At 47.6% G+C, this 279,835-nt stretch overlaps 3 protein-coding genes and 1 non-coding gene across 4 annotated transcripts; 3 read left to right on the forward strand and 1 right to left on the reverse strand.

Moving 5' to 3' along the window:
- Positions 1-9,631: 9,631 nt before the first annotated feature.
- Positions 9,632-201,851, forward strand: LOC119446156 (mucin-2-like). The gene is made up of 13 exons (XM_049663953.1): positions 9,632-10,570; positions 167,920-167,970; positions 171,120-171,203; positions 171,811-171,864; positions 175,348-175,404; positions 179,412-179,456; positions 179,802-179,861; positions 181,913-181,963; positions 183,861-183,908; positions 186,227-186,274; positions 189,123-189,179; positions 198,913-199,104; positions 200,929-201,851. Exons 1-13 carry the CDS (start codon positions 10,504-10,506, stop codon positions 201,849-201,851), a joined length of 1,737 nt encoding a protein of 578 aa, XP_049519910.1. The 5' UTR covers positions 9,632-10,503.
- LOC119445055 (uncharacterized) lies at positions 201,789-234,394 on the forward strand. Its single transcript, XM_037709382.2, has 8 exons — positions 201,789-201,992; positions 207,842-208,027; positions 209,482-209,619; positions 210,608-210,790; positions 219,480-222,008; positions 222,891-223,076; positions 225,731-226,156; positions 231,322-234,394. The coding sequence occupies exons 1-8, from the start codon at positions 201,914-201,916 to the stop codon at positions 231,435-231,437; spliced, it is 3,843 nt and encodes a 1,280-aa protein (XP_037565310.2). The 5' UTR covers positions 201,789-201,913; the 3' UTR covers positions 231,438-234,394.
- Positions 234,395-257,672: 23,278 nt separating this feature from the next.
- Positions 257,673-262,360, reverse strand: LOC119446157 (DNA oxidative demethylase ALKBH2-like). Its single transcript, XM_037710513.2, is given in 4 exon segments — positions 257,673-259,392; positions 261,554-261,696; positions 261,797-261,924; positions 261,927-262,360. Coding segments are annotated over 4 exon segments (768 nt in total). The 5' UTR covers positions 262,123-262,360; the 3' UTR covers positions 257,673-259,091.
- A 369-nt stretch (positions 262,361-262,729) lies between these two features.
- LOC119447012 (U2 spliceosomal RNA) lies at positions 262,730-262,921 on the forward strand. The gene has a single exon (XR_005190905.1). It is a non-coding gene; the product is annotated as a U2 spliceosomal RNA (small nuclear RNA).
- Positions 262,922-279,835: the final 16,914 nt, after the last annotated feature.

The following is a 279,835-nucleotide window of genomic DNA, read 5'->3' on the forward strand; positions in this document are numbered from 1 at the left end:
ACATCACAGTCCTAGAACGTTTTCATGAAGGTGAGGCCGGCATAAGAGTAAACATAGGAATGTTATGAGAGATCGGGATCACAGCCTCAAAACTCCTGAGTGATATGACTTGCATAGTTTGTATGTCTACTAGCAGCCGAATCGCCTGATGGTAGATAAATTTTCCCCCTTACAGAGGAAAGAAACGACAGCTGCTAGACCATGCACAGTGGCGTTCAAGCGAAGGCTAATGTGCTTCTGGAAACAATCTGCCGGCCGCATGATTGGCGCTGGTATAGGCCACGTGATGAAATGCATGACATTGGAGCTGCTTAGCACAAACATCGATTCATACTTGCGGAGCCAGTGTGATTTCGTTTTGAATCTTTGAACATCACGCGTATCATTTCCTTTCATCACTGGTTAGTTTTCCATCGCTCTTTAGTTTTAAGTTTACTTTCATGTTTTATTAAACTCCAAGTTTCCGTCTAATAGGTTAGTCAGCAACCAACATAACTGACAGAATACAGTAAATATATATATTTCATCTAAAGAATATCGCGAACCTTCCACTGTTTCCTTCGGAAATCTCTCATAATGTGCTTTCGGCATACTTTAATTTTTCCTGCAGATTCGCGTCTTACAATCCGAGTTCATGTGAATACTTTGCCTAGGTAAACTGCTTCTAGGTATTGAATACCGTCGTAAATTGATTTAAATTACCTTCGTTCAATTGCTATTCTGTTTTGCCCTGTCTATGTTATACTTGAATTGTTACACAATTCAATTTTTTTTTCTTCTTGTGTATTAGTATTAAAACATGACCAGGAATTTAGGACATGTACATGCCGCGCCATATGTCAGCGGTGGCCGCGCGCCCCGCTGTAACTGAATAGGGAAAAGTGAAAACAAAGCGATATCTCACGAACAAAATTAGTTATCGATGATTTACTCGCGGTTATACACACTAGAGACCCGCTGGAACATTTTGGCTTAATTCCAGTAGCTTGCCACGGAGCACATTAGTTCCCAGAACATTTGAATATTTAACAACAGAACCTATGAGACTCTGCCATAGGTTCTATTGAAAAATATCAAATGTCTTAGGAACCTACATGCTCTGTGGTCAGCTACTGGAATTACTCCAGAATGTGCGAGCGGGTCTCTAGTGTGTATAACCGCGAGTGAATTTCGATAACTAATTTTGTTCGTGGGATATAACTTTTTTTTCGTCTGTCCACCACTCAGTTACTTCAGGGTGCGCGATCACCGCCGAGAGATGGCGCGACGTGTACATGCCCCGAAACCCTGGGGATGCTTAGCGTTATACAACTTTGCCTCTATACCGAGCAAGTCACACTTCCATAACCACCAGCAGGCTACATTCCTGTCGCTAAGCCACGCTGCTGACATGCCACATGTAGCAACGGTATTATGGGCACCCTTCAATCCAGCTACCATCTCAAGCTATCGCTTTCGCGTGTTGTAAAATTCATATGCTTATCAATTTTGTTAGTACAAATAAAAATACGACCGGTCACATCGGGGAATGCACCACAGTGTCGGAGATCTCGTCCTCAGCCGCAACCATGTCTTGAGTGGAAGCAGAGATGGAGATCAAAATAGTATCCCGTCTGCATCCCTCTCGGGAGGCAGAGTGGAGAGCTAAATAGGGAGGACGCTTAAGCTTCGCTTTTAAGAGTGGAACGCGATAGCATTCAAAGTTCCCTGACTGCTTCTCACGCGTCCCGACAACTGCAGCTTGAGCAACCGTAATGATTACCGGGAAACACTGGCGGCGAACGCTATGCACGAAGGCGAGCTTTCTGGTAGAAACGCGGCCTCTTGCGTGGGGCGATCCCGGAGATATTGCACAGCCACGCCAAAAAAATTGCATGATTTTCAGGTTTCTGTTTTAAATGTGAAGCATTTCTCGGCGAACATTTGCTACTTTGGCAGTATCTATCTATCTATCTATCTATCTATCTATCTATCTATCTATCTATCTATCTATCTATCTATCTATCTATCTATCTATCTATCTATCTATCTATCTATCTATCTATCTATCTATCTATCTATCTAGCCGCCTACGACTTTGTGCTCTCATGGTCGTTTCTTTAACTAGGTATACACCAAAGCTCCGAATGTGTTTCGGAGTTTTGGTGTATACCTTTGGTGTACGTTACAGAATGGATACCAAGAGAAGGGAAGCGCAGTCGAGGTCGGCAGAAAACCAGATGGGATGATGAAGTTAAAAATTTGCAGGCGCAAGTTGGAATACGCTAGCGCAAGACAGGGGTAATTGGAGATCGCAGGGAGAGGCCTTCGTCCTGCAGTGGACATAAAATATAGGCTGATGATGATTATGATGATGATGACACCAAAACTGGCATACTATGACAAGAGTATATGACGAACACAAAGGATATGTCATGACACATGCGTGTCATGTAGGTCATGAAACAGCCGCCTACGTCTTGGTGCTCTCATGGTCGTTTCATAACTTGGTAGGTACCAAAATTGGCATAGTATAACAGGAGTGTATGACGAACATAAGTAATAGGTCATGACATAAATCTTATGACATGCGTGTCATGTGGGTCATGACAATGACCCAGCGAAAAAGTTTAACACTCAAAAACCACTGAAATGGGTTCGGACGGTGGTACTAAGTGAAGGAAACACTAAAGGATGCTGGTAGAAGTCATAGTCATGATCATGACCCAGCAAAAATGACAATGACTCAGCAAAAAAAGATTAACACTGAAAAATCACTGGAATGGGTTCGAACGTGGGCACTAAGTGAAGGAAACACTAAAGGATGATGGGAGAAATCATAGACATGAGCATGACTCAGGAAAAATGACAATTACTCAGCGAAAAATGATTGACACTCAAAAACCACTGAAATGGGTTCGGACTTGGGTACTAAGTGAAGGAAACACTAAAGGATGGTGGTAGAAGTCATAGTCATGACCATGACTGAGCAAAAATGACAATGAATGGAGCCTCTTCAAACATCTCCTAGATGATGGACAATCCAAAGGTAATCAGAGACTAGCCATAGACCGACTTATTAATAAGGAGCTAATGGAGGGCATCTCAGAAGCCTCCATATTTAGGAAAGTAGCCAACAAATACTTTCCACTTGACCAAAGCTCAAGCTCTTCCCACCCTCGATATGAGGGCGCACCTGCCCCAGAACTGAACGCTCTCTTCTCGGAAGCCGAGATCAGGGAAGTGCTAGATAATCTAAACGGAAGGTCTGCCCCAGGCCCTGATGGAGTCACAAACCGGCTCTTAAGAAATTTGGACGACAAAGTCATTCATTCCTTAGTGAAGGAGATAAACAGGATATGGGAGGAGGGTGTCGTACCGGACAGTTGGAAAAAGGCCACAGTGGTCCTAATCCCCAAGCCAGGTAAATCACCCAGCCTGGAGAACCTCCGCCCTATCTCCCTTACTTCTTGCATTAACAAAGTAGCGGAACATGCAGTGCATAACAGGATATCGAGACATATCGAGCGGAATGAGCTATTACCGTACAATATGGTGGGTTTCAGGCCCTCGCTTTCCACCCAGGATGTCATGCTCCTGCTCATAACATAGATCATAGACTCTCAAAGCAAAGATCTAAAAGGGGTACTCGCACTAGATCTATCCAAGGCCTTCGATACAATTACGCCTGACTATATCCTTAAGGAGATATCGGCCTTGAACTTGGGAGTTAAATTGTTCTCCTTCGTTGAATCCTTCCTTGAGAGCAAGACGGCGGTCATAAAGTTGAGGCAATCAGTGTCGGAGTCTTTCACACTCGAAAGAAGGGGTACTCCCTAAGGGGCAATTATCTTACCAATTTTGTTTAACATAGCAATGCGCAAATTGTCGGAAAGCCTTGCAACAATTCCTTATGTTGGTCATGCATTATATGCTGAAAGCACAAAGATCAGCACAAATTATTAGATTATCAAACTCCAAAGCAGGCAGAAGACAGTTGGATGCGGCAGGCCTCCGTCCTAGTTTCAATCAGGGAGAGACCACGCAACTTGATAATAAAACAATGTATTCCTTTATTGTAGACCCTTTTCCAAGAAACGTCCACCCACAACACAATAAAGGTCGAAGATTGGCGAGGGCTAGGGCTTTCCTAAAGAACTTATCCGGAACGGAGACCTTTGTTGACGCGGCGCGACACACCAGCTCTGACAAGTTTTCCGTAGCTACAGTCAATGAAAGGGGAGATCTCCTCTCGGCAGCTTCGCTAAAGACCTCGTTGGTCGACGTGGCGGAACAGGCTGCTATAGCTCTCGTATTACTTGACACAACACGCACTACAGTGTACACGGACTCCTGAGCGGCAATTAGGGCGTTCGCATCGGGATTAATAGCCAAACAGGCAGCCAGTGTTATCAACGGCAGATCCCCCTCAGACACTATTCATCACATAGTCTGGTTCCCAGCACACATGGGACCAGACGTATTACCGGGTCACCTGAACCCCAATAAGATAGCCCACGACCGTGCGCGAGGTTTCATATGCCGCGACGAGACGGTGTCTCGGGTGAGTTCCGGAGAGCTCTTCCGCAGTGATCCTCTAGTTACTTTTCACAAAATCACGTCACATTACAGAGGGGATAGGCAGAGTTTTCCCTCCCCCCATCATAAGCTAAACAGATCACAATCTAGCACGCTCCGCATGCTCCAGACGGGGTCCTACCCCTCTAGGGGCTTTTTGAACAAGCTTCACCCCGGCATCGATCCATTCTGCCCAGATTGTGGCACTGAATTTTGCTCATTAAACCACATGCTCTGGCAGTGCCCTGTGTTACAGGATTTTAACCAAGAAGACTGGACGAAAGCCATCACAGATCCCAGACAAGACGTCCAACTCCTCCTGGCTGTCCAGAGGGCCCGTGAACGAGCGGAGAGGCACGGCCTCTTTGTTCCGACATGGGACTAGCCAACAGCTAGCAGGCCCCCCTGCCTAGCTTCTCAGGACCTAAATAAAGTGTTTATTACTACTACTACTACTCAGTGAAAAAGCCGGCAGATTCCACGCACTGTGGGAATCGATGTTATGAGAAGCAGTGTGCGGGGAGCGTACCAAGTTAACGAAACCACCATGAGAGCACCAAGACGTAGGCGGCTCTTTCATGACCTACATGACACGCATGTCATGACATCCATGTCATGAGCCCTCAAGAGTCCCTTCAACTACACCCATGAGACCTTAAGGTGAAAGCCTTAGTCATGCTCATGACTACGACTTCTACCACCAGCATGATGTAGATAAGGCCGTCTTCTGAAGCCGAGCGCGAAGCTGAAGCCGTGCCATCCTGCGAACTCCCGACGTCCAGATACAGATGTTGTCGGCGTAGATAGAGTCCAACGGTGCAACAGTGAAGATATAAGAGCCCATAATTTCAACTTTCGTTTTATCAGCTGGTAATTTGCAGCAACTACTACACTCAATGGATACATATAGGAAAGTGGGGGTCATCATCTAGTCTTCGCCCATTTGTCTACTCTATATATAGAGAGTTGCCTCCACCTGGCCATATATATGGCCAGGTGGAGTCAAAAAGTATGACACGACACGTGTGCTAGGTAAGGCACATCGCGTCTCCATGTAAATAAAGTTCTTCTAATGCTCCAGGAACACTCTTGTCATTTTTGTCATTTTCTTGGCCGATGAGCCATGGCGCCATGCTCATTGGACTTCAGCGCGTGGACTGCTAAAGTAAAGTTATAGCTATGCGCACACGACGATGAGCCTACACAACTTGACAGGGCTTTCCCGCTGGTGCTCTTACAAAATGTTACTATAACGTGCGCTATCCCGATGTTTCTTTCACTGCGGTGATTATTGGCTAATCCGGCCACAAAGCGGGAGGCTCCAATGTAACACAACCTAAGAGCAAGCGTTTCCTTAAGTGCTTATCTAAGCTTAGAACCTTCTCGAACGCTTAATAAGTTCTGCGTCAATGAAAATGGCAAGGATAATTACCTAAACAGATAAACAAAAGCGCAAGAAGAAATAAACAATGCCCACGCGGAACTTGGAGGAGCCCCGAGAACGAGGAAGCACAGTAACAACCTCGCGCGGGTGGCGTTAAACAGCTAAGTACGTGCGCATTAAGGGAAAACTGCGCTGCAACAATGCAATATAACGTAAATAGACGTCTTCCTTATATGGCGAAACGGACGGGCCACTCGCGGCAAGCGGCGGGACTAATCGTTTCTTCTCGGAACGAGTAAATAACAAAGACAATGCGCTTTTTCTCGAGGCTTGCGAACAAGCCACGGTACGCACGTGGCCATCTGCGTACCTCCGCCACGCCATCTACCCTTTCCCAGTGGCATCAGAGCCAGCGGCTATTACGCAAACGATTTACGACAGACTACAGGATCACGCACTCGGGAAAAAAAGAAGAAAAAAAAAGAAAAAAAAAGGTACGTCTGACGTATTAAAGGGTCATCGAATACGTGCTTCTTTTTAGATTCAGCTGCTGCATTACCGAGTGGTTTTTATTTTTCTTTCTCGCTCTCTCTCCCTAACGACGTCGATCCTTCCTTACTCCTTAAAGAACCACATAATGTGCTCCAGTAAACTCTTGCTTGAAGATGCTTTTGAGAAGATTAGGGCCATCTGGTTTACGCTCCGCTCACTGTGATCACAGGTCAACGCACTGTCTGGCTGGCAGAACCAGAGACAGTATAGCAGATGCACTATGGCGCTATGTATGCGCAAGGTCGCGACGTCCCTCAAACCTTGAAAAGCGTTCAGACTCGTGTCTTCTTTGCCGCAGGTCGTCGTTGACCCTAACAGGTGCTCTACTGCCGCCGTCAGCCTAATGGCCCTATTCTGGAATATTACGCATTGTTCACCACGGACAACTTGTGGATAACTTTTATACTTGGAGATTTCCTTTCTTTATATTCCGAAACGCAGCGTGCATCTGCGTTCGTTTGAGCCTAGAGCGCTGCATTTCCTGTTGCAATCTTGAGAGCCGGCCGCGAAGCGACAGCAGACCTGAGTAATTCGACTACTGCACCTTTATGCAAGCTTAACGTTGAAGCAGAAAAAAAAGTTAAATTGTGACCAGCCCGTCTGCACGAATGTTAAGAAACAACGCCCATGGCACGCTTGAGCCCAGACAGCCGCGTGATGCGCGACACAGCTTGATGCAATCAAGCCCTAATCATAAGGTGTCGTTTTTAAATAACTCTACGTGAAAGCAGCGTCTGTGCTTCATGTTCAGCATTTCACTCACGCTATGCTAGATAATTTCGTTATCCGATACTGTAAAGACGTTGTCGCTCATTTCCAGTTTGCATTTGCCATCCTTCTCCAATTAAGTGAAGTAGAAATAAGAGCGTCTCAACTTCATAAATTATAAATGCGACACGTTTTCTCGCATTGTTCGCCATTATACGTACAAAGAGCGACAAGAAATGAACCAGCATCTTTTGAAGGCTCTGAGAAGGTAAAATGTCAGATTTTCGCCTATAATCAAAACTTTATTTACAGTAGTTGACTATGATCTAGATGATTTCTAATGACATTCCCTTTGACACTGGACGGCGACAAATAGTCTCCTAGCCTGCATGAGCTAATCAGGCTTTACTACATATTTTGTAGTCTGGAATTTTGCCTATATCTCGTTGATTTTATCCCTCTTCGTTAAAACATTTATCACTATATCGTACAGTTACCTATGCCAGTAACTATCAATCTCCGCCCTGATTTTTTTCCCGCCAATATTCTAAACGTATCTTGGTTATCTCGACTGCTGACCAGTTATTCATAAAAAAGTAGTCATAATAAATAACAGCCAAAAGAACCAGAAGCCGCCTACGCCGGTATTAGCGCTTTGTTTGGAAACCTTTTTCAAACATGCAATGCTTCTTTAATATAGTACTGTCAAGCATGCACATTTTCAGCTGACTTCTTTTACGGCGTGCCTAAAGATGCATGGCAAGATGTCTACTCAAGAGTGCAACTTTTGTAGAAATAGTCGACATCGCAGCTGTAACGTGCCTGACAAAGCTATGACACTTTCCCGTTCGAGTACTTTGGCGCGAATATGCGGCAGCGAAAGCGGCTCAGTACATCTCATCTTTCCACGTCAGTGCGACATATAACGTCGACAATATTCGACACCCTCCGCCTTGAGGTCTATTGCACGTTCATACTCTCATCGTCTCTTTTCTCCCGGTATGGAATAATGCTTCAACGCCGTCATCATAGCATTCACTTTGCAAGCCTAAGGCAGTGGTCCCCAAGCATTTAAGAGTACCAACAAACATTAATTAACATTAACATAATATCTAACCGAGCACTTAGCCATATTCGCAATGTGGTGACTATGGATGCGTACCGCTTTTCAGAGAGCACTGTGGTCAGCATCCAAAAGGACAAATGCACATGGGAGATAACCGAAGCAAACGCCATAATATCAAAAGCTAAGATAGTCAGCATGGCACTCGGGACCGTATTCAGAAAATGTTCTTACTCTGAATTTTTTTAGTAAACGCAGATGACGGCTACTCGGGATGTTCCGTGTTATGAACGAAAACCTTTGCAAATTCAGTCCCCCGTTTTGTTGTCTACGAAAGAACTGTAATTCTTGCATATCGCAGAAAGATAGGCACGTAGAATTCTATATGACACAGCTGTTCTCTTAAAGTTATATTCGCTAGATCGTTTTTAATGTTTATCAGTGTGTTTCTTCCCTGTCTACGTCTTTTAAGCACTCACAGTTTAACTGCCGACTTTTTCACAGAAACAAAAAGTAACCACGACTGAAAGAGAGAGAGAGAGAGAGAGAGAGAGCAGAGTTTAGCGGAGAAGCCAACTAACTTTATCCTTGACGGCATACCGCAAATTTCTCGCAATTAAAGTCGTGTTATATTCATAGCCTACGCTGCCAGCTTTCTTCCTACCACGAAGACAGCGACAAGGATGTCCTGCGAACTCTTTTGCCCAGACTTTTTTTATTACTATTCATCTCTCACTTTTTCCACCCGAGGAAGGGCCAACTTCCTCCTTCCCGTGCGCCCAACCACGCGCGCAGGTTTCGCCACTCGTCTCCTGGATGGCGCTCTCTGTACGCTCCGGCTACAACGTCACGGTAGTTTCTCTTCCGATCATTCTTCCCCCCGTCGTGACGTCACGGAGCATCTTGCCTCGTCCTCTCCAGCGTGGGCCCCTTCCTCTCGCATTGAAGCCAGCGGTCAGAGCACGGAGGTGGGGGGAGCGGAGCAGTGCAAGCATCGTATGAGATGAAGAGGAGGAGGAAGAAAGCTCTCCAAAGAGAGCGGGTTCAGAACCGGCACCTTCCCTCCTCCTCGGACCGAGAGCGCTCACCGCGGGCGGTGAGCCGGCCGCAGCGTGTGCTCGCCAGGATCCTCCTGAGGCGGCGGCGGCGGCTGTAGCAGCTGACGACGGCAGTGCCACGCGCAGCAGCACCGCTCTCTTCCTTCTTCCCACCTGAAGAAGAAGAGGAGAGGAAGTCGAGAAAAGAGGGAGCGGACGCGCGCGCGCGCGCGGCGTTGCTGCTGGGCTCACTCTCCGCCTTTCCTCTTGCTTCCTCCTCTGACTTTCGCTTCCCCACCCCCCAATTTTTATTGTCCGCCCGGGAGGCGCCGCCGCGGGATGCAGCCGGCGTCGGCGACATCGTGGTGGTGCTGCCGGTGCTGCTCTCAAAGTGCTCCGCGCTGAAGTCGGGTACGCATCGCTCCCTTCTCCTCTCCGGTCCGCGCACCTCTTCGGCGTGCGGCGCGCGTTGTTTTGGGACAACGCTTCAGCCCCCGTGGTTCGCCCCGCTTGCGGCGTGCGCGTAACGCACCTTCAGCGGGTTCGCCCGGTGGCCCCCGGCGAGTCGTGACAGTTCTCGTGCTGCGAACGAGAGCGGTGACAGCGGTCCTCGCGCAGTTCGGTTAGGTAGTGCGATTGGCTCGAACAACACGTTGGCGACAACACGAGTGTCGGTGCGCAAACTGGTCCACGGCGTTTCTGGAAGGTAGGGGGACTGCGCCGAATACGAACTTCGTGCGAAACTTTGGAATCGCCGTTCGCTGAGTTGTCATTAAGGCAAGTACAGTAACTTCTTGCCTGTGCTTTACAGAGACGTGACGATACATTGCAGTCTGATAGGTGAGCAAAAGTGGCAATTGCAACTGGACAACCAAACTCTGCTTCAACCGAGACGCTACGGAAACGAAAGTTGAATCCTTTTCATCCGGAAATCTTGCGTGCCTTCTGAAGTGTCAAGAACGACGCCGATTTTGCTCCTTTGAACGGGAACCTCTCCGTGCCTAAAGTTGTGTGGCCAGGAAACGGAACCTCTAGTTCTTCGTTATCCGCGTCGCTCTCTACGGGACGTCCGACACGGATCGACACAGCGGGAGGACGCCCTCGCTGAGCATCTAAAAGCCCTGGGATAGCTCGAGTTGTTTTGGCGAGAGATACATCACGAACCTGGAGTTGGCTGTTTCGGCCGAAATCAACCAGTCGTCATGATGCCAAAGTTAAAAGTGGCTGCCATCCTACTCTTATGGACTTTCACAGGACGCTGCATTGCAGGTAAGTCCGCTTTCCGCTCTTTATTTCTCGACTGTCGCGCCGTTCTTCTTAGTTTGTCCGGAATGCAAACGACGTGCGATGAATTTGCATTATTCACTACCCTTACCACTTTGGTCAAACATGTTGATGATGGCGCCAGCGCGTATTAATTAAATCTGTCAAGTGCAATGCAACAGCATTGGAATAAGTCGAGCGACAAATGTACATGTTGGCTAAGTGGTAAAGCGACGCAAAAAAAAAAAGCAATTTAGCCACTTATAAAATGAATTAGCGGCGGTTTCGTCAGATATCAATACTTCTTCCCTACGAATATTTACACGCTGTCTAGATCCGAAAATTCTATCGAGTGTCGATACTGAAGTCCGAGTTGCCAGTGAATCGTTTGGTGTGGAGCCCCTTTTACGAACCCTCGCTTAAGTGCGCAATCATTCGCGCTACGTATTCACGCTGTTCGTATGGAGCAGCATCAAGAGCTACAGTATATGGAATGACTTCTGACTTTTGTATACGCGGTAGATCACATGGGAACTTACGGCTTCGTATAAAATGAGAATGACCTATTTTTCAATATAAACGTAATTTTTTTTGCTTCGTTCAGATGTACAGATGAAAAGACATCGTAATATCTCTCACGCTTCCATAAAAAATTAAGAAGTGCACGTGTTTCTCTTAAGCCTCGGACGTTCTACTCAAGCGGTGACTGTGATAAAATGTTGCTGTCATAGGTGCAGTATAGGGCCGCATATCCATTTATAACATGATAGTGTTAAGGGCCCCGTGTCGCAGAAAATCCGGCGTCGGCGTAAGCGCCGGCGTCGTTGGCGGAAATAATAATGCCGAACCACATCATCCCGAACCACCCCGACCGGGCAGGCCCTTCGCGTGGCGCAAGGCGCTTGTGAACAAAAATTGAATTTCTCAAAGTAAAATCCGGCAGAAAAAACGTAAAGTATGACTTGTACACAATATACAGGTGTGATAACGTCAGATTGTAATTTAAATATACGAAAAAAAAAAGCCTGATAAGCAGCCAGGAATCTTGGAATGATATCGCGTTCCACTCTTAAAGGCGAAGCTTAAGCGTCCAAATTTTTTGTTTTCATTTTTTTTCTTAAATAAAAGTAATTCCTTCAAATTATTTTAAAGTAAAAAAAGTCGCAGTGTCGCCCGTAAGGTGGAGCATCGATTGCGATAGCAAATTAGTAGACAGCTATACGAAGTAAGGATAGTAGTTTTATAGGCCCTATAATCTTGTAAACATTCGCTTGCTAATGAAATTAACAAGCACAATTCCACGTTCGCACAGGTAAACATGAACACATCTCACTCGATGACCGCGGAAACTCGCTGTCAAAACGCTGGAGTGAGGCAGCGCGGCAGCCGTAGGGAGCGAATTGACCTTCGTGCTGCCTCTCGCTTAAACGCGAACTAAGCGTCGAAAGCACAGCGCATGTGAAATTACCAGTATTCGGTGCACTTTGTCCACATCGCAGATCGCTTTCAAGATACGAAGCCCGCGCGGTCGCGCCGTACGCAGCGGCAGCCGGAGTAGAACGGTCCCCCCCCCCTCTTCCCTCCCCTTCCCCCAGTGCCTCGTGCGCGACGGAAGACGGCGCGCTTCGTCGTGATCGATTGAGCCGCGATCGTCGGCTGACCCTCGCAAGCTTCCACACGCACATACAGCATACGGCGTGTGGCAACGATGTTATCGCCTTGGAGTTTATATGGAACATCACGGCGACACCGACGGCAGAAATGCGCCGGGAGTGTCCATATAATTGAACAAAAGAAAAGGTCACTTAGTCAATTACCCGGATGCCGGGTGTGGCATAAGTTGTTTCTGTGCGATAGATATAATACATTTAAGTACTGTGCCGTCACATGCAGGAAACCTATGCCTGGTGTCGGTATAAAGTAAGGATTCATTTTGCTCGATGCTATTTATTTCCCGTCTGCCACTCACGGTCAGGCGATCGCGGCGATGACGTAGGCGCTGCGCCGCTCAGACCACTGACGAAGCACACAAAGGAATAGCATCGAAATAGAATCATGACATTATACCAGCCTATAGGAGTCTCAACTGAAGGAAGAACGGGAGCAGGGTAAAACAGTGGCAGCAGCCTCAAAACGCCGCTTTCGCGGCTTCGCGTAATTAGAAACTGACAACACGCTTTGTTTCCGCTTTCAAAGCTCCCTTGCACGCGCGGCCGTTGACACGCCGGCTCACGGACGTTCGGAATCCCTGCAGCGTGTGGGTCACGCGTATTCGTGCTTACAGCGCGCGGCTCTTCTGTAAGCTTCAGGGAAAAGACGGGCTTGAAGCTGGAAATAATGCCACTGCGTCTAGCTCTGCTGCACTATTTCGGTCACTTGTCCTCAATTTAGCTTTTGTTTCGCACGAATTAGCACGGAAAAACACTTTTTTTATCAGACAACACGGGCGACCGGTTGATTTCATTGTTTGTGCTTGAAAGAAGCGAATATAATGATAAGGTCCTTTTTTTTGTTCATTCATACTAATGATATCGAGCAATGTATTTTGTATTTCGCTAGTGGTAGCACGCATAACATGTTCACCTTAACGCACTTGTTTTGTTCTTTGAAGGAATGAGCACAATTAGAACGAACTAATTGATTTTTTTCTTCGTTCCTCTTTTAGAACAAAGCAAAAGATTGCAGGTCTGCGTGCAACAGACTGAGCGCCTTCATTATCACTTAAAAATACTTGCATTTCTTTTTTGTGGAAGTAATACCACGCCTGTGCTAAACCCCAGCGTATCTGCTGAGGTTTGCCCCCGAGTTAAACCGAGTCTCTTTCTTTTCCTTAACATGGAACCAAATAACTATAGCTATAGTTATTTGGTATAACAGCGTATGCGCTTAAGTTCTGACTCATGTTCCTGGAAAACACTCAATTCGCAATGACCTGCGGCGCCAAGCACTTTGTTTCTTTTTCTTTTTTCCCTGCTTGAGCGAAAATGAAAAGACACTTCAGGCGAATGAAAAACGAGCTGGGAAGAACACTGATTACTTTGCGTCGTTCTTCACTATCATCCAGTTTAACCAAGCAGCTGAATGATAACGAGAACAATAAAAAAGGGGAAAAAAAAGACTTTAACAACGATTAAAAGTTTGTTCGCTAATTGCGGTGTTATACAGGGGCATACAAAAATGAGATGAAGGTTATATGAAGACCGTGCTTTCAGCCGAGAAGTTTTTCTGGACACAACGAGCCGAAATAATGTTAGTTTGACTTCACCACGCTGCACCCGTGACAAAGGCAACGCGACATTGCTCAAGTTACGAGCATCGCAAGATGGTAACCTTGCTTTTGTAGCGATGGCAGGAAAAATTTTGATCACTCCAGGAATCTCATTTTGAAAAGCATTCGTCTCTTTTGCGGAAACATGAAAACTGGCTTAGTTGCTCTTCGAAAAAGCAATTCATATGTGATGATCCATTTCTTTGAGGTCTGACGAGGAGGAACTTCTTCGAAACGGGGTATGAATACGTTGCGCTACAGGAATATCACTTCTTTTCTCATCGTAGGCGGAAGATGAAAGTGAAACCCTTCATTATATAACGTTAGAAGCGGGTCGTATCCACGGTGCGCTTGAGACATGCGTATACTTAATCTACACACAAAGATTCAAAACGGCTTTTCACTTTCATCATCTTGGTTAAAAAGCTAGAAATTTAACGTTGCAGTGGGAAGAGCCCTTGCAAACGCATTCTAAGCATGCACACGCTGTACACGAGTGCACGGTAACGAGGAACGAACTTATTGAAATCCGGCCAAATGATGCCACAATAAAGAGCAAGTCGAGAGGCATTCAATTTCTTTATTATTGTTTTTTTTAATGTTCGGTGGCTCGTTAGCGAAATTTAAATTGAGTTTGGGGCGCGCTTGCATATTTTCGTTTTGCACTGGTAGCTTTTGCGTATGTTCTAGTGCGTCGATGAAAGAAAACAGAGATGGGAGATCTTGTCTCCTTCTGAACCTCTTCCAGTGTTTCAGTGACCTTTGAAAAACTTGAACGCATCGATACTATTGTGTGTACGCGCAGGGTAACGTAGCAGGACTTCATAGCTGCTGATAAGAACGTACCTTTGATACTTGTAGCATCGTCCGATGACGACGACTGATGTCATCTGAAAGGTCTCTCAGCTTTTACCCCAACCAAGGAATGTCTTCCGGAAAGGGTGTTGCTGCTTCGAGTAAGCGACAACAGCCAAGTTCAGCATGCATAGGCTCTCAGAGCTTGTATAATAAAAATAACGGGTGCACGGTACACGCGGACATAACGTTCTGCGCATGCGTGTCGTGGACCCTCCTTTCTATACGTGAGCCTCGTGCGTCATACGCCTAAACAGTTTAACGAATGTACACGCAGCAAAACAAGAAATGGCCACGAATCACGTTTATGGGACACCCGACGCGTCACGCCAGCTGTGACGGAATAGCGCAGTGCGCGTTGCGTCTGCCCCAGACTGCCCCGTCTTCAGACTTGAACGTGTCGCAAGCGCGCCGTCGACACCCCGAGCACTGCCCCAGACCAAAGCGCAATGACTTCACGACGCGACACTCATCCATTAAAAACGCGGTCACGCCGCACCTCAAACACGGCCCCGCCACGTTCGCGTTTTGTTGACGTTTCAAGCGAGCTCGTTGCCTGACACCTTAACACTCACCTTTTCATCGACCGCGCATGCAGGGTCTTTGTGTGAAGATTGCTCGTCATCTACCCAGTAAAATGAACTGGTCGCGCAGGCCGCTTTTGCGTACTCTTTCATTCTTTTATCAGTACTTATCCATCCTTCATTCACTCTTACGCCGATTTTGATAGCGAAGAATCAGCGTGCCGACATCCGCAGGAGCGGACAAAAGGCGCGCGCCAGACGTGATCGCGTGGTGCAATAGCCGATTATGCGCGAAGAAGAGCTGCCCCTCGCCGTAATGTCTTCGTCTCCGTAATCTGTCTGCTTCCCCCCTTTTCTCTCGTCCGCCTCCTCTTCCTTCGTCTTCCGCCGTGAAGCAACCGAGGGGCGTCCTATTCACCCTACAGCGCGTCCTCTCCCGGAGTATCCCGCACACAAGCCCCATGCAAGCATGGAGCAGAGGGGCCTGCACAGAGAATCCATTAAAGGCGGCGTTGTTATCCATTGCCCCTGAGAATAAACGACGGCCGTCTTGACGACGCTTGCCGAGCCATCCCTGCTCTTTCCTTCCTCTCTCTCTCTCTGCAGCCACTGGGACTCCATTTGTTTTAATTTCGGTGCTTGTTACGCAACGCGAGTTCGTGCACGGCCCAGTGTTCTCCACTAATTGTTCCCTTGCCTGGACTAACCCGAACCTTATGTTTGTTTGTTTGCTTGTTTGGCTCGCTGTTTCTGTCTAGAGCGCCGCACACTCAGAGGGCGGTGCGGATCAATCCCTCCGGACGAAGGGAGGGACGGGCCGTTTACGGGCTGAAAAGCAGGTTCGCGAAACGAGGTCTCAAAAGTTGGCTGTTCCGGAGAGCGCGCGTAAAGGGGATTTCACCGGCGAGAAGGATTACTTGGGGCTAACACACCGCGACGACAGAACTTTGTACCCGCGAACTATCGGATTTATATCCTGGGCAATGTATCAACTTTGAGGCCGTTGGTATTTCGGCTCGCTTTCTCTCTCTCTCTATCTTTTGATTTTAGTGATTGTTGGGGCCTGGATTTGTATCAGGGAGCGCCAACAGTCCGGGCGCCTCTGTACACGGTTTTCGATTCGCTTGATAGTCCCTGCCATCACAACGACGCTAAATTGCGGACACACACACAAAAAAAAGTTAGTTATATACGTTGTTTCGAGCAAGTCGGCTATGCTATCCCGCTGTTTGGCCATTGACTTTCGAACCTTGCTTTTTGTTGTTGAGTCACGACAGCTGCCCTATTAACAGCTCTAAACAGAAGCGCCCAAGAGCTTTGACAGCCGTTGCATCCAACATCCCGCTGTTTGACGCGATAGGAGAGGTTGGCACATTTGGATGGCACCGGCTATTGCTCGTCGTTTGCCAAACAAAGTAAAAACGTCGCAAGATTTGTAACAAAATGTGGGACAATAGTATCACAAAAAAAAAAGTCAGTCAGCAATATAACAAAGTTTTGTACGTGAGTCCAGGGACCCGGAGAAGGTGAACATGTATACAGTTAGATAGGTAAACACATGTGCTTCGTATTGTCCGAAAACACATAAAGAAGCTCAGTTCCACAGATAAAGGAAGCTCAATTTCACAGACGAGAGCGCAGACCGTAAGTATACCCATACATAACATACTACATAAATGTTTGACAAACCAACTTGCATACACTTACATCATACATCTTTCCGCGGACACTAGAACATCAATATACATGCAGTTACTGTTACTGGTGTTATAATAAGAAAACATTTAAAGCGGCTTGCGCTTTTCTTGGAAGACTTGCTTGTTAGCCATCTTACTTCGCTCACAAAATTGTATTTTCACGCTCCACAGAAAAGCCTAAATGCGCCTTGCTGCGAACTATATTGTCTCTATTTAAACCGTGAGCCTATGAACTTACGAATTTCATCGACTAATATGAGCACAGAGGTTTCTGATAACAACAAGTTTAATGTTCAATAGTCTAGATAGATAGATTTAGCTCGGTAATCAGTTGGAGAGGGCTGGAAGCACGTGCCTCCTTGTATACTTTATTTCACTCATATATGGGTTAAGGCGCGCTGTGGATATGATAGGGTCCATCGTCACGTGTCCATCGTCGTTTTCATCACTCTGCCAAATATTGCGTTCATCCACCGTACGGATCGCTTCGTAACAATACGTATATCACCAAAAGGCCACTGCATGTACTCCCGATTTGCAAAGCATAACCTCGGCACCTCTATTCTGTTGTCTGTGAGGATTCTTTGTAAATACGCTTACGAACATAACCTCCGCCAACGGCACCGAAGCGGAACTTCGTCGAAGGTGACGTTAGGTTAGGTTTCCAAGGTTATACTTGGCCCTCTGTTAAGTAATTCCGGGCTCCAATATATTATAAAACACACGTTTAAGGAACTCACCCGTATCTATATACATGCGCTCGATTCACTATCTGCAACGAATAAACACGCTACCCTTATCAGTCTGACTTTGCTGCGAAACCTTTAAAGGTTCCGCACACTGGAAGCTCTCAACCATGAACGCAGCAAAGCATGGGTGATATCTTGGCACCCCAACTGTTTAAAACAAAGGGCGGGGCAAGGGAGAGGCGGCTTTTAGAGAGTTTCTCAACTTCGCGTTATCAAAAAAGCACGTTAACTAGTCGTCAGAAAGAAAGGGATAATCTTTGCACAATGACTTAACCAAACAACCTCGGCAAACGCACATCCTTCTTCATCGCCGTGTATGTGTAACCGAGTTTCCTTATCGCACGCAGCACAAAACGTACGACGCGCGAACGCCGTCGAAATCCCCGGTGTTCGCTCTTCAATCAATCTCGACGCAGCCCCGTCCGTGCTCCCCTGACAAGTGCGGACCACCGCGGTCGATCTCGCACGCGCAAGCACAACAGTTAATACATTGCGATGAAGCGTAATAACCGCGCAAACGCCCTTCGGCGCGCCGACGCGCAGACGCGTATGGACGCGCGCGGGCGCGCAGTACACAAGCGCGCGCAATCGAGTTCACGGTCGGATGGCGCCCTTCATGCGGGACACCGGGGTATATCGTGCCAGGCTCCGGCAAAGGGAGCATAATAGGGACGACGAGAAAGGCTCGAGAAAAATAGGAAGACAGCAGCGGGGCTGCAGGCAGCGTGCTTCCTGAAGTGCGTCACCTCCTGCGCCGCTTTGTGCCATACGCTATAGCTAAATGAGTACAACGTTGGGGAAGCTGTAGCCGATCGACCTTCCTTACGTAAGCTATACTGCTAGTCTGCAGAAATTGTCTGGGTAGTTGCACACTGTCTGTAGCGTACGCGTAGGGGATTTGTGTAAAGTGCGCGAAGTCACAGCCTGTCTGCACCGCGGGCTAATCGCAGTTGCCTTAGACAGGCTGTAAAGTTGTAGAGGCCGTACACTATACTGTACAGAGGTAGCCCACGGGCTTCCGAAGTCTATGTTTATAAGGAATTCCAAGTGTGTGACCAAATATTGGGCTACACCCTATAGCCGCGCCCCCCTGACTACCTTCAGTGGATGTATGGTCCGCACCATAGATTCCTGTTGGACTTCAATGAGCACAAGAAGTACATGCATACTCCACGCCTTTCATGCCGCAGGGCGAATTTCCTAATTAAGAAAAAGAAGTGTATGATTTTTTTTCCCCGCAAAGGATTGGGCTTGACAAGCATCTCGGAACACCTGGGTGCGTCGTGTATATAGCCACGATTCTATTTCATATTTATTTTTGTAGGGCTGCTTTAGGCGGTAACTCAGGCTGGCGCGTTTTTCCGTTATGACAGCAGGCTGCGTCCGTGGAGTTCTGCTTCGACCATTCAAGCGCCTTTTATGAGGAGATTAAGTTCATGTACGGCTGAAAGTCCTGTAGCTCTTTTCTTATTGTCTTTCTTTTTTTTTTTTTTTTTTTTGTTCGTGAAGTGAGATACCTGCCCTTCCCGAGTCCGAGATCCACGACCACCTTTAATATGGTATTACTGGCGAAAATTGCCGCCATGAACATTTGCGCAACAGAGTAACCCGTTCATGATTTCTGAGATCGCTCGGGCCACTCCTGCGTGTTAGCCGACCTCCCAGGCTATTACAATACTTTCTGCACAAATACAACTTCGCAAGGCATACCACCAAGCACCGCAATTACCGTCTATACGCCTCTACATCACGATAATACAGTAACGAAAATCAATCAGGCTAACGCAGCGCAACCACATGAAGCGCACTTCCGTCGTATTTTCGGCGTTTGCCGTCGCGTGACGTGACGCAGCGGGATGGCCGTACAGCTATACAGTGGCACCGAATCGCGTATCTTGAACATCAGCTTTTCGACCGATATAGCCGCGAAGAATGCATGTGTGCCCGTGTTATACACAGATGGGTGCTCACGCAGTATAGAGACGTTACCATATACGCCGGACGTCGCGAATGCGTCGGTGATACGCTGCATGTGGTTGATATATTTTAGGCCTCCGTCACCTCATGCTGAGGCTCGCGTGTCAGCACCACTGCACGCTTTTAATCGCCTGGAACGTTTACGCCGCCGTGCATTGTACTATACGTCGTTGTTGTTGTTCCGTCCAGCGTGCATCGCAAACTCGCGTGCGCTGCGCCAACTAGCCGCCCTTTCGCGGCCAAACCAAGAAACACTATACCAGACTCGCCTCCTTTGTTCGTCCCTTTTCACGAAACCTGTCCCCTTCCGTCCGGGGCAATCGCAATTAGGAATCTTTCCGGTGCCGTGCGCGCGAGGTGCGCGCACGGGCATCTCGGCACGCTCGGGGAACGCAGATAAGTAAGGCGCGGCTATATAGACATCCCGTATAAGACGCGCGCACGCCAGGGATATAACATGCAACTTGCGCCGAAGTAAGGAAACGCACCAGCACAAAGCTGCCGGAAAATAACAAAGATGGTGACCGGGAAAACAACGATCAAGGATGAAGTAAATAAGGAGAGGAAACAAGAAGAAGGAGGAGAAGAAGAAGATGATGCTGATGATGAAGAACGAAGAGCAGCAGGAGGAGAAAATATGAGGCAGATAAAATATCGCGGATAAGAAGTGAGGCGTTATCTGTTCCTGACGTTTGCTTTGTCTCTTTATTCTACCCCTCTTCTATCTCTCTATCCTTCTTTCCATTTATTCATTTGTTCTTTCCTCGGAGCAGGCTATAGTCGCCACCAGCAGCAGCAAAGTGGAGCCGACGAAGGAGAAAATTGCTCCAGCAGCACGGGTCGTTCCTGGAGGAACCGGGCCGAAATTAAAGACGACGCGGCGCCTACGCCCGCTTGCGTGCGCGCGTGTATATATATATATATATATGTGTGTGTGTGTGTATGCGTCTTAAGCGCGCAGAAAGCGCGGGGACGTTATGTATATACTGTATAGCCAGTATGCGACGCCGAGCCCGCCCGAATATTACGCGCGCACCCGAGGTCTCTCTTGTCTCTCGTCCTGTTCTTTTCATCTCAATTTTCCGTTTTCGTATCTTTTTTTTTTTTTCTAGCGGCTGTTACCTCGCCTTCACGTCGATCTACTGTTTTGGACGGGTAAAGTGCGGGGGAGAAGAAACGTTCTTCTTGATTGTCGCGCCAGCGCATGAGAGTTAAGCGACGACGCGCAGCATACACCGATCACAACGCGTATTTCTCTTTTAGCAGCGTCGCGGGCGCGCCAACGTCATGCTGGCTGGCTGCTCACCGGCGCGTCGTGAAGAACTCGTTTCCGGATGAGTTATGTAGTCGCCAAGAAGGAAGAGGAGGAGGAGGCGTCACGTGTATTACGCGTTAGACGTTATATCGCCACCTCTCGGATATGATAAATATCTCGCGGCGCTCGCGCCTGCCTGCCGCGAGATAGCATCGTCTACTGCGCGGAGATGCAGGCATGTGTATATATATAAGGGAGTAGCGGTGCAGCCACGTTCGCCCAAGAGTAGTCTAACGCGAGTTCTTAGTCGTTTTACGCACGCGGCGCCCTTAATAAATTGCCTCTTGCTCTCACTGGTTCGCAACACTCTCACTTTTTTTTTTTTTATCTCAGACTTTCGGTTACAATCTTTCCGCACGAAATCACAAAACGGGCATTAAGATATCCCCGTGTGATGTAGCTCTCCACCATTCTCAAACGACGCCCCTTGCTCTTTCCGCTGGTTTATCTGTTATTCAACTTTCGGCGCACGCTCCGCAATGCGGAGCCAAGCATCCCCTTCTCCACACTTTCGCTTTCTTCTGTGTTATCTGTCGCTCAACCCAACGGCGCAGGCTCCTGATGAGGGCATTGTCTCGAAAGAAAGAAATGTTACACGTGGATGCATCGCGCGAGTGATAAATGCACGCCAGCACCGGAACGGGCTTTAACCTCACATCGCGAACGCGCTGCGTCAAGTGATTAGATGGGAGTGACCAGTCGAGTTAGTTGGTAGCCACCTCCACTTCTTTCTGCCGAGGAAGCGGGGTTGTAGACGGTAATTTGGATGCAAAGGGTTGAAACAAAAAATAAGTCATGGAGGTTTACAAAAACGGCAAGAAAGAAATCAGGCGAGAGATATCTCTACGATTACACAAAGGACAGTGCCTTGCTATTTCAAGTCCGCGCCTGGATACCTCAGGACAAAAACATACCGGAACAAATATTCACCGCAGGACGAGGCATGCGTCTGCTGCAGTAAATGCCCGGTGACGGCTCAGCACATTGTAATGGAATGTCAAGATATTCGCCCAGCAAGAACCGTAGGGAACGTCCAGCTTACAGAATGGCTGGGATTGAAAGTGGTTAGAAGCATTAAGTCGTCAGCGGTCGAGATAAGCAAGAGAAGTTTTAGAGATTTGGTGGAGGTGGAGGTTTTAATGAAGAGAGAAGAGACCAAGCAGAGATAGGCAAAATGCTAGATTGCAATAGATGTGATAAAACCTTATTAGCTCGTCTATTTGTCGCCGCCCCATTTCGAAGGGGATGCCAGTAGAAATCAGCATCATCATTGTTACATGAAGCTGTGGTCTCTGAGCTTACCTATACGTTGTCTTAACAAGTCCAAAAGGCTCTGCGATATTGAAAGCAAGTCCTGATCAATTCCAGGCACGGTGCGTGCATGCGTGGATGCATTACACAGTGATAGACAAGCGTAATTACTTAATCATCCTAGACAAACTTCTAGCGTTCCTCCTCTCCCATCTTCCTTTCTTTCCATCGCTATGCTGTATTCCCATTTATTAATTATTTTCTTTGTCTGTGTATAAATATAACTGTATGAAAGGTTTAAATGGTTAACCAAGTATGGCAAACGGTAAGTGGTGCATCTAACTTTTTTCTTAAGGGAATCCATTTCCGAGAAAGGGGCGAGAATATGGAAAACAAAATTTAAGGCCGAATAACGTGGACGTTCTTTTTCGTTGTGCAGTCTTCGCACGTATAGTAACCAAAGAAATTAAGAACAACGTAAGCCCAAGCGAACGGACCATCCTTAATCAGTCGAGCTGAGTTAATAGAGAGCTGAAAGTATAAGAAGACAGCTGCAGTCACGAAGCGTCGGTATTCTTTGGCGACAGCTATCTCTAGTTAATCATGCATACCGAAACCAATAAAGAGGCAAGTTACTTTATCGCAGGAAGTGACGAGAGCATACTTCACCTTCATCAGCCGCTTTAGCCTTGACAGCTGCTCGTGTTGTGCGTGCGTGTCAATCTTCGTTTCTCGCGCTGTTTCCACTACAAGATGCAATACCAAACTCCCCAGCGTCCCACATCCTTTGGCATTGACCTTGGCCGGATAATATATGCGTTTAAAAAAAGTGCATCGGTGTACCACCACATTTTTTTTTTTCGAGTATAAGCAATCCGGACTACCGAATGTTGTCTTCCATATTATACGATCTTGTTGAGTGTTTTTTTTTTCTCTCTCTTTTTGTTTCTGTTTTAATCTCACCCAATCATTTCTCGCTATCGTTACGTCAAGGCGGCGGTCGGTGAAAGCCATTATGGGTAACACTCTCTGCGCAGGCCGACAACATACACAGAAAAAAGGAATCGCAAAAGAGGAAACTGAAACGATGCTATACGCATTACTGTACGAGCCCGCTCACGCGTCACACGTGGCTTACCGAAACCGGCGTTGTGCAATCCAGCCCACTTCGAGTGTGCGAGTGACGACAGCGGCCGCAAAGCCGTAGAGACAAAGAATCTCTCGGCATCCATCTTAAGGAGCGCCGTGCATCGGGAGCCGCTCCTTTAAACGCACAGAAGAAAGCGCCGGCCCATCAATCTAAAGGCTGGAAGAGTGCATGAAAGACGTTCAGCTCCTGTCTGAAACACACCTCCACGGTTGGCTACTAAAATAAAAAAGGAATAAAGTACAAGAGAAGGAACAACGAATGAGCCAAAAGATGCAAAGAAGAAAAGTACAGAAAAGAAACGTCCATCGCGAGGATTTTAAACCGCTTAGGGAACAACCGTATAACATTTCAGTCGCGGTGACAGGAGCACAGACGGCAGCGTATGCAGCCCCGTTCGATCCCTATCCCCTCTTTGTATCAAGCGCACTCGAAAAAAAAAAAAAAAACGACGCCGAAGCTTGCGATTGGCGAAGCTCTTGGCGAAATCCTTTTGTTTGTTATCAGCCCACGTTCCGCGCGCATCACTCTTTCTTTTTTGATCCTGCGCAGTACGTTGAGCTTGAAAAAAAGGCCTCCTTTTTTTTTATAGAAAGCTGCCTCCGGCGTGTGAATGATGCGAGCTCTACGCTGCATTCGACGCGCATTAAGTTTCTCGGTCAGGAAAAAGGGAAACCAAAGAACGAAAGAAAGGGAGGTGTGTGTGTGTGTGTGTGTGTGTGTGTGTGTGTGTGTGTGTGTGTGTGTGTGTGTGTGTGTGTGTGTGTGTGTGTGTGTGTGTGTGTGTGTGTGTGTGTGTGTGTGTGTGTGTGTGTGTGTGTGTGTGTGTGAAAGAGAGGAGTATACGCGTCGATATATTTTTACGCGTAACAACCTTCTCCCTGAGCGATATAAACATCCGAGCAGAAACAAGTCAATTCGGACGACGCCGAGAAAGCCGCGCCGCTTATACGCGGACCTCCCCGATAGCGGAAGAGACATTTCTTCTAGGTGCGCTATCTCCCTCTCATTTTTTTTTTCTTCGTGTCTTTCATCCGTAGACTCCGAGCCAGGCCCGACCGTGTATGGACGCCGATGCTCGGCGCCTTTCTTTTCGGCGGCAGTGCGCGGTGATGAAACGGTTACCGCGGGGCTTCGTTTTCCGCCATCTCGGCTTTCTGGGCTCACGTGGGGCCCTTGACTATAAGGACGGCAAAAATGAGGGGAAGAAAGAAACAAGTAGAAGAGGAGGAGGTTGAAGATATACTTCTAAAAAAAAAAAAAAAAAACTCACGCACACAAAGAAAAATTGTCTCATCGCCAAAACTGAGTGCTATATACTAGCAGAGTAGGCGGCGGGCGAGACATACACACCCCCCGTCTCGAGCGAACAAAATTTCATAACTCCGATGAAGAAGCGTTTCGCGAGATCGCCCGGCCCGGCCCATGCCGGGCTCTCTTATCAGCCCCCGCAAAGCTCGCTAATGATAGAGGGAGAGGGCGTGTGGGCTGGAAGAGTAGGGAAGGGGAGAGGGAAGCGAAAACTTCCTCCTATGTAGCTCGGGGTTGCGGTGGGCGAGAGTATCTCGAGAGTGCGTGTGTGTGTGTGTGTGTTCCGGCTGGCTGTGGTGCGGCCGCGTCGAGCACAGCCCCGGCGGCGATCGATTGACATTTTCATTTGGGGATCACCGCCCACCCACCCCTCTCCCCCTCCCCGCGACCGTAGTCGTCGCGGCAGAAGAGCTTGGGGGACCGAAGGAAAGGGTTTAGGGATGGATTGGACAAAATGGAATAGGAGGGTTGACGCCGTAGTGAAGAGCGTGCGTAGGGGGGAACGGTCTGTCTGTGTGTCCGGCTAAAAGTGGAGCGTGGCGGCGACTCCTCCCTCCCAATTTGGACGACACGCCGGCTACAGCTGACCCGGCGTGGTTCCTCGTGAGAGTTAGCGTTTACTTGATTTTGAGTGCCGTTCTTCCCCACCTTTTATTTTTTTTCCTGCGCTCGTCACTATCGGGGAGCACGCAGCTCAATATGAAGAAAGTGTGCAAAAATGTCACAAACACGTAAAGGATGCTTAAAAATGCACACCCTATATTTGTGCACGTGAGTTCGTTCAAAGTGAAATACGCGTAACAAATAAACGCATAACGGCTAAATAAACACAATCTAATGGGAGGGAGACGGCGCGCGCGCGTGTGTGTGTGTGTGTTGGTGTGAGTGCGTGTGTTGGTGTAGGTGGGTTGGTGTGTGCGTTGTAGTGTGTGTTGGTGTATTGGCATCGGACTGTCATTAGGCCTTCCGAAAAATTCAGCCAGGGAGCTACCATCGTTACGTCTCGATATCACTTTCCACTATACTCTCCACTGCTCAAAATGCGAGAGCACACTTCCGCGCCAGTCTCGGACCATTGTCGACCTTTGAAATCGCTGTCCTTCTGCTCATCACCCAGTGTTGGGCCTTAAACTAGACTCTACACCTTCGTTAATGTTTCTGTGCCTTCCTTCATCGATATCTCCCTGTCGCTGATTAATTAGACATTTCTTATTTCATTTTGCATTGACACTCACAGCAGCTGGTAAGCCGTTTTACCACTGTGTAAATCCGCCTTGGGCCCCTACACAGCCACGTCACCATAATCACCGGCGCAAATAATGCGTCGGCAATCATTAATGTGCTGTTTACGAGAATCATTTAATGTATTCGCTGAAGCATCGGTATAATGGCACATATCTTGCCTTAAGTGAATGCGCATGTACTATCGACCGAAAAAGTTTATGGACCACGGGATCTCAGAAAACGCTAAATATCCGAGCAGCCTTTAAAAGTATAGCCAGTAAAACCGTACATCACAATGTTGTTCGCATATACCAGTAGAGGTTGGAAATAGGAATACCAGGCGGCGTTTTGAGGCTGCGGAGATATTCAGCTTTTTGGCAGATCCCTTGGTCCGTAAACTTTTTGGGTTGATAGTACCTATGTCCCCGCAATAGACAATGAAGAAAAGCCAACTGCGTCATTTTCCTTTCTCCTGCGATACGTGCAGCTTGGCTAACCATAGTTCATGTAGTTCCACCGCATACGTCTTGGTGTCGGCGGCACTGTCTCAAACAGTCGGTAGGCTGTCATGCGCGCTAATGGATGCGCTTAGAGCGCGCATGACGCCTACTTGTCTGCTTCGTGTCCCGCCAACCGCGCGCACGACTGTCACAAAGCGCAACGCGTCGTTTGTTCGCGTGGGGCGTGACGCCCCGCAAGCGAATGCGCCGCGCGACGAAGCAGCCAAGCGGCTCGTTTCTAGCGGTATACTCTCGGTGTGACGAATGAGCGAGTCGCGGAGTCGGTGTTGCGCTGCCGCTGTCTTCTTGCACGTCAGAAACAGCGTGCAACGATCACGAGAGACTCGGCCATCGCTCAAGGTTGCGCGCTACGACGTTATGTATAGCACGTCATGGTATGGTGGATGAAGACACGGCTGTCACTCGCGTTGGCGACAGTTGCATTAAACGTATCATTGAGAGGATAAACGAAGTTCAGTTGATGTTTCTGTCTAGAAGAGAAAGTTGGCTGCGTAGTTGAAGAAAGAGAGCAAGGAGAGGAAAGGCAGGGAGATCAACCAGACAAGCGTCCGGTTTGCTACCCTACACTGGTGGTAAGGGAAAGGGGAATAGGAAAAGGAATAGAGGGAGAGAGTGAGTTCTGAGTGAACGTGGCACGATGAACAGGAACACTACAAGGGGTCTCTTAAACCGCTGCGCTTCAATTACTGTACTAGTAGTGCCCGAATCGTTTTTTGTGCCAGTGACGGGTGTAGCCACGGTCCGAGTATCTTTGACTCAGAGAACGGTCTCGAGTCCAGCCGGCTTATAGTTGTCCTGAGAGAGAGGCGTTGTACGTCGTAGCGTAGTTGAAAGTTGAGCGCGTACTAACTAACAATGACGCTTCATTGATGGAAGATGCGCCGTTGGGCGAGTTGGTATGGTATTATATTTCATTGCAGCGCGAAAAGACGCAGACGGTGACGTCTTCTGGTCGCGACTCCGTCTATTATTTTTCCGCGCTGCAAGTAAGTACGATGCGATTGATTGTCTTTTCCGGCACATTGAAATCACATTTAATAGCGAGGGATTCATCAATATTAGTGGAAACCCTCGAGGGCTATATATAGGTAATGCCTACTCACAAGCACTACATCACAGAAGTAAAACGTAAAGGAAATAAACGTGGGTGCGCTTACGTTGAACACAATGAACTATTGGAAAGTCTCAGAATGATTGCGTTTAAGTTCATGGTGTAGATCAGACGCGGGGAAAAACAAGAAAAGCTAATGGTGGGGCGGTTCACTAAGAAGTTGGTACAAAAGTGTGCAGTAATCCTGTACTAAAACATAAATATTCACATAAATTCAACAAATTAAGTGCTATACCAATAGACTAGGGCAAAGAAAACGACATTATCTCTTTGCATGAATAAATAGCCCAAGCCCGGCCACATATTACCCAGGCCAACAGCCAGCCATTACATGCGAAAAAGTTTAGCGAACGAAGATCTCATTGATTCACATTGATGGACAGCGAATACTTTTTATGACGTCTATAGCGTCTCGATGAGCACTGCTATTCGTTGTATTACTACCAGCCTTCTGTGTTCTCTTGTATTGGGCCAACTACGCGGCATGAACAGACGTCGGCGTGCCAGCGACAAATCATCGTCCCGATAACGTGTGTTTACGCATAAGTAGAAATGTTATGTGCAGTAGCGTTCCCTTGATCTTTGTCAAACCAGTGTTTCTGACGGAAACGTAATTTATAAGTTTACACATATAGTATATTTAGGCACGACTATACCGTCCTCACCGATGTGTATACGGTCTTAAAATGCGAACAAAGGTCCGCGTACAGGAAGAGAATACAGCGCGAAATTCTTGCACCGAATAAGCAGGATTCCAACGAGCTGCGAACACAACTTACTGACCACATAAACTCGGAAACTTGGGGCACACGGACGACCCACATACGACCCAAAGGAACGCACAAAGTTGGGCAGGCGGTCGTCGGGGTATATAGACATAAGCTGCGTAATTCGGTGTGACGCGCATGATCTTCCAGACCTGCGCGCTTACGCAAGGACGCATGAAAATGCTGCTACTGCAATGCCATTATTCTCCCCATGCACACGATGAAACGCACGCAGGCAACACGGAAGCCGAGCGCACGGCGGCCGCCGTGCCGACGGCCTCTTTTTGTGCGCTTGGCGACTCAAAGTGACCCATTAGCGCCGGCGAGCTCCTCTTAATTCTCGTCGAGGGGGGCGCCCCCTCTGCCTTTGCCATTCTCTCTGGGGGCACTCTTCTTGTTCTTTCCATGCGATACGCGACGCTGACTCGAGAGCGTCTTCGTCGGGCGAAAGACGAAGAAGATGGTGCGGGGGGGCCCGTCCTCTGGGGGCCACTCGGCCCCGGCGTCAATTAGCGAGCGCCGGGGTTCTTCCAGAGTGCACGCTAGTCAGAGGCGGCAAATTGGGCGCCCGGGGTCAGCGGCGAGGGCGCCCAAGCGCCCGGGCACCGGCCGACGCGGAAGCCTTCTTCCTTCATCTTATAACGCTGCCACCGCCCGCGTACTTCCGGCGGAGAGCGCCGGAAACAGCGACGCGAGCCCTGCGACGCCGATGCTGTGTAGGGCACGTGGGGGTTGCGCACGAAAAATAAAATTGTAGAATCGTCAGACTGTATTTTTTCAATCTCTTCTGCAGCTGCTATATACACGGCCAACGACGTTGTAGTTAGGAGCCAGAACAGAAGTTTCCGCGGTGAACGGAGTTGCGCAGTAGAATAAAGGATAGGGTATGGAGCAGGACCTGATATAGATACGTTTAATTGTGAGACAGAGAAAAGTGTTCTTAAGCGATATGTATTCCTACTTATTCCATTTTAGTTCTGGGTGTAAGTATAAAAGTGGCATAGCTATATATATAACCAAATGTCATGTACTATAACATACAAATTACGCAGTTGAGGCGCTAAAGCGATTGAAAAGAGAAATAAGAAGGCCTAAAAGAAAGGCAAGCACGCCGTGGCGTTAAATAACAGGCTGAACTCAAACATGCAGAAAGAAATTTAGCTGCTCTACGCATCCAGCACTCTGCACTTCTATGGTCGTGGTATTATAAACTCACGTCAAATCTACGTGGGCGCCATATGCTAAACGTGCAATTTCGTATCGCATATATAGTTCATAATTCAATCGGTCCGCTCGCGTCCCACGCCACTCCAAGTATAGTGCAAAATTTGCATGTGTTGCGATCGCGTCGGTACGGTGTCATGGGCTCGCGACGACTTCACTTATTATGTTGCATGCACGCTTCTCATGCGTGCATACAATATAATAGGTGAAGTTCGCGTGTTATTCAGCGGGTAATCGTTTTCCTAAACCGTCGTGTTAGGGCAAGGAGGATTGTTAGTGGTCCTGTAATGTGCCTTTCAAAAGTGTTCCTGACGCAGAGTCTGCAGGTTCATTGCATCTATCTGCAATGACACGCGTTCACGTATGATCGTGGCAGCTAGACCTGTACGATAAAGAGGAAAAGATGCGCTTTATTGAAGCGTGTGAAGGTTTTTCTGGCGACGCGCCTACCATGTTATTCCGTGTGAATGTGATGATAAATTATGGTTTTAAATGGAATGACACACGCAGGACACACTGCACTTAACACACTCAACACAACGTAGATATCTAAATTTTCTCGTTGAGACGACTGCCTCGTAGAAAAGTTGAAAGTGCTTTCGCAGACGTGGGTTATCGTCCGTCCGCGTGGCCCAGGTACATGTCGTATCTTAGGGTGCGGTTCCCCAGGCACATTTAGTACAGACATTAGGACGTCGTGCGGAGTTGCCTGTACAAAATACTTCTTCTGCAAAACTAAGAAGGATAGGATGGCCACTATGCACTCGCGCAATGTATCAGAGGATGTAGCACAGGTAACTCGCAATCGAAACATTTTTACACTCCAAAGAGAAGTATAAAAGACACCATTCCCACGGCCTACGACGCACGCCTCGATCGTTCGGGTAGACGGTCACAAAGAGGACGGGCTTAGAAATAAATGGAAGGTCAGGTTTCGGGCTGCGGTTTCAACTGGGAATTGAAAAAAAAGAAGAAGAAAAAGAAATTACTAGTTTTTAGTTCGAAGATGATATTCAGATTACGCGCAATAAGCACCTCTTCTGACCAGCTGTTGTTTTCGATGCTGACTGCTAGAAAATCAATTCTTTCCTCTTATCCTCTGCCCTCGCTGCTAAGAGAGTGAGATTCTCACTGTCACGGTTCGTAAACGTTAATTACCGCGAGTTGCTATATCTCGTAAAAAAAAAAAAAAAGTTTGTTTACGTCGTCTCAGTTTCTGCCCGTCGCAGATCGCGAAAACCTTCATCGTAACTATTGCCCATCGAGCGCAGTGGACGAAAAACAGCCGAGAAGCCCTATGTACGTATACGCATGTCGCAGCTCGAAATCTCCTCACCTTACGCCCCCGCAAATGAAAGGTTTCCACCGACGAGGCAAACGCAGTGCAGAATTTTTTTTTTTTTTTTTGTCATTTCACCCGCGCATTTCGTTCGCAAGCCCGTATAATGAAGGATTCAGAAAAAAAAAATGATCCGCCTCTGGAACCTATAGGTGATCCCAGTGCAGCGATGATGGCCGATATCATCCGTCTTCCGAGCGAGATCCCCCCCCCCCATCTTACGGTCAGCGTCAGCTCACGAGGCAACAAGAATAGGAAAAGAACATCGAGACAAGAAGCGACAAATTCGTCCGATGAAAAACAGATAATAGAACAGAGATAGAAACAGAATAAAAGAAACTAAAAAGAAGACGGCTATCATCATACACCTTACTCGTCTTCGTTTCTCGCGTGGCACACAACCACCGTAAACACATCGGCGAGGAGGAAGGAGTTCGGCCGTGCCCTTCCGGCGTCGGCGGCGAAGTGTATACGCTATACACCGAGCCGTCGTCACAGCGTTGGACACGACTCGGCGGCGGCAAAAATCCGTGCGCCTCTTCTCGCCTGTGGTGACGAGGCGAAGGAACTGGACGAGAAACAACACGGCTGGCGGGAGAACCCCTTTTCCTCCGCCACTACAACTTCCGACCGGGCTAAAGCAGCCAGCCAGCCAGCGAGCCGGATTGTCGACCGGCGGCGGCAGCGACGACGAGAACGACTCGCGTTCACGGGTCAGCGCCCCTTAATTTCTCGCCGGATCGCCGGGGCCACCGCCGCTATAGCTCGGAGATGGTGGTGGTGTTAGTGGCGAGTGCGTATACACGTACACTATGTATACGGTCGTCGTTGGCGCACCACCGCCCGCCGCCCTTGGCTGCGACGTATATACTACGCGCGCTCTCCTTCCGAGGGTCCCCGTGCTTTGCGTGAACGTTCGCGGTCCCCTGGCAAACTATTAAGCTGGCCGCGGTGGCGGCCGAATGGCCCGCATTATCGGAACAATGCAGACAGCGCGCCAGGCACGCCGTGCCCAGCTCCTCTTTCCCCTCCTCGTCCCTCGTCTCTTGTTTGTGTGCGCGTTGGCTGTGTCTTGTCTTACAGTTTTCTTTTTCATTGTGCGGATGCATGGTCAGAGCGAGGCATTTTGCTTGGATTCTGGTGACGAATCGCGGGGTTCGGGACTGTTGATGCGCTGGACAGTCAGATTTTGGAAACAAGGTCCAAAATAAAAGAAACAAGAGCGAGCGAGCGAGAGAGAGAGAGAGAGAGAGATAGGGGGGGGGAGATATTTGAAAAGAAAGTGAGAGTGAGGTCGACATAAAGTTAAGTTGTGGGATATAACGTCCCGAAACTGCTCGGTGGTTTGTTAGGGACGCCGTTGTAGGCCACGACTACGGATTAATATTGACCAATGGTTTTCTTTCTTTCTTCTTTCATGTTTTTCTTTTTTTTTTTTTTTTTTTTGAAGCGAAGCTTTATATGTCTAGGCGAAATCGGCTGTGTACAGAAAATTATCATCATCAGCGTTGGCTCGAGCGTCGTCGTCTACTTCCACAGCCGGCTGCCTTGCCACTCATCATTCCAGCGTATAATTTCACTTCTCTTCTGTAGTCGTAAGAAGGAGGCCGCGTTCACTGGGGTATGAGGCATTAAGGGGGTATGATCCATTCATTGTCTTGCGTAATTCACAATTTTAATTTTGAAGGAATTTAATTTCGAAGAATCGCAAACGCCAATGGGCGGGCGAATGCTGTTAACCACGCCGCCGAGCAAACTCGAGACATCGAATGCAAGCGACAACGGCGGACTGCAGGCATACCGTCAGTTATGTCGTTCTCTCCATCGCAGCCGAACGTGTGTGTAACGTCATATTTACAACTACGAACCCTCGGGATTAACCCAGTGATAAACACCGGGGCCGCATGTTTCAGCTTCGCGGGTTAACCATCTCCTCGGAGTGGAAGGGCCGACGAATTTTTTTTTCAATAAAAAAAATAAAAATAAAGAAGTATAAAGGGGCAAAGGTTTTGCTGTTAAAGTATTATTGTTTATTTTTGTCTCGTGCTGAGCTTTGTCAGTTAGCCACGTTGTGTGATAGCAGGCTCTGGTAAACCGCCCCAGTTAATAACCACCACCACCACCACCACCACCACCACAACAACAACAACAACAACAACAACAACAACAACAACGAATGCTTTAGTATATGGGCTCCATTTGAGTCAACTATTCGGTAACGTGCCCCGTCATGCGAATATACGATATTCTTGCCTGTTATTACTTTCCTTTATGATGTGTCTTCGTGCATACATCGCTCCATGAGTGACAAGCTAGAATCATTGGGCCAGGACAGCGCATGTGGAGTCTCATTGATCCTGACCAGCGTTCTCGTCATTGGACGTAACCCTATGTCAACGACATTCGCACGGAGTCCGGGAAGTCTGCCGTGGGTATACGTCAGATTGGATCGGACAGCCGTCGGGGCCCTGGGCGTAACCTTATATCACCGACATCCGAGACGAGTCAACTCGGGTGGAGTGGAAGTCGTCCACGCGTGCAGACTAGATTGATCTGGGCAGCCTCTGGCGTGTCTCTCCGTGTAATCGTATATCCCTCACGCTGGGAACGGGACTTGTAGGCGGGAGTCCAATTTAATGACGGGCGCTATCGATAGTGCGGTTTTCTCAGTGAATCGAACTACATTGTGGGAGGTTTATTCGCGTCACCTATGTTTCTCCACTCGATGACATTGCAGAACAGGGGGAGTTAACCTAACCGAAATGAAATAACGTACGTCAATCAATGTCTTGCAGTGCCACGCACGGCGTCGAGCGCTCTGACACTTCTGCAGTAACTCGAGTGCTCATTAATTAAAGAGACGGAGCGACCACGGTATAGCGCCTACGGGTAATTAGTTCATGTTTGTGTGCTAAATGTCGTTTGCCTGAATATCAGCGTTTGCCTCCACGTCCATTCGTAAGACATAAAACAGAAGACGTAGCGGTATAGTGGTTTCCTGCATTAACTGAAGCTGCCGCAAATAGACTGGACACATGACATACACAATTAAGCATAGCTTGTCAGCTCTTTTTCTCTCGCTATGGCTCAGCAATTCATTCATTCATTCATTCATTCATTCATTCATTCATTCATTCATTCATTCATTCATTCATTCATTCATTCAAGGAATACTGAAAGATTAATTCACTACTGAAGTTGTAAACTGTACTGAGTTATTAATATATCAAACCACGCATGGTTGATTTTCAAAAAGAAAAGTGTAACTTTCCATACGTGCACTGCATAGATGTCATCGACGTATGGGTACACTAACACTGCTCTGTACACTGGTGCTCATAAATACACGCAGCCACCATCGCACGCACGCACGCACGCATTCAATGCATACAAAAAAGAAAAAAAAAATCAGGGGAGCCGAACAACTCGTTGGCTTTAGTAGCAACCATATGAAGCCGAGACACAACAAATAGAACGCACATACACACAAGTACGTCGCACGGCACTCTATCTTATACATTATCTGGACGCTCGTCGAAGTTCGACGGTTGGTCACGGTCCGCCCGCCCCATGTTGTTGCTGACCCAGACTCGTAAACAACAGAGCTGCCGTGGCGCGCTCTGAGTGAAGCCAACCGAAGGAAGACCACACCTGTAGGGACGAGGAGAACCACTGCGGGAACAGTTAGTTGGAAGAGTTTGCCGTTGGCAAGATTGAAGCGGTGTCAGTGGCGTCTTTTGGGAGTTAGGGGAGAACCGCGGGCACAAGAACCGAGACAGGGAGAGTCAAAAGCGCGAAACGAAATCGGCCGGAGCAAAACGCTGCCGCGAAGGGGCCGCAAGATGAGGCGTGCAGTGAAGCGAGACCGCTAGGCGGAGTGCGTATGTGTGTGTGGCCCCCCTTTGCCGATCAGTTTCGCGTTTTCCGTGTGCGCGCGAAACTAACGAGAAGAGTTGGAAAGGGCCGCCGGTGATTTTTTTTTTTTTTTCTCTTCTGTTTTACCAACGTTCCAGCACGGCGTTTTGTTCCGTCGCGGTTCAGCGGATTCGTTTCCTCCAGAAACACCCTTTTCTCCTTCCCTCCCTCCCTCCCTCCACCCTTCTCTCTTTCCCCTCTCTCTTTGATGTTGTCTGTGTTCTCTTGCCTCACTGTTTGCTCTGACGCTTAGCGCGGTCGCTATTTACAAACTGAAAACAGTATAGGATGGGTCCACGCCTTCTCCGCGCCCTTCGTTTTTTTTTTTTTTTTTTTTCATCTTTGCGGTGAAAAGCGGAATAAGAAAGAAAGAAAGAAAGAAAGAAAGAAAGAAAGAAAGAAAGAAAGAAAGAAAGAAAGAAGAAAGAAAGAAAGAAAGAAAGAAAGAAAGAAAGGGGGGAGAAAAAAAACAGAGGCAGAAAGCATCGACGTGAGACAGTGTGTCTTGGTTCGGTGGCCCAGCGCGCCTTAATAAACCAGGAGAATTGTTGAACCGAAACGGTGGTTTGCCGATAAGATTTGGTACTTCTTAATCGACTGGAGTTCTTTTACCACATTGGATAGACCTATATGGGAATGTGTTTACGTTCTCTCTCCGGCCTATAATGTCACTGCCACGAAGTAGTCTCTGTCGGGGTCGATGACTTGAAAAAATCGGGCTTTTTTTTCCCCTACACTGGCTGCCCGAGTGTAGATAGCGTAGGAAGTCGTCATTTCTTGGTGTAGAAAAAGTGTAGCTCCGCCCACCTACACGAAGCCATGTTTTATGGCTTTGGCGTAGCACCAAACTACACTTTCTACACTGCGGTTTCGATGAGTGTAGGCAGCAGATGAATATTAGGCTGGCGTTGCAAACGCGTGGCGCCATTTTGTCTGCGACTGTCGGCGCTGATATGGCGACGACAGCGAATGTTCGCTGCAGGGACGGCCGCGAAGTGCTGACGTCAGCGCGTGTCACAGAGGTAGGTGAGCTAATTTTCCAAGACGATAAAATTATATTACTTATGGATGGTGCAGGCTGATTCAGACTCCGCGCTGTATTATATGCATAGAGAAGTTATCTTCGTCCACTGCGCATTGGCGATGTAATTTAGCTGCAGTTTCTCTAGATTTGTTGAAGAAAGGAAACTTTTGTTGTTGAAACGTTTGTTGTTGAGGAAAGTTTTGTTGTTGAAGAAAGGAAAGGAAAGGAAACTGTTGAAGAAAAGAAACGTTTAGTTTCAGGCAAGGGCATATACGCAGCCAGTAAATGTGAAGTGAGGCGAAGTGTGCAATAAGGCGCTTTTCTTTTGCCGATGCGGAAGACGACACGCAGTCAGCTCTGACTGGCAATAATAAAGTCAGCCAAGTGCAGCATATGACGTCATAGCCTCTGCAGCCCAGCTCGTCTGCACGAGCCTACACGAAGTGTAGGTTAAAAAAAAAAAAAAAAGATTGCCATGTAATGATTTGGCTGTCACACACACTGCCGCTTCCGGTTCCTTCGCCAACTGCTTGCTGTAATGTACAGTGCATTTAATTAAAAGCAAATTAGCGGATACTTACCTATGTAATGCACGAATATCTGGCGATACACCTAAATAAAACTAGTCTTCAATTAATTTGTTGCGCTGCGGACTGACCAGCCGCGCCTGCGACACCTCACTTTATTGCAAGGCGGAAGCAGTGGCAGATAAGTTATGCACTCGATGCTTGTAATGGCTTTGAACCGTAACTATAGCTATGTTCAAAGTAAAATTTTCAGTTAAGGGTGTGAGTGATTATTGAAGCCTCAAACTAGATCTCGATCTGTTTTATTGGTTTCGCTACGTTCATCGACTCGACGTTGCCGTCCTAAAATTATTGGCACTTGGCCCTCACCAACTTGGGTGCCACTTTCGCCGTATAGGTTTCCATCCCCTTTCGTTGTCGGAACTATCGCGTCATGACTTAGAGCCGTTTGCACCAGTAATTTAGGCCGCTGCGTGGCACGCGTTGAGATGAGATCTGAGCCAATGATTGGCTTCACGTGTTAGAATGAAATTCTTGAAAAGTTAGCAAAGGCGGTGCGGAAGTAAAACTGCTGAGGGAGGTGAGGAAGCTCTGCAGAACAAACATATAGAATACATAAGAACATCGGCGAACGACTAACTCAAAACGCGCACAAGCAATCGAATAGGTGGAAGGAAAAGGGAGAGTTGCTGGGAGGGCTAGCCCGCACTAAAGGTGCCCTTCAAATTCCATCATAGACGTCTCAGTACCGCCGAATCAGGGCGGCCTATCTACGCCCTGTCCCGTATTCCGTGGAGGCTTCTTTCTTCGTAGCAAGAAATAAACACCGCGGAGTTTCGTAATGATGTTTTACGCGAACGCATCGCAATCACAACAGCTGCATCGCGTCGGCGGGCGTTGATTCTCTTCAAGGGACCCGCGTGTTCATGGCGGAGAGCTCCATGCACCTAAACAATTTTTTTTTTTTGAAAGAAAAGATGAAGATCGACAATGCGTCAACTCCTTTCATCATACTTTTTTTTTCTCAAGAAACCAACTCGTCCGTCTCTAAAGAAAGCGCCTGACTACGCACTTCAACTGAACAAAAGAAGACAAAGAGCGATAGGATGAAGAGAGAGAGAGAGAGAGAGATAAAAAGAAACTAAGCGCCGACGCGTTTCCGTTTTTTGAAAAGCGCTGTGTAATGGTTCGCGCCGCTCCTCCCACACACAAAACGCCGGGTCTTGCAGAAAGCCAACGTTCCCTGTCTTTCATCTATCCCGTTCTCTATATCGTTTCTTTTTTTTTTTTTTTCTCCCTATCTCCGCAGCATAAGATGTAAACAGCGTTTGCGGAAAGGGGAGAGAAAGAAAAAGGTAGATAAAAAGGTGATAGAGAGGGTGCGTCTGTGTGTGTGTATCGTTGTCGGTGTATATCTTGGTCTCACACCCTCATCGTCGGCGAGAGAGCACTGCACGGACCCGGGGAGGCGAGCTTTGGCGTAAAGGTCCATTAGCGCGACGACATTCGTTTCAATTTCATCGTCGTCGTCGTCTTCCGCGGCTCCTTTTCCTCCCCAGCCTGCCTTCTCCCTTTACGCCCCTCTTATTTTCTAAGTCCGCGCGCGCGCGCGCGCATTCTCACGTGTACACACTTCGCAGCAAGAGCGTGCAGTGTTGCCTTAAGAGACGAGTTGAGTCGCGGCGCGAAAGAAAGTAGTGCCCCGTTTTGACGTGCAATTACGTCTTGAGGAAGTGCAATGTTTTTTTTTTAGAAACTTACGAGTTATCGTGTTGGTGAGGCTACTAAATTAAAGTGCACAAAGTTTTTAATAGAACCTTAAGTTTAATGACTCTGGTGTGCCGCCTATCTGAAAGTGAAAGATTGTAGTGCGAAAACTCAAGAGTAATCACGTTGAATATATCCGAAAACCAGGCGCACTTTTAGCAAGATTCCGAAGCCGTGTTGAAGGCCCTCATCAACACTAAGCGTAAGAAAATTTAGGAAGCTATGCCTGTTGTTAAAGCGCGTTTATACTGTAAGGAAATATGCGCAAATTTGCTTAGACTGTTCAAATCGCGCGCTATGTAAAGCACTTTCATATTCTTCAGCACTTGGCTAACATCATCGTCTTGTTGTTCGTATGAGAAAACCTTCGACGTGGCTGCAAAAATGTGCAAAATAGGTCCCGTGTTCCAAAAGGAATTTATGATAATGCTTTCGACTTCGTTACCGCAAAATTTTGTGTATCACTGGGTCAACGTCCCAAAGCAACACATTGTCTAACATGGAAGGCGCTGAAGTGATACACGGGCTAGGAATTGATCTTGACCGTCTGAGTTTATTTAATGTTTACTCAAAGCACGCGATACACGAGCCTTCTTGCATAGCACACCTGTCGAAATGCGACCGCTACGGCAATGAGTCGAACCCACTGACCTCAGCAGTAGAACAGCTTATAGCCACTGAGGAACAACGGCGAGTAGCCATAAAAACAGCTCATTTTATTCAGCAGCTTTTTTTAGCATCGTCTTACTGTCCACGAGAGAATTCGATATGGCTGCAGATGCGTTCTGTCTCAAGCTTGGTTCTGATAGATAGATAGATAGATAGATAGATAGATAGATAGATAGATAGATAGATAGATAGATAGATAGATAGATAGATAGATAGATAGATAGATAGATAGATAGATAGATAGATAGATAGATAGATAGATAGATAGATAGATAGATAGATAGATAGATAGATAGATAGATAGATAGATAGATAGATAGATAGATAGATAGATAGATAGATAGATAGATAGATAGATAGATAGATAGATAGATAGATAGATAAAGATGATAGATAGATAGATAGAGATAGATAGATAGATAGATAGATAGATAGATAGATAGATAGATAGATAGATAGATAGATAGATAGATCATCACTGCTTGAATGAGCAGCCTCAAATTGAGAGCTGACCTGCGCAGACAAGCGGAGAGATCGGCTACATAAATTCCTGCACAGCTTGCATGCGAGGAAACTCCGACTGGCCCTTGCCTCTATTTTCATTTTTCTTTCTTACTGCTACCGCCGTTTGGTAACTTTTGTTCCCGACAGCGCGCCACACGGTTGCTCTCACGTTTTGTTTGAATGTCACGAATGTTGCACCGTATACCGTATGTATACCGAGAAAACCTATACATACGGAACAACACAACACAAACTCGATCCCGCGCCTCCGCAGCCAGCTATACGCCTCGAGAATCACACGGAGGGGGGGATACGAGAAAGACGGGGAAAAACAGCAACAAATTGCTTCTACACGTACGAAGAAGCGTTCTCCAAAACCTCCGCGTCCTATACCTTCGGAAGCCATCCCCGTATACGCACTATCTCGGTCTCAATTTTTCTCTCGGAACGCGCGCGGCCGACCGAGCGACGCAGCTATATGCCATAGTAGAAGCTATAGAGCGGATCCGTGTTTAGTCCCCGTTCATTCGTTACGCATCGCGCGGGAGGAAATAAGGTTTTGCGCGCCGCCGAAGACCGCGCGCGGAGCGAGGGAGGTATACGAGGACGCGCGCGTTCGCTCGTGCGCGCCCCGACGCCGTTCCAATAAGCGTGTGACAAGGGAAGAGTGATCTATTATTTTCTCGAGAGAGAGAGAGAGAGAGAAAAGAAGAACGCGGGACAAAGGAGTCTTGCGGAGGAGTTCCATCGGGCTGCGAACGAGTCATTAAATTTGGCCTCGGCTTGTGTCGCTATTGTCTCTTCGCTGCCTCCTCTTCGTTCGGCAAAGGAAAGGACGTGAGGGAATATGGAGCCGAAACGGGACCGCTCGTTGCAAAGAATATTCGGAGCGCTTCTTCGCTTCGAACGAACTCTCGTTTGCGAAAGAAACACGGCGTGTAGTAAGAGAAAACGAGCCGTGCGCGAGTGTTTCCTTGTTCATGTTCTAGTTGCGGCGAGGCTGTTATTAAATTGGGCCACCGCAATCTGACCGTTCTGTTTTATTGTGTTTTTTTTTTTGTATTGTGGACGGAATGAAGAAAGGCACAAGAAATGTGAAAATGCGACAGAGCGGAATCTCCTTCCGCAGATTATTATTATTAATATTATTTGTTTTGAAAGCATATATACACTAGAAAGGAAAGGGAAAGCGGGGAGCAGGCTGGCAACTGCCACCGGAAGGCGCACAACGCCAGCCCACACTTCAGAAAAGAGGAGTCAGAAACATGGAAATCGAAGATCGCAAGAAGGGGAAAGGGAAGAGGAAAGAAAGAGCAAGATGAAACAGCTCTTCCACTGGGGTGGAGATGGAAGACCAGCGAAGCTGTACTATGGTGGGGATTATGTATTTCCAGTTTTGACTGTTAAGATGTGATAGTGTAATTGGTTATTTGAACTATTAAAGAATTAAAAATATATATGATCCGGTGGTTTTCATCTATTTAGTGACCACAGGGACCATGGCCTTATGGTCGCTACGGTAAACCGCCATAGGGTGTACGGCAAAGGTTGGCGCAGCATACGGCCAATGAGAGCTTTTTTTTTTCTATTGCCGGACGCGACGATCGAAAGGTGAGCCTTTAACAGCTTCGCTGTAAGAATCTCAAAGAATTAAGAATTAAATTTAGAAAAGTAAGAAGAGCGCGATGCTTTCTCAGAATACATTGAGAAAGAACGCAAAGAGAGGTGGGCGTACGCGTCAATCGGAAGTTTGGTTGATTTTTGGGGTTATGCCGCTCAAACCATGTTGTTACTCTATTAAAACTCTGTGTCAGAAGCAGATACAAGAAAGAAACACTGGACAATACGTTATGCTGTATAGCGAATGCGCCTCTGAATATAATTTCGACGGCATGTTGTTGTTCAAGTTTTACCGGAATATCAACGCATGGCCGTTTTGCATTTCACAGCAGTAAGCATGTGTTCTGTAGTGGCAACCAGGAATCAGAGCCCCATGTTCAGCAAATGAACAACACAGCGGCCGAGGCCTATTGGCTGGGCAGTTCTTCTGGTCTGGTAGTTTGCATTGAGAATAGAGGGAAGAGTGATGCAGAAAGTTTTATAGACGGGGAAGGGTCCCTCAACGCATGCGCACGTATGCAAAACGTCGCGTGGTCAGAGGAGATCACAAAGGCTAATTACCTAAAAAGGCACAAAATAGCCCTTCCGATCCGATCAATATATAGTGTCGGCATTGGACAACTGTTAACTAATGACGTTCCGTTTTAAACTATAGTGAGGGCACTATACCTTAGATACGCACATAAAATCCACGAACTTAAGCACAATTGAAATAATAGATCCGAGTTTCGACAGCATTGTGAGGTTGAGATATATGCGTACCTCAATGAAAAACTGGTAATGGAGTTAGGACATGACAACTCGAGAGATTTTCGAGGAACAAAGGTGAACTCGATTACTTCTAGCAAACACAGCAGCTCCGGGAATCAAAGGGCCTTGTAACCTTTTCATCACGAGGTGGGGGCGTACATCTCGCGCACTGGCTGATCAAAAGCCGTCGTCGCGAACCAAATCGTAAAACATGTTTGGACAGCAAGAAGATTGGACACCTGCCTATAAAGCGCACCGACCAAGAGCAACGTTCGAATCAAACACTCTCTTTACCTTTCTCGCGATTCCGAACTTGTGTTTCTTTTTACGTATACAGAAGGCATCCCTGGAGGACCGGCGCGTGTGAACTTTCGAGTGGCTTTCGAAAGACGGACTTTTGGGGAGCACAGAGCAAACAGACTACGCCCTGCTCCTCTACAACGTACAAAATTCTCCCTGCGGGCTCGCGCCGATGAGCAAACAGCGGACACCTCAGCCCCCTTACTCCGTCTGCTTGACGGGAGGACAGAGAGGCGGGGGAAAAAAGGAAAGAAGGCGAGATGACGTTGGGGACGGCAAACACGAACCGCCGTTGGTGCCACCGTGTTGCTATAGCCTCGAGCGAGGTTACGACGAAGACAAGAGCAATAAAAACGTCGCGAAATAGTCGTAGCTCATGGTTGCCGCGTCACCGACGACAGATATGAAGTCCTTCTGGTCAGCTGGCCACGCGTGAGCTTCCAATACCACGGCGGGCGGGCGCGTATACTGTGTGCGCACGTATATAGAGCACGGGCTTTTCGGGACCGGCGGGCTCAGCTCGGGGCCCGTCCCTTCATATATTGCGTCCAGATCCTCGGCAGGCTCAAAGGGAATGCTATACGTAGAGATAGCGCGCGGCGCACGGCGAAAAGGACTTACATTTATAACGCCTGCGCACCGACGCGCTGGGTGTCCGAACAGAGAGCTGTATGGAGGGAGGGACAGCAGTTAGAAGGATGGCGAGAATAAGAACTGAAGGCCCCCGAAGCCTTCTTGGAGCTTCGTATTTCTCTCTCTCTCTCTTCCTCTCTCTGTGTATTTTGTTTTCTTTCATGTCTTTTTGCGAAAAAAAAATGGCGTGGATATTTCACGCGACGGGAGGTTTGATCATCGCTCTTCAGAAGAGGTGCCAGTGAGAGTTCGCCTTGCTTCTTTGTTTGGTGAGCACTAGCACCTGCCGCACGTGAAGGAACTAGCATCTCGGATGTCGGGCTCGGACATTTACTCACGTTGATAGCTTAGCTTCCCTTTTTTTTTATCTCTCTTTTCCTTTTACTACTTTCTGTGTTTTCCCGTGCACTCTTCTATGATCGATGTATGCTTTCACTCTATCCTTTTTTCACAACGGGCACGTGCAAGGGGCAGCTTTATTTTCGAGTACAGACGACAGACACGCCCTCCAACGTGGGCAGACAGACAGACGCACGAACGCGGTCACGCACGCACGCACGTAAACACAAGATCGTTCGCGTAACGCACATGCGTACAGGCTGCGCACGCGCACGAAACTCGGAAACACACAAAACAAACATACACCGGCTCTCAAATGCACACGCACGCATGTATACATATTCACTAATACACACAGAATCAAGCTTATTTCTCTTTTATCTTTTCTCTTTCTTTGATTTTCTTTTTTTTTAATTCTTATTGTCCAAAACAACAACCGTTCCCCTCAGGCTCCAACCGTTCACCACAGTCGGGCGAAACATACCCCTCCGTGCTCAGTGATACGCAAACGTTTGACAAAAACTTTGCGCGAAACAAAGCAGAGAAGGACGAAAGCGCTGCTGTTAAAGGTCAGCTACAGACGACAATGCCTCTTACTTCGCTGTTTCTTCTTCATACCCTGCCTCCTGTCTGTCTTCGCATTTCATCGTTGGTTCGCCTTAGCTATACAAAAAAGGCCCGTTACGTATCGCAAACTCATACCCGCAATATCGCTTTGTATCGCCCGCCTTAATGACGTTCGCGGGATCACGCGCCATAAATGATTCTCAGCACGTCAACACTAAGCTCATATCTTTCGCCTCAACGGCGGGTATTTTTGCGTCTATATGTATATGTGTGTGTGTGTATTGTATTCGCTAACGAGCGACCATCTATCAAAGTTATAGCAGGCGGCTTTGAGGAACCCTTTGAGCAGGCGGCTTTGAGGCTTTGAGGAAGCAGGAGAAAATAATCTCGGTTTCCAGCATTATCGCCGAAATAAAGACAGTAACAGACAAAAAATCGCCAGCCCGTGCAAGTTATCTCACTAGGCCGAGAGCGTTATCAGTACGGTCACGTCTTTATGGCAGGAGTTGGCGCACCGTATATATAGTGCGATACGATGGGCAGCAATAGCCCAGAAGCCATGTGACGAAAACAAAATGACTCTCAGATTCTCAGGGCGGGATACGCTGCGCGAGTGAAACACGTTCTTTTTTTTTTCGAATATCACGTGGGAGATAAAGAAACAAAACTGCGGTGACTGTATCCGGAGTTGGATTGACCTACGCGCGCGTCCGGAAACGGAGAAGGGGCCAGTGGTCAGCTATAACCGTGACTATTCCTAGCCTATATTCGAATAGTGGATAGCTGTTCGGGCAGGGTATAACTATAACGCGTCTAGACCGTTCGATATATCGCGCAGCACACGTTCTCTTCCCGTTTTCAGGTGGCGAGCATCAGATAAAGTAAATGCCTTATCCGTCTTCCTTTCTCAGTTTCTTTTCTTTCCTTCTCCGCGAACAGGCTCGCGACTGTGTCTTTCTTCAAGCCTGAGCTCGTCCTATACGCTGAGCTTCTTTCTCGTGGGAGATGGTGATGGGAGAGAGAGAGGGAAGGGACGGAATAAGGGATGGGAGGTATTTGCCTAGCTTTTGTCTCTCGGCCGAAGGAATATATTTTTCCCTCGCCAGTGTAAGACAGGCGGACACGAAGGAATTCGATTCTTGCCGCGAGCAAGGGCCTAGCTCGCCCCATCTGAAAAATTGGTCGCCTTTTTTTTTTCGGAAACGGGGAAGACTATACGACGGCGATGCAGGGAGAAATGGGTCGTCCTGGCTATATAGGCTCTCGGTGCTTCGACACGCAAGCTGTCTCACTCGTCGTCTGCACCAATATGTAGGAGGGGAGGCCCAGGGCTTTCACTTCTGCTTTCCTTTCACTTCTGCTTAGTTTGTTTTTGTTAACGTCTCGATCCGCAGCCCTTCTCGGCGGCTTCGTCGCCGGCTTCGGCTCCGGCTTTTTCTCGTCCTTACACGGCCCAGCGCGGCTGATGCCGCGGATATATAAGAATGTTGATTTCACTCTTGCCATGCGAGAAAAAAGAAAAAGAAGCACAACATAAAAAAGGAAAGCGGAGACAGAAGGAGCCACTGTTTGCGAAACAGAAACGATTCACGCAGGTATACAGAACGATCGGCTCGAACGCAAACCTAAGCCGTGTGTGAGTGTGTGTGTGTTGCAGACGGCGCTTGTACAGATGCGAATGCAAAACAGGAGAAAGGTATGCAGGTGAAGAAATGATAAAATAGGAACGGTATCTTCTCTGTCTGCCTCTTCCTCTGTCTTATCGAGAAAAAAAAATGTTGCACGCGAAATGGTGATTTCACTCGAGCATGTCACGCCGCAACGGACGAGCAGATAAAAGAAGCAGTCGTGCCGCTGATGAGAGTTTAGAAACTTTCGAAAACGATCCACGCGAGTACACGGAACGCACGGCATACTTTTGGTGCGAGGTTTAATGTAACAGATGACAAATGCACGCCTGTGGTACCAGACGATGCATATAGACGTATAACGCAGAAGGGACAGAATTCAAAGAATGCAGGAAGAGAGCCGCGCTGCATCTTGTGCATCCTTGGATCATTGCGCAGACTAAGGTGCCCGCGGGAATGTTTTGGCGTGTGCTAAAATAAGGCGACGGGTAAGAGAGAGAGCCTTTTTTTAATGAATCCTAGCGAGGTTTGCCACGCGGAATGCCTCGCATACTACGCCAGATGAGTATGATGAAAATAAAACGATATGCAACGCGCACTTCACAGATACACAGCACACACAAAACACTACATAACACTCAACAAACTTTAACATCTCATTGAGACCAGTTGCACCCAGGTACGGGCTTCGGTAGGCCACGAGCAAATGCGGCGTGAAATTGAGAACAGAAGAAAGGAGACGCGGGGGAGTTACAGAAGAAAGTAACAAATCACTCGTTTTTGCAGCGCGCACCGGGATAATACAGCAGTGAGGACGACCAAATGAAAAACGAAATTAGTAGCGAGTGAAGTTGGTTGGCGTATATGAAAAGCAGCTCGTTGTTCCGCGGAACTTAGCGTGGACGCAGAGGAATTTGCGGAGACAAAAATTCGAATGGAGAACCGTATAAAATGGAGGCGAGGTATGAGACGTACGCTTATGCTGCCTCATTACACGTTTCAGTACGCGCGGTACTTTGCTATAGTTCCTCTTTCCGCGTATGTCGGTGGTATTCGGTGCACCGAAATACCGCTTTGCGGAGCATCAAGAATTACTTCTTTTTACTACAAAGTAAAGCGGCGTACTTACAAAGTAAGCGAGAAAGCACTTCAAAGAAATGGCTTGGAAGGGTCCGCTACCGCTTTCGCTTAGGCTATATTGTTCATTTTTGAAAGCAGAAGCCGGGTACAGAAGTTTCATATTATACTGCACATAAAATTGTGACGTCTCTGTCTTTGTCATCTCCTGTCGTATGGTTTTCCTCCTCTTCCTTCTAGGCCTCCGTCTCTACGCAAGGGCATTCCAGGCATTTTTCTGAGTTGAAGGTACAGCCAGCACAGAAAGTGAAATTTCAGAGACAAAAGCACAACATATTTCATGGCATTTCTGCATGAAAGCGCAGGAAAAGAGACCAAATATAAATCGAAACGATAGTGTGTTTGTAGACCTGTAAACGCGTTTTGTTTTTCATGTTTCTAGTAAATAATAAGTTGGAAGCTTTACAGGTAACAAAAAAATTGTAATTTATGTGATAGCCTTGTTTAGCTGACACGGAACAAATTGCACCTGTATAGCGGTATCTTCCAAGATACAGAGTGCATACATTAGTTTCTCTGGATTCTCAGCAATGCGAACGTCATTCGGACTTGCTCTATATAGCTGCATTGCGGGTATTTGGTATAATTTGCCGATAAAAGCTGTAATCGATGGCAGTCACTTCTGAAACCGTGATATCGACAAGGTCTTCGAATGCGTGGACGCGGTCTGTAACTGTGCTACCTTTCCGAGCGCGGAATGCAGGTTAATAGTCACTGCATCAAGCAAAAACGGAGCATAAGCAAGTGAAAAGCTGAAAGCAAAAGCTGAAGGTACGCTTAACGCTAAGTAAAACGCAATTGAATTGTTTCTGAATGTGCAAAAAGCCTCCCACTACGTTCCCGCCAGAACGTCGTCATCGCAGCAGTAAACCGACCTATTGATTTATTTATTATGAATAATGAAAAAAGTTACGGCCGAAAGGCGAAGCATCGGTCGCGATACGAAATTAATAGACAGCTATATGAAGTAAGGTTAGTAGTTTTATCGTTCGTATAAACTTTAAAACATTCACTTACTAACTAAATTAACAAGCGTTGTGTCACGCGCGCACAAGCAAACGTGAACACATCTCACTCAATTGATGACCGCATATATACTCGCTGTCAAAACGCTGGAGTGAGAAAGCGCGGCCGCAGCAGCGAGCGAATTGACCTTCATGCTGCCTCTCGCTTCAACGCAAATTAAGCGGCGAGAACACAGGGTACACGAAGCTATAAGCACTCGTCGCACTCTGTCCCCATGCATCGCAGATCGCTTTCAAGATAAGGAACGCATGGCCGCCCGATACGCGGTCGCCGCCGGAGTAGAACGCAATAAAAAGGTGGTAACAAATATGACTCGGTGGTTGCCACACAAGATTAATTTGTTGCGTGAAAGAGAGGACGACTCGAGATGAAGTTGATCACAATTAAGCCGTATTAAGCAAGCTGTGAGTATAGTGTATAAAGGCCGCCACGCCACCTCATCACAGCAGCAACCGGACACACCCTGGATACCTGCTTATAGTCACTACGAACACATTGTTTCATCGTCGGCCTTGCGTATACAAGCTAAAGGCGCATGTATCTGCCTCGTTCAAGAGAAAAATATATCTTTAATGTTCGCTTCGCGAAAGTTAATTGCTTATACTTTACTGCTGTAAATATGCCGGGATAATGAGGGAGACTGCACTATCGGTTACGGAGCGGAGCATGGCGCAAATAGTGGGTCACTGGCAGTTCGATCTTTAGATTCCGTTTACGAACCGCCGGCGGGCGCCTTGTATTTCCCGTCACATTCCCCTGTCATCGTTTCGATGATCGAATAGCGTGCCTCGGCCAGGCGTTATGAACATGCGCTGCCCTGCATGTAATCGCAGATCTGCGCATTATCCCCGCGCTGCCTCGGTAAAGGTTGAACTTGCTCCCGTTTCTCTTTCTGCCGCCGCCTATATACGAGGGCATATACTAAAAACGTTCACCCGCGTCGTCTCGATGACCGGCCGGCCGGCCGGCCGGTCCGCGCTGCGCAGCGCGTGGCGCATCGATGATCTTTATCGACGAGGCCGGAGCGACAACCCGGCGCCGAAAAGCGGGGTTGGTGCAGCGAAACAAAAACAGAACAGTGGCCCTTACAGCGGTGCAGGCTATATAGCAAAAGACCAATAGATTCGCGCAGGCTTTGGGGCACGTACGCACTATAACGCGTGTATACGCACTAACGCACGCATGCGTGCTTGCCTTCTCCGGAGCGCCTGCCGTATATGAGAACGTCCTGTCCGCCGAACAAAAGGTCCTCGAAGCTCAGCGTTTCGCGCTTCACAGACCGCGAAGAACGTTGCGCGCCAGACGCATTTTTCCGGATCGCAGGCGTCTGTGTGTACAGGAGAGATCTCTCTCTCTCTCTCGGGGCGGACTGACCGGCCGCTTGGCGCCCTATGCAGCTCCTGTATCGAATGGCCCACCGGGGGATTCATCGGCAGTCGGCCGTCAGCTGCTTGGGGGGCCGCAGCAGCCAACGGGAGGAGATATATTTACACAGGCAAACGCACCACGGCGCTATCGTGCAGCTCTATGCACATGCACGCCCGGCACAAAGCAGTCGGGCGTGGCACTCTTTGTCCGGAGTCAATGGACGTTACGCACCGTGCCATCCATGTCAAGGGGTCATCGGGACTACTTTCGAGAACGCTTTGGCAGTGAAGGATGGAAGGCTGGGGGGAGGGAAGCGGTAGAGTATAAGGCTGTTGCTGTGTTGTTGTTCTTGGCTGTTTTCGTTGTCGATGGGGATGTTCGGCGAAGAGTCTGGGATTGGTTCACCGATACGCACCTACGTTGACATTGTCTCAACGAACCCGGTCGAGAGTGCGCGGGCGAATCTTCACTACACACGCGATGAACTATAGGCGGAAGTCAAGCAGCACTGACTCCTCTCGTCGCTTCTAACGCAGTCGCAGGTGTGGAAGGCCGCCGCGTTCCATATGTGAGACGAGATGTGCTGGGAGAGCCCACGCAAGCGGCCATTATCACAAATCGTTATCATTCTGTGATAATGATTTGTGATATCAACGGGGCTCTAGCGCAGTCGGCAGCCATCGTCTCTGCGCACTGCTGCGAAGGCAGTCACACAGAACGCGTACGAGGGTCTGCTCAGTATATCACAGCCATCACACGTATGAATTGTTGTCGGTCAGTCCAATGCAAAATGGAATAGTGTACTTCACAACTGAGTCATCGTGCCTCTGTTCTAGAAGAAAACTAAAACAAAACTTTATAAAAAGAAAAAGAAGTGGATAAAGACGTTGAAGGACGCTGGACATGTCTGCGCTAGAAAAAAGTTTATAGTTTAGCACAGGAGTCGACTGGTTTCTCTCAGAACAAATATTTCTAAGATTGCTTCTTGGTGAAGCCATGCCTGTGCGTGCGTTGAGAACATTTCAGCTTAGCAATGTCGCATATACGAGTAAGAGACTCAAGTTCAACGACGACACCTTTCAGTTCGGGTTGAATAGTAATTCTACGGTGCTCAACGCTGCCGAACCCGTGGTTGCTACCTGCGCTTTATACAGAGGAAAAAAGAAATACATTAAAAATGACAACAGGTCTAATGCCAAACAACTAGGTCAGCAAATCTTGGTTACGAAAAAAATCAGGCGCACGCTAAAACAATATCAAACAAAGTTGCAGTTCTCGTCTTCTACGAACTAGAGATCTAAAGATATATATATATATATATATATATATATATATATATATATATATGCGCTTCAGCTCTAAACTCAATCTCCGTTAGTATGCCAGTCTTCACCATCAAATTACGTTGTCATTTGAATGAATAATTCTCGATTGATTGATTGATTGCGCGTGCTAAAGCAAGTCCTGTGCAAGGATACACAGTATGTGAAGGCTCCGGATTAATTCGGGCCCCTTGGTTATTTTTTATGTACACGTAATTCCAAGAGAACTAGTGCTTTCTCATTCTTAAATCATTGAAATGCATGGCCGGGGTTCGATCCTGCAACGTTCTGCTCACCGACGGTGACATTGTGCCGGTGAGTCATCGCGCCTGTTCTGCGCAAAGCAGCAGCTATAGGCACTCATTAGGCGTAACGAAGACATTCCAGATTCAACCGCCACTGTTCGACTCTATAAGCGCCGTATTCCACGTGTACAGTGATAGTCACACGTGTCATCGCGCCGGTCCATACGATGTCCTCAAGAAAGGAATGCAACGCGCAAAGGGAAGCTGAATTCAGGTCTCAGCGAATGCCAACGTTGTTCCTTCTTCCTGCAGTAACAGCGCCGAGCGCCTCTTCTCTCTTTCTGCGTTTCTGACACCTATATAGAATTATAGCCTCGCAGACAGCAGGGTCACTAGGGCTCTAGCGCAACAATGGCTACAGACGCTTATCTCGGCTTCCTTATGGCATTGTCATAAGAGAAGCGCTTCCGCTCTACGCGTCTGGATATAATGGTTCACAACTTCACAATCGGAAAGGTCAATTCTGTTTCAAGAGGCAAATCAACAGAAGGCACGATTCAAGAAAGGCCCGATCTCTAGGAATGACGCAAAGGCCCACTGTTCCGCGTTGTGCACCTTATATATATATATATATATATATCCAAAACTTAGAACACGGTGTAACGACACGGTTAATCTTGACGCGGTTCTGCTTGAGCATCGTATATTATATGTATTGCAAATGTAAGGGCAAGCCGGAAGGCGATTTCTCACCTCAGACGCGAGCCCTTCCATTTCTTTGTCGGAAAACGCATCAAAGGTTTACGGCCCTAACAGAAAAGAAAAGAATAAGACGGCAGATAAATGAGAAGCAAAACATGGCGATAGCGGATGAGGCGAAAGTCAAGTCTCCATGGTCAACCGAGCGACCCTTCAATCAATCGGCGACCCGTGCAGTTTTACCGTTTCTCCGTGAGCAAAAAAGAATAATAATTTTAAAAAAAGAAAGCTGTGTGAATAGCGGTACAACGTCGACTCTACAGTGAATCATGGCCGATCCGTAGCAAGACAAGGTTTCCTGTATGCGTTTCGTCTAAAAGACTTCGTGACGCAGTCGTTTTCTTTGGATGCTCCAGCAAAAGCGTCCGCCCCTGTATTCTTTCTTTCTTTTTTTTTTTTTTACTTCGAAGTAATCTCCATTCGTGATGCGCTGCAGAACGTTGCAATCGTTACGCTCGACTGCCAGGGGTATGCGGTAGATACAAGTGTATTCGCCGGTGCTTCTTTAGATAGTACCGTGTTCTTCTGTTTATCCCTCCTCTAAATTTTAGATTTTTTTTACGTTTTTACGGCCAGAACACGCGTCTACATTCGCAACAGCTAAAACCGTTACTTCCTAAATCTTTCCCAGCGCAAGCGCGCGTTTCGCTGCTCGCGGTTCATCGATTTATATGGCGCACTAAAACTCCTAAACCTGGTTACACGCCGGACCTGTCTTCTGCTCCTCCTGGTCGGAGCAGACGGGGCACGTCTGCTCGGAACGTTCGTCGTCTTCAAAAGAAAGCACGGCAAAAGAAGACGACGCGGAAGAGTCTGGGCCGACTACCGGCTCTTGTCTGGCGGAGCATGACCTGCAGCCTCCGAAACAAAAACGCGGAACGAAAAGAAACCTGGAAACAAATAAAGAAAGAGAACAAAACACCACCGCTCTTGACCTTCAAGAGTCAAGCGGCGGACGCCGTTGGCCTTTGGCTCCGCCAACTGCAGCTGCTGGCGGAGACGGACACGGGAGCCGTCAACGTCCCCTCCACGCGCCCCGAAGAACAAACCCCTATCTGCACGTTGCCTCACAATGGCGCCAAGAAAGAACACTCCGGTCGGTCCTGCTCCTCGCCTGCTCACCGCAGATAAACATTGCGCGATTATACAGACCGCAGCGCGGAAGCTTTGCAACGAGAGCAGCATGGCGATCCATCTGAAAGGCGAAGGACCTCGTCGCCAGGACAAAGGAAGGAGCGCTGGCGACGGAAGAATGTGCTCAGCTTTGGTAATAACAGGACGCGGAGGTCTGTTGCCCTCCCATCTCCCCTCTTAAAACACACGCGTGCCTCGGTATGGTCGTGCAAAGAAGGAAGACGCCGGTACCTGGCAGAGAGCTAACGGCTTTTGATGGTAATACTTACTCGAGGCGCGGCAAGCGATGGCCGCGGGCGCCGGTTAAGGGCAGTTTTGGGGGTCTATAGCTGCTCGCTGTCAGATCCGGTATAGAGCTTGTGACTGCGCGCTGGAAGAAAACAAAATAAAAAGGCAACCCGTTGAGCAGGCGTAATGGAGAGCGTCGGAACAGCTGTTGAGAACCGTGCCGGGTCTCAACGAAGAAGGCGCAAAGAGGCTGCTCGCCAAAAGATCGCTGATTGGACTTTCGAACGTCCGAACCATACCCGACATACAAGAAAAATAAAAAAAGGGAAAAGAAAAAAACAGTTACATATACATTATATACAAACATTGTAGAAGCTAATGTGATTATACTGACATATTTGGTGACTATTTGGTTTGTTTTCTTGTCATTTTTGCCTATGCCGTTTACAGACATGCTCAAAATAATTAAAACTGTGAAGCGTTAATTTCATGGGATCTATGAGCAGGGGATTCGATTCCCGGCAATTGCGGCCGCATCTTAATGGTGGCGGAATGAAAAGACAGCTCGTGTCAGGAGCTTTGTCTGCAAGTTCAGAAAACTCGGATGAACAAGATATCTTGAAGCCCTCTATTATGGCGTTGCCGATAGGCCTTAATTGCAGTGTTTTTAGACGTTAAACACGATAATTATCAATGATATATGATTTGATCTGATAATTATTAACTATATATGACTTATAGAAATGGTCTGCAGAAGTTCATCTATATACGTTATAAAGTTGATAGGTCTTTTTATCGATCAAGACGTGAATCCAGTATCAATGGATCGCCTGAAGAGTTCAGGTCGTACATAGAATTCTTTGATGACTTGTAAGGCCTAACACTGTTCGTCTGCGTGACGTTGTATATACGTGACTTAAAGATTCCAGGCATACGGTGCACCACTCGATATCTCGTTGCGCGCGCAGTTATCCAAAGAACATCGCAACCTATACCATGGCAAAATTCTAATTTATTAGTTTACGATGCCCTTCTGTCGATTTTCTCTCTTGCCCTCTGTAAAGTTGATGCTAATGAATTTAAGAGATGGACTTCTGTAAGCGGTGCGCATGCGGACAGAAAAGCCAGACAAAATTATTTGGCGTAATTTAGCGGTTCGTTTTTTTTTTTTTTTTTCGCAGGTTGTCTATGCACTGAGTGGAGACAATCAGGAAATAAATCAACGCGATCCACTTTTCAGAAAACAAGGAAATAAAATGTGCTTTGCAATGAGCAGGCAGCTGCTAAAAGCAGCTGCGAAACCAACTTCCCGAAACCCGTTATTGCATTTCCTCTCGTCGTCGCAAGCAAAGTATGCAGCCCGTCCGCCACGTAGGCCGTTGAACACGAGACAGGGTATAAGATAAACATCTAATAAAACATTCATTTATGCATTGAACATCGCGTTATTAAGATACTTATCGATCATCGTCAAATGGCTGTCGTCGGAGCACAAAGAATGTAACACGCCGCCTCAAATGCAGCGCACTCACGCTGATGAACGTAAACACGGGATATATCGCGGACGCATGCAGCTCAAGACAACATTTTATTTTTCTTCCACGCATCGATTACGCGCGAGGCAAAACGCGCGTCGCGCGCCGAAACAACCCACGCGTGCGACTAAAAGGCGCGCGCCGAGCATGTCATTACGATATTAACCCTGCAATAGCAGGCAGGCCCTCTCATACGACGCGTACACACGTTTTTTTTTTTTTTTCAGTCCTCCATTATGGTCATCAAACTTGCAGCGAACGATCACCCTGCCCCGCGCTCTCAGATGTTTTCGTTATTGTTATTATTCGTTTCGTTGGAAGCTATAATATCGCCGTTTCCGCTTTGATTTACCTCGGCGATGCGAAGTAAAGGAGAGTACGGGGGAGTGGAAGCCATCTCTGGCTGGCGTCGATATACGAAAGGCTATAGGAATGTCGTTAGAAGAAACAGCGTCCCCCGTCGCATAATCTAGCGTGAAATTTTCCCAGCGACGACAATCGAGGGCGCTCGCGATCCGCTCGCGCTTCTTGTCATGGCCTGCAAGATGCCTGCCTGCCTGTCTGTCTCGCTCGCGCTCGATCACTTCATATAGCCGCGGCGAGATTACAGGCTGCGAAGGAATACGCAGCGGCGCGTTCATAATGTGGCCCTGGGGCACGCGCCATCCTCGATTAGCGCGGACAAGGAGCCGCGCTCGCGCGAAAAACAATGCACGCGCGCGCGTGCGTGTTTTTTCGCTGGATCGCGCCACGCCGCGCCGCTTTGAGCGCTCTTGTTTTATGTGCCACTTGGAGCGGGTGTATTACCTGGAGAAGAAGCAGCGGTGAGGGATGAGACGGAAATGAAAAGATAGAAGAAAGAAACAAAAAAACGCGGGGCGGAAGGATACGGATGGGAGCAATTATAAGAGCGACTGAAGCGCACAGATCGATCGTTCGAATCGTGATGACCAATAGCAACCGAAGGAAATAACGAACTAGGTCGAGCCGCAGGCGTGTTTATTAAGAGCGGATAGAGCGAGCTTAAACGAAAAAAAAAATGTTGCCTGAGAGATGCCGGATGAAGTACCAGTTGCAAACAGGCGGACTTCCCCATTGTGCGCAGGATCTTGTGATCGTCGTGTGACCGGTCTATTCTGACCGGTTTCGACTAAATGACTAACGCTGGAGCATCTGCGTGTGTCGGCGCGTGTTTGCATTAGCTCTATCTCTCCCTCTTTCTCTCTCTCTCTCTCACACTCACTCTTTCATCATATTCATCTCTGTCCCCTATCTTGGTGCAGGTATAGCAAACCGGGTCCAGCTTTCTTTTTTTTTTTTTTCATCTCCATACCGTTGACTTGTCACTTCTCTATCTCAGTCTCAAGCATTGAACACGGTGCGACGCTGATTTCCTAGGCGAGATAGGGAGCCTACAAAACAGCGTTGCCTGTAGGCTCCCTAAGGCGAGAAACACTATAGGTGTGCTGCGCATTGACGGTTTTTTTTTTTCTTTTCATCTATGCAGTAGCCATCATGCATAACGCGAACACGCCATAGGCGTCTTCTTGATTCTCTTGCGGGGGACGCTGGTGACTTCTGGTTGGGGTTCCTGGTAGGTAGCCATCACAACGCGTCCTCCTTCTGAAGCATTCAACGTTTGCTCCTTAAGCCCCAACCAGACGTACGCGTTGGAACGCGTTCGCAGGCGCCGTGCGCCTGAGAGAGATTGTGGTTGTAAAGAGGAAGAGGCAGAAAATATCGCCTCTTCCTCTTCACAACCACAAACTCTCTCGGGCGCACGGCGCATGCGGACGCGTTACAACGCGTACGTCTGGTTGGGGCTTTACATCCTGTGTTTGTTCAAGCTTAGCTACTATTATTCCGACGTCGGCTGTATACGCGCGCTTGCTGTATCTGCCGCCAGAAGGCGGGTTCCTGGTGACGAAATTACGCCATAGAAACGACGACGAGAAAAAAAAAAGTGGGGGGCGATTGCCGAGTGGTAACAATCAAACATTGATATCAAGGCTGATTAGATCAGGGATCATCCTTGTAAATCAAATCAGAATGATAAGGGTCCAGTAAACCATGAATGCGGCGAAGCGTCAGGAGACAGGGCGCATAATATAGAATGAAACTAAAATTGCAGTCAGGGTTGCGAAACAGGGGTATTTCAGTAGCGCTAAACGGACGAGGACGGGCACTGCCATCTATAGGTGCGGCAACACAAGGTGCTTGGTCAAATTCGTGCACGCGTACGTGGTTTTTCATCGCCAGAAAGACAATTGGCGTGGTTCAAGAACACAACGCATTCCCATGTGGTTTGAACACGCGCAACCAAGCGACGTGATACAGAGAGCCGATGAAATTGTCGGAGTTGTTGTTTGAAGAAAACACATATCATCAACACATGAGGCTTACAATGCCTAACGTATAATGTTTGCTACGCTGAGTTTGATGGCTCAACATTCTGACTTAATAGCGGAAACTTAACCCATAGTCTATCGTAGCGTTTCTGATACGTGAAAGAGTGGTAATGCACGCTGCACGGCCGCATTTCGGTGGAGGCGAAATTCTAAAAACGCGTCCGTGTGCTTGCATTGTAATGCATGTTAAAGAACCCCAGGTGGTCAAAATTAATCCGGAGCGCTCCACTACCGCGTGCCTCATACTCAGAACTGGTTTTGGCACGTAAAACTCCAGAAAGAAGAAGAAGAAGAAGAAGAAGAAGAAGAAGAAGAAGAAGAAGAAGAAGTAGCGCCGCGTCAAATTTTTGCGAATTTTCACGCTGTTGCGTGACCTATTGTGACTGTACCGCCGAACGATGCGTAAAAATCTCGTAATAATTTTATGCGTGTATGTTAGATGCAACATTACGAAAGCTAACGGATAGGTTCGTATTAATGAAGCTTTAACATGACCGCTTTTCTTTCTTTTTCCACGACTGATGTCTCTACCTCATCGCGGCTACTATACAGCGAATGAATTAAATGCTATAGAGAATCGTACTCTCAGCGTAAACTACCGAGCCTTCGACTCATACCCGCGGGCAAATTCGATGCGGTACTACGAGAAATAATAAACAAGAAGACACCGCTATTGTATCATCCGAGACTACAGCAATAAAAAATGTTACATAAAGATCCTTGTTTTCCTGGACATCCTCTTACCGCCCAACCGAAAGCTCGTCAAAATTCAATTTCCGGGAGAAGTAACAAAAATAATAATAAAACGCGGAGAAGCAGCTAAAAAGATTACAAAGTGAGCAATGAACGACACGCTTTGCTACAGGATCAGCTATAGGAGCTCGAAGAAAGTAAGCCACCATCAAGCGACCATATAAAACACTTTGTTTATATATCCGCGCGCGGCATCTCCGCCTGAAAAAACATCGCTTGCCGCAGTTTGCGTTTCGCTGGAGAAGCAAATAGTGAAACGAAAAAGCGCGGGGCAACCGGGAGGCGACCGGAGCATGGCAAACGAAGCGAAAGCGAGCGCCGAACAGCACGCTGAAAGAAGAGTATACATCGTCATTAAATTGGCGCAACAGTCCGGCGTTTTCCTTTAATATCGCTCCGTAGCGGGTTTCCTTTCAACTGGGTGATAACGTTGAAACAAACGAACTTGATTTTAAAAATCCTGCGCGACAAGGAATCAGAGTAGCTTTCAAGATATACATGTATATATATATATATATATATATATATATATATATATAACCATAGAAAATTTCCCCTATGATGTACTTGGCTTCATTGTCTGTTGCCTTTATTGTTATTGTCTGTTGCCTGCCGGTATTAACAAAAATCAAGCCCCTCGGTGTTGCTCGTCTTCTCTCGTATATATGTATACGTGCGTGTATATAAGGTGTCCCAGCTAACGTTAGCCAAGCTGGTCAACTTATTAAAGCTGGTCAAAATATTGAAAATAGACGGTGCAAGATACAAATCTTAAGGCATGCGGTGTTCGGTTGCCAGAACGCTGAGAACGGAACACCGTAGGTCTTATAATTGTATCTAGCGCCGTGTTGAGCAGCTTGGCTAGCGTTAGTTGGGACACACGGTATATATATATATACACGTAATCCTGACTGCAACTTTTATTTCATTCTATTATTCACGTTTAATGTTCCCCTATAGCTCCTGTTCCATAGAGAGAGAGATCAACAGATAGATAGATAGATAGATAGATAGATAGATAGATAGATAGATAGATAGATAGATAGATAGATAGATAGATAGATAGATAGATAGATAGATAGATAGATAGATAGATAGATAGATAGATAGATAGATAGATAGATAGATAGATAGATAGATAGATAGATAGATAGATAGATAGATAGATAGATAGATAGATAGATCGATAGATAGATAGATAGATTCATTCATTCATTATTCATTCATTCATTCATTCATTCATTCATTCACGAACTGAACAGCATGCGCCTGCAAAGCCAAGGGTGTGCGCGCTGTGCTTGTTTATCGGCGCCTGCGGGCACGTCGATCGAAGCCTGGGCGAGCGCCTGACCGAGCAGAGCAGGAGGCCCCCGCGTGGAGCCATCAAAACTCATATTGCGCGCCCCAGTAGCACTATACCAAGGCGCAGGGCATCGGCAAACCAGCGATGTACATATTAAGAGTATATATATATTATATATATAATATATATATATATATAGAGAGAGAGAGAGAGAGAGAGAGAGAGGACCGACGGCGTCAGCTGCCTCGTCGCTAAACCGTGGGGGCGCTGAAAGGTGGCGCGGTGTTTCCGCGCCGAGATTGCCGCTCTCCGGTATACGAATGCGTGTTTATACGCGCGAGAATCCGCCTCGTCATATGCGGAGTTGCGTCAGCAGTTTTCTTTTTCCGAGTCAACGATGGTTTTATGTTTGGCGAACATGCAAACGATATACAATAAACAGAAGATAGCTAACGATTGGCGACCGACCATTCGACTGCTTGTTGTCGTGGGAAGAGGTGGGGGGGGTATGAATGCTGCCGTTCCTGCTGTCGCTTCGGAAGAGATGGTTGCAGATGTACAGGCTCGCCAACACTTAGTCGAAATACTTCATTCAACGTGAGCCTATAATATAACCCATACTATAATCTCAGTATAGTGAATCGAACTATAGTTTGGAAATACGTTATCGCGAGAAGTCAATTAATGGTTAAGCAGAAGAACAATGACTAATATCTACTGACTGCGTGCGTGTTAGGCACTGCCTTCCGCCACAGCCAGCACGTTATACAATCTAGACGGGCTAGCCGTTATAAAGAGACACATTTTCTCACTTCCTTCGAATGGCTGGTAATTCGCCCTAAATAATGCTGATGTAAGGCCTAACTTATACATCATTCAAATTAAAATTCACGCCAGCGAACAATATGCGAGCATTCTAATAATTTCGTTGTGCTTCTCGCGCCCTAGAAATCGGACAAGTGTCGTGGACCTTTTCTTCTGGTCTGTCGCATTTTCACCGCAAATACGATACAACATAGTTATTCCTGGCTATCATTCGTAGCGCCGTTTTGTTCACCAACTCTTTCTTCTTCTTCTTCTCATTTTTTCTTTTTTTCGAGCATACGCATATGCCATCTGCAACGTGCTATTGTCTAGAAGTGTATGTCCCCACACACTCTGCATTTTCTGCCCAGTCCCAGTCTTCCATATTCCAGAACAGTGAGAAAATTTTGTAGAAATGTGGATTTGTGGGGTAAAAACCAGACCAAGCGTAACGGTCGCACAGACCATGCGCTCGCAGGAACATCGTCAGTTATATTAGGTGGAGGGGGGGGGGGGGGGCGAATTTACATTAAGGGTTACAAAGAGAGAGCTCGTATAGATCAACATTTCGGCAACGCGGGCGGACTCCGGCTCGGGCAACCAAGCGAGCCCTCGAATCGGCTCGCGCACGTTAGAAGCTCTCTCGTTGGAATTCACAGCCCGCGACCATCGTGACTGCTTCGTGCAGTTGTTGAGGAAAGTGGAAAAGGGGAAAGGAGAGCAGGATGAACCTGACGATCCGCAGCGGGGCATCGTTGGGAAGGCGGGCCGACGTTACACCCCGTATAGAGCGTATAGCTCCGGATCGATCGCAAGAACTCCGGTTTACCGCACGGTCACGTGGGACAATTGGGTGTAGGGGGGTGGGGCACGCGCTCGCTCGCGTATTATGTATATACAAGCTCGTTCGTTCGACCACGCATCCGAGACTAAGGTAAATAAACATCGACAAAGCACGCGCGTTCGAAGCCGCACACGTGTTCGAGCCTCCCGCTTCGCAACAGCGCCCTGTGTTTTATTATTTTGTTTTATTCTTAATGAACAACGAAGGTCCATCCACGCATGCTACGGTATTCGCGCGATTATGCAGCGGGAACACACAACAGGCTCGCAGCCAGACTGCGAGGACGCGAATAGAACTTGCGTGCCCGTGGTTTCCTCGCTAAATCAGTGCAGCATTGCGAGAAAGTCCGACAAAGGTGTGCAAGAAAATCCTGTTGGGGAGTAAGTGCTTAATTGCTTCATATTTTTACTCAATTTCGAGAGTTACTTGCGAATGCAATACTTTCGGTCTGAATGGACACAAGCTTACTAAAAGTACGTTTACCAGGAGTGGGAACGCTCTTGACAATAGGTATATTAGGCAAGGAGTTATTCCTTTGTAAAAGGAGTTATACTAGTAAACCTGTTGTTTTTACAGGTCCTTAAAGTGGCTTGAATACGGAGCCGATTTTATCGGGAGGCCCAGTTCACGACGGCGTCCGCGCGTAGGAAAGGATTGTAACTGTCCACTTAAGATAATCAGCGTATATATATATATATATATATATATATATATATATATATATATATATATAAAAATTGGTTTTATCTTAATTTTATAGTCTATTTCGTTTTTCTTCTGTAGTGTCGTTAGCTACCCTTTACTCACACTATGGATAGTATTCGGTCAAAATAACCAGACCATCAATCTCTGCAGATTCTTAATGACTGGCTGTAAGCGCGTTGAAGAAAGCGTCTGGCCACAAACAGATGTCTTTAAATTTTCTACAAACAGCAAAGACACTTTTTGATCAATCTTGGCGTCTATCATTCAATAGCTAAGCGTGTACTGAACGGGTTTTTTTTTTTTCTTTCTTTCTTTTCGTTTTTCTGTCTTACATTCGAAGTGGTTTCACTGCGTCGATCTAATACGTTTTTAGACGCCCCATACTCTAATCGGCTCTGAATAGCTCTCAAGACGAATATTTTAACCTATCGCGACGACCGCTTAAAGCGGATCTGAGCACTCGTGATGGCGTGGAAATTGTAAGGCGTGGAACAGACGTGTATAGCATCCCACTACACGGAAAACACGTCAAAAAATACGTTTCACGCAGTTGGCTTCAACAGACGTTTCACGCGTTTTACCCGATTGGCTTAGACGATGCTATGTCGTATGGAGTGCTATCTGCTTGCCGACGATGAGTGAAACCTGCTCGATGCCATAGGAGCGTACACATAGCCTCATGTAGGAACTAATCTGGCACGCGATCATAACCAGGAAAACAGCGCTTTGGAGGAGGTGAGGAAGTGACAGGACAAAGGTGCCGTCCTGTCCTGTCCTTTCCATTGCGCTACGTTTCCTGCTCGCCACGCACCAACCAGCCCAAACCCGTGCGTACGTTATATATATATATATATATATATATATATATATATATATATATATATATATATATATATATAGCTGCTGGCATTGTATTATATCCAAAGAGCAGCACGTGCCCTTTTTTTTTTTTGTATGCTTCCACTGATGTGTGCTGTGTCCTTGTTCTCGAATGACTAGCTAGCCAGCCCAGCAAGCAGTGATCTGCGAAATACTACTGCACGGTATTTCAGAGTCGTGGCGCTCTTTTAGAGAGAAAGGATCAGCGCAAAATAGAACGGCGTGGACGGCATTGAGCGAGCGCGGCCGAGGGAATAGCGCGCGCTTGCGCGCGAACGTTCAATGAGAGAGTTCCATGTATACTTAACGAATTGGCCCCCGGTGGTGCCCTTTCTTCCTCGCCCGGAAGCCGCCGTCAACGCTAAACTTTGGTCGATCCCCGTCTCACCTGCAGCGCTGTTGCGGTGGCCGAGTGAGCGGGCGGCCGAGTGGGCGAGCGTATTGCGCATGCGCGCGCGATTTCACCACATTCTGCCTAAGGTTTTTTCTTTTTTTTTTGTCGGTTTGAATTTGCGATCGACATGGAGTTAGGTTGCAGCCGGTTAGACACCATTCTTCCTAACTTTCCCTGGCTCGGTGAGGAGGCTACACTCACATGCAGGGTTACGTACGAAATCATTACAGGGAACTCTGACGCCTGTGTCTGCGCGAGGGCTACAAGTTTAGTAAAGCAATACATGCCGGTTCAGCCTGGTGCGCTATTCTGGACATCGTCAAATTCAGCCATATTGTCGAATTCTGGAACGGCGGCATTTTGAGCCAATCGGAGAGGCCGTAGCAGACCTATGGACCAATCAGAGCTGACAAGATGGCGAACTCGACATCGTGGCGGAATTCGACAATGCACATGATAGCATCTATAGTACATGGAATTGTCTAAACTTCGTCTTTCTAGCTTGAAACGTTTTTGTGACTTTGCGAATCGGCCGCATTCGACAACTATGAGTGCTTGAAAATTTAGAAAGGTAAAGCGCAGTAAATGACGTCACAAGAGGGTCTGGAGTCACAAGCGTACACGAATAATATAGACAAATCCATGTACTATACCCATTATTCGCATGGTAGCTGAAGGGCCTAGCACCAGACTTCCCTGTAATAACTGTTGTAGGAAACTCTATAGTTGCAGGTACATGTATTCCATATACGCGTTCCTTGGGCTTTAATATCGGTTACGCATGGTCTCAGTCTGAAACCAAAGTTCAGTGAGCAGGAGGGGGGGGGGGGGGGGGGGGCAACTTATGCCCAAACAACACTCTCTGGCGTCTTTTTCAATAACCAACAGTAGATAAGTGTCATTCATTGCGAGCATGAGCAATAACGTTAGCCATTGAAGGCGCATGTGAAAAAAAAGGAAAAAGAAAGAAAAACAGAAGAAAAAAAAGGTGCGGGTGCTGATATTCCTAAAGGAGAAAGAAATAGCACCTTTACTAAAATGTGTATTGAAGACAGTAACGCCCCGTGGAGCATTCCGGCGTAGTGAGAATTACGGTAAAGTAGCGGCTGCGAACGTAACTGAACTTGTGGCGATGTTAGAATAAGATGCATCTCACGGTTATTGCCTACTTTTATTTTTCTGTGTCATATGGAAATGAAACGACGAAACAAAGAGATGAGGTGGGAATGGGGGGGGGGGGGGGGGGGGGGGGGGGGGGGGGGGCATAGCGCACACGTTTGAACCACCGCATGTCGAAAACATTGCGCGATATGTACAGTGCGCATGCTAAGCTGTACAATGTGCTCTCCATGATAGTTTTTTCAGGCCGAATAAAATATGATTCGAATAGTGCCAGATGCGATTCGGATCCAATGCGGATTGAATAGCACCAGCCGAGACTCAAATCGACTATCTAATACTTTTCAAGCAGTCTGTAAATAATATACCACCTCATCATTATCAATATCAAACAACTCTGACATCCCGGTATTTACACCATTAGAGACTTTCTGTCATATTACATAGCACATCAGAAAGCGTGCTTTCTTAAAAGCACAAGTCAAGCATATGAAAAACTAACTAAGCAGTTTGTTCGTAAACTCAGCGCTATTCGGAGCATACGCGTTCGTGCACATAAAGTTCAGAAAGGAAGCCTTGCAGGCCAATTATTACATGTGTATAACTTCGTGACCAAATCAGGAAATCGTACCGTCTACGGCGATGGCAGACAAAAACAAGAAAAAAAACACTTTCTTTTCTTTATTTTGAATGGTTGCAGCAGATAGTGTCACATAAAGTTTGCGAGTAACATTCTATTGCGAGTAATTGCGTTTAGCCTTAAAGGTGTGGCTGTCTGAGTGAAGCAGCGTGCTGTCCACGGTTATTTCCATGGTCAAAGAAACGAAATTGTCACTTTTTTTTAAATGTTTCATCATGCACAGTCGACGAAGTAAAGTATTAGAAAACTATTCCGAAAGTAATCAGATTTTTGAATAGTGACTATTCGATTTGAGGACCGAATAGAATCGCACGCTATTCGATTCGTTATTCGAAAGTTTCGAATTCATTCGCATACTCATACGCGCTCTACGACGTGCTCTACAATGCGTTTTTATTATTTCACTTCATTTCCTTTTTTTCCTGTATTATGACAGCGAAAAAGGAAATAGCAGTCGGCGTCAGCCAAGAACACCATCATCCCTAGAGCATGCATTTTCGTAAAAGAAAATTAAAGCAAGAAACGCTAAAGCGCGAAGCGCAACTTGACGCCGACGGGAACTTCGAGCAGCCGAGCCATCGCGAAAACAACAACACGGGGGACTCCAGGAAAGTCGGTGGCTGCAGGGACTTAGGGCAGCCTCGTACATCACGAACACCCATCGGCTTTCCCATAACGGCACCGCTCTCCGTCAAACTTTGCGCGGGGATCATCTCCGTGGCTATGCGTGCATGCCGGGAACGCAAAAGCGCAAAAGAAGCACCTGCACTCACGTGAACCCCGGAGAAAAATGCCGTCGACATGCCGTCGGCACCAGAGTATAGGGGCTTTACGTATGGAGAGTGCACCCACCTCTGCTGCCAGCGCCGACCCGTACCCGGCCCATGCTGTGCATCAAAGCATGCAATCCTCTGCGCCGCACTGTGCGTTGCAAGGGCATGCGATCGATATTCAATTTCATCCTTTAGCTTTTTTTTCCCCGGCTTTTGGACGAAGCGCGTGCAGTACGTGTGTGTGTTGTTGTGCCCGGGCCGCTCTCGCGGCACCCGCACCGTTCTACGGGATAGCGCCATCAATTTATCAGTTCTATGTATACACCTATGGACCGCCGGTCTGAGCTCTGCAAGAGTGGCCGGGGGCTTTTCGGTGTGTGTATAGGTATGTGCCGACCGTAGACCCGGCATACCTCGTGTGCTGTTCCCAGTCGCATGGTTGCTCGAAAACTCCGAGGCTGAAAGTGCTTCTCCGGGCGCCCGACTTTCTTTCTTTCTTTCTTTCTTTCTTTCTTTCTTTCTTTCTTTCTTTCTTTCTTTCTTTCTTTCTTTCGTTCATTCAGGCCTGACCCTGTTTGTTATGTGCACCGTTCATGGCGTGGCGCGATGAAATCGCGTATAGTAAGCTGACACCAGCATCGCTTATGTTGCCTGTGATGTGTACACACAAGCTTCGACGCTGTGCGTGGCCTATACGTATAGACGCGCTAAGCCCTTTTGCCGGCGGTATATAGCGCGTGTCGGAAGAGAAATACATTTTGAAGGGCTTAGCTTGTCAACAGGGCCGTTAGTTCGACGCTCTATAGGAGTTTACGGCAGCATTTGTCTTCACATGCAGAGCTGACAACGCCGAGAAAGAAAGAACGAACGAAAAGATGGAGAGGCAGGAATATAAGCTGCGCGATTAGTTTATTCAAAGTTAGGTGGTAGAGGATGTATAATATCTATATAACGGTGTGATAACCAGTTAAGTGCGCGCGAAGGCGTCATGAGAGGAAAAAGAGACCATACCTGATCTAAAGAGATTAGTCTATGGTTATAACTTGCAACAAAAGTATAAAAAGAAAGAAAAATGGTTGTTTCTTCTTGAAGGCAGTAACGGTGATTGGGTGGCTTAGGGTAACTAGCTCTAAGGATTGTGCTGTTAAAACACTGAGATCAATGCCCTAAATCCTACATGCCGCGTACCTCTGGTGGAGTTGAAGGACAGCGTCGGCTTCTGCAGTGGAACCTCAATCATGCTTTCTTAAGACAAAGCTGGTCCGTTCAGTAGTCTCATCATATTTATTCTTTTCTTTGTTCTTTCGTGTACATTTCGTGAATAAACAGAGAAAAGAAAAATGAGATGCGAAAGCCACGCAGGTTATTCGGAAGAAAAACATCCGGTTTGCTACCCTGCACTGGGTGAGGAGTTAAGGAGAGACTGTATAATACGAAAAGGAAAGTGAAGAATGTGATGAAAGAAGCGTTCGAAATGACTGTACCCACGTCAAGTCATGTATCATGTATTGAGGTACAATGCACTCAGTGACAGTGGAATGACAGAGAGAGGAAAAAGTAGGATACAGAAGGAAAGAAAGACAGCTAGGTAACCATGAACCGCGGTTGGTTGGCTATAACCTGCACTGCAGAAAAGTGAAAAACAAAAACAAAACGGGAGGGCCAAAGGTAAATACACGAACACATGTATGCGGCCTGTAACCAGGCAATTAGAAGTGGTGCCCACAATTTACTTGTTCAAACCTTCGCACCAGCGTTCTAATAGCTTCACGCGTATGCATAAGGACCGACACCAAAAAGGTCCTAACACAGCCGCGGGATCGGTCTGTCACGAATGACATAAAATCAATCGCACACTGATGACGATCACTGCTCACTATTAAGTTAGTCGCAACAACAAAATCACTAAAATGCAAGGCAGGTTTCGCCGGTCTGCAGTCTCGTTATATATCCGTACTTTCACTCAAGGTTCTTTTCGCAACCAGTGTATATCGCTACAGTTCAGTTTAGCGCAGATAGAATAACTTAAGTGATCGGCGCAGCGCGCATTTGTCTGTAGGAGCTCGTCTTTGCATAAATTAAGGGTAAGAAAAGGGAAAATAAATGGCGGCGGGAGATGGGACAACGTTCGCTTCCCCCTACACACACATTCGAAGAATTCCAAAGCGTTACACTTTTATCCCAAGCTCCTCGAGAGTTCTCGGCAAGCGGCACTCTATATAGGTTCTGCGCCAGGTTCCCTCTTTCATTCTTTTCTATCTCTTCTTTCTTTCTTCTCAGTTTTCCAGTTCAAACGACGCGGCGATTAAAATCTTCTTAGGCCTAATCACCGTTCCCCACGGACTCTCCGGAGCGCGAAACCTGGTTATCGAAGAAACACTTCGACTTAAGTGGCGCATTTCTATCGCGAAGGAAAAGCAAAGAGAAATGGGAGAAGCGACGGAAGAGCAGTTAGTGCGCGCGGATTCGAGTGTACTTACGAGAGGCATTACTAAGGGCGGCCGTGTTTCAGTTGCTCAAAGTACTCTTCTGCGTACCATTCCTATATGCGCATATATATATACTGCCTAACAGGATCTTCTTTGTCGTCCGGCCCGCTAACACTTAATGCAAATTTATGTATATGCTCGTCCGGCCGAAACCGTAGCGTTGTAAGATGTGGATAAGTGCCTCTTGGACACCCGTTAAGAAATACGCTGCCGAACTGCTAAGCGCCTGCTCTACATAGCACACCCGTCTGGATGAAACATCTCGAGGGTATTGTTACGGAGATAAAGACGTTCACCTCACTTTTATGTATATGTATACTTCGATTATGTACCGTATTTACCGGTAATGTAGCCCCAGTCGTTGTTTTACCTTTTTTTTTTTTTTTTTTTTTGTCGGCGCCGATTTCTCACCGACGTTTCACGCACCTATACTGTATATGATAGTTCTCAAACGTTTCAGCCAATTCTTCTGCTGCAGAAAAGAATTGTATACTATGGGCGCCCGGTCTGATTGACTGGGCGCCCATATCGCGGATACTGTTGTACATTCTCGAGTGCACCAGTGATAACGCTGGCATCAACTTTCAGACGTGTATAACTATATGTTTACAGACTTGACCGGTGAGGTTCGAATCGATACTATATGCTCGCCGCTATCGTTGCCGTTTGTGAACTCGCTTTCTCGCTTGTGAACTTAGATTGTGAACTTGTGGCGTATCTGTCACGGCTTGTGAACTGTTCGCAGAAACTCCTTCTTGAGTACCTTCTTTATCGCTATGGCTTTGTTCTTCTCACGGTCTTTCTCCTTATATTGCACGTCGGAGCATATATAGGTGTAGCTGGTGCCTCGTAGCTCCTTACATACATTAAAAAAAAAAAAAAAACTAGTTGCGGTGTTTGGTTTTTCACCGCTACTATACAAGGTGATAAATATGACACTGGAATGCGAGCGCTGCAAGGCATATTACGGTGCATGGCAATGCGACAAAAAATGTTGCTACGGTCTGAACAGACGATGCTCCGAGCGTCGTTTCGTGTGATCGCGCGCTTCTGAATGATGCACAACGTCCCAAAATCACTGCTGCGTTTTTTTTTTTTTTTTTTGGTACGAGCCGGCCTGCATGCCTGATCGCTTGTGACAAACCCAAACGATGAACGCTTCATTGCGTGTGTGTGCGGGCCTGCAAGCACACTGTAAACTTCTCTCCTTCTTCACATCTTTCAGTCTCCCTTCCCCAGTGTAGGGTAGCCTATTTGGTCCAGCCTGATTAGCCTCCCTGCCTTGGATGTTCTGTCTCTCCCTCTCTTTCTCGTATCTTTGACAAAGGCTTTTTGGCACGATGGTCATGCTTTTGATGTATGCTTGTACTTATGCGCTGTTGCATAAGAACTTGTACTGCCTGGTTGGCGCCATGTGTAACAATAAAAAAAAAAAACGAAACTGGTAATTTTTTTGTCATCCCTTCTCTGTTCCGTGATTTTTTTTCTTTTTCTTTCTTCTTTCTTAATTTTTTTAAAGCGATAAACATGTCTTTTACGGGCTGTCTTGCGGAGTGGTGTCATTACGCGCGAGCTCGTCACTGCTGCATTGGCGCATGATGAACAGTACTAGTCCTCGAATTTGCGCCAGATCGGGTGTACCATAGCTTTCTTTTTTTTTTTCACATGGTGTACTATACGTATGGTGTTAATATGTTGTTCATAGTGTACTAGTTCTTTCCCGTTTGTTTTCCATATTCTCGTTGCAGGTATAAACAAAGCAGTAGAATATTGCTGCTGAAAGATTCCTTGCGTGCGTTACAATATTTGCACCTGTTTTTCTCTCATTTCATAGACATGTAAGTGATGCTGAATCCGTATACGAAATACGCATGGTTTCCGAATATATTATTTGCGAATATATGATATTATTGGAATGGCTACGGAACGGTAGCTACATGATCCTGTAAACATGCCATTCTAAAAGAAAAATGAAAAGTTCAGCTGCACAGGCTTGCAAGCATCGCCGAAAAGCGCGCATACTTGGGTAAGAGGCACACATCGCATGCAGTGAATCCAACGCTCGCAAGCGTGCGGGATGTGTGCATTTAATAAAGCTGAAAACGAAAGTGAAAGAGAGAGAGAGTTAGTAATGGACTCTTTATACACACCGACTGGCGCTCTCAGAAACGAGAGCCAAGTACCAGGAAACCTACATCAATCGTCCTTTACAAATGAAACGTCTCCGTCGAATACGATTATTCATCCTAATGCAGCTTATGTACCTGCGCACCATAAGGTTAGCTGTGACATCTAACGATGATGAACGAGTATGGCAATTTAAAAAAATAATAACAAAGATACCGTCGTATACGCTTCTTTACTGTTCCCGGGACATAACGCACGTGCCCCCTTATCGTTTTAAATTAGGAGCAGCGATAGGCGGCGACATACGCGAACATGCACTCCCGTGTACGTACTTTGAAGCGAGCGGCGAGAGAAAGCAATTTCGATTCCGAAGAAACTCGAATTGCTTTCGGGGCTTTGCGGGTAATTTGAGGAGGTGAACCGTCGTTATACGGAAAGGGGCAGAAGGTTGAGGGGAGGAGGGGGTGGGTGAAGGATGGGGGGGAGGGGGGGAGTGAGGAAGCTGTGTCGTACGTATAGTATAGTCGCCTCGTTTGCTGAGTACTGCGCACAGGGGTCCGAGGAAAGGCGAGCGTATGGCATAGTGTATATAGGGACGCTGCAGCGGGAGTTTTTGGAATCCGCAAATCGATTTCAATTACACGTGATGTCGGCTTCTCGAAATGGACGGGAAGGGACACTTCGACGAAACCAATACTCGGTGCAAATGCAATCAGCAAAGAATCAGCAAAAAAGAGAAAGATGTCGCTACGAAGCTGCTCCTCCGGTCGTCTATTCTCTCGCCACCTCCTTTCCCCCTTTCCCGTGTCGCGCAGTATACATCGTGGGCAAGTTCACTATACGATATCGTTCAAATATTTGTTAATTAATTGTTCTCTCTTATTCCACGAAAAGTGTAATATATAAGTGTATTCTCTCTCAACGGCCGTATGGAAAAAAGAAAACGAAAGTGTCTTGTGTGGCAAGTTCCGGGATGAAGTAAAGCGAAAACGAAAAGAAAAAAAAATAGTGAGAGGAAAAGATGGAGAGAAATCGACATGAATTTTATAATAAATTAATAATTACTTAATCAGAAATCAGTGACAGGAAGGCTGAAACAAAGGAACAAAGGAAGGAAACACGCGGAAGGAGAAAGAATCAGTCATGCAGTGTTTTTTTTTTTTTTCTTCTTTTTTTTATCGGAGTCAAGGCTTAGCCATTACCCATCCTCTTGAGATGAGTATCTTCTGGTCATCTGCTTTTATGACACCATTTTTTTAATTAAGCAGTGTGCACTAGCTATCCTTTCAGACACTCAACTTTCATCTCCGATTTATTCGATATAACAAAACCAAACGCGAATACTTGCGCCCGGCGGCACTGATTGGGTAGCAACAGTATACCGGAGTGCAGCCGCGGTTGGCCAAGCTGATTATCGTTGCAAATTGACCTATCCGATATGCAGTGTGAGCCACGAAAGAAACAAAAAAATATCTTCAAATCCTTTCCGCTAACATACTTAATCAAAATTACGCAAATGACGACAGTGAGTCAAATTAAAGAAAAAAAGAAGGAAAGAAAGATTACGAGAAAGACACCAGCTTGGTTCTATCTGCTCCGAAGCCAAATGAGTAGCTAGCCGCCTCATAGTATTAAGCACGAGGCAATATATTAAACACAAAGCGTCGTGCACGAAAGCGTCCAATATTCCTATTCTCCTATTTCTTCTCGCCCTGCATGCACGACCTCTCCGTCCTTAACGCCTGTCCATCGTCGCTTGCCAAAGGCTTCATTCAGCATGGCACCCTTGGGCGAACGAGATCTCTCGGACAAGACGTCGGGAACAAAAGACCATCCGGTACGGCTCTCAGCCCAGACAGCGGCGAACACGTAAAGCAGCGCAATTGACCGCGCTCTGGGGCTCCTCCGGGGAGCTGTTTGTGCCCGCACGGGGCTCCGAGGGGCCGGTTCATTCCAGAGGAAAGGGGGCGGCTCGTTGAGCACCTTCGAAGCGCAGCGGAAAGCGAAACGTTAGGGCTGTATATTAACGCGAAACGACGTGTTGAAAACGTGCGCGCGCGCGTGATACTGAAAAAGAAACGGAGGAGGGGGAACAATTATCTCTCTTCTTCTCTGCTCGAGAAAGGCTTAGCTTCAGCTGAAGTCTTCGAGAGGCTCTTCAGGCGATAACGACATTTGACGGGTATTCCTCGATTCCCTAATATCGTGGGCAGTATTAGAGAGCGCATATAAGAAACCCTCTCTAAGTATAAGGCTTCTCATATATAAGGCTTCGCAATTATACGGGACAAAAAGGGTTAGCAGTGTGCCTCGCATTGGGCCTGTACACGTGCCAACAGCTTTTTTTTTTTTTCTCTTAAACTGAGCAGCCTCGATAAGGATGACGGTGGTGATGACCTCAGTAACTGTGGCACATACGAACTGTGGGAGTCCGGCCGAGAATAGTGCGGTGTGCGTTCTACTATATGTTGTTACGTGATAGATTAACCTATCTTTCTCGTTTTCGTTTCCTTTGCTGGTGAAGAGCATTTTTTTTTTAAGTTTCTTTAGTACTATTTTTTGTTTCCGTCTTACTTTACCATCATTTTGACGTTTTATTCGGAATCAAAGACTCCCCTGGAGGATACGGCCACGAGCAAGCATGGCTGTTGTGGGGTATAGGGGTCCAGCCTGCATGCGGTTGCGCCGGGAAGACATGGCGCGATGCAACCGTTCCAGGATTTCACTCCGGGAGGTGCGGGCGGCAGGGAGGTTCACCGGCAAAGGTCGACCCGGAGACCCCGTGAACATGCCTTCTCCGACGTGGTCTTTCATTCTGCATGCCTCCCCCCCCCCCACCCCCCACCCCTCCTCCTCAATAAACCACGCAGCACTCCTACTACCCTCTTCCTTTCCCTTCTGCGACCCCTATGCATCCCCCCCCCCCTTCTTCCCTCTCTGCTCTCGTGATGCCACCCCCTCCTCGTTCTGTTGCCCCGCTGTTCCTCTCAGCATCGTCCTAGCTCACTAATTCCATGCAGTGCGACATAAGTTACGGGCCACCTCACCCAATAGAGAAACCATAACCGTATCGGAAACACTGGTGGTCTCTTATCCGTTGTCACAATCCTCTCGAGTACAGTGCCTGTTGAAAGGAAGGATCGCGAACGGATTAAATGCACACAATGCGCGAACCTTTGTCTACTTCTAGACGCGTAACTAATTTTCCTTCATCATTTAGGGCCTGACCGAATCCGTAGTTCTGGCACCACTGCACGCAAGTATACGGTGACTATATAACTGCTGCTCCTTCGCCTATCCGCTTCCTCCGTATGCGCGCCTCTGTACTTCTACGAGACTCTCACCCTCTCTCTTTGTTCCCCGTAATTTTTTTTTTTTCCTACTCATGGCGTCTTCTCCGGTGTGTCAGAGGGCACAAGGTAGGTAAAAAGGGTGGGGGGAGGGGCCGGAACCAGATCAGGTCTACCGCCATTCTTCTCGCAATTCGAGCATCACGTTGGGGGTTGCGCGGTCGTGCTCTCGGGTGCCCGTGGCCTGTTGGTGCACGTACGAAGCTCGCCCCTTGTGGAGGTGCGACCATGCAGGTAGGTGAATGGCTATGGCGCAATGGCCGGCCTCAGCTCAGCTCTGGGGTCAGGCTTAATGGGCGTAATCCTGACGCGAGCGATCGCGGAGAATTCGAAATTGAAACAAGAGAAAGAAACGAAGAAATAAACTTGAGTAATATAAGCGTCGATGAAGAAAGCAATACTTCCCGCGCCTTCGGGAATCGTGGTATATTCTCGAAAGTTTGGTACAGCCGCCCGGGTGGCGTTTGCGGCTTGCCGCCTTTCGATGTCGACGAGGCATACAGGTAAAGCACGCGAACGCCCGAAGGTCGCGCTTCTTTCCTCGTTGTACGTTCGTCCTTCTCCGGTTTCTTGCTCGCCAGGTCTCGAAGACAGGCTTGTTGAGAGACCCGCACAACGTTCTCTCGTCTACAGAACTTACGTTCGCGGAATCGTTAGCTGGCTTCAAATTTGTTTATGGCAAAAGTTCGGCTTGTGGAGTTATGAAAGCACATTAAGGTATTTAGGATGTTTCCTATGTACTTGTGTAGTACGCATGAATGTGTTATTTGGTGTATCATTCTCGTCACCTGGAGTATAGTATGCTATGCGCATTGCCAGGCAAACATCTCCATCCACCATTAAAGAATGTCTCTTGAAAGCAGGAGCTGACGCGAACGAGCTTAAACTTGTGAACCTTCGTGTGTCATGAGGGGAGGGAGTCCGCCTCAGAAAATCACGAATGCATAAAAGAAATAGCGACAAGAAAAAAAAAAAAAACTTATGGAACACGTGAAACAGGTCTGTTCGACTGTGTTATGCATTATTTTCTTCTTTTTTCTTGTTACAGGATGCGTTCGATTTTAGTTCCTTTCTCTTTTTTTTTTTCTTCTATATTTTATAAAGCTGCTCCTTTGAGCATCTGGGTTGCCGCATAATACTAAAATTAAGCAGCGTACGCCGACACCCGTTTTGCTAAACAAGAAACATGTCGTTCCAGTGGTACAATGATCTAATAATTTCATTATGCACGACATCTTGTTTCTTCACAACTTTTTTTTTTCTTCCTATAAAGCTTTTATGTTTCAGCTACGACTCTATGATAACCGGTTCCATCATATTGTCACAACACATAGACAGCAACAACCTTATTGTCCAAGCGCGAAGTTCAGAATCTCAGTACACGACAAACTGACTCGCCCATTAAAATATTAGCTCCCCCTACTTCAAAAACAGCACATACGACTCACTGTGAGAAATGCAGAAGTATACTAAGCGCATAGGCCTCCCCCTTGTTTAACACGTTAAGCAATCACAATGCCCCTTGAAACTCCGTCTCTCGCTCAACGGCACCGCAAGCCTAGTCGTCTAGTTATATACTGGACTCGTGTACGCAGTCGAAGACTAAATGAGGCACAGTGGGGGGGTAAACAAAGCCCACTGATCACAAACACGCCGCCGCCAGCTTCCGGCATGGAACACCGGTTAGAACGCATCCGGTGTCGAGGCTTTGCGGGGGAAAGCAAAGTGCAGGGGGAACTCAGACCCCGCGAATTTAAAATGCAGATGACAGCCGCAGTCGGCACGCTGTTGCGAAGTACAGGAGCGCTGCATTACTTGGCAGCGCGAGCAGAGTGTTGTTGTTCTCTGTACACACACAAAAACGCGCGCTCGCAACAAGCGACATTCGCGTTATACAAAACGGACATGACTGGAAAAGAATTACCGTTTTGTCGGGTTTGAATCTGCGTCCTCCTGTTTCGCTCCCTAAGCTCCGCAACTCGCGCGGAGTTCCCACTCGCTTCGGAAAGAAAGAAGAAAATAAAACATAAATGCGATTGTACGAACGAACGCTATATCTCGTTTCGTGGCTGACTATGTACACATACATACGACGACCACGAACGCGACGACCTTTTGTGCAAAGTTTTGTACCACGCGCCGGACAGCTTGTTTTTACTCGTCGCTTTTCATGTTTGCTTTTGTCCGCACTGGGTACACACAAGGAGGTGGTCACTGCACTCGCGTGGAAAATAAAGTATGCATGGAAAATAACGTAGAGTGCGGTTAATGTATTTATTACCGCAGACCCGCGCAAGAACTGGATTAGAGCCCGCGGGCGTGTTTTTCTTTGCCTTCGTTTTCGGTTTTCTCGATTTAGGTTTGTACTTTTCTGTTTAGTGTCCGAGTACTTTATTGTCTAAAACAAGTAAGGATTCCCAATGCGATAATTTTTCGTTTGTTGAACCACCGTTATGGGTCGTTTGCGTGTACGAAATATGCAATATACGAAAAGAGAAAGCAACCTCGTTTGGGTTACTTAATTCAGTGTGGTGCCTTGGTGGCAACTCTTGCTTTCTAAGTAAGCTATCGTCGGTAGCTGCACCATTCTTTCAGGAAACAGTTGATTGCTCCCAAATCTTTGATTCGCTATGTAGGGGTGTACTCGTTTATTTAGCCCATTAGTTGTAATAAGTTATAATGAAGATGTCATTATAAATACACAACGTTCCTTTGAGAGCCATCGGAAAGGCCTCCTTCGTGAGCAAAAAAAAAAAAGGAATACATTATTCCGTGCCGTCGATAACTCGGAAATACATTTTTCAGATGAATTTTAGCATTTCTCGTATAATGTTTTGGTATTGTGTTTACTATCTCGTAACAGAAATAAATCCGCTGAGACTCATCATGTAGCCGCCAGAATGGTACTGTCTCTTGGCGCGTCGCGAACTTCATGTGTATACCCAAGTCTCGTCTCAAACGCACGCTATTTATACCACCCTCTCCCATGTCTGGTTTGGATGCTATGAGCGTTGAGCGTTTCTCATCGCTAGCAAGTGGCAATAAATATTTCTGAACGTTTACAGGACGCGAAAAGTATGTTATTTTATCATATAAGCTGTTGCTCCTCATCGGTCATCAGATAGCTGAAACGTCAGTTTAATCGTGAGGACCCATAGACACCAAGAAGGTGGCGCGTTGCGTGTGTCTCGGGCGACAGGAAATTCGAGCGCACAGCGCGATATAAAACAAGCTGCGACAGCCACGGGCATGTCGCCTACATATTTATTTAACTTTACGCGCTCATGTTATCAGTTAAAGACGGTGATAGACTATGTGGTTGCATTCGACGCAACTGATAACGAGAGGCACTCGCCGTCCTCCGCGTGCGCACACGCACTGATCATCAGCTTTTGTCGTAAGCCCAATAATTCGAAATGACAGACGCTGAAGCCAGAGCGAGCATAGGGGTAACTAAGTGCTATGTTTATATGAAGTGTATAAATAATAAAGCAAAGGAAAATGAAAGTAACGGGAGTCAGACCTACATCTCCGCATTACGCGTGCGCTGTCTGTCATATCGTATGATCGCGAGTAACCAAACTCGAACCCCTCGATTCTTCTTGCGGTTTGTCATATGAGCTGCGATTCACTCAGCTATACACCACGGCTAAGCATGCTTCGATGCCTACCACTGAACAAGCATGCAATTGCCCTCACCACCACTACGCGCTGCAGGAGCACAGCTATGCAAGCTGACTCGCACTCCGGCTCCTATACACCGAAGGAAATTCAATTCCCGCAACTATGCGCCACTGCCAAAACCGCATCCGTAAGACGCTCGCGTACACTTTGGTTCCGCAGCGAAACCCCGTTCCCTCGGGTATCGAGAGCGCCGGAAAAGCTGGCTTCACTGCGCGCGTGCTTCCAGACCACCCCAGAACAACAGACAGGCATCAAGTATCTCTTCTCTTTCTCTCCGCGGTCCCCGACGGGAGGAAACAAATGTCTCTCGGGTTTCCCCCGCTGACAAATGGTCGCGTGCACCGGATGAGAATCGTTGCGAAAAACAGGTTCGCCTTCCATCCCGCCCGCGCATTCGGGCTCTTATTTTTCGCCAACACGGCCCCGTCGCTCCATCGACGTCTTGGCGGTTGTTCGCCGTTGCGGATGCTGGAAACGTCGGGGCGCATGTTTCTCCTTCGTCGCTCCCTTGTTGCGGTCGGTCGGTGCGCGCGCGATCAGGATAAGAACTTCTCTCCGTCGTTAGTCGCGGTGGAGGCGGCGGCGACGGCAGCGATTCGATATGTGCGTATAAGGACGGTTGCGGGGGCAGTCCCGGCATGAGCTTCGGAAAGCGAACGAAAACCGAATCATCTGTGGCAGTGAGAGGCATGCATCGCGATTGCCGCATCCAGAAAGGGGGGGGGGGGGGGGGGGATCGCACTCTCGAGCAGGAACTGCATGCCTTCGGGAGCATCGTGGGAGAAACAATCATCGATCGAAGGAGAAATCTGGTGGTGCCGAGGCGATTGAACGAGAAAGAGAAGCCCACGCGCGCGTGTTGTGAATCACGCGGCCGTGCCGCAGCCGCGTGCTTCTGGTCTGAGTTCGTTACGCGAGCAAGGACACAGATGAAGGTTTGCGGAAGGAAATTCGATAAAATTGTCTCGCACTGCTATACACTGCCATCGTTGAGTGTCTGCAAGCTGTCAGCTAAGCTCTGAGAGTGCTGCACAAATCTAGCATGCACACGCGTTAGGAGATTGAGAGAAGTGATTGCTATTCTTCTATTATTATTATTATTATTATTATTATTATTATTATTATTATTATTATTATTATTATTATTATTATTATTATTATTATTATTATTATTATAGTAGTAGTAGTAGTAGTAAATATAGTAAACGAAGGAATGGATCATGGTGTTAATCAGCCTTATGAAGTGTTGGCCTTCTTCGTAATGTGCCTGTTTCATTCTACTATTACATCCGTGCCTTTCCCACCCCGTTTCTCGCTTTCTCTCTCTCTCTCTCTCTGCTATTTTAACGAGGTCGGTAATAACCAACCAGTTCAGATGCCTGCAGCTTTGATTCACCATAAGAACTAATGTACCTAAATTAAGGTGGCCCCTTCCTTTTTTTTTTCGATCATGAAACAATGTCAGTAAAAAAAACAATTTCTCTGCTATCAACTGTATAACTTCGCGAGTAATGTTCTGTGTGCCAACAGCGCAAAACAAGCGATCTTGTGTCTCGGACACAGTACAAGATTTAACGACGTTGCTTTCTCGACAGTAGCTCTCTGACACAGCAGTTCGCACAGCTCTTAACGGGGAGAGCAGTTTTCCTCCTTTCGAGCACAGTATTATTTCTTTCTTTCTGTTAGCATCGTCCTGGCAGAAACAAGAAGAAAGGCAAAAGCCGTTGAATTGGGCACTTTAAGCACGTTTCAACTGAAACGACGCCACCAGTCCTATAGGCAAGTTCTTGACAGCCTGCACTAAACACAACAACCGACGCAAAGTCGCTAAGCAGCGCAAGGAAGAAGCGGGCTGCAGGCTAGCGCGTCTCAAGCTTTGTGTCCAGCTACATCAAAGATTTGTGTCTCTTTCTCAAGTCCTTTTTCATGGCCTTCACAGGCAACGCGACGCGTCTGTAAGAGCGGACGGCACTCTAAGCAGTAGACCGGTGTTCTGTGTACTTCGCTTCTCTTACACTAAGTGTCATTTCTTTTCTCGAGTTTAGGACAACGGTGCCTTCTCTGCCAGTTGCACTTGGGGCAATAAATAACCGTCAACAAAGGCGTCGATCGGCCGCTTCGGGCAACAAACGGACTCGTTCTTTCGACGAGGACGAACGCGTGTAATCGCTCGTTCCTTTGTTGTGTTTTTTTTTTCTTTCTTATTTTTTTTTCATTGCGACAATTCTAAGTGTCACTGTTGATCAAAGTTCAACGAGGAATTATGGGAGTCAGGTACGCACGGATGCTTGTCAACGTAACCTTTCGACCTCTTTCCGTCGAGCTCGGAAGACGAACAAAATCAAGTTCAAGTACAAAAGAATATCGTAAATTTGGGAACAAGGCAAGCAACGGTGACTGCTTTAACGCGACGGCGACGCTGAAACCCACTTAAGACCCTCACTGTTGTTTTACGACACTGACGCGACTCCTTTCGCTGCTTCGACACCTATTCGCTCATCGTCGCTGTCATAATCCCTTTTCATTTGTGCCGAGGCGTGTAATAGATGGATGACACCGAAGGAGCTGCAGTCTCAACTGGTTGGAGCATCGAAGTTTCCAGGATAGGGCTCGAGTGTTCAATCACGGTTTGTGAACCGTATTGTCTTCGTCTCGAGCACAAATAGCGGAGGTTGTACACTATAGCAAAAAACAACAACTGGACGTTAGTTAAAAGAGTAAAATGTGCGGGGACTGCGTCTCTCAGAGAAGTCACTTCAACAGTATATCGTTGCTGGGAATGTGGCGTCGGCCAAATACCGGGCCGAACACGCCCGTTATAGTCGGCTTTTGTGCGTGATTTCAGGTAAAGGAGGACAAAGGTTCAAAGTCATGCTGAGATAGTTCAGGGAGGTTGTAGTAGAGTATAGCCAGTCGCGGCACAATGGCCCAGTACGAAGTGAAGGCTATGAAGCGATCAAATATAGGAAGGGAAGAAACAAGCCACAACTATATAATGAACGGAACGCATTTCCGCAGTACTTACGGCGTGACGTCACAGGCTAACTCGAGCGCATTGTAGATATAGGGTGTCCCAGCTGACATTAGCCAAGCTGTTCAGCGGAAAAAATGATTTAAAAACTATGGTGCACGAAATAATTTTAAGACTTGCGGTGTTCGGTTGTCAGACTTCTGGCGCCCGAGCACCGTAGGTGTTATAATTGCACCTTGCACTTCTTTTTTTAATATTTTTTCGGCTGAACAGCTTGGCTAACGTTAGCAAGGACACACCAAATACTGCGCAGTCATCGCGAAGCCTATGCTCAGTATACAGTGGACGCGGCGACGCAACGCACGGCGTCATTAGGAAAAATGTTATGCTGTTGCCGCTTTGAGACAAAGTGTGTGCTCTTATTCAAGAAAGGACGCGAGGAATTCGTGGCTTCGACTCTGAGCGAGACGATTAGGAATTTGCCGACAATTAGAGCCTTTGGTCATTTCAGATACCTCACTGCCCATGTCTATTTTTCACCACAGTCTCTCTCTGTTTATCTTTTTTTTAAGCCATCATCAGCGAGACACGCCCTATAGTTCTTGCAGCAGCTTCTCTCTGCTTCTGCCAGACTGACTCTCCCGAAACTTGTATAATCCTAAACTTTACAACACTCTACTAACGGACGCTATAACTTCCGACTCGGCCCCATCCTCCATCATGTTGCGAGAGGAAACAGCCGGCCATATTTCGTGGCGTGCTTTCAATTCTCGTTCTATAACAAGAAAGAGCTAGGAGAAGAGCTCGCTAAGCGCTCGAATTTCGAGCCTTTTTCTTTTTTTTTTTTTTCAGGTACGCCTTTCAAAACAGTAATTCACTCGGCGCACAAAGCTTGCGGCATCCTCTCGAGCCTGGAAAGTGCGCGTATAACGGTCCGCACCTCACGCTACGCGCCACGCGCTTTTCGCAGGCGCCCCGAAAAAGCCTGTGCGAAGGCGCAACTCGTGGACGGGCCCAGCACATTCGTCAGGATTACGCGGGGCTAAGGACCCGACATAGAGAGAAGGAAATAAAAGCCTCCGAAGGAAAGGTCCACGTGCGGCGCGCGCGCCCACTCGACGCGTCATTTCTCTCGTTCACGCGCGCTTGCGTTCTATACGACGGCTGTGCGCCATACGAAGACGAAGGAGAAGAAGAGAAGACGAGGAAGGTCATCGGTGAAGTCGAGGAGTCGCTGCCGCCGCCGCGCCGCCGTCGCAAGCACGCACGCGTCTTCCTCTCGTACGTAATAAGAAGACGAATCCGGAGGCGGCGGCGATTTACGGCTGGAAAGAAGTTTCGAACGCCGAGCGAAGTTTACGAGCGGTTTCTTTCGGCGTCAGACGCCTTTGTCCGTATATATAGATGTGTTGACGAACACTTTCAAAGTTTTCCACTTGGAGGATTTGAGACAGTAAGCGCGCGGGGTTTCGTTTGTTTTGTCATTAAGGTTCTAAAAAGCGGGCTCTGTGTAGCAAATAATAAACATTTGTGAAGGAATCGGGCACGCAAGCACTCGGGATAATGCTCGCTGCGGAGCCGAATGCTGCAGCTGTCAATATCGAGGCTTTTATGATTTTCTTTTGTTTTGCTGTTGATGGCATCTCTTGCTTCCGAAGTGTGAGTGAAGAGAGACGCGTCGGCTGGAAATGCGCCAACCGGAATGAGAGGGAGACGTGAGATGGCACGGAGATTGTGCGGATAAAAGAGGCAATTTAGCTTCAGCTTTCTGCGAGCGCTTAAAAGCTTTCCGCTCTTTTCAGTCGCGCTAAAAGTGACAAGAAGTATCAACGCACGGCGTATAGGAAAGCAATATCAGTCGACAAGTCGGCAAGCGTGGTCTGAGTGAGTGAGTGAGTGAGTGAGTGAGTGAGTGAGTGAGTGAGTGAGTGAGTTACTTCGTATTAATCCCGTGGAACTTATATGCCGCTGTCACAAAATTGCTCAAGCGCATCGTTCAAGTCTGCAGTGTCGTATTTACCGCCGTCATGCGCCGGTTATTATATATTGGAACTAACAAGAAAATGTGCAATCTGTATTGCTCAAAGTATACTTGATGTAGATCTCATCTGCTCAAGAGATGGCAGTGCAGGCTTTCTTTTTACAGCTCTGCAGGGATAGATCTATTCGAATTTGTGCGGCATACCGAGAGGAATGAATTCGGTGTGCATCGCGTCCAGTTTTACTTTGTAAGCTTTTTTTTATTTTTTTAGTACCACATTATGAGGAAAACTAACAGCTCAAGCAAGCAGGCTTGATTTTGTAGCTCTTCATAGCACATGTTCCCTCAGCGGAATTACCCAAATTAAGTGGTTGATTAAGAAGACGTAAGAAAAAGAAAGAAACTGCGAAGTACACTACACCTTGTCGTGCAAACTGAAAACAAAGAAAGAACGTAATGATTGAATGCGTCTATTCTGTCGCCTCACGATTCCTACTCGGACTTCTAACGCAGCTGCGATTTCCATTCTTCGGCTGAGTGACCACCGCTAAGCTTTCTTCCCTTTAACCGGTGCATCACTTCCACATGCACCCTTTCTCTCACTCTCGTCTTTATATTTGTTCCCGTTTGAGAACACCGCCATTTCTTCTTCCGACGAATGACTATTCCAGGTGTACGCCCTCAGCGAGACAGTATATACGTAACCGCATCCACCGGAAGAATGCCCGCATTTTTTTAAACGACTTCGCCTTCCCTTACCATACCCCGTCCCATCGCACAACGAACAAGCCTTGCGCATTGTTCTGGCGCATGTCATCGCTCCAGTAACGAGCTTAGACACCCCTTTCATCACAACGCAATCATCGACCGTTCTACTAAAAAAAAAAAGAAGAAAAAAAAAGGCAACACACACGAGCACTATGTACCAGCCGCTGTCCCTCATTGTCCGCGGCAGAAATGCTCCGCGCGCCGTTGTACATCCGCGAGCCAACAAAGAATGCCGCTTGGCCCCGCGGTCGTCGCCACTACTCGCGCGGTCGGGACAGCACAGTGGCGGCGACCGCGGCATTGAGAGAGAGAGAGAGAGAAAGGGGCCATCGGCGTTTTTGGCCGCCTCCCCGTGCCCCCCGACCGCTCGCCGACCGAGACCTCGAGGCGCGGCGGCGGGGTGAAAGGAGTGCGGGACGGGACCGAGACGAAGAAGTGTGTGTAATATACCTTCTCGTCCCCAAGGCGAAGGCCACACGCAGTCCACTTTCGCTAACCAGTTCTCCTGTGCGCCCTTCTCGTTCGCGCGCCCTCCCTTCCCTCGCCGCTGCTGCGTTTGCGCGGCCGAAGCCGCGTAACAAGCGCGCGCCCTGTTGGCGAACAATGTCAGGGACGAATGGAGGGGCCCTAACGAAGCGATCGCTCTGCGCGGCGAACGTAGGCTTGGAGTTGAACGGAAACGTACATAGCCTCGCGAGAGGGCGCTGAAGCTGTGACGTTAACGTATTTCGCACAGCGGTCGCTCTGTTTCGTTAACCTTCGGGTTATAGTCAGCTCAGGTGTGTGCGAAACAGCCGGAAGTTCTTGTTTCTTTATGAAACGAAGGGGGGCGAGATGGGGGTGCGGGACGATTGAGTGGCGCTTTTACGGGGTCCCATTTAAGGCAAGAAATATTTTCACTAGGCAAGGTTCAGTGCCCAGTTATGACCCCCTGGGTCGCAGTCAAAGAACACGGGATTCATCCGGTTATGTACTTCGTGAGCTAACCACTAAGGCAAGCATGTCCATCTATTAACATTTTCCCGCCTCTGAACTGGTCCCCAAACCATGGCAAAAATGTGAATCGCGAAAATTTTTTAATTACGAAACACAGGGTCGGAGCTGCGGGCGCCTCCGCGTTCTGTATATCCCTAAGGAAAGTCGCGTATTCATTCTCGTTTAACGGGTAATATTTAGAGAAGTAACATTCTACAACAATTAGCACACGCCTATTGCCCTTCTGAGGATACACTAATGTCGCAGTGACTTAATGCAAGGTACGTTATTTCCTTCACCCAGCATGGATATTTGAAAGCCTCCCTGTATGGCGCTTTTCGCGGTCTAAGCTCTCGTTCCTATAGCAAAGCGGCTCAAAGCAGCGATGCGAATACACACGATGCTGACGCTGACTTATCTGCACTGTGACGGCTGGTCTAAAATAGTTCAAGGTAGGGACCTTTGTCAGGCGTCCAGTGTTGGGCGCCAAACGAAAGTCCCGACGTTGAATCACTTCGGAGCTGTCGTATCAGTGAATAGCTGCACTGGTGTTTCGCACTGGAGATGTTACGTGGACAACCATTAAAGCTATTTCCGGCGCATTTCGCGTCTCCGCCAAGTGCTGACGCACCCAGTGATGCACCGAAGTGACCTACTAGTCTTTCCCGTGGACTGACCCAGAGGGCCTTGAATGGCCTCCGGCAATGTATGAACTGGCTGAGGGAGAAAGAAAGGCCTGTTTGGGAGGGAGAAAGAAACGCATGCTTTGGGAACCGGGCACCGTAATGAGCCTTCGAACGTAGGCACAAGCAAAACGTAGGGCGGCAGGCATCGATAATGCGCACAACTGAAAAACTGCAGTCGCCGATGGTGAGATTAGATAAAGAAACAGCCAAGTGCGTGTACACATATGCCTCATGGTGGCACACCTCCTTCGTTGTATAGAGAAGAGGCCATCCCAGACCCACGACACGAAAGTTTTCACAAGGCATGCGCGTTGCCTTCCCTGTCCCTGAACGGAGCGAGAGCAGGCACGTATATACACCGCAGGAGCCCCCAGTGAATGGGTTGAACGGAGGAGGCACTGGAGAACGTAACGCGGATGTTCTCACGGCGCTTTACATTGACAAGATCGTGCTTAAGGTTGAGTCGCGATGCGGTGCATATCAATTAGTAATTTGCGAACGTGCGGTCACTCGTATTCCGTGAGAGAAAAAAAAAGACGATTGTGACGCCTCCCAGACGCTAGAATAAAGGAAGCCTTCCTGCATGGTTCAGACAAGCGCCATCGCCAGGGGGGTCCAGACCACAAGTGTCCCACACCCTGAATGCAGGTCACCAGCAGTGTTGTCTCGCGAGTGGGAAAGACAAGCAAGGTTTCAATGCTAGGCGCTCCAAGTGGGTGACGATGAAGGCATCGCTTCTTTTAAACACTTTTTGCCTCCTGAAGTGACGACAGTTCGACGTCCGTGTAAACGCTCGCAGAAATGCGCTTTCGATGCAGGAAAGAGCAAATGGGGGTAGGTACTAAGTGGTTGCCAGGTGGCGCATGTAGTTGCATCACTTACTGCGGAGACCGCAGCTGTTTCGCTCAAACCGTGACACCTGCACTATCCCACGGCACAAGTGGAACCATCAGTGGTCGGCGTTTTCGTCAGAGCTACGCTTAGCTACGAGCGCGTTCAGCATTCACAGGGCTGTCTGTTGCCAAATCGAAGAAGCCTGCGAATAGCTTCGGTGATGTGATGAGAATGGGTAATTCAGATCATCAGGTCAGTGGCCGCGAAAAGAGGTGCCCCACACCTCCGGTGATGTCCGCGGTCGGCTCGAAACAGGTCAGCATCGGTGCACCACCGCACACAACCGCACCTGCAGCGAGCAAGTATGTATACTCGCCGGCACATTCGCGAGGCCATCGACACCTCTCCGTCGGTCGCCTCCCTTGGATACGCCAGCATAGCCGGAAGGTAAAAGACACACTCGCCAACGAACACGTTCGTTCGCGAGTGTGTCTTTCAGTGTGTCTGAAAGGGAGAGGGGGAATAGAAAGAAGAAGAGAGAGAGAGAGATGCCGATGTTCTGTATGTGCTCGGGATCTAGAGTGCAGGAGAGAGGAGGCACAGAGCCGTCCACGTTCGCTCTGGTTTATCGAATCCACGTTCCGGAACCAATCTGGCTATGCCTAAGAGACATGCGCGTACGTGCGCGCGTGTGTGAATTTATTGATAATGGCTCCCACGGCGCCTGCGGCTGTGTTGGCCGCAGTCCTCGATAAGAGATGTCACGTTGCGCACCGTCCTTTGCTCGACTAAATGAGATGCTGTTTCGCGGTACGCGCACACCCCTTGTACGAAAGTGATCGCTGTGGTATTTTATTGGCTGGCTTATCACCAGATTAACGCTGGATTACCGCAGCGAAGAGGCATCCGTGTACGATGATCACGCGTTCTTTTTAATCCTTCCAGAGTAACCTGTGAAAGGGTATAGGAGTTTGGAAGGACTTACTTAGCTCGTGTATCACAAAAGCATGGCATACCTATACATACCTGTCCTCTTCTTTCTTTCTTTTTTTCTTCTTTCTTTTATTTAATTGAGATAGCAATTATGCGGACACTCGAGGCGCATTCACGCCGTCGGCGCCGTTGTCGTGCTCTCTCATTCGACGGCGCATGCGCAGCTGGCGTGTTAGAGGGTCGCCCGATTAGGGGGTCTAACGTTATCTAATATTTCACTGCGCGCGGCCTAACGCCGACGGTTTCCCGTCAGTCTCGTCTCGCGCACGATCGAGGGTACGACGCCTGACACGCCACTTCTCGCGCACGCGCCAGCGTCTTGAGACGCCTGGTGCGTGCGCAAGGGTGCTGTTTACTTCTGCCCATAAGGCCTTGCGTGCATCGTCACGCTCACATGTCGCACCCTCGTATAGTTAGAACAGCGTCCGAGAAGTCCTAGCGCAATGCATAATCTTGCAATCGACGCGAAGGCTTCGCCCTTCGGGCAAAATTGCCAATTATACTTTTTTTTTTTTTTTGGGGGGGGGGGGGGGGGGCTGGATTTCCGGTTGATGTTTCCGCCTCCTTCTAATTCGGTTCCGTGTATAGCTGCACGGTGTCTGCATGTGGTTCCATGCCATTCGATGATCGTGAACGTGTGGCCCATGTGCCGTTATTTTCAAACAGCACTGGGGCGCATGTGTTATAACACTTCTGCGTAAAGTGGTCCCACAGTCTGAAAACGTCAAGTATAGAACCGCGGCAGCTGAACCTCTGCATAAGTGCAGTTCGTAGGACACGTGCGTATATGCCATCGCCGTGCGAGATCGTTAGAACTGCGCACGACTTTATGTCATAAAACCTGTCTTACATATTCTGAGACAGCTGCAGCTTTGTTTTTTTCTTCCTGCTCCATCACCCGATCCGTGGAACCAGCATGTTCCATAAATTAAGAAACAATTGGCATAGAACTGCGGTCTTTCAAATAATTAAAGAAGCACGCGTTAAGAAGTTGCGTGGAGGGCTCCATCGTTTCCAACATTTTACGTTATTCCGATCACGAAACGAGAACTTAAACATCGTAGACAGTTCTCGCGAATGCTATAGAAACCAGTCATGCGGAAAGGCTGTTTGCTAACGCCGTTTCTCTCGGTCCAAGTTTATCAACCTCGCTAGGTTAACTAGATAGACGTGATCAAAATACTCAGATTTCATCCGCTGCTTTCTTATGTTTCAGTTTCTCGCTTACGTCTGCTCCTTGCAGAGCCTGTTTGTTATCGCAGTTTCCGTTATTCGACCGTTTGACGACAGGCGATTAGCGCACGGCACTCAAGCTAAAGCAACGGGCTGCCCCGTATACCGTTCACCGAGTCAGGTTACTCCAAACCGGCGTGCTGCTTAGAATCTGGAAAGCCCGCAAGCCACTCCAGGTTCCCAGAGATCGCCTCTAAACCGACCCCGACGACCGCACGCTATAAGTGGTAACAAGAAAGAAACGACCCTTCCTTCCGCAATATAGAACCACTCAGATAAATCTACGCGCCCGCAGGCCACCTGTAGGCTTCGCCCCCCACACCAAATTTCATCCTTTATCGCCACCCGCGCGTACACAGCCAGACCTGACCGAGGCAGCAGCTCCGTTGCGAAACCAGCCTCTCCCTATACCGTTATAAAGAGAGGCCCCGACGAAAAGAACACGGATAGACGTGATAAAAGTGATGGCGACCCTGCACTCATCGCCTACGCACGCGCAGAGAAGAAGTAAAGATAGCTGACAGAAAGGTGGTGTAGTGGTTAAGGCTTGGCGCGCGTGCTTGGTTGGTGGTTGGGAAGTATAAGTGAGGGGAGGGAGGGGGGAGAGAGAGAGAGAGAGAGAGAGAGAGAAAGAGTCATCCGCGAAATCCCGCACGCACGCACGCGGCGCCAGACAACGGCGATCGCGAAAGAATTCCATCCGCCGCTCTTCGTGGTCTATACGGTCCAATCATTTCGGGGCACCGCGCGCTTTAAAAGCCTGCATAATAGACCCGAACGCACAGCAGCGCGCCGGGCGTTCACGTCGTGATGCAGCACGCGTGCGCGAAGCAGGCAGGCGCGTTCGTTTTTTGCGTTCCCGTCCTCGTTTTTTTGCGTGCATTGCTCTCTGCCACGGGCTGATAAGCAATGGCGGCGGCGGCGGCGGCAGCCACCGACGCTGCATAAACGTCCAGTCTTTTTCCTTGCATGCAGCGGGAGAGCGCGCACCTTGAACACCACGGGCAGCAGGCGCCGATGCGTTCACTGTTTTATTCCTTGCGTTTTGCGATGGCCCCTTCCAATGGTATACCCTACCTTTATTTCTTCTTTCGTCCTCTGCGGAGAATGCCGTGGCCTCTAATAGGATGCCTGGCGCATACGAAATCGAGGAGATTACGCGAGGAAGGTGTGAGGGACGGACAGCCGGTGGGGGGCACGGGGCCTCGGATTTTGGCGGGGAGGAACAGCGGTTTTATGTAGAAACGAAAGAGAAACTGCGGGATGCCACAGAGCACTCGTTGCTATTGCTTCGCGCGAGCGCCCTTTTCTGTTCCTTGCCCCGTATTTTTTTTTTTTCCTCGCCCACACCTTTCGTTCTTGCGCGCGTGCTGAACTTCGCAACAAGAAGCAGTGCCGCTTCCTTGATCGGCACCCGCCATGCCTTCAGGTGCATATATAGTAAGCAAGTCTGTGAAATGAGTGGGCTTAGGATGAGGTGGAGTGCAGGTGGAGTGTACGATACGGTTATTAACGTCGAAGTTGTCTTATGTGTTTTTTTTTTTTCGGGAGGCTTATGGTTAGCGAGGCTTATGGTTAACGTGGCTGGTGGCATTCCTTTGCCGCGATTTGCGAGCGCATTGCAAGGCAGGAATCAAGCACGAACTTCAGCAAGATGTTTGAAACCTCCCTCGTCCTATTTTATATGTTTATATTACATAAGAGATTGACGACTTCATTTTTTTTAATTTTTGTTGTCGTTAACAAAGGCGTAGCAATTATTTGAAGAATAAATATAAATAAAACGGCTTACTCATGTTTCGAAATTTTTGAAACCCACAGACGATCTTATAGAAGTATCTGCACAGACAACCAGCAACGTTTCGATTTCGCTTAGACCAAGTTACATGGACACTTAAAACTTTTTAAAGCGAAGCTACTTTCCCGGGATCGGCGTGGCTGCCTCTAGCGGCTGGCTGTTGGGTCGGTCGCTATGCGGGCGGCAATAGTTGTAGATATGTATATATAAAAAGGTTTATACGAAGTGCCCGCGAAGTGGCTCATATAACTCTCGTATGCTGACCAAGTATTAGCGCCTCTGTTCTGCGTAACAAATAATAATAATAATAATAATAATAATAATAATAATAATAATAATAATAATAATAATAATAATAATAATAATAATAATAATAACTTCCTATATACAACCTGAACATACAAAATCGTCTCACAGGCATCTTCAAAGTACACCGATGTGTTAAAGTAATAGTGAATTACATTGAACGTATTATTTGATTTACTTTTTATTTGATTTAGCCATTCCGTATGTGCCACTGTAGGTGTGCGTGCGTGTTCTTCGCCAATCCTCCAGAATGGGTAGATGTCCCACTGTGACACAAAAGGTACAGGATCCCTAAATGTTGTCTGATACGTGTCGTGCTTTTTATGGATGTCATCCCCATTCTTCCGTCAACAAGCATCGTACATCGCCTTCGTCCTTGTTACATCACTGCGTATGCGTCTCACACACACACGTGAATTGGAGTTTGCATTTCGGCTATCTCTTCTATTTCTTTCCCTCTCTCTCTATCTCTCTCTCAGTCAACGATGCCATGCATAAACATAAAAATTGCATGACAATATAGTTGTGACATTTGTGGCTTGACAAACATAAACATTCCACGAGATTACATGTTGCATAGGATGAAATTGAACAAAATTGTACGCATCGCTGTTAGTTGTAAAGCATTTAATTAACTGCTTTACTTACGTCGATGTAAACAGTGTAAACAGGGCAAATCAGAAAAAACAAAAACAAAGGGGCGTCGAAGAGCCCTAACCTAGAACGTGACTTTGATTTCCCTATGCTGAATCACCAGCGGCAACGTTTACGGCTTGCAAACGATGTTTCCCTCTGTAGTTCGAGGTAAACCGTGCAACTCGTTCCGCCGATTCATCTAGTGCGCGCAGCTATAGCAATTAATCAAAGGGATTTTGCGTTCTCAACTTAATGGATCTGCCGAAACCGGGCTGTATTACCTTCGGGGACGAAAGAGGCAAGTTGCTGCAGTGTAAAGGATGCCGCCTAACCAAAGGATATAACCACTAGCACACTTCCTGGCTTCATCTGTCTGTCTTTGTTTTTTTCTTCTTGGCACGCTGCAGAACCCAGCTTCACTTCATTCATTGTACAGCACTAATAGAACCGACGTCCCATGCACTTCGGTACAAACAACGCGATACATTAATCTTTTAGATACAGAAAACCAAACATAGCCTACACAATTAGGCAACGAATGCATCGTATACGAGTATCCGCATGGTTCGTTGCGCACTCTTTCGGCCACTCTGCGCAACGCCTGCCTCGTAAAAAAAAATAATAATAACAGGCAAATAGTCTATCTTCGATTCTGGACCGCTCGGAAGAGAGCAAGTGAGCCAATATGTGTAAAGAGGGACGGAGACAGGGGAGTGCAAAGGGTCTAACGTATTCTTGGGAAGCCGGAGAAACAACTCGTACGCGCGGCGCGTCGTAACAATTTGATTTGCTCTCGGTCGCGAAAACCAAGTGGAGATTTTGAAAAAACAGCGCACGCGATTGAAGATCGCCGACGGCGTGCATGCAAGCAAGAAACGCGATCCCTCTCTTCGCGTGCGTCGAAGCAACAGGCGGGGCAGAGGGAAATCGCTTTTTTTTTATGGAGGGGGGGGGGGGGGGGGGGATGAAAGAAAAACTATAGTGTTACATTTCACATTTTTGTTCTTCGCTCGTTCGCTCGTTGGAGTCTGTTGCGGAAATGCGCGCTGGGTTTCAGTTCCCCGCCGTTTTGCCGCGGCCGCAGAGAGTCGGTTGCCGACGCTGCTATCGGCGCGGTCCCCCCGAAGTTCCGGAAATCTCGAGGTTCGCGATCATACATGCAAAGTGATTTCCTGTATTCCATTTTCTTTTTTCTTTCGTTTTTCCCCTCCTTTTGTTTTCTTTTTCTTCAATTTCGCGCGACTTGCTTATATCGGCCCCCAGACGTCGCTTCAAGTGTTGAACGTGCATCTTAACGTATACTCTCTTCGTACTTGTTACTCGTATACCGCTGTTGGCAGATCCCTGATATGTCCCGAATGAAGTACGGTCGCGAATATTAGTCGGAATATTAGACGGTAACCGAATATTAGTCGTCAATAAAAACTTGATTAATTGTTTTATTTATTTATTTATTTATTTATTTATTTATTTATTTATTTATTTATTTATTTATTTATTTATTTATTTGTCTCCTCCCAACTGAGGTATAGCGCTACGTTGCGAATCGTAAAAAGTATCCTAAATTATTTGCAAACTTTCACCTTATATTTCTTAGCGGATCCCAATGTGACGCCTACCGCCTCTCTCTACCGCCTAACGTGAACTGTCCAATGCCATGTAGTACACTGTTTATCGCAGGTATGCTCATCAGAAGTCCGCTACGAATGGTAGTTCGTTCGTTAAATACTTTGTTCCACAGTTAAGGCTTATGAAGAAGAAGGAAAACAGCAGCCGTGCGACTAGTTGCTTGCTTTCTTTACCAAAGAAAGAAAGAAAGAAAGAAAGAAAGAAAGAAGAGAAAAAGAAAGAGAAAAGAAAGAAAGAAAGAAAGAAAGAAAGAAAGAAAGAAAGAAAGAAAGAAAGAAAGAAAGAAAGAAAGAAAGAAAGGTCACGCAAGAGTTTAAGCAAACAAAGAAACAAAGAATTGCGTGTCTGCTCTGAAAAGAAATTCGAGCTACAAAGTCCGACGTAGACCAATAGTGAATTCGCGATCCGTGCACGTCAGCCATAAATACGTCCTTACCATAAACATAAAGTTCCTGGAATATCTCGCACTGCCCTTCCGGTATCAAATGTCCTCCTTAATATTCCGCTCACGCGATATCTGTTCTGTTGAGAAAGAAAATGCAAGAAAATAAAAAGTAAGAGCCATGGAAACTAGAGCTTCCAACTCGCGATAAGCAACCAGCGCACATGGCTAAAGTATACGCTTACTTCGCTCACTTCTTCCGCAACATTTTTGGAGTATGGAATGTGTTTTCACTTACGCTCTGCATCCCCCATTGCCTTTGTGCCGTTTTACATTTAGTCACACTGTCCGATAAGCGCCGCTTACAAATCGCCCCGCACGTACCATCCACTGTTCGGAAGAAGAAAAAAACTGTTGCGACCGGCCAGCCCTTCGAACCCGGCTGTGTTTCACGCGTGTGTAACAAATGTTCCGTTTAGCAGGATCACAAAAAAAAATGCAATCGAAAGGTTTGGAGTTCTCGCGTTTTAAAACCACTTCACGTGAATGAAGCGCGAGTTGAAGGGCCAGAATATAAAGAAATAAAATCGCGGGCTTCCACAAGGAAGCGCTTGGAACATTCCACGCATACTTAATGGAGGACATCTATATTGCGGCTGTCAGGCTACATTTCTTTGATTTTCCACGCATACATAAGCGCTTCTGTGCTCGTCATCCTCCAGAACAGAAGACGAGAAGAGTAAGAAATATGAGTACAGCCTAATGTGGATATCAGTATATAAATATGTCTCTTAGGTGCCAGTTACTTTTGTAGCTGGAATGCGATCGACGCCAAATCCGCCCTGGATCAAGCAGGTTATCTTGAAGCAAAAAAATATGACGAAAGAATTAGAAACGATATCACCGGAATGAAAGAAGCACAGATGATAGAGTTGCGCCGAACACAGTTCCAGCAAGTGAGTGAGTGAGTGAGTGAGTGAGTGAGTGAGTGAGTGAGTGAGTGAGTGAGTGAGTGAGTGAGTGAGTGAGTGAGTGAGTGAGTGAGTGAGTGAGTGAGTGAGTGAGTGAGTGAGTGAGTGAGTGAGTGAGTGAGTGAGTGAGTGAGTGAGTGAGTGAGTGAGTGAGTGAGTGAGTGAGTGAGTGAGTGAGTGAGTGAGTGAGTGAGTGAGTGAGTGAGTGAGTGAGTGAGTGAGTGAGTGAGTGAGTGAGTGAGTGAGTGAGTGAGTGAGTGAGTGAGTTAACTAATAGCCAACAGATAAATAAATGAACGAACGATCAAATGAACTAATGAATAAAGGAACCAATGAACGAACAAATTAACAAATCATTCAACGAAAGAATGAATGTATAAATATCTATGGAGTACTTTTCCTTATTTCCCTTGTACTTTGCTTCAGTATCTTGTTGTGCTGGAGTTTCTTCTTTCGTTTTCCCTGTCCTGACTACACCTTACTCAGGGATGCCAACTAAACGGATGTAGACGCTGTTTTCTGTTCTTTTTTTCTGGCTTCATAATACCTGACACAGAAGCAACGGCAACGCAACAGATGGTTTTTTCCGCACTGTAACAAGCGAAGCCCCTCGATGTTTGTCGTAATCCCCGCCAGTATCCCCTGTAATCCTCCGCTTTCTGGGTTCGAATTTGCACTTCGGCGCGATCCCGCCAAAGCCGCCCTTCAGACGACTTGGTCGATACTGCGCACACAGACGAACGTAAACTACTGGTAGTTTTTTTTTTTTTCCTTGTCATTTTAACTTCTTTCTTTTATTGGTTGCGTCACGTGTGGTTTTATTGGCTTGTTCAAACCAGATTTTATAAACGACGTTTCGGGGTGAGCTCAAGGAGGAGGAGGAATGAAAGGGAAGGCAGGGATGTTCACCAGAAATGCGTCTGGTTGGCTACCGTACTCTGGGGGACGGGAAAAAGAGAATAGAAAGATGGAGATAGAGAGAGGAGCGGGGGAGGGGGAAGGACACGGTGAGCTCGCCGCGCACGCACGCGGAGGGCCTGAGCAATTCAAAGGCGTTCACATAGGCCAGTCGCCCTGAAGAAAGACAACAGTGCCGCTCAAGATTACGTAACTGAACAGGCAGCTGCTACGCAAAATCAAACAGGTTCACGACTGCGCGTCGATAAATTTAGAGAATGCCCAGATTTACGTACGTCTCACTGCTGACGGCGATGAAACAAACAACTAATAGCGGTTTCACTTTCTTTCTTACTCTCTCTTTCAGCCTTCCTTCCTCCTTCCCTTCAAAATTTGTTCAATCCTTCGCGCTTACGCGAAGAACGTGATGTGTGCAAAACTAAATAAATCGTGCAATGACGGGAGAGGACCTAAAGGCGCTTACGTTCTGCACTATACGTGTTGTTGTAAATATATACATGTATGAAACTACTTATGTGCGACTCTCGCGGGACCGAAGAAACTATCGAACCCCTCCAGTTGTCCAGCGATGTCAAGCACCGCCCTCTCCGGACACCATTGAACCGACTGGACTAGAGACCGTTTTCAGAGGCAGCCGTGTCGCCGGCGCAGAAAGCAGCGAGGGAGGGCGTTGCTATACGGTACCTCAAGTCGACAATTCTCTGTGACAGTCTACAGACTTGGCGCGCGCATTTCAATTGCGCACGCGCAACTTGTGTTGTCTCCATCCCGTCACTCCTTTCTCTCTTTTTCGCCTCTTTGGGCTGTTCGTCTAGTCCAGGGTACCAAACAGAACGTGTTTCTGGTAACCCTCCCTCGTTTTCCTCGCTTATCTCTCTCTCTCCCTATAGTTGCCGCTCTGCAGACCTCCTGCTTGTCGTTGTCAGTTTCTTTTTTCTTTTCTTGCCTGTACTTAAATCAACTTAAAGCGCAAACAAATACCACAAACATATTCTTTGGCATCACACGCCTGTTCTCTACTATAATCTATTCTGTACAACGCCGCATGTTGTGCACTGGGGGCCGAAGACGCTGGTATACAGACTACGCACGCGCGTGAAACCCGGAAAGCGTGTAATTAACCCATCGCTGTAAATTCCTTCGCTGTGAATATTCGCTGTAAATGTCGCTTCTATATAGAAGGTAATTAGTGAGTTTCCCGGCGCGTGCACCCTGAGGTCAGTTCTCCCGAAGCTATACCAATGTAAAAACTTCACAGCACGTCACGTGGTTCCCAACACGTCAGAGGGATCACTGGCGATGTATTGAACACCAGCCCGACAGGTCCTTACGGGTTTAAAAAAAAGAAAAAGAAAGAAAATGCGTTACAGCGCACGCCATTAACTCCACTGAAGTATAAGTACGCGACGTCCTCCGGTAAACCGGTGTATCGAAGAGACGCTTTAGTTAACTGCCACTGTACGTGCCTGCGAACGTTGAGTGCTTGTGTTTATCATATAAGTTTAAAGTCATTAGTCGGCCCAGTGTAGCATGCTAGGTGTATATGGTCAGACAACCGTCTCCAGCATCATGATCGCGGTTCTTTCTATGTTTATATCACTTTGCTATTGGTTATTCTTTGTGTCATGTAAATCTCGTGTTTTAACAGCAGCATCTACCATGAAAATTTTAGTGATTGTTTTTCGCACATGCATGCACAACAGTGCGCGGGGTGGGGGTGATGGAAGGGCTTCCTAGTAATTCCAGTTGTAAGAAATAGCGCTCGCGTTGCCCTATGTCTGTGCTTTCCGTGCCGTGTGTTCCGCCCTAGAAATTTAACCTTCTTTAATATACCAACTGGTCCAAACAGCTGCCCTTCCGGAAGTGCCAAATCTAGTCCGTATACCTTCGTCCACGAATAAAGCATAAAAAAGCAGGGAAGCATATAGCAGGGCGCACGAGTGGCAATGACTCGCGCGGCGAGTCTCACGCAGTTCTATAACCGCCCGCGCGACTGAGTTAACCCCACCGTGAAACCTCACGTTTCGCTAACGCGCGCGCTGGCAACGGCCTCTAAATTGCATTTACTATTCAGGGAACCAGTCCGCGGGCTGGCCGAGCATGGCTTTAGGCCTTCGCGAGCGTGTGTGTGTGTGTATACGTATATATATATTGCGTATAACAATCGACAAGCCCTGGTTGGGTGTTTCTTTTCCCACGCCTTCCGAGAGAGAGAGAGATAGAGAAGCGAAGAGAAAGTGCGCCGCGCACAAACCTGACGAGCTGTGCCGACGGCGAACGACTATGCGCGAGAGCGCGTCAGAGAAAAGAAAGTGCAATGACTTTTTTTTTTTTCTTGTTCTACTTTTCCGTTCACGGTCGCGCGCGTTTTACAGCTCTGCGCTGCCTGACGGCCAACAACTGGGCCCCGCCACAGCAAGACTACAGCATGACCGCGCCCGGACACGCGATGCGTCTATACACGACCGCCAACAGCGGTTGCGCTGTGTTTTACGTAACGGGCCCGTCGCAAACAAACGATCTCTTTATTCAGTGCCGGAAAGGCATTATCCGATCAACAGCCGGAAAGGACATGCATATTTCAGTCGCGCTAGACGTCCGTGCTCATCTTTCTTTATATCGTGCCAAGCGCGCGGATGTGGTTATGCGCAGAAACGGGCGCGTTTTTCTGTTATGCTGTCTGAGGGTCGGGGGAGATGAGGTGCGGTGGATGAAGGAGGAAAGGGGGGGGGGGGACAGGTTACAGTTATGGTGCCCGTGCGTCACGCCTTCTGACCGTATTGTTGACGCGAATGCTGAAACAAAGGAAGATGAGTGCCTCTCGACTTTCATGCAGCCGCGATGAATCTCTGTGCATTGTGAGGGTTTGGTGGCTGGTGTGTTGGTCTGTGTGTGTGTGTGTGTGTTTGTGGAGAGGGGGAGGAACACCGCAGGGTGGGAAAAGCAGCGAAGTGGTCGGCATCTCTGGCTAGCGGCCTATGCGAGAAACGAGCGAGGATAGATGATCCACGTGACGGTGGTTGCTCTGGATTGGAGCATGAATAATGTCCTCGCCCGGCCAGGTCTTTCTGCCGCTTCCTGTTTCCGGCGCGTCGGAGCGAAGACAAATGTAGGGAATGCGGCTGCGTCCGGCGCACATCTTGTGTGCCGAGCAGAATTGATTCTCGGCGTACGCTCGTCATGGCGTCCGTGTGTCCGTGCCAGTTAGAGAAGGCGTTGGTCCGTGGTCCATGCATTCGTGCGCGTTTTGATTCGTTAGGTTATCATGCAACTGAAGAAAAAGTAAGCTAACCCGCTCAGTCGCCGCATATTTTTCGCGGGAACAATTCATTACGCGCTTTCAGATTTCTCTGGTGCCTTGCACAATCCTATAGAGCACGTGTTTTGCTGTGGCTCGTTGTTTGCATGTTGTACATGTTCGCTTCACTTGGCTCATTACCGAAGAAGAGATAGCTTTTCTGTACTGACGTCACTGTGTCTGCAGTCAGCGTTCTCGCATGTATACTCTTCTTTCCTCGTGGTAAACTGGCCCTAGCGCCATTAAAACCGATTAATCATCATTTCCTCGTGGTATAGCTGCTCCGGAAAAAGGATGTCGCCGTCCAACTCGTTCCCTCTGCTCGCTCGCTGTGGGAATCGCAACTCTGCGGGAAGTTTTTGGGTCAACGTGTGTGTCAGTGAAGGTCACGCGCCGGCGCTGTATAGATATTTCGCATACGGACCGGATTGTCGACGTCCGAGTGACGTTCGTGCCTCGCTGTCTGACCATTCATTCGACGCTGAATCGTGCGGAAGGTAAGAAATTCGTCAGCTAAAAGATGGTCAGCGTTCCTGAAGCAAATACGAGTGCGTTGAGGCGCACGAGCATGAATCAGTCTATCCAGCAGACAAAAAAAAAAAAAAAAGCATGCATCCAGATAGCGTAACAACCTGGAGTAACTATCCCACATGCTCGTAAAGAGAAGAGATAAACAAGCGTCCGCCACCTTCTCTCGGCGCAGCCGCGATGACGAATGGCGAGGGAGCACGAAACAACCTTAATAACGTTCAACACCAATTTCTTTTCCCGAAGAACCTTTACGGCGACGACGAGGTAAAGCGAGCGTTAGAGTGGCGAAGGCCGAGGAAATGGTCTACGTCGTTCAGCGGTGAGAGATAAAGATAAAAGCAAAATAAAATAAAGGTAATAGGTGCGAGGCATCAGTACTCGGACGTCATGAAAAATTCAGCCCACGACAGAGGGCGTGCTCGTTTGCGGCGGCACGCAAGGGGTTGAACTCGCGCTTCGGATCAAGAGTTCCGTGCAGTACTAAACTAAACTGAAAATATGCGTCGCGTTCAGCGTCTTTCGAAATTCTATAAAATACGGTCGTTAGTTACAATCCGCGTACAGTGTAGCATAGCCGAACGATCGTTGCGTCGTGACTCTATACGCCGTAAGTTAGACGCTCGGGATTTGAAAATTTGCCACTACAGAAAGGATACACGGGACACCGGCGATACGCAGAAATGGCACACGTGCACTTGACGGCAGAGCGACTATAGGTCGGTTGGATGCGCTTCGCTTAACGATTTTCGAATGAGCCGCCGTGGCTTAGCTTTCAAAGCACTGCGCGGAACTATATAGGTGAGAGACGTAGCTAGTACAGAGCGTGTCGGCACGGAACAACGCGAAACACTCGCGGACATGGGGAGGAAAAAGGGCTGACTTACCGCAAGATACGATGAAAAAGGATGCAGGCAAATATATAAACTGAGGAAAACAATCAGAAATTCAAAAGAGGGCAGCAAGCTCGCTATTCTAGTGACGGAGATGGCCGCCATCACCGACATTGGTCATCCGTCTACTCCAACCGTAAAGAGAAAAGAGAGAGAGTTTGTGGGAGGAAAAAATGACCCGGAACACGCAACGCAGAGTGATTTATGCGCAGTTTCAGCACTGATATAGAAAATAATAAAGAAAAATAGAAAAGAAGGGTTGCAGTGCGCAAGTATGATAGCGAGAGGACAGTTTCGGGGTCTGGCTGAAAAAAAAAAACGAATCAGCAAGGATGTACGAAGTATAAAAGATAATAGGAAAAAAATCTGGGAAATGAGCATCGCGGCCGCAAAGTAAAGTTTGGACGTTTACACCATGCCCGAGGTTGATCGGCCGCAATACGACGTATAAACAGGATCTGTTTAGCTTCTCGTTGTCCCGTTTTCTGCTATACCCTCTAAAACGTACGTCGTAAGCCTGCAGAGAAAGCGCGATACGGGCAGCAAAGGGTAAATAAAGACAAGTTAAGAAATAGTATAAATAAACTTAAGAATCTAGGAGCGGCGTGAACCGCTCCGTGTGGGCTGCTGCGCAGGACAACGATGCCGAAGTCGGTATACGCCAACAAAGACACAGGAACGTATAAATAACATGCTCTCTGATGATTTTGTTCGGGAAGCAAGGAACACATCTGCGCAAGCACTGTGGACTGTAGACGCGTACTCGAACAAGGCGGTTGTGTGCCTCGTATACGCTCTGGATCGTTGAATTACGGCTCTCGTCGACAATAAGCCGATGCCGTTCTTCGCTAGCTGGAAGGCAGACCACTCTATTTGGACTTGGTTAACGCGTCACCGAGGCAATGATTCTCTAGCCGCAAAGCAAACAAATAAAAGAAAGCATAAAGATAGCGTAGTGATAACGTGCTCTCAATACAATAAGCAGCTGGATTGATGATGGCACTTGTAGAAGATGACTCTATGCTATCAAGTCTAAGCAGGATGTCTTCACGATGCGAAGAAAGAAAGAAAGAAAGAAAGAAAGAAAGAAAGAAAGAAAGAAAGAAAGAAAGAAAGAAAGAAAGAAAGAAAGAAAGAAAGAAAGAAAGAAAGAAAGAAAGAAAGAAAGAAAGAAAGAAAGAAATTAAAGATGCGACGCGCCATGCAAATGACGGCGTATGGAATCTACGAAATGCGATTATCGCGGGAAATAGGTTCATAGAGCGGCCGAACTTGGAAACAATGCGGAAATCATAATTAGCCTTCTGGACGTGGCACTGAATTTGAATGAAATATACATTTGTTCTAGAGATGAGTGGTATAGCGATTTGGAAAATCTGTTCTGTTCTGCATTAATTGCTGTGAAGAGACTAAGATACAGAGCACCTTGACTACTCCATTTCTGGAGCAAAAAAAAATAAATAAATAACTGACTGATACAATCACTGAACGGACAGTTGCTGCGTGGATGCAGCTTCTTGTGATGTTTCCTGGTGGAAGCATCCCTTTCTTCCCGTTGCTTTCATTGCAAAGACGTCACCTATTTCCAATCTTGTACGGTCGCCACAATGTCCGTTTGACTACAGAAGCGCGTCTCCAGATATAATTGTTGCTTCGATGCCAGTGCTTCCGAATCAGCGCGTACGATTTCCTCAGTTGAAGTTTGTCAGAAAATTGTTTGCTCATATTTCAGCGGTTGTCTGACCTACTCTACTGAACTGAGTTAGTTATCTTTGCCTCGGCGCGAAACAGCGCGAAAGTCGTTTGACACGTTCACAGTATACTCTGTGTGGTACTCGCACAACTAAGATTTGTTAGCGTCGTCATCACAGTTGGGTATGCGATAATTGCAGGCCAGAGCAGCAATTATATATCAGACAAAAATACTAGCGCGAAGCCAAAAAGAAAGAAAACAAAGAAGGAAAAGAAGAAGCACATCACTTTGCGACATCAGGTCCGATCATGCGCAAGAATCGCACATGCTGTGGCCTGGATATTCCCGTGGTATTTGCGGCACGCATATTGTGCCGGCCGCTATGCTGCCAGACTGCGTATATCTGGAACATTAATATAACAACCGTTGGCGGAAGAACGCATTTCCTCAGTTCTGCGCAGATTGCGATGAATGCGTAATTGCTCTGTCCCGAGACCTAATCAGTACGCATGCGTTCAACGCATACCTAAGAGCTCGCCGAGGGTCCCGGACAGCGTTAATAATCAACACCGCCAGGCGCGGCGACAGGGCCGGCGTCGCTTGCCCCATCAAGACCCGCGTGGCTTCGTTGCTATACGAGGAAAGTGTCTCCACGCAATATGAAATGCCTTATTCACCGCGCCAGATATGCACGCATTACACCTTACGAACGGGCAAGGAGAATGCGGGAGACGCCCGGTAACTGAGTGTGCTTCCCAGTCATGATGACTGGTTGTGCAATATACAAGACGCCGGCCAATCGCAAGACCATTATTACGTGAAAAGCTTTCTCAGTTCGGCTTCTCATAGGCTGTATCCAACTGTGTCATTTATACGGCGGTGTACGGCGGTGGTTGGTGGCACCAGCAACCACTCTGTTTCAAATGAGACACTGATGATATCCATCCAGTCCATCCATGCAAAGTAGAGAAGGGAAGACAAGCCAGTGTCCACCCCCCCCCCCCCCCCAACCTTCTCTTTCTTTTTTTCACACGAGCACAACGTGGTAGACATAACAGAAATTCGAAGAGGATTAGGACGAATTAAGAAAATGAGGAAAGAATACTATGAAAACTGCGTAACAAAAGGGAACATTTTAGTGAAAGCAGGAAGCTTTTTAATCAAGTAATAGCACTGACAATATACGTGCGCTTTGGTCGTCATAGTTAAAATCATATTTTCCTTGTCGTTATTGTAACAGCCATGTAATGAGAATTCGGCGTTCCGAGGCAATCAAGTAATGAGATAAGCGCAATGAAGCAGGGAATATATATATATATATATATATATATATATATATATATATATATATATATATATATATATATATATATATATAAAGGGGGGAGGAAGGTGAAAACACGAATGAGAAATAGAGAAAAAATTCCCACAACGATTCCGATCACATACGAGCATGTGAAGTCATGCCACATCAACACACATACAGTACGGTTAAAACTGCCGATATAATACAGCCTCGAAAAATTCATGCACGACAAATATTTCAATCGCACGTCCTTTCCATCGGTCTGTCCATTTGTCGGTGAACCAATGTCGACAAACCAAGCCAAAATTCTGTCGATTCACAGTCAGGTAATTGTGTCACCGCAGAATTGAAGCCAGCACCAAGACGTTCGTGTCACGAGCAAATCAGGTGGTTGGGACTCCATTTTCTTGTTTTTCTGCCTGGAAGTTTCCATCGACATCCGCTCCTCTGTGGTCCCCCTCTCCCAAATCCATTCCTTCCCTCTCCCGCATCTCTTATATCATTTTCATTTCATCGCACGGACTTGGCTTTGCCCCGAGTCAGCTTCGCTGTGCACAGGTGCTTCGATCGTAATTTCCTGAGAGAGCAGGCTTTTCCAACAAGCTGTTTGTTTTGTATCCCTTCTTTTCATTCAGGTCTTGCACCCCACAACGCACAGGTCGGCCTGCAGAACGTCCCCGCACCTATAGTGATGGAAAGAAAGTCAAAGGCGAAAGCACTAAGTAGTAATGACTCCCGTCGAAAAATTCTGCGAACTAGAAAACTTCGTTTTTCTTTCTTACAGCGATCGAAGGGCAAGAAACGACTCGCACTGAACCATTCATACTACTTGATTGGAGAGCAAAGAGCTCGACGCAACAAGAAATGAATGAGTCACGAAAGAAAGAAAGAAAGAAACGGGGTTTGAAGTATGTGGTGGATTAGAAATACCAGAACAACGCCGCGTACTATTCTTTGCTGCGTTTCTTCACTCGTCTCGTTTTTTTTTTTTTTCTTTTGCAATCCTGACATCTGACGTTTGCGCTGAAACTTAAGGCAGCGTCTCACCTCTCCAATACATTCAAAATTAATAGAAAACCACGCGATCTCTTGAAACAAAAAAAAGAGAACAAAATGGATAGGAGGGTTAGAAGTGGGTGAGCCGAAAGTTGATTGAATATTGAACTCGCAGCCAAAAGAAGAAGAAGAAGGAGGCCTTATTTAGCGTTCGCAGCTTCGAGATTTAACCGTTTGTGAAGCAAACGAGGGAGAGCGGAGAGATCTCGAGCTCAAACCGCCACCGCAGTTGAGAGAATAAATTAAGTAAAAGCCGAAGAGGGTCTTAGCTCACTTCTTTGGCCCGCTGCTTTACGAAAGGAAGGAACCGAGGCTTAATGCCAGGCACAGTGCACGCACGGTAATAAATATTGGATGTCTCCAAAAGGGCGTGTGATCTCTACTTTCCGAGCTCGAATTCGTTAACATATACTATGCGTGGGCTCTATGGAAAACTTCGCCGCTGCGTTTCACGTGATTTCGAAGGGAGAAAGAAGGGTCTGGGACAAGAAGACAGGTTGTTATTAATTCCTTTTCTTTGTACACGATAACGTTGAATCGGGACTTGTTAGAAACGAAATAAAAATAGAACGCAAGATTGCTTCGCGCAGGGAAAAATATGCAAGAAGCGAAGGCAAGTCAATAGAAGGCTAGGGGCTCTTAATTAATCAAGGATCCAGTGGCGCGAAGAACGAAATACGCGCGCCCTCGGAACTCCTCGCTCGCAGTTTAATTAGAGCGCGCCTTGTAACGCTGCGAAAGAAAAGTTCAGTAGGCGGCGAAGCGTTAACGTGAAGCAAAGCGGGAATGACATTACGGGATATATAGACAGCGGAATCGCGCATGAGAATGCCTTCCGTATAGAATCGCAGACAAAAAAAAATTGTTTTCTTTTATGGGGAGCGTTTGTTTCGACAAAGTAATTTAAGGAAACAGGATTGCTGACGAAGCAAACTTTGTTGGTTGTGCGAGCTGGTCTTCCTTCCCATTACGATGAAAAATGATTAGAACTGAGCTGTGATCCGGCCGCGCGAAAACCTGTAATCTCTTGTACGGGATTACCAGCATAGATTCGTCTTTGCTTCTCAATGTGCGCGGGGTATTGAGAAGCTCTGCGTTGCTGCATTCTTAAGGTAAGAATGTCTGTATTATAAATTGCAGGGATAGATAGATAGATAGATAGATAGATAGATAGATAGATAGATAGATAGATAGATAGATAGATAGATAGATAGATAGATAGATAGATAGATAGATAGATAGATAGATAGATAGATAGATCGATCATAGAATAGATAGCAATAGATAGATACAGTGATAGTCAATAGATAGATAAGATAGCAAGATAGTTATAGATATCGTAAGATCACGCGACCGCAATTTATATCTATTTCACCAGTTGATCAACGCGCAAAGAGAATAGAACAGAAGTTTCAAAACGTAATTACCACGGCGCGATAGATTAGATATTTTAAGATGCCGCGGCTGTGTGATAATCCAGATACGCCTTAGTATCAGAAGAATATAGTCCAACTCGCCTCTCTGTTTTACTGTATCTGTCACGGTTTACACAGATAACCGCACGTTCACCTACCTCGCTCGTGTTGTAGCCGATCCCTGCGCGCACATCGCGGTCGAAAGCAACATCGCCATATAGAGGCCAAACGGGCGTTAGCGCGCACAAGCAAAGCTTCCGGTGTAAACGCTGGGCGTGCTCAGGCGGGAACTGCGGCGTCGCTGCCCAGGCAGGAACTGTGTACAGAGAGAGTGATAGAAAGAGAGAGAGAGAGGAGGATAGAGAGAGAAATGGCTAAAGCCGGAGCGTTGCCGGAGCAGGGGAAGGCAAAAAGGCTGTCCTCCGGCGCTCGGCTGTCGCCACAGGCGCGACATCCGCAGCGCCAGATATGAGGAGCCAGCGAAAGCGGGGCAATTAATCATCTCCGTCGCGTCCCGCAGCACAGCGACGACCTGACGACTCTCCTCCTCTCTTCTCCCTTTCCTTCTAGTTTTCTTTGTCTTTCAGCACCACGCGTCTTCTCTCGGACAGCGAGCGCGCCCGGTACGGTGCGACATCCGAGGCGAGAGCAAGCTCGCTGATTTCGTGCAGGTACTACACGAAGCAAGAGCCACGACGCCCTACGGCGGCGGCGGCGGCCCGCATCTTCCTCCACTTAGAGCTTCGTTCTTTCTTCTTATCGCTTTGTTCCTCCCAGGTCGTCAGTTAGCTCGCTCGCTTGCCGGGCTCGTCTCGATCGTATACGTACCACGCCTGCGGAACTCTGAGGTGTGAGTGCGTGAGCTGTTGCGACGGAAACGAGAGTTCTGTAGCCGGAAAGTGTGCGGTAGCTTGCTTCGCGTGAAAGAAGCCCGGGCGACTCCCCGGCTGTGGCGCGTGCCACAGCTGACGGGTGGATAGATGCGCGCGGCTGTCGGGACGCGGCATTTCCGCAGAGTCATGCAGATAAATGACGTGTCCGGATCTTACGCAGTTGACGTTGATCGTCTTTCATTCTCTCTCTTCCTTTTATGTTCCTTTTGATTATACTTGCTGTAATTAGCTAGAGGCACACTAGTGCGCTCTTCCTTCCTCTCAATGTAAGGAGTGTTGCCAAAACTCCTGTCTATATAACCCGCATGTTTTCTCTTTTTCCTCTCCTCCCTGCCAAAAAGTTACTTTGATCAGTGATAAACTAAGATGTTAGAACGATAGTGCACTTTGTCTTGTAATTATTGTTGCTAAAGGTTACTTTCGTCGAATTATATATTGTCGTATATTGAGAGACTGATCTGATAGGTAGTGGACACTTACTGCGCGAAGGAAGCTTTTTGTAACGGTAAAGCTAGCTTTCCCTCAGGGCAGCTTGGCAAACTAATGACGACGTACCCAGCTTTTAAGTCGGCGCATATGAGCACAATCTAGAATATGTATTAGACAGAAAACGTAGGCGTCGCTACCATAATGCAGCTACGTGTACCTTATCCACGTGTCAAGTTCTATAGCACGCGTAGTTTGCACTTCACCTTCATTAAACAATTATTTGTGTCGCCTTTAGTTGTCTCGGCGCAACGGGAACGAGTCCAGGCAAACTCTGTCGCGTCAGGCTGTCTGATCCCGACCTCCGACTCATGTTCACGCCGGGCTGGTGCAAACGAAGGCTCGAATTTCGTTATATTGTCAGATGCGCCACCTTGCCTATCTTTGATTGGCTCGCAAGAGGACTGCGCCCCATCTGATCCGTAAAACAAAGGGAACAGTGACAATACTTGAAGTTCTGACGTAGTTATTGCCCAAAATTGGCAAATCATGTTGATTGTTGCGGTGCCTCCCTATCAGTCCTTCGTGCTCTACGATACCGTGTTTGCAAGCCAGAATAGAAAAAGCTCAGAACATCGTCACAAAGGCACAGCGGCGCTTCCGTCACATTCAATGCAGGAAGTAGAAAAAAAAAACTACAAGCTCTTCCGGTGTAAATTTTGTTTGAAGGCAAGATTAATATACCCTATATACGTAGCCCAGTTTTCAGTAGCCACTTGTCGATTAATATTGCTCAAAGCGGCGAACGGCAATCAATGAGAGAAATGTGAATGTATACTTCGCTCCTTTGTTACAATTAAACTAGCATGCTTGAGGTTAGCACCCATGTCCACGTGTCACTGCGGCTTATTCATACGCTCGTGCGTCGAAATAAGCGTTAGCAGGCGGCGCTTTTTGTCTGATGGCGGGAAAGTTGCAGTGCAGCTTGTTAGCGCGCCGGCAGGCTGTATAGGCAGCGTCGTCTCTGGGGGGGGGGGGGGAAGCAAGAAAAGAAATAATAATGAAAGAGGAGACGGAGCTCGTCGGATGTGGAACGACGAGTGGGTCACCTGTCGTCATGGTTACTGGCCAGAGTAACTCGACCAGCGAAATCCGTGTTTGTACACGCCTGGAGTTTCCTGCCGCGTTGTCATGGTATACGGTATACAAGAAGGAATGCGCGGACGCTGCACAAGGCTTCACGACGAAATAACAAGCGACACAAAAGAGAGCGTGCCGGCACACGATTCTGGCGCGTCCCATATACCGCGTGTACAAATGTCGCCTTTCCGTTATAGTGTCCTTGCAGGCAGTTCTAGTCTTCTTGTTTCTTCCGCGCTTCGCGGTTAATATTTCGTGCGGCCAGTGATGCAAGCGTAACCCCGGAAACCATTATGCAATATACGGCCGAGTCGCGACTGCGTTTTGCAATGAGCGTGTTTCTGCGTGTTTGGCCTTCCTTTCCTGAACTCTGTTCTTTTAGTTTCATCTTCATTTGGTTCGCACAGTAGTGGCGCTGTAATGAACGCAGTAAGTTTGGATGCCACTTAGTTACAAATGCGGACGGGGGGCGTGGCTACGTTTCAGTGGCATTCGCGGGTAATTAATTCTGTTGTGCTATAGACGCACCCGACGCTGCGCAACGTCTGAATTCTGTGGCGGGCAGAACGCCGACGGTTGTTGCACAATAATAATTGATAGCGTTTTACGCGCCAGAGATGCACAGCCGGGTCATATATGAGCGATACCACAGCGGAGTGCTCCGGATTCATTTTGAACACCCCGAACCTTTTTACCCTGCGCCTAAATCTAAATACAAGTGCGGTTTTTCTTTCGTCTGTTTGCATTGTGGCCATGTCCGTATGTGGCGGCGGCGGACGGGAGAGCCGAACCCTTGACCTAGCGTTTCTCTGAGCCACTATATATCGTTATACCGAAAAGCAAGGTGAAACCGCTATATGTAGCCAGAAATTACGAAATACATGCTAAGACGTTATCTGTTTGGAAGGGCCACCGGTATTCATTCGTTCGTTCCTTTTTTCGTTGTTTTGTTTATTTGTTTTGTTCCTGCCCCTGGTAGACATGCTCTAAGAATCATCCACTCTAAAGGGAGGTCCGCGCTGCTCACGCGAACTGCGTCTGAGGCTGTGTACAGTCATTATTGTCCGTACTCGTCTTTCCAAGGAAGAGCTCTCAATCATCACCCCGAAACCTTTGCGCTTCCTGAAACAGATCTCTCACTCGGACCATAAAGTTTTTTCGGACGCTTCTTTTGGTTAAAAGCGACGTCAGAACGCCCGCAAAGATGTTCCACGAAGAGCGTTGCGTATTTTTTTTTCTTCTAATTTCAATTCTTCTTGCATCTGTAGTGAAGAGGAGTCGTCCTTTCTTTGTATAGTTCCGGTCACATATCGGTCTCCCTGAGGGCTCTGGTAACGTGTAACTGGTCCATCGATCAATCACGACACGTTCCAAATAAAGGTTACGTAAATAAAAGTTCACGGGGGCATCTGGAAGTATCATCGGAATGAAAATTATCCGATGCGTTTACGAGCACCTGCGAAAACACTCGGGAAAATCTAAAGCGCCACGAATTCACGAGCAGAAAACAAAAAAGAACAGTAAATTGAGGAACAACTTCTCAAACAACAACCTGAACGTTAACCAGCGCCGGAAGGACAAGCAAGCACAGACAGACAATGAACTTTATTGAAGGTCCTGAGGAGCACCGCCGCCGTTCAGGGCGGCACAATGCTTAAAAAAACAGAACCCTGCCATACGACGCTCTTCTCACGTTTGTTTAACGAAATGGTGTTGACCTATAGTCTCGCCGACTCTGCGACAGCGCGTGTCTATACAGCATAGACCAACACCCCCTCCCCCTTCTCGTTCTGCCGAGCCACAAGACAGGGTACCCGTTGTTCCACCTTCCAACAGCAAGGCAGGTGTTGGACGCGCCCCCTATAGCGGGCCGTATAGTCCTTCGTATACGGAAAAATGGGGGAGGCCGGGTGCGCCGGTCTTCTATATTCTCGCTTGACGGGCTCCTATTTCATCTTCCCTGTACGCCGGCATTGACTTCTCAAGGGCATACCGCGTCGCACGCCACATGGCGCGGGGCGGTGGCGATGATCCGGGTCAGCAGCCGACTGCTGCCGCCCCTCTGTTTTATGTGTCTACGGTACATATATATTTTTTCCCACGCTTTCGTGAAAAACCCGCTCTCCATCATTGAACGAGAACCCTTTCCATGATGAATGAGTATAGCGCGGCGCGATGCGAGCCTCGTAAATAGAAGAGATGGAGATTTGCGGGAGTTTTCTTTTGGCGGAGGGAGCCGCGAAGTTATTCCAAACACGCTGCAATCACCACGTGTGGGAGTACACGTCTGTGCGTGCAATGCAGTGCGGGTCATTCAAGCGACGGTTGTTTGAGTCACGCACGCGCCTATAGCAACGCTCGGTGTTGCCGCCTACTCACTCCAGTCCCTGACAACAACCTACCGTATCCCAGGTGTCTATTGATGAACCGTGTGGACTGTCCTAGGCTTTCGGCTTGCCCAAAGCTACCTGTGGTCACTTGTAGTATACCCGACGTTTATATATACTGCGCAAAGAAAAGACCGCTCAACAATTAAAGCAGCTGCTAAAGAAAACGTATCCAGCTCTATTTCCCGCTCTCGCTAAACTGGAGTCTTTCTCTACCCCCCCCCCCCCCTCATTTTTTTCTGTATTTGTTTCACCGTCATCAATAGGTATAAGGATCAGTGAGCAACTCCGGTTACCAAAATGAACCGACACAACAACACCGCCCTGACTAGTCAACATGCAAGCATATATATCTCAGCACAGACCGGACGGACGTGGAAAGTTCGAACATGTCACCGCAAACGTTATGTCAATGGATAAGAGTGCGTCAGATAAGATGTTCTCAAGTACACGAGATTGACTTTTTCCAAGCGCCATTCCACGCGGTTGGTATTACGAGCACAACGTGAGCTGCATATTAAATAAAAAGTGCACCTTCTGTCCCGACCACACTTAGCGGTTCCTAAGCTATCACAACGAACAGCGGTATCATTTAGTTCTTCAATGCGTTTAGCTTTATTACCTTTAGTTGTTATTTCAGAGCTTCCATAATTCTGTTTTGCGCGGTCGGACTGTTTATATTGCGCCGCACAGAATGCCCCCAACCGTATGTGTGTGCGCGCGCTTCCTATATTCCCCTATTTTAATCTCACAGCATATCGTGGGGTCTTTTTTTATATCCCATCCTAGTCTAGGTCCTGTGAGGGGCTGATAATCACTCGAGTGATGAATTAACTAATAAACAAGCAAGCGAACGAATGAATGAGCGTGCTTTGTAAAGGTAATGACAGTTTTTCTTGTTCGCCTATATATTATAACGCTATGAAGAAGTATACTTCAGCATGGCCTCGGCAAGATAAGCATGCCTACTATAATGAGAAAGCGGGGGTTGTACGATTATGATCTCTCAGACGGCAGGTGGCGTACTCGCGCATTCCCGCCGTACATCCGCATCTCTTCAGAGGCGCCAAACACTCAATTAAATCGTGCAGATCGTCTCCAAACGGCGCAGCAGCAGCTGCCTGATGCGTTTTTTAATACGTTCCAACACTATTGGCGGCGGCGCATCGTTCGGACCAGGAAACGAGCGCTTCACGCACTAAGCGCGATGCGCTCATGCTATAAGGTCCGGCGCGCCGCCGCCCACTCGTCGCTTCGGCGATCGAGGAAGCTCGCGCGCATCGCGAAGATGTTTACCCTGAAACGGCGACGAGGAGAAAGTGCGCGAGACGGGGGCCAAGTCCTTCCAGGCGGCGTTGCGAGACGTGCCGGCGCGAGGTACTTGTCGGCGGGTGCTCTATACGCGCGTGTGAAACCACCAGCCAGCTTTCTTTTTTTTTTTTTTTTTCGCAAGGAATACTGCGTGAAAAGTCTTACAACCTGTAACAATGATGTCTACTAGAGTCGCTATCACTATCACGCATGCACTTCGAGCGGACCTGCAAAAACGCTGCAACGTTTTCGATTTCGAAGAAAAACGGCTCGTGTTCTGCGCAGGCACATACGATAGCTCTCCCTGACACGGAGTTTAGGCATACCTCCGGTATACGGTTGATAGCGGAGTAATTTTCTTTCCGAGTCGTTTCGTAACCGTATACACGTCGCTCGCGCGTTCTCTTTATAGACATAGCAGTCAGCAGGTATACATCCGAAAGTGCTAAGGCTTATACGGCCTTGAATGCCGCCGCGTCGAGCACTTTCGCGCAGGTGCTAGGTGCATCAGAATAAACGCCCCCCCCCCCCCCCCCCCCCCCCGCCACTCCACCACCATCGTGCCCCTCCCCCCTCCTCTGATGTACCATCGTCGCCTTCATCTGAAAGCTCAGAGCGAACGTTCTCCATATTCCCAGCGTGGTCGGTCTCCCGAGGTTAGTGCGTTATAACGCTTTCATGGCGCAATTCGTTCATATTTACGTAATGGCTTCTTCTGGCCGGAAGAGGGGCCGTATACCTGCCAGCGAGGATGAAGTCCAGGTATATAGAGTGTGTGTGTGTGCGCAAGGCATCCCAGCGCTGCGCAGATTTCGTGGCGAGTCGTACAGAAGTGATGACTGCGGTCCGGGCCGCGCAGTTGTTGATGGCCTTTCAGGTGTACTGGGACCGGTATGCGGTGGAGAGAAATGCGCAGGTGGTTCTGAAAGGTGCCGAGACTGCTGCGCTACAGACGAAAGACGATGGTTTTGCTGGTCACGAAGCGAGAGAGAGAGAGCGGATGCGCGAAGTGGCGCTGCATATATGCTGCAGCTTTAGTGGCGCGGATATGACAAAGCCTGCGAAAATATACCGCCTGTTCTGGCGTAACGGGATGGCAGAACAGCTCTTTCCGCGGACAATGTAACTCTAGCAATATCGCTCAAGGAACACACCTGAATTACTCCGGGGCATGCTTTCCTAATCTTGCCCGATTGCGATTTTGCATTATTTTAATTTTTGGTGAAAATAATGATGTTCTGTAGTGCTTCACTGTCACTTTCTTCTCCTTATATAATTATGAATTATAGCGAGTATTTCAGGACGTATGTATAACGCGGATTTCCATCTCTCTACTTTCTTATCACTTTACCTCCCCCTCTCTCCCCAGCGTTGGGTAGCAAACCGAATATTCCCCTTTGGTTAACTTCCCTGCCTTTCCCTTTTCTTCTTTCTCTCTCCATTGGTTGCAAACCTGTTCCTTGCAGACATGTGGCGTATTCAGACGTCCTACCAGCCGTTGCTATGGTTCCATACATGCTGTGTGTATATTTTTATATTTTCTTTTTCGTTGCGCGAAGCGAATGAATGAATGCAAAGTGGAGGCATCCGGCGCTTCCACGCGATCTCTCTAACAACGGCACTGATCAAGCAGAGTGCCACCTAGTTTCAGTGATCGAACTAGAGCTAGAACAAAATAGAACAGAGCAGATGATTGATTCACGGGATTTAACGACACATGCAAAGAAACACTGAGGCTACTGCTGACGCCGCAGTGGACGGCTCCGGATTAATTTTGACTACGTAGGGTTCTTTAACGTGCACCTATAGCTAAGTGCACGGGGGTTTCTACATATCACCTTCACCGAAATGCGGTCGCCGAGGCCAAGAATGGAACTCGCAACCTCGCGCTGAACATCAGAACGCCACAGCTACCCAGCCACCGTTAGGGGGTGGAACCGTTGAACAGATCAGAACAGAGCAGGAAACAACAGAACTCGGAACCGAACAGAAAGTTGATTCTGGCACAGTACAGTATAATACTATAGGCCCTCAACAGGATCCTTATAGTGTTGACGTCAATTCTGTTACAGCTGTTTACATAAAATTGGCGAGACGACTCTGCATTAAGATTATTCGTTATAACTTGTCGCAAAGAGAGCTTTTGTGCTTCTTCAATAAACAGATTAGAGAAACCTCGTACTCGTCGTTCCTATATGACATCGCCGAAGCTCTGTTGTGCATACATAAATGCGTGAATAAGCAAGCAATAAATGAAGAATTTAAAGCCTACAGTGAACGATATCCTAGTCAATGCACAGAAAAAAAAAGTGTTATGACGACAGAGAAGGAGCTTCTGTTTCTTTTCTCTCTCTCTCTCTCAACGTTATTCCTAAGAGAAAGCTTTACCACTTGTTAAACAACAACAAAAGGTGTACGAGTCCAGAGTTCTTATCTGAATACACGGGAATAGAGAAATCGTTTCTCTCAGCAATCACTGCACCGATATTGATGAGGTTTGTTGCGTTTCAGAACATGTTATATACAAAGAAAAAAAAATATCGCAGAACAAAGAGAGAACTACTGAGGAATGAAGTGTACAACTCTGTACCTGAGCAATAAAAAACGATATGACAGTTCTGTAAACTGCATGTACCTACTAAGATATTTATAAAACGGGGGGAAAATTCTTACCATACACCCCTCAATTATACTCATAATTTGGGATTAATACTTTTGAAAAGTTCGCGCAAGCATTGTAACAATTTCATCTAAACTGTTAACTTGTGTGTCACATTTCTCTACTTTAGACGCTCTAACAGAAACAATTTACAGAACTGCGATATATCTCCTGGGTACAGAGTTACAGATTTTTAAAATCTGTCCTCCACTATTCTTTTTCTTTCTTCGTCTTCTTAACGTCGCCAAATTTTTGTAACCTTGTTTAAATCGAGGCTTGAACCTAAATTCTGCTTCGTACAATTGGTAGAATACATATTCGTCTCTTAGCTACGAAAATCTTCTTTCAAATTGGCCCAGCAGTTGTGTAATGGAAGCATGTGTTTTGCGCATGTCGAAATAAGAAATTCCTATAATTGACCCCGGCTCACCACTTCCTCCTAACGAGTTCCCTTTTTTTCTTTTTCTTTTTTTTTCTTGCTTTTCTTTCCTTACCCCTACACTCCACCTTTTGCGTTCGAGTCACAACAAGCGCGACGCCTTTCATAGTCTCGATCGTCCACATAGTCCACATAGTTTATTCAAGACCGGACCAACCGGGACGTATATAAGCATGACGCGAGCCTCAACTTCGATCGCCCGCGAGCGGTGGTCAGCTCCCCTCGCACACAAGCTCGCGCACGCTTTCGATGCACGGCCTGGTGGTAATTATCCGCTCGCGCGGGGCTTTAATGCACGCGGACACTCGGGCTCGCGAGCGCGCCAACACCCTTCCTCACTCCGCAACGATAACCCGCTCGCATGCTTTCGGCCTCGCGATAGCAGAGGGTTACTTCTCCTTCAAATGCGCTCAGCTCTGCGGCTCATGAGACCCCTTGTGCATTACGATGCCCACATTGCTCGCGATCTTATTCAAAATCAAACTAACAGCGCGAATGTAAAACTTGGACAAACGAGAAGCGGAGGGGGCGATAACACTGCGCTGACTTCCAACAAGTTTATGCGTTCCAAAACCGGAAGTTGTCATACGATTGACGCGCACCTACAACACACACACAAAAAGAAAGGTAAACAAATCTGGGAATCGTATAAAAAGCTGCTATTTCGAAAAGAATAGACCAGTTAGAGGTCAGCGCCGTGTTATTGTCCCCCTTGTCGCTCGTGTACAATATTTACGTCTATAATGGTGTCCAACCAACTAACCCGAATTTGGGCCTCGCTTCTTCAATATTAACGCGGAAACGATTACATAAAATATTCATCCCGAACATAAAGTGGGATGCATGCTGAACTGTGTGAAAGTGATTTCTTTGCTGTTAGCTTTCGTGAATATCGACACCAAGTTGAGCTAGAGACCGAGAGAGAATAAATTTTATTCAGAACATCGCGCGAGCGTGGCTATCTCCTCTGCTCTGCGGTTCCCTCAATCCAGGAGTCCAGTGGAGTCCAAGAGTCCAGGAGTCTACCAGCTCGAGTTAAGCCGTCGTTTCGTCAATTCCGCGAGATCACGTTAGGATCCCCAATCTAGCACCAACCGACGCCAATACCCTATGCACGACGTTACACCCGCATCACTGTGTTGAGGCAAAATAAACTGTTCTTTCTTTTTTAGACAAGAAACATGAAGAGACTTCTAAGCTTTCTCCACGCACATCGAGATGACTAAACATGTTAACAGCCTTAAGGGCGTTAAAAGGGCATTTTCTGTTTACAGCCTTTATTGCACCAATTTAGTGCCCATTTTGCTGATAAAACTGCATAATAAAGGTGTATGCGAGAACACCACCCCTTCCGCATCTATAACCGCCGGATCTGGGGGAAAAAGTTTTGCGCGTTCGTATATAACATACAAGTCCGTATTAAAAAAATTACTTGAATGACGATTATGTCCCTGAGATGCCTTAGGGTTTGAGGAGGATACGAAACGCTCATCGCTCATTCCACTTACCAGCAACCACAATCTCCTCCTCCTCCTCCTCCTCCTCCTCCTCCTCCTCCTGATGTTCCTTTTGATTTTGAAAGCGCAATTTGCACCTGCGAACATTCAAGTTGTTCGTATACGTTCATGTCATTTGCGCTGTTGTGAAAGGTCTATTCGCTTTCACATATAGGACGTGCGTGTGTGCGTGTTGCGCGTTATCTTCGCTGGAGGTCTAATGTGCTGCCTGTAAGGAAGAGGTTACGCGCGACGGTTGCTTCATCCCGAGCTATACATGAGCCATTTCGCGGCCGCGTTCTATAAACGGCGATGACACGACCCGCTCTGCGATGCGGTCGATGACGACGCAACGCTCCGAGTGATATTGCATTGGACGGCGACCAACTTTCGTGGCAGCCACTCTGTTTGCGTCAAAGTTTAATCCGTCGCTGGGCAATTATACGCGGTTGCGGATGCCGCTGCGGTCGCTATGTTATTGTGCCTCGTGTCAAAGTGTTTGTATATAGGAACAGAGATTAAAGGCAGGGCGTAAGTGATTAAAAATACGAATAAACATTTCGACCGTGTATATTGCGTAACTCAAACAACTGTCCAAAGCGTTGCGAAAAACCTGCAGGCTAATCCTTCTTTGAAAGAAACTTTATACATTATACACGAAGGCAGTATTGCAGTGTTGTGAAATGTGAATTCCGCTTTACGGAGCTTCCAATGTTTGTACATTTCCCAACCATCGCTCAGCACGTCTCTGAGACCTTAGTCCAAATACCTCGTCGCGAATTCTGGAACACATAAAAGTACCTGCAGTACCGACATTAAAGTTTCTTCGTCGGCGATGTACAACGTACTGGCTTTGATATAAGGTTATACCAAGGGCTGCAGACAGAATTTAGCACGAAAATTTATTACGTGGTGTAGCAATTTCTTTCACCACATCGAACATTCTTCGTAACATATAACTACATGTTTTTGATGGAGTCAGGTATAGGAGTATATCATACATACTATACTACATGACTTGATATAATGGGACTACCTAATGGTTCTACCTAATGGGAATGTATTTAAAAGGCCAGTTTAAAAAAAATGGATCAATGCTAAGGCTATGCATGGCTTATTGTGGAGGTGTTCATATTAAAACCGCAACTTGAACCTCCGACACGTAGACGTGTATGCTCTTTATACACGGAAGTACACGTCAACCATGTCTTGCAGAGCATGGCCTCCGTGATGTTAAGCGCATGCGCACGCTGCCCGAGCTCGGAGATCATATACGCCGAGTCTCGTCGTTTTCGCATCTATCTCGCCGGGGTCCTTTCGCACCGCCAATTACCTGCTATCGTCGAGCAAACAGTGCAAACCTAAGATGATTGTTAGAGCCGAAAATCGAGTAAAAAAAGAACGCGCACGTTAATCGGTATAAACGATTGATTTTGGAAGTATTTGGCAGCAAGGTAAACCATGATGCAAGCTGACAAACTCGCGTGATTTGGATGCCTCAGAACTTTTTGCTGAGGCGTGCTTGGCTTTAGAAAGCCAGTCCACAAATGTGGACACCGATAGCGAACAGGAAGATTTGTGAAAACGCTCGCAACAATATAGATTTTTTTTCTTTAACGGGTGTATCAGCCAAGATATATAGCCTCCTGTTTTGAAAGTTGAGTAAATGAAGGTCCAGACTGAGAAAGGCGTGCGATTTCAACTTCTCGCAACTTTTCGTCCAGGAGTACTTGACTTTAGAAAAGTGTTCACAAATGTGGACACTGGTAGCTAAGTTGTTATAACAGAGGCGTTCGTCCTGCAGCGGGCGTAATAAAGTATGATGATGATGGCTCTGATGATAGTGATGATGACGACTACTACTACTACCGACTGTAAATTATTTGTTTCAATCTGCGTTCATTCTGCGTCTTCAAGCTTAGCGAAAATTCAGCCACTTCACGGAAACCGCGCTTCTTAAGCTTTTGGCTCCGGTCCTACACAATGTGTCGACTAAATTACAGCACACGTTTCTCTCCCCTTCACCCTTCTCTACTTAACCCTGTTCATCACAAAGCGGGAATGCTTTCCTGCTCAGAGATGTACCGAGCCTAGGGAACCTACATGCAAGCGCTGTTTTAAAACTGCGCTTGCATGTAGGCTCCCTAATCGAGCCAAGCCTTGCCAATCTCAAGATACATCTTGAAGTATATTAGCTAGATAGATGGAATCTTCAAGCCGTAATGTGCTTTTCTCTCCATCGTGTCCATCTCGCTCCACGCGAAGCCCTGCCATTCATCATAACTTTCCTATGACTTCAAGTATATAACGATGCAAGATAAACAAGCGTGCCTCTAAGGCTTATGTCGCAGCCACTTCTGTGTAATATCGCCGAACAGTTTGGAACAAGACGAACAAGAACGAGAACACTGGCGTCGTGTTCCATTCTGCGACACGCTCCGTCGCTGTGTTATTGTATAGCATACACGGCAAAGGCGGAGCTATCGCACCAGTCTATCGTGTATCGCCGTGCCTCTATATATAAGTGTACGCGTTTCGCGCTTAAAAATTCCGAGTCGGCTTGCATCATCTGAAGCCTGTCTTGCGCTTTATAATCTCGACGCGTGCAGTTCGCTCGTTCCTTTATTTCCCGCAGCTGGGACGTGTAATCAATCTTCCGCAGTGACTTCCCATACCGCTGACGGGAACAACTAGCTCCCTATAGGAACAACGCGATAGGAGCGAAACTCGCGGAAGTTTTTTGGCGAAAAAAAAATGGTACGATATTAATTTCCTGGCGTACCTCTTTTTCTTCTTTTTTTTCCCCCTGATGAAGTACTGGACACTATTTCGAGGTTGTAAAAATTGTGCAGAAACCATTGACTATGATTGCAGATGTGAGCGATAGCCGAACGCTGATGCAGAAAGCTTTTTTTAAAGGAATGACGCTTTTTTCGGCGTTTACTTGAAGTAGCGAGACTGTTTAGGTAGCGTTTGTTGTTTCATTTGGTAATTTTCTAAACAACCGAATCGTTAGCCAGCGTGTCTGTAGGCGAAAGAGCCGAAACAGGCGAAAGCGTCAGAAAAAGGGAACACTTTTAGAGCAAGTTGAGTAAAAGCTTTAAAAACACCTGTAAAACATATATAGGGAGCCTAAGCGCGAGCGCTTGACCCATGTCGAATTTGATACTAAAGTTGTCACGCAATAACGCACCTGGTGGTATCGACATTATCGGGATGTCAAGAAATAGAGCGAAATTTGCTGACGTCGTGTTGTAATAATATCAGGTATGATGACGTTGCTCGCAAAAGAAAAAAAAAGATAACGATAGTAAGCTAGAGCACTGCGCGCCTCAGATTGCCCTCGCGCTTGTGGCAGGTGCAGCGATCACCTGGAAAGGAGCGAGCCAGTGTATCGTGACGTCAGACCCATGCACCTAATTGGTGCCAAAACAGAAACTGGCTCGTCAAGACAGTTATCATATTAAATTCAATTCAATTCAATTTATTTCACGTTCCATCGACATGAAGGTGTGAGCGAAAAAAAAAATTCAGAGCCCTTCCACTATGTGCAGATGGAAGACCAGCGAAACTGTACTTGTTGATAAATATATTGATTTATATATGGTTAATTGCTATATTGATTGCATAAAACACATACACATAACTTCGTTGTTGTTATCGTCTTTTATTTTCTCTTTACGTTTTGTCGTTACGGCAACCATTGTTTTGTGTTCACTGTGGTATACTGTAATTGGTTGTCGATGTTCTCACACCCACTCGCGCTTCTGTTCGCGAAGTCACGGCTCGTTGTTGTTCTTCATCGGCCACAGAGCGGCTATCGGACGTTAACGATCCTTCGGACGACACGCGTTCGGCTATGGCGGCTTCCCGTCGCCTTCGCGCCCATTCACGCTGTTCAGCTCACGCAGGCGCTCGTTCCATGGACGTTCTTCATTAAGGACTACGCGCGTCCTGGCCACAGGAAAACCAAAGTACAACTGCTGATAAGAGCGATGTCGACGTCACAAGAAAACGAGGCACAGACACTGGTGGGTACACCAATGACGTTTTATTATTCCGCCATCCACTCCGGAGCCACGGAGCACCGACGGCGCTCAGCAGGCTACTGTGGATTCAATTTTGTCGACGCGACTTCTTTCTACACACCCTGTCACGCACGCACTTTTGGTCAGAACCTATATCCATATACATGCAGCTTCGCTGTAAGAAAGACGGTTCCCAGTTACTTGGCGATCTCTGACACTTGGCAGCATGATTTTTTTTTTCTTGGGTTTAGTTTGGACTATTTATTTAACGCAAGGAATTGACAATGAATTGAAAGTGTCACATCATCATACTCCCATCAGCTGGTGTACGTATTAAATAGCACTGCGCGAACACGTTCAACACTCGCAGTCGTAGCAGACCTCGTTTTATTTTTCGCGTTTTTAAAACGAAAAGACCTGGAATGCATTATAAAAGCACGAAATGCTCACGAGTAATCCTGTAGATATTTTACGCGGCATATATGGTCACATCGGCATGTGGCTATATACATGGTACTGTCTCGGTCTTGGTTCCATGTAAACCCGTCGCACGATCTCAAGGAAATCAGTGGTGTGAACGACACCCCTGTACTGAAGGCACATATCTACATTTTTATGCGGACTTTCAGACTTTATTTACTTATTTTATTTTATTTTATTTTATTTGTTTCGTTTTTTTTTTATTCTTTGCTATGGCGAGGCGGTCGTTGGACAGGTGCAATTATAACACGCGTCTGTAAGGCAGTATACATGCTGCAGCCGTGACGGTGATACCGAAGCAGATTAAAATAAACAAACGGCAGTTAGTATGTAGCGCCCGTGCTGGCATTTTATGCTCGAACAGTGATAACCCGCGTGCCTGCTACGTAACAGCTCTAAGCATGCCTTAATACGCTGCGAGTCTATTTTGAGAACCACCTTTGCCAAAACGAGGCAGCCTTCAATGTCCTCGCAGGCGCGCGCTTCATTACGGGCAGCGGACTGCGACCGACTTCACGCCTCATGAACTGACGGAGCGCATCATTTAAACAGCCGCCTCTAATCGTAAAAAAAAAAATAAACATTAATCGCTTTAAAACGAGCAAAGCGAGAGATATGCACCGTGAATGTCTCGGCACAACGGTGAAAGCCCCACCAGCCGAGAAAGCGAAACGTAATAATAACGTCTCGTGTCACGGACCTTAACTGGAAAGACGGAAACATCAAGATGACGAAGCGTCTGCGCGGGGAAGGGACAACGTCACGCTTTGCCTCACTTTGAAACGACCCCCCCCCCCCCCAAAAAAAAAAAAAAAAAAAGCAACATCCGGAAGTGCTTGACATCATAACAAACCCGTTGTTTTGTAACGCTTCGCACTGGAGTGCCAACGGCCTTTTACCGGCTGCAGAATCACTTGCTTGCGCACGGAACATCATCAAGTTGACCCCAGACGGTCTTTTCTAAAGCTCGACGCTTGCTTTCTCGCTTCTTGTGCGTGTGACTAAAGATACGGTACTATATATTCTTGACCTGAAAGGGTCAAGTGACAAAGGTTAACGAGCCGCCGTTTCCACCGTCGTCTTTCTCGAGAGCATCGTTTTCATTTTATTAGATGTGCCTAAGATGTTAATGGGAACGTGCCTGCAGGAGTGGGAGTCAGATACTCTTTTTCATGGGATAAGGAAAGAAAATAAAAGAAAGAAAGCGCAGGTTCTGCAATGTATGTGCCAAGCAGAAATGATAAAAAGCCGTACAAGAAGATCACGCACTAATAGAAATGTTCGTTATAACGAGGAACGTTGTTCTTGCTACTTGTTGAACAGAGTTCCGTCGTGGGCGTCGCGCAAGAAACACGACATTTAATGGAAACGCGTCACGCAAGCCGATTGGTTGGGTATAATTACCGTCACAAAATAACATGGACGTCAACGCGTAAGCTATGTGTAACCACTGGAATGACAAGCACTAAGCTTCATGAGAAGGGAAGATGCACGAAACGAAGTTGTGAAGCAAGGAACGTCCGCGTCACGCTGCCAGTTCTAAAGATAAAGAAGAAAACCCTAACTTCAGCGCATTATCTGAAACCAGATCAATGGAGTGAAGCCATAAATCACGCCCTGTTTGCTACTAAGTCTCCTTTACCAGCGAAATCAATTTTCCGCCTGCTCAGCGTTAAGGACAGGGTCCCTTCGACTTCTCTTTTATACTCCCCTTCGTTCATTTTTAAAGCGCTCGATGTCGATAACGCTACACAATGAGCGCCTCCAGTTAATTTATATACTGCGCACCATGACGACACGAGTGTTGTTAACACATGGGCGGCCCCTTCCCGTTCAGCAGTGCCGCGTGGAGCGAAATGAATTGAAGCGAACACGACAATACACGAACGCATGTTTAACTTTCCAGTCCAAAATTACACAAGAACGGAAGGGAGACGACACAACTACGTAGAGCGACTACTATTAACTCAACGTTTATTTTGAAGAAAAAGAAAGGGTTAGGGAAGTGAACAATAACACTGGATGCGCACTTGTATTGCGCACAAGTTCTATTTTGTGTAATTTCGCGCTGAAGAGTTATACGTGAACTCGTATATACACCAACTCGCTCAGTTTACCCTTCAAGAACACAGCAGTGCGAAACACTTTCTAGCGAATGCGCATGCGCTAACCCTTCAACGTGATCAACGTAATGCGTATACTACGCATCAGTGGCGCGCGCTGCACTTCGCTCGTCTCTCTCTCTCTCTCTCGCCATCTCTCTCTCTTTCCAAGCGTCCCTGTGTGTGTGTCCCCGTATACAGATTTAGTGCACTCTCAGGAGACAGACGGCGATGGCGTTCTCGCGCGTAACAACCGGACGCCATTACGGAAATTGCGGCGGCAGCATGGCGCCTTTGTATAGGGTTAAACCCGCCCGGGCTGCGGCGCCGCCGCCGCGGAAAACGACTATTTCTTCCCTGCCTTTGCGAATACTGCGAGTGCGTTCGCGCGCGTAGAAGGGAGGTGTATTTACGCCGTAGCTCACGCAACCACCCCAGTCCCTCTTCCGTCTCCTCTCCGCTCATATACAACTCTGTATTCTCTCTTTGTCTCTCCTTCTCATCCATCGCTCTTATACAGCTCCGTATTCTCTCTTTGTCTCTTTCCTTCTCATCCACCGCTCGTATACCGCTCCGTATGAGCGAAGCGACGTATGCCGGAACGCGGCGATTAATGGACAAACATCTCGCTACGTCAGAAGGAAGAGAGGGCATCGTCGCAGGCCCAGGACGCAACAAGGACCGCGTAGAGCAAGTCGTGCAGTGCGAGACTCGAGCAGCTGTCGTCGGCGTGAGCGCTCCGCTTGTTGCGTAGTCAGTTCTGTGCAGTATCGTGCGCGCGCTGTTAGGATGGGCTGTCCCGATGTGGAGACGGACAAAAAAATGACAAGGGAAAGCCAGGCGGTTTAACCAGACTGAGCTCGGTTGGCTACCCTGCACTGGGGAAGGGAGAAAGGGCATTCAGAGATGAGAAGAAGGAGAGTGGTTCGCTGCATGCGCGAACGTGCGCGCAGCGATGCGTTATGAATCGACTGACGTGGAGAAGCTTTGCTTCTGAATGTCTGAGTCACCCAGCTTCGCCGTTGCGCTGTGGCTGGCTGGGACGCTTAGGTCTTCCTCTGGCCCAAGACGAGTTTCGTTCAAATCTAGTTCAGAACAAAACTGATTTAGAGATTGAGCCCATAAAATTGAACGAGAAGACAAGGATAGTGAGACCAGCTCGCACTCAGGATTGCTGCGTCGTGCGCGTCGACAGCAGGCCTGCTTATCATCATTGCCTTTTTTACAATGCTTCAAGGACATGTATTTCTGCAGGGAAGCTGATCGCCTGTGTTGTGTCAAACAATGTACTGAAATATGGACTGCACTTGTTTTTGCACTTTATCCGTACTGTTCGCCTCCTACAATAATTTCAAGTTGGGCGCCGTAAATTGTTGTACAAAAAAAAAAATCATTTGAGTGAATGAGACGTGAAAATGGCAGATGAAAGCACGAAAGTAAACGCACAAAAAATAATAAAATAAAATAATGATGATAATAACGTATTTCATTCCAGGCCATGAAATGACAACACCCGTTTCTTTCTTTCTTTTCTTTTCTTTTTTATTCACATCTAACGGTACATCGCAAAGAAGGAATTCAAACCAAGTGCGTAATCGTATCGCCTGCATCCAAATTGCGACCATCATTTATTTTTCGCGTTGACATTTAAACTGACGCGCTCGCGTTTGATTCGTCTACAAATACGATAGTTTCATCTGCATCCTTTCGATTCTCATGCCATGCTGCACGCAACTTAACCCGATCGGAACACACACACGGCGGGGTCCTGTGTACGCTTCGGAGTCATTAGGGCTCCGGCCAGAGTAAGCCAGTCGGCGGCAGTCGTTAGCCGAGCGAGGGCCGACTCCTCTCACTGGACTCCCTTCTCAATTTGGCCGCCGCACGCATTATTTTATTTTTTTCCTCGGCCCGCCAAACGATGAGTACTCCGGCTGGCCACCCCTTTAATTCCCTCGTGCCGGTCACTGAAGAAGCGAGAGTGTCCGGAGGGGGGGGGGGGGGGGCGGCATCGTCTATAGCAGCGCGCGCGTCTTGCTTGATATGCATACCAACAGAGTCGTGCCGGTGACTATGCTAATGCTCGCGCACGCGCCTTCTGTATGTGAACTGTGTACGCGGGCTCACGTCCGTCTAATGGGCTCAATTTGCCACCCGCGTCAGAAAAGAGGGCGCAGCCGAAGCATTGCGGAGGTCCCGTCATGCGCAGTTGTCACGCAATAGACGTAGGGGAAACCCCAATCGAGAAGGGTTCAGTCAATGCACATGCAACTGACTGAACCCTTCTCTGTGTTCCCGTGTGACTTGTAGGTGTAATTTCCAATCATATATATATATATATATATATATATATATATATATATATATATATATATAGAGAGAGAAAGGAAAGACAGGGAGGTTAACCAGAGATTATCTCCGGTTGGCTACCCTGTGCCGTGGGAGGGGTAAAGGGACGCGATAGGTGAGAGAGAGAAAAAAAATAATACTCCTGTCTCGGGACTCCCGTATGGACGATGTACAAGAGCACGTGATAGGTGAAGGACGTCACTGTGATAGGAAATGAAGTTGTCGTACCATTCTGCTTTTGTATAGGCGTGGTATAGAGAAGGCGCTTCATTAGCACATCTGTATCAAAATGAGCCGCATCTTTTTCTTCCCCCCGGTGTCTGTTCTATAGCTTTGTGCTCCGATAAGGGGCTTGGAAGAGTTCAAAGAGTCACACCGACGAGTTCCACGTGCCTCGATTGCAAGATTTCACTTGCATTATTTACTGCCGAGTCTGAAATTAAGCATACGCGCTTCTCCGGGCGCCAACGAAAAACGAAATTGTTTTATTCCCTTATACAAAATATAACGTCGGAGTGTGCATTTAGAACATTATGACGTTAACGGTGTGCAGTGTACTGCGCAACTTCGATGACGCAGCATTTCTAGTAAGAACAATGGGGGCCCAAAGAATACCTGATTGGACATCACACGGGTGTGTGCAAATAAATAAATAAATAAATAAATAAATAAATAAATAAATAAATAAATAAATAAATAAATAAATAAATAAATAAATAAATAAATAAGCAATGTTGCTCTGGTATAACCGACTTGTAAGAGAAGTGTAAGACATTCACATCAATTACATATGCAAATAAAATGTTTACACCCTTCAATCGATCCTTCTAATAAGTAGGTTCACTGATCTCCATTTACATAAGAAGTGAATTTTCCGCATGCTCAATATCATCACACATTCACTCAAGGTTAGTGTTTGCTTACTTCAGCCGTGTTGCAATGGAAGGCAGATGTTTGGGTGAATAATTCTACGCCTACACGCGCACAAGTTCTGTTTAACTCCTGACGATCAAACATGCACTTAACTGCTATCCAACGTCAGTAACAAAACATGAAACTTGACAGTCTAGAATTATTCCATGACATCTCCGGAAAGCGCACTGCGGTTACCGCACAGGACGTCAGACACAGTAGTCGCCACATTTTTCCGGCTTGAACGACGCACCCACTTCGGAGCGGAAGATATTTGGGCCATGGAACAGCAGTCAAAGTGCACTGCGAGCGACAAGAGGGCCGTCGACATTTTAAACAGGCTCTAGACCTACATGACAGATGCCTGCGCATAGCGACGCAGATGAGGTATGTGCGCAGAATATGTATGCATATCGCGCGTGTATATAGTTTTATCTGTACATTATCACCGTCCCCCCCCCCCCACTTCCTCTCTCTCCTTTCCCTTCCACATTTCCCCTAGGCAGAGTAGCAGGCCAGAGCCAAAGCTCCTCCGGCCGGCCTCTCTGCGTTTCTCACATTAAAATGTTCTCTCTCTCTCTGCACTTTCTCTAAAAGATTCTGTTGAAGCCTGCACGGCAAACTTATGCGACCGAACAGAAATAACAACCAGGTGAAATGGATTGCCAGAAAACAAAAGCGCAGGTTAATTTTATTACGTTATCTTCGTACAATACGTTTCGAGTTTAGTACACACTTCGTCTCAAAAGCGCAAGAATACTCTAATAAAAAAAAAACAGAAGACTTGTATACGATAACCTGTGACAGCCGTGACTCCATTCCACGAGTTTCAGAAAAAAGAAAATAATAAGCAAACAGCTCGGGCATGCAGGAGTTGAGAGCAGACGACACTCCACTGTGTTCCATACGCAACGACGTCTGCTTACACTTCGTGCCTTCGTGCTGATAAGAAGAAAAAAAAACAGAGAGCACTGATCTTCATTTGCAATTTAAAGCGCGCCAAAGCAGAGTGAGTGACGTTCGCGCATGCGTCAGAGTCCCATCGGCATAAGGAAGCGCGAGCTCTCTATCTCCGGAAAACAGCGGCGGCCTTCTGAAACTTCCATAGGAAACGCTGCTCATAACTCCTTAGAGACAGGTGTAACAACCTTGGCGTTTTCTTCGTGACGACAAGCTTTTGCGGGCTCGAGAAATGGAACAGAAATTGAAAATTTTGCAAGTGAAGGTATAGAAACAGAAATGAAGGACATTGGAAGCGATGAACAAACGCTAAGCAGACATATCTCATGGTATGGCCACCGCTTTGTACCAAGAACAGCCAAATGTGCTGTACGCTGTAATAATAATAATAATAATAATAATAATAATAATAATAATAATAATAATAATAATAATAATAATAATAATAATAATAATAATAATAATAATCCAATCAACCCTTTCCTGCGCCAAGATGTTTCTAATTTCATCACACCACCTAATTATCTGCAGTCCTCGACTGCACTCTCCTCCCTTCTCACACATCCTGAAACACAATTTGATTGGCTCAAATGCCGCCATTTTCCCCTCTTAATGTCAGCTGATATATCGGCTTTGCCCGTTTGCTCTCTCTACACACCATTGGCTTCCTGTCTCTTAAAGTTACGGCTAACATTTCTCGTTCCATCGCGCGTTGCACGGTTCTTAACTTCTTCTCAAGCTTCTTTTTTAACCTTGTTAACCTCAACGAATTATTTCAATAAATGATCCAACCTACGAATGAGTAGTACGTCATGCTTCGAAAACATGCCAGAGCGCACCGTGCCAACCATTGCGCGGCCTTCATAGGCACTGTGGTCGTTTGCGCGAGTTGTCTCGAAATGCTCGTAAATGTTTTTGATAATTTCGAACAACAAACAAAATTTGAGAAAAAACTTCGGCAGCGGCAATTACCGTTTAGCCTAACACCTCAAAAAACGCGCGAGACATGACGGCGTAATACATGATATTGAGTTCAAGCGGTCTGAATTTCTGCTGTTCTGCCAGCGATGCCCAGGACATAGCAAACTCAAACACTTCACTATATCCGATCTCAGTACACCTACACTCTCTGCTATATCCAACGCATGTTTCCGTAAACTGAGCTGTCTCCGCCCAATAAAATGCACCTTCGCTGCTTCCTCAATAGCCTGCACCACACCGCCACACACGTCGTCGCCGGCCTCCACACAGATAGTGCTGAAAAAATCTCAATACAGCTTGGCTGTAAAAGATTTACGCGACGACGACGTCAATTGCGTTTCCGACAAAAATGGCTATGCTGTCAAACGCCTTAATAACGAAGCTCTCGGGACCTCCAAATTCTTCGTTATACAGGTCACTTCGTTGTAAAAGTCGCGCACCGCGCCGCTCACAATAGAGCTGGATAAGCGCGTTCGACAAAAGGAAACCTGTAATTAACATGAATGTCAAGAGAAACTTAGCTATAAGTAAGTCGCTAACTTTTTTTTTGCGCACACTTTGACAGAATGCGCGACTGCAGCTATCCTTATTACACCAAAGCACAAATTAAAGCTGCCGATCACTGAATGTCGCTATCGCCTCGCTTGCCATGAAAATTCTTGGTTCGTTTGCAGCATCTTCATCACGGTTGCCTTCGTCGACATTGGAGTCCTTTCTGCCTCATAGATGGCTTTGAAGACGTCGTCGGTCGTCAGCTACGATTAAAGCATTACGGATCGTACTATAATCAACTGCGACGTACCCGTTAGCTGTCACGCCCGCTGATGCGTTACAACAAGAAGCGCACGCGACTTGAACGATTCGTGGAGTAGTACAGCAGGACTATACTTTTGATATCGGCACGCTCGCCAAGTTCTTCAAGATCGCGTCACTAGCGACGCCTTAGCGCTAGTGCATGGCGCACATTGGTGACACCTGCGGAAGGCAGTGACGGCCTCGCTATATATACGTCGCGTTTGTTGTAGAGCAACTGTCGGGGAGCCTAAATTCCTTCGTTGTACAGGCAAATTTGTTGTTGTGCGTCTTCTTTGTAGAGGCGTTCGCAATACATACGAAAGATATGAGCTCGGCTTGGACATAGTCAATCCTTCGTTATACAGGTCATTTCTCTGCAGAGACGTTCGTTGTAGAAGCGTTCGACTGCGCTCCGTTTCATACGTTACGTGCAACGCTGTGAGAGCTATAAGTAAATGTTAGGTAATCAAAATGCATATCGTTCCGCGCGTTTCGTTTTCGTGTCTCATGGGCACACATGCTCACGTGACTATATATATATATATATATGATAGAAAGTACACAGGAAACTCTGACACTGCAGTCGTTCAGCTTACATGGTAACGGTGGGTTCACCACATGGATTTGTCTATTCTTCTTGCTTGTGTCTTCAAACAGACGTTATTTTATCAACGTTTATGATGCTATATACTTCTAAATTTCTAAACAAATATACTGTTACGAACACGACAGGTCAGTCAGTACAAGTCTGTGCACATAAGTGTTCAGTGCACATTGTTGCATTTTTGACGCAACGTATCATTGAAAATGATCGACTTCGCCATGTCGGAAGACCTTTCGAAGCCAAAAGCGCGAACTTTATAGGCAAGTTTTTTTTTTTTCGGTGCAGGGGCACTATTCTGTACATTGGCAAATCACCCCCTCTCTCTCTCCCTTCTTTCTATTGCCCTTCTCCCTTCCCCCAGCGTAGGGTAGCCAACCGGACTCTTGACTGGTTAACATCCTTGCCTTCCTTTTATATATGTATAATATATCAATCATGTTGATGAATTTGGTAATTGCGGCATTTTGAGTCAATCGGAAAGGCCCACGTACAGCAGCAGCCTCTGATTGGCTCAAAATGCCGCCATTATCAAGTTCGACAACATGGCGGAACTCGACAATGCTCAGAATAGTACCCCTGGCTGAACCGCTAACTTGCAACTTCCGCAGGTGATGATTGATGATGATGATGATTTCATTGGCATCCCCTTCGAAGCGGAGCGGTGGCGAAAGTTCACCTACCCTGCTTGAGCTAATCAGCATTTACTACATCTATTGCTGTCTCGCATTTTGCCTATCTCTATATTTTATATTCTTTCTCTTTATTGAAACCTCTATCTCCGTATTGTAAGGTTACCAATGCCTTTAACTACCCCGACTAAACTCCTTCCCTGCCTTTTTTTACCGCGATAGCAATTATACGGACGCTCGAGGCGAAATTCCACCGTCTCGCGCTGCCGCCGCCGTAGTGCTGTTTTGCTTATCCTCTATACTTTATATTATTTATCTTTATTAAAACCTCCATCTCCTTATTGTAAAGTTACCTTTGCCTGTAACGACCCCGACTAATTTCCTTCCGTGCTTTTTTTTTCACCGCGATACCAATTATACGGACGCTCGAGGCGCACTTCAGCCGTCGGTGCCGTCGGTGCCGCCGCCGTAGTGTTCTCACTGGAGTTTCTGCTAAGCACCTTGTTTTTGCAATGTTCTGAGCAGAACAAACCATAAACTTTAAGCTAACTTTATCCAATATTTAATTGGGCCGGCCGGTCTAACGCCGGCGGCTACCAGTCGGTTTCATCTCGTGCACAACATAGGTGCAACGGCTATAACGCCACTCTTCATTGCGCCAGCGTGAGACGCCTGGTAACTGCCAGGGCGCTGTTTATTGTGCGCAGCAGCCGTTTCCTTGCTTGCTGCGTCACGCCAACATATCACCTCCGCGTCGTTTAGCTATAGATAACTCTCCTAGGAGTTGAAGCGCTACGCTAAACTTTACTATCGCTTAGATTGCTTCGTTTTCTAACGAAACTGCCTAATTTTATTATTTTATTTTTTTTGCCGCCAGTAGGCTAAACTTCTCTCGCTTATCCTTACCGCATTGTTGATCTCTAACGCTTCCACCACATTTAACACCCAGCGCATCCCGGAGGTGGACGTTCGTAATGGTCCAGGCTATGTAGACGCTAGCGGCCGAGTTACCTCTAGTAATTTTCGTAGGGAAACTTCACGAAGCCAACGACCCCGCGCGTCGACGTCGGCCAAGTCATATAGGTGGCGCGGCTGCAGTCGCGTCATTCCGAAGCGACGACCGCGGCGTTCAAAAGGTGGCGCGGCGACGTCGACGAAGACGAAATAAAAAAAAAACAGAAAAAAAAGTAAAGGAGAATTGTATAAGGTACGGTGCCTCCCTTTCTCGCTCCGTCCTTTTAACGGCCACACACGCCCGACGCAAATCCAGCCGTCACGAGGAGCAAGGCGGGCCACGCCATGCATCGGAAAGTCGCTGTTTCGGATCTGTGAGAAGCGACGGTATAGTGAACCTAGCTAGCGCCGCCGCCTTGAAAACGCTGCGCCTCGGCTGAGTCTTCGTACGTACGGATGCGGACTGTATACGTGCAACCGCAAGACCAAGGGATTGTCTGCGCGCGTTCGCCTATAATGCGGTGTCTACGCGCGGCACGCCCCGTCGACTGCGGCGCGTCGGGGCCCTTTCGGCTACTTTGAGCGATTCAGAGTGCGCTTGGGCATGTACCGTCACCGCGCCCTGGCACTCCCCTCCTCATCGCCGTATTCCTCGTTCGTTCGTTTCGAGTTGTTTTAAAGTTCTTTCTTGTTTTCCCCACGCTGCATGAGAGAGAAAGAGAGACGGACAGTTCTTTCTTTTGTCTTTCATCTATACCGAAATATGCAGGAGCCAAAAAAAAAAAAAATTCGCGTCAGGGCACTAAGAGAGAGCACTTCTGTTGCTAAGCTAAGCACGTCCGCACAGCGCATATGACTCGTCCGAAGTGTCCCAGAAGCAAGCTCGGAATTCATAAGGCAACCTAGCTTAACGTAACTTGGCAGAACATAACAACCAAACGGCGCTATGAAATAGATGGACGCTATCCATATAGCACACATTCGTCTGTGTCCTATAGAAGACAGAGCCTGCCCCCTTACCTTCACTTCTTCTCTCGAGACGAAATTTACAAGTGCCATTGCTTAACGAGCGTTCCTTTTGGATCTCCTTCGGTCTTACAGAGGTCATTGAGGGTCGTGAGACGGTCCTCATATTGGGATGCGCTGCTTTACTTTATTTATTCTTCATCGTCCATGTGTGACAAGCATCTAAACCACTCTCTGCTTTATTCTTACTATCTGAAGAGACAGTTTTAATGAGGCCTGGTGTGTAGCTGCGACACGCGTTCAAAATCTGTTAGGGCATTACAGAGGCCCTCGCGAAGGTATTAAAGGTGAGACGCAAGCTGTAGATGGCATATATCTGAAGCACCAACCATGAATGAAAAAATAAAAAAAAGGACAACCATGACCAAGTAACTATCGGGAACATCTCAGCAAGCCCGCAAACTTAAAGGCTGAGGCTACGACAAAAGTAGCAATGAGTTAGCTGGACTATGCAGCTTGTACTATATGCGTCGCGTCTATATGGTGCGGCATCCCGCGTCACAGCACCACTGCCTCTCAACAGCGCACTTGCCGCGAACGTGAAAGTGAGAGAAACAACAACATCAACAACAAAACAATTTCCTTGCTCTTGTTACGAACTTAAGCAAATGTGCCAGCATCCACTTGTTAGACGCTGGTAGAACAAAGTGCACGAGTGTTATCATGACAGTATACCGATCCTCCCGGTTAATCTTGACTGTTTATTTATTTGCATATTGCAGGTACGTGAATTAAAACAACAAACATTTTGATAGTGGCGTGTGGCCAAGAAAGAACGCAAATACGAATGGAGGGTGGGGTGTCCTTATTCCTCCGCGGACTTCGGACACGACTATTGTGCTACGAGCGAAACTTCCTCATTTATAACTTGTAATTACCGACGGACTTCACAAAAGCGTGTCTTACGCTTGGCGCCGACGCTGCAAGCCGCATTTCTTTCTCTCTCTCTCTCCCACAACCTCTTTTTTTTTTTAATTCAAGAGACGCGGCATCACCCCAAGCGGATATGCAAACATCCGGAAACGCGGATAAATCAGTGAACCGAAACGAGACGCGACATTCAAAAAATACGAACACCGTGCGATACCGATGCAGAAGGACCCCGTTATTACCAAGTCCTTCTCACGAGGCATCGCCACGAATGGAGCCGCCAGACGCTTGCTTAAGGAAGTTCGGGTCATCAGAGGGATTTCTTATACGCGCCTGTACAGGGACCTCGCGGTTGTTCGTGAGTTGTGCGCTGTTGACCGCGGCTGTGCTTTGTACATTGTGTTCGAGCTGTCACGACGCACGGCGGCGCGCCAGGCCGTATAACTATACGTTTCATCAAGCAGCTATTCTTGCGGCGCTATTAATACCGAGCACTTTATACACTTCGTGACGACGCTGCGCGAAACAAACATTGCTATCGATTTTAATCGATCGTGTTCTTTTGCATCTTATAGTCAGCCTGTTCTATTCGCGTTACAACTGCAGTTCGGCTCTTTCTGTCGCATTCTTTCTTTTTTTTTCTTTTCTGAAAGGTACAATGTAAACATTCTTGCAACCAGCAGATTCTATTCTTATAACTCACTGCTCCGTATATACTGGCCGATTCTGGTGACGACGTAGGTATGGCATTGGTCGGGCTACCGACCAGATTAGATTATGGGGTTTTACGTGCCAAAACCACGATCTGATTATGAGGCACGCCGTAGTAGGGGACTCCGGAAATTTGGACCACCTGGGGTTCTTTAACGTGTACCTAAATCTAAGTACACGGGTGTTTTCGCATTTCGCCCCCATCGAAATGCGGCCGCCGTGGCTACCGACTAATGCCATATAGAAAAATGGCATCGGTCGGTGGCCCGACCAATGCCGAACAAGAATAGAAGTGGAGCAGAATCGTCACAATATTACCGCCGTTAGAAGCAACTGTGTTTTTCTTTAAGGAATGAGTAATCCTAAGCAAGTGCTAAGCATTAAAAATAATTGTCTTCCACGAACCCTTTCACCAATAACCACGCCTTAGATTATCCACAATAACCTTCATTATGTCGCTGAAACGAATGCTGTTGTTTCATGCGCGAGGTAGAAACAGTCGCAACTTCTTCCGATACACTTCAATCACGCACAGAATAGAAACACATGCCTGATCTATACGGCTACAATAAGTATTCTTAAAATCCTTGCGCGCCATGCACTTAAAAGTCGCAGCACGACGCTATTTGAAACTACCTCCCACCTTTGTATTTTACAAGCGGAGTGACGAACAATATCAGTTACTGCAGAATATCAGTTGCTGCCAAAACGTGTCCTCGATTGAGATATTCATGTGTGGCATTAGTAAATACTGCAAGGGAAGACAGATAGGGCCGTTTACGCTGTGGAATTTTAAGTGGCGCCTGGCTTAAAGGAGAACAGTGTTTGATTGATTGATTGATTGATTGATTGATTGATTGATTGATTGATTGATTGATTGATTGATATGCTATAAGAGATGTCTCAATGGGGGGCTTTGGAGTAATCTTGATTTCATGAGGGTCTTTTAACGTGCGCCTAAATCTAAGTACGCGAGTGAGAGTTTTTGCATTCCAGACTCATGGAAATATCGGGTGCCGCGGACAGTAATCGAATGTGCGACCTCATGCTCAGCCGCGAGACGCCGAAACCACCGGGCCATCACGAAGAGTGCAGAGGCCGATATCGTACAATGACTAATTAACGTACACAGCGTCGACCGACAACCATACGGAACACGTTTAGATTGGAATTTGAGTTGTAAAACATCAGAGCACTAGCACCGTCCACGCTTTTATAATGAATAATGAGGTTATAAGGAGAAATAACTTCCATTGATGATTCGTGAGCATTTTTTGTTCATATGACCTTAGGGAATAGACCCCAGTCCGAGTCCTGACCCCAGTCCGGGTCCTTAGGGAGTTTTTATTTCTTTGATCCAGGTTTGTCGTTTGCCTATTAGCGTGTGTTCCTGTATAAACTTTGAGTTGATAGACAGCGTTTCTCTTTGCCCTGCCTTCATCGTCCATTCGCATCAGCTTACAACAGGAAACGCCTTGTTCGCTCAGCGTAAAATAAACCCTGCTGCTCCGAAAATACACGCGAAAAACATAACGTGCTGCCATGAAATGCGCGTCCCATTTTGCTGTGAGGCGGAGTATATAGCCCACATCATGCAACGCCATTGCGCGTACGCACGAAATGAAACCAGTCACGTGGACAGACGGAAGGGGCCAGAGAAGAAAAAGATGGAAGAATGGGGCGTGTACGCGTGCAGTAGAGGTCAAGGCGAAAGCGAGAGAAAGCACAGAAAGAAGAAAAAGAAAGAAAAAAAAAGCGGACACGCAAAAGACGCGAGAAGAGACGTTTCGGGCTGCTCTCCCTTCCTTGACCTTCGAACCCGCGCGCCCTCGAGCGCCGGCTGCGGCGCGTTCCGGTCTCTCGGTGTGTGTACGTAAGGAGGAGGCACGGGATTCCGCGAAGGGTATACCGACCTGGCGCCGAACAGCTCTGCCCGGTGCACCGCGCTAAGTTCTCTCTATCTTATTACTCTTCGCTTCGTGCTTGTTTCTTACGCTTCTATTTGCTTCCCCAGCTGCGGTCAGCGATGCACCCCTCCCCAGCCCCGCCCTTCCAAGTAAGAAAGGAAATCAAGTCGAGGAATGTAACGACGACGAGGAACGGTATGGTCGGTTGCTCGTACCGGGAGGCAATACAGCAGCGCCGAGGACCCAGAACGTGACGGTCACGTTCCATTACCTAATGCGACCGTTCGCACATTCTGCGCAGGGTCCCAATGCTTAAAAACGAAACGTGGCAGAAACCGTCGAACATGATTGTCAAAGTCAGCGATGGCTTTCTCACGTAACTTGCTAAATATCCCCATGCCATCCGCGAATCACGAAACTTTGTAGACACATCAGCAGACACACGAAGTGGCAATCTCGCCGCCAACCGCGATGCCGAATGATATGACGATACAGTACGCATATCTTATCGTAATCACTGCACCTCATTTAAAACTCCGTAGCAAACCCCACTATCCATAGATACCTGGCTACCAGTTCATTGCCATGGCTATCCATCAAGCGGCCGCGCTCGACGCCGAGGTGTCTGACGCGAACGGGGTGCTATTGATTTAATATATTTAAGGCTACGTACCCCTTCTGTCACCTTGGCACATCTATTCTGCCGCGGATTAGACAAGAATGAGCGCTTACCATTTTCGCACACGCAGTGCCGAAGTTGTCGGCGTGGCCGTGTACCCAATGGCACCATAACCAGTGACCCAAGTTGCCTACTAGGCCAGACAGCAGCCAGTAGCCAGATGTCTATTCAGGCACGTACCCAAGTGGCCCACGTTGTCTGCACGTCAATATGGCTGCCAGCACACACCTAATGGTCCATGCTGTAGTAGTCAACTTGGATCACTGAATATGTGGCACTGTTTATTGTGCGAAGGAAGGAAGGAAGGAAGCAAGAGAAAGGCAGAAGGCAGGGAGGTTAACCAGAATAACGTCCGGTTGGCTACCCTACACCGGGGAAATCATCCAACCATCCAAGGTGGCCGAAATAGTTAAATAAAGTTAATAAAACCATATGGAGGGACGCTGGTGATGAATGTGAAGATAACATAGATAAGTAGCATTACTGCTCTGGAGTGACCATAACAATAAGTCACTCTTGAATTCAGCTGAGGACATGTAAGCCAGAAAGAAGGCAAGCGCGAAATACGCGCGAGGGAACTCCAAAATCTCTGCACTACGTTCCCGCGACGTCACAGATTTTCCATAGCGCCTCCAAGAGAGGCTCGTGAAACGTGTACTTATGAACAATAATTGCACTTCATCCGAAATAAAAAAACAAGGTTAAAACTGGTGACTTATGTGGAATTGCTTGCAGGAGACGGGCTCAAAAATTAATTAAATTAAATTACGGGGTTTTACGTGCCAAAACCACGATCTGATTATGAGGCACGCCGTAGTGGGGGACTCCGGAAATTTGGACCACCTGGGGTTCTTTAACGTGCACCTAAATGGAGACGGGCTCAATTAAGTGCGACTAAACGTTTGTGAACTCCGTGACACCACTTCGACATCGTTGGTGCCTACATAGTTTAGGCTAAAAATTCATAAAGGAAAAGATTCGTCCCCGTTTTCTTCGCACGTCAGTCGTTTGCCGCCGGAGGAGCGTGATTAGGTCATCAGATCAATAATCTATGTATACCATCTAGAACTCTGTTAGTGTGTGTTTATTATTGCCTATTTAACTGTCCTTGTGCTCCATCTCTTCCTCTGTGAGGGTGCCGGCTGATCGTCTTTCTCTTTTCTTTTGCTGTCCAGACAAAGCCCGTCCTAAAGGACAAGGTCTAAGCACACTCTTTGAGCCATTATACCAGGGCGATAAATATACAGGGTGTCCCAGCTAACGCTAGCCAAGCGCTTAAAAATAAATATAGAATATACAAGGGTACCCTACCAATAACAATGGTATTCTGTCAGCAGTGGCGTACCGCATCAGGAGGATCTTTTTTTTCATAATTGAACTATCGATAATTAGATGATAATAATTAATGTACTTTTTAATTACTGAATTAAGAGCGCCAATTTTCGTTAAAAAGTAATAACTGTGTTTTAAAACACCAGTTTCGGTTGTTTTCAGTGTTCCATGTCTCGCGTAATTACGTTCCCCGCGTTATAAAGAAAACGCGCGAAATATGAAAAATAACCGCATTATTACGCGTTCGAGCGCAGCGACACCAGCGGTCCCAGGCGTTACTCGGAAGAATCAACTCTGCTCAATGCCTGGCTCGGCGGCCACGTGAAAGTGGGGAGGCATCGGCATTGGCGTTGGTCACCGCGAACTGTTTGCTGCCTTTTCCGCGTGAAGCGCGAAACCAATGCAGTGTGCAGCGGCACTGAGGAGGAGGACAGAGGCATTGACGAGAGAACAAAGTTCGCGGACATAGGATGAGCTTGGCTGACGCATTACAGCGGCAATTATAGCCCTTCAGGAAACGCCTTCGTTCGGCGGTAGACCTATTGATGATAACGATGAGCTCGCCACACAATCCAGCAACAGTTGAATGCGCCCCCACTCCCTATCCATAGAGAGAGAGAGAGAGATACTCTCCTCGCCCTCTATTACCTCACGTGCAAATCTCTCCTCACGTTCGTAACAGTCTCCGATAATCGAATCTTTTTGTGGAGAAAGGAGGTTGAGAAAGAGCGTGGGAACAGCGCGTGCTGGTTAAGCGCAGCGCGTTGGCTATACCGACGAACAGCAGCGCACTGCAAATGCGAGCCTTCACCCCCCTCCCTTCCTCTAACCCGACCAATGCCCGTCACAACGTATACAATTCGGCCCTATACATGCGGCAACACTGAAGCAATACCGCAGCCCATACATCGCTGCGAAACCACGCGATGGGCGCGGTGGGGCCATCGATGCCTTGCAGCGACGCCTTCGCTCTGCCGCCGCCACATAGTGGAAGCCTCTTGCTGCTTCTTTACCCTCAGGCGGTGATGCTCGCCCCCCCCCCCCCCCCTCCCCTTCCCTTTCGGGCGATCGGAATAACAGGTTGCGAGCGGGCCCTAATGGCTGGGAAAACGGCCGCGCGTCTGCCATCGAGGCGGCGCCGGCGGCGGCCGGAGAGAAAAGCGAAAGCAAGCAGCACGACCATCCTCTTTTGCTGTGGGCACCGAGAAGATGGGCCAGGCTGGCCGGTGGTGTATGGCGGTGTTGGTCTTGTTGGGTGTTCTCGCTGTCACTGAGCGGACGCCAAACAAACATGAAAAGCGAAAGGCGGGAAGGAAAAAGAAAGGAGGAATGAGAAGGAATGAAGAGAGCATGCATGGAAAGAAATAAAGAAAGTAGGAAAGAAATCGTTATTCGCGCAGCGTGAGCCGCCTTACCGTTTGCGAAGTTGTAAAGGATCGTACAGGGCGTCCGGGAGTACGTGAGATGTAGTAGACGGTGCTTCGGGCGATAGAATAGGCTTTACTGATCGACGGAGCTTTGCTCATGCTTCAGCCACTGCCATGAAATTTGCTTCTGCCAGCGCCCGACTGCTCGCAAAAGTAGTACAATATTGCTGCTACTGCTGCTTGCTACTACTACTACTACTACTACTACTACTACTACTACTACTACTACTACTTAAATTCCTGTACTGTTTCTGCTACTATGCTACAACTCCTATCGCTACTATTGCCACTACTACTGCTACTACTACTTAGACTGTACTGTTTCTACTACTACTACTACTACTACTACTACTACTACTACTACTACTACTACTACTACTACTACTACTACTACTACTACTACTACTACTACTACTAATACAGCCTACACCCCGGTACAGTGTGGCCCATCATTTGTGCGATATCGATAAGCTCTTATACTGGGCGGTTTGAGGTCTGTGTGCTACAGTCGTACCTGCCATTGGTTACGGCACGTTTCATTGCTGTCCGCAGTGAGTGAAACCTGAGGAATATCGTGCAGAGCACGAAAGCATATTTGCACACACCGTGATTGACTTCCCCGAGCAGCCACGTGAATTCCTGCATAAGGGCTACCGAGAAAAAGCGCAGAGCACACCTTGCATACGCTGATCACATCAGCGGATCACGCTTTGCTGGCGCACGCTATCTTGTCCGTTACAGGGGACGCGAAATCTCTTGTTCATCAATTTTCTGTTCCGATGTTCATCCTTTCACTAAGGAAACTGTACAGCTCCCTTGGAGCTTTCTTCCGGAGTACCATCTATTTAATGGCACGCGAGTTCACTGATATGCGTTTCGCTTTCGAGTGACACCGAAAACAATAAAAGCGATCGCATAATCTAGTCTGCATTTCAAATAGGTTGGAAAAGTGTATGCTCTTTATCTGTTGTTTGTTGAGCACTCGAGCATGGAGGGAAGGATAAAGAGACAAAAAAAAAGAAAACTAGAATGAGACAACGAATGGAAACGCATCCGTCGTTCAGAAAGAACGATCAGTTTCCGCTTTCTATTCCATCCGTTATCAGTTGTTGAAGGAAGAATAAATCGAGTAAAAGTATCTGTCCCGGTCGAATCCGGAGGTTCATCTGTCTTTCTACCTGGAAACCTCCTTGTGCGCGCTGGTAAATGTTAAAAGTTCAGGAATCGCACGGGCCTGGCACACGCAGAGATTTTCACGCACTTGAAACCGCGTTACGCTCTCTCCGGTCGAATTCGTTATAGGGAAGGGAGAACCGGCGAAGAAGAAAAACGAAATAAGGAAATGTAACGAGTGATAAACAAAAGAATAAGCAAAGCACCGGTGAGAGAAGTGTCGTGCTGACTGGGCGGAGAACTTGGTTCGTTCGCGCCCCCGTCGCCCCAGCTTTTACCGCTGATTCACTCGTCTTCTCCCCAGGGGAAACCGGGAGGAAGGCGAAGAACCAAGCGCCTGTATTCTTCCGACAAGAAACAAATAAATAAAAAAAAGAACTGGAGGGAAATAAAGCACGCGAGAAGTTCTGGGAAGATAGTTGGAACAGCGCGCACTGATGTACGGGACCTGCAAAGAGAGGTGCAAACCAAATAAAGGCCGCACTTCGATTCAATCTCCATGAGAGATCGGCGCGCGCGCGCGCGCACTGCCGCTCTCAAAGTAATCAAATGAATAGATGTATAACATAAAAAAGAAGGCCGAAGGAAACAGACAGAACCGAAGAAAACAGTATAAATATACAAACACGCCAGCACAGTCAGCATAGAACACGGCCGCAGAGCACTTAGAGGGAAGGTTTAGTACAGAGCGCGCGCCGCGTCGTCCGTATAGTGTACACCGTGCTCGGTGAGCCGAAAACAGAGCAAATTTCGCATTACGCGCGCTTTATTTATTCTTTTCCTTCTCGGTTCTCGAGAAGCGATGCGGAAACTACCAACACTGCGCGCACCACGGCCGAAGAGTGCAAGAAAGTAACAAAAGTGGAGTGAGATCACATCGGTCAAAGAGAAAGAAGAAGAAGAAAAAAAGGTAATCGTTCATTCAATACCGCCCGCACTACACACTTCGGTGCCGCATCCTCTGTGAGGGAGGCGTCAGATTGGTGGGCCGGAATAAGTTCGTCCGCCCGACGCGACGAGGGCCGAGGACGACGACGAAGAAGAGGAAGAGGAAGGTTCTTCGAGTTCACGGTCGCGCGATCGCACAAACACGCACGCACCCGCATACAAGCAGGTACGCACGCACGCTAGTGTGCGGAGAGCCAATATTTGTCCCCTTCACGGGTCTACACGCCACACTGAGACGAGTTCGCCGGGAAAGGAGGCACGAAGCACGCACAAGCCGAGAGTGTCGGCGGTGTCGCCGATAGAGTACGTTCGTTTGCGTTAAAAGGTCCTTCCGTCTCACACCCTCTCCCAATGATCCTGACTCGCAGGTGGAGGGTGGCTGGGCGAGGGGGACAGGTTTAGAGACTGTTTGCGCGCGCTCCCGTTATTTGCTGGAGTTTCGCGAAGACTCTGCTGCGGTATGCTACGCGTATAGCCATCGTGGACGATGAGTCTGCGCTGTTTGCACCCCTTTTCCGGGCGGGGGGGGGGGGGGGGGGGGGGAAGCTGTCGTGCCCATCGGATCCGACGCTGTTGACTCTAGGAGTGCGTATAGAGTCGTATACGTCTGTATATAGCTACGGGAACCCGACTGTGAATTTGTATGTATACGCTTCTCTCGCTGCCATCGGTCTGTTTTTATGTAGCCGCGGCGCGATCTTCGGCCACGCTTATTAGGCGAGGCTTCGGTTCGTTGACTGGTCAGGTGGCCCGCGCGAAACCTGTAACGAGTCGTGTGTGGTTCGCGGTGTGGAGATCCTTATTTACCTACCCTCGCGTTCTTCCGTAAGCGAAAGGTGAATAGGGAAAGGAACTTTACCGATGTAAGTGGTGGGTGGGGATTGAAGAAGGAATGTAACTGCTTTTGGAGGAAGGATGCTCGATGCCATGCCGATGACTAATGCAATCGCCGCAACGAGCGATTATATTAGAGTTATAACTTTTCCGTAAACGCATTGCACTTTACGAAATACCGAGTTGGAACCGTGAGAGGCAGTAGCGACATATTGGGAAGCTTTGTCTACAACGCGTTTATACGTTCTTGTGGTGCGTGAATGTTCCTGTCGAAGGAAAATAAATAGAAAAGACTGCTTGTGAACGAATGTGTCGCTGTCAACTCTGCGCTAGTAGCTATACCGTATGTGGTTGGTCGTGGCAATAACACGGCAGCTCTGTGTTCTTTCTGGTGAACGCTCGCGTACTCTACAATATAGCACCACCATGCAACGCTGCCGCTTACGTAAACGTCTCCGGTAATTCGGTGGTATTCCGTGACGGGCAATACGTCTACGGACACCCTAAAGCTCTTTATTGATGGTAACGCCTGCTTGGACGAACGGAGAAAGACTCGAGGAAAATAACAGATTGTGATGTCGTGCCGTTGGCATATTGATGACCAGGAAGGTCTGGCCTGCGGCTGAAGGTTGGATGTATTTGGTTAGCTCTCGGAATGTCGCCTGGTTGAATGAGCAAGCGTAAGTCAAGCGGAAGGTTTGCGATGGTTCTGCGATATCGAGTGATTTACCGGCCCCGTCGGATTTTATGCGCGCCTTGACCGCAAAGCTTGCTCTCTCTGCCTTGTATCTTTACTTTTCACGGTTAGATCGAGGAGGGTACACTCGTATTTACGAGTCACTTTTGAGATAGGCAGCGTGATCACACTTCCGGGTTTTTTTTTTTTTTCTTTTCGTAAGCCCCACGTGCAATGTTTTGTGCTAACATAACACGTATTCCACTGCTAAACGCAATATACTTGCGATTGCAAAGAAACCTTGAAGCAACTGCCATTTTCTTCTCTTTTTCATTTTCTTCTGTCACGTTTCTTCTTTGAGTCATCTGTCTTCTCTCCATTTTTTCTTTCTTCAGTACAGGGTAGCCAACCGGATTCTGCCGGGTTAACCATCCTAAAATTTCGCGCCTCTCTTCTTTCCCACGAGCAAACATTAATAGAGAATTGAGCGTATAGTTCAGAAATGCCGTAAAAGGGGGGGCTTGATTGACGCTTTCCATTTTCCATATTAATAGCTCACTCGATGCCTTTTTATAGATTAGGCCCATCATACATCTCAGCAATACTACGCAAACTGAGCCACTTCTTCCTTCTCTCTAGTTGTCAAGTCAACGTTGTCTACGCAGTTCATCACTTGCCATGACAGCTCAACAATTATCGATAGAATGTAACGACCCAGAGCAATACACGCGCTATGAGAAACGCTGTAGCGGAGGGCTTCGGTTTAACTTCGACCACCCGAGGCTCTTTAACGCGCACCCAAAGCTGCACATCACGAGCGTTCTTGAAATTCAACCCTACAGGAAAGCGGTTGCGCAGCCGGGACTCGCACCCGCTACTTCGTGCTCACCAGACGACCGCCACAGCCACTGATCCGCCGCGCAGGGTGTAGCCGCGAAAGCAAGGAGACGCCCCGCACCGACGATGTCACGGTGAACACGCCGGTGCTCGATAAGATTTATCGATCATTTTCCCCGCTCTCACATTGGTCTCAGTTGGTCCCTGCGAGGCATACTCCGAGCACGCCGTGTGTTTATGACCCCGATTGTACCACGGAATTATTCTGGTGTCTGTCTTAACAAGGCAGTTACGGTTGTCCGTATAAAGCACGACTAACACTCTCTCACCGCCTCTCTGCAACCGCCTTCCCCCTACTGTTAGTAAAACACATGGTGTAGGCGTCTCGTATTATAGATAGTTGCCTCGATAATACCGCGTCTCCGCAACGTGTACGTCGGTGGCTCGCACGTGGACCAGACGGGTGGTGGGAGAAAGAATGACCGGTAGAAAAGAGGTCTGACGGTGCGTTGCACGCTTACGAGGCACGTCGTGTCGCGAATTCCTTCGGGGGGCCCCCCGACGTATACGGCAATTCACCTAGGAGGTGGGCAGTGGGCCGTGGTCGTCGTCCCTTCCATCGATGCTGCTGATGCAAGACGTCGCACGGGGAGAGACCAGAGCCTTTTCTCCTGCGCACGAACATGATCGATAACAGGAGCGGAGATTGTATCGCCCTTCGTTGTCTTTTCCTTTTTTTCTTTCTTTCGTTCTACTCTGCTCTTCTCTTGTTTCTGCCCCATAGTATCCTTCCCACCCCACCACCACCACCCCTTTTCCTTCGACTCTGTTCTCGGCCTTTATCATGCCCCACGGACCTTGTTTTATTGCTAAGCCGTCTTTCTGCGTCTTCTTCTTCTTCCGTTTTCGGGAAAATAAGCTTCTCCTCCGAATCATCGCGAGCATGAAGGCGAGTGACATTGTTGCGGAGCCGCAGGAGCGCTCGAGAAAGGGGAGAGGGGAAGCTGGAGGAAGGAGAGGAAAAGAGAGAGAGAGAGAGAGTAGTTGTGAAGAGGAAGAGAAAAAAAAACAAAGAGTCGTTTTCTTCGATTGGCAGTAAGGAGAGAAAGAGAAAGAAAGAGCTGTGTAGTGTCGCGCGCGGGGCAGCAGGGTGATACGATTCGCCTGGCTTCTTTTTTTCCCGGCGTCGTAAAACCAGTCTCGTCCTTGTCAATTACAGACTTTTATGAAGGTCCTCGGCCGCGCACCGCATTTTCTCCTCCTTTTCCGGCTCTTAGTTAGAGAACGCCGTACCGCGCCTTTTGCTGCGGGCATGGGCTTTTGACTTCTCCCACACACCCCGATCTTTTCTGTAGGGACATCCCGCCTGTCTCCTCTTGATGACCGATAGGCTAGAGTGGACGTGATAGAGAGAGAGAGAGAGGGGAGAAAGAAGAAGAGGTAATTGAGGGATGAAGCGCGCGACCAAGGTCAGTTTGCCACACACACACAAAAAAAAAGTGATCGGTCACGTTTCATCCGCTCAGTAATTCACCGCTTTTGCCACACCCATTTGACAAATTGTGAACGAATTGGGGGAGAGGGTATTGAGTGCGTCAGTATGTGCTGCGAATGGCCAGCGAGTCTTTCTGTGAAACAGGCGTGGTCAGTAGATAAGCGAGCGCAATGTGGGAGGCATGCAAGTGAAAGTACTAAGTGGAGGTTCGTAAGTAAGGCAAGGCAGTTCAGTCCCCGAGTAAGCGAGCTGGTTCATTTATTTACAGATCTGTTGTTGGTGTTTTTTTTTAATTCTTGTACGGCGCCCTGAAGCAGCCCTTCTAGAATGAAACAATTATATCTTGTTCGCATTAGCGTGCCTACGGAATTGTTTAAAACACAAGTTTAATTCGTGGGTTTTACGGGGCAGAAACACGATCTGATTGAAATGGCATGCCGTATAGTGGGGGGGACTCGGGATTCATTTTGAACACCTGGGGTTCTTTGACGTGCACATAATGCACTGTACACGTGCGTTACTTTCTTGTGCCTCCCCCCTTTGGAATGCGGCCGCCGCGGTCGGTCTCGAAACCGCGTATACTTAGCATCGCAACGCGATAGCCACTGAACTACCGCTGCGGGTCATGCTTTCGTTATGCCAACGTGCTTCCAGAACAGAACTTCGTGCGTCCTGCTGCCGCCGCTACGTTGCGACGCATTCCTTCTGTTCTTTACCGTATCACGTAAGAATATAAAAAAAAGAAGCAGAAGAAGACAGTTTACAGACCACGGCAGATGCGAAAACTAACTAACTAACTAACTAACTAACTAACTAACTAACTAACTAACTAACTAACTAACTAACTAACTAAGTAAGTAACTAAATAAACTGTAACACAATTTACGGATTATTGAAACACGGCGTGGGCTGAAGAAAGCGCGCCATTATTCGAGGCTGCAAAAAAGTTGAAAGTGCATTAGCAGACACATCTAGCTATCCGCGCATATTTATTTATTAAAGCGAAGCTTTCTATGTCTCGCTGATTTGTCCGTGAGCGCCGAAAACGCACTGCAGGAAAGCCAACCTACACAATGGAATTATCTGCGCATCTGCGCACACAATAGAACAACTGCGCACGACATACGTATCGTAGAACACGACAGTTTACATTCGCAGTTATACCGACAAGAACAATGGGAAGGGCAACGCCACGCTACCCAGACGAACTGTATATATCTGCATTGCATTACGCGCGTCACGCAATGCATTCCCGGCTGTCACCATGGGTAGGCCGCGGGTGCAGCGCACGGCAGAAGAGGCGGCTACCGTACGCGAACGTAAGCGCGAGCGCAATCGTGCCCGTAAGGCCGATCCCGTGTATCGGCAACGCCACGCGGTCCGTGAAAGTGTGAGTGTGGGCGTGTAATCAACGGCTGCATGATCTAAAATAAAGGCTATGCAACTTAACGAAATGTATGTTCATTCAACTTCAACGTTAAAAAAATACAATCCTAAACAAGCAATCAAATCACTTATTCATCGCATCGGGTCGCTCAGCATTTCTTGGGTTCGTTGCGTGGTCGCTGGCTTTGGACTTTGACTTTGATTCAGTTCGCGTGGGAGAAAGCTTCGCGTTCAACTACATTTCTTTAAGAACGGGGCTTTTATTTATTTATTTATTTAGAGGTACGTATTTCCTTGTTTATGCTCGCTTCATATCGCAATAAATAAAAATGTATCGATGCTACAGTCGCTATAGGCATTGCTACCAGAAATCCATAAGTTTCAAGTACATATAATGTGCCTTTATACGAGTTTTTTTTTCCGCAGTCACTTTTACTGTTGTAAATGCAACGTTATTGATTGCAAGCGCGCACTTCGCTTTCGATGTTTGCCGGCCGTCGCCAGCAAACCAAGGAAGTAATGCAAGTAGGCTTCTCCCCACACGCGATCGTATTGCGGAGAAGCCAGCTTTGTTTAAGGGGCAGTTTTCACGTAGATAGTTCCAAACTCTAGTGAATATGCACCTTCATAAATATAAAAAAATAAAAATAAAGTACCTGGACATGGTCAGTAGGTGATATGGTACCCGCGAGTCATTCGTCACTGTGGTCACTACTACTGGAACTATGTGGTTACAATCGACGGTATTTACATAACATCCATCAAGCCTATCCAGATACCTTTCTGGCCTTTGTCTAAATGTTTCATCTCGTGTGATATAGCATCTGGGACACAGCCGTACAATCTCTCGTAACCTCTCTCGTAAGAACATCCGGGACTAAGAAGGTACGGCAGAATTTCCTGTCCAAAACTTAAGCTACTTCCAAAGTTACGGCGATTTTTTTTTCGAGAAATTCAGCGCAGACAGCGCGAGAAAGTTGGACAACGCAAGAAGCGACAACACTTCTGAAATGGCACTACAATCTGAGACATCGACACCTCGGCCCGATAAAACGTTATCAGCTGGCACAAGCTTCAAGACTTGGCTCCCAAAATGAGTCGCATTGGCGCAGTGGAAATATCAGGCCTATGTTATCATAGCTTAACATACATTTTCCTTTTATGCTTCTCTGTAGTTTAATAGGCACACAAAACACTTTTTGTGGATGGATCAGTGGCTTCAGGAGGATCAACGACAACTACATCGTTTTCATTATCTAATACTAAAGACAAGCCTACCAACCGTGCTCCTTTTCACGGTGTTTATGCGTATCAATTTTCATATGTAACGCAAGAACACGAAACATCAAGTTGACGTTCTATCCTGCAGCGCCATCACGCACATCTTGTCGCTGCGCGTCTTGGCACGCATCCATTCCTCCGCCTTTCTAAATGAAGGATGGGCAAAGTCCTTCGGGGAATACTGTCGCTATAACCACGCGCTCACTGGTACTCATTTTTTCTTGAGAGCAAACAAGCTTGCTTCGTTCTCTCTTTGTTTAAGGCTTTCAACACATAATCTACGAAAAACGAAAGGCCGCAATAATAATAACAACAAAGAAAAAGAATGATAAAGAAAGAAGAATGGATGCGATACGTGTCGCCAAGTTTGCGTCTTATACGCCAGCAACCTGCATACAGCCCGCCTTTCAGTCCCTTGGCGAAGATGTTTCATTCATCTTCGCTCTAAGACAAGTTTTAAGAAAGGTACAGATTTTTTTCGTGCATAATAGTGGGAACAGCGAGCGCCGCTACAGACTATATGACAACGCAGAATGCGACAAAACTTCATATTGGTTTCATTTTTTTTTGTAAGTGTTTTTTGCAAGGCAGCGCTCTGCGCAGAAAGCGTGAGAGATAAAAGTGAAGTTGTTGAAGTCGAGCTTCTCGGCTGCTACCTGCACCCTTATTTCCCGGGAGACTGGGTTGCTCGGAGTCCTCACGAGCGCTACATTACCTGCTCTTCTTTTATTATTTCTTTTTCTGCAGCTAAAGTTGATTGAAATCTACGAAACTTTATATTGCGCAACGCGGTGCCTTCCATAAAGCCTTAGAAGATAACCTAATCGGCGAATGGTCCTCAGAGACGAAGGTGTAAAAGGAACAAAAGTAGTCTCGTCTTAAAACACGTAGACGAGGTGCTGAAAGGAAGAATCTAGTACGGCGAAGAAAGAACCGACAAGAGAAACGCACTTAAAAAAAATAGAAACGGCAACAAAATTTCATGAATCCCAGAGGACGATCCGATACGGTATTCAAATTTTGGCAGTCGAATCGAAAAATATTCGGAACGTTCTCGGAACGTATATATAGCGTGATCCAGTTTCGCGAGGAAGACGTCTTGCCACCGTCGACTCGGGATATTCTTGAGTCCGTGGCAACGTGCGAAAGAAGACACCACGTCTTTGTACACTTCCTTCTGTTTTTTGTTTGTTTGTTTGTTTTGTCTTTCTTGTTACCGTGCGCGTTAAACTTTCGGCGTATACCATTCTTGTGTGGTAATCGTGTGTATACAACATACGCACATTGGTACTTCCACGTTGCGCCCCTGAATCTCACCTTTCTTTGTCTTTTTTTTTTGCTATATGTATCGCGATTTATGTGTTTTTTTCCACTTAGCCCGCAGTATACCATATATGCCCTTCGGTGCGGTCCAGGTTTGGCATTCGACTCCCAAATGCGTTCGCTCGTCGCCTAACGTAACCGAAACAGAAGCGATGCCTCGCATCGAATCCATGCAAGAGTGAAGCCTCCCTCCCCTTTTCCAGAATCACTGCCGCCTCTGACGACGACGAAGACGAGCCGCACAATGGAAACTCTATTTCGGCAACGACGGGTGGTACGAACGCGACTGAACCACAGGCCGCAAAATAGCCATAGTGAAAGGAACACTTACTTTGCATAACAAAAAAAGCCCCATCCACCCACGCACTCATACAATGAAAGAAAGAAAGAAGGAAAGAAAGAAAGAACCTGCAAAAGGTACTCGTACTGGTTCCAGACGAAGAGCAGAGACTTTTCATGCCGGTGTGGCGTGCAGGAAGGATGCGAGAGGCAGATGGAAAACGACGATTTCCTGGGGAAAAAAAACGAAAATGTGCAGCGCTTGCGTAATGTAGATGGCGCTGGTGCGTTGGCTAAGAATTTGACGAGCGTTTGTGTGCGTCCACTTGATTCATCCGTGCCCTCCATTGCGTCTGGACGTCCTTCAGTATATGGTCGGCTAAGGAGCAGGCCGAATTCACAAACCTGTGCTTCGATCGGCTCGTAGTACCATGCATTCGTAAGCGAGCTACGTGCATTGCTTGAAGCTAATTTCGTCTTTAGACTGTACTTACAGCAGTGCGGGGGACGCTTGTCAATGCGAGCTGTGTCTTTTTTTTTTCTTTTCTATTAATTTTTTTTCGGTGCACGCTTGCGCGTACGCGGCTTCGTACGGTGTGGGCGTGGAATTACGTAGCCGAACAATACGCTACATTGCTTTAATGTTTCCTATATTTTTGTTCTTCAATAGATAGAAAGTCTATGCAGCAATTATCGCAACAGTTTAATGTGTATAGTAATTGCCATAAGCTCTTCACAGAGAACGAGCTGCCAATGTATAATTGAGGTAGTTATGGCCTTAGACGTTGGGACAATCAGTTATCTAGCACACTTACATATTTGTCCGGCAGAGGAAAAACAATCTTCAGGGCGGGGATTAGTAGTCTACGAGATTCCTACGGACTGGACGGACACTGAGCCTTATGTTACGAGAGAAAGGACAGGCAGGCTAGGAATCGTTTTCCCGTGTGAATCACCTTACGAAATTCGAACCCCAAATTATCTGACCACTAAGGCCTAAGTACACAGCTCCCTTATCACTACAGTGCCTGGAATATAAGTATACGCGTATATTCTAGCCACTGTAGTATCACTGCACGGATCTCGCGAGAAGAGACACGAACGCAGCAGACGAGAGAGAGACGAAGTGGGAAATAAAAAAAGAACGAATGAAAAGATTCACTCGAGAGCAAGCAAAGAAAAAGAAAATGGAGGGAAGCGTATGCGCGTCGTTTCGTATTTGAATGCCACCCGCGGAATATGGCCCTGGCGAGGCCAGACCCTGCGTCGCAAGCGAAAGTCGTCTGCTCCTCCCACTTGGCAAAGCAGACGGCTTTCTTTCACACGCCCGTCCCTTTCTCAGCTTGCGAGAGGGGGCTTTAGCGAGAAGGGAACGCCAGCGCCCTCTTGCACCTCCTTCCACGCAAACCTCGCGGCTTCGTCCCGCCTTTTGTGTGCATCCGCGTACGCATTGGAATGCGGCGTGTCGGCAACTCTCTCTTTCGTACGACGCTGCGGATAGAAAAAAGAAACCTAGAGGCGCGAATGTAGAGACAAGATCGAGATAAAGATAGAAAAAAAAACAAAATGAAAGAAAGAAGGAAGGCACTGGACTGAAGAAGAACACGGACGTGAAAGCTCCGAGAGCGAATGGATGCAGGACCACAGGGAACACGGAGGCCTCCCTTGCCACAATACACATCATTCTCTATTCAACCTTTCTTAGTTCATTTTTGTTTTTTTGTCACTCAGGACAAATTTTCCCGTCCGAATAGCAATGGATACCAATCGGAAGTGACTGCGGGAGGAATTGCGAAAGGAGGCCCCGACTTCGAGAGTACGTGCACGCTCTTCGGGGAACCGCTGAGCTACGAGCGAATGCACGGGATCGCATACGGCACAGATTCAGAGCTGCTGGGCTGCGAGTTTCGATGCGTCCGGCAGGAGGTGGCTCGCAGTAATGGGTAGTTGTCGTTGAAACCACAAAGGGTGGGCGAGGAACAGCGCCGTCTGACCCGCTCGATCGTCTCGTTGACGGCTGTGAGCGGAGTGGCAACAGCTGCTCACGACAACATGCGAATCATATCTATGCGCGTGTAAGAGAAAAGTATACAAACCAGACAACGCGGACATGCATACAACGCCGTTCGACACAGGCAAGAGCACAGAACAATCGAAGCGCTTTCATTGGCGGAACGCGTTGATCTCTCCGTATCTCTCCTTGCATCTGTTTGTGCGTCCGTGCGTGTTTGCATACGTGTGGGTGTGCGTGGATACATGCGTGTTCGGGGACGTTGCTGCTTATGCTGCCCTCTTCAGTTTTGAAAGATACTATGGAGTTGTATGAATGGCGTCCCCAAGCGTCTTTAGCTACCCCAAAACTCAAGCTATGTTGTACGCCTTCTGCGTTGTTGCGTACTCTCTTTGCGTTCCTTTGTACGCCTTACCTTGAGTCCCCTATTTCTATAATTCCCCTATAACACTGGATAACCAAGCCTAACACAGAGGGGGGAGGAGGGGGGGGGGGATTCGAACACCTCTGCCTGACGTGAAATCAAACGAAATTGGAGCAGACCAGCGGATGTTATTTTTGCTCACTCTCACGAGAACAAAATAGCGAAGCGATGGCAAGACGGCGATGCCAACGGCACACAGTGCATTTTACGCTTTGAAACAAAGGGGTGGAGGGGGGGGGGGGGGGTAGTAAGCTCATTAGGAACAAGAGCGACCGGACGCTGAAGAAGGTAGCGTCCTCGTGTACACTAGTATACGATACATACTACATTTCGCGCACATCGTCGAGAGGCTCTCGACAGGGGCCTTCACTCGGGACCAGGGTATACTCTAGTCGAGACCGTTGCTGCGCGGCCTTTGGCGAAAATGTCGTACACCACGTCGAGGATGTCGGGCGGAGCATCGCCACGTTTCGTTCTCTTCCCCACCGGCCACAACCACCCCCTCCTCTCTTCTCTTCTTTGTTCCGGAGCCGCCGCGTTGTATAGCTCCCGACGTCTGGATCGCTAATTGAGTCCCGGTGTCCCTCGGCATACATCCTCCACAAAGGCTGTATATACAGGCATGCTGGCACAGAGACAGCGTCGATGTCGTTCTTTGCCCGGCGCACGAGCGGAGTTCGTTAGCCCAAGCGGTAACTAGCGTGCTTCTCCGTGTGAGCGAATGCTGTCTGGGTATCTGTGCGCTCGCTCCCATGCGTACCAGTTCTGTGCAGTGGCCGTGTCCGCTGCTCTGAGGTGGCTTGACCGCTCGTCGGAGACAACGCGTCCAACCGCCTCATCACTCTTCTGCCGTGCGTTTAAGTGCAGTGCTTCGTGCCCTTTCCTGCTTTAGGAGAGCTCACGAAATTCGCGGATATTCCCTGATTCCGCGCGTTTACTTTTGCGTGAGGACGAGCTTTTACGGAAAGAAAGCCCCGTCGGGTCTACTCCATACCACTCGCCAAATAACGCGCTTGCTTTGAGGTGCATTTTCTAGCGTTGCACAGAATTAAATTGCAAGAATGTATGTACACCGCGGCGTGCAGATGTTCGCGGTGCAGCTTCGTGTGGTAAGGTTTAGAATGCGCGCAGCCTAGAACGTACATGACATGTAAATGTCAGGAGGAAGCCAGTGTTTGGATTTCCGGTTTCGCGGTCGATACGTGCATACCGCAAACCCTATGGCAGAACCCGCCTGTTACCTTCAGCTCGAAAGCCAGCTGCACGCACTAGAGGGAAGTGAACTTAGTCGCGGCGTGTAGGAGTCGTCTTCCTCTCACTGAACACGCCATCCGTATTATCTGATCTTGTTTTTAGTGCTCCGTATTGACAGCACGAAATAACTTCTCGCGTGACATGGCGCCAGACGCGGCTTGTACCAGTCGTCCCAGGCATACTTAATATGCGTCCCTGAAGGAAAACAGACCGTTACTAGGGTGGGACCGAGAAATGCATTAGGGGTTACCGCAGTGAGCGGAAACTTCCATAAGCATACGCAAAAAAAAGAAAAAAAAACATGTACGTAATTACGTACTCAGAAAACTGCATACGCAAAAGAAAAAAAAATATTAACACTAAACGCAGTGCAGTAAACATCATCAGCGAGCATATTTTGTTTCTCGCGCGACTTTCTCCCTGGCTGAGTAGATTCTGTTAAGCTGTTTACAGGGCGCCCAGGGATGCTAACACTCGCAAAATGCACACATGTGTTCTTTTTGCGCGTCCAGTCATCCATTCTCATTATCTCTCCGTCTCCCCACTGTAACTTCCCCACTCAGCTTTCTCTTTTCGTGCCCCCAAAATGCTTTATCCTCAACCTCTCATTGGACAGCGCGGTTGCGTCCTCTTCATCCTCCTCCCGTAAGGTGCACTCAACCGCTCAGCTCTAAAGCAATGCGTGAGAGCCGAACAACGCAGTCATGCGGCGCTGTCGCGCTTGCGCGCAGACGATCGAGACGATGTTTGCGCCGAAAGCGTAAAGCAAATACTTAGAAACAAAGTTTACATTATAGCAGGCCTTAAATGAGCATACACCTTCGTACGCTCTATTTTTTTTTTTTTTTGCCAGTATAGGCACCTAAACGCTTGTAGTCTGAAGTTCATTCCTCTCTTCCCACGAAAACTAAGAGGACATCGAAAGTAAAAAAAAAAAAGAAAAGAAAGCAAGAAACAACGCTGTCACTTGACCAGTCTTCGGCGCTTACACTGTAAAGTAATTTACACCCTCAAAAGTGAATAAGGGTGTAAGTCGATGTATAACTGACCCTCTAGACACCCTATTTTGGGTGTAATGGTGCGATTTATAGACCGATTTGCAGCTTTACTCACTTTTCAGGGTTTACATTATTTTACTGTGTATTATGTATAGTTGGTGTTGTAACAGCAACAGGCAAGTAAATCGATGACGTTGAACAACACACCGCCGCAATATCATCCGCAATGTCAAATAAAACAATGAAATAAAAATTGGCAATTCACAATATAGCCAAGGTAACAATAAATGACAATTCTACCAATATAGCAGAACGCAACCGCGAAAGTATAACGCTAATACATATCTGCGTAAAGCAGCAACACAAAGAAAATGCATATAAATAGTGCAAACAGGAAGAATAAAGAAGCACAGCGGATACACGAAGCGCTCGCAATGTGCGCTACCAATGTAAATAAAGAGAAAGTATACGAGCTGAAACAGTCAGGGAACATCGGTCACACGCGACGGCGACCGAAAGCGAACGGGCCAGCGAGGACAGCGAGAAGACGTTTCGCTGAGTCAGGCTTAGAAAGCGAGAACGGAAGACCACTGCGATGAGAGATGCGCATTCTCTCTCTCTCTCTCTCTCTCTCTCTCTCGCCACGCCGTCTCGGCCGGTCGGTGACGCGTGTCTTAGAAGTGCCGCCAGGCGCGAGGTATAGTGCCACTTTCCCTCGCCGGTTCACCGATGCCGATCGAGGCCTCGTTCATTAAGGCCGACGGCATCGAAGTTCCCACGCGTCGCTTCATGCAGCGTGTGTATAGGGCTGCGAATTGGGAAAGTGCGAGAGGCGACGAGAGCGAGTTTTTTTTTTTTTTTTTTCTGCTGCAGCGGTCCAGCAGTCAGAGCGCACGCAAGCATGGCGGTCGTCTACCTCTTTATTCAATTCTCGAAAGTTAACACATAAAAAAGCACAACAACACATAGAAAGGCGAGAGAGATTCCGTCCCAGTGTAGCCATAACAGGCTTGAAACCAATTTAGCGAATTAACAAACCAAGGGTTACGGAAACTCAAAGGTTAGTTTAGTAGGGTGGTCTATACCCCTGGAATGTTCGCCATGTACGATCTCACGCCCAGTTCGGTGGTGGGCGTTAGGTCGTCCTTGCTTAACGCCATCGTGCACGATGGCATTGCGCTGCAGAGCACAAGGCCGCAGGTTCTATTCCTATTCATATGTACTAGAGTACGCTGGCGTACCGTACGTACACGTGCGTACACGAGAACGCTCATGTGCAGTGCTTCGGGTGCCAGGAGGTGAAAGCCAATCCGAAGCCCTCCACCACGGCGCCCCTCGCAACCTATACTGCATACAAGTTTAGGGACAGTAAAGCCCACAATTTAATTTAATGGACGATCTTGCAGCGTGGCCGGCTCGTTCGCAATTTGACAGTCCGCCATTCGATGGGACTGAACACGGAGCGTTGAGGCGGGCCTTCATGGTGATTCGTGCTCGTGATTTGCCGGTGTGCTTTTTTACGCGTGTGCTATACTCCTGCGGGTTTGTACATTCTGTTCGAGCTAACCTACTGACAGCGCTGCGCATGTTCTGCGTACGAGACAGCGAGAGTTTGGCTATAGTTGAGTTCAATATTACGTCATCCCCGACGGCGCATCCCGCGATACGTAAGCGCTTTGTAACTTTCGTGCGAGACATTGGCCCCAACGAGATATACTACGATCAGATTTGGAAGCGCCGGGCCATGTATGTGTAGTGCGAGTGTGGTGCGCGGAGTATATGGCATATACTAGCCCCGCTGCCAGGCAAACCTCTCCACATTTTTTTTTTTTATTACGGAGCGTGATTCGCTCTCTCCCTGCTCTTCATTCTCTTCCCCGTCTCCGCCTCTCCTGAAAGAAACATTTGCCGCAAATGAGACACACCCAAAAGAAAAGAAGGCACATTGACGACGGCACGGCCTCCCGTGTCGTCGTCTATCTGTCTTCCGTTTTTGTGTGTGTCTCATTTGCGGCAGATATGTCTTTCAGCGAATACCAATTAGGCCAGGATTCAGTTCTCTTGAAGTCGGCCTCTCCTTTCGCCCCAGCGCGATGTATCGCGTAGCTGCGCTCCCCTGACCCTTCCTTGTTGACGCAAAACTAGCTATACGTTTATATGAAGCCGATAAAGTCGAGTCGATCCGGCCTCTAACTGGTAGTCGCGTTCAGGCAAACGCTAAAACGTGTCGGGCCGAACGAGCGCCGAGGCGAGTTAGGTCAATCCGCCGGCAAAGGGTGGACTGACTCGCCGAACCCGCTTGGGCAAGATGCATGTAAATGCGGTCACGTCGGACTGGGTCAGCTCGACTTATGACTCGACACTCCGGTGTCTGATTCCCGTAAACGGAGCTACATACTTTCTTGTTCTTTCTATATGCGAAGAACTGCAGGGCCAACGAAATATAGTTCGACTGACTGGCCAAAAACATTTCTCGGTCTTAGGAGGGTGCTTTTAGTCGAAACTAAAATAACGGTATACCGAGAGGAGTCAGTTTGCGAGAGAACGCCTTCTAGCAGTTGGTTAAAGCACTAGATTGAGCACATTTTGCTTAAATGTCCCGTCACAGACGATCGGACTCGGGAAACAATTAACTGGCTTGCACTAAATTGCGGCAAAAGAAAAAAAAAAAAGGTGGGACGTTGTTCAGGGTTTATAGGCCTTACCGATTTTCGCTCGCCTCCTGTGAACTGAACGACAATATACGGCCCACGACAAAAAAAGAATAAGAGATCATTTACCGCTAAAAATTAAGCAGCTGAAGCACTCCATCATCATTACAATCGCAGCGAAGAAGACAATAATTGCCACAGAACCAAGATGTGAAAATAATTTACTTTTTTTATGTACCTGCTGCTTATGCTCTATTGACCATGATCTGCTTCGTTACTCGCCCTGCAATCGTTGTATTGCTAGGGTCTTAACCAATTTATAGCTAACTTAGACTTAACTGTACGGGGAGGCATAACGCGAATATATCGGGAATAATGGACGCCGCTACGCCGCAGCGCTGCTTCGCGCACTAAATATAGGCTCATACGTCTCAAATCTCGATGTTCCGGCGCATACGCTCAGCTGCCTCGTAATAGGAGAATATGACGCGGGTGTCGCTATAGACCGGTAGCGCAAGATACGAGAAGGTTGAAGATGAGTACATAGCTGGTCGAGTTTGTTAATGAGACTCGTCCATGCGCTTATTTTTCCCCATCGTCATCATTAGACTTCGGACAATCCGCAGCAGAAAGAACGGGGCCACCGCGGTTCCAGCGGGATTCGTAATTATTGCGCCTTCATTTCTTTCAAGCTCGCCTCATCGCGGGTGATATCGTACCATCGCATCGTTTCAACTTAGGAGTAACGGGTGAACCGTGAAATAAGTCTGCGTGGTCGCCCGCTGGAATAATTTACCGCCCATACGGGCAAGACTACCCTGCGGCCTATAGGTACAATTTGCGGAAGCGCGGAACGTTTGAGTTGTTGGACCCATTCTGAGTTGAACAATAAATAATGTAAAATGAAGCACAGGGGCTAGAGGGACTTCGAGGCCGGCTATTTTCGAACTGAGCACTGCGGGTGAGTCCGCGATTCTGGTTAAAGCCGAAAAGAAAGAAAGAAAGAAAGAAAGAAAGAAAAGAAAGAGAGAAAGAAAGAAAGAAAGAAAGAAAGAAAGAAAGAAAGAAAGAAAGAAAGAAAGAAAGAAAGAAAGAAATGTCTCGGAGTGCTGTGCGTTTGACAGCAACTGTTCTGCGCAGGTAAACCTCCGAGAAGTATTTGACGTGCAGAGCGCATTTCCAAGACATCAAAGCAAGCTAACGTTTGCCTCGAGCTATTTCGTCTCCTTCAGCCGGGAGGCCGGTCTTTCGAGGCTTTCCACGTACGGCACACAAAGAGAACCGTGAACAAAGAGAAGTGGGGGAAAATCGCGTGGCGGACAAGCCGTCCTATAGTTAGATCGAACACATCTTAAATCAAAGCTATAGCCGTAAAAAAAAGAAGGAATTCAGCGCAGGCCGCTATGTTCAAGCATGCCTCCTCCGACTTACCAAGTAATAAAGACGAAACTACACGTATGGAGCAAACTTCCTTTCTTCGTTCTTTCTTTTTCTTCGTTTAGCGTTGCGGACGCCTTAAGACAAAGCTGCAGAAGCCCAGAAAGGTCAGACGACAAAGCAGCGCTCTTTCGAAATTCGCGTGCTCGCTCGCGGAGCAAACGCTCGGGCCGTGGGCGCGTAATGGCGTGAGCAGTGAGGGGAAGCGTGCATTCAGAATTTCGCGCAAGCCGCCGCAGGAGGAGTTAAGGCACGGGGGCGCGAGACGGGACAGCCAGCCTCATTAGGTTCCCTTAATAGGGGGGACGCCGCTCGTCCTTTTGTCGGGGGTGCCGCAGGGACAAGTCCGTTCAGCTTCTGACAAAGGGGAGGGATAAGGGGGGAAGACATGCCGTCTTCGAACTGCAGCGGACCGCCAAAGTTGTGTGAGCGCGTAAGCAAAACGGCCAAGCAGCCGGAGGAACTCTCGTCCTCTGTGTAGTGTTCGAAGTGTTCCCGTCCCCAAGAAAAAAAAAAGAAAAAAAAAAGGAAGGAAGACAACCTCCTCCCGCCTGTCGCCCACAGCGAAAAGTTGCAGTACACGCTCCGAATTCTAAGAGACGGCCCCAATCAGCTTCGATCAAAGAGCTCGCCTGGCTCGTCCGAACCTCGCGTGACAAGTTATTGTTGTCTGGCTGACCTCGTTTGTCACTGCTCTTCATTACTGCGCGTTTCGTTGGGACAAAGCGTATATCGAAGAAAATGCGCGAAATAAAAGTTTCAACAAATAGGATGAAAAAAAAAAACAGTCATGTTTGTGAAGCTGTTCTTGCTCCGAGAATGGCTGTGTGGGTCGAATAATGGAAAAGAGAAACGCAAGACCAAGAAGGCATTTTTATTTCGCGACCACTTCGTCGCGAACTGCGTTATTTGAACGTTTCACCAGATTTAAAATCCCGTTTTTTTTTTTTGTTGTTTTTTTTTTAGTAACCAGAGTAAGAATATAAGACCAAAATAACCGTGAAATTTCGGCCGCGAAATTTCGTCATCGCGAATTAATGTTCGCTGTTCGCTTGTATCGCGAAACTTTTGCGTTTTACGGAATTCTATATAGCCTGTCAACGCGAGCATATATGTATAACGGCCAGCCACCAATGGCTCCAGGAAGGACTGACGTTCATACATATGACGCAGCCAATCAAGCGGCCGTCTAGAAAGCTGCATATGTCTATTGCGGTAGCACCTCCACAGCGTGTATATGGCACGACTACCACTGAAACGTTTCTCTCGTGTTTCATCGATTTCCTATCTGCACTAAACGCGGTGAAATTCCCGAAACATATCCACCAAATGACATTCCTCACAAAATTTTATTTACATAGTCTTATATGTAAGATAGTATGGATGTGTTGACCTGCAGCGGTGGCTTATAGCAGCTATATGGTGTTGAGCTTCTAATCACGAGGTTGCGGGATCAAATCCCGGCCGCGGCGGCCGTATTTCGATGGGGGTGAAATGATAAAACACCTGTGTCCCGTGAATTTGGGACACGTTAATGATCTTCTGGTGGTCAAAATTAATCTGGAGTCCCCCACTATATACGGGCGTGTCTCATAATCAGATTCTGGTTTTGACACGTAAAAACTCCAGAATTCAATTCAATTCAATTATGGGTGCGTTGTTATAACGTCCGCAGAATCTCTATGCATGGTATTGTCCTTTCCGCCAAATATTAGCTATACAGAACTTTCATATTAGTAAACATAGGCGAGTACACGGTGTTGGCAGAAATGAAAGTAAGAATGCAGACGAAAGCCGAGTTCCGCGTCGTGCGCCAACCGAGGGCTGCTCGATTCCGTTTTCTGCATTTTACGCGCCACGTCGCTGCCGAGGTCGGCGCCTGTCCGTGACCAACGCGCGAGGACTTTTCCATGGCCGGCGCCTTTCGCTCATCAAGGCAGCGATCGAGGAAGCACGGACACTACCCTTCTCGCCTCCCACTTTCACTTGCTGAGGCTCAGAGAGAACGTGCATGCCAGGCTCGCTGTCTCACGCAAATCATAATATAAGGTCCTCCGTAGCGCGTTTTCCGTGGTATAGCCCCAGACAGCGTGCTTCTTTAGAATAAGATGCTGTCGCCGCTGGCTATATACAGAGGAATAGAGTAACCACGCAGGAGACGGAATAAACGGAAGGTAAGGAAGAAGCGCTGACTGCGAAATAAACTTAAGAGAGCACAATGCAATATACCAATTTGCCGGAAGGGAGAGAAGAGGAGAGATTTATGGGAGCGAAACTTGCCCGCCAATCACAGAAGCGAAGGGAGAGAGAGAAAGAATGAAAGGCAGGCCTCTTAAGCAGACGCACGTCTGGTTTACTATCCTGCAGTGACGAAAGGCGATTAAGGGCCGACGAGAGAGAAAGAAGAGAAGAGAGAGAGAGAGTTGCACGCACACTTCAAGGTGCGGACGCACAAGCGACAGGAACGCGATATCCGGTGGGAAAGTATATAGCGACACCAACGGCATGCTCCCAAGTTCCGAGGCAATCGCGTTTACATCGCGTATATGATTGTCTATAAGTTGCCGCCCAATTCTCGCTTTATATTTCGCATGTTTGTCTCCTTCTTTCCTTTCCTCTCTCTTCCGACTCGTTTTTTATATATACTTCGTCCTATGAGGAACAAAGTTTGGTTCACAGTCCGCACTTCGCCTGCGCTTTGCGTTTGTAACGTCCACCGCGCTGAGATGTAGTGCCAACCAGCCCAAGTTATAGCAGTCTTCTGCCGCTGGCCTAACTCAGCACTTACTAGAGGAATCTGGAGTGGCTTTTAACACGAAAGTGTTTTATTCCGGGGTCCACCAAGACTTCACTGACGTATTTCCGTCACGGAAATACGTCATAGAACATAATACAAAGAAAGAAACCAGAAGAAAAAGTTCCACAAACATGCAAAATTTGGGAATCGAACCCACGACCTCTCGGTCCGCGACGATAGATCGCCGAGCGTTTAACCCATTGCGCCACAAACGCATTCGCAGAGAGCTACACAGACGCGCCTTATATATCTAACACTCCTCCGTGTACCCGCGCTCTTGCTCGGGGCGGTGCCGCCGCCTATGAGCAGAAAAGAGAAGTACAGCATTATGACACTAAAGCCCGGGATACATGGAGCGAACTTTCTCGACGAACTTCACGCGTCAAGTAACGACGCGGCGACACGACGCAGGATGTTTGCTGTGTTGCAATACATGCGGCGAACGCCGCCGCGCGTTGGCCGCCGTGTTGGCGGCGGTCCCGGCCGCCCGCTTCGAACTGAATTTGGCGTTGTCCTTGTAGAATTCACTTAGTTGGAAGCAAATGACTGCGTAAACGGCTTTCGCTTAGTCTCAGGCCGCTTCGACGACAGAGTATTATGGATAACCTTGAGTAGTTTTCGAGATCGCTTCTCGTTTCGAACGCGTCTAAGCCTAGCGAAAGAAATATCCGATGCCAACGCCATCTATCGGGGAAGTCGGGAGATAGGCATGACGACAGCATGTGGCCTCTGAGATCAGAAGATTTCTGTTGAAGGTTGTTGTAGAGAGCTTGCACTGCTTGTCTGTTTCCTCGCAGATCAGCGGATATGGGATGTACAAATACAACGCGATTCCTGAGAGATCATACTAGGAACTACTCAATCGGTGCAGAGACATGCAGACACGGCAACACCAACGCGATTGCAGACGACGCGAAAAGGCGCGCGCGCGCGAAACACCAGCATGCATTGCGACCGGAACTAGTGCCTCCTGATTGGCTGTCGTCCACCGCTGCGCGCTAGACGCTTCCGGCGGCGGCGTTCGCCCGACGAAAATGTTTGGACAGGCAGATCGGCTGCGGACGGCAAATTTCTTGACGCCGGCCGTCGGACGTTCGCCGCCCGACGAAGTTCTTCGCTCGGACGCCGGTTATTCGCTCCATGTATTCCGGCCTTAACGCGCACCGACAGTGAACGCTTCGGTGGTCTCAGTACTACGACGCCTCGATGCCAGCATTCGAAGGGACGCTGGCATCAAGAAGCACTACCAACGCCACCTAGGTGGCGTTCACCGTACTCAGCACAGCGGAGCGTGGCCTCCGCAATTAGCTCTGAAAATGTTTCTGAAGTTGATCGCGGAGGCTGCAATTACGACGCGCTGTACGCGCTGATTTGACTCGGTGACGATTCAGTTACGTGCTTTGTCTTGCGCGTTGTATTAGTGTGTCAGTTACGTGCTTCGTCTTTCGCGTTGTGCTAGCGTGTGCAGCGTAGTGCAGCTTCCATATGCACGACGGTTGCTCATGGTCATCGACGTTGGTAGTCGTGATGGAGGAGACGTGCCACCAGGCGTCAGCGTGGGTGCATCAACGCCTAAGGGCGCTTTAGCCACAAAACACCAATAGACATTATATATCAATGTGCAATAAACATTACACTACTTCTGTGAAGACACGTTTCACTTTCGTGTTCTATACCGATTCCTATATAAGAGGGATCAACCACATTTTTTAACACGAAAGTGTTTTATTCCGGGGTCCACCAAGACTTCACTGACGTATTTCCGTCACGGAAATACGTCATAGAACATAATACAAAGAAAGAAACCAGAAGAAAAAGTTCCACAAACATGCAAAATTTGGGAATCGAACCCACGACCTCTCGGTCCGCGACGATAGATCGCCGAGCGTTTAACCCATTGCGCCACAAACGCATTCGCAGAGAGCTACACAGACGCGCCTTATATATCTAACACTCCTCCGTGTACCCGCGCTCTTGCTCGGGGCGGTGCCGCCGCCTATGAGCAGAAAAGAGAAGTACTGCATTATGACACTAAAGCCCGGGATACATGGAGCGAACTTTCTCGACGAACTTCACGCGTCAAGTAACGACGCGGCGACACGACGCAGGATGTTTGCTGTGTTGCAATACATGCGGCGAACGCCGCCGCGCGTTGGCCGCCGTGTTGGCGGCGGTCCCGGCCGCCCGCTTCGAACTGAATTTGGCGTTGTCCTTGTAGAATTCACTTAGTTGGAAGCAAATGACTGCGTAAACGGCTTTCGCTTAGTCTCAGGCCGCTTCGACGACAGAGTATTATGGATAACCTTGAGTAGTTTTCGAGATCGCTTCTCGTTTCGAACGCGTCTAAGCCTAGCGAAAGAAATATCCGATGCCAACGCCATCTATCGGGGAAGTCGGGAGATAGGCATGACGACAGCATGTGGCCTCTGAGATCAGAAGATTTCTGTTGAAGGTTGTTGTAGAGAGCTTGCACTGCTTGTCTGTTTCCTCGCAGATCAGCGGATATGGGATGTACAAATACAACGCGATTCCTGAGAGATCATACTAGGAACTACTCAATCGGTGCAGAGACATGCAGACACGGCAACACCAACGCGATTGCAGACGACGCGAAAAGGCGCGCGCGCGCGAAACACCAGCATGCATTGCGACCGGAACTAGTGCCTCCTGATTGGCTGTCGTCCACCGCTGCGCGCTAGACGCTTCCGGCGGCGGCGTTCGCCCGACGAAAATGTTTGGACAGGCAGATCGGCTGCGGACGGCAAATTTCTTGACGCCGGCCGTCGGACGTTCGCCGCCCGACGAAGTTCTTCGCTCGGACGCCGGTTATTCGCTCCATGTATTCCGGCCTTAACGCGCACCGACAGTGAACGCTTCGGTGGTCTCAGTACTACGACGCCTCGATGCCAGCATTCGAAGGGACGCTGGCATCAAGAAGCACTACCAACGCCACCTAGGTGGCGTTCACCGTACTCAGCACAGCGGAGCGTGGCCTCCGCAATTAGCTCTGAAAATGTTTCTGAAGTTGATCGCGGAGGCTGCAATTACGACGCGCTGTACGCGCTGATTTGACTCGGTGACGATTCAGTTACGTGCTTTGTCTTGCGCGTTGTATTAGTGTGTCAGTTACGTGCTTCGTCTTTCGCGTTGTGCTAGCGTGTGCAGCGTAGTGCAGCTTCCATATGCACGACGGTTGCTCATGGTCATCGACGTTGGTAGTCGTGATGGAGGAGACGTGCCACCAGGCGTCAGCGTGGGTGCATCAACGCCTAAGGGCGCTTTAGCCACAAAACACCAATAGACATTATATATCAATGTGCAATAAACATTACACTACTTCTGTGAAGACACGTTTCACTTTCGTGTTCTATACCGATTCCTATATAAGAGGGATCAACCACATTTTTTTGAATTGTTGGCTGCTCACGTTATTGTAACCTAATACCCATAGCCCTGTCAGTTCCCCATGATTCTCCTCAAAATCAAGGGAATAAGCGTGATTGCATTCGTGGCAAGCGCTGTCGGGTTTCTTGATCTCCTGGGGCGAGTGTCGCTCGAAGAAATGAGGTCTGCACTAAGGAAACGAGTGCATTTAGCAGCGGCTATACAGTGACACGAGCCGTCAACATTGTGAAGTAGGAGAACGACATTTTTTTCCCTTTATTCCGATGGAGCTTTCGAGCACCGTAACGTGTCACGGTGGCCCAAGTGCGCGATAAAGTATGTACCACTGGTTATATATTACTTTATCTGCCCTGAGCACATATGACAGTGACGACAGCGGAGCGAAAAGTATGCGGTACGCGATGGCGAACAAAAAATTCCTCGATTAAGTTTGACTGCCGGCTTCAAGCAAGCGTATTTGCGTAGAAGCAGATTGAAGATAATTGTAGCTTTGGGACCTTGTAAAAGGGCTCACTTCCCGATATTTCTTTGTTTCAGCTCTTTTATTTTTGCGTTTCCTTTCTTGCTCGCGTACACCCCAGCAGGATATACTTTCCCAACGACCCTCAGGGCGGTGGTTGTAACAAAATGATCAGAATCTAAATAAATAATGCAAGAACGTGGTTACAAAGAATGCGACCCCTGGTGCCAATATCTCGATGAACAGCGAACTAGCCTGTAGGGCGCTCAAATTGCTCCCAGAGAGAACAGGGGGTTACCATGCTCTTCTAGCATCTGAGGTCCTACCCCGGGGACTCGAAATCTGGCGTGTTAACACTCTCATTACGATGCGCGTATACGCCTGGGTTGTGACCGCGAGAAAACGCGGTACGTACATATGTGACCGGTGCGCACTGAGCCCTGCGGGCTGCGCCTGCGCTGCAGCCACCGCTCGGCTGGCCGCCAAGCGGACCTAACGAGGCATCAAGTCCGCCACGAAGGCTAAGTAGAAACAAAAAAGAACAGAGCGGTACACGATGTCCGAGTGCTGCTAAAAGAACGGAACGGCGGCGTTGAGCTCGAAGCTTGGCTGTGCGTGTGTTTGAGGGAAAGGGATGGGGGAGGGGGAGCGAGCGAGGATGAGAACGTTGAATCGAAAGACGCTTTCGTCCCTCGGCATCAAAATATGCGCACGAACGACCGATGCGGGTAACAAGGCGTATCCGCAATAGCGAACTAAAAGCGCGCCCAAGGGCATCGCACTGCCACGTGAGGTTAAAGAGAATGAAAAAAGAAAAGAAAGAAGTGAATGAAGTAAGGAAGGGAAACAACTAATATTGCCCTAGGCGATGTCTAGTTAGTGTGCGTATAGCTACACTAAGCACATTAGCTTTCTAGGAAAAATATCTAGGAAAAAAATAAGTAGAGAAACAAGGATTGGAGCGGGCCTATACAGTGTTTTCTTTTACGCGTCTGTTGTTCTTATTTGAGGGACGCTAGTGCTTGTTGAGAAGAGGCGTGTAGCAGCCCCACCTCTATGTTGGACAAGGAAGAACCTTGGCAGTATCTAAGACAGAAAATGGCAAAACGCACGAAGGAAAGAAATGTACGAAGCTTCGTCCAGCGAACAGGGAACACGCGGCTATGAGAAGAAAACGGAAAATTACAGTACACGCGCAAATAAAGAGCAGATTATACGAAAACAAGGGTATAAAGACAAAAAAAAATAGAGAACTTCAGAAGGGGGACCTTACGCAGCGTCTTGGTTGCATCACGGCCTGCGGTGTCCGAAAGTGACGGGCGACAGCTGTTCACGACGGCCTCACCTTCGGTCGTGGCGCGCGTTAAAAACCGCTGATTTCGCGCGCCGCTGATGCAGCAGGCTCGCGTCTGCAGAAGGCAGAGAAGGGGAAGTAAGGCGTCCGCTAGAGGGCCTCGCGTTGTTGTCGCCGCGTTTATCTGTGTTCTCGCTTCTTCTCGTTTGCTCTCCTTTCTTGGAACACCGGGCAAAATGATGTCTTGAGTTCTGCGGTCGGGGAAAAAAGGCCACTTAAACTCTCTGCGACACCTTACGCCGACTAAGCTATTTTTCCAGAGTCGTTGTCAAGTAAGGGTAGCGTGACAGGCAGGAACGAAGAAGTAAACGCGAACACATTTAGCGCAAGAAAAAAAGAGAGAGAGAAATAGAAGAAGGAAAGAAACATACGGGGACAACGGCGAGAAGACACAAACACCTTCTTCCAAATTAGTTTAATTTTACGCGCACTGAACGCAGACACGCAGTTAATTAAGAACAAGGAATGCGCACAGCTGACACCCTTTCGGTCGAGCAATATAGGCAGTCTTCTAGCCACGACCTCATTCAAGTTGTGCTAATTCTGTATCAGCCATTTGAAGATATAAGGCGCCTCAGCACATACTCCCGTTAGAATTTTGTTTTATTTTTTGATAAAGCGCGCGTATGCAGCAAATATTAACTCAATGGAGGCTGTAATAAAGACTAAGTGGAACACCCAGCAATGACAAATGTCAGCAAGGAAAAAAAAAGAGAGAAGAACGAGTAGTATAGGAAGAAGGCGATAAGGTAGACGAGAATAAAACACCACAAATGTAACTAAATTCGATCTGCACCTACTAGCCTAAGCGTCAATATTGCTACAGCATATTTCCTCAGTACGCTCCTACGATATTTCTTTGCTGTTTCACCATTATTGCTTATTAGTAGATGCCTTTCTTTATTACATTTATTTCTATCATGACCGACGCAGAAAATGTGGAACTCACGGTACACGACCAGTCATGTAGCCATTCATTGCCTCTCACTTTTTTTTTTTTTTACTATTTTTGTCTTCTGATCAGCAGGTGAACGTGCTTAGTTCCACGGTCCGAACACACACGCAAAAGATTGCTCTCGTATATCTAGTACCGATACGGATGTCTAGTACGATGTTAGTACTGTATCTGAGCGGTACCTTTTACCGCGAGAAAAACCACAGATTGCAGGTCTCGTCGGAACGTGAGACAGGCACGTGACACGACTTCCCACCGCCTTCACAACGCCTTCACACCACTGAGAGCAATTTTTCGGACCTTCCGCGCGGCCATTTCAACTTGGGGTCCGCGCGCAACGCACTTTAACCGAGAAGCACGTTTAGGACATTTCGAGCTGTACTCACAGGAGACTTGGAGCAGACCAATCCGTTTGCTGGCGACTTGGAGTAGACCAAGTCCCCATTTTGCGTTGAGCTTTCTGCGTGCGCCGTCCAACGTATGGTGTTGCGAGCATTGCAATAATAACGATAAGAGCAAAAGAATCACACAAAGTCGGTATGGTTAGGCACGAGTTAACTTTGGAGCTACACTGGAGTCGGCGCACTCAACGGCAAGAAAATGTTCGCGTCGACAACTCAGAGTTTGGAAGGTGGGAGCGACTGCTAGGACCAAGATAAGGTAATCATGCTGGAAATGCGCGTCACAGCACTCAGTGGGCAAGAACATGACAGCCGGGCTCTTAGCCGCCCGGCCCCTCATTAAACCTTTACCAGGATATTAATAAGGCTTACGTGTGTACAGACCGCGGGTTCCCCACTTAATCTGCCATTTCAACTTCTTTGCACTCCAAAGGACAGTCCCAATGATCGCACTAAATGTGCCTCAGGGTTGTCGCCTTGATCCATGTACTTGGACCATGGACTAGGGCTGCCCGCGCGTCGCTCGCTGCGAAGACGCTTTTAACGGTTTCTGTGAATCTCTAGTCTCAACGATATAACTTGATTATTACTGCTGCGTTGTATTTGTATGCGTGTATTAAGTGCGGTATGCGCTGTATATATTATCTGTCTCGGGATTTTTATTGCGATAGCAATTATATGGACACTTGAACCGGATTTCTGCCGTCGGCGTCGCCGTCGTCGTCGCCGTCGCCGTGAGGTTCCCTATAGATAAAATCTTCGCCGCGCGCCGTATGCCCGAGAGGAAGCGTGCGGGGACGCGCGCTATCACGGAGAGCGAACGCACTCAATCTCCCACGCGCAAGCAAGGAAGCAGGAAGCCAGCGCCGGAGGGAGCAAGGGGGGGGGGGGGGGGGGGGCGCACTTCTCTGCCAACAACCGCGCTCGTCGCTCGCTCGCACCGTCTCTTATCTCCACACGGCTCTGACCTTTAAGCGCCGTGCATTCGCCGCTCAGTTTCCGTTGAAGCGATAGACCGCACGTACCTTCGCCCGCAGCGGCGTATGCTTGCTGCCAGCGATTTGACAGTCGTTGTCTGCTGTCATTCAGTGTGATCTCTTCGTGTTTGTGCGCGCTCACACCACGCTTGTTCATTCAGTTCGTAATAGTCGGGCCACATTTTCCAACGCACGCTACACACGCAATGCTGCCCGGATCGGCAGTGCAGCGCTACAGGTGTGTCCCTTCGCACGCGCTGCCCACGGGAAGCGCTTCTCATCAACACCACCGTTTCACACGCGCCTTCTCGTGGTCATCGAGTCTCTCTTCATGTCGGTCTACTTACGCCGCAGCACACCTGCTTACTTAATCAGCTCATGTTTACTACAATTCATATTGCTACCAAAGCCGCTCACCTTACTTCGTATGACATTGCTGTGTTGCTATCGCATTCATTGCTTCGCCCTTAGGGCGAAACTGTGACATTTTTTTGAAAGAAAGCGAACAAACAAACAAGAAAACACGACAATGGTTTTACTGACGAGCATCTCCGCAGAGATGGGCAACAAAAGTTGGAGAGAGTGAGGGGAGAGGCGTCTGGCTGAGGCTCCTGGCTTTGAACTCTGGGGCCAATTCAAACAGCAGCGTTTCGTCGTGAAACCCGTGGCGAGCAGTTTATCTCGGCGCACAACCAACTTGAAATTTTTTTGACGCGAAAAATGCGCGAGACGCAATAGAACGATTACTCTTCTCACGATGGGCGGTCGTGGCGTTCGCCAGCAAGCACGCCATACGTTTGGTGTGCGCCTCCCGTCGTGGCCCTATCGCCTAACCAACGATGTTCAATGCCTAACCCGAACAATGCGCAGGCGTATACGCGGCAAGTTATCGCGCACCGCAAGTAAGTTCGAAGACGCACTTTTAGAAGATGTACTCGATAATCTCGTTATAACAATAACAGGAAGGGGGGTAACGCTCGTTCATTAATCTCATTTTTAATTGAACAGCCCCATTGTCTACTCAGGCTCACGCACACTCCGGTCGGTCTCTGGAGAATGCCAGCGCTAAAATCGGCGAGGGTAAAAAGAAAAATGGAAAAAAAAAGGAATTTGTCGTATCCTCTGCTTATTTGGAAATCGGTGTTAAGCGAAGTTTTGTTTGATGCTCGTGCAAATGCTATAGTAAATGCTGTGCAAAAGTAACGCTAATGACGCAAACGCCCGACACGTGGTATGCGTGCAGTTGCACCCACTAAGCGGCTCATGCAACTTGTCTCTTACGGCGCAATATACCCCGTGGCCCAAGTTGTTGACTATTCGGCGAGACAGCGCCCGGAAAGTGGCAGCAAGGGGCAACGAAGATTCGCTTCGAAAGAAAAATAACGATATAGGAGTCTCTCCGTGTTTTTTGGCGTCGCTTCTGGCCCCGTCGCCCCCCCCCCCCCCCCCCTTAAAGTATTCAGAGAGGAGAACATCCTGCGCTCATGTAACGTTAGGCCCCTTGGCTACCTCATTAACTCTTCTAAATTACCGTCCCAGAAGGAACGACTGTTTGTTTTGTTTACGAGCCCGATTTCAGAGCGCTCTGAAAGAAACGTGCGTGGAGTTGCAACTCGCCTCTTCTTCGTCGGTGTGCGTGTGTGCTCATTCCTCTCCGTTCCTTTCTTTTTTTGTTTCGTGCAGGTCCGCTGGGAGACGCCACTGCGAGTCGACGCTACGCACCTCGTTCGAACGGTGAGTGGAGTTGGCGCGCCTGTGGGGGTTCTTTATGAGAGAGACACGAAAGAGAATTAGTTCCGATTGGGCCTGTTCTCGTATGTCTCCCCCCCCCTCCCCCTTTACTTGCTCCACCCCCCTTTTTTCTCTTGCTGTTGTTGTTGCTGCTGCCACTGCTTGTTATATTTATTTATTTATTTATTTATTTATTTATTTATTTATTTATTTATTTATTTATTTATTTATTTATTTATTTATTTATTTATTACCATGCGCATTAACCAAGCAGGCACAAAAGATGGTGGGTCGGTGCATGGACTCCGAAATCAGGTGGCGGGCGCTGCGCGTGCCGACCGATTTCTGAGGCAATGGTGGGGGTGCATGAAGCAATTCCTACAAAAGTTACTAGAGGCTAATCTGGCACTGCGATGGTTCAGCTACTGTGGGAAATATGGATTGTACATGGATTTGCCCTTATTTATGTGTGTGCGTATGCTTCAAACGTTATGGTAACTGTGTTTATTACGCTTTATATTTCTAAATTTCGAAGCAATCATTTTTTTTTCTATGCGGATGAAGCAAACTAGTCTCCGCGTACTGCGCAACGCCATTGCGAATTGCTGCCTTTATAACGCAATATTTCGTTGAAATTGATCGCTTTGCAATGTCACCAAAGCCGTCTGAAGCTAGTAGGATGACATTTTGACAAAACCATGTACTACCCACCATTTCCCATGCTGGCTACATAAACCGCCATACTTCCAGCTCACGTAAATGCTATGGCACTATAGGCTTCCTTGTAGTAATTTTTATAGGAACCTCTATGGGTGAGTAGGGGGTTTGCAAGGCGAGTTAATGAGAGATCGGAGTCCACTGAAAATTGAACATTCAGTGAAGGGTAAAAAAATTGTTATGTAGGATGGGTAACCGGTGGACCATTAAAGTTACAGAGTGGGTACAAAGCGAATGGAAGCGCAGTCGAGGACGGCAGAAAAATAGGCGGGGCGATGAAGTTAGGAAATTTGCAGGCGCAAGTTGGAATCAGCTACCACAAGACAGCGGTAATTGGAGATCGCAGGGAGAGGCCTTCGTCTTGCAGTGGTCATAAATATAGGCTGCTGCTGATGATGATACCGTTCGCTATGGAATGCATTCACCCTGGGATTAAATTACACTGCTGTAAAGTTGTGCTTGGGTGACGTTACCACCCGGATAATCATGCAGGCTTCTTCTCTCATATTGCTACACGCGTGTTGTGTTTGGCTGTTTGAACGAGGCGCGCGGGCGCCACCACACGAGAAAAGAGGAGGAAGAACGAACTGGGCTCGCGCTGTGAATCCAACCGCTCAGCGCTGCAACCGCTGTTGTAAATCTAATCTGTAAATAGTTGCTCGTCTAATTGACTCGTCCTTCGCGTAACAATATAAAGCAGGGCCCTCCTTGGACACAACAGAATAAGCGGTTTGCAAGGTAGAAGCAGGTCTCCATCGTGAATACAGTGGAGAGACACGCGCCAACTACGTTTGCCGCCGTGAACCAAACGTTTTCGGGGGCGAAGAACTTGACGCGGACGCGTAGACGAAGCTATCAGTCGCAATCGCCGCTCGTGCCAGAGATCGACGTGGATGGATTTTGTAGTTTCTGTCGTTTAGGACAATACATGTTTACTGCAGTTTAAAAAAATCGGGGGTAAGCTTTCGAGTGTGGCAACCGCCGGGAGCCCGGGCAACCACTTTTGGATGTACTACCTCGCTTAATTTCTGTTTACGGAGATACTTTTTGCAATATTTCAAACGGAAAGAACGAGAGCAAGCGCCGCGACATACGGTTGCACCGCATAAAGCGTGAGAAATTCACTCACACCAGTGACACCTGACTTTGAGAAGCAAGCGTTTCTACAACGTTAAAAAAAAAAAAAAAAAAAAAAAAAAACAAGCTTTGCATCAAGGGTTGTGCACCACTGAAGTGAAATGCTTGCGTAATTTACCTCAAGTCGCAGCTATGACGCGACTTTTTTTTTTCTTTTTTTTTACAACCTGAGTTTCGCAGTAGTGTTTATTTTTACTGTGTTTTGAAACGAGTCGCACGTTGCTCCCATTGTCTTATTACGCATGCATTTCCTGTACTACAGCCTCACGGGCTATTTAGACCCTCGTGGATGTCTATTGGTATGCGAATAAAGCAAAGGCAGAGCCACCGTTTAAGACGATGCGTGAAAGCACTTGATTTCTAATCAACTAATAGCACCTGCGTGGCACGGGTATCGGGTTCGGCTTCGTGTGTGAATTTCGTCGCGCTAACTGTTATTCATTATTTGCGCAGTGCGTGGAGAGCTTCGAGTAAACAACAGGTAACCCAGACAATGGTTTGACAAGCGCGATATGCGCGTCTGCCGGCGATGTATAAATGATTTAAACATTAGCAATGGCCCTTAATTAAGCATCGTGTAGCGCAATCTAGTACTCACCTCTTATGAATACATAACTTACCGGAGAGTTCGGAAAGGGCGGGGAGTTCGAGGGGCCGTATTATCGGCTGTCTCACTTCATGCAATTTGGCTGTCAGTTTACGATCCTACATACCTGTACAACTTTCTAGCATGCATCGCAGATGTAGTATGTCATCTTTCAATTAAAGGACAAAAAGAAATGTGCCGATTTGCGATAATATAAACCGCGGTAAGCGAAGCTACACAGCCGAGCTGCTACCGCCGGAGAGACGCGTTGGATCAAATCTGGCAACAACAGCACAATGTTGCCTGCGCGCGCTCTGACGGTTGCGGTACTTTCCAGGTTCCAGTGACTTTAGGAATATATGGCCTTCCAAACGGAGGCGCTAGATGCACGCAGCCAATAGTAGCCCCAGGAACACCCTGGAGCTACTGTCGACGATGTTTTCCCCCATGTTTACAATGGTCAAAGTTACCGCTGAGTGAACGCGTTCCAGCAGACGATACGTGCCCAGTAATAGCCAGAGTAACAGAAAATGCAAAATATAAGAGGCGTACTAACGCAGAAATGAAGAAAAGGGAAATGTCGTTAACAATTATATAGTGCTTTCTGCTTAAGTTACCAGCTGTACAACTGTTATGTTTTCTCTTCTCGTGCGTCAAAGGGGTGACATTGTTTTTATTGTTGTTGTCCCCTCGAATTCACTTGTTTACACAGCCGGAGGTGACGTAGAATATAGCCGCACACAACGATCCGGAGCGCTGGACGAGAAGCCTCACGTGGTGCACCCAGTGTCAAAAGGTGCGTCATTGCTTTTTTTTTTTTTTTTTTTTTTTTTTTTGTGCATGTGCTGGAGATGATAGAATCAATCATGAGCTCTAGCCATTTATTCATTTGTTCGTATGTATAGAATAAAAAAATATGCATTTAAGATGGCCGCACTGAAAGAAAAAGAATGGAAACTATATTTTAAAAGAGAGAGAGAGACAGAGAAAAACTAGAAAAAAGAAAAAAAAACGAGAAGCTTGAACGCATTTGGTCACGTTCGTTGAGTTGTTTAGCCGATTCAAAAAGCGTTGGCGGTTGACCTGAGCATCTCACCAGTGCCGAGTCATCTTACGCTTCTGTATAAATATTGTCAGAAAATATTAGAAAGCAGCGTTCTCAAATTTTTTGTCAAAAAAAGAAAAAAAGAAAACATAAGAGAGTACACCGTTTATGCTAAAGCAGCAAGAACTGCCAGCAGCTTCTCCTCTATTTACAAAGATACAATGAACGCTGAAAAAAGATACTCCACTTTAACGTGCTAGACTGGTGTTCAGCCATGCTGTCACTGTTGCGCGAAGTTGATTTTCCGGTAATTAATCTAGATCCACGGTAATTTTTTTCTCTTTGTGCTACGCTGAAGATCCTACGGCGAATATACCTGAAAAGGAGCAAGTCATCAACAAGCCGAATGAAGGTAACAAGAATTTATTCTCCGCGCACGCGCACACACACACTTTTCAATTAATTTTCTCGGTACATGGCGTCTAATTTAGCTCTACACGAACAGCTGTCAGCAGCCGCTCAAAAAAATATCCATTTATTTCTTAAACTGAACTTTTAATGATCGCATGCTCGGTTACTTTTAGAAAAAAATTAAGCTCTTGCAAAAGAAAGAGTGAAAGAAAAAATCGCCCGCAAGTCCTCAGTGCGCGAAAAATTTCGCAAAAGAAACCATGTCTTCCCGTTACCCTCTGGAGGACTAGCGCTCATTTGGCCATAACGTACAATGCACGCAGCTGCGTGCTATGTAATACTTAAATTTAAAAATGGACAGTCGCCAGCACCATTAAAGAAGGCATATGTTGCATGCCTCGGCTTCCCGCACCAGTCCGACCGCCTCTGTATAAAAACATAAGAGCCCTCAAACTGTACCGGAGTGCCTCGAGTTTAAGACTGTAGCATGCTAGAGAAAAATGTGGCGGTGGATTTTGTGTGCGCAGCCGCTGTGGCTGGTAAGCCATCATGGAAAAGATGTGCAGTGGATGCACTTGTTCGAGCTCCGACCTTCTGTTTCACGGCGTCGGGTTGGCTTCCTTTTGCAAACTTTCTTGAAACTAATTGGTCCTCGCGAATTCTTTGTATGGAAATTATTCGTCCCCATTTAGCCTTGCATTTGCACCGTACTACTGTTTACAGAACATTAAGAACAAAAAAAAAAACGTTCCTTGAATTACTACCAATAGTTGTCTACGGTGAGCGTTACTGACCAAACGTGATGTAAATTTAACCACGAGGGTACTACCCAGAGATAGAGAGGAGAGGAAAAAAAAGAGGGAAAGACAGGGAGGTTAGTCACTGTGAGTACCGGATGGCTACGCTGTGCTGGGGAAAGAGGTAAAAGGAATAAAAGGCGATAGAAGTGATAAAAATAAAGAGAGAAAAAATTCACTCAATAACGCGATGCAATACTCCACAACTTTAAAAGTCGGTCGCACGATCGGTCGCAAGTATCTGAGCAGCGCATTTAAGGCCTTAAGTTCCGAGACCGAAACAAGAAATTCAGGGAGGTCAACTAGATAAGCGTCTGGTTTGCTACCCCATACACCGGGTGTAAGGAAAATGAGGAAATAGAGGAAAAGAGAGATAAAGAGGAGGGGTGGAGGGCTGAATACTGCGTACAGACAAGAAGGCGCACAACAGGGCTACAAACGGCTACTCAGGCCGATGCAGCTGGAAAACTAGACCAGGACGCGAATAGCCGTTTGCGCCAGCGACGGATGTCGCCAAGGCCCACCAATTTTCGTTTCAGGAAATGTTCTGGATTCCATCCTGTTTAGAGCTGTCTTGGGAGAGATGCGCTGGACGTGGTACTGAGAGGATGTGCGCAAGAGATGCCCGAGGGTTTCTTAGCCCCCGCAGTAATGGAGCGTTAGTCTATCGGTCGTTGCAAAACAGTAAGAATAGGTGTTCGGAAATGTTAACTTTTGGACATGCGTGGTAGCGCAATGTTACATCGCAGCGGGAAACGCTAGCTGGCACTTGCGGTCGTAACAAAGGGTCCAGAACACGCAGCCTGCCCCCCCCCCCCTCAAAAAAAAAAAAGAACGCTCAGAGGACTCCACAAAGCGTGTGTCATTTTGCAACGAAGCAAAGTTAACTTTCTTGCAGCATCCGTTTTCGCCAAATAAACTGGAAGCGTCTGCAGAAGAATCGAAAGCTCGCTGGTAAAGTTTCGGAATAGAGTCGACTCCCGTTAATTCGACCCTGCAGTAGCGCAATGTTTGGTCGAATTATCCAAAAAGCCGAATTAACAAATGACGGCAAAATTAACGAATTGAAATCTTTTTTTTTTATTGTCTGAAGCAGTATGTCGTCGTCGACGACAACTTCAAATACAGTGTTACAATGACTCTACATGCCATCGTCGGTGCGCGGCCCAGTGTCCTCAGCGCTAAGAAATCCGCAAAAAAGACATCGCCCGGGATACAGCAACAGTCGGCCTCATCACTGCAGGACACGTTGCTGCCGTCACCTTCGTCGCCTATGGAAGCAGCAGCGCCGTCTGCTGAACTTCTTGCTTTCAAACATTTAGTAACCGCTACGCGCATAACGGGACGCCGGTGGCTGTCCAACTAACCGAAGCGGCATATTTCTAGTTTAAGCTAAACGCGTTTTTTCTACAATAGCAATGTATGCTTTCTCGCCAGCAATTCCAGTGCGTCCGAATTAATCAAAATATCTAATATATAAATATATTATTCTGCTGCCTATTAATCATCCATCATGGTACAAAACCTTAGCGTCATGCAGCATGGTTGACGCTCTACTTATGCTTGTGTCTGTATTCTTCTTTATATGATATGCCTCGACGGCCAGCCGCACACACCTATTTTTACTGTTATACAAGATCTTTTTTTTTTTTCCAACATAGACCTGCACCCACACTGATGACAGCGTGAAGGCAAAAAGCGCAAAGGGAGGTTTACGCTGAGCGACTTTTCATGCTGAACGTAGTTTTCATGCTCACTTGATCTAGCATTAACGCAACGCTGCGTTTGCCCTGTGTAACCCCCATATTCAGAAATGCGCCTTAACTTTAAGACCTTGGTTAAGATAACGCCTGACTTGAACGCTCCAAAGAAAAGGCAGTGCATATCTTGGGCACGTTCACGCCAGGCGTTGCAATTCAAGCATGAGCTTCAAGTTAAGGAGCATTTCTGAATACGGGGCAATGACATTCCGCGCGTGGTCGGGTACTGGTAAACAACGCTGAGTGAACGTTGCACAAACGGCTTCTTGCGATTTATTTTACAAATTTTTTCTAGACACGTTCCGGCATTTTCTAGTTTCCTGTCCAACAAGGGACGTCGTTGCATTCCTTAAATATACACCGGACATCATGGCGACGGTGAAAATTCGCCTGGGATGTCTACAGAATTGCTATCGCAATAAAACAGAAATAAGGAAGGTTGCAAACCGTCAAAGCGAGCTTTGCCCCGGAAACACTCTTACTGTGGAGAAGCCAGCTCTCGCAAACAATTTTTAATGATATACGCACGCATGGACAACTTTCGAAACGCTTCGCTGGCTCCATAGGTATGCTACCGCCAGTAAAACAAGAAGCGTGGTTTTTAATGATCGCTTCGGCATCCGGGAAGCTTCACATGTTTTACCAGTGCTGTTGCAGCGGCAACACTATTTATTCCCAGAAATGAATCAACCATTCAGAAAAAAAGACAATAATGCATGAACATGGAACTTGTGTTGTGGTCCCCTTAAATATAAACTGTTCTTGGCAGCGTGTTCAAGCACACTATTATTGCAGTATACTTGAATGTTCCTGGATAGTACACTTTCACGTATCGCGGAGGAAGTAAGCCCGCCCAGACTACGCTTTTAGTGCCGTGCGCAAATGTCTACCTTCGTGAAGCGTACTCATGGACGTCTGCATTTTCAGGTTCCTTACGAGAGCCTCCAACAAGATACCAACTGCCGCAAACTGTCAGCTCACCAAGTAAGATAAAAGTGCCGTTTTCATGACTATCCTTATTGTTGTTGCCCAATGCATTCTTAGGTTCATAGGACGCCTCACTTCATCGCCATTGAACCATCATCACTCCCGTGCAAACTTGCTCACACTGATACTGAATAACGATACTCACAGTGTGAAACAGGATGCACTACTTTGGGTCTAGTAAAATCTACTGAAAGCTGCTGATGCGAACACGGCAGCGACTTCTGAAAAGAAAGAACACATAAAGTTATGCGTTTGTAAGACTACTCCATGCCAAGTTACATTCATCGTGTCCAATACAACCTACGTCACAGTCACATAAGATTACACGTGGCAGCTGTTCATAAAGGTAACATGTTGTTCTTTACGAAATAGCTACCATGACCCAAGGACGAACGATTGAAGCAGCCCACTTGTTTAGATCTGCACCTGTGCCCTTGCTCAATACATGCGGCTCTCTCGTGTGGTAAAACGTGAGTGCCTCCAATCACGTGTGATTTTACTGCGAAAGTCGTTGACTTGTTTCCCTCAAAAGAATCGGAATGGTAGCCGTGGATGTGTTTTCAGAACCTCCGGAACAAAACGATCCCAAGCCCCAGGTGGTGAACTTGAGTCACGAACCCGTCGACAACTTGGCCGAGAAGCCTCAGGTCCTCTTTGGCTCGGAGAGAGGTACGGTCAAGGCACGACCTGCGATCTCAGTTATCAGTAGTACATAAAGTAACACATTTTAGAGTTATTTGTTCAACATTCAACCTTCAAATAGAGTTTCTCAATCACTCAACTTCTTTATTTATATAAGCGTTGAAAAATTAGCACGTTCATGAGAAAATTGCCTAAAACGCAATCAATGAACTCTTGATTAGTTTATTCGAACCGTTACAGCACCGTACGAGAACCGAAAGATTTTTCGCCTACGCCCCCTTTTTTCAGATTCCATGCACAACACGGACGAAAAGACCCAAGTCGTCAATCCTCCAAACGGTTGATGCATTTTTTTGCTCATTCTCGAACTTTACTTTTACGGACAGCCAGGAAATTCACGAAAACTAAAATTAATATCCTGAGATTCTTGCGCTCGCAAATTCACAGAAATGCGTAATAAGCGCAGTTTTTCATGGCATCACAATTCAACACGTCGATGCACACTGAAGGCATTTTGCGTAGTCCTTCTTCAGCACGTTTATCCTTTTTTGCAAAATTTTCGATTATCACCTTTCATAAAAGTATATTAACTAGAGTACAGTGCCTCGGACAGGCTGTCCGACGTTTCGTTAGGTGAACCTATCTTTCCCAAAGATGGCCTTGTCAACATAGGGTGTTAGTTTTAGGGAGTTAAGTAGAGTTACGCCACGTGCTATCGCTGTCCGCTTTCCATTGCAGACAGCCGCCGCCGAACAAACCCGTTAAAATTAACACAACAAGGATGACATGACCGCCTTTGACAAAAATAGGTCCATCTATAGAAACGTCAGCCAGCCTCTGGGAGGCAGTTTATCCAGTTCGTGCGACCTTTATCACACAGTGCGTTTCTATCAGTCAACCCCCACCTTGACTGCGGACTTTTCATCCTTTAACCCCCTCCCAATAAGCCAAGAAAAAGGAATTAGCTTGTAATCGATCTTTGTTACAGATGAATCTCGCTGTTACATTTCCCCACCTTGACTAAGGTTAGCGTGCTGAGTTAACTACAGAAGGATACTTCAGAAGGCAAAATGCACAGAAAGAGCATGCTTCAGAAGTAGAACTACAGTTTAGCGCTCTCTCAGACGCCGCTACTGTTCCAACAGAGTCGGTGAAGAATCTCGGCGAGAAACCGCAAGTGGTCAATCCCGATGTGGACCCCGTACGAAACTACAAGGAAAAACCGAACACTCTCAAAGCAACCTATCCCGGTGAGCCGGCCTCAAGAGTGACTCTCAACAGCACCTTCTCCCGACGCCGCCGCAGACGAAAAATTATCGCGAAACAATCGACTGTTCGCGATGTAACGCTGCTGTTTACGCGGTGGCAAACAATAATAATAATAACAACAATGTCATATCGCGTAGTGAAACTGTGATGTAGGTAATATTGGACATAGCTACGACAACAAGTGACTACGCAACATTCGCGAGGTTTCTACAAATCTAAACCAGAGCACTTACAGGCTAAATAAACATTCTTCCAGCGGAAAAAAAAATAATAAGACACGAACGAGCAAAGAGGACGACAGGACACTGGGCTAGCTAGACCAACTGAGAGGCTATAGCGTCTGTCCTGTCTTCGCTAGACCGCATTTTTATCCGCTAGAACAATGTTTAGCACCAAACTAGAACCATAAGTGTCTCACGCTTACAAATTCCATCGCCGCCTCAGATTTTACGTAGGGAGCCTACTTGTACCTGATTTCACGGCGCTTCTTGCGCCATCTGTCGCAAGCGGGGCGACCTAGGCGCCGGTTTTTAGAAGCAGTCACAATTACAAGTGTTCTGCAGTAGTTTGCCTGAATGGCGACTCAATACTTTCGTTTTATATTCACCTCGCGTGACAACAGCAGCGTCGCTGAGTTGGTGCTCTGGTTTATATCATGGCATTATTTCATGCGCCTCATCTTCCTCATCGTCACGTCGCCCACAGCTCAAACAACTGGCCGTATATGTAAGACGCGAAACGTCTACCATAAATGCCAGAATAAATGAACTCCGTGGTTATTTTCTTTTTTAATTCTGCAAACCACTAAGTGTGTTATAAAAGGCCAGTATCTAAATACCATATTTCTCATTTTTATAAGCTTCCTCGCGCCATTCCTAAAAAAAAACGAATAAACGAAATTAGCTTAGATTTACCGACTCGGTGTCTCATACAGTTTACGTGGCGGACACATAATCGCTAGCCGCACGACCTGTGATTGACGCCGAAGTTGTGGCGCCTAGACAGCGCAATGACGGTATCGTAGAAGAAGCCTTCGGTCGAGGGGGAGCCCATAATGTATCGGCGGTTCGCGGAAGCAAGCGAATAAGGAGATCGAAGTGACCACCGAGATAGCGTGTACTGCAATAGAGGCTGGAGGATACGGCGTTGACACATCTTTTCTCTCTTGTACTTTGATCGAATATGCGGCCGTCTGGGCAGGACCTGAAATAAAGCCCCAGAATGTTTAATGTTAAAGTGGGCTTCTTTTTTTCTCTCTCTCTCTCTTTGGGGCGTGAAAGCAGTAAAGTAAGGAAGGACGTGGAAGCGATGCAGATGAGACGGAGTGAGAAAGCGCGATTTGTAATGCCTTTAAAATACCCCTGGGTGACAAATGACAGCGACTATCACGCTCAACTTTTTTTGCGTATGCGGGCGAGGTGGCACGGTTGGCGCGTCGGGCTCCATAAAAACCTAGTCTCGCAATTTCCCCGGCTTAAAAACGTTCATATAAAACGCCACGAAAAACGTAAAGCGCGCTGAAAAAAAAAATACCATAAGTGAGAAACCTGTTCGTTCAAAGCGCGAAAAAAAAAAGCGTTCAGGTCATTAATCTTGATGGCCGAGAAAAATCCTTTCTGTGTGGTCGTTCTACGTAGTTACCGGTTAAGAAACAACGAACTGCGTGAATGTGAAGGGTCCCGAGACGTTATTCTTCGCTCTGATTGCGTTGCGGTCCACAAAAGCGCCGCCGAAAAAGGTGGACGACCTAAGAAAAAAAATATCACAAACGAAACGACAACGAAAAATATAGCTCTTGTCTTCCAGTTCAGCGCTCCATATCTCAACAGGAAATCAGTAAACATTCATTATTAGGCGAACATAAAAGCAACGCATACAAGCGATCATTTTTTTCGTTTATTATTTTTGTCATTGCTTCGTATAGGAAGCCTGATTTATAGTCCTCGCCCGCAGGCTTACAGGGTCATCACAACGTCTTCGTTGTTCTGATGGGGGCCTCTGTCATGCATATAGTTTCGTGATCCAAAAACGCGGATTGACAATGCCGTTTCGTGTACTGAAATCTTGCAACTTATCCCCCTCCTTCGAAACAGATGTGGCGAGGAGCATAGACCGAAGGCTGGGCTCACCTATAAAAGGTAAGTTTTTCCGCGATCAGAGAAGGATAGTGAATTCTGCCCTGATCTGCTATTACTCTATGAGCATTCACGCCACTGCGTTTGTTTTATCCTTCTTCTTATTTGTTTCGGATGCCTCCTATAGCGTTTATTAGTAGTATGGCGTTAGATTGTGAACTGTGCTCCAATCTATTATTATTAGATTGGTTTGTCCTCGGCCTCTTCCTCTAGTGCGCTCGCCTGTAGATGAAGGCCTTACCGCCAACACCTATGGCCGTTAAGAATATCCCACGTTCTCAATATTTTCTTTTCAGTCTCATTTTGACTGTGTGTATTCCTTTTTACTTTCGTCCAATCTGCGCGCAGACACTTCGACAAAGATTCAGGAAAGACCACAGGTGCCTCCGAGAGTGCCCCTACCAGCAAGTAAGTACCAACGAGTGTTCGCAGGACGTCGCTAGAACAATTAGGAATGTCGATGAGGCTAACGTCCCCTTGTCGACAAGCTACCTTGTGGAAACGTTGGCTTCAGCGACATCACTTGTTCTATCACTGTTAATCACTCCAAGCCTCTATCCTCCTGTCTCTCGCTTTAGATCCACAAGGAAAGATACTATTGGCAAGGAGGTGTTTTGTTTATCATATTTTAAGATCCAAAATATGTTGATATACAGCATAGCAATAAAACTATGGTAGAAATAGAATCACACACGTTTAAATCAATGTTTTATGCATCTGCGAAGTGCATGAGAAAAAGAACAAGCTAAAAGGTGCCGTTTGTATTCGCACTGGAATTTTCGTAATCTGATTCACGGCATACTTTGAAAGAAAGAAAGAGAACTACGGAAACTTTTCTATCGATAACGATGAAAAAGAGAGAGAGAGAGAGAGAAAGAAATACGAGAGGGCGAATTATGTCAAATTGCGCAAGCAGGATTTCTTACGCATTTAACCTGGTCTAACCGATATAACAGTGCTTTCATTATCAGCACTGTTGAAGGTGAGAGATAGAAGGCCTCGATTATATTAGCGTGTATCCGGACACTGACAGGTTATTTACGAGTTAAGCGCGAGGTTCGCCTCTTGGTTAGGTTAGTCGCATGTTGGTTAGGTTGGATCGTTAGGTGGGCCGGCGCACATGATAATTCTTATATCGTCTAAAACGCAACACGGCTGCTGCAAACACCTGAAAATAGATAACACGGATGAATAGATGCTATCCGTCGTACACGGATATCAAGACGACGCAATTAAATTATTATGATTCTTTAATCACGTGAGAGTGTGCGTATGCTCACCACAATTCTGCGCGTTGCTCACAGAACCATGATATCGCATGTGTAAATTTGTTTTCACTTATCTTTTAGGCAAACAGCTCTCTCCTATTTCAGATCTACACTGTCGGTAGCGTCGTGGTATGCTGCATTGTCATTTCAACTGAGAACAAAAGTGAAAATCTATTTGCGATGACAAGAAAAAAATCTTGACTCATTACAAAAAAAAGAAAGATAGATATAACGAAGGCGACAATAACTTGAATAATTAGAGACGTTACAATTGCAAATTGTAACGTCTCTGGAGCATGTAGTAAAAACGTGAACTCGAAGTAGTGGGTTGTGTGAATCGCCGACGTCGCTTCTTTTGTTGAATGGCACTCCGTTGCGTTCTTAAACGAAAGAAAAAAGTGCATTACTATTAAACACCTTTTTTTTTCTCTCTCTCTCCACGTTCGATGAAATTCCCCAGCGAGATGCCCCCATCTCTTAACATTTGGATGTTTTGCTACCTACTACTGCGAGTGAAGTGAAATATCTGCTATGCCTGTCGTCTCTCAGAAGAAGTTGTCGACAGCAGACGCCTAACCCAATCAAAGCTTTCTAAATATATTGCATTACCGTTCAGCAGGGAACACGATATTTATAAATCTCTCAGGTTACAGTGTGAGTCGCTCTCGACAAAAGCTTTTCGAGCCTGACGATAATTGCATCTCATTCGCGCGTGTTGTCTAAGAGGTTTTAGTGGCTCGCAGTGCAGTAAACAAGGTTAAGCTTATTTTCCGTGACTGGATTACTCAGGCAAACAAATGAACAAACCAGCTCAATACCAACAAAGAAGCAAGCAATATACCCGCGTCTTATTGGTGCAGGCTCGCCTTCACGTCACTGACGAATAAAAGACAATAAAAAAAAATATTACCCGGCAGGGCACTAGCACATCGATTAAGTTAAAGACCGCACGTTCTCTTCGCATGAAGGGAGAGAAAACAAAGTGTTCGTATTTAACAGCATTACGCCGTAATGTAGCGAGAAATAATAAAATTAAGCAGCGCCATTAAGTTCTTCGTTCTGCTTCTTTCCTCTATCTCTCTCTCTATTTGGTCTGCTCGTCTCCTCAGCAACAACGAGAAAAGAACGACACCCATCGAAAGCGCAGCGAATAGTGTCACCTTTTCTCCATTTTCTTTTTTTCTTTCGCAGGGCCGTACGGCGAGCGTGACCCTGTTCCTCAAATTCCGGTGCCACCATCACGTAAGTTCATTTTGCACGCTAGAGCACAGATAAACTAATAAACGCGAAGTGCACTCAGCTCTGCTTTCCTGGGCCAGCCAAACTTTTTTTTTCCTCCAGGGCCGTGGCGACATGCTACCTTTTCACGAACCGTCGAGACGATGCTATACAATTGAGTCACGAAAAAACAAAATCTGCGAACACGCTGCGTCGACCCCAAGAGCAACACTATATAGTCGTGGCCTGCTTGTTCAGTGGCAATTAGAGGATGGAGAGCGATAACTCGGAGAAAGTTTGTATAGTGTGGCGGCCAGATGAAGGAGTGCAGTTGTCGCGAAACGCGCGCACGCGTTTAGGACGATGACGCTTTGTCTTTTCGTGGCACACACAAAGCCAGTGCATAATAGGGACGCGCGTCCTTGAACGTACTGTCACGTTGTTGCGACGATGAACGAAGTAAACACTGCCAAAAAGTGCGAGTGGAGAATTTCGCTCTCTATTTGGCCCAACTCCCGTGCCCCAGAAAAGAAAAAGCATGCAAAACTCGAATCATAACGATAGAGGCGAGCACAGTCGTCGGTCGTCGAATCTGAACTGACGCGGGGTAAAGTCTTATATCCGCTGTTTATAACCATGTATCACCGCATATCTCAGAGTAATCGCTGGTGTACTCGTTTACATTCGATGACGTGCAGTGCTCAGCGATTGAAACGAGAGATACTTACTCGGAGCGGGTGATCGCCGGCAATGTTTCGCGCCACCGTTGGGCGCTGGGGATGCCGATGTAAAGTGTGTGTGTTTGTTTTTTTCTCTCTGTCAAACGAAAGGCGATCGCCTTTGTAATGGATTGTGACAGCATTCGACCCACTCAGCGTTCACCAGCGGCGCGAAAAGGGCGGGTTGCCATGCGGTCCGAGTATCGCGTTTCAATCGCTGAGCACTGTAAAGATACGTTCACACTAGCGGGAGAAACGCGCGCGGCATGTCGCAGCTGGCATAACGCACCTGCCTTGGCATGGCCACACTTTCGGGCGTCGCCGGGGCGAGCAAGTGAATCGCTATCAGCTTGATTCACTGCGGCTATGATCAGCGATGCTGAGTGAGGGGGGTATATTTCCTTGCATAGCATTTGCCCGCGTGAATGAATCGGCCGCTCCTTATTGATCTCCCCGATCAGCGACAAGGGGCCTGCCGCGAAAAATGGCTCCAAGACCCATTCGCTCCGCGGCAGGAAGAAGTTGCCGCTCGCCTGTTTTCGCGGCACGCTTTCTGCCGCCTGCGGCATGCCGCGCGCGCGTTTTTGCCGCTAGTGTGGACGTACCTTACAACACTATGCGCGTCGCCGTGCGAGCAATCTGATTAGACAAGATTCTGTCGCTATTAAATTGGCGACAATGTTCAATAAGTTTCGGATACGGTAGGCGCGTCTTGCATCAAGCGATAACTTGATAGCAGTGATAATCCGGTGAAAGATGGTCATAGGAAAAAATGCAAAACAATGTTCTTCTTTCTGGGGTTTTACATGCCAAAACCAGTTCTGATTATGAGACACGCCGTAGTGGAAGGCTCCGGATTAATTTTGACCACCTGGGGTTCTTTAACATGCACTACAACGCAAGCACACGGGCGTTTTTGCATTTCGCCTCCATCGAAATGCGGCCGCCGCGGCCGCATTTCGGCGGCCGCATGGGCCGCCGCGATCTCGTGCTCAGTAGTGCCTTAGCTGACTGAGCCACCGCGGCGGGTGAAATGCAAAAACGCCCGTGCACTTAGATTTGAGTGCCCGTTAAAGAACCCCAGGTGGTCAAAATTAATTCGGAGTCCCATATTACAGCCTGCCTCATAATCAGATCGTTATATTAGCACTTCAAACCCCAAATCTGTTTATATATACATTTTTTTTTTCGTTTCCTTCCAGAGAGTGCCATCAGCAACGCACATCGTCCACCATATGGAGGCAACAAACGTGAGTGCTGACGGGCAACAAAGCATAAAGAAAGGAAGGAGGAAGCGTTGCGTTGTTGTTGTTGTTGTTGTTGTTGTTGTTGTTGTTGTTGTTGTTGTTGTTGTTGTTGTTGTTGTTGTTGTTGTTGTTGTTGTTGTTGTTGTTGTTGTTGTTGTTGTTGTTGTTGTTGTTGTTGTTGTTGTTGTGTATGTGTGCGTGCTTGTTTTTTACTGTCTGCCTGTCGTTCTATGGTCGCGCTGTGTCCAAGTAGAGTGATTAATATGCACCAAGAAGCCTAAATATCCATTTTATGGAGCAGCATAATTTAACAAGTATCTTTTTTTCTATTATCATCATTATTAATATCAACATCATCATCTCATTATTATCATCACTGTTCAAATAGACGTTGGTAACTGTAAGGCAGCAGCTGCTACTCTCGTTCTCTTAATTATTGATGTGCTCGAAAAAAAAAGTTTCAAACAAAGGATAGAGAAAAGACCATAGTAACAATATAGTAGCAACAGTTGTAAAGTTCGCGCGCGCGCACGCACGCACGCATGCACACACACACACACACACACACACACACACACACACACACACACACACACACACACACACACACGCACAACGTAAACCGACAAGAAGAAATGTTCCTGAGCAGTTCACGAAATTCCAATATCCATGTTGAAGTGCAAATTACGGCCCCTATTGCAAACAGAGCATCCGCAAACACGCACACAAGAAACCCGTACGTGATCTCTCATTCTTGTGTTGTTGAGGTTAAACGTGCATTTCAAAGGATTTTGCAGGTGACTCATAACCAAATAACAAGAAGCAGAATACAACCTAAGACAATATGTTGCAATAAATATCCAATTAATATCAGAGACAACACCGTGCAAATAACGCACTAGAATAACCTAACATGGATATAGGTGCACACTTTATTATCATAAGTCATTGAGTGCATTAAGATAGCGAAAAAAAAATCTCATAAACGACTGTCATTAAAAATCCTATCTCCAACGCCAGGCTTGCCTGATTACGTCTTTCGTCGTTTTCTCTCTCTTTCACACTCGTGTATATTACATAGCCTTCTTTAGTCAATGGCTGAAGTCCTGAATATGACACTAATTCCTGCAAGATACCTAATTCCAATAGAGTTTAACTCATTAATGTCCTAAGCAACGGAGAAATTGCGGCTTTAAAATTGCCCTTAAGACGATAAAATAGAGATTATTTAAGCTTATGATTACGGTAGTACGTTACGTACTGCGCCGAATCTTACAATATAAAAAAACAGACTTGAATAGAAGCTAAGGGGCGTGCCACTAGCGCTGGAACGGAAACATGACAGGCGTAACGTTAAAAGATATGAAGACAGCAAAGCGAATTAGGACGGCAAATGAGAGTGGATGATGTTGTAGCTGAGATTAACAGCAAGTAGCGGAGTCGCGCGTGTCGTATTAGTCCACAGAACTAATCTATTAGAGTGCCGTTATACAAGTCTACTAGAGTGCCGAGGAAAGGGAAATGCACTCTGTGGCGGCAGAGGATTCGGTGGAGCAATGAAATTAGGCTTATGACAAGACGGATTACGAAACACAGAGGTAACTGGAGATCATTGACAGAGGCCTTCATCCTGCGACTTAACGTGATGACGATGATGATGATCACGTTGATAAATGGCGCCAGATAACAGACACAGCGCGAAGTTAATGGCAATTTATTTACTTATGTATAGATTTTTTATTCAGCCTTCTAAAGTTTATAACGCCAGTAAGTAATCTGACGCTTAGTGCAAAAGTGTGATACGTAGATACCTCTGATTTTACTATAAGTTTTACATCGAAGCTGTATATGCCTAGGCTGAAAGACTCGTGGTCCGACCACAGAAACCCTCCGGCGGAAATAAACCTATCGAAAACCTATCGAAAACTCGCGTCTCGTTCACATGGTACATACCGAAATTCGCATGGAAGGGTGCGAATATATGACTAACATGATGACAGATCATGATATCAATAACCTCACATGCTCGTCAGTTACGTCACGATTAACATAAGCGAGTATGAGGCAGGGAAAAGAAAGAAAGAAAGAAAGAAAGAAAGAAAGAAAGAAAGAAAGAAAGAAAGAAGAAAGAAAGAAAGAAAGAAAGAAAGAAAGAAATCACATGTGGCTAATACCGGGGCCGCACTTTTCAGCTTCGCTGGTTTACCATCTGTATGGGGTGCATGGGCGGTGAATTCAATTTTTTAAATTCTGATTTCAAGAAGAGGAAAAGCTTACAAACAAACAAAACTAACATTTTCTTTTTTGCGTGTTTGTTACAGAGGACTACCCTGGGCCACCGAGATGGCCAGCATACCCCCGGCCACCCTGTACGTATACGCTCAGATTTTATTACGAGAAGCAATGTGTGATTGATTGCTAGCCTGCTATCCTAGTTTAAAGGACCAGTTCGATTTATGAAATGCAGCGTGCACGTTCATGAAGACAGCGTTTCGACTATTGGACGATTACTTATCTCTTAACTGGCGGTAAACTGAAGTTAAAGGACCTCGAATCTTGTCCACGTTTTCGTGCGCCCTGCGATTCAGACCACATAGTCGAAGACCATTTCAACAAAGAAAAAATTATTCTAAGCCCCCTGCTTCTAAGCACGACAGTTATTTCAACCCCGACGGCCGATAATGGCTACATACAAGCAGAAGTCAGCTTTTCAATGTCTCCTCTTAACTTTCAATGTTCGAAGCGCAAAGGCTCAGTCGGTTCCGAGACAATAGGTTCAATTTCTCAGAACCTCTGGCGCTAGGTGACGTCTGCAGGAGGTCTAACAAAAACGCGACCATACCTAACGTTTGGCTAAGCTCATGCCCAACCAAAGCGCTCACCGCAACTTATAAATCAACGAAGTAGTCTTCCTTTCCGTGCGCAAGGTCGCGCACATTTTACCTCGGATCTTGCTACCGTGATCGGTTTATTCCTGTGTCTAGCTGTAAGTCTGTGCTGTCACCAACACCACGAAACATTTTTGAATGGCAATAACCTGAATCTGCACTACGAGAGACGCCTTAATGGAGGGCTCCAGACTCACTTTGATCAGCAGGGGTTCTCTAAAGGTGCACCTAAACCTAAGAATACAAGTGTTTTTCGTACTGCGGGCCCCTATCGGTATGCGACCGGTGCACCGTCGAATGGAACCAAGCCACCTCGGACTCGGCAGCTGAACGCCATAGGCACTGAGTCACAGTGACCAGAGATCGCCACACGCTGCTTCCAATGCAGGCAATCTCTGTATAGCTTTATAGGCTTCAGGGAATTCACGTAAGCGGAAACTGCGGCTTAATAGAACGTCACGCGAAAGCTCTTACGCGCGAAAGAAAGCCCGCCATGGGAGCATCACTGCCTTTCTGGTAGTGAAGCGAACGCCCGCTCGTGTTACCTGGACGAGACTATCATTGGCACCTAGCTCTTGGTACGCTTATATTATGAAACGCGATTGTTGCGTAATACTTGATATATATACCTTGCACTTTTCTTCGAAGCGACGGCAGGAATATACCGCGAAGTAACTTACGTTCACGCAAGAACAGGGAATTTTCTCGCAGCTGAGACGTGAACTTCAATAAAACTACGGTGAGATAAGAACTGTTATTTGTGCTTTAAAAAAAAGAACACAGAATGGGCAAGAGAGAACGAGTTAAGTTGTAATGCAGGAAGGAAGCCTGCGAATATCGTTGTCTCAGGAAAGTGCGAAATGAGAAAGAAGGAAGTTTCTTCCGCATGCATGTGGGCGAAAGACAAGAAGTCGAGTGTTCTCAAGCGCAAGGCTTCTTCGTAAACCGCTGCAGCATCGCATGGAGATGCAGACTCTTGACGCAAGGATCTTGTTAAGCTCGCATTTGCGGCAGACTGCTATTATTTTTGGCCGCTGCCAGCGTCTTCAGCGCCGCCAGCGACGCGGCTATAGTAATTAGGCGCACAACTGCAGTTGTGCGTTTGTCGCTACACGAGCGCCGCTCAAACGCGCATCCAACGCTTCCGTACGCACTTTATTTGGGCCAAATATACTAGCCATCAGGAGGGCCTGGCTCCGCGTTAATTTCGCTTTTTTTTTTATGTTCCCTTCCAAGAAACACCGGATGAAAAATGTATCCTCTTTTTTTTTTCGCTTCCTTTTTGTTTTCCCCTCTCTCGTTTTCAGCTTCCAACACCTTTACGGTGTTTCTGTGACGGAGTACAAAAACTGCTCGCGGCGGGCGAGCATGACTATATGCTATGGGCCAGACATTACACGTAAGGACGTCGGGGGCTGCCGTGCACGTATTTGCCCACAAATCCGGATCCCAAAGACTCCTTAAAACGAAACCACCGGGTTCCTTTGCCCTCTTGTGTTTACTCCGCGCGTCCAAAACCCTGCCTATACCGGCAGCGCTAACGGTGGGTTTCCCTCGCTCACGGCCCCCTATCTTCCAAACCCTATATGTGGCAGCCCCAGGATCGCAACATCGAATTGCGAAACTCTGTTTTCTTTCTACCCCGAATTATTTATCCAGTCTTATACGTTCACTGGCCTTACTAGTATTTCGTGATCTCCACTAACCTTGCGGTCTTTACCCGATACTGAACCATGTTAGCGAAAGATTACGCATTTGCGGTTTTCACCTGCGCATTACCTATACGACTGGGCAGTTGTAAATGAAACGGCTCTGGTATCTCGGGTTGAGAAGGAAGGACTTACGTAGCGCTGGTTCAACGAAGCTACTTCGCTGTTCCACGGAACTCAAATACAGTTCCTTCGGTCTTAGATACCCTGCTATGTAAACACGACGGAACGCTTCTATCGGTTAATTCAGTAAAGCTTTAGGGTTAATCTGAGCGAATCAATATAATTATCTAACGTGAGACCATGCAACAACAGCATAAGAGATATCTTCGCCTGTAGCCATATCACAGAAGCTTGAGATGAATGATGATCTCTATCTGAAAATCACGTTGTCGGAAGGAGTACACCACTGTAATCAAAATAGATTCGCCCAGCAGGTAACATATCACTGTGGTTTTCTTTGATTATCTGTCATAAGCAATCAGAATACCGGTGCGAAGGCAGCTCGAGTGATGCCAATATACTTTGCGTACAAGTTTGAGGTGTTTGGTTTTGTTTCGTGTGGTTATTTCACCGTTCTCAGTGAACAAACGTCGGTTATCTTTCCTATTTTGCATCAGTTGGATATGGAGTGCCCGTCGGAAACGTCCAAGTGCCCACCACGCCGAAACCACCAAGTAAGTTTTATTTTGTATGTTTATGTCATCATCATCATCATCAGCAGCAGCAGCAGCCTATTTTATGTCCACTGCAGGACTCCAATCCAATTACCCCTGTCTTGCGCTAGCGTATTCCAACTTGCGCCTGCAAATTTCCTAACTTCATCATCCCATCTGGTTTTCTGCCGATCTCGACTGCGCTTCCCTTCTCTTGGTATCCATTCTGTAACCCTAATGGTCCACCGGTTATCCATCCTACGCATTACATGGCCTGCCCAGCTCCATTTCTTCCGCTTAATGTCAACTAGAATATCGGCTATCCCCGTGTTTATGTACACGTATCGCAAAGGCCAGTACACCCTGGATAAATAAAAACGCGGGCACTGGCTTTGGCTGGCTAGGCGCAATTACGGCTCACCTCCGGTTGAACAGAACCACTGCCTTCGTAAACGACGACCCTCACACGCTATTAGACTGCGCACAAAACAGGTGCAGGAGAGCTGTGTGGAAAGATAACGATAAAGACTGAACGAAATACCCACACCATCAGACAAGAAACTATTTCCATAAAAAGCACGGTAGTTTCTTTTTTCTCTTTTCTTTTCTTTCTTTCTTTTTTTCCGCGCCTCATGTACAAACCGTGGCGTTAAAGATATTCGCAAAGCGGCGTATATGTGTGGATATAGTGCGTTTCTGTTCGTGGAATGCCTGTGAGCACTGCTGAAAACCCTTGGTGCGTGAAGGAAGTCACGTCGAATCATTCGCAGTCAGTTTAACGACGAGCGTTGCCGCCGTAATTGAGGCATCCAGCTACGCGAGAAAGTCAACGGTTTTGGAGGTCTTGTTTTGCCCTACTATGAAATAAACCAATCCTCCGAGGGCCAGTACTGTGCGCCTTATGTTGTGTGTCCTAATGGGAGCACTGAAATAGAACGACCAGTCATTGCTGTTCTATCTATCTATCTATCTATCTATCTATCTATCTATCTATCTATCTATCTATCTATCTATCTATCTATCTATCTATCTATCTATCTATCTATCTATCTATCTATCTATCTATCTATCTATCTATCTATCTATCTATCTATCTATCTACGTGTGGTGCGTTGCGTGTGTGTGCGCGTGCCATGCGAGAAGAATGCATTGTTCGTCGCGGTCTTCTCGTCTGGCGCCTTCCAGAAATTTTGAGGTCCCAGCCTCCTGCCCCATTCGTGTAAGTACCGGCCGAAGATTTCAGCCGCGGAGCTTTCCGTGACGAAACTCTCGAACACGTGTCGTTACTTTGCTCCGATGACCTGGCAACGACGAGACGATATGACGAGAAGATAGTGGCGCTCCGCTGAAAGGCAAAGCGAGAAGAAGAAAGAAAATGCCACGGGACAGAACGCTCGGCTTTCCGTCTACCACCCATATTTTCGGTATATGCGCGCCTCGCTTACACAAAGCACGCGTAGAGTTTCGCGCACAGGGAAAAAAAACGGCTCGCGCCCATACTCCAAATGGATCCGCTGACGTAAACGGAGGAGTGGAAGGGTGGAGTGAAGGCCTCGAGGCATTTTTATTAGACAAGGGGGTGCACTAGAGGGAAAAAAAAAGAATAACAAAGGAATCGCTGCTCCTGCAGCTCGGGAGCAAATAAATACACAAGTGATAAGTCGCGAACCACGAGAAAGCGATGTTAGCGAGTGAAAGAAGAGAGAGAGAGAGAGAGATGTGAAGAGGAAAGCGAGGCAGCGTGCACATCGCGAGGCCCATCTCGGCAACATCCGGACCAAACCACCGCGCGACCATCATTTGCTGCCCCGGGGGCTTGGACGGAAGAAGAGGGTAAAGAGGAAGCCGATGGGGGGAAAAAAAGGAACTAAAATAATATATGAGATAGCATTACGAAAAGGAATAAGAAAACTACGTAAGAAACGTATATACTATAGAAAGGACAGCCTGTCCTGTCGGCGCTCTTCTCCTCGTCGCTTCTTTGCGTTGCGAAGTAGCCTACCCTTTTCTGGGCACGCGCGTGGCGGCGGTGGCGCCGTTTCTCTCTTGGTCGCGCGGAAGGCTCCTCCGAGGCAGCGTCGCTTGTCGGTGCGGGCGCACGCACGCCAAGATTCGCTTTCGTCTTGGAGCAGGAAGGAAGAGAGTCGAGGGAGAGGGGGGGGGGGGGGGTGGAAAGGCCGCCGGTGAAATATGAGCCACTCGTTTGGGTAGAATCACGTCCGAGCGGGGGAATGTGGCGCGCGCAAGGGGTCGGCGGTGACCGAGAACGTCGCGGAGTGGACGTCCGGCGGTTTCCGGGCCCGATATTCAAGAAGCTCTTCGTACGCTGCCCCATTGGGAAGAACGAGTAAACATCGCGTCATAAAAATTTCTATGATGATAGTCTACCGTCACCTTTTTTTCGTGAAAGAAAAGAATTCACCGTTTGATGTCCTTCGCCTGCGAGACACCATCTGGAAAGTGCCGAAGCGTCTTCTACGAGGTGGGCTCGTCATAAGCCAAAGAGTGACGATCGATCTTCAGGTCATCGATATCCCTTAAGGTGTTCAAGAAGTTCCCTTTAGAGTTTTAGAAGAAACAAAAGCTGAGTGAACAAAGTGTCAGCTGTCTTAATGGCGAATCGCAATTTCGTTGCGTGCGCGTTCACATGCGTACAGTTGGCAACAACAGTTTCCGGGACACCGGTTTCACGGCAAATGTGAATTTCTGCTTTATTGGGGCATAGCCCTCCTAAATTTAAGGATCACTGCGCAGGTCGCAAAGGCTACTATATACAGACAGAACATTTGAATTCGAGGCTATATATATGCCCAGGCTTCGCGGGAATTCAGCTTTATCGCTAATCCACTCGCTCACGCAACAAAGGCTAACAGGCAGCTGACTGTATCGTCATTCTCCCGGAAGTTTTCTTTAAGTCACTTAACTGCTGCGAGGTCCTTAACGCCGAGCTTCGTTTATCCGCCGAGTTGCGGCTCCATAAGTTATTGTGGACAGAACGAATATATCAATAATGATTGTGTTTCCAACAACGTTGGTAGGCTGCCATTCATAACTTGGGTGCGGTGGACGAATGCGCTTAGGCTTGGAACTCACCCAACAACATGCTTTATTAAGCTTAGTATTGTTCGCGCACTTGTTCAGTGAATGAGGTTGAAACCTGGAACATAAATGGGCCTTAGAATGTACTTCGGATATTGGGGTCAGTTCTGAGCTTTAGGACATATGTTCCTCCTTTAGCATGCGCCCAAGAACGCCATCCTGCCGCTCCTCGCTTACTCAGTGCTCCCTACTCGCTACTCATCTGCGGCCGGCGCGCCGGCTAGAGCGCTTCGTCCTGGCGACGGGACACGCTCGCGCACGATCTTAGCCCCCTCTCCTTCTTCTCCGTGGAGCCCGACCGAGATGAAGGACTCCGCGGGAGCAAACAGCGGGTTCACGCTGCCGCGACCAGGAAAGAGGGGGGGGGGGGGGGGTCGGAAGGGAGACAGAGGGTCGAAGAAAGGGCATCATTCGGGAAAGAGCCTTTCCCCGGCCTCCCTAATTTAATTCCAGAAGTCACCCCGCGCGCAGTGTTTCTCGAAGGGTCTGCAGCCATATATACGCTGCTATCTCGAGAGGTGCAAACATCACTTTTCATAGCACCGTGGCCACGCCCGCGGTCACGAACGTGCAGACGAACAGACGGACAGCTCTCGCGCCTCGCAAATGCGCCGACACGCACACACGAGGACGAGGCGAAGCCTTGAAGTGTGAGCGCACCGCCGGCCCATCTAGCAACACGCCGCCGTCGGCTACGTTACCGCCGAAGTCGCTGAGTGTGTCTGTGTGTGTTTGTGCGTGCGCTACCGTATGAGAGAAGAGCTGTAGGGTAGCGGCTACAGTTGCGCGGTATAAGGCGCTCCGGTGTGCGCTGGTGGGGTCGCCGTTCGCCTCGCGGAAACGAGGAGCCACTCTTCGCTAACTCTTGCCGAGCCATTTCCCCAAAGCGCTCGAAGCCTCCCCACCACCACCTCGGCCCGCCTGCGGCGTCGTCGTGGGCGTCGTCGTCGTGACCCTGTTTACCGTAAATCTTTGCTAATGCGGCCAGCGCGCCGCTGTCGTTCGCTCGAGGCGCGTTTCTTTTCCTTGTGTGCGTGTGGAACTGGAGCTCGTTACGGCGAGCTGCTCCGGAAGCGCCCCGAGCAGCTTGCGGGAGCGAAAGAATGCACGGGAAAGGGAGAAGGGGAGAAATGTGAAGAGGATGACGAAAGTGGGAGCGTTCCTCAATTAACTTTTCTCCCTCTTCGGTTTCTTCAGCGAGGCGTAATTGGTCGTTGCCGGGTCAGTTCATCTCGCTTCCTCCTCTCCCTCTGTGTCGTTCTTGCGTCGTTGATTGATGCTGCGGTGAAAGCACTCCGCAACCACTTCGCCCGCGGCCAGCGGCGCATGCTGCCGAAGCACTCGCGTTCCGGTGAAGTCCCTTAGGGGTTGGAGAAACCACGCAGAAGGCCCTTGAGCGATTGTACGTACTCCGCAGTGATTGGAAATCGGGAGAAAACTTACGGCCGTGAGTGCTTTGACCTCAGAACCCTTCATGGCCAGCAAAGCGCGATATCATATTCGACATCAGCAGCACACATGCTCGCTTGATCAACAACGTTAATGACGAGGTTAAGAGCATTGTGTCGGCGGTGATGGGTTTCGCTCGTCGGTTGCGTGCGACGTCAAGTTGCTAAATATCGCTTGCGCCGCGCAAGCCGGCCGTAAGCTCGAGCGTTTGTTTGTGAAAACTACCAATGTCCGCGCATGCTTTTTCTTGTCAGAAAATTGCTGTTTCCAGAAAAAATCACTAGTTCAGCTAGTTCAGATGTGAAATGCCAGAACGGGACATATACCTTAGAAAACAATTTGCTTAACGTTATAAGTCTTCGTTTACCCTTCTATCCGCTGCAGTAATCTTTTTTCAACGCTTTAACATTCTCGTCATTTCACATAACTATAACAGTACATTCGTAAAAGAAAAAAAAAGAAAAACAACCGTTTGAGCTTTTGACAGCGAGCTCGCCAGCTGACATCTGCAAATTAAAACTCTCAAAAGCCTCTTTCTCTCAAAACTCTCAAAACCCCTTCCCCTTGTGCAGGGTAGCAAACCGGACGTGCGTCTGGTTAACCTCCCTGCCTTTCCTTCCTACCCCCTTCTCTCTCTCGCTCTCTCAAAAGCCGAACAAAAAATGTCTGGCAGATGAGCTCAGCTGACAACGGCTATGAAAACAAAAAGTTCGCGAGCAAATAAGTAAGGACAAAAGCTATAGCCAAGCATATAGAGTTAGTGCTCAGAGGACATACACTTCCGCACCTCATTTGGAACGTCTCTTTGCTACCTATTCGTTTCCGCCGCGTCTCCTTGCATCCTATAGCGATTCCCCCCCGGGTTTCTTCGTAGTCGACGCCTACACGGCGCAAAGCATCCGGCAGATCCGAAGCGACAATGAAACTGCCGTGTTCCTTTCATAGCGCAGCTCATCCTATGGCCCCAAGCGGAGCTGTTACTGTGTGGTGCCTTCTTTCCTCTCTCCTTTAGCAGTTGTTTTCGTCTCCGTCTATCTTGCCTATAGCTCGGCCTTTGTGTACAAGTGAGTTTCCTGCGTTGCCCCAGCACATGAAAAATTGCTGTCATCTGTGGATGACGTGGCGAGAGAGACAGTCGCCAGCGCGCCTACAAAGAACTGGGAGGAGGTCTATCGGGATCTCTGCCTTTGCGAGAACTGCGCGAGAAAACAAACACACCAAGAAAACGAGGCAAGCGAGACAAGTTCTCTTTCGAGCAGTGTCTACGTCCCGTTCGCAAGGCCCATGTGGGATCCCGTAGGTCTGGAGCCCACACAAGCGCGCATCTTTCCGTGGTATTCCGCGTTTCTTAGATATTTTCTTTTAGCATATGACAGGCCGGTATCCTTTATTAAGTTCTATGCAGTTCTGGTTTGTCGGCTATGTCTACAAAATCATCAGAATGGCCGATGACTCCGTACGAGTTAACTACGGTCGCGAGGAGACCCTTTGAAGACATTATTTATGACTGTCGTCGATATAGTGTACAGAGACGATCGCTCGTGAGTGCGCCATCTCGAGTTGATGACATATCACCTTGGAAACGGATCATTTTCGAATGCCGATATCAACAGCTGTCTCATCGGAGGGCGACGAAGGCATTGTTACGATTCCGAGCAGGCTTGAACAGACGGCTTTGGAACTGACTGATGTTAAATGGTGATCATAGCTGTGGACGGCTGTGATCGCGTGCACGTGCTTGATGTCTCTTTCTTTCTTTCTTTCTTTCTTTCTTTCTTTCTTTCTTTCTTTCTTTCTTTCTTTCTATCTCTCCTCCCCTTCTCTTATCAGCTTAGGGTAGCAAACCGTTTTGTTATTCTTGCTGTTCTTCTCGTTGACCTTCACGCCTTTCTCCTTCCTTTCGTGTCTCCATCTCTCACGTGATCTCAAAAATTGCTTTTGGTCTTTTTCTGTCTGCATGCATCGCGAAAATCTGAAATTGTATCATGAACTTCATTGTAATAGCAGGAACACTATCGAGTGCTCGAATAGTGTTATCGGGATGCTCGCACCAGTATCGGCAGCGTCTTCGAGTTCGGCGTGAGACCTAATGAGAACAGTCGTAACGGAGGTTACACGCTTTCCTCACAGCAAAGCGCTTCCCCTTGCTTTTGCTTTTGCCGCCACACGGTGCAGAATTGCGGCAAAGCCGCTCAGACAAAGCGTGTTAGACGAGAAGCATTTCGCGAGAGCGGCAACGGTTTTTCCGCTAAGATGGGTGCGCGATCGACTTATAGTATATAGCCACGAACTGCAGTAAGAAAGATATTATAATAAATGTAGACGGCTGCTTTTTAGAAACATTTTAGGAGAAGAGAACCCGTTCAAGCTCGACCTATGCACACAGTCGGTGTGAAACACAACTGCAAAGTCAGCAAGTTCGTACAACATGGTGACGGCAGTCGCGCGGGCTCGTGTTCTGGAGTAGCAAAACCTTCATGACTTGCCACTGTGCTCGTAAATATTTCAATGCGAGATTAGCATCAAAACAATAAACACTGCGTTGTGGACTTTGCTGCACGGCCGTTCATACAAAGAAAACGACCATACACCGGCGCCTTCGGCATCAAGATTCACAACTTTCCATCAAATATGCACATTTCTCCGCCAACAAATAAAACAAAATGCTTTTCATTGCCGATGATTGATGAGCTTAGTTAGTGAAGTCATGACTACATATACCTACCGTATTTTATTGAACTGGGCTATAAATACTTGTACATATACCTATATAAAGTGAACCTCCCCCCCGGCTATACCCCATGGCAAACAATCGAATAATAAAAAAAAATCTCGTCTAATCGCAACAATGCAGGGGACAGGGAATTAATGTAGCGGCGTTGATCTGATTCGCGTGTTTAGTGAGAAGGCGCTGAAACCGTCGTTCACGTTTCTCAGACATAAGTACACAGCGCCGTGCCAAAACGACCCTAAGCGAAGTGAAATATCGTAAATCTATATAGTGGAATGTCTGACGCTAATTGCTCACCAATCAGTTGTGCGCTAGAGCAACGATGCGGGAAGGCCCGCTTTTAGTAAGTAATCAGGAAAGAAGTAAACAAAAGGATCAGAAAAAAAAAACCAAAACGACTCGTCACGTTTCGAAGCGCGGCATTAATCCACATACACTGACAAATTTAGTTCAACGCCGGTGTGCGCCACCCCGTAAAATGGACGACGGCAGATATTTTAACGCCCACGTGAACTCCCCAGCCTGCCAAGGCATCGACGTCTGGCGCTGCTCCACCGGACCGTAATGGTTTAATCAATTCCCGGCTCGTCAGTTTGCCTTCGACCACGCTTCATTACGCGTTCCCCCTTATTTCTTTCGCTTTTTTTTTCTCGCAGGAAATCAAGCGATCGCGAAAATGGAGAGATTCGTTCATTTTTTACCAATGGCGCGAAATTTCATCCCCGAACGCTTTATTAGCGACGGAAACTATGACAAAGTGAGGAACTAGAAGTGGACGAAAGCGTTAAGTACTCCAGCCTTTATCGATCCTGCTGTGAGTTGCAATTGATTAGCTTTAGATCAGTTTAAGTTGTCCCAGCTATGCACAAAGTGAGATGTAGGCTCACTCTGGACACGCTCAACACTGTAGTGAGAAAATAAGACTGTACTTTTAGAAAAAGAGCTGCTGTTCTTTATTTATTTTTTGCAATGAGTGCAACACTAACAGCGATACTTACCATACTAACATGAGCAGTGATGCGTTATTTGGCGTAATGAACAGTGGGCTAGCAATCGTTGCCTCAGCTATACGAACCAATGTCTCGACTATGGGTCAATGTGACCCTTATAAAAGACAAGTTCTCATGGGCAAACGTTATGCCCATGCTGTGACATTCACATTTCCTCCACTGTCGATCGATTCAAGTCGCTATCTTTATGCGTTATATTTATCTTGTTTAGTGCTTGAGGTGGTATCATTTGGAAGAAATCATTTGCATTGGTATCATTTGCTCTGGAAGAAATTCTTTATGTTTTCTTTTCTTTCCCATCCTGCCTTCACTTCTTGACGCTGGCTTCTTTTTGTTATACTTCGCCTCATTGAAGGCTCACTATTGAAGTGTTAACCGCAGGGCGAATCGCAAACATTGTCTCGTGAGGTTAGCGTTCGCGCTTCCACGAATGCTTCGACGGTCCCAGTAGAAACGTGGTTACAAGTAAAGGTTGTTTATGTACCTTAGAGCGCCTGCCGGCAGACAATGCAAACAGCTTGAAGCAATGCAGCTCCGCTTTGCTTTTCTTTTTTTTTTCTTTGCTTTTTTTCCGGGATGCATGGTATTTTTCGAGAAATTCGCAAGAGGCAATCAGAAGAAAAATGTACCAGCTAGAACTCACGGAGTTAGGTAGCTCCACTTGAACAAAGGACAAGTATATTTACTATTTGCTTATGGTGATAGGACTGGGGTTGATATCAATAATAATAGTCGGTAGGCTGAACCAACTCACGGTCGATCAGGCCTGTTTTTCCGGAGGCTGTTGGTGAAAGGTAAATGCATACATTGTGAAGGTTTACGCTTGAAAAACGCATTTTGGTAATGAGAGACGCCGCAGAGAGCGGCTCCGCATTGCTTCTACACGTTTAACCAGGCGGGGTTCATTAATGTGCGCACAAAGCTCGCTACCACGGCAGCAGTTTAGCATTATGCCCGAGTACAAGTTAAGGACCGCACAAAGAGTGATGGAACGAAAAATGTTAGGCCTAACGTTAAGAGGCAGGAAGAGAGCGGTTTGGATCAGAGAGCAAACGGGGATAGCCGATATTCTAGTCGACATTAAGGGGAAAAATGGAGCTGGGCAGGCCACGTAATGCGTAGGATGGATAACCGGTGGACCATTAGAGTTACAGAATGGATACCAAGAAAAGGGAAGCGCAGTCGAGGACGACAGAAAACTAGGTGGGGTGATGAAATTAGGAAACTTGCAGGCAGAAATTGGAATCAGCTAGCGCAAGACAGGTGTAATTGGAGATCGCAGGGAGAGGTCTTCGTCCTATGGTGGACATAAATATAGGCTGATGATGATGATGATGGTGATGATGATGATGATGAATGTATAACGAGTCAGAAGCACATGGGTGCGGGTAACGTTGAGCATATACTGCAGCTAATTAGTGTGCATGATGATTACGACTCGCGGTAATCGGTTTCGCGTCCGCAGGCTGCTTCTACAAGTCCGAGCGGTACGAGCACGGTGACTCAGTGGAGACCCCTGAGCCGTGCCTGAACTGCACCTGCCAGAAGGGCGTCCTGGTCTGCTACCTGCGCGTGTGCCCGGCCATTGGCACGCCGGCGCCAGGCTGCTTCACTGCGAGGGAGGCCGGACAGTGCTGCCCCAGCGTCTTCTGCAGCGGTACGCACATCGAAGTTCTGCTCACTCTCATACGAGTTATGTAATATGGCAGCGCACTTCGATACAAGGGCGTAACACAGTGAACAAACGCAAGCGCCGTGATCCCAGCGCCCGGACTTGTTCACTGTGTTACGTCTTTTGTGTGGAAGCGCACTGCCACATTGCATCATGATTAACCAACTATCTCTCCAGTATTTCTTAAGCTCACACGAGATTGGATCACTACAAAATTTCCAATGCAAATTACTCGATCCCTACCTGTGAATATAGAATAACCCGTAAAAGACGGCTTGAAGAAAGAGAGGCCAAACGACAAAAAAAAAAATACTCTTGATAACCCTTACAGTATCTTGTTTCGTATTTCTATAGAATGACGAGACATTTGTCTAAAGCGTCTCTGGACTGTCTACAGACGGTTTGTGGACTCGTTACTGCGGTTTTCGTGGGCTATTACCAACACTCTTTTAAAAAATTAAAAAGATTGTAAGAAAAGTCGTTGTAGTTACTAACTAGTTGTCACAACGTTCAGTACCTCGGTATAACTGGACTTGGCAACGGTAGCGTTAGTAATATTGTTGACTAAACCAGGTAATCACTGTTACTAATAGGCCTCAGCTATGCCGATTCCGCGCGCAGTCAGCTACACTGGATAACATGTTTCTAACCTATAACGCCTTTATTGGACCCACTCTGGAATATGCGGGAGTGTGTCCGATAAATGCGCTATAGGCTAGAAACATTGTACCCGGTGGTGCTAACTGCGTTTGGAATTGGTGGCTGAGACCCATTAGTAACAGTTATTACCTTATTTAGTCCATAACATTACGAACTTTCCCGTTACTAAGAGTAATTATATCAAGGTAGTGAATGTTGTGACAATTAGTGAGTAACTACGACGACGTCCCCCCCCCCCTTTTTTTTTAATTTTTTTTAGAGAGTGTACAGGCTGTAGATTGTCCAGACGAAAGAGGAGAAAGTATAGAAAAGCAATGTACTCGACAAGATGGCTAAATATACTCCGTTGGTTCTTGTAATCGGTATTGATAAGAGATGGCTGTGTCTTCGTTCTCTTGTCACGTAAAGTGATAGAAAGCTGCTTACGCGCGTGAAAATAAACGGAAATAGCACTTCTCCTCGGGCACTCTTGTCTTGTTGTCCTCTTAAGGTGCGACAGGCCTTTATACGCCCGGGAATTTGTCGGTGCACAGTGGCTTGCACTCGACGGTTTAGAGAGGATTCCAATAAAAAGATATGCTCCACTTTTGCTTTTACAGCGAAGTTGTTAAAGGCTCAGTCTCCGATGGTCGTGTCCGCGTGTATTTTTGTTTTCGTTTTATTCATCTTGCTCAAATTCTCTAGTTACTTGATGCAATTCTGTATCACCGGTCGCGCTACATACAAATGCACAATTCTGCATGCTGTTGTAGATTCCTTATGACGTGTTGCAGCAAAGTAGAACGCCCATTCAACCATTGGAGAGAGAGATAGAGGCAGAGAAAGCTCTTTATTGAAATACAGAGACTTCTGCCAACGTTCGAAATCACAGAGTTCCTTACTGCTCTACCAATGAAGCAATGGCTATATGTCAACAGCATACTTGAATTTAGCTAAATGCACGATAAAGTCGCTTGTTCACGAGAAGCTATGAATATCAGAGAAAACACCTCGTGATCTACTGTCTGTACCGCGTGCCAGTGAACATGGCAGCAAACCTTCAGTACCTTAAATCTCACAAATATTGAAAAGAAGGAGAAAAAAAAAAGGCATCTCGCTATTCGTATAGTGATAACGCCTGTACTAAAGGGCTGCTGTTTCTTCCCACAGGAGATAAGAAGTCCGAAACAACAACAACACCGCCGCCTCCGACCGACGACGACTACTACGACTACCCCGCGACCGTAGACTACGACGCTGAAGCTACCACTACCACAACCACGACTACCACTACAACCAGGAGGCCCGTCACAACATCTACCCGCAGGTACAGCTTCGCTCCCAAGCCCGTCAAGCGGCCGTACGACAGCGGCATCGACGAAGTCGAACTGTCCGCCAGGACACCCAGCGTCATCGTGGAGCAAACGGAACAGAGCACGATCGCGGAAGTCGACGTCGCGACCACCACAACCGAGTTGCCTTCGACGACCACGACGACCACGACCGAAGCAGCCCATACGTCTCCCGAGGCTATGACCGCTGGACGGCCGGCTACGACATTCGCCCCGACCACGAGGCAGCAGCATCCGACCGGCACCGCCTCCTCTACAGAAGACGTCGTAACTGTGACGGCAACCGGAATCACTCCCACGGCGACCACGTCACTGCCGGTGACAACGACAACGGCTTCCGTCGGCCTTTCAGGAAGCGACCACCGCGACAAAGTGGACGTGACGCAGCAGTCCGACTCACCTGCCAGCAGACCCAACGCTGGGCCAAAACAGGGTCAGACAGAAGCAAGCACCGCAACTGCTATGACGCCTTCCACCACAACCAGTACTACGAGTGATGAGACGAACACGCCTCCAAAGCCGACAGGCCAGGATACCGGTAACACGATAAACCTGAGGTCCTGGGAGGAGGGCCGAAAGTGGTCGTCGTCACCACTACCACTACCAGAGCCACTGGAGTTAGCACAGCGTCTGCCACGACAGAATTGCCCTTCGACAGCAACGAAGCCTTGGCGGACGCCGGGTACGTCGCCGGCACGACGTCGCCAAACGAGGTCGGGGCGCCCGTGCGAAAGCCTCTGACCGAGGACGAGCCCGTGAACAGCGTCGAGGACGCCTTGCAAGGAGGCGGCAGGGACAGCATCATGTTCGTGTCGTCCACGCCGATGCCGTTCGAGTTGCACCACAGCTTTGATTTGCAGGACCTCAACAGCGTCTCCGGAGGTAAGCCGCCGTAAAATTGAAGGCGAGCGGGCAGCTTACCTCTGGACAGCTGAAACACGATTTTACGAATTTCTTGCTTTTACAAATTTACCTATCTTGCGAAAATTTAAATCCACAGCGGAAAGATATTGGCTGAACTATGCGATTGCGAACTCTATTTCGCAAAATGAAGTTGACCGGTGAACGCGATTCCACGAAACATTTTACAGGGGAATACGCCTGAGTAATAGATGATAAACATGGTAGTAGGACGCGAAGAAAAACGCACGCAACGGAAAAGATTCGCCCGTGCATGGAAGATCAAAAAGCAAACGAAACAGCGCTGGGAGATTGCCAAGTTCAACGCAAATGTGCAGGGTTTCGCACGGACTAACCCCTAGAGGCCGCACTGCACATTCCCTGCGCCCATCATCTTCAATGGTTTGTCAGCAAGCGACGACGTAATATAGGATAATATACATCGCAATAAATTTGCCCCCCCCCCCCAAAAAAAAAAAAAAAAATACCACCAGAATTTCGACAGAGCATTCATTCTATATATCTGCTATGTACTAAGTAAACTCCGATCTTCTACCTTCCAGTAATCACCGCCAAGCGGACTTGTGGGCAAAAAAACTAAAGAACAAAAAGAAAGAAAGAAAAAAGAACAGATGGCTGTATCGATTTCCAAACACGATAAACGCAATTGGAGCATCTGCTCGTATAGAAGCACCAATGGCTAAAGAAGAAAAGAAAAAAAAAGACAGAGGTCATCGCTCGACGTTATCAGTTTATTTATATTCATAAGTTAGCATGTTCCCTTTCGGCTTCACCTAACGGCCGATCGATGATATCGGTATTAAAATATAGTGCGTTGTAGACTGCCGCCAATCCGTGAGCATTCGCAGACTGAAAAGAAATGCACGTAACGAAGGCATAGAAAAAGATATATATATATATATATATATATATATATATATATATATATATATATATATATATATATACGGTCCGAATGTTTTATGCCTGACCGACTCCATTAGAAACACCGAGAGAAATCACGCCGAACAGCGGCAACATTTGGAGAGTATCCAAATGGGAGGAAAACTAATAACTCGTACTGACGCTCGCCGCGACTGAAGAAACGTAAAAGGGAACAATTGGAGAAGGGCTCTTTCCCAGTTTCCTGAACGCGTTCCGGAAAGCGATAGCGCCGATTTCGTTTTTTTTTTTTTTAATCTTTTTGCTTGACCCGGTGAGTAATGACGCGGCACAGATAACGCCCCGGCAACCCAGCAGCAATCAATGCAAATGAACCGTGTTTGGTGCATCGATGGAACTCGAGTAAGAAAAATAACACATATCGCACCTCTCTTTCTCCTCCTCCCCCCAACCCCCTCACCCACAAAAAAAATAGAAAGAAAAAAAAAAGAACAAAGAAACGAAACACGCAATGGAACATCGTGAAGTCAATATGAAGGCGCGCTTATACCGTCGTCAAATATGCGGAGAAAAAATTACTAAGGAAGAAAGCAAGGCTGAAAATGCTCGCGCCCGCGCAATAACCACGGCCATCGCGAGTCGTTTGCGAGCGAGTTCGAACGACTGGAAAGGAATGGTTATATACTGTGCAGCGATAAAGATAAGCGATGCGAGTTGTCTGTCCTACAAAACGTGCTCTTGCGCAGAAACCATCTCTTATAAAAGAAAATAATAGTTGCTTCGCGGTAAATTTAGCAAGGTGTTAATCCGCGGTTACATGATGCAAAACGAAATATCGCTAGGGAAAAGACACGAACTGAGAAAGAAGTCAACGACAAGAAAGAAAGAAAGAAAGAAAGAAAGAAAGAAAGAAAGAAAGAAAGAAAGAACATGAACGGGAGCTTGTATTGTCTGCTCCTCTCTCTATACGGATGCGTATTTGCTTATCTTTGCTTCAAGTAACAACTGACTCGACCCCGCTACAGACTATACAACATATGGAAGCGAATTAGTGCTGCAATATATTGTGTTAGCCTCGTTCTTTACCTTACGTACCGTGCTTGCCAAGGCACCGTTGGGGCATTGCGCGTGCTTCGGTACGTCGCACTGTCTGATTAACATTATACTGTGGATTCGGTTTACGCGAGGATATGATTAAACTCTCGCGCAACGAATGATTGCGTTGAACAAGCGAGGAATAATGAAAGCTTCGGGGGAGAAGCCGAAACGATGGAAAGGCATTGTTAATTCGCAAAAGAGCAGATCAATTTCATTAAAACAGCGCACTGACGTGCTCCCAGGCGAGTACAGAGAAATGTCTGCTCGTTGATTTTCGTCGCTCGAACGAAAAAAAAAAAAAATTGTGGGCGTGCCTTTGCGAAAGTTGCACAAAAAGAAGCGCGCTCGTCTTGGTCTTCATTAATGCCGAGTGTCGTGTCGACATAATCCCGCGGTTCATTATTTACCGTTGAAACAAATTCCACTACTATAGGCATGCTCCAAATTAAAGGTGTATTAATTACAGCATGAGTCATTGCGCGTTGTCTCGAGCGAAGATTGTTTCCGAGTTATTCTTACATCTTGCTCTGCCATGAATGTTAGGCAATACAGAGACACGGAGAAAAGATGTGGAAATTTAATAACGAGTCATGCCCTACGAGACGCACGATATTGAGATAAAAAATGTGGTTGATCCCTCTTATATAGGAATCGGTATAGAACACGAAAGTGAAACGTGTCTTCACAGAAGTAGTGTAATGCTTAATTGCACATTGATATATAATGTCTATTGGTGTTTTGTGGCTAAAGCGCCCTTAGGCGTTGATGCACCCACGCAGACGCCTGGTGGCAGGTCTCCTCCATCACGACTACCAACGTCGATGACCATGAGCAACCGTCGTGCATATGGAAGCTGCACTACGCTGCACACGCTAGCACAACGCGAAAGACGAAGCACGTAACTGACACACTAATACAACGCGCAAGACAAAGCACGTAACTGAATCGTCACCGAGTCAAATCAGCGCGTACAGCGCGTCGTAATTGCAGCCTCCGCGATCAACTTCAGAAACATTTTCAGAGCTAATTGCGGAGGCCACGCTCCGCTGTGCTGAGTACGGTGAACGCCACCTAGGTGGCGTTGGTAGTGCTTCTTGATGCCAGCGTACCTTCGAATGCTGGCATCGAGGCGTCGTAGTGCTGAGACCACCGAAGCGTTCACTGTCGGTGCGCGTTAGTGTCATAATGCAGTACTTCTCTTTTATTGCGATAGCAATTATATGGACACTCAAAAGCAGATTTCTGCCGTCGGCGTCGCCGTCGCCGTGAGGTTCCGTATGACGTCATTTGGAGAAGAACTCGTCGCCGCGCGCCGAACGCTGTATGTGCGAGTGAAAGGGCGCGAGGGGCGCGTCTTTCACGGGGAGTGAACGCACGGCGGAGAACAAACGCGCGTTCTGCGCCGTGCTCGCTTAAGGGCTGCAGAAGTAGGCGTCTCTGTTCTCCTTCACAATCACCATGTATGTAGAGCAAACGCGCCTTCTTCCGACGAGCGAGAGGCCGTGGGGGAGGGGGAGGGAAGGGAGGCGACGTTTAGCTGCGGCACCAAGTGCCTATTTATATCAGAGGCTCCGGCAACAGTCACCAACGCCGCACGCATTTTGAGCGAACGCGGGCAAAACGCCGATGGCGTCGACAACAGTTCTGCGTGTTGCCGATGCTGCTGCATGTCCAAGTTTATACAGCTGATAAAGCTAATATCATTACTCCGTATAGCTCTCTACAAGTTTGCTATCGCAATTGATGCTTCGCCTTTCAGGTGAAACTGCGACAACTTTTTCTGCTCGTAGGCGGCAGCACCGCCCCGAGCAAGAGCGCGGGTACACGGAGGAGTGTTAGATATATAAGGCGCGTCTGTGTAGCTCTCTGCAAATGCGTTTGTGGCGCAATGGGTTAAACGCTCGGCGATCTATCGTTGCGGACCGAGAGGTCGTGGGTTCCATTTCCAAATTTTGCATGTTAGTGGAACTTTTTCTTCTGGTTTCTTTCTTTGTATTATGTTCTATGACGCATTTCCGTGACGGAAATACGTCAGTGAAGTCTTGGTGGACCCCGGCATAAAACACTTTCGTGTTAAAAAACGCTTGTTGTTAGAGGGTCTGATTAGATCTGATCATTCGAAGTTTTCATTTGCAGTTATGCAACATGTATCCAGGCATTTGGAGCCTGGGGGAGCTCAGCACTGTTAAGTAAGCATATCCAAGAACTCGTGACTAAACGAAGTACTTAGAATTACTGATGAAGGTACACCAAATCAATCAATCAATCAATAAAGAACAACGCGCGGGCTATGAGAGACGTTGCAGTGGAGCGCTCCGAACTAATTTCGACGGCGTAGTTCCATAGCGTGCACGCAAAGCGCGGCATACACGCGTTTTTCTCCACTACGCTTCCGTCGAAATGAGGCAGCCACGGCCTGTTGAGTCGTTCTCAGCACCATAACGCCATCGCCACTGAGCCACGGCGAGGTATATCGCTAGCTGCTGCACCACTAAGTACACACGAGCGTTTGTAATAACATCTCTAACAATGCTGCTTATAATGCACCTGTTTTATTTTTCGACGTTCGCATCCTGCAATTTTTGCTCGTAACTAACGCAGCGCACCCTTACACACTGACGTCTTCGATATAGCAGTGAAAGAGAAAACGTAGCAAGCTTATCCGAAGTGAACATTAAGCGAAACAGTCATTATAGATAAGGTCCACGTAGAAACTGTTGCTGCGTTATAGATTTCGAAGTGCCGTTTCTCATTCCTTGGGGAGAAACATGCAACACACAATGTCGGGTGGCCAGGTTTGAAAGGCGCTTCGCACACTTGCCAGCCTTAGCTCTGTACAATATGGAAAAGTCGTTCGTGGATGTCGGCTTCCCCGTACTCTCTTACGGAGCAGTAAGTACAGCGGAAATGCATTAGTCAGTCTTCATACGCACACAGACGTTGCTTACTCGAGCTTCGTTTGATCTCGTGCAGCATGCCTAATTTAGCGGCTAAAATATTCAGGTTCCATAAAAGCATGTTTCTGCTTACGGAAACGCTGGCTAAACGTAAGCACAGCCGTCAGACCCGCTCTTCCAAATGAAAGTTCCTTGCATTTTTTTTTTGTCAATCTATTAGGAACAACTTAACGGCATTAACTGTTCGATCCCATTCCTAAGTTTTACAATGCTGGAGAAGTAGATATGAAGGTACTCGAATGTCATAGTGAATGTGACCGTTCTGTTGCAAGCAGCAATGAATACGAAAGACGGTTAATGACATCAGTTTTTTTTTTCTTTAATTCAATTATACCCTGAACAGTGTTGCACGGCCTGCTTATACAGGGCGCTAGTACGACCTTCACTTGAATGGCGTTGGAAATACTTTCGCTACAATACCTAGCCCCGCGGACACGCGAAAAGAAAAAAAAAATATTCTGGGGTGTTACGTGCCAAAACCACGATTTGATTATGAGGCACGCCGTAAGTGAGGGGCTTCGGATTAATCTGCCCACTTGGTCTTCTTTAACGTGCACCCAATACACGGTACACGGTCGTTTTTGCATTTCACTCCCATCGAAATGCGGCCACCGCCGCCGGGATTTGATCCCGCGCCCTCATAGCGCAATGCCATATAGCCACTACGCCACCACGGCGGGTACACGAAAAGAATAGTCCCAATTCAAGATAGTTGGCGTAAGTATTGCGTGCCGGGTCTAAATTATTGCTTCACACGAGAGTGTACTAATTCTCACTAATATCGGTTGCTACCGTAACGCACCATTCACTCTGTACCGCACGACGCAAGCTTTGTAGGTTAACACGTGACACGCATTGCCCGTATGTTTTCAGCGTGCCTGGACGAAGCCTCGCTGTACGCCGAGGGGTCCGCCATGCTTTCCTCCAACTTTTGCAATTACTGCTACTGCATTCGCGGCTTAAAGCGTTGCGTCCAGCCTAAGTGCCACCTGGCGGTGAAGGACTGCGAGCCGCAGTTCACCAGCCAGTACGACTGCTGCCCCGCCAGCTATGCCTGCAGTAAGTACACGCTGCGCTTTATGCTTGCACTAACCACTGCGTAGATGCTATGCCTTGCCTAACGCTGACTCTAACTCGAGCTCACCGGAGGAAAGTCGTACGCCCTTTTCTCGTTGTTCCCAGGCCACGGAGTTACAGTAAGCACGGCAGTACACAGTTCGATTACTGCTGATATCGGAATTGATCATCAACAGTGGGCGAACAAAGGAAACCTCGACCAGAAGCCAATGCATCGACAAGGGGAATTGTCTTCATGACTGTTTGTTTGTTTGTTGCGTGCATACGATGAAGGCAAAAGTCTCCTTTTTAGAATTTTGTCTTCTGTCTGAGGCTTCCCTTCTTTGCCTCAAGTTCCCACCTTCGAGCAGATGATTGCTTTGCCCTCTCTGGATTACAGATATCGGAAGTTTTATCAGTGGCGGAGCCTTTTTAGATATCGACTTCAGCTAATATTGGCTTTACACAAATTGCTTTTTCAGGTTACGGTTAGCTGGGAGTACATTATAAGGGAAAATGGAGTGCCAGCAGGTGTTTTTGTGACAGCTGCCTTTGCTGTGTCACACAACCACTTCAGAGAGTCTTTGCGTTCACCAGTGGTGTGTGTTCTAACAAAGTGACCCAGGTTGCACGGAAACTCTCGAAGGTGGAATCAAGTATATGGACAAACAATTATATCCACGACATGATCCATGATTATAACTCCTGCAATACGTGTTGGCAGCACTTGTGTCTTAAAGTATATACTCGCGGTCTCCGATATGAACCGGGAACGGTACCGAAATACCACTTTCCTCCGAGTCACGGAAATGCATTGTATGTATGTACGTATCCACCACGCCGAGCTCGCTTCGTTTGCTTTAATGCTTACGTCAGCTAACAGATGCCGAGGTCTTGAAATAGCTCTACACTTGAGAGCAACGTGTACGGAAGGACGTAGCAGCAACCAAGCATGGCGTGCAGTGTTTCAGTTGTTTGGCTGTGTTGTATATTCCACTACGTCCGCATGACTACGGCCTGCCCAGCGAGTGCTATAGCGTGGCCGCAAGTGCCAGGACGACTGCGTCCGCGCTGTTGTGCACTTGTCTCCCCGCGTAATTGGTTAATTGAACAAAAATGTAAGATAACACGGAAAGCTGGAGATTACCGATTACTCTGCTCGGCGATTCTTCCAGAGTGGCTCACCAGCAAAACATTCTTCTGTTTGTTTTTCTTTTCAAAGCTAGTTTACATTTACCCCCTCAAGCCACCTAATTAGGACATCTCGAATTCTTTGTTTCATCGAAGCGTTGCCGATTTTTCTTTTCTTCCTTTTTTTCGAGTTCAACAACTTCATTCGTCTGCGCTACTATTTGACAGCTGGAAAGGGCGAATAATTACTCTCGAAAAGAAATTTATCTTTGCGTGCTGTGTTGCATCCGCGGTTCAATGTGTTCACCTGGTCGTGCTCGTCTCAGCTCAAGGGCCGAACGCAACGACGCCGCTTCCGCCTCCTTCGACGTTGGCCTCAACTACCACCAGCACGACCACTACCAGCACCACCACAACGACGACGTCGACCACGACTGAGGGGCCGGTCGTCATTCCCATTCAGGGTGAGCAATGACGTGAAAGTGCAAGCTAGGTGCGTTTTGCTAACCGTCTTTTTTATATAACGCGAGAATCATGGCCGTCGGTTTTGTACCGGGTTTTGTAACGCGGACTGATACCGGAAGCAGTGTAACCACTACAAGATCCGTGTCTCTCCCTGTGGCCTCCGAGATTGCAGCGGAAAGGTCAGAACGAATGCGATCTCGGAGGCTATGTTTTCCTTGTGCTTCCTGTCGTAGCCGGAGCTGACACGCGTGACGCGCATATTGCGTCATCCCCTTCCTGCGCAGCGAAACCGCCTTTGCCCTCTGCTATGCACAGTTGCGATTGACTTGTTAGCTGGGCTGTAGCGCAGTCTCGTCTGCAGCGGCTTCAATGGGAAACATGCATCTTTATGACTGTTGATTATGGAACAACAGAATCAATAATGAGAGAGAAATAAGAACAACACATATAGGAGAAGACAAAAGCCAATAACACAGACAAAAATTCGATGATTAAACAATACTTGTTGCCAGATGAGTTTCTTGTTTTCAATTTGATCCGGCTCAGTATCGCACATATGCAGACTGTCACGACTGTTCTCACAACCTCCTCAAGATTCAATAGACCATATTGCGTGTCGATAGTATGTCACTAGACCAGCCCCTGCGGACCCTTTTGAAATCTGAGAAACACCACCGACCACAGTTAAAAAAAAAAAAAAAAACACTGTTCCGAGTTATTGTGAGATAACGAATGAAAGGCAGGTAGGTCGACCAATCTAAGTACACGGGTGTTTTCGCATTTCGCCCCCATCGAAATGCGGCCTCCATGGCCCTACACGTGGGTAAGGGAGGCAAGAAAGATAAGAATGAAAGACGAGAGTCAGTGTGCGCACATCCGCAGATGAATGTTCACTCACGTATAGTAACAGGTGTTCCTATAGTATAGCCCAGTTACCTCCAAGGTATTATCAAGTGTTTCCACTAAGAATGCCTTCAATGTACCCAGGCTGCTGGAAAAAGGGCAACCTGTATCGGGTAGGCGAGCCGATACCTGGCACAAAGGACTGCGAGACCTGCTTTTGCTCCCCCCACGGACCACTGTGCCAACGTATAGAGTGTCCGCCTGTTGCCCTGGACTGTGACCCTGTCATCCCACGAGGACATTGCTGCCCCACCGAATACATATGCAGTAAGTGATGCCGTTTACATGCTTCGGCGTTTTCTTGCACATCACATGTATACTTGACAAATATTGATGCTGGATGAAAATGAGGAGTGTAGATTTGCTAAGAGTGAGTTGACGAAGTATTACAATTATGGACTATTCGAACTTTCACGTGGGCGTGACGTATATATATATTGCCAAAGGGGGCTGCTGTCATTCTTTTTTTGTTCAAAGTAAACAGTAATAGTGACGAATAATTTCCAAGCGAATAGTTCGAATATTTGGGTAATCTGCATAAAACATAATAAACATTTACATGTCCAACAGGTACGACAAAGAAAAAAAATCTTGGCGATGTAGCGGTAAATGCAGAAGTGCGTTATCATTACGTCACACCTCTTTGAAGCCCCAGATCCGCGATTTTCACTCAGGAGCTCGCTCAACGCACGTCCTGCCTCTTTGAGGAGCGAAGTACACCTGACGGTGGTCCGGAGCAGACCACCGTCAACTGCACTATGTGCGTAGCTATGTTATATATATATATATATATATATAGAGAGAGAGAGAGAGAGAGGGAGAGAGAGAGACACACTCTTTTAAGCTCTCCCATCTCCTCTACCTCTACCATGTGGCCGGGTTCCCCACACTTCACACACACACCTTTTACCACTTTGACACTCCTAATGATATACACCGTATTAAGGAGCACTCCTTTTACTTGCAATATGGAAGCACGTTCATAGATGTATGGAAAACGAGTTACTTTCAAAGAGCTGCTATTAAGATACTTTCATATAAAAACGCAAGTTGTTCAACGTTTTTTACAATGCTATCAGTACAGAATATTCGTTTGCAGACTTCTGCTCAGTGTTGTGGTTCAGCATACTTAAAATTTCGCCACCGTCGAGGCCGGCCCGCCTTTGCCCGTCGCGATATGCCACGAAATGCAGATATCGCATGGGACGTTGGATGCACGACGCCGGCAGTTTAGGTGATGTTGCGCGAATTCAGCGCGATGCTTTCTGCGTACGCGCGAGCTTAAACTGTACCGTCCAGTAGCACGCAGACGAATTCACTGTAGTCGTCAGCTGGTCCCCGCGGACGTGAACGCCTACTTCTGCGGCCCTTGATCTAGCCCGTGAGCGTGAACGAACATATCAGCATAGCGCAAACTTCTGGTGACGGATTGCCTCCTGTATACCACGCCAGCCCGTGCCGAACTTGAGCTGTTAGGCCTAAACAGCACTGCGTCGGGTGTAGGCGCAAAGCTACGGCATAGTCTTATATACGGTTTGATGCCGCGTCGACGCAGATTTATTCGCAACCGCGACATTGCTTTCGGAAAGCCGAGATATTGCTTCGCCGGGACAATCTGAATGACTTGAATGATGACCGCGGCTTCCCGCGGCGCCCTAAAAAATGTCGGACGCGGCGTGCAGGAACTTACGTCATAGTGACACCAGTGAAACTGACCTGGTGCATGCATCGACTGCTTAAGTGTCCTTTAAAGGCTGGTAACACATAAACTAAACAATTAACAGCTCTGCATGCTTTGCCAAGATTAGTTCAGTGGTATATCATAACAAATTTAGCCAAAGTGAAATTGCGTTGCAGTTGGTTTTTAACGCAACGCGCGCAGTACTTCCAGCTAGGTCACGAACGAACGCCATGCGCGTTATGAGCGTGACATAGGATTCTTGAAAGCAAAGTAGTGTGCGCAGAATTTTCAAGCAAAGAAACGCAAGCAAGACAGATGATTATTGTTTGGGGACAAAGATGCACCACAGAGGGTGTAAACTAGCTGTTATTAGAGTGTACTGAAAAATCGACGCACAAATGCACCAGGGTGCATATATTACAGTTAAACCTGGATATAACGAAATTGACAAATTCTCGAAAAACGTCGTTATAAAGAGGATTTCGTTATATGCTGGTTCGGCACGAAAATTCGAAAAAAAAAAACACCGCATATCCACGGGGTGAATGATGATGAGTGGGCGAAGCTCCGGAGGGAATCATCGTTAAACCGTGAATCTTCCGTGTAATTCGCCCAGTCTCGCCGCACTAAATCGAACGATTGACTTCCACCAATGACACGCGCCATATGTGACGTCATTCCTATTTTATAACAGCGCCCTTCATTATAATTGCACCATCTCCCGCTTAAGGGGACGCTAGCACAAACACGTTAGAAACGTGCAGTACTCTCTAGTAAGGGGGAGAGGCCACAGCGTTTTACGCAGCCGTTTACACATGCCGGAACGTGCACCGCGTTTGCCGACGCCATCACATGACTGCTGAGAGAGTATAACCCCCGTATTCATAAACGCTCCTCGACTTGAACTTGCCACCGCCTTGGGCAGCGCGTTCGAAACGACTTGAACTTGCCACCGCCTTGGGCAGCGCGTTCGAAACGCGTTGAAGTTCGAACGCGCTGCCCAAGGCGGTGGCAAGTTCAAGTCGAGGAGCGTTTATGAATACGGGGGTAAGGCGGAGAGGCCACAGCGTCTTACACCAGCTTCTTACACGGGCCGAAGCACAAATGCGTTAGAAACGCGAGGGGTCCCTGGTTCGATTCCGCGCTACAAACACAACTTTTGGAATTTTTTTTTTAGGGGCGAAGCTCCTTAGGGTGTGGGTCTGTCCCTCCTCTGTAGTATGTAGTAGTAGTAGTTGTCGTAGTTAGTAGTAGTCGTCGTCGTAGTAGGTAGCCACGTCTACATTTATGAAAAAAAAATTCCGAAAGTTGTGTCCATAGCGCGGAATCGAACCAGGGACCCCTCGCTTCCGATCGCGCGGCGCTAACCACTACGCCACGAAGCGCACATGTACACACGACACGCACAACGATGACAATAAATACCCAACATTAACGAAAGACTGCGCGTTTCTAACGCGTTTGTGCTAGCGCGTTACGGCCCGTGTAAGAAGCTGGTGTAAGACGCTGTGGCCTCTCCGCCTTACCCCCGTATTCATAAACGCTGATGGCGTCGGCAAACGCGGTGCACGTTCCGGCATGTGTGAACGGCTGCAGTAAGACGCTGTGGCCTCTCCCCTTTACTAGAGAGTACTGCACGTTTCTAACGCGTTTGTGCTAGCGTCCCCTTAAGCGGCAGATGGTGCAATTATAATGAAGGGCGCTGTTATAAAATAGGAATGACGTCACATATGGCGCATGTCATTGGTGGAAGTCAATCGTTCGATTTAGTGCGGCGAGACTGGGAGAATTACACGGAAGATTCACGGTTTACCGATGATGCCCTCCGGAGCTTCGCCCACTCGTCATCATTCACCCCGTGGATATGCGGCGTTTTTTTTTTTTTTTCATAAAAGTAGACGTGGCTACCTACTACTACTACACTACAGAGGAGGGACACACCCACACCCTAAGGAGCTTCGCCCCTAAAAGAAACGTTTACCGTATTTACTCGGTTCTACGCGCCCTCGATTGTAACACGCATCCGTTTTCCGTTTTCGTCGAAGCACTCATCCTTGGAATGTCACACCAGGTACTGGATGCGAGGACGCATGTCGTTTCGCACAAGCGCGAGGCATCGGAAACGAAGAGCGAGCGTCACGATGGCGTCGTATAGTGTTACAGTAGAACCCCGCTGTTACGTTCCCGGATGCTGCGTTTTCCCAGCTGTTACGTCGTTTTCGGACGGTCCCGGCACAGCTCCCATAGAACCAAATGCATTCGTAACCCCACTGTTGCGTCGCAACTGCGGGACCATTCCCGCATCATACGTTACGAACTGCCACCCCACGCCGGCCCGAGCGGCCATTTTGACTTTTCATGTCGCTTGGCTTGGTAGCTTGATGATGGCATTGGCCGCCCAGATTGCCGGGGGCGACAACTATGACATATTTTCGGTTTCCGCCAGCAAAAGTATGGCCCTTGAGATCCGTATTTGTTATCTAAGGATGGTGTCTATGACGCGTTGTGGCCCTAAAATTGTTTTTGGCTCATAGATGTTCCGTATAAAGTCCAAGGGCGATAACGCAGTCACCGCGCACCGTATGCTGTATGGGCGAGTAAAAACGTGTGAGGAGAACCGACGACCGCGTCTAATCTCGCCCGCGCAAGAAAGAAAAGCAGGGAGGAAGCGCGCCTTCTTCCGTAGCGCTCAAGGCACCGGCGAGGGAGCGAGAGGGGAGGGATAGCGGGCGGCGTTATGAACTGCATACTGCGCGGCGGCGCGCGGTCGCGCGGGCCGTATCTTGAAAGCGATCTGCGTTGGGGCAGAGTCTAGGCAGTGTAGGTATCAACTGCGTACTGCACGGCGGCGCGCGGTCGCGCGGGCCGTATCTTGAAAACGATCTGCGTTGGGCCAGAGTCTAGGCAGTGTAGGTGCGTCGGCGGCTCGTAACTTCGTGCGTGCTGTGTGTTCTCGGCGCTCAGTTTGCGTTGAAGCGATAGACAACAGCACGAAGGTCACTTCGCTCGCTTCTGCAGCGGCGCTTCCACACGCCGCCAGCGTTTGACAGCGCGTGTCCGCGCTCATCGAGTGTGATGTGTCACAGCGTCTGCCAGCGCGTCGGCAACACCAACAGGAAAAGGAAAGTGCCGGCTTGGCGGGCTTAGAGTCCCCAGGGACTTTAGGCGGGCTAGGCCAGCTGCAGCAAGCGGCAGGATCAGGTTTGAATGAAGGGAGGGGGAAAGGTCACGCCCGCGGCGGTAAAGTCGCCAGGTCGAGGGATGCAGGCCCGCTTCGCACACGCTCGCACGCACGCACACGTGCGCTCGCTTCGCATTCCGTCGCGGCGGAGAAGGTGCTTCCGGTTGCTGCTCGCGCAAAAATGACAAAATTTGGGGCGAAATTTCTAGGTTGTCGGCGGGGAAAATTCGTTATTTCGAGGGGGTCTCCCGCTGCCACTTCGTTACGTAGAGGTCTCATATACATGTGCTTCTTTGGAGTAACGGCCTGGAATAGAAAAACTTCGTTATATCTAGGAATTCGTTATATGGAGGTTCGTTATAAGCAGGTTTAACTGTATTAACACGCATGCTAGCATGTTCATTGCATATGTTGTGAACTGACTAGCAGTTAGGCTGAAGTACACTGCGGCAACAAGAACACAAATGCACACCACTTTATTCCACACTGGAGCACTTAAGCTCTAAAAAGAGCTTACCCCATTTGTGGCGTATCTTGACCCCAAATAATAATTTTCAGCTGCCTTGCTTGCATTTCCTTTCTTGAAAACTTTGCGCTCGCTACTTTCCTGTCATGAATGCTATGTCATGCTGATAACATGCATGCCGTTAGTAACGTGGAAGTACCGGCCGTGCGGGACGTGTAGCGTTAAAGAAAAGAACGGCACGCAAGACGGATGATTACTTTGGGGGGACAAGATTTTAATGCCTCGCAACTTTTCCATCATAAGCACTTCACTTTTGAGAAAGTTCCCACAAATGTAGACACTGGTAGCGAAGAGGGTATTCTCAGTATGAATCATTTCGGTGTGGCTTAAAGTAGTACTTACGTCACATGTTTGACTTGTCCAAGCCAGAGAATAGTCACAGTACACACGCTGAATGGTGTCAGAACACCCTAAAAGATTTGCTACATAGCACTTGTTTCTACAAGCCAGTTTCGGTTTTGGTACCCAAGAAGTGTATATGTCATGACATCATGGTACACATTAGCTGCCTTCACTGCTGCAATAGTTGAAGCTGCCAAGCGCAAGTGCAGCCACAATGAACACCCGCAGCATTCATGTTTATTTTTTTGGCAACATCATATTACCTAATGCTGCACATCATCAGCAAATGTGTGCTCTGTGTCATATGGTGCTACAATAATGTTGACTCATGCCAAATCCACATTTTGTGGCCGATTCTAGTATCACATTAAAATAGAAGCATATCCCAAATTTCATACTTTTGTCATCCTTTTACGCATGAGAAATGCGCAATAGTTTCCACAACTTTGAAAGTGTGTGTCAGTAGTCCTTAAATATTTCATATTTGTGTCTCTGCAAAGTCGCTGTGCATGCCTATGCACTGTTAAATGCAGTAGATAGGGGAATACCATGAAATAAGAACCATCGGCCTTTTTTTTTCTAAGAATGGTGAAATGTTTGACAAATCTGGTTGTGTAATTCTTCGACGAGGCCATAGATGTCAGCCTTTTATTAATTAATAAAGGCTGGTTAAGTCAGTGGTGTGCTCTAATAGAAAAATCAATACTATGTGTACTCTAATCAGTATGCTCCGAAAGCACTTAGACAGAATACCTTTGAATACGCTTACCCTATGGAGCACAATGCACAGATCTGTAGCACTCAATTGCAGAACAGAAAGAAAAACTGGAGGTGGATCAGTGAGAAGTGACAACACATGGCAGGCTGGAACGAAATGGGCAACATATTGGAACTATATTTTACTGTTAAATGAATTGCATGAATTTCATGAACGACAGAGACAGACAGTTTGACACTGCTCAATGCTTTTTTTTTTAAGAGAAAGAAATGTTGTTGAGCGAAACGTAGACTGAAGCGTTTTCTTTTTCAGAAAACTTAAAAAGAAAAATTGAGTTGTGGGTTTTAACGTCCTGAAACTGTGCAGAAGGTTGGGAGGTGGGGGGAGGCGGAGAGAGAGAGAGAAACATTTTTTAATGATTGCTGGAGATGTTTGCCTGGCCATACACCTAAGCACAATACTCTCAGATGACGAATGAAATGACACATTCATACACAGTACACACGCACATAGCATACACAAGCATGCACAAGAGCAAGTAACTAGAGTGTTTGGTCAAGGCCAGTGTCTCTGAGGAGGGCGAAAAGCACTGCGTGCAGAGCATATACCAGTGCTATGCCAAGATTCAAGTACACTGTGCAACTCTAAGGAGCTGCCTCGTGAATTTAGGGCAGATTTTAGAGCAAGCCTTGAGGTCGCATAGAACTATAAGGGTTACGGGTATCGGTTATGAGAGACGGTGTAGCACAGGGCTTCCGATTAACTGTGGCCACTGGAATGCTGGTGATCTTCAGCTAGGAAATTAACTCGCTACCTAGTGTTCAGCATAGCACAATGTCATAGATACTGAGTCACGACGGCCAGCACACGAAACCTCCTCTGCCTTGCCTATTCTTACTGAACGTATTTGCGAATGCAATGTTCTCATGCTTTTGGTTTAGAGCAACTGTCCCAGAAAGGGAACACATAGTTACCCAAGTTGGTGCCAGTGACATTCATTGAAGAGACGCACACCTACTGGCATAACCCAACCTAATGACCTAAGTTGTCATCAAAGAGTTTCATTGAAGACCGTCACAAACCGAGTGGCACATACCCAGTGCTTCAAAAAGTCGCGTCAAAGAGTTTCATTGAACCGCGGTACTTATACAGTCCCGCATCTACGATGACCCAAGTCGGCGTGCACGAGGTTCACTGAAAAGCGGCACATATGACACATTCCCACATACTCAGTGAGCCAAATTGGTCTTACGGTTGGTTTCGAACCCTGTTCCCTTAGCACAGCAACCAGATGCGCTACCCATTCGACTATGGTCTACCCAATGGCCCAGGTAGACGGGAAAATGGTTAGTTAGTTGGTTGGTTGGTTGGTTAGTTAGATAGATAGCCCCCGGAAAGTGCATGAAGTACCAAAAGAATGCTAACGCATTAAAAAGACAACATCATAATAATTCAGTAAAAATTTAGTATGGTAGTTAATTAGTAATTGGTTTGCTGAAATATCCACAACTGAAAACGCCCAAGAGATAAAAAATGTTGCAGTTTCATCCGAAAGGCGAAGAACTGATTGTGATAGCAAATTATTAGACAGCATAAGAAGTAATGATGGCAGTTTTATCGGCCGTATAAACTTAATTGTAAACATTTGCGTACTAACAAATTAACAAGCATGGTGTCACGCAAGCACAGGCAAACATGAACACATCTCACTTGATGACCGCAGACAGTGGTTCAGCCTGATGGAGAGCACACCGGGCACTTGCCCTGCCCCCCCCGTAATTTTTCGTTGTGTACAGCTTGTCCGGCCCATCCGCGCATTTTCACTCACAACTAAAGCATACGGTCACAATATTATCGCACTTGGACTTTATCAGTACATCACGGTGACGATGGCGGTGAAAATTCGCCTGGAGTGTGCCCCTCCCTATCCAATTGCTATCGCTATAAAACGCTTCTATGGGCGTTGGCATTAAGTTTCCAGCACATGAATCAAAATTTTGAGATATCAAATTCAGCATACCAAAATGATGTGCTGTGCTCTGTGGGATTATATAGTTGTCCTCGTGAATGAGAGGTCTGTACAAACTTATATACTTATTACAAACTTAGATAGCTTATTGCCTTTTGCTATAATTCATAGTTTCAAGGTGTGCAGTACAGTGTTCCCATATCAACAAAGAACAACAGTTCTAGTTGAGATAGCCGGGGCAGGGGGGGGGCCTGGCTATCTGATTGGTTGGGCTGAGGTACACATGAGAAGGAAACAGGCGCCCCCAGCGAATCAGCACTTCAGCAGCAGACGAAATGGACATGTCCACTAGGTGGGCACTTACAGAATAACATACCCTTACAGAATACCCCTGGTGTAGAAACACTACCTTAAACACAGTACCAAAATAAAACTGCAAAAGATAATAAAAAGGCACGATGCGAGAAAGTAATAACAGAATTTTGGAAGTGTTCAGAAGTGTGCAACATTGTGCAAATGTTGTCTCTCTATTTTTTCAGACAAGACGCAAGTTCACAAAGACAATGACTATCTGGTACCTGGAGCTGACAAAAGCATGCACCATCCCCAAGCTTCAACTGATGGGTACAGGGACGGCCAGCCCTTGCCAAGAAAGTCAGATGACACACTGGACTACAATTTAGTGCCTCAGCCTGCGTACAGGCCGCCCACAACACAAGAGACCCCTCTGCTAGACAGTAATGTTGGAACAGAGAAGACCACTACTGCCTTGCACACAGAGCTGTCTAGTCATACTACCACGATAATGCCAGTTACCCGGTTTGCTCCAACACTTATAACGATAGAGAAACAACCAATTTTTCTAGCCGTTAACAATGCAAAGCAAGGCATTAGCATACAGCCACCACCTGAGTCCTCTTCACTAAGCCCTGTAAGCAGCCCGGGCACTGGAAGTTCCAAGTCTGAAGATCAGACAAAGGCCACAACAGAAACTCCAGCAGAGAAAAGAACGCCCATCTACAAACCAGCATTCCTAGACACAAGCAATGGAGATAAAGTGGTAAATGAAAGTACAACAGAAGCGAATGCCACAGCACTCCCCTCACTTTCACTGCTCTATGGAAAAACAGCAAGTCATCCAAATGACTCAACAAAACACCTGCAGCAAGATTCTGGCACTGCAGACAGTCCTACAGAGCCAGCCTCATTCTTAGAACAGGTAAACAGGAGTCCACCCACAATGCCACAAGAAGGGCTGCACTTTTCAGACCTCATAGATCGTGTGTTCTTTCCTGGCAAAGATGAGAAGAAGGAGTCTGGTGACATAAACCTCCAGACAGCGCAGCTGAGCCCAGTTTACAGCCAGGCACACCTCTACAATGCAACTTCCCTCGGGGAATCTGTAATAGAAGCCCGTTACCCAGTGAAAGAAAATGACACGCTTCAGCCAGTGTATGGAACAGTGCCGGCTTACCACAGACCAACGGCAGAGTCTAGCATCGGAGAAGCAGGCAGCCTGAAGCCTCTTTATGGGAAACCGCCCTCATTCAGGGAGGAGAGCTCTGATGAACTTATTTCACAGATGCACACACAAGTCAGCACCAATGCAGAGGTTCATTATGAGCCTGCCAGTTCAATGGATGCGGATATGCCATCTACTAATAAGTCCCTTGTAGCGGTCGCAGCTACAAACGCCACAGTGGAGAGCTCTAAGCCTCAGAGCAAGCTATCTTATCAAAATGGCACGAAGCATGAAGAAGGTAAGCTTCCTCACATAAGCATACGTCCCATGGAGCTAACACCTATTTATTATGACGTGCGCAAATATACTACAACCACTCGAAGGCCTTCAACGACCCAGAGTACTCAAGGCAGCACTGCACACCTTAGCACCATGACCACATCGGGCACAACAGTGCATGTGCATCGTACAACCATTGCAGCTGCTGGAGATACATTACATATATCCAATGAGAGCCACATTAGAAAGGAGGCTCCAGAATACCATCCCAGCTTGAAGACAACAGCAAAGCCAGACTACAACATCTGGGAACTGATGTACTTTAATCGGTCTGTGCCTACCGTAAAGCCAACCGAGGCCAACAACATGACGGAAACCAACGTATGGAAAATGATGTTCTTCAACCAGTCATGGCCTACTGCAGAGCCAACCGAAGTGGACAATGTAACGGATTCCAGTAATGAAATAACCAAGAAGATATCACCCGACCAGCCCGCTGAAGAAGTTGGCTTCACCACGAGCGTAATTAAGGTGAGGGTTGGCAACACGCTTAATGTCTCTGTGGACAGCAGCAACCAGTCCAAGTATCGAAACGTTGAAGAAGATGGCATTATTGTCAGTGTATATCCGGAGCATCAAATGGACGGCGGAGTCACAGACCTGCAGGACATGCCCCTTCAAGGGCAGGCCGAGAGTCGAGCAATTTCTTCCGGTGGTCATTACAAGGGGATCCAACACTCAGGTGACAAGGCCAAATCACCTGCTGAGCTCACACAGGTGATTTCAGACATCATAAAGGCTCACAAGAGTGAGGAACCCGAAGTCATCACTGCTCCAAACATAGACTTTTCAAAACAAAATGTAATGACTGTCAAGGTAACGCCCAGCAACTCCTTTAACGTGTTTTCCCTTGTGTTGTTGGACAAGAATGGCACAAGTAAGCATGGCACGATTTCGACAACAGAGCCACCTGTGGATACTGCACCTTGGGCACCAATGGATCCGGCTGCAGAAGATTCTTCCATCACAAAACACTCTGCTGAATATGACCATCACAACCCGACAGGCAGTGGCACTCTGTCGTCAACAGAAAGCTATGAGTCGCAAGCTTCTTTCACAGTACAAACCAAGCAGTTGCCAAATGTTGCATCGAGTGAAACAGTCGAGCATTCAGAAAAGCCAGCGCTGCACTCCACATTCAGAATTGTACCATTCCTTGCAGAAGACGCTATATTCAGGCCGGCAACTTCAACACAGTCTTCAATGGTCAACTACACAGGTGCCTACCCCAGAATAGTGAACACGGATCCCAGAGACACCGTGGAAGGTGAGTTCCCCACAGAAGCGCTTTGGAACTATGTACAACTGACAAATGAGCTTATTGCAAATGGGTGTAGCAGCTGTGTTTTCCTTGTGTAGCATTCTTAGTACAGCTGCATTTGAAGCTTTGGAACAAGGCACATGTATCGCTATTCCAAGATGCTTGTGCAATCTAAAACTGGATAAGCACACAACAATGACAACCAATTATAATATAAGATCTACTTGCACTGTTTGTGTTTGTTGCAATCTTATTATGTTATTTTATAGGGACCGAGAAGTCAAACACTGCATCAAACTAATCTGCTTGATTAGCCTTATAGTAGAAACCTTGCCGTACTTGCTTTATACCGGGGAGACTACTTCGTTTTGGAAGGAAATAGCAGCTTTAGGGACCACGCAATTATTTTTCAATTGAATTCACCTGCAGTAAATTGGCTCACTTATGAACGTAGGCTACACTAGTGACCTTGGAGGACATGCACTGCTGAGTGCTGCCACTTTCTTGAAGACATAAACTTGTACACAGAGGGTGCTGCACTCTCGCAAATAGTTGAGTACAAGGCACCAGTTCAGCATTGCAATGCGGGAGAACATAACTTCGTGGCGAAACTGCCCTTTCTGTTAAATTGAACTGCGATGTCATTACCTTCTTCCTTATCAAGCATTGACTACAAGTTAGCATTCACCAATGAGACATTATTACATCAAAGGAGCTGGTAACGCATTTTTGCAGTTGCAGTGACAATGCTGTATGATCATTTTAATCTCATACAAAAGCTCTGTTCTTGGTAAAAGTGACGCTTTGGACATCTTATGGCTGTTGATATCTCTCCTGACCTGCACGATTTCCAAGTAACATTTTCTGTTTTGCTGTCCCTTCCTCCAGACAACTGCTTTGTGGACGGCCATTTGTTTGTCAATGGTGAAATGATCAAGAAGGAGAACCCCTGCGAGCTGTGCCGCTGCTACTATGGGCGGGAGCTCTGTCAGCAGAAGAACTGCCCACTGCCTCCTTCACCGGCGTGCATCAGTGAAGCTGTCCCTGGATTCTGCTGCCCAAAATACACTTGCCGTAAGTTACATTGGGAAGCACATTAAGGCGGGCAATAGTAAGGGAACACCAAAGGAAAGCATTAAGCGAGGCTAGATTGACATATTGCCCTTTAACACGTTCACTGTCGCATTGGTCACGGGCAGGTCAGAGCAGTCATTCCCAGTGTGTGTGTGGCAGTGCACAGGCGGCATTCTTGCTAGAAATAAATGGATACAAAAAGTTCTTGTTGCTTTTGATCTGACGTGTCATAGTGCCATGTATCTGCAACTCAAGGAACAAAGGAGCACAACTCCCTAGTGATTTACCAGTGGGTCACGACCTGCCAGAGCGAAATGGCCAGTGACCCACCGTTGGGTGACGACGCACAGGAATCGAGACTTAAACAAGTGCTGCAGCAGTGAACACTAAGAATAGAAGAAAAGAGAAGTACATGCACTGATGCTGAGGAGGTGAAACGAGGGCTGCAATATTTTTGTACATGTAAATAAACCTGTCTACTCCCTAGGCAATGCTCTTATGAACAACTGAGCCAAATATTACTGCTGCATAGTTGATGTGACAAATTTAGGACCACGAGATCTGAGAAAAAAACTGTGTATTTCCACAGCCGAAGCACGCAGCGTGGCACTTGTATTTCCAGCCTATACTAGTAAATGGGAACAACATAGTGCTGCACAGTTATAAGCGGCAATGGTCACAAACTGCTAGGAAATTTAATGTTTTCTCAGATCCTTTTTTTTTTTGTATGTTCCTTAAACTTTTGATGCTGGTTGTACTTGCAACAGGGAGCCTACAATATTGATCAAAAAACAACCTGCTCCTTTACTTCAATTGCCACAAATAACCAAGCTTTAGTGCAACATAAGTAGCATATATGTCATGACTACTCAGAGCCTCTAGCAGAACTAAACAAGGTTATAAAGCTGCTATATGACAACTTGCAGCCCAATATAGCCACAATGTAGCGCAGCATCGATCTACAATTTCATCTACAACATCAATTTTTTCAATGGCAGCTACAGATGCTCTGTTGCTATCCAAACAATTAACTGCAATCAGAATTTTTAAAAAATATAAGAAGATGGGGTATACATTCTTCCCTTACAATTTTTGTCACTGTTTTGCTGAAGAAAAATGACTACTTGCAGCACAAAAAAAAAGTAAATGGCGTTCCAGGGTACCTAAAGGTTTCGAATTTTCCACAAGAGCGCAGGAAGTTGAGGCATGCCTTAGAAGTTTGGCCGTACCTCATATATGTATATATAAGCACAGTTCAATTTCTTCCCCCTTGTGAACGAGGAGCTCAAATGTGTCCCAAAACACTATTTAAATTGTTCTTTTCTGTTTTTGTTCTTTGTGGCCAGTTCATTTAACTTTAACAAAATGTATGCTTCTGGCCAGATGATGTTTCATCAAACCCTGGACAATTTTTGCCATGTAAAGCTCATTTTTTCTGCCAAGCAAATTCTGGAAGGTTCTTGATACAGCAATGCAGATGCAGAAGAGTTGCCTATTTGTTGCATGCCTCTGATGTCTTTTAATCCTAAATGTGGAGTCCAATGACAAAGGGAAATGCCAACTCTGACCGCAAATCAAATGTGACAAGGCACATCGGCGGTGAACTGCGTTATGAGCACGCTTGTCTACAGATCACCGGAGAATGACATAATTCGGTGCTACATCATCTACAACTGTCTGTATGCTGATCAGATGCTGGTACTATTTACTGCACAACAAGACTACGCTGGTCACGATGGCAAAGTTTCACCTAGAGCAATCAGTTAACGGCATGATGCCAGCAGGCAAAAGTGTTCGCCTGTTTCTTAACTGATTTGATGTTGATAGAGAGTGTTGCAGGCTGCCCTTGTACTGAGTACAGCCACCACCACTAGCTGATAACTTGGGGATACATAAAGTTTTCCAGTTCCACCATATGTGCACTGTATGCTTTTTCCTGCTATAACAACTCATGTTCTTATTGCTCGCAAGTAGAAATTCTTAGATTACAATACATGTACTGCATGGACATCTGGCTCTACACTGCAAGTATTTGCTTGCTGGAGGAATGACTTGTGTGCCTGTTGTGCACTATAGTGGACAAACAAAAGGCAAACAAGTTAGAGCTAACAGGGCTCATGTATTCTTTTGTGATGTCAACAGAACCTTTGCCTGTGAATTTAGTTTGGGGCTTACACCATCTTCATTGACCTGTTATCTAACGGTGAGAAATTGCACCTTCGAGTTATGACTCATGGCAGCTGTTCCACTTCACACTTCTCTATTCGCACTTCATTTGTCGATGATATAGTACACAATCATCATACTCAACCTTGATTTTCTGTTTTGCTGTACTTGCTCCTAGCTCAGCAAACTCGCATAATGCAAAAAAAAAAAAAATACTACGTCAAATAATTACTACATTCATGGCAAAGTGTAACAGCATACACAGACAACAGATGAAGGCAACAGATGAACACCACATTGTTTTACTTCATGCTTGTGTTCATTGCAGCACCTTGCAGAAGATACTGAACAAGCTAGCTTGCCAGTATCTTCTTTATGCAATATAAAAAAAAGAAAACAGTGCACACAAGTGGGACACTTTTTTGAAGTTGTGCAACAGTGATTTAGAAAAATGTGGCAAGTAATCAAGGGTGCTTTCAATAACGCAGGTCCGGAGGATGTCTACTTCCCCCCAGATACTGAGACCACACCTGCACCTGACAACCTAGTACAGCAGTACACCGTGAACGTTTGGTCGGGGAGGAACCCCACGAGACATGCAGGTTTTGCGGGTGTGCACAGTACTCAGCAGCCTGGGCCTGCAGGCCGGAAAAGCACACCTTCATGGCCCACAACTTCCTTTTCCCTCAAGAACTCACCGACACTCAAGCCATACCTGCTGCAGAGACATCCATCTCCACAAGATCCGCACAACAGGTTTTCTCACTTGCACAGCACAGAAGAATCAAACAGTTATGAAGACACGACGCCACCACCACCGCCTACAACGACGACGACAACAACTACTGAGCCACCAACGACATCTCAGTCACCTAGCAGCAGCCAGCAACTATGGAATATTTTCCAGGTTTCAGGCAAGTCTCAATACTACTTGACCGTAAGACTGTTTTGTCATTGCAATATTAACTGCTTATAAGCGTTCACAGAATGCACACTACGGTTCACTTCATGCCTAGGTGATGCAAGAGGCTGTTGCACTAATCGGAATTTCACCGCACACTTTGCAGGACATGAAGTTAAACTTATACTCTGGTTGATCAATAAATCTTCCATATACAGAACACACAGTATAAGCCATTATTGGCATAGATGAAAGAGGCAACTTATGAAAGGTCAATGTCACGAAGATGTAACGGCGCTGCCATCACATTATGTGCAAGCATGAAAAAAAATTGTGCCCTCTACTGGTGCAAATTCTCTCAGAAGGCAAGACTATAGATGTGACCAAGCTCTCAAAAGTTACTTTGCACAGTTTTTATAAAGTCTTAGAGAGTTTGTTTCATTTAGGAAAGTTGTACTTCGTCATTTATCAAACATTTTTATATTATTAGTAGGGGTGTTCGACCAGCGAAATTTCCAAACTGAATCGAATGCGACTATTCGATAAATATGACACCCGACCACAGAATACTTTCTCATTTCTATACAAACTAAAATATAAAGTTTATGTACAGTCCCTTTTGAAAAAATTAGTCTTGTCAACTCTGATACAAGCATGTAATTCCATTTACAACTGAATGCCCAATAAACTCAAAAGCTTGTAGATGATAAATGACATGTTTCAGTTATCTGGTCACCATTCCCACGGCTGCTTGATGGAAAGGCACACCATGAAAGCAATGAAACAATAAAACAATGTGTCACGACATCCACGAAGAAAGTTGTATTCACTGAAGGGGACAATAAGTGTGATGCTACAGCACCACACATTGATTTATTGGAATGCAAAAACGGCGAGACTGGCCAAAAAGAATATCGCTTTCACTAAATTAAGACAACAAATTCGTATATAGGCTGCCTAAGAGCAAGGCATTCTTATTGAATGAATGGAAATTGTTTAGCAGACATTATTTGCCCCCCCGGGTCAATTGCCAAGGAATTGGCGCCTCTGCGCAACGCCCATGGCTCTCCTGTAGCAGATAGGGTTGCCAATCAAAACAAGCAGGACAATGCCGAATTTTGACTAAATATCCCCTGTCCCAACTTCACTCAGTTGGGACAGCCAAATGTCTCCGTCTTTTGCTTCTTTTTTTCAAATGGATAACAATAAATAGACCAGATTTCTTTTTTATGATGCCTGACAGCTCATTCGCACTTCCTTATTTGCGTGTGCTCGTTGCACTGTCATAAACATAAAGGCGGTTTCGTTTTTGTGGTAGTTCTAGTTCTGTTGTAGGCCATAGCCGTTCACAGTTCCTCTATACATATTGCTAGCCACGTTAGTCAGGCAACTCTACTCTACTTTTCTTTTTGTAAATTGCGAAACGGTAGGACTGAATAAAATTGTTTGACTGTGTAGCATGTACAGACTGCCGGCTCCTGGCACTGACAGGTTTGGTCATCACCAGCGACCCCCCTCCCTCTCCTCCCTCTCCGTCCCGACTTTGATCACTCAAGAGGTGGCAACTCTAGCAGAAGAATCATTCGAACAGTCCTCACTTTTCAAGCGAAGCTTGTTATAACTAGGGCTCCGTGTTTTTCGAGTTCATTTTTCTTGAAATTCAGAGGGTGTTTTTCGGAGTTTATTTTCTGGCGGAAATTCAGAGTTTATTGAAGCTTATTTCTCGTAAATCCCCAATTCTCCTCTATTCAGAGTTAAATTTTGCATTATTCTCAATACTCCAAAATCTTAGATGAAATGATTTCTGAACACGAAAACAGCAGAACACACGAAACGAATTTTTGTTGTCTGGAAGGGTTGAACGCACAAACACATATACACACAAGCACAAATACTTGAATACAAAACACGTACGTTTGTGCGTATTACAACCTTAAAGCTTGTTGTATAGACGCAATCATACTTTACGAGGTTGCTGTCACTGATAGAAGCATGCTCCTTTCGATTGATGATTCTCAGCTTTTTTAACGTTCGCGCTAGAAGCTTGACTCAGCGCACAGCGAGAAAGCACTGGCCACTGGACAGTGTGAAGTCTCCAAAGCAACAGGGGTTCAACAATGTTACTGATTAATTAGCTCTGATAGTTGGCAAAATCACTCATGAGTTGGCTCATGTCGTCAGTTTCAAGAAACACTAACTTTAAAAATTGGCGCATAGGTATCGCACGCGTGGGGTAACTCATGCTTCACATTTAGATTCACAATTTGAACACTACACCAAAACGATTCACTGGTGTACTGGAGTGCATCAAAAAGGTTCCTCCTCAACTGTGTCTCCACTTTTCAGCCACAGCAGCATAGTATCCATGAAGGTCTGCGACAGTCGTTGAGCGGTCATACGTCTTTCGCTCTGTGCGCGACAAACCCTTTGTTAAATGTGCGATGGGTGTGGTTTACGAGATACTGTTGACGTCAGGTAAAGTTTATATCGCCCAAACCGGCCGACATATAAATGACTGCTTAGAACATGCCCTTTCGATATAGAATGGAACAGGTTATTTGGCCTTAAAATCTGAGTTCATCGGATAAACCCGAATTGTCAAAAATTTTACTGGTGAGTGTTTATCAGATTTTTCGGATTTATCTGAAAACACGGAGTCCTAGTTATAACTTACAGATTTCGGTGGCGTCCATGTACGCACAAAATTATCATCATCAGCATCGGCTCGAGCGTCGTCTTCTTGCGCAGCTGGCTCGTTGGCGCCCCTTGGTTTGCGCTCGTGCTTGTGCTCGGCAGGCGCTCGTGCCACTGCTCCTACGTTCGTCGTCATCTGCATCCACAGTTGGCTGCATTGCCGCTAATCATTCCAACATAGGATTTCGCCTCTCTTCTATTTTCATAATGGGAAGGCCGCATTTACGGGGTATGAGCCATTGCTTAAGGGGGTATGAGCCATTCATTGTCTTACGTAATGGACAGATTTAATTTTGAAGCGACTTTATGGAAACCCATCCAGAATGAACGCACTCGGGAAAGGACTGGTTCTTGCGTGAGGGCTTCCAAAGCCCAGGCGAAACGTCAGCGAAGAGCTGCGGACGCCAAGTTGAGGGCGAGTTATGTTGAGACCAAACGTCGGCAAAGAGCTGCCGACCCCGAGTTGCGGGAGCGCGATATTGAGGCCAAATGTCAGCATTGTCTAGCCCTCCAGGAACCCGACAACGGTGATGCACACCTCGGCAACGCTAGCACCAACTTCCCCAGTGCGACGGCCAGGTTTCAACGCGATTTTCTCATCCAGAACTTCAGAGCCAGCTGCAATGCATGTGACTGGCTGTGGTTCGAGCACAATATGGTACTCGTCAGTGCAATTCGTTCAGAGGAGCACCGAAAAAACACACGACAAGCTTCGCTTACCCCCATTTCCTTGACAGGGGAGGGGCTAATGATTTTTTTATCAGACTCTTTCCCTTGAGGCTCCAATAACTGTCGTTACCCTTTATCTTCGAACAGAAATGGACATTCAACAATATCAAATGGTGAATTCTCGAGTCATATATGAAATAGCATGAACCATTTGATTCATATTTGTACTTTAGAATATTCGCACACCCCTACTTAACAGACATGCACTCCATGCGTCGGAAGCTAAACAAACATTCAAAGCAAAATTGAAACTGTTCAGCATATCACGAGATTCAATGTAGTACGTTCAACTTAGGGGAAGTCTACTATATATATGAATTCAGACAGACAATATAAAAACAGACATGAATTCCTTAAGAAGAGGAAAAGTACTGAATATAAAATAGGATCTCTTCTGTCTAACTGCTTTTGAATGAGCAATTTACCAGTGTTGCGATGATGACTTCAAGTACTATTTCTTAATACAGCCACTGATATCTGTGCATTTAATGACTTCAGATGACTGAAATATATGGAAGAGTGCACTTATTAGTTACGTAAAAAATTTTTCTTTTTACATTTTGCTGCTAATCTGCAGTGAGATGTAAACAACTTAGGGATTCCCCTGAAAAGCAGAGCGTGCAAAACTGATACTGGAAATGCACGACGCAGTGAGAAATGAAGTGAGAGAAGAAAGGGAGGCAAGGATCATGGCATAAACATCACATAGGGACCTAAGCTCCAAAAAGGGAGAAGGTTGGGAAAGAATGTTGCTTGTGTGCACGGGTCAAGGCATTGCGAGACAGCCTCTGATGTGGGGAGGAAGCTCACACCTCACACCATTGCCTCATAACATTACACTTGCCTTAACCTCTGCTATTACTAAACTGTTTTTAAACGTTATTGTAGTAGAACGCTCCCTGGATGGCACTTTACAACTCTTAGTGAACCAAAATTTCTGGCAGAGCCTGGTGAGTTTTTTTTTTTTTTTTTTAATACAAGCAGAGGTATTTGGGCGTTTATTGCACTGGGCAGCTTGAGAATTTACATTTGGAAGGTGAAGTAAAAGGTTACCAAGAATGCTAGCTCCTCCACACTAAGTGGCCAATACACAATCTACTATATTAGACTATTTCCTACAGAAGGCAGGCTGCAGTAATTGCAGTAAGCCTAGACATAGGGCAACAGTTAGTGCATTTCTGAATACAAGTGAAGTATTCAAAGAAATCAGATACTTACTCCTATTCGAAACAGAAGTATGCGATTCCCATTCGAAATTTTTGATATTCACACCCTGATATTCACACCCCTAATCATTTTTAATAGTTTGAGTGACGTCTCAGAAGATCTAGTGTGCCTGCCACAGTGGCTCAGTGGCTACGGTAATCTGGTTCCGAGCATAAGGTCACGGGTTCAATTCTGGAGAATGGGCATACTGAAAAGAGGATGAAATAGAGGACCAGAACTGCTTGAATTGTGTTCTGGCAAGGGCTTGTGCTAGTACCGGTCAACCAATACCAGCACAAGCCCATGCTAGAGCACATTTTGAGTACTTCTGGGTGCTGCAGTTTGCCCACTAGAATGAGTATAATGACATGTAGCCATCGGTAAGGACACCAAAGTAATTAAAGATTAATCCAGAGCACCATTTTAAATGTTAAACTTTCACCAATCAACCCATCGTTCAAGACAGAGTGTATATGTGCCCACGCTAAAGATATTGCTCTATTGCACTATGTACAACCTAACTACATGGTGACATGCAATTTTCTGCAGGCTGCAACATCTATGGAAGGCTCTACGGTGTGAATGAAGTTGTGCGGGAACTCAGCAGCAAGTGCAAGGCCTGCACGTGCACGTCACTTGGAGTCCAGTGCAATGAAACGTGTTGACCGTGACCCTCTGCTGCCCAAGCCATCATTCACAAAGCACTTAACATCCAGTTTTGACCGGGAGGGCAAACTTTTCCACAGCAAAGGCACCAGTGTCAGCATGGTGGCCAGCCGACATGTGCAAATGAACTGGGTTTCACGGTGGAGCAGTGCGGCACCACTCCCCGTAGTGGTTGTGCCTAGTGTGGAGATTTCAACACAAATTCCTGGCGTGGACAGGGAGTGGCATCTAAGTTGACAGACCGAGGCATAAAACATTGGCTCACTATTTTCAATTTTAAGACAGCCCTATCATCACAGCAACTACTTAAACTCCATGCTTTGACTGTAGATGCTGAAACCAGAGTAATCATAAACACCTTTGTTTTGAAAAGCTCTCCAACTTCCTTAGGTTCAGCAACCGTGACAGTCTCTTCGCCACGCACAAGCGCACATGCTGATTTGTTGATGTTGAACTGTGCGACATTGTTGCTGCGTCGCACAACTCGGTGCAGTAGTGAGCCTCGATTTCACAAGTATGATGGCACAGTTGAGGCACTGTGCAGCTTTTTGTATGTCCCGCATTTCCTCAAACATCCAACATTGTCTTGAATTTAGTGTGTGCTATCTTCAATATTCTCACCATCACTGTGTGTAAGAAGGCTACCACTTTCTCTCTCTCTCTCTCTGTGACGTGAACTTTTTCCTTCATTTTCCACAAGGCTGTCATTGAGAAAGACAAACCCAAAACGTGATGTTGCAACAAAATGTATGATTGCAACAAAATGGTGCACAGAATGGACACGCATGCTCGCTAACAAAAAAAAACTATGGCCTTGTTATGAGATTGGACACATATATAGTATGCGCAAAGATGACAGTTATGAAGAAGTGAGGATGCCATATTGCAAATTACGAAATGATATACAGAAACAATCCTTGCTTTTCCGGTATGAGATAACGATGGTGCACTCACATACACAAGACCCGATCTCCTTTTCGAAATGATCATTTCTGGATGTGACTTAGTGTGCAGACATGGCATCCCTGCTTCTTCACAAGTATCACTTGTGCACGTACACATTTAGGCCCAACTCTGAATGCCACTTGTACAAGTTAGCACATGCATGTGTCTATTCCGTACATCCATGTCTTCTCTTGCACTTGAACATTTAACCAAGAAGGCTAAGCCTCGACACTCGCTAGGTGAGAAGTGACTGAAGCTTCTTTTTCATTTCTTGCACTCAGATTCCAACATTGTATAGTTGTTTGTCCTTGTTTTACTTGGAACACTAATCTGAAGACATTACAGCGGGCTTGCATTATCTGAACTTATATGGACCACAAACTATATTTGATTTATCAGAGGGTTAGGTTATACGAAGCAGAACATAAAAAACAAAGATGAAAATAAAATTATGTTTGTTTGAACCGATATATAACTTCAAGGGGAACATGAATGGATATACATATGATTCGACTGATTTCTTGGTGAATAACTCGGTGGCACCATACAGTGGTAACACCCACATTTGTATGCACACATCTTGAATGCGAAACTTGGGTATGTTCTGACTATTCACATCTCATGATTGTCCTCTCATCGACTATTTTCTCACCATGTTCATCTGACTTGGGAAGCCAAACTGTTTCACTGAAATTGGAGCTTATCAAACAGACAGTGAGCCAACCCAAACTTGGAGATCTATTTGTCTTAGCCAGAGTTTCGGATTATCCAAGTTGGAATTATTGTGATTAACTGTAATTAATGTTTGTGCCACAATAAATATCCACAAGCTTCTCAAACATTCAATAGAAACGTATTTTTGTTGGCATGAATGCCCACAGTAATCTTCAGCGGCCCTAAATATACGGAGGGTATTTCCCCAGACAACCACTTTGAATCATTGCATTTACTCGCATGTTGTCACATACTGCTTGAAGGTCACCTTATACTACTCAACGTAAATTGATGCAAAGTGTCTTTCAGTAACATTGAAACATTCCTTGCGAAGAGCAGTGTTCAAGCAATGTGCCAGACAGTGATACCTCAACAACAAGTCATTTCATTCACCATTGTGTCATTTAACATTCTAACATTGACAAATCACTGATTAACCAACAAATCAAGCTTACCAAGGTAAGCCTCAAATCAAACTGCTCCTTTGCCTAAAATGGCTTGCCAAGCAGCCCATCAAATACCCCATCCATGAACATGAGCAGGTATGTTTGTTCCACCAGGCTAACAAGACCAATCTGTAGCTACAGTCTGTAGACTTTCAGGAGCAACAAGAGTTTCACACCACGCGTGCCGCGTTTCCTTTGCATAGCCAGTTTCATCACGCGCGAACTGCCCAGTGACTTAAGTACGTGTTGAGAAGAGTGTGTCCTAGACAATCGCAGCAAATAACTTTTTTCAAACAGACCTGAATGAAAGCTCACATTTTTATCAGCTCGCAATTGCACCGTGTCAGCATACAGGTGTGCGACAGTAGCCCTCTGTTTCTGTGTATGTTCGAATTCCAAAAATTGTGTTTAGTAGTTATTTATGTCTTCCAATGTGTGAAAAGTGACACTGTTTTTGTAAATAGCTTTGTGAGCATTTTTGTGTGTTATCCTCCAATTCACCGGGATTTCTTTCTGGGGCAGCGTCCTTACAACCAACACAAGTTCTGCTTTCTCCACAGGAATACAGCCGAGTCAAAAAAGTTTCGTTGTGTTAATGGACGTGATTATCCTGACATCAAGCAATAACTGACTTTGTAAAGAATTACATACTTGGGTTTTTTGTATCGACGCTGCACAAAGTCAAGCCACTTGTAACCCAAAATCTGAAAAGGTCGACGGCTTGAAAGTAAAAACGGTGTGTGATCTTGTATCTGTCAATACACATCTAGGGCAATAAAGTTTTATCTTTGAAATAAATTGTGCAAGCATTGAATAAACTGGACCGTTTGACACTACATTTGACATTTCGAAAAAACCCAAACCACACCAACGGCAGAGAAGTACTGAAATTTCATTAATTATAGTTAGTACAACCCTATAAAGCCAGCAAACACAGAAGCCTTGGCTTCATTGTCTGTTGGGATTATAGGGTCGTGATTAACAAAAAATTGAGCCCTTCAGTTTCCGTTCTTCTCATTAATTATAGTAGAGTGAGAAATACTGCCTTGTGGTCAATAATAAGCTGAGCGTACACAATAGTCTTAATTACACAGTCAGGCACACAGGGATGTGCAACCTGTCCGATAAGCTTCGGTTCAGAAAGATATGCTCAAAAGAGCCTTCCGCAAGATGACGTCATCTGAAGAACAAATTGCAATACCAAATTTATTAATAAATAAGCATCAATACCAACTCGCTCAGTTTTCTCGTACTATAATTACATGCTGTCTTGCCATTTCTTCATGCATACTTCTGATTATTTTGTCAGATATTGTCACTTGCTTCAGCTAGGAACTTGGGTCAAGCTGAGCTGTGTTGCAAGTGTGCCGTGAATAGCACGTGCAGGCAATGAAAAACTGCGTAGGCGACTGCATATAAACGCCCATATCTGGCAAGCTGTGGTCTTTAATAATCGTAAAATTTCTGTGGACACGACTAGAGAAGATGCTGGGTGCTTTTTTTTTTTAAGTTTGCCCTGAGTGCACACCTTTTGTGGGATACGTACAGATTTATTAGGGTATGTTTACCTTTTTTAGTAGTGACACCAGTAGATTCAGTAGAAATACCAGCAGTCATAGAGGCATTGCATAATCAAGGAGTACAGGAGGCATACGTGAATACCTTCGGAAATATCTACAAAGATTCCACAGCTACATTGGTTCTCCACAAGGAAAGTAGAAAGTTACCTATCAAGAAAGGAGTCAGGCATGGAGACACAATCTCTCCAATGCTATTCACTGCATGCTTAGAAGAAGTATTCAAGCTCTTAGACTGGGAAGACTTACGAGTGAGGATCAATGGCGAATATCTCGGCAACCTTCGGTTTGCAAATGACATTCTCCTATTCAGCAACAATGGGGACTAATTACAACAAATGATTGAGGACCTTAACCTAAAAAAGTGTAAGAGTGGGGTTGAAGATTAATATGCAAAAGACAAAGATACTGTTCAATAGCCTCGCAAGGGAACAAGAATTCAGGATCACCAGTCGGCCTCTAGAGTCTGTAAAGGAGTACGTTTATCTAGATCAATTACTCACAGGGGACCCTGATCATGAGAAGGAAATTTACAGAAGAACAAAATTGGGCTGGAGTGCATACGGCAGGCATTGCCAAATCCTGACTGGGAGCTCACCACTGTCGTTGAAAATAAAAGTGTACGATCATTGAATTCTACCTGTGCTAACATATGGGGCAGAAAGTTGGAGGTTAACAAAGAAGCTTGAAAACAAGTTAAGGACCACACAAAGAGTGATGAAACGAAAAATATTAGGCCTAACATTGAGAGACAGGAAGAGAGTGGTGTGGATCAGAGAGCAAACAGGGATAGCTGATATTCTAATTGACATTAAGAGAAAAAACTTTACCTGCCGTAGTGGCTCAGTTACCAAAGGCACTGCGCTGCTGAGCACGAGGATTGCAGGATCGAATCCCGGCCGCGGCGGCCGCATTTTGACAGAGGCGAAATGCAACAAGGCCCGTGTGTTTGCGTTGTAGTGCATGTTGAAGAACCCCTGATGGTCAAAATTAATCTGGAGCCCTATACTACGGCGTGCCTCATAATCAGAACTGGTTTTGGCACGTAAAACCCCAGAAAGAATAAGAAAGAAGAAAAACATGAAGGTGGGCAGGCCATGTAATGCGTAGGATGGATAACCGGTGGACCATTAGAGTTACAGAATGGATACCAAGAGAAGGGAAGTGCAGTCGAGGACGGCAGAAAACAAGGTGGGGTGATGAAGTTAGGAAATTTGCAGGTGTAAGTTGGAATCGGCTTGCGCAATACAGGTGTAATTGGAGATCTCAGGGAGAGGCCACCGTCGTCCTGCAGTGGACATAAATATAGGCTGATGATGATGATTTACCTTTTGATGCGGCACACAAGCAGCAGCTAACTTGGAAGAATAGAGATTCACAAAAAGCACATTGTTGATATGATTGCTCACAATGACTTGGCCTCTAAAAAACTGTGTTTTTATTGTGTGGCCATGACCATAAAGTTACTTGGCTGGTTAGCTAGAGCAAAAAAAAAAATGTTATACAGGTCCAATGCACTGTGGGAATTGGTGAAAGTGAAGCTTTGATGAGCCAGTAAGCTGAAACGGCACAAGACGATGAGAGAGAGAAACTTTTATTGTAGAGAGATTAAATGGGAGTGTTTAATGGGAGGAGCCTTTAGTCCAGGATCTCTGTGAGCCGCTGTGGGCTCAGGCCGTCGCTTCAGAGCCAGTGGCCAGCTGAGGCTCTCAGAGACGACACAGGGTGCAAGAGCCATTCAAGAGACAACCTTTACTGCCCGATGCGAGGAGCGGCTGGTGTCCCCATACTGGCCCCTCCCCTGCAGATCACAGATCCATGTCAAGGTTGAGGAGGTCCTCCATGGGCGCTTGTGGCTCAGGTGGAGCAAGTGCCTCCGCACCCAGCGGATGCTCCTGGTGAGCAGCAAAGGCCTCCTCTTTAAGAAGGTGTGGTCGCAAGTGTTACATTGGTGGCGGTCACGCCTCCTCTGACAAGAAGTGGTTCGTGTCACCATGCAGAACAGCCACGTTTATTTTCCGTAGCGAATATATACTAAAGAAAAGAGGGAAAGGGCAGGGGAAAAAACAAAGGGAGAGAATGGCGCATGTGCAGTCCACACTTGCGCTTATCATGAGAAGCGCGTGCACTGTAACACTTCTTCCGCCTTAGTAACCATAACGGTCAACCGGTTTTCGTGTTCTCATAGACCGTCGTAGTACGGGTGCCTCTGTAGACGAGTCCTCTGCGTGTTCCGTTGTCACCGCGTTGTCTGGTAGCACTGGTCCCCTGGTATCATCGCCATTCGAGAAAACATCCTTGCTGCACTTCGGTACTTGATCTAGATGGTGACGGACCAGTCCAGTGTCGGTCTCCACTTCCAACATGTGAGCGCTTGGTCGTGGCCTTCACCTTTCCCGGCGTCCACTTGCCCCTGGTGCCATAGTTCCGCACATAGACGTATTCCCCCGGAGCGAAGCTCCAGCGGACGTCTTCAGTAGATTTGCCCGAGACAATGTGGTGGTTCCTGGATGGAAAAGACAAATCCAGTCTCGTGCATAAACGGTAGCCCAAAAGCCTTTCGGAAGGGGAAAGTCCGGATTGTTGCGGAGTATTTCTATAGCTGCACAAAATGCGGGCTAGAGAACTCGCTAGTTCGGCGCTTCCACTCTTCTTTAACCCGTCCTTGACCATCCGCACAGCGCGCTCAACCAGCCCATTGCTCTGTGGGTGATGTGGGGCTGTTCGAATATGTACGATGCCGTTCAGTTGTGTGAACTGACGGAACTCCCAGCCCGCGAAAGGCGTTCCATTATCCGACACCACTGTGCGTGGTATACCGAACATTGTTCTCAGAACTTCGACGGTGCTGCGGGAATTAGCATGCGCTACAGGAACAGCCTCAATCCATTTACTGTGGGAATCCACCACAATTAAAATCATCTTGCCGTGCAGTGACCCCGCATAGTCTATGTGTAGTTGAGACCACCTTTCGCCTGTCTCTGGCCAGCTTACGGGAGTTTGTGCCATCGGCATGGGCAGTGCTTGATTGAACACAGTTGTTACAGGTGGTGGCGACACGCTGGATGTCCTGGTCAAAACCGGGCCACAAAAATATCGACCTTGCTCTCGCCTTCATAGACGACACTCCCTGATGGGAGTCATGCAGTAACATAAGCAACTTCTTGCGGGCTGCGGTAGGTATGACCACGCGATAGCCCCAGTACAATAAATCGTTCTCCACTGAGAGCTTGGACCTTTTCTTATATTCTGCGAGCTCACTGTCCCCTTTAATGCTATGTGGCCAACCATTGCGCAATGCGTGTACTTGCAGGCTTGAGCGATGACGTCATCTGTAGCTGTGATGGCTTGCAACTCTTTCATAGGCAGTGCAGAAATGTCCTGTTGGTCCAAGGCCAGAACGATGGGCAACAGTCCTCCGGCTCTGCTCCATGCTGCACAGGTATAGGTAAATGGCTTAATGCATCAGCGTTGCACAACATTTTATCCGGTCTATGGCGCAGCCAGTATTTGTACGTGCCCAGCGTTATAGCCCATCTCTGTATACGAGCTGCGGCCATAGTAGGTGTTTGCCGGTCCGCCCTAAGAAGACCCAGCAACAGCTGATGATCTGTAATTAGAGTGAACTCTCTGCCAAGTAGATAGTCGCGGAACCGCAGAACGCCGTAAACAAGAGCCAACGCCTCTCACTCAATCTGGGAGTAATTTTTCTCTGCACTGGTCAGCGTTTGCGACCGAAATCCTACTGGTCGATACTTCCCATCAATTCGATGACCAAGTGCAGCTCCTACACCGTAGGGTGATGCATCGCATTCCAAGAATAGCACTTTCATTGGATTGAAGTGGGTCAGTACTGGCGCGGCCCACAAAGCTTCTTTACCCTTCCGAAATGCGTCGTCCTCTAGTGCACCCCACGACCATCTGGTTGCTTTTTCTAGAAGTCGGTACAAAGGGGCCAGTAGTGTTAAAAGATTCGGTAAAAGTTTGTTGTAAAATGTCAACATACCCAGAAACGATCGTAACTCGGAAGCATTCTGAGGGGCTGGGGCAAGCCTGATAGCCTTGGCGTTCTTCTCCATTGGGTGCAATCCCGCTGCGTCGATTCGGTGGCCTAGATACGTCACTGCGGCCTCGTTTATCCGGCACTTGTCAGCGCGCAATTTAATGCCGTGTTCTTTGAATCTCTGCAACACCGCTCGCAGGTTTGCGTTTGGCTTATCAGCAGTCTCTGCTATCAAGACGCCGTCTAGGTATGCTTGTACCCCGTTATTCCTTGTAATATTGACTCAATAGTTCTCTGGACTATCGCCGGTGCTGACACAATTCGAACGGCAACCGATTGTAACAAAACAACTCTTTATGTGTGTTTATGACGGCCAGCTTCCGCGAGCTTTCTTCCAGGGCAATCTGGTTGTAGGCGTCTCGCAAATCCAGAATACTGAATTGCTGTCCCCCACGCAAATTTGCGAAGACGTCGTCTATGACCGGTAGAGGGTACCTTTCCAATTCACACACAGGGTTTAATGTCACTTTAAAGACTCCACAAATGCGCACTGCGCCGTCACTTTTCAGTACCGGTACTATCGGTGTAGGCCATTCTGCATAATGGACTGGCAATATTACGCCAGTGTCCACTAGTCTATCCAGCTCAGCAGGAACCTTATCTACTAGCGCAAAGGGAATCTTTCTTGCCTTGCAAAATCTTGGTGTTGCTGTGTCCTTGACGTACAGCCTAATCGGCGGTCCCTTGAAGAGTCCCAGGCCTTCCGTGAACACGTCAACATACTCTTCCATTATGGCACCGGCTCCTGCCGGTTCCCGCTGGCTTATCGCGCTTGGTAGCGTCATCACGTGCAGAACCGGGGTCCCTGCTTCTGCAATAAGTCCCGGCCGCACAGGCTGGGGCCTTCACAATCCAATACCGTCAGCATGCAATCCACTTCCACCGACATGTAAGAAGCCTTCATAGCCAAAACGCCCAGTACTGGTAGTTTTCGTAGATAGCACGAAAGCTTTAACTTTGCGCTTTGCAGCCGGGGCCAACGGTTGCGTGCTTCATACGCTGCTCTCAGAACGATACAAACAGGCAAGCCAGTATCAACGTCCATCCTTATGGTGATGCCATCCCATGCGATAAACTTTCGAATGGGCGGTACCAAAGGCTCAGCCTCCGTGACGAACCAGATTTGTAATGTACTGCTTTCGACAGTCTGTTTTGAGTTTTCTGCTGTTAGTGCTAGCGTTCTGTTTGCACCGCCTGTGCTTGCACACATACGAGCCAAATGCCCCTGCCGCCCACATTTGAAGCATCGGCGTTTTTTTTGGAAGCATATCGAAGCTTTGTGACCATGCTAGCTGCAGCAATTGCATTGTTGAGGATCGCTCCTTTGCTCATTCCTTGTGGTCCTTGGTGCGTACCTTTGACTAACCTTCAGAATATTCAAAGCATCACTCGGCTTATCTATCTGCTCCGAACCGTGTTCTGCGGTTTCCCCAGCCAGGGCAAGGGCTTCTGCTTCTTTGAGTATTAAGTCCTTTTTCGCCAATAGCTGCTTCTGCAAATTTTTCGAACGGACACCGCATACAATACGATCCCTCAGCATCCTGTCTAACGTCGACGAAAAATTGCAGTTCTGGGCAATCTTCCTTATCTCGACACTGAATGTGTGCACCGACTCCCCTTCTTGTTGATCGCGATGGAAAAACTTGAAGCTCTCCGAGATCTCATTAGGCATTGGGTCATAAAACTCACTTAACGTACATACAACTTCGTTTTAGCTGAGCGAGTTCGGCTGACGCGGTGCTACTCTTCCGCACAAGACTTTTATCGTCTTAGACCCCAGCGCCGCGACCAACAAAGCTCTCTTTTTGGCGTCATCAGTGACTTCGCTTGCTTCAAAATATGCCTCAACCTTTACCAGATAAGCGTGCCACTTATCTGTTTCTTGGTCGAAGTCCGGTAGCCTATGTGCCATGGCTGTAGATAGGTTCGTCGCACAGCTGCTGCTTCTCGGCACTAGCGTCTTGTCGCTGTCTTCCGTGGGCAGCTGCGGCTTTCCTAGGTTGCTCGTCGCCACTGTTACATTGCCTCTGACAAGAAGTGGTCCGTGACACCATGCAGAACAGCCACGTTTATTTTCTGTAGCGAATATATACTAAAGAAAAGAGATAAAGGGCAGGGAAAAAACAAAGGGAGAGAATGGCGCATGTGCGGTCCACACTTGCGCTTATCACGGGAAGCGCGTGCATTGTAACAGCAAGGAACGGAGGAGAGCAACAGCAGCCTCCATGGTGCCTGGAACTGGCGGCTGAAGGCCAGGATTGCAAAGCACAATGGCGGCGAGTCATGCCCGGTGGAGAGATCCCGTTTAGAGCGCGCCGGATATTTCCGGAATGCGGCATAATGAGCAGAGTATGTGGGTTTCCTCTGGCGTGTAGATTGGAGGCTGCTCGGAGGGATATCTTTCTCTGAGGAAAAGGCCCTGGAACGGATCGGGAACCAGCTTTGGCGAGTCCCTGATGAGTGGCCGTGGCTGCAGCTCCCAATGCAGCCGTGAGACCGAACCAACGGAGCTGTTCGTGTGATCAAGGGCTGTCCAGATAGTGACGGTGAAGCGGCCACCTGGCAGTGAACGGCGAGAAGGATGGGCGTAGTAGGGGACGCACCAGTTGTGGATCCGTGGACACTGGAAGTACTGGCGTTGAGAGTGGGACATCTGGAATATGCGCAGCGCATTGCATAAATCTGCTGGCATGACAATGCTTTTAGGAAACTTCCTATGTCGAGCTTGACATCTTGCAGTTTCTGGGTTGAAGCCAGCAAAGGGGGTCACGAGTATACCGAGAGGCTTAAGAGGGGGGCAAAACATTATAGCATTTGAGCTCTAAGACCGGTCCAACTAAGGACCCAGTTGTGGTGTCTTTCAAGCAGTAAGATAAATTACCAAGCTTGTGTGAAATAGCAAATGGACCATCCCAGCGAGGTGCTAAAGACGCCAAAAAACATTTAGCCAAGTTGCTCAAATGATGCGTACCACGTAATACTAGGTCACCTCGTTCATACTGAATGTCACAGCGGTGTGAATTATACTGGCGTGTTTGCTCGAACCAAGCATTATGCAATTGCTCACGAGCAGCAGTGATAACAGTTGTATCCTCTTATGTCGTGCATTCACGAGAGAGAGAAAATGATTTAATGAAAGGCAGGGAGGTTAACCAGGACTGAGCCCGGTTGGCTACCCAACACTGGGGGAAGGGAAGAGGGGAGAAAAAGATTAAGAGAAGAATAGAAAGTTCGCTGTTGATATCGCCGACGTAGCAACAGATCTCTGTTCTATGACTGATGATCAATCAGTCCGGATCATAGACGGTCACTCAGACCTGTAGTCCTGTAGTCGCAAATGCCATTTCCGAGAGCTCAGCATCCCATTCCGTATGATTGGTGGTATCTGCCATAAGCATTGACCTCAGGTTTCTGTGCATTCACGAAATGGCAGTTATCGGAATAGGCTTAATGCAACGGTACAAGGGAATGGGTTAGTGGAAATGACCTTTCCCTGCCAAAGTTCAGTTATGCAGGTGTAAAACCGGTGGATCGGTTGACTGTGGTAGGCGTCGCAAACGCCATTTCCGAGAGCTCAGCATCCCATTCCATATGATTGGTGGTATCTGCCATAAGCATTGACCTCAGGTTTCTGTTGATGCGTTCGGTTACGTTAGCCTGTGGATGGTATAGCGTTGTCCTCTTGTGTTTGATGCCGAAGGCAGAACACGCCTTCGCAAATGTGTGACTTGTAAAGTGGCATTGTCGATTATCAGTTGTGGTGGGAAACCAAACGCGAGAAGACATCGATGAGACAGTGCCAAATTTTCCGTGAAGTAAGTTCATGCAATAGTTATAAGTGAACCCACTTCGTAAAGTGGTCAGTAACCACCAATAAGCAGCGGTTGCCACGCAGAGTACGGGGAAAAGGGCCCATTACGTCACACGCGACGATTTGCCAGGGGCTTTGACAAAGAACTGGCTGCATGAAGCCCGGGGGCAGAGAACCACATGATTTTACTCGTTGACAAATGAAGCAGCTTCGTGCATATCGTAAAAAGTCCTTCCAAATGCCTGGCCAAGTAGCTGTCCGACATAACTTGTCATAAGGCAGAACTGTGACCAGCCAAAGCAGAGCCGTGGAAGTAACTAATAAAGGCTGTTCTGAGCCTTTTCAGGATTACTACGCAAAAGGGGGAGTTACCGTCATTCTCGTCAGCTTGTGGAATGTAGTGAAGCAGAAGGCCATTGTCAGCAAGTACATAAGAATGGTATACACTTGTGCACTACAGTCATCTAGCTATTCGAGGACACACCGACAGAGGCTGTCTTTGCATTGGGGCCTCAAAGAGGCACTTCCTGCTGACCAAGGTACCCCATCACGGGTCTGTGTCAACAGCATCCAGAGAAGATGGCTCCTGAGAGCAAGCTTGCCACCGTCCAAGTACATGTCAAATTTTTTAAGCGCCAATACAATAGCAAGACATTCGCACTCAGTTACAGTGTTATTTTTTTCCACGGGTGTTAGAGTGTGATTTGAGAACGTAACTGGCCACAACTCACCCTCGAATTCCTGTAGTAAAACAGCGCCTAGACCATAGCCGCTAGCATCTGTTTGTAGCACAAATGGCTCATTTAAGTTGGGGAGTTTTAGTGCTGTGGTCTCAGCAATTGCACTGGTTAGTGTTCTAAATATGTTGTGCTGCGATTTACCCGAACTCAATTTTACACCTTTGCAGACTAGTTGATTAAGTGGCACCGTGAGCTCTGCTCAGCATGGTATGAAAGAATGGTAGAATGCAATCATTTCCAGAAAATGCTGCAAGCTCCTTGACATCGTGTGGGGAAGGGTATTCTGCAATGGCGCGAAGCTTCGCGTCCTTAGGACGAAGCTGACCGTCGTCCACAATAAAATCGAGCAAATCTACTCTAGAGCATGTTAATTGGACTTTTTTGGGGTTCACGGTAAGCCCTGCTCTCTGTATTTTCTGAAGAACGATGGCAAGGTGTTCTAGATGTTCCTCAAAATTGCATGAAAAGATGACAACATCATCCACATATGCCATTACAAATTTGTACCGCACTTCATCGAAAACAATATCCATTACGTGTTGGAAAGATCTAGGTGAGTTCTTCAAGCCAAATAGCATGCGCACAAATTCGAAGAGTCTTTTATAGCAAGTGGATGATGTTTTCGGGATGTCAGCGGGTTTTATTTCAATTGACAGAAATCACCAAGAGCAATCGAGTGCAGTGAACGCCCTTGCATAACCAAGAGTTGATAAAATTGACTCAATTGAGGGAAAGGGATAAGCATCCCAAACAGTGGCATTGTTTAAGCGTCGACAGTCTACGCATAAGCGAGCTGTGCCATCTTTTTTAGGCACTAGAATGATAGGAGAAGCCCAAGGGTTCTGGGACGGTCTCACCACATCGGTGTCAATCATCTCCTGCACAGGCAACATCCAGGAGCGCCCACTTGTGCACTCTCAGTGGCCTCGGGTTACAGCTCCAAGGTTGTGTGTTTCCTGCATCGATGCTATGACACAGTATAGCAGTGCAGCCGGGCTTTTCCGTGAACATGGCTGCGAACGGCACCAGCGTGCGCACGAGCTGTCGTTTCTGCATATCCTCAAAAGTGCATTTTTCGACAGTTTACAGTACCTTAGGTGGCAAAGCAGAGTCAAAGGGGAACGTGGTCGAGTCATCAGCGCTATGCACAGAAAGAGAAGCTGGAGCAAACTGACACAAATTACCAGTGCAAGTAACTCGGAAGCCGCCGTTTGCCAAGTCCAACACTGCGTTTTCACAGGCGATAAAGTCCCAGCCCACTAGCATGGGTACTGCCAACGCCGGACAATAAATAAAACGCTGTCGACATGTCTTGCTCACGAGAGAGAGAGCTTGAGATGCACCGCAGCTTGTGCTGTTATTAATGCTCCGTTAGCAGCTCTCAAGTGCGTATTACATTGTGCAAGTTGCACTTTACGTGCCTGGCACAAGTGAAAAATGTCATCTCCAACGAGAGAGATGCTGCCACCAGTATCTAGAAGCACGGATATCTGCGTGCCTAAAACATGTGCCTTGACATATGGTACAAGACAAGAGCTAGCAGAGCTAGTGCATTCTATACTGCAAACAGAAAAAAGTCAGTTTGCCACCCTCGGTAATTTCGGCTTTGGGTAGTGTTAGGAAGCTCGTTAGCACCACGGGCCGCAGCCGTTTCCCTAGGTGGAAATGCACCGAGTCTAGGATGTCATTGGTCACTCATGCCGTTAGTGTCCCTGCTGACCACATCTGTAGCATGAGCCATCCTGGTATGCATCTTCCCTGTACTCTCTCGGTGCCTGCAGCCCATAAGTGGCACAAGAGGGACCTCCGGTGTTCAGAGGATTTCCTTGCCGGTCTGAGGGAATGGACCGGGGTGGTGGCGGGGGGAAGTCGTCATGGGCATCCTTGGTCGCGCCGGGCCCCCACCACTGAGGAGAGTTTCTGCTAATGGGGCCAAGAGAACGGAGTTCTCTATCTGGGCCCGCCACGGAAGTTCATGGCTGGGGACAGTACAACGGTAGAGTCCCAGTATTTGTCTCCATCCAGGCACAGGCTGGCTCGAGGGCAACGTCAGCAGGTAGTGGCGGAGCGTAGTGTTGCTCCCAAAAGAGCGTCTCCATGATTTGCTGGGCGAAGCCTGCAAGTTTCTCAAGGGAGGAAAATGAGCGGCTAAAGAGATATGGCCTGAAGCAAGAGTGGCACCGTCGCAAAATATGTGAGGCCTTAGTGGACTCGGTGGCGCTGGGATCAGCACATCGAAAGATTTCTTGCATGGCCCGAACATATTCTCATAGACCCTCATCTGCGTGATGCGTTCGGGCGTCCAGCTCACGTCGGATGTGGTAGTCGTAGTCTACCGGCAGGAACTCCGATCGGAACACTGCGACGAATTGTTCCCAGGACAGGAACAGAGGCTGCAGGTGCAGCCACTGTGCTGCGGTACCTCGAAGAGCAACGGGAAAGACTCGTTCGAGCAAGTCAAGCTCCGAAACACCCGGAACCATCCTGTAAAGGACCAAATAATCCAGAAAATCAGTAACAGATTTCCCAGTGTCGTGGTCACTGAATGTTGGACTGTCCAACATTAGCTTTGTTAGTGCCATGGACTGCACGCGCTCTTCACCCGTGCGCGTGGTGGCGGCCATGTCCTCAAGCTGAGCCATTGAAGTCTGGCACAACGCGGCAATCTGGCCCAAAGGCAACGAGGCCATCCCATCTTGTTGCTCACCGGCTTCACTGGCTCCAGCTCCCACCACAGTTGAGACCCCAGGTTGCTGTTCATCCTCTTCCGAGATTGCCTTGCGTGCTGAAGAGTGCGTCTCCATGGAAAAACAGACAATGCAATCTAGGCAAACAAGACGCAAGTGATACGCGCACACAAATAACGCCACACTAGAAGTGGTAACCCAACCACCAGCTTATGATACTGTAAGGATGGTGACTGGGTCTGAATGGGTTGGGAGGATGTGGGCATAAATAACCAAAGCAGGAGCCAATGCAATGGCTCCTGCTTCGGCTACATGGAGGTCTGTAGTGAAGACTGTGGCGGCAGGACCCCCGTGTTGTCTCTGACAACTAGACACATGGCACTGCATTGGTAATAATGCACTGCATCTCTGTAGAGAATGTGTGCATCACTGGTACCCTCTCCAAGCGCCAGCATCAGAGCGTCAGCTCGAGCACATGTGCAGCATTGGTGTTACGCAGGAAGCATGTTTTTAGGAATCGGGGGTACTAGTATGGTGCGAGATGCTTGTGTGGTGTTACGACCTATCAGCGGGGGAGGCGAAATTTGAGCCACATCTGATTTCCTGCGACGAATCACTTCATGAAGTTGAAAATACGTCCCACGGGAAAGACCTTAATTATGGGGTTTTACGTGCCAAAACCAGTTCTGATTATGAGGGCCCACGGGAAAGACCAGCGGCGACACCATGGCGAGACACGTTTCAAGAAATATGTGGTTGCCGGACGCCACTTGGTCGCCAAACTTGATGCTGGGACCAAGAAACTCTTGGGAAAGTGCGTTCTACGCCGTTTTGTTATGGTCGCTGTTAGCCACCATGCCGTTCAACAGAAGAACCAGCTATTTGCTGGGCCATCCAGGAAGCCAAGACGTGCTAATTGAGTCAAGTGTGACACCCCCTGTCTATGGACATCCGCACCTTTCTCTGGGACCATAAGCCATGTGTGCCAGAGGCTATTTTTCCAAGAGTGCTCAGGGAATAAAGGCGCCAGAGTGATCGCCTTCAAGGAGGAACCTGGTAACTTTCGACGCTCCAGTTGGAGGAAGGTGTGCCCGCAGGTTTCCCTGGCCTAGGGATCTAGGGAGGACAGGAAGCATTTAAGCGAACTTTTTGGCTCATCTGGGGCACTCCACACTGCTCTGACATGCAGCTGGTGCTCTCCCAGAATGATGTAGTCTGCTCAGATGTAGTAGCGCTGACATGCTACGATGTGCTGCGCTCTGTACTTCGGCCACTACGTGTATCCCCTTGTTCTGTAAATAAGTTTGCCTTATCGATGTAAGTAAACCCCCTGTTCAGTTTCCCCTACCTCTTGACCTCGTACTCATCACTAAAGAAGCAACCCTTGTCAAGTCTGCTCGGACGGCGGCGAGAGCCCGCTAAGCCTCCGTGTAATGTCCTGGTAGCGTAGGCCAGCTACCCGTTACATAACGCACCAGTGGCGTAGGTTAGAGAACAATCCTCAGTTTGATGTCAGACTCCGAAACCCCGACTCCCGTATCCTACAGTGGGGAGCTGAGCTTGTGGGCCATGCGGGAGAATAGATGGGATTTGTGTTGACTCGTTGAGACAGGTGGATGTGGTTATTGTGATGGCTTTGATGAGCTTGTGAATTTTGTTGTGTACTCCCAGGCAGAGGAGTTAGTGAGTGGAGGCATGCAGGGTCAACCGGAGTGCCATCCTAATAGCCATGTAGAGGGTGTCGCCCAGTTAAGAGGTTTCGGCTACATGTGAGGTAGTAAGGGAGATGACAAGTAATGCGACTAATGATGAGGCCTTGGATGAGGCGAAGGGTTGCATTTGATCATGTGTGTAATCTGGGCAATTTGTAGACAGTGTAGGTGGATTGTGTGGGTGGCCTTGCCATTTGAATGGATGTGTATGCCAAGAATGCGCAGATTGTCCACATACGGAATGGGGGAGTAGAGGAGTCTGACACTGATGTCGAATGCTGGTGTGCTTTTATAGCGTTTGCGGCGGACAAGAAATTCGGACTGGTTGGCCATATACAGCTGCCCACAAAATAACTCGGAACGCCGGACCGGTGGCCTTTCACCGGCGGAGCGCGCCGGGGATAAAGTAGTGCCAGGCTCTGAGCATGTGCGGTCTCCCTAGCAAGCTCGCCTTGCTCCCCAGTGCATCTAGATAGGTGCTGCCTTGCTCCAAAAGAATAGCGTTGGGTGCTTTTAGCGTTGTGAAAGGGGGGGGGGGGGGGGCTGTACGGATGCGGTCTCTAAAATGCTGTGTGCGCGCGTGTGCACGCGATGGAGCGTAAGTGCTCGTGCGTGCATGTTAATTGGCATCAGCGCCTTTTAAAGCGAAAGGCTTAACAGGCTCATTAGATCACAGAATGTGGCCATCGTGGACAACACTTGCGGTAGCAAAAATCTGAAAGCGGCATACTACACCTCTACTGTTCAATAAAGCACGTAAAAGGGAATTTTGTACCAAGTAGCTAAAAATAATTAAAAGTAATCCAAGAGTACCAAAGACTTATTAAAAGTAATTAGGGTAATTATTAAGACCAAAACACAGACATTATATGACAAATTTATTAAAGCGTGCTGAAGTGATTGACTAAGTGGCTAAGAATAATTACGATTTAATTAGAAGTAATTAAGGGCTGCAAACAGTAAGAGAGATTAACATCAATTCGAAACTCCATGATAAGACTGGTCACGCCAAATTAACAGTAATTACGAGTTCCAAAGAGTAGTACGACGGCTGCTCGATGAAACGCATGAGGTGCGCCCTGCCACGTCGCCTGAAACCGGTGTGAGGCGCCTAGTTCTCTGCACCGCCGCAGCAGGTCCACTGCTCCAGGACAGGCGCGCGGGTGGGAGCATTTTTTTGGAGCTGTCCACATGCTTCGCGCAGCGGCCGCGCTTCGTGTTTACATTTTATTGACATGATAGTTGTGCTTTTTGTTTCCAAAATATAAAATAAAATATCAACGCTGCCTGCAAGGATATCAATATACCCAGGAGTCTGTATTGGGCCGCTAATAGGCTCACATAGGCCAGGACGGCGCACTTCTGCCGCTGGTTTCGAGCCTTATGACCATTGTTCAAGAGAACTGGCAAGTTCCTTATCGAGAGGCAGTACTGCTGATACAGTGGGTGCTTTTGTTGAGTGTGCTTATTTACTTGCCTCGCTTGACGTGCTTGTTTGCTGGTTAAAAAAAAAAAAAAAACGTCATATGAAGCTTCTTACAATTGCATGCATAATAACATAGGTTTGTATAACTATTTTCTGCTAGATTTCTTTAGTTTCACTAGAGTGTACTAGAATGGGGGAGTGGGTCCAGCGGACGCCTTAGCAAGCGCCGAGGGTGAAGGAAGAAACGCGGAAAATGTGGCGGCGCTGCCGTCGCCTTATTCTGAATCTCCGGTTAATAAACGTTGGCTCCGGCTGTTTCGGCAGCGCTCATTGGCTGAGGCGAGCTCGCTGGCTCAGTAGCTGTCGTTTGCTTGATGCACCGTCGTTGTTGCGTCGTTTCCGTTCTTTCCGCCGCTCTTTTTACATTTTATTGTGGGATCAGTGGGGAATGATATCAGTGTTACCACCACCGAGTATTCGCCTGTCAAAGCTCCATGCAGCTGCAGTAGGGTCTCCGACGCGACAAGCATCTGGCCGGCGAGCGGGGCTGCTCATTTGGGAGAAAGTGACGGGGGCACCACCTGCATTTTAAATAAAAAATGCCTCAGCGCAGAGCCCTCGTTGGACCCACTCCCTCAATCTAGGACACTCTAGTTTCACCCTTCAAGAAAAATGGGGTAGGTAGCAGTTCATAGTGAATTGTACATTCAGCCACATTGCCGGCGTGTGGCATATTTATGTAAAGACGATGCATTGAAAAAAAGTTGTTCAGCGAGAATAGAGCAATTGCAATGGTGAAAAGAAAAAAAGATCGAGGGAGGCTGTGCCAATTGTTATTTTCTTTATTTACACGATGTGAAGCCACGGAAAAGTGGCTTGTTCAACAGCTTTAAAATCGTACTACCTTCTGTGACGGAGGCTTAATTGTAGGCGAGTTTTAACCACTCCACAGTTGCATTCAGGTCCCCGGTCCAGTTCGCCAGTAGCGGCTGTAACAATTTGCTTAGAAACACCTTACACAGTTCCACGGTGTGGCCGTTGGTGAAGTGAAGCCAACACACCAATTAAGAACATGTCCCTCGACTCACAAATGCTTCCTTTGCCACCTGTCCCCCTGTGGCGAAATGTTTTTCAGCCATGCTTTACGGCGTTCTACGTCGTTCGGAAACTCAGGGTACCGGATTAATGGTTCTTTTCTTGCATTAGTAACACACAGCGGCACGCAACTGTTACGCGGGATAGGGCCACATGCAATACGACAGGGACCTCGACACATTTATACTACCACGTGTGCAGACAAAACGCGTGCAAGCAAGACGCGAAATCTGTCCCGCGGCGCCTTCCCGGAGGGAGAGCAGTCCTGCAGCAGTAGCGCTACCCCTAAAACAGCTGCGGCAAGTGTCAACCTTCACTGCACAGCTCCCCCCATACTTCGCCGTGCGACGTGGCAGGCCACACCTTGTGCGTTTCATTGAGTGGCCGTGGTAGTACATACTAATTAGGATCCATTAAAGACTCCGTAACAGCAAGTAAGTAATTCAACCGAATTATGACAAATTAATAGTGATTTAATTAATTAACCAACATAAGCAAACAATTGCAAATGAAATGACGTCAATGCATTAAAGCTTTCGCCGTCAAAGTCGTCTAAGCAATTGATATGGGACCCCACTGAACGTTTTTTTTTTTTTTTTTCATACGCATTTAACTCACACAGCCTGGTTAACGTATCACCACACTGAACAAAAAATTGAATGTGTGCGCCAACCAAGGCAGACAAGCGATCAAATGTTCAAGTACTCCCTACTAAAACTGCAGCGAAGCGGCCAGATTTTGTAAATAAATAGTGCACTATGCTATGTTCATTGTGACTGCCAAGCATTGAAGAGACCTTTATTACAGTGCCGCATGCATAAAATTAATTCCTGTGCATGAAATTGGCGTGTTGGAATACTCCGTCTGTCATTTGGAAAACTTTTATTACTGCACACAGTCATCCCTGTTAAAGGAGCCGTCGTGTTACAAAGTTCTGATCTTATTCTCAAGTAGTAAATGTGGCTCGGACTATAACTGCACAAGGACTGAAATATATCGCACAACACAATAATCTGGTTGAAAAGAGCGCTACAGTGCTACTACAGGGGAGCCGTGGCGTCGCCCACATGAAGATAGGCTATGAATTCATAGTTTCTTTAGGCGAAATAATTAACTTAGATATGCAAGACATTAGGTTATAATTAAAAGTAGAGCACCACTCAGTTATAAACACTCACGGATTCCATCCACACAAGCTATTCAGAAAGCATGACTTTCTTGGAATGAATGCAAAATACGCCACAAGAATTACGCGTGCGTTTAGAGATTAAGCTGCATAGCGTGCGAACACGCTGTAGCTTACAGGCCCCGATCCCCCCTCCCCTCAGATGTGTTGTCGCAGTGCTAAGAGGGACAAACCACAAGTTTTTTGATGCAAGGCAACGCCTATCTAGATGCACTAGGGAGCGAGGCTTGCTTGCTAAAGATGCCACGCACGCGCAGACCAAGACTGTATTTTTTAACGGATGCGCTCCGCTGACGAGCGGCCACCGATCTGGCGTTCCGAGTTATTTTGTGGGCACCTGTACAAGAAGCCCCCTGCCGAGATATAGGCTTAAGCTGTGTCTGTAGCGGTTTGGAACTCATCTTGCATTTGTTCACCTGAGCCCTGGTTGATCCAGAGTGTCACAATATCAGCATACAGGGCATGTTGCATGTGGGGAATTTTCTGGAAAAGTTGTGGGGGCTTGGCCATGGCCATGTTGAAGAGAGGACTGAGCCTTGTGGTGTGTCTTTTCCAGTGGGACAGATGGGATTGGATCAGAGGTTGCTAAGTCCATTGGTGGCTGTGTTGTCAGAAAGGAATGTGCAAATGTAATTGTGTATGAGTGAGCCACAGTAGGAGGAGGCCACTTTTTTAAGGATGAGGTCATGAGAAACATTTTTGAAAGTGCCCTTTAGATCAAGCGCAAGGATGACATGTTTGAGCAGCACTGGAATTGTCAACCACTTTTTGTTTCAGTTGGAGGAGCATATCGTGCATGGAAGGGTGTGGCCTGTAGCGAAACAGTGCGTCGGGGAAGAAGTGCATGACTTCGAGACGTGAATGGAGACAGTGAAGGATGACATGTTCAAAGAGTTTCCAGCAAAATGGACCAATGATTGTTGCATGTAAGCAGTTCCCTGGTTTGGGTATGAGAATGATGTCCGCATGGTCCCACTTTTGCAGTAGGGTTACTGCAATCCAGTGTTCATTATACAGTAAAACCCCGGTGATACGATCACGGCTGGTACGAATTTCGGTGTGATACGAATTCGTAACATTCCCCGGCCGAAATACATTGCTCTCAATACGAAAAAAATATCGGCTGTTACGAACGCATTGCCGCGCCACTGCGGATCATACGAACGCGTGAGCAACAGCGACGGCGGTGGCAGCGGCTGAGCCAGCGGAGCGACCGGCACAGACAAGCCGACAGAGCGGGATCTGGGCGGGATCCATAGTCGCCAAGCAACCGGCCACGTCATGCGGCTGTGTAATCTCTCATTGGTCCCCACGTCGAGTGGGCCGGACCACATCACAGCCTAGCTGATGCTTTGACCAGAGAGAAAGACAACGAGAACCGCTGCAGTGGCTACGACGGTAAAGCAACGATTGTGATAGCAAATTAGTAAACAGCTGCATGAAGTAAGGGTAGTAGTTTTATCAGCCGTATAAATTTTTACGCATAGCATTACGGTGTCACGCGTGCACAGGTAAACACGAACCCATCTCGCTCAATGACAACGCTGAAATAAAGGGCCGTTTATAGTCTGACGTAACGCGCGCGCGTACGCTACGACACATTGCTGAAAATGAGGGCGCACAGGCGCAGCCAACGCTACCGGTGGCTTCTGACGTGCCCCGGCGCCGAAATGCCTCCTGACCCATTCGCTCGTCGGGGGCGACGGCACCGTCAACCCCCAATGCATCGCGCGCGAAGAAAGAAATGCGCCCACACCGCTTCGCCAACACACGCCTTGAAGCGGGATGGCGGACTTTAGGGATGGCATCTCGGCTGGCGCAGTGCAACTGGCGAAGCGTGACTAACCGCTTGCCCGCGCGCCGATAGCGCGGCAGCAGCGGCTGTCTCTCGCTTCAATGCGAACTAAACGTCAAAAGCACAGCACAGCGCATACTAAGCTATCCGGCACTAGGCGCACTTTTTCAACATCACAGATCGTTTTGAAGATGAGGCGGGGTGCGTGCGGGCTCGCACTTTGTGCACATTGTAGATCGCTTTCAAGATACGGCCATGTGATGCGGCGGCCGCGCCGTATGGGCAATGTGCCGGCCGCTTGTTGCAACGTGCCGGCCGCTTGTTGCAACGTGCCAGTCGCTTGATGCAACATGCCGGTCGCTTGTTGCAACGCACTGGTGACTTTGTGCAACGTACAAGCTGGCTGCACCGTTAAATATACATGATCACCTCATTCAAATGCAACGTAAGATACAGGAAAATTACAGATCGGCGACGTATGAAGGGCAACTGGAAGTCAATGGGCAACATGGAAGTCGATGTAGGAGTTAGGTCAGGACCGCGAAAACGCGACGTAGCAGCCGGGAAAACGCAGCAGCGCGAGAGGTATCAGCAGGGTTCCACTATTAGGAATTTTTTCTGGGAAAAATGAATTCATTTTCTCTTGATTTTGTGTGTGTTTTGATGATACGAATTTCAGGTGATACGAACATTTCACGCGACCCCGCGAGATGATAGTCTGACGTAACGCGCGCGCGTACGCTACGACACATTGCTGAAAACGAGGGCGCACAGGCGCAGCCAACGCTACCGGTGGCTTCTGACGTGCCCCGGCGCCGAAATGCCTCCTGACCCATTCGCTCGTCGGGGGCGACGGCACCGTCAACCCCCAATGCATCGCGCGCGAAGAAAGAAATGCGCCCACACCGCTTCGCCAACACACGCCTTGAAGCGGGATGGCGGACTTTAGGGATGGCATCTCGGCTGGCGCAGTGCAACTGGCGAAGCGTGACTAACCGCTTGCCCGCGCGCCGATAGCGCGGCAGCAGCGGCTGTCTCTCGCTTCAATGCGAACTAAACGTCAAAAGCACAGCACAGCGCATACTAAGCTATCCGGCACTAGGCGCACTTTTTCAACATCACAGATCGTTTTGAAGATGAGGCGGGGTGCGTGCGGGCTCGCACTTTGTGCACATTGTAGATCGCTTTCAAGATACGGCCATGTGATGCGGCGGCCGCGCCGTATGGGCAATGTGCCGGCCGCTTGTTGCAACGTGCCGGCCGCTTGTTGCAACGTGCCAGTCGCTTGATGCAACATGCCGGTCGCTTGTTGGAAGTCGATGTAGGAGTTAGGTCAGGACCGCGAAAACGCGACGTAGCAGCCGGGAAAACGCAGCAGCGCGAGAGGTATCAGCAGGGTTCCACTATTAGGAATTTTTTCTGGGAAAAATGAATTCATTTTCTCTTGATTTTGTGTGTGTTTTGATGATACGAATTTCAGGTGATACGAACATTTCACGCGACCCCGCGAGATTCGTATCACCAAGGTTCTACTGTAGAAGGCAGTGAGTTGTTTGATAGCTTGATCGTCGAGATTTCAAAGAAGCTTGTATACAATGCCATCTGTGCCGGTAGTCATGGTGTGTTGAATGATGCGAAGAGCCGCATGCACTTTGGCTTCTGTAATGGACTCGTCGAGAGGTATGGTGTGATCATTTGGGTAGTCTGTGTTGTACTTGGGTCTCATGCCTGTGGCAATGCAGCGTTGTTGAAGGTATTGCGAGGATAGTTGGATCATCAAGTTATGCCTCGTGCAGAAGCGGGCAGATGTTGTTTACGCATTGTTTGATTTGTGCAGGGCTCATAGGAGTGATCAGGTCTTGGGAGTGTTTAAGTTGAAACAATTGCAAATGGTATGCCAATTGTTGGCTGTGAGAGAAGCAGCATGTGCTGCAGCTGCTTCTGTGATGATGGTGGTATGCAAAGTCACAGTTTATGGTTGTTTTGTCGCTTTCATCTCTAGGTGAAGACCCGTCGTGCGTCCCATAGATGAAGTAGGTGTAGGTGCTGACTTCAGCATCCGAGGATTCCGGTGCTGAGGGAGGACTGCAACTGGAAGCATGATGCTTGTCCAAGAGTGGCTGGTTGCAAGGACGGAAGCGGCTGTGAGGCTGAGAGCACCCTCTGGAACCGCTGCGTGCCTGTAAAGCATTGCAACCTCTAGCACGGCTACAGTTGAGACAGGTGGCACTCTTTAGAAACGCAGGCTCATCAGGCAAAGTGGCAGCAGCGACTCCGATTGCATGGGGGGAGTCCTGGTCACTGATGTTCTACAGCCCCTTTGGCGAGGAGGGCTGGAGTGCCACTATCTTGCCCTGGTCAAGGAGCAAGCGGTGCTAGTTGTATGGCCTGCACTTGCATATTTGGCAGCGTGTATCCGTGGCTGGATGCTGGCCACCACAGTGGACGCACTGGAGAATGCACTTGTGGGTGACTGACGGAGATGAGAGTACACAGGTTGCACAGTGTGGTTGATCCAGGGTGGGGCATACAGCAGCGTGATGGGAGACATGTTACACACTTGCCGGCATGGTAAGTACAGGTGACAACGGTATTCAGCTTCACAGTAGTAAATATATAACGGTATTTCGAGTCGGGAGAATGTGATGAGGGTTTCCCTTCATTTGAGTATGTACGAAAGTTAGCCATAAACGTTCAGACATTGTTGGTGATTCCATTTTGTATGATAGATGCTGAGAGTGAGCGAAGATTGTCAAGAAGAGGCGTGGGTGAAAACCAAAGTAGATGTCTTTGCAGGAGGTATGGGGAGCTCCAACATAGGCTTGTATCCTTTGCCACCGAGAATGAGGGACTTGATCTATTGGAGTGCTGCGGTGGTGTCATAATCTGGCATGCTTCCTTCTGTCCTTCTTCCTTCTGGGGTTTTACGTGCCAAAACCAGTTCTGATTATGAGGCACGCCGTAGTGGAGGGCTCCGGATTAATTTTGACCACCTGGGGTTCTTTAACGTGCACTACAACGCAAGCACACGGGCGTTTTTGCATTTCGCCTCCATCGAAATGCGGCCGCCGCGGCCGGGATTCGATCCCGCGATCTCGTGCTCAGCAGCACAACGCCTTAGCTGACTGAGCCACCTCGGCGGGTAATCTGGCATGCTGACCATTGCAATGTTTTGTTCTTCCAGTATGCGGATAGTTGCTTGAAGAAGAGTAAGGGCTGGCCGGAGTGCTGCTATTTCAATGTTGTGGGGTGGCCACTCACTGAAGTTGAGGCCATGTTGTGGGCAGAAGGCCTTTTTGAGGTCAAAGATGGACAATGAGGGCAGTGGCCGTTCTCGTCAGCGTTTGGTTGGCACAGTGATGGTGAGCCAAGCTGGTGCTGTCCGAAGTTGGCATCATCTGGGCACCTTGTGCTTGGCACTTGTGATGTTGTTCAGGAACGACGAGGTGGAGGGCTGTGTTCAGTTGGCGGCAGGGTCAGTAGCGGGTGAGTTCAGTTCCACAGAGTCTGACAGTCACAATGAAGTTTAGCTGTAGGAGTGAGGCCAAGTGTGAACTCTAGGGGGTGTATGTCAGCTGGCGTGAGGTGGTTCAGCAATTGTCTCAATCTGGCGAGCCTGGCTTTGAAAAACTACCTCGGGAGGCTCAAGCAAGGGGTAACTGGCGAAGTTCACCATCTCGGTACGATTCCAGAGTATGCAGATGGCACATCCATTCCCTTCCGGTGGCTGTGTTGCATTCCCAATAAGAGATGCAAAGCGGTCTGTTCTGCCATCATGCACAACACATTTTACATTTTACAAATACATCCCACAACCATCCTCATCCATGACAGCAGCAATTGCAGAGAAACGTGAGACAGACGCCAACACCGACTACAGAAACTAAACCTTCCAATGCCACAAAGAAAACTGCAATAAGCATGACATCCATACTGTAGCCAGTTTTGTCCCACTGAAACTGTAGAATTGGAGTCCAGAAATGTATTTCCGAATGGAATAAGGCGCAGCTACATGGGCTTATTTTTTGGGTGTTAAACTTGTATCTTCATTGTCAGCTAGCAGAGTGCTCACTATCTTGTGCAGAACTGGCCATTGCAGCAGAACAATCCCCCATAAAGTCTATCAGACTTCCTCTCACTGAATCATTGAGGTGAGAAACCCAGCGATTAACACTTCGTCCAATGCTAAACCCTGGTGAGGTAGGTAGAGAAAGCTTCGCTTTAAGAACTAAAAGAAGTAAGCACAGTGACATCGCACATCATCTGCCAGCTGTGGCAATGGTTCCGGCTTATCTCTAAATGTTGGTTTTGCGACACCAGACAACAGTTTAAAAGTTCAAGTCAGATTTACATGTTTTGCCATGGGTGCTGCTCCACCGCCATTGCTGTAACACTATTTTCTGCGGACAGTGGCAGGTAGTACATGTGGGGACACTCGACTCTCTCGCAACCCCTGATGTTGTTTTCTCTGCATGGCTCTCACATCTCCTGGAATCCGGCTTCGCTGTGTTGCACGTGTGCCACCAGTAGTAGCACAGCAGTGCGAGAAATGGCGCTATGTTTCGATGCTAGCGCCACCTGACAGCGTGTACAATCAAGCACATTGGCAATGAGTGACCTTCTTCTGGTCTTGGGGCGGGGGCGTGAGCGGACGTGTCACACACTCGTTGGCACGCTTCGCAGGACCACGAAAGGCTTCAAAGCAGGGAACCGGGACGGCCAAACACAATCATTCAAAAGCACCACTGTTCATGTGGCTGCACATGCAAATGATTTGAATGAGGCAAACATATTCGCTCAATATTCTGTTGCGGTGAATCGAACTTCCTTGATTCGTCAGCGCCCATCAGCATGTTCCATTCATTGTGATTTGACTAACTGACACTGGTGTATAAAAGGCATAATAAATACCCTTTTGATTGTTTGCACTACTGTGTTGTCTTTCCTTTGACCCAAGAGCATGTTTGAGACACCACATACACTATGTACCAAGCATTTAAATTCCGAGACAAGGATGCAAACAAGTGAGAGGGTGACATAAAGCAAAGGCTACATGCAGGGCTTTTGATATGCAACATGCTTATCAATCAGCACACCTACTTGTTTAACTGAATTCTTCAAAATAAAAAGCACAGCTATCTTTTGTCTCAACACTTTGGACACAACACCAAAGCTCGGCCTACATAAGTTTTAATACCAGCCACTGCCGTTTCATGCTATGCAACTGATCCTTTGAGGTCCTTTGAATTCAGAATAAATTTATACTTTCATCTCTGTGACAACTGCAAGAAAAGCTCTAGTGTAGCATTTATTGAGTAGCCAAAGCTATGGCGATTCCTGTGCACCTGTTCTGCACCACCTGAACTGGAATAGTGTTGGTATCAATTTGGTAATTATAGGAACTCTGTAAAAGACGAAGTTGCAATGTCAGCCAGCTCACTTTCTGTCTATGCTTGCTAACTACTTGGTGTATGCAGTCGACGAAAGGTAAGGTTCACACGAGGTCCAGCCGCTGCCTTACGAGGTGGGAGCGAATGATACCAGTACCGATTTGTAGGTGGGTTCATCAACAACAGGCTTCCATGTTCTAGGCATATCTTCACAGGTTCCACGTGGCGCACTTTGCGCCTTGCATCTCCATGCTTCAGTACAAAGTCCCGAGGTTGCCCAAACGACAATGATGCAATAGGTGCAGCATGGTCAAGGTCTTTCTCATCATCTCTATGCTCACCAATGTGATCGGAACCATCCTTGTACCTGTAAAATATTTAGAGAAAAGAAAACATATAGTTTGTTACATGTCACACATGGAATCAGGCTGTATAGTGAAAAGAAAGCTGCCAAGTAAAAAAACAAAAAACAAAGCTATTGATGAATTTTACTGGGTGATCTTAAGAAGCCACACAAATGTGGATCGTCACAGAAGCTGTCATATATGACCCGCTTCAAAAATGGTGCTTAATTCTTGCTGAGGAAATAGTTTTATTGAAAACCTTCTCAGGGCAATCCCCACCCCAGTGTAGGGTTGCAAACCGGAAACTGACTTCTGGTTAACCTCCCTGCCTTTCCTCTCTCGCTTGCTCTCTCTTCTCAGGGAAATTTCATACACAATAACACAGCCTCACTCCAACATGAATTATAGCCATTATGCGAAAGTCCAGGTGTTGCCGATATTTATCTAAATTGCAAAAAGCAAGCAAATGCACCGGCAAAAGCAAAATGATGCTCCGTTGAAACTCTACCTATATCCATGCCCAACAGTGGAACAAAACAACAGAGCATACCGCCACGGAGTGAGTCATTGTAAAATGACCAGTGGTACACGGGAACCTTCTCGATGTTGATGAGTCTACTACTACATATTTTGCAACTGCAGAGGAAAACCTCCTGCTCCAGATGAATCAGTGGAGCACACCATGTGACACCTTTATAAAGAATCTGTGAATTCTCTTGTGATCACTTCCTAGCATATATAGCACAGCCAGTCACAAGTGCTGCAACATATTTTACAGGCACCAGGCATGTGAAATCCCAATAGCAGTGCGAAATTGAGCCGTGATACATAAAGACACGAACAATGAGAAAAACAAAGTATTGACCAAAAGTTACGCAGGAAATGGAGACTTGAAGTGATCAGCAATTGTCACAAGGGATCTCTTTGGAACCTACATTTCGAAAAGGGGACTGGCGAAGGTGACTGAACCCTTGCCCAAATGTTGGCTCCAGAGACACCCCTCGTTTAACCATTGCTGATCCCTTAATTCTCTTGACCAGTTGCACATTGTGACCAAAGGATGTGGTTGTATCGCACTATGCCAAGGTATATACGACAAAAGGTTGAGAAATCATGCCTGGTGACTGCACGAAACCAGCATTAGGTCTATTCGATTCAACCAATTTTCTTTGAACCATCTGCACCTATTTATGGTGCGCTGCACCTAGGCCCTCGATTGTCTGAGATACAGTGGTGCACCCTGCACCCCTGTTCTCAATTGCACGGGGTGCAAGACAAGGCACCGGCGCGGTGTATTGCACCCTTGAACCTTGCAGCAAGTAGTTGCAGCCCGGCACACCACAAACGGCACTGCTTGCACCTTCTCGTTTGTGGTGCAGTGCTCCTTTTCTGACTCAAACAAAACTATTATTTTATGTTTACTACTTCTTCAAGGTAATATGCACTCAGTTAAAAAAAATTTAATTCTGGGGTTTTAAGTGTCAAAACCATGATTTGATTCTGAGGCATGCCATAGTGAGGAACTCCGGTTTAATTATGACCACCGGGGGTTCTTCAATGTACACCCAATGCACGGTACATGAGCATTCTTGCATTTCACCCCCATTGAAATGTGGCTGCCGCGGCCTTATGCAGACTGCAGTTTCAACTAGCTAAGTGCCCTCTTTTGTCTTGCCACATCAGTTTGATGTGGTACTTGGCAAGGGCAATTTTCACTTGCAGGGCATATTGTTGGGCTAATTGGTGCTTGTTTAGCGACATACTGTAGCGCCAACGGCGCAACCACAAAGAAAGACACACAGACACAAGCGCCTGTGATGTGTGTCAATGTGTCTGTTTGTGGTTGTGCCCTTGCGCTACATTATACAACTAAAGTTTCACTTGGTGCTACATAGTTATACACAAGTTGCACTTAGACAATCTATTACAAGTCTGCTTATTTTCTATAATGCGTAGTGCAAACACTGCACACAAAACGACGGAGAGGACGAAACATGGCACTCTGTTGTATATTTAAATAGCATTTCTTCGTTATATATAGCACGAACATAAAACTGGGTATATACACGAATTTGAATTGCCATTCAGATGTTCTATTGCTACGGAATAATGGAAACGTATGTATATTTCACAACAGTGTTCAGACAAGCCAAATTCCAGATATGTCAACGTAGTCCTCCCCACCTGTTGACGAGAACGAAATTGTAATGGTGGCCAGTTTGATTGGCAACAAGATCCCTCAAATGCCGAAGAAGAGGAGTCCATGGTTTGGCAGGCAGCCGGGTGCCAGAAAACGCGTAGGACATTCCTTTATCACCGTAGGATACCTAAAAAGATACGACAAAAGCCAGCATGGCGCCAAAATGTGGTAAATATAATAAAAAATAACTGCCTGTATATAAGTTGATACATTTATTGCAGACTCACTTGTTTTCGCGGTATCGTTCGCCACTTGCCATAGACTCTGATCTTGAGCAGGTCTCCCGTGAAGTATTCGACTTCAGACTCCAGCCTTCGAAAAACATAGTCTGCCGTAGTTTTTCCGAAAAATTTATGTAGTCTAGGTCAAGGCCTTCGCGCCTGATTTTTCTCATGACCAGGGGCTCGGGATTCATTCGAACATCGCTTAATAATTCGGAGCGGACGGGTGATACGGTATCGTCATCTGGCTCACTAGATTTCCCTGCGGCGACCCGGCTTCCTGGCGTGCCTGATATTTTGCCGTTTTTAGGTGTTTCGTCGCTGATGGACATCGTTTCAGCAGGATATGCACAACTTACGAGCACACCGGTGAACCGCGAATGTTAGGTTCGGGGCAGCGAATTGCTAACATACATCCGGTTAAACCTGACACTGGGTCTGCTGCGTCTGCAACTACAAGAGCAAGTAATTCTACAAAATAGTAAGTTAATAGCACGGAAGTCTAAGCCATAGCCTACACTGCAGCCCGTGAACCCATGGCGTCGTGGTTAGCGCGGTCCCATTCCGGGATTCCCGCTATGAAAACAAACCCACGTGACCATAGCAAGACCCCTAAGTTATCATTTTAGCCACAGGGTGGCGCCACAAACCCGAGCACCAATCACCGTGGGTTTTCGCCACCCCAGGACTCCTGTCCACATCAAGCGCGTGCATAGTGATGGCATGTAGAGCGTTGTTTAAAATTTGAAACGTTATTTGTAAAATATGTTAAAATTTTAAAATAAAAGTTATCTTCGTACTGATTATTAATGTAGGAAAGAAACATTATTGCAGTAAACTTTGCCGTGTTATCTAAAAAATGTTGTTATTTCTCATAATTCACCGGCTCCTTATGGTAGGCTAGCTTGAATCAGGTCACATCGGCACATGCTTACAGGCATCGCTTCTCGGCCTCTTGGGCTAAGATCATCCGTAGTATCTGTTCTTATCAGCTTAATATCTGATACGGTCCTATTATGGGCCTTGTGATATTAACTGTATTTTTGTAATGCGGTGCTAGGAAGGGGCTTGCCTCTCCAGTGCCACGGGTTGTCCTGGTATTGCACTAAAGCCGGGTACAGCCCACATTTCGAAATCCAAAAGCAGAATTATTACACACTTCTACGCTACGTGGACTGTCTTCGCTGTTCGAAGAACACACTCAGCCATAGGTCGGCAGCGTGGAGAACACTCGCCATAATTTTTCCCACGCCACTCACCTCCACTCACACTCTCTGGTCACGCACTCACTCACGCACTCACCCCTTTTGAAATGAGTGTGAGTGAGTGCACTCATGAGTCACTGTGCCGATCTATACCGCTCACAATTCCTGTATATTCATAACGAAGCTTCTAATTTAGCACCTGTTGCATCGGGAGTGCGCCAAGGCAGTGTTTTGGACCCAGGTTTATTTTATTGCGATAGCAATTTATATGGACACTTAAACCGGATTTCTGCAGTCGCCGTCGCCGTCAGGTTCCCTATAGATAAAATCTTCGCCGCGCGCCGTATGCCCGAGCGGAAGCGTGCGGGGACGCGCGCTATCACTGAGAGCGAACGCACTCAATCTCCCACGCGCAAGCAAGGAAGCGGGAAGCCAGCGCCGGAGGGAGCTGGGGGGGGGGGGGGGGGGGGGGCGCACTTTTACTCTGCCAGCAACCGCGCTCGTCGCTCGCTCGCACCGTCGCTTATCCCCACACGGCTCTGACCTTTATGCGCCGCTCAGTTTCCGGTGAAGCGATAGACCGCACGTACCTTCGCCGCTGCGGCGTATGCTTGCTGCCAGCGTTTTGACAGTCGTTGTCTGCAGTCATTCAGTGTGATCTATTCATGTTTGTTTGTGCGCGCTCACACCACACTTGTTCATTCAGTTAGCAATAGTCGGGCCACATTTTCCAACGCACGCTACACATGCAATGCTGCCCGGATCGGCAGTGCAGCGCTACAGGTGTGTCCCTTCGCACGCGCTGCCCACGGGAAGCGCTTCTCATCAACACCACCGTTTCACAGGCGCCTTCTCGTGGTCATCGAGTCTCTCTTCATGTCGGTCTACTTACGGCGCAGCACACCTGCTTACTTAATCAGCTCATGTTTACTACAATTCATATTGCTACCAAAGCCGCTCACCTTACATCGTATGGCATTGCTGTGTTGCTATCGCATTCATTGCTTCGCCCTTAGGGCGAAACTGTGACATTTTTTAATATACATAAAAGATTTGCCTTCCCGATTACGTGGTAACATCCGACTATTCGCTGACTATTGTATTTCGTACCGCGAAATTAATCACAGTGATAATCACCATATACAAAATTCTGCCTTTTCTTGGTGTCAGGAGTGGCAGATGACTCGAAATGCCGAAAAATCTGTAACGCTAACAGTAAGAAAGAAACAGATATCTGAGTTTACTTACATTATTAATGACACACCTCTCACTTGTGCCTTTCAGCGTAAATATTTAGGTGTCACTTTAACATACGCTCTCCGATGGGAAAGCCATGTTAACAAAATAACCTGAAGTGGAAACCAATGTACATGCTGACCACTAAACCGACTCTTCTTTCTGAGAAGACACCTTCGTCTTGCGCCCCCAGATAAAATTTGCTGGCCTAGAAAATGCTTGTTCGAACAGTGCTGGAGCAGGCCAATATTGTTTGGTTTCCGTACACAAAATAACTCATTGCAAGAATGGAAGGGATGCAGAGGAAGGCAATAAGGTTATGTTTTAATAAATACAAATTAACTGTTTCATTGACTAAATTATTAAAGAGAGCTGGTTTATTAACACTGCAAAGTAGAGCAAAACTAGCACGACTAAAGTTTTCGTTTCAATTTATTCATGGTGACATAAACATTGACGTCAGCCCCAAACTCTCTCTGTTCATCTCTCTGTCATTGACATTAGACGTGTGCATGCTTGCCGCCCATGCTCGCTGATCCCCTTCGGTCGGATTGAGCCAAGAGAGCGGGAAATAGAGGGAGAGATTGACTGTCCGTATACTTAGTCAACCACTTAACGCCGAAACAAACACAAAAGGGAGAACAAAGCGGTATCTATCATTGCATCTTCGCTTTTTCTCCATGTATGCGAGCGTGCGTGTCTGTTACTCTGTGCTAACTTGGCTATATAGTCCCTCTTCCGCTCTGCCTGTTTATATAAGGAGCCTGTACGTGTAAGTTTAAGAGGGAAGCAGGAAGAAAATGAGGAGCCATTCCACCCTCTGAAGGCGGATGACCAGCGAAGCTGTAGCAAATCACACGGTATTATACGTCTTCACTCAGTGGAAGTCATGGCGAAATTTGCCGGTCATGATTTGGATATGTCTGCCATCAGCGCTCCAGCCCATACATATTCCCTGGTGTATTAAAGAAAATGTCGCAGTTTCACCCGAAAGGCGAAGCTTCGATTGCGATAGCAAATTAGTAGAGAGCTATACGAAGCAAGGATAGTAGTTTAATGGGCCGTATAAACTTGTAAACATTCGCCTACTAACTAAATAGACAAGCGCGGTGTCACGCGCGAACAGGTAAACATGAACGCATCTCGCTCGATGACCGCGGAAACTCGCTGTCAGAACGCTGGAGTAAGGAGGCGCAGCTATTGACGCTTTTCGTGGCGCTCCCGTGGGCGCTGCCATGTTTGATTCCGTGGTGACGCGTCCATTGCTTGCCTCAGCTGCCTCCGTTGCCTCCGCGATTACAATGCAAGCGCGTGACGCCGGTGGGGCGCAGCAAACCTCCGTTTCGACGCATATCGTAGGCGGTGACTGTGTGGACGACACGAAGCTTAGGCCACAGCTTTAGAGGACATGTAAGTGCTTTCAGAGCGCATGACGCCTTGTCCAAACAGCGCGATCAGTTTATACGGTGCTTGTACTAAAAGCGGGACTAGAAATATATTCCAAGCTGTCCAAACGTCCCGCTTATAAATTAAATCGGGATCAGTGTGCTGTTCATTCTTTATTTGGCAAACATTTTGAAGCAGTGGCTTGTCATGTTTCTGATTCAGCAAAGTTCCTCGGTTCCTCGGTGTGGCCGCTGTCTGATTGTTTATTTTCAGCCTAATCGCTCGCGGGTGTGCTGTGCTGCGATAGATTTGTTCTTCCAGCGCACAAAGCTTGGAATGTAAATGTTCTCTACGTTGCAGTAGCTTATGGCAAATACGTATTATCGCTAGTCCCTCGCTTACTCTGCGGACCGTCACGAAACGTTCAGCTTCAAACATACGCGTCTTGCCGGTGTAGTTGCCGTCACTCATGCTTCGACACATTGGTTCAAGTGTGCGCCCATTCACTTGTTATTGATACGTTGGCGATAGGGTGGGCGTAAGTTTGCGTGCAAGTCGGCGAGGATGTGTGTAAATAACGTGCGAGAAGCTTACTATACTAGTCAGTGGCGCTACTTCCTTTTGTAACAAGCGGTACTCCCTCTTAAGTGCCGACGTTCCGGAGTTGAAGACCTTTCTTTGGAGGTTAGCTATACAGCGCTGGCGGATGAATTATCTTTTTTGATCCTCGTTGAAAGCCGTGCATCACGAAGGGCGGCAACACAGGCAGCCTTTACGTAGCATCGGCGACACAGGTTGATTCCATTCCTTAATATATGAACCACTATTTTTGCAGCGAACTACCGCACATGTCTTCCCTTTATCGTTACACATTTTGTAGCCTGAATTGAGCACAGTGCATTAGCGAACACCCAGTTTGCATTTCCGACAGCTGATCGCATAGTAGCAGAGCAGAAGCAGTAATAGTTTCGTATTCATGCGCATTCTATGCGTGCCGCAAAAAGCGCCATCTCGTTCCTCTAGAGCAAACTGCTCCGCGAAAAGGGTCAATAACCGCGAGCGAAATGACCTTCATGCCGCCTCTCGCTTCAAAGCGAACTAAACGTCGAAAACACGGCGCATACGAAGTTACCGGCTCTAGTTGAACATTGTTCACGTCGCAAATCGCTTTGAAGAGGAAGCGCGCGCGCGCGCCCTTTTTTCACCTCGCAGATCGCTTTCGAGATACGACACCCACGCCGCCGCCGCCGGAGCAAGACGACCCCTTCCCCTGACGCTGCGCCGTGCTCCCTATTGGACAGCAGAAATAAGCGTCACTTTCTTCTTCAATAAAAAATGTCACTGTTTCGCCCTAAGGGCGAAGCAATGAATGCGATAGCAACACAGCAATGTCATACGAAGTAAGGTGAGCGGCTTTGGTAGCAATATGAATTGTAGTAAACATGAGCTGATTAAGTAAGCAGGTGTGCTGCGGCGTAAGTAGACCGACATGAAGAGAGACTCGATGACCACGAGAAGGCGCGTGTGAAACGGTGGTGTTGATGAGAAGCGCTTCCCGTGGGCAGCGCGCGTGCGAAGGGACACACCTGTAGCGCTGCACTGCCGATCCGGGCAGCATTGCGTGTGTAGCGTGCGTTGGAAAATGTGGCCCGACTATTACGAACTGAATGAACAAGCGTGGTGTGAGCGCGCACAAACACGAAGAGATCACACTGAATGACTGCAGACAACGACTGTCAAAACGCTGGCAGCAAGCATACGCCGCAGCGGGCGAAGGTACGTGCGGTCTATCGCTTCAACGGAAACTGAATGCGCCGGCGCTTAAAGGTCAGAGCCGCGTGGAGATAAGAGACGGTGCGAGCGAGCGACGAGCGCGGTTGTTGGCAGAGAAGTGCGCCCCCCCCCCCCCCCCCCATTGCTCCCTCCGGCGCTGGCTTCCTGCTTCCTTGCTTGCGCGTGGGAGATTGAGTGCCTTCGCTCTCCGTGATAGCGCGCGTCCCCGCACGCTTCCTCTCGGGCATACGGCGCGCGGCGAAGATTTTATCTATAGGGAACCTCACGGCGACGGCGACGACGCGACGCCGACGGCAGAAATCCGGTTCAAGTGTCCATATAATTGCTATCGCAATAAAATCACTACTACTCCCTTTCTGATCTCGTCGAAAACGTCCGAGCCGTCGCCAGAGGCACCGGCAACTGTCACAAACGCCGCGCGCGTTCGGTACGAACGCGGGCAAAACGCCGCCAGCGTCGACACTGCGGCCGGGATTTGATACCGAGACCTCGTGCTTGGTAGCGCAACACCATAGCCGCTAAGCCACCACGGCGGGCGTTTGGGCCCGTTTAGAGGCGTTATATGAAAGGTTTCTCCGCTTGTCTGAGATGACTAAACACGATACAAATTTCATATTTTCGAGAAATACGGGCCACTCTAGGGGTGACACGTACTGAAAGTTTGAAGTGTGTAGGTTAATCATGTGCTTTGAACATAATTACCCTGTACTCGTCTTTACACAACTATTATGCGCTGACAAAGGCATATCGTTGCTTTTGCGAAGTCTCCTCTGTGTTTCATCAGTGTTGGTTTCTTTGCTTCTTCCTTCTATACTTTTGCGCTGCTACTGCTGTTTTCTTGCACGCAGCGTCGGGGGGTGGTTCAGAGCGTGTATATACATATCAGGAGCGTGGCAGGGAGGATAGGCGACGTGAGAAACTCGCTTGGACTTTTGCACAGCGTCGAATGTGCACAATGCCCTCTGGAGCTCCCTGGGCGTCGCCATAGTATACCCTCTTGACGGCTGTAGCACGGCCGCTGCCGTGGCTGTAGTTATCCGTGATCTCCCGCAAAAGCACTGCAGAAACTGCAGTGCTTACCTTTCTCCTAACGTGCAACCGTCCAGAGGGGAGGTATATAGAATGGTAGAGAGGAGTGGGGGAGATGAGGCAGAGAATGGGTAGAACTGACGCAACCACGAAACTCTTGGTACTCTTCGCACGCAACTCCCACACAAGGGGGCGGGGGGAGAGGGAAAGCGACGTGCGAAGTCGAGGAAACGCAACTAGTTGGGAGCCTTGATGCGCGCGCGCACGACAGCCGTTGCGGACAAACTGGATTAATTTAAGTAAGTTCAAGGTACGGTACGGTACGTCTCTGCTCTTTCTGAAAAATAAGCACAATGCAAATGTGTGAAATGGACTACGGATGCACGGTGTGCAGACTCGAAGCCGCATTAAAGCACCGTAGCGTCTTGGCGACATTGTATCACCGTATAGAGTCTATAGGCGTGGCTCTTCAACACTTCTGTGCCCGCCGTGGTAGCTCTGCGGCTATGGTGTTTCTCGAGGTCGCGGATTCGATCCCGAACAAGGTTTAGGTGCTCGTTAAAGAACCCCAGGGGGTCAAAATTAATCCGTAGCCTACCACTATATTGCGTGCCTCATAATTCGATTATGGTTTATGGTTTTGACCTACATCATGTTTGTAAACAGCGGTAGGCACCATCGATACATTTTAGGCCCTATAGCGACGTCGCGTAGGCTCCGCTCACGCTCGCCGCCCCCGCTTGCACGCGAGGTTGTCGATTTTTCTTTTTTGATAGTGGTGGGGGATGCTAAAACCACGATTTTATTATGAAGCACCCAGTAGTGGGGGCGTGGGATTAATTTTTACTGCGTGAAGTTCTTTAACGTGCACCCAGTGCACGTTCTTGCATTTCGCCCCCATCGGAATACGGCCGAACGAGACGGTAGGCCTAGCTCGCTAACTCCCGCAGTGACGGCCGCAGTCAGCGCTTGCGATCTGGCGTGCAGCTCATCATAGTGCGCTTATTTTTGACAACACGATTAACGTGTGCTTACTTTTTTATTATATAGTATTTCGGAGATATTGTTACGGGGATAACGTTTATTTAGGGAGTGAGTATGGCTATCCATTCTCTGCCGACAACCGCGACAGTGCGCAAGCCAGGAAGCGGGAAGCCAGCGCCGGAGGGAGCATGGGGGGGGGGGGGGGGGGGCGCACTTCTACGCTTCCAACAACCGCGCTCGTCGTTCGTTCGATATCTCCACACGGCTCTGACCTTTATGCCGCTCAGTTTCCGGATAGACCGCACGTACAGCGGGCGAAGGTACTTTGCGCTGCCAGCGTTTTGACAGTCGTTGGCTGCAGTCATTCAGTGTGATCGGACACCACGCTTGTTCATTCAGTTAGTAATAGTCGGGCCACATTTTCCAACGCACGCTACACATGCAATGCTGCCCAGATCGGCAGTGCAGCACTACAGGTGTGTCGCACGCGCTGCCCACGGTAAGCGCGTTTCGCGCTTCTCGTGGTCATCGAGTCTCGTTGGTCTACTTACGCCGCAGCACACCTACTTAATAAGCATGTTTACTACAATTCATATTGCTACCAAGGCCGCTCACCTTACATGGCTGTCGGGCCTCTGGCACTTCGTCGCGTCGGCTTCGTCCGACCGACAGTAGCAGCCCCTTCACTGTCTCGTGGCACTACCCCCCCCCCCCCCCCCCCCCCCCGGGGCGAGAGCGCCGACCCGGTGCTTGCTACGAGAGACCAGAGGGTCCAGTTACGTATGGCTTAAGTCTCGCAACGTGCACGATAGCAGAGGTTGGGGGCGTAGACGACGCTGGTGCGGTGACTGGCTCGATCTCATACGTAACGTCGGTGACTTGACGTAGCACCCTGTAAGGACCATCGTAGCGGGACAATAGCTTTTCGGAGAGACCGATGCGGCGGGACGGAGACCACAGTAGCACGAGGGCGCTTGGGGAGTAAGAAATATCTCTGTGGCGACTATCATACAGGGCTTTCTGGGAAGCCTGAGACACTGTGAGCCGTTCACGTGCGATCTGGCGAGCTGTGTCGGCGCGCGCTAGGGCGTCGCGAACGTACGTGGTAGTTGAGCTGACAGGAAGTAAAGTATCGAGAGGCAGGGAAGGTTCGCGTCCATACAGGAGATAAAACGGGGAGTAGCCAGTAGTGTCATGTCGGGACGAGTTGTAGGCGAAAGTAACGTACGGCAAAGTAGCGTCCCAATCGCGGTGATCGGCGGAGACGTACATGGAAAGCATATCGGTCAGAGTTCGGTTCAGGCGCTCTGTGAGTCCATTCGTTTGGGGGTGATAAGCAGTTGTGAGCTTGTGGTGGGTAGAGCAGGAACGAAGGATGTCATCGATGACGCGAGACAGAAAGTATCGGCCTTGATCGGTCAGAAGCTGTCGAGGAGCACCATGATGCAGGATGATGTCATGAAGGAGAAAGTCGGCGATATCCGTAGCGCAACTGGTTGGGAGGGCACGGGTAATGGCGTATCGCGTCGCGTAGTCGGTCGCTACGGCGACCCACTTGTTGCCTGATGTCGAGGTTGGAAAGGGACCAAGAAGGTCGAGCCCAACACGAAAGAATGGCTCGGCGGGAATGTCTATAGGGTGAAGCAGACCGGCAGGTAACATAGCTGGCCTCTTGCGGCGCTGGCATTTGTCGCAGCTAGCGACATATCGTTGGACGGAGCGATAGAGACCAGGCCAGAAGAAACGGCGCCTGACGCGATCATAAGTGCGGGTGACACCAAGGTGACCAGCAGTGGGCTCATCGTGAAGCTGGCGAAGGACATCTGACTGCAGATGGGCAGGCACGACAAGGAGGCGTTCAGGGCCCTCAGGATGCATATTATGGCGGTATAAGGTGCCGTCCTGAAGGAAGAACAAGTGGAGGGAAGGGTCGGGTGTGGCGGAGTTGAGACTGTCGATGATAGACCGTAAAGCCGAGTCGCGGCGTTGTTCGTCCCGTATATTAACGAGGTCCGAGATAGACAAGACGCAGGCGTCGGTGTCTTGCTCGGAGACGTCAGGGGAATCCACGGGATGCCGTGAGAGACAGTCGGCATCTTGATGAAGCTGACCGGACTTGTGCACCACTGAAAACGAGTATTCTTGGAGGCGCAGAGCCCAACGACCAAGGCGTCCTGTAGGGTCTTTGAGCGAAGAAAGCCAACAGAGGGCGTGATGATCAGTTACGACGGTAAAGGTGCGGCCAAACAGGTAGGGACGAAATTTGGCGACAGCCCAGACAAGAGCAAGAAACTCTCGTTCCGTGATGGAGTAATTCTTCTCCGGTGCGGACAGGAGGCGGCTAGCGTACGCAATAACACAGTCGTGGCCGCTCTGACGCTGAGCGAGGACGGCACCGATTCCATGGCCGCTGGCATCTGTGGGAAGTTCCGTCGGTGCAGTCGGATCAAAATGCGCTAAAATAGGGGAAGTCGTCAGGGCATCTATAAGCGCCGAAAAGGCAGCAGCTTGGGGTGAGCCCCATGTAAAAGCAACGTCTTTTATGAGGAGTGCAGTAAGGGGACGCGCAATGTCGGCGAAATTACGAATAAAACGTCGGAAATAGGAGCACAATCCTATAAAACTGCGTACGTCTTTGGCCGAACAAGGGACAGGAAAATGCTTCACGGCGCGAACTTTTTCAGGATCGGGCTGGACACCTGTCGCGTTGACGAGATGGCCAAGTACGGTTATTTCACGGCGTCCGAAACGCCATTTTGAGGCGTTGAGTTGGAGACCGGCATTGCGGAATACCTCGAGAATGGTGGAGAGGCGCTGAAGATGGCTGTCAAATGTTGGCGAAAAAACAATGACATCGTCGGTAGCACAAGCAGGTTGACCCTTTCAAGCCACCAAGAAGCGAATCCATCATGTGCTCGAATGTGGCCGGCGCATTGCAAAGGCCGAAAGGCATCACTTTAAAGTGATAGAGGCCATCGGGAGTTACGAATGCGGTTTTTTCGCGGTCCAGTGGGTCAACAGCAATCTGCCAATAACCCGAGCGAAGGTCAATAGATGAGAAATATTGGGCCCCGTGAAGACAGTCGAGTGCGTCGTCGATACGGGGCAAGGGATAGACGTCCTTTTTCGTGATCTTGTTTAGGTGTCGATAGTCAACACAAAATCGCCAGGTGTTGTTCTTTTTCTTGACCAGCACAACAGGAGCGGCCCAAGGACTCGAGGACGGTTCGATGATGTTCTTAGCCAGCATTTTATCGACTTCCTGTTGGATTATGGCGCGTTCCGCAGAGGAAACGCGATAAGGGCGCCGGTGAACCGGTTGAGCATTACCGGTGTGGATGGAGTGCTGAACAACTGTTGTCTGGCCTAAAGGGCGATTTTCGAGATCAAAGATATCGGAATACGACAGCAAGACCTGGCGAAGATCTTCTGCTTGCGTATGCGAAAGGTCGGCTGATATCATTTTCTCGAAATTGGCACATAGCGACGAGGTGGCTGTGAGAGAGCCGGAAACAGTTCGAGGGCCGTCGACGGCTAACACAGAAATCGCGCATTCTTGCAACGACGACATGGTGGCAAGCGCGATGCCAGCAGGTAGCACGTGGATAGAAAGACCAAAGTTCAAAAGCGGCAGGCAGGTTTTGTTGTCGCGTACGGTAACCACAGTGTGCGGGAGAACGACAGAGTGCATCAGGACCACGTCGAGAATCGGGGAAACAACGTATTCACCATCGCACACAGGAGGAGAGGGACTTAATGGGACGTACGTGGAGGCTTGCGGTGGCAGGTGGAGGAACTCGGCAGAACATAAGCGGCTGGGAGTGTCCGATAGTACGTGGGCGTCGAAAGGGAGCTCCAGTTGTACACCTGTGGAGCAGTCGATAAGGGCTGAGTGCGTCGAGAGAAAGTCTAGGCCGAGGATCACGTCGTGGGGACACTGCGCAAGCACGGCAAACAAACCAATGGTCTGATGGCCAGCAATGCACACTCGGGCGGTGCACATACCAAGAACGGCAGACGAGCTGCCATCAGCGACCCGTACTGTGCTCTGAATTGCGGGCGTAATCACTTTGCGGAGCTGAGTACGGAGAGCAGCGCTCATTATTGAAATCTGCGCTCCGGTGTCTATGAGGGCCGTAACGGTGACGTCGTCCACTTGAATGTCCAGAAGGTTTCGGCGCGTAGATACAGTCAACAGAGGATTTGTATATCGGGTCACTGATGCAGCGTCACCTCCGGGAGCTGCACGGCTTAGTTTTCCGGAGCGCAGGTGCCAGGCCGTGCAGGGGACGATGACCGGTATGGTGGCGGCGATCGAGATCTACGGCCTTGTGGGGACGGTGAGCGGCTAAACCTGGAGTGTGGAGCGGCGGCATCGGAAGCATGTGGATCAGAGCGAGGGGAAAACCGTCGAATGTTGCCTCCAGGACGACGCCAAGATCCAGTGCTCCAGTTTGAAGGCGACGACCAGCTACTGCGGCAGTGACGGGCAATGTGTCCAACGCGAGAGCAGTTGAAACATATGGGTCGGTCGTCTGCCGTCCTCCAGTCAGCCGGGTTTCTGTAGCACGAAGGGTAGACCTGGTTCTGGGTGACATTTGCAGGGGTACGTTCGGATGTACGAATGGAACAGACGGCCGATGATAATCCCATGTTCGCGAACTCCTGGCGGACGACTGCTTTTATGAGTGACACGGCGGGCAGGTTGGCTAACTGAACGTCTGGAAGAACGGCCGTAGGAGCTAGAGCTTCAAGTTCGCGGCGGACAATACGCGTTACTGTTGTATTTAGAACACAGAGGAACGATGCATCTGATGCCTGAACATCATCTTCTTTATTTTGTGTCCCCGCGCCACCATCCTCATCTTCTTTCCTATACAACATTTTCCCGGTCGTCAAAAAAAAAAAAAGGAAAAAAAAAAACTATCGCTTGCGTAACGCATAGTCCCTGAACTTCAATTGAGTTTTTTTAACTCGTGCGCTCTTCCGTGGGGGTTGGCCGGTCATTCTGTCCTGCAGTGAAGACGGCTGAGTACTTGACTCACTGCTGGCTTGTGCTGCTATTTCTTGCCGTGACGTAGATGGACAGTCAGCATGTTGTTCACTCGCAGGAAATGCACTACCTTGAAGAGACTCGTCAGGTAGTGGTAGAGTCCATTCTAGAATACCAGGTCGATTGCCTGTGAACTTCTCCGCAGCTTCTGGATGCCTCGCTTGAAATTTGGAGGCGTTCCACACTCGACCGTCATCCAAAAGAAATGAAGCTGGCCCTCGTTGCTCAATAATCTGCTTCGGTTTCGAAAAGCGCGAAGATATTTTCCTGTGAACTGACGACTTTCTCACGCGGACGTAGTCGCCGACGGCAAAGTGTCTTGTCCGGGCTTCGCGACGGCAGTCTGTGTAAAGTTTGGAAGATGCTTGGTTTTGTCTGACACGTTGGCGCAGCCATTTCATCGCTTGTGCTGGATTTTCGTGAAACGAAGAATCCGGTAATCCAACAATGCTTAAGCGTGTTCGTGGCAGTCGTCCGTGCAGCAAAACGGCGGGTGCAACTCCCGTTGTGGCGTGAGGTGTGCAGTGGTAGACCCCCAAATAGTCTGTCACGGCGACACGGATATCACGCCGCTCGTATACTGCCATCTGTACAACAGATTTGAGGACTCTGTTGAACCTTTCTACAAGCCCGTTTGCTTGCGGGTGGTAAACAGAAGAAAAGTAATGGCGTATGCCACGTTCCTGAAGGAATTCTTCAAATTCAGCCGAGCTGAACTGCGGTCCGTGGTCGGAAACTATTCCACTCGGGTAGCCTTCACGAGAAAACACTTGTAGCAGAAAGTTCTTGACCGTCGCCGTAGAAACTTGTCTTGAAAAGAAAACTTCTGGCCATTTGCTGTGATAATCAATAAGCGTCACTGCATAACGGCATTTGATGGGAGCTTGCTCAAATGGGCCAATAATATCAATGGCAATCTTCTCCCAAGGGTTGTCAGGGAAAGCTACTGGTTGCATAGGTGCTACGGCTGGCCGTGCTGATTTGTCACATGACTGTCAAACAACACATGTTTTAACCAGTTGTTCCACGTGGTTATCCATTCGAGGCCACCAGTACAACTCTCGCAAACGGCTTTTCGTACGACTGATCCCCGGGTGTGATTCGTGTGCGACTTCCATCAAACGACGAGTAAGGGTACCTGGAACTACGATCCTGTCACCACGGTAAAGCAAGTCGTGTACAATGGATAGTTCTGCACGTACATGAAAATATGGCATTAGCTCCGCTTCCAGATATTTTTTATCCGGCCAAGAGCACAAAACAAAGTCCATGACTTTTGCGATTGTACTGTCAGATGCACTCTCCGCTTGTAATTCTGCAATGGTTAACATCGGAGAAAGAAGGCAAACAAACTCATCTTCGGCAACCTCATTGGTTTCTCCTTGCAAAGGCAGTCGAGAGAGCGCATCAGCCACCACATTATCGCTTCCCTTACGGTACTCTACGGTGTAGTTGTAACAAAGAAGTCGCGCTGACCAACGTGAAATTCGCAATGGCCGATGTCCAACACCTTTGGTTGACAGCAAGGTGACAAGAGCAATGTGGTCGGTTCGCAAGACAAAGGGGCGACCCCAAAGGTACACGTGCCAATGTTCACAGGCCCAAACACATGCTAAGGCTTCACGTTCGCCTGCAGAGTACTTCCTCTCTTGTGGGCTCAAGGTACGGGAGGCAAAGGCAACCGTCTGTAGAATTCCCTTGTTATCTTGTTGCAGCACAGCGCCCAGTCCATACCCGGAGGCATCGGTCGTGACGATGGCGGGTAGGTTCGGGTCAAAGAAATGTAGAACCTTGCAAGTTGTCAGCAGTGATTTCAAACGAACGAAACTCTCTTCGGCAGCTGGCGTCCAAGCAAATGGCTCGTTGCCTAGAAGCAATGCCCGTAAAGGTTCCACAACATCCGAAAAATGGGGAACGAACTTGGAATAAAATCCCGCCAGACCAAGCAGGGAACGAAGTTCATTGATGTTTGAAGGCGCCGGAGCTTCTTTCATCGCTTGGATAGATGACGCTAGTGGAAAGAGTCCTTTGCCGTTCACAACATGTCCCAGAAACGTTATTTCTGTGACGTCGAAAACGCACTTCTGGTTGAGTTTCAGGCCCGCTTTAGAAAGTCGTTGCAAAACGATGCGAAGATTTGAAAGATGGTCTTCTCGAGAACGACCACATACGATAATGTCGTCGATGTAGAAAAGTACACCTTTGCACCCTTTCAGTATGAGATGCATCATCTTTTGAAATGCTGATGGGGCTGAAGCCAAGCCGAAACGTACTCTCTTAAAACGAAAAAGCCCGTCGTGCGTGATGAAGGTAGTCAGATCACGACTCTCAGGATCGAGCTCTAGTTGATGGTAGGCAGACGCCAAATCCAGTTTCGAGAATTGCTTGGCGCCAGCTAAGCTGTGCAGCAGCTCGTCTGTCTGTGGTAGTGGAAAGCTGTCAACAATTATAGCTTTATTGGGCTCTCGCAGATCAACACACATTCGTATTGAACCATCCTTCTTGCGAACAACCACTATAGGAGAAACCCACTGAGAGGCGTCAACGCGCTCGATTATGTCTTGGGCTTCAAGTTTCTGCAATTCAGCCGACACTTGTTCACGAAGGGTAAACGGCAGCCGTCGTAGCTTGCTGGCAACGGGTGGCACGGAATCACGAACCTTAACTTTGTGTCTGAATCCTTTGGCAAGTCCGAGCTGTTTGTCAAAGAGGTGTTCATACTCTGAACGTAGCTCAGCTGGCAATGTAGGAGTGCTGGAGGCCAATGCAAGGCACTGAAGCGATTTACCTTCAATATTCATCTGTAGTGCCGCAATGGCGTCTAAGCCCAGTACAGTGGTGCCTTCAGATACCACATACAGAAGAATACAAGCAGTTCTGTCTTGGAACGCAGCTGAAGCGACAAAACATCCTCGAACTCTTATCTTTGACTTGGAGTAGTCGAAAAGCTGCACTGAGGTAGGTTTCAAAGGGTAAGAGCTTGCAAAAAACTGGTGATAGAGTTATTCAGTCAGGATAGTGACAGAAGATCCCGTATCAACTAGAAACGAGATAGGGTGACCTTCCACAGCGACGGATGCGTAAATGCCATGCTTGTTTCCATTGGCAACACAAACTGTTTTTCCGCTACTCTGGAAGCTAGCGTCGTCGTCGTCATCAACTTGTCGAACTTCAGCTGAATATCCAGACGACCTACACATAAAATCTAAGTGGCCAATCTTCTCGCAGCGACGACATCTGCGCTTACGGGCCTTACATGCAGGACTGTTTGCAAGATGATCAGTCGCTCCACAACGATAGCAAGCTCGAAGGTTCGTGGCACCTTGTACGGGATGCTCAGATGCTTTGGCTTTGCACTTATTACAAGTTGTGCGTTCATTTGGTTGTTCAGAAGACCGAGAAGACCTTTGCGCGGTTTTAACGCGATGAACTGAAGCCTCGTCGCAAAATTCCTTAGCATGACTCACGGCTTCTTCGTACTGATTAGCAATTGTTATAGCTCGTGAGAGCGTCAGTGATGAGCCCTCAAAAAGTAACCGCTCACGTAAATGATGATTCGTCGTTTTCGAGACAAACTGATCACGTAACATCTCATCAGCGAGGCTTCCGAAATTACAGTCTGCAATGAGGATTTGTAAAGCAGAGACGTATTCTTCCGCTGTCTCACCTGCATGCTGAGCACGGCGACTGAACCGTTGTCGAGCCACGATGACGTTGACTGAACGCTTGAAATGATCCGAAAGCAGGGCGATTGCAGAGTCATACGCGTCATTCGTCGACCCGGTGTCACCTGTGCTCGAAGGACTAGTAGCGGGAGCAGAGCCAGACTGCAAGTCCGCTGGCTTCAGTGTAGAGAAGATCCGCTGCCCCTCCATACCAAGGCATGTGAGCAGGATAGCTTTTCGGCGTTCGGCTGGAAGCTCTGAAGCTCCAGAAGCCACCATGTACGTCTGAAAGGCCTGCTTCCACTGGTCCCATGGGACAGCCGGATGACCAGGTGAAGGCAGGAAAGGCGGTGGCGGTTGCAATCCCGGAATGCTCATTGTGGTGATGCAGCAGAAATCACCAGGACTGTTGCACTTGCATGGGTTGAAATCTCGTCGCCAAATATGTTGTATTTAGAACACAGAGGAACGATGCATCTGATGCCTGAACATCATCTTCTTTATTTTGTGTCCCCGCGCCACCATCCTCATCTTCTTTCCTATACAACAGTTACATCTTCTGACGCTGTAGCCGGTACAGGCGTCGGTGGGTCTTCGCATGATGATGTGGCGGCAGTGTTAGGTAGCCGAAGGAACTGGCGGGTGATGCGGCGACTCTTCGCTTGTTCAAAGCGCTGGCATTCCTTAACTATGGCTTCGACCGTCGTACAGTCCTTACACACCAGTAGATTAAACGCGTCGTCGGCTATTCCTTTCAAAATATGCGAAATCTTGTCATCTTCGGCCATTTGTGCGTCAACTTTTCGACAAAGGCCCAGGACGTCCTGTATGTACGAAACGTACGATTCAGTGGTCGTCTGGATACGAGATCCCAACTCCTTTTTAGCGGCCTGCTGTCGGTCAAATGATCTGCCGAACAACTCACGCAGCTTCGCCTTGCAAGCGTCCCAACTTGTAAGATCTTCTTCATGCGTCCGGTACCACACGCGTGCCGTCCCTTTCAGATAGAATATCGCGTTGGCTAACATAACCGTGGGGTCCCACCTGTTGCGGTTGCTGACGCGTTCGTACATGTCGATCCAGTCTTCGACATCCAAGCCATCTGTACCAGAAAAGGTTCCCGGGTCTTGTGGGTGCAAAAGAATCACAGGAGCCGGTGGCTGCTGCACCGTCGACACTTCACTGGTCATCGCGGAGCAACCAAGACGGCGACCGCTTCGAAGTTCCGTGCTTGGTTGACGGAGCCGGCACGTTGACAGGTTTACCCAGCACTTCCACCAAAGATGTTACGGGGATAACGTTTATTTAGGGAGTGAGTATGGCTATATACAAGGTTTGGACAAGCAGCAGCGACGGATGCAAGGCTGTCGCGCGCCTCTGGCCACTTCGTCGCCGTCGTCTTCGTCCGACCGACAGTAGCAGCCCCTTCACTGTCTCGTGGCAATATTGACGCTTTTAATTGGCGCCGGCTACTTCTTTTCACATAGAGATATGAAAGAAGAAAAAAAAGAATTAACCTACCATGCATTAAAATTAAATGTCGATTCCAAATCACAATAACACAAAGTTCAGTCACTAAGGCGCATTAAGGTAAACACAAAATCCATGTCACATAAGTACACTAATGCCACACTAAAAATGAAAGTCAACTCAGAAAAACGGCACACATAGTTCAGTCACATAGGTTGCACTA

The sequence above is a fragment of the Dermacentor silvarum genome, chromosome 3, assembly GCF_013339745.2.
Source record: "Dermacentor silvarum isolate Dsil-2018 chromosome 3, BIME_Dsil_1.4, whole genome shotgun sequence".
NCBI lineage: Eukaryota > Metazoa > Arthropoda > Arachnida > Ixodida > Ixodidae > Dermacentor > Dermacentor silvarum.

Coding starts and splice junctions, on each gene's coding strand:
- LOC119445055 (XM_037709382.2), top strand. CDS start 201,914: ATGTTCGTGTCGTCCACGCCGATGCCGTTCGAGTTGCACCACAGCTTT. Junction 222,009..222,890: donor TCCCAGAGACACCGTGGAAG/GTGAGTTCCCCA, acceptor CCCTTCCTCCAG/ACAACTGCTTTGTGGACGGC. Junction 223,077..225,730: donor CTGCCCAAAATACACTTGCC/GTAAGTTACATT, acceptor TCAATAACGCAG/GTCCGGAGGATGTCTACTTC.
- LOC119446156 (XM_049663953.1), top strand. CDS start 10,504: ATGATGCCAAAGTTAAAAGTGGCTGCCATCCTACTCTTATGGACTTTC. Junction 179,457..179,801: donor GCTGGGCTCACCTATAAAAG/GTAAGTTTTTCC, acceptor ATCTGCGCGCAG/ACACTTCGACAAAGATTCAG. Junction 189,180..198,912: donor CACCACGCCGAAACCACCAA/GTAAGTTTTATT, acceptor TCGCGTCCGCAG/GCTGCTTCTACAAGTCCGAG.